The sequence below is a fragment of the Crinia signifera genome, chromosome 8 (assembly GCF_055691185.1).
Source record: "Crinia signifera chromosome 8, ASM5569118v1, whole genome shotgun sequence".
Classification (NCBI taxonomy): Eukaryota; Metazoa; Chordata; class Amphibia; order Anura; family Myobatrachidae; genus Crinia; species Crinia signifera.
The window spans coordinates 110,118,288-110,395,707 of NC_139224.1; the positions used below are offsets into that span (position 1 = coordinate 110,118,288).

Below are 277,420 nucleotides of genomic sequence, written 5' to 3' on the forward strand. Positions count from 1 at the left end.
GGTGGAGCGCACATTTGGTGTTTTGAAGAGTAGATTCCGGTGTTTGGACCGGTCATCGGGTACGCTGCTTTACCACCCTGCCAAAGTAGTGATGATCATCCAGGCTTGCTGCATGTTGCACAACATAGCCCTGTCCCAACCTGCCTATGTGGAGGAGGAACATGCAGCAGTCGTGCAGGAAGCCCAACCTACCACACCTAGGGGCCTTATTTTGGTTCACTCTTAGAGGCAAAATCCTTCTTAGATGGGTAAAACCATGTGCACTGCAGGTGGGGCAGATATAACATGTGCAGATAGAATTAGATTTGGGTGGGGTTTTTCTTCAAAGTGAGATATATATTGCAGTGTAGAACTAAAGCAGCCAGTATTTTCCCTGCACAGAAACAAAATACTCACTCAAATCTAATTCTTTCTGCACATGTTACATTTGCCCCCCTGCAGCGCACATGGTTTTACCCATCTAAGAAGGATTTTGCCTCTAAGAGTGAACCAAAATAAGGCCCCTCGTGTAGTGAGGGGTACGCAGAGGGGCAATCTGGTGCGCACACACATCATCAGCCGTTACTTTTCTGGGAAGCACATGTGCGCTGTATTCCAGAATGTACCTTTGCTGTAATTGTACTCATAAACAAATTATTTACCAATACCATCTGTTTCCACCCACATTTAGCCTAATACACAGAGCCCAACGGATGCAGCTGGTGGTGCTGACCTATCCCTTGCCTGTATCAAGCTTGTATGTACATTTGATACATGTATGAATAACGTTTGCTGAAAAACATGGCTCACTGGTGTTGTGGAACTACACGTGCCAGCATGCCCTGACACACTATAACCATTACAGTCCAAACCATGAGTGTCAGAGCTTGCTGGAATATGTAGTTCCACAACCTTTGATGGGCCAGGAGTTACCCCACACTACTTTACAGCAGTCCCATTGTCATATACCATTACACTATGTCATAATTCACACATCAATTGGTTGATAAATAATACACTGACACAATGGTTTGCGGTTAGACATTTTTACTGCAGTATACTATGCCAGAAGCAATCTGCATTTTTGCAAGTAAAACATTACAACTGTCGGGGGAAGTAACAAAATGTATTGCATATTACAAAATTATCAAAAATATGAGCTATCTTCGCCCACCATCATGCAACCCTACACCACTTCTAGAACCTGCACCCAGCCCACCACGGGTCCTAATACTCCGACGGGGTGGGGAAGTGGGGGAGCCACTTATTGGGGTGCTAGATACACTACTGAGAGTTGATGCTGCGCCACCTCCGACATTGGCTTCCAACTGCTGTAGTTGGGCCTGCATACCTATTAAGGCATTGGTCTGCGCTGTGCATGATTGGCTTAGTGCAGCTATACTTTGCGCAAGGCTGCCAATATGGCTATTCTGTTCCCTTACAGCAGAAGTTAGATCTGCAAAACGGGTGTCAATGCTATTAGCAATGTGCACATGAGTGCCTACACCTACCCGTACACTACGTGCAATTTTTCGTAATTGAAGAAACGTGTCACGCATGTACCCCTGGATGTTACCTATTTGCAGGCTTTGGGAGGCCATAAATTAGATTTGTTTGTCCTTGAAATTGACCAAGGAGTTAGCTACTTGGGAAGCAGAAGCTGCTGTATGGGGTGTGTTTGTGGGTGGGGGTGGGTTGGGAGACACCCCACTTGGGGGAAGATCACTCTGTGATGAGGTCTGTATTTCCTCCTCTTCCGCAAAGGTCTCCACCGGTTCAAGAATGATGTCCATTTCGTCTAACACCATCATTGAAGAATCTGTTTGATCTGTCCCTAGTTGTATAGTACCTGTGGATACAGATGAAGAGGTAAGTACTGATGCATATATAGGCCAGACTCTATTCAGTACTGTTTTAGAAAGGGCTGGAGATGCTGGACGCACATACCTAGGGGTCTTATGTACCCCCATACAGCATGTAACATTGATATTAATAATAAGTCACATGCCTAGCTCAGATTACATTCATTTCGGTTGCAATGTAGCAGCAGGAGATGAATGTAGTGTGAGATATTGTTGATGTGACATGGGTGTGTGTACTGTATGTGTAATGGCATGTTTTTTGTTTATTTACCTGTTTCCACAGATTCAGCAGCAACGGGCCTTCTTTTCTTGGATGCGTGAGCACTTCGGGATGGACAATCTGTGAAAGGAAAGATGGGCAGCCATTATGTACTTTGCAATGGATAACCATTTTCGGCAAACATGCATTGAAATGACATTAATGGACAATACTTAATTTGGATAAGGACTACATTATTTATTCCCCACATTTTTTTTTTTTCTTTTCACCAGATTATTTTGTTAGAGTATTATTAAACTATTGTACACATGACAACTGTTGGATAATCTGTGGTATGTAGGCATGGCAGCTAAACCACCAGTACACCTCTGTGTTTTTGGCCACATACATGTTAGGCTGCTAAAAAGAATGTTACAGTGTTGATCAATATGAGCAGTTGTGGAACTACAAGGCCCAGCATTATGAGCAATTTTAAAGTAGGAGCAGGCAATTTCTTGTGCATGACCTTGCTGGGCTATGTAGTTCCACAGCAGCACTTTACTTAGCATAACAATTTAAGTGAACATTACAGTTAGAAAACATTGGCATGTATGTTTAAGATTGCATGTGGTCACACTTACCAGCTCTGGATGGTGTTTGCGGCCTATCGGTATTCGCCACGTGCATGCCAGGCAGGACCTCAGGGGGTATGATGCGCTTCAACTTCACCTCATAGGATGTGTAGCACACAGTGGTGGGGCTTCTTCCGCCAGTCTTGGTGGCCTCCTCCAACTCCATGGCCATTTTACTTTTCAGCTGCCTTTTGATGTCATTGAATCTCTTCTTGACATTTCTGACCATGTGCTTATGCTGACTTACAGCGTTCACCGCCTGGGTGATGTCCTTCCACATAGCCCTTTTGCGCTGTGCAGTGGTCTTATGGTGAGTTTTGCCAAGTAAACGGTCAAACACAGGCATGATAGCCCGGACAAGTGCAGCATTTTCCTCGTAGGAGAATCTGACCTTTCGGCCACTTTTTGTGCGGCCAGCTTCTACCTCCTCCTCATTTTCTACTCCAGCCATGTACCCCTCCTCCTCCATGCCAGTGTCTTCCTCCTCCACACCTCCATCTTCCTCCACCTCTGACATGTGGCCCTCCTGTAGCTGCTGTGGGGTATGGTCAAGGTCTTGGCTATAGGATGGGGATGCCAGCGGATCCTCCACCTCCTCCTGCTGGTGCTGGACGGCCAGGGCCTGGTCTGGGGCTGGCCTTGCTGTGGCCATGCTACCTGCCACACTGCTGGCTCTCCCACTTGGCTGGCTGCTGCCACTGGTCCCTCTGCCACTGCTCCCTCTGCCACTCCTCACTCTGCCACCAACACCTCTTCCTCTACTCAGACTGCCACTGCTCCTCTACATGCTCCTTACTTCCTATCAAAGAGTGAAATGGCGCCAGTGCCCCTTTATATAGGGGGTGTGATGCATAATGGAGGGGACAGAGGTGGGCCAATAGGTTGGGGGGTTCTTAGTCATGCGGAGACAGTTTTGTAAATCGCACTCCGGTTGGTCCAAAACTCGCACATGACCGGCGGATGAAATCGCTCTTTTTTGTTACTTAAAATCGCACCACTTCGCCGCAAATTGCACCACTTCGCACTTTTCAGCCTCCAAAGCGCATCACATTAAATATGCGAATTATTACCAAAAAAATGCGATTTTAAAAAGGGCGAATAGCGGCGATGTGGTGCGAAAAAAAAACATGCGCATTTATCTCAAACCATAGAATGTCACCCCTAGGATCAGGTAGCATATGTTTGGCGTTGTGCTAATTTGAATAAAATATATATAAAACTGAAAATGCCTTGTCTATAATATGTGGTTCCTATGCACTGCATTGGGAATTTGTCCCAAGATCAAACAGTTAGTATTGCAGAGACACGTGAGAGTTTTTCAAGATCAGTGTTATCAGTGTGATCTGCGCAGTGCTTCCCTTGTACGGATATACAGGGCTGCCAAGAGAAATCCTGGGCCCCGGTACAACAGCGTCACAGGGCCCCCCTGGAGTGGCAAGCGACAGAAAAGAGGTGTGGCCATTAAAGGATATAGGGGTGTGTACCACACCATATACCCTTTATGCAACACAATAGTAGACCCCTTATACTTGCCCCTTACACATTATGCTACACAGAATGAGCCAAAATTCACATGGAATGTTTTAAAATTCACATTATGCCACATGGAATGACACAAAATTCAAATTATTCCACACAGATTGAGGCGAAATTCAGGGAGAGTGAGAGGAATGGTGGGGATGCAGGGAGAGAGATGGCGGGGACAAAGGTGCATAGAGCGGGATGGCGGGATGCAGGAACAGAGACGGTGGTGACGAAGGACCAGACGGTGGGGACAGAGATGGTGGGGATGCAGGGACAGAGACAAAGTAGGTCTAGAAGGTCATTTCTATGTAAGGGATGGCAACAGAAATCTTGGGGACGGTACACCAATATCACTGGGATTGAAAAATGCTGAAACCCGGTATTCCCGGGATTGGCATCCCTAAAAGAAAATTGCCCCCTGTACCCCCACACTTAATTGCTGCGGAGGGGGGCAGGCAGCCGCAGTACAGAGGCAGGCGTCGTGTAGACATGTGCGACGTGGGAGGCCTGGTGGCGAGCAGGTTCCGGCGTAGGGTATGATGTGGGAGGCCCGTCGGCGAGCAGGTTCCGGTGTCGGGCATGAAGTGGGAGACTCGGCGGCAAGCAGGTTCCGGAACTGGTGGTCAGCGCTGCGGCCTGCAAAGCGTGACCTATGACCGAATCACACAGCGCAAGCCGCACGCCAGGCCGGGAACAGCCGGGCAGTGTCTAAATGAGTGCTCAGATGCTGCCCGGCATTAGACTGCACATGCGAATGCGTGAGTTGGTGCATGGAAACAGCTAACCCCATGCCCGCTCTACTAGTCCAGTGGTCTCCAACCTTAATTGAGCGAGAGCTACTTGTGACAAAAAAAGACAAAAAAAAGTCCCCGAGAGCTACTAAAATTTGAACAATGCCCCTAATACTATGCCGCACACCGTAATGCCCCAGCACAATATGCTGCACACTGTAATGCCCGATACATTATGCCACATTATGCCACACACCGCCATTTCTCTGAAACATGATGCAGCACACCATAATGCCTGATACTATGCTGCACACTGTAATGCCCCGGACACATTATGCCACACATTGCAATACCCCTCACACCTAATGCATACCTCCCAACTACGGCAGTGGAGAAAGGAATATATGTGCTTGCCGCAGGCACGCGTCAAAAATTTTTGGGCGCCGTTTTGTCGCTGTGAGGGCATGGCCAGTGTCTAATTCCCACAGGACCATCCCAAAAAAATGGGATGTCACACAAAAGTCGATACACACTGACTATGCCACACCACGTTGCCCCCCACAGTAAGGCTTCTAATACATTATAAATTACCTGCTTGTTGCCAAGGGAGTTAATGTCCATTGCCAAGGAGTTAATATGCATTGCCAGGGGTTATTGCTTGTTGTCAAGGTGAGTTAATGTCCGTTGCCAGGGGTTCTTGCTCGTTGCCAAGAGGGGGGTTAATGTCCGTTGCCAGGGGTTCTTGCTCGTTGCCAAGGGGTTAATATACATTGCCAGGGGTTATTGCTTGTTGCCAATGGGTTTATATTTGTTCCCAGGGGTTAATGCTCATTGCAAAGGGGGGTTAATGTACATTGCCAGGGGTTCTTGCTCGTTGCCAAGGGGGGGTTAATGTCCATTGCCAGGGGTTCTTGCTCATTGCCAAGGGGTTATTAAATGTTGCCATGGGGTTAATATTTTTGCCAGGGGTTAATGCTCGTTGCCAAGGGGGATTTCCATTGCCAGGGGTTCTAGCTCGTTGCCAAGGGGTTAATATATGCCCTTGTGTCCGGCAGTGTTGCAAGTAAGGGGGTACGGCGTGGTACGGAGTACCTGTAAGAAATATGTTGCAGGTACGCAGTACCACTTACCCCTAAATATAATGCATCCGCCCAGTGTTATGATTGGTGCTGTATGCAGCTACCGGCTACTGCTGATTTAGCCTGTCACACTGACAGGCATCAGCAGCGCCGACAGCATGAAGAGCAGGTGCCACTATTGTAAGCACAAGCTGCCTGGCTCTCCCCCAAGCAAGAGCCAACCCACCTCCAGTCATTACATGTTTCTCATTCCCTGTCTCCTGTGTCCACGCCTCTATTGTCATTTAGTCACTCCTCTAGCTTTGTGTGACCACGCCCCCTGATGACACATGACCATGCCCATTTTTGGTGGAGGCTATCAGTACCACCAAGAAAAAAATTCTACTTGCACCACTGGTGTCCGGCCACCCGCCCATCAGCTGCAGCTGCCCCTACCTTACCCTGCCTTCCCCTGCGCACAGAGAGACAGACGCTAGAAGTCATTGTTCACTTCCAGCGTCTCTGACAGGGAGCACAGCTCTGCAGGGTTACCAGGAAGTGCAGAGCTGTGCTTCCTGTCAGACGCTAGAGGTGAACTATGACTTCTAGCGTCTGTCTCTCAGTGTGCAGGGTAAGGACAGACAGGGGAAGCCGCAGCTGACGGGCGAGTGGCCGGACACATGGGCGGGCGGGTGGCCGGCCACATGGGCGGGCGGGTGGCCGGACACATGGGCGGGCGGACAGGTCCTTGTCCTCCCGACGCACCCACAGCCCAAAAAATATATTTTAAAGTGTGTGTCCGGACCCGGGCCCCCCTGGCAGGCCCGGGCCAAGGTAAAATGTACCCGCCCCCCCTGCCTGTCGGCGGCCCTGTGGATATAGAAAAAGTAAAAAAAAAGGTAAAAAAAAATACATGCCCTCTCCCACAAGCATAACTAGCCAAAGCCGCTGGGTTTCCAACAAGGCAGTCTACTTGCCTAGGGCCCAGCGGGTCTCATTTGGCCAGGTACCCATGGACATGCCCAATTTCCGTGACCTAACAATTTCCGTTCCCAGTGGCTCACTACAGGTGCAGCGGACATCATCATCCCTCACTCCCAGAGACTTCAGACACTGAGCGGCGACAGGATCCGCCAGCACCACTCAGCACCTCAGCCTGCCGACATCAATGATCAACTACTAGACCAGGCATTCCCAACCCCGGTCCTCAAGGCACACCAACAGTGCAGGTTTTAGTGATATCCAGGCTTCAGCCCAGGTGACTTAATTAGAACCTCAGTTATTTTTATTGAACCATCTGTGCTGAAGCCTGGATATCACTAAAACCTGCACTGTTGGTGTGCCTTGAGGACCGTGGTTGGGAATGCCTGTGCTAGACAGATGGCCAGACAGTGACACACAGCCAGTGGTTGAACCCTCAAAACCTGGCCTTGACCTGAGCCTCCCCCCCCTTAGGCACAGAGAACTCAGAGCCACCGAGACTGGTGATCTCTGTGGTGGTCACGTGCACCTGACTTAAAAGAGACAAGTAGTCTGCACTATCGGCACTGCAGCCCACCACTACACCAAGACCCCATTGCACCAGCGCATGGCCAGTGGTGGCTCCTGGCTTCTCCAGCATCCTGACCACTTCTCGTTTTCCACATGTTTGACTTCCCCTGGCCCCTTCCAAGGAAGTGTCCCCAGATGAAAGCAGAGCAGTACACCGATCCCCCTCCTCTTGGGCAAAGTTTCAGGAGATTTTCAAGTACCAGGTGCAAGGGCATGAAGATAGAAGGAGGCAGCCTGGGAGGCACGGGGGCACAGTCCTCAGCCCACATCCAACCGTCTCCACCTACCATAGTGCATGACTACAACAGTGGACTCTTCCACCCAGGCAGCCTAGTCTTCACCCCAAAGCAGAGAAGCAAGAGTAGATCATATTCAGTTGAAGACCCATTACTGCTGGCCAAATTTCTGTGTGCATTTGTAAGTAAGTAAGTTTTATTTATATAGCGAACTTTCTCCAACATGACTCAAGGCGCTTTACAGACATTAAAAATAACAATGCACATATTGTAATACAAAGGGTTATCAGTACAAGGAACAAGCAACAATGGCAGTACAGATATACATCACACGTACAGATATGTACTAGACGCATTCTAATAAGGGACACGGACATGGGGAACATATTTACCGAGCTGTGCAGCACCCAGGCAGCCATTCAGCAGCGCCACATGGTGATTACACAGCCAGCAAGTAGCCAGTAACAGTACTGATATATATACTAGATGTACTCTAATGAGGGACACGGACATGGGGAACATATAATTACTGAGCTGTGCAGTACCCAGGCAGCCATTCAGCAGCGACACATGGTGATTGCACCAGCCAGCAATGTACATATAGAACACATTAGAACAGTACAGGGTACACAGAACTAGACGTAACACAATTAAAGCACATTTCTTAGTACAAAATACAGCTGAGATATAAGGAAGTGAATGAGAATAGGGGCAGGTATAGATTGTATGTGAGTAAGAGAGCTGTAGTTGAAATGCAAGAAGAGTGCTGTGAGAACATGAGGGAAGAGGAGAGAGGGCCCTGCTCGTGAGAGCTTACATTCTAGAGTAGCTTTGTAGCTGTACACTCACAGCAGTCTCTAACCTTCATGCTCCTCAGCACCTCCCTATGCTGCCACCGCTATTGGCATTATGTGTTGCATAAGGTGTAAGAGGCATTACGGCATGTGGCATTAGATATAAGGGGCATTCCTGCATGTGGCATACTGTTTAAGGGGCTTAATGCTTTGTGGCATAATGTGTAAGTAGTATTACAGTGTATGGAGTAATGTGTAATGGGCATGGGGGAGAGTAATTCCATTTTTTAAAGTGCCAATCAATTGCATGGCAAAATCAATCTGGTTTCTCAGTGTAAATGATTTTCCGCTTAAAAAAATGGGAAAACTCTTCCAAAATCTCTTGTTCCTGATTCACACACCCTATTACAGTGGTGCCCAGGCATTTGAAGGGACAGCTCCGGTTTCAATCGGCCTGTTTTTATTTCACATGGCGAGTAAGTCCTAAGCTGCTCACAGACTGCACACACTGGAAAAAAACATTAGATCAGCGTAATTTTTGCAAGCCTTTGACAAGTCGGTACTTGTTTCCTAGAAGGGCGCCCACGATTTTGATCTTAGGCATCGCCAGGAAAAAAATCGCGTCGGTCGCATCGCATGCGGCCAAAAAATCGCATGCGATGCGACCGATGCGATTACCGAGATTTTACATAGGGAACAATGTTAAATGGCCCAATTGACCCGATTTCACATAGGGAACAATGTTAAATGGCCCACAGACCCCAAATACCCACCCTGAAGTGTGAAATGGCCCCCCCCAATTGTTAACGCCACCCCACGATCAACGTGGAAAGGTCGGAGGACGCGTACCGCCGCCCCTCGCGGGCTCGCTGCGCTCGCCACGCTTCGGGTTGACGTTGATCGTGGGGTGGCGTTAACAATTGGGGGGGCCATTTCACACTTCAGGGTGGCTATTTGGGGTCTGTGGGCCATTTAACATTGTTCCCTATGTAAAATCGGGTCAATTGGGCCATTTAACATTGTTCCCTATGTAAAATCGGTAATCGCGTCGGTCGCATCGCATGCGTTTTTTTGGCTGCATGCGATGCGACCGACGCGATTTACATTTTACCATGCATTTCTATGTAAAATCGCGGCCATCGCATCGGTCGCATCGCATGCCATTATAACGGCATGCGATGTACATGCGATGCCCGCGATGGGCGCCCTTCTAGGAAACAAGTACCAACAAGTCTTGCACAGCAATTTTCTGCCTTGAACAAGGTGGGATTTCGCTATGGCTGGCAATCACCTGATCGCAGGGAGGAGGAATCTACTACTACTATGGCACCCCGGACATTTGTGCCCTAACTCACATTTCAGAGGATTCTGTGCACCCTGGCTATTTGCGCCTTTATTGGACACGGCATCCCGATGAACTGCATACCCTCCAACATATGAAGAGCCAAAATCGGTACACATGCAGAAAAGGGTGTGGCCACAAGTAAAATGGGCATGGCCACCCACTTTCCAGGCATTTATGATAAAGAGTGAGCGCTTATAATATAAATATTTAAATATTACATCTCCACACTTCTCTTGAGTCTTATCCATCGTGACGCACCTGCTGCAGGCTGCAGCTCATGTAGCATGGTGGCTTGTTGGGCTGCTGGCATATTAAAATAAATAAGTATATTTAATATACTAATTAAAAAAATAAGTATATAAAAAATACTTATTTAACATACCAGCAGCCACCAAGCCACCATGTGAGATTAGCTGGAGTGTGGAGATGTGGAGATGTAATATATACTAGTACAGCAGTGCACTTACAGTGTGTGCTGTGGCAGGCTCCTCTGATGCGAGATGATCCCGGCCCAGACAGTGTCACACACACCGGGGCTCCGAGTCCTGGCTGGCCATCGCAACCCTGAGCACTGCCAGATTGGTGCCAAGAGGGAGACTGAGGCCGGACGAGTCCTACTCCTCCCACGAGGGGTGTGCGGTGCCAGCGCGTGACGTCATGATGCGTGGCACCGGCCCGCGCATTGCACTCTTGGGAACGGGTGAGGGGGAGGAGAAGGGAGAGCTCAGCCGGCGCAGTCAGTCCAGGCAGCACACGGAGCCGGGGCCAGGAGGAACTATAGATTGTAAGCTTGCGAGCAGGGCCCTCCTACATTTTGACTGTCTGTAAATACCCTGTTTGTTGTATCACTGTCTCCTTTGTAAAGCACAACGGAATATGCTGCGCTATATAAGAAACTGTTAATAAATAAATAATGAATAAACTTGAAGTTACATATGTGGCGTACAGTGAATCATGTGAGTCTGTCCTCTGAAAATACGGTACATTCGGTACAATTTCAATTTGCCGGTACAGACTGTTAAAAATGGTACTGTACCGGAAAATTCTGTACAGTTGGAGGGTATGGAACTGTGACCCACACCAGCTGAGCTGTCATCCCCCAGCGGCATTCACCAGCGACTACGGCCAGTGCTGTTGCAGAGCGCAGGACCGTTCATCTACGGCACATACAGCCACCTACAGTAAGACCGCGGCTGCTGGGGGAAAAGCTAGGTGAGAGCCAGGATGCATATTTGATCTGTACGGGAGATTGAGCCGGGATACTGCTGTAAGCTTAAACACTACCTGCCAGAAATACTCAAGTGTGTTAGCATATAAACACAGAATCACTTCACAGTCCAGGATCGGTGAAGGCTTTACAAATCACCGGAAGTAACATATAAAAACACTTTTATTTCCATCCGTATGGCCGGCCAGTTACATTTGTTTGCCGGATGATTTCTATGTTGTCAAGAGATACCGTCATCATCATGGTTGATGCAGAACTTTAAAATTAAGCCTAGATGCAATTATTAGTTCATCAATAATCCAACTAAAAGGACTAATTACACTTCTTGGCTAATTGAACGTTCAAGCATTTATTGGCATTAAGGTTACTGTGTAATTCACTTTTAATATATGTATTGTCTGTATGTGTGTATGTTAATACATTTTTTATTAAATTGTGTACCTTTAGAGCGACCCACGCTTTTTTTTTTATTTATATTTTGTGCAATTTGGGGGTTGGCAATCTCCCTGTGTGGTGGCTGCAGGGTAGCACATTACATCACCATATTCCCTAGCACCTGAGATAATCCTTTTTTTTTTGCTTCTACACCTGATCGCAGGGCTCTTCAAATTAGTAGCCCAGTCTGAATAACCCCACTACTAGGACACATGTGTGGTGCAACTCAGTTGAATGTGTAGACTAAAAACAAAAGATAAGAAAAAAAAAACATTGGCCCATACAGCAAAGAAGTACACAATGAAAAGAACAAACACACTGGAACCCACAGAATAACAATATAACACACTGGCATCCGCAAGAAAAAAATACACACATTAGCCCACACAGAAAGCACATCAAACTGTACAGGAAAAAAAAAAACACATTGCCCCCACAGGGAAAAAAAAAACATGTTAGCCCCAATAGGAAAGAATAAACACATTGGCATCCATATAGAGTAATACACATTGGCCCTAAAAGGAAAAAAGCTAACCATCACATTAAAAAAAAAACACACATTGGGCCCACAGGAATAAAAAACATAAATAATATTCCCAGGACCCCACAGAACACTGATGTGTCTGCAGTTTTTGCTAATATGCTTCCATCTCCAGACAGCTACTGTACAGTATGTGCATTCAGCTTTTGCTGGTTGTGAACTTGCACTTCATGATGCAGAGCACAGAGCGTGGTGTCCACAATGGAGGTAATACTGTTAGCAGAGAGCAAGACTTGAATGTCCATTGAACAGACATCTTCTGGTTTGCGTTCCATGTAGTGTGGCCAATCCCGGGATCGGGATCGGCGGGATCCCGGGATTTGGCCTAAAAAAGTCTGGGATTTCAATCCCGGGATTTCGTGATTAGACTGCGCATGCGCAGTCTAATGCCGGGCAGCGTCTGAGCACTCGCTCAGACGCTGCCCGGCTGTTCCCGTAAACTGACCCGGCGTGCGGCCTGCGTAGCGTGACAGTAGAGGTCACGTTGCGCAGGCCACACGTCACCAGTGACCGCCCGCCCGCCTACCCGCCGGCCTGCCTCCGCCTGCCCGCCTCTTCTCCGTCGCCCGCCTGCATGCCAGCCTGCCTCCGCCCGCCCACCTGCCTGCTGTCTTCGATGGAGGTGCACTTGCCGGGAGGCACCGTGCACCTCTAAACCCACTCCCGGCCGCCCGCCCGCTCCCTTATGTAAGTAGATGTGCGGGTCGGCCGGGGTGGGTCCAATGCTAATAATGGGCTTTTTGGTTTGGATGCCAATCCCGGGATCCCGGGAATCCCGGGATTGAGCATTTTTCAATCCCGGGATTGAAAAAATGCCCGGGATTGGCATCCCTAGTTCCATGTGTGGAGCATAATCCCCGGAAGTGCGGCAACTGCATGCAGATATTTTTGTCTTTTTGGCAGACCAGGTAAGCCTACCCAGCTGATGGGTTAATAGGACTGGCTTGACAGGCTCTTACCAACTAACCGGGTGGGCCAAACCACCCCATCACCTACTATACATGGCAATGTAAAGCAAACTAATAACTTCACACAGTTCATAGTTAATAATATGTTACTAGCAGTTGATATGACAATTCCCAGCCTATGCTTGTAAAGGCTAACGTAACGGTAGCCCGGAAGCCTTCTATAATAATGGGATTAAAGTAGAAAAACATCCTGATTTATCAGTCTATTTGGAGCCTTGATTAGAATCCAGGATATAACAATGATCTCCATATTATCCATGGGAAGAACTGAAATTTAATGGAAAGTTCAAAATGGTAAGTGAATGTTATCATTGTGGAATAAGAAGTCAGTTTTCATCCTCTCCGCTATGAAATGCAAAAGAAGAGCTAAGGTTAACAGAGGAAAATAAATAGAAGTCTTTCCCGCAGAGCTTTGTAAGACAGACAGAGCTTAATTAATAGAAAATTCAAATATACAGTACTGTGTATATATATTTGTATTTTGCACTTACTGCCTTTGTATGTCCTGACGAAAGAGGCTAATTAAAGCCTCAGAAACGTTGACCACACCGACTGGGGTGTTGCGTTTTTATTTCTGCTGTTAGTCTCCTGAGTGCCGGCCTAGGCACTGCGAAGTGTCTCCCTGCACTATACAGTTTTTGGATGGCAAGGACACCAGGAGCTGCTGATTTGCATCCAGAGTGCCGGACATAAAGAGCCCAATATTGTCCATACCCCCTGTCAAGGCACCGGAACTTTTGCTTTTATAGCTGTCTGACCTACATTTCACCAACTACTGTGGCTACCTGTCACGTAGTCTATCCTATCTGCTTTGGCTTAAACACTCTGTGGGTGTGGGTTAACCCTCCTTCTGCTGGCTCAGAGCAAAATGGAGCCTGCACTGGATACAGCTCTACCGGAGATATCAGGTTTCAGCAACATCTCCCTCCAAAAGGGAGAAATTTATAACATCTCTGAATCAGAGGCTGATGATATCCTATGTAAGGAGAATTTAGCCTCAGCTGCAGGAACTGATTTACCTGACCATCTATACAATCAACTGCGTGTCAAAGAACACTTTGCCGATAGTCACCTGCCGATGGATGATTGCCCCATCCGAATCAAATCTACATTTGATCCTGTCACCACTAATCCGTCTATTAAACATTTTTCTAAGGAAATGGATCGCTTCATTGTCTCCAATGAGCATAAGTTTACAGGCAGTCCCAATCTCTCTCGCCTGGAATTTCAGGCTCTGAAGAATTTTAGTAAAGATCAAAATATTGTCATCCGCCCTGCCGATAAAGGCGGGGGTATTGTTGTTCAAAACTTAAGTGATTACACCAAAGAAGCCTACAAACAGCTCGGAAACTTGGATGTTTATGAGAAACTCGGGAAAGATCCGACGCCAGCATTTAAGTCTGAATTGGACACTATTCTGCTCCAAGCCAAAGAATCACAACTTATCTCCAAGAAAACCTGCGATGCCCTCATTTCTGCCTTCCCCAGGATTCCGGTATTCTATCTGATACCCAAACTTCACAAAGATCCCTTGTGCCCCCCAGGTAGGCCAATCATTGCGGCCAATGACTCTCTGTTTTACATAGTGTCTGAGTTTTTGGACCACTACCTCCAACCGGTGGTCCAAGTGCAGCCGACATTTCTGAAGGATACTGGAAAGCTATTGGAAAAATTAAAAAATCTTTCCCCACTATCTGGAACTCATTGGCTGGCCACCATCGATGTGGTCAGCCTCTATACCACGATTCCACATGCTAGAGGATTGGCAGCCACCTATGAACTTCTTCTGAACAGTCCAGAATACAAAGGACCCGATTTACATCTGTTCATGTCTCTTCTAGAACTCACGCTCACCCGCAACTATTTTCTCTTCAATGGAGAAATGTATAACCAGAAGAAGGGGTGTGCGATGGGTTCGTGCGTGGCACCAAGCTACGCGAATGCGTATATGTTTAGCATTTAAAAGGCCATTTTTTTCTCAGACCCAGAAATTTCCAAACATCTGGCGATGTTTTGTCGATATATCGACGATATTTGCATTATTTGGTCTGGTGATCAAGCCTCTCTTGTCAACCTGTTGTCTAACCTTAATGATAGAGATGTGGACACCAAATTTACCTTTGAGTACAGTAATAGCCAAGTTCATTTTCTGGACGTTCAGATCTCTCTGATCAATAACACTATTGTCACAGCCTTACATCACAAGCCTGTAGAACGAAACACCCTTCTGCAGGGTGGTAGCCATCACCCCCCAGCCCTTAAAAAAGGCCTTCCTTATTCACAGTACCTGAGGATCTGTCGCATCTGCTCAGACCCTGTAGTGGCCAATAGGGAATTAGATATCCTGACGGATAAATTCTTGGCTAGAGGGTACAACAAAACCAGCCTGGATCAAGCCAGACAACAGGCTTGGAACTTGGTCCTTAATAACTCACAGACCATTCCCAATTCTAAAAATATCCTCGATAAAGTCATTTTCCCGTTAAATTTCTCTACAAATTCCCAATCACTGGTCAACAAAGCTAAAATGTTATGGCCAGTGGTCAGCTCCGATTCTTCCCTTAAAATGTTTAAGGATAAATCCATCATGCCAGGATATCGCAGAGGTAAAAACCTCAAACAGTGGTTGGTTCACAATGACATCAGTGATTTCAATAAAAAAGCTCCCTCCCACTTTTTGTCCCGCAAACCAGGCAACTTTCGCTGCCTGGGCTGCACAACCTGCAGTGCAATGGAAGTGGGTGATACCTTTTGTCACCCCCATTCTGGTAAAAAATACTGCATCAGATACCCTTTAACTTGCACTAGCTCATTTGTTGTGTATTATATTAAATGTCCATGCGGCAAGCTGTATGTGGGTAAAACCATCCGTCCCTTTAAGGAACGGTTTGCCTTACACCGCTCCAATATTAGAAAGGCGTTGGAGGGTACCCATAATGATCAGCCTGTTGCCCGCCACTGCAGAGAGTATAACCACCCCATATTGTCTTTAAGATTTAAAATAATTGATTGGATCCCCCCCTCCAGCCGAGGTGGAGACCGCAACAAAATACTCCTGCAGAGAGAGGCACAATGGATTGACAGGCTTCAAACTGTCTTTCCAGGTGGCATGAATGAAATCCTCAGCCTTAGATGTTTCTTGTAATATTGTTCATGTGCTTCGTATATCTCAGTATACTCAGTTTACTTGCAGTGTTATTTTTGCTTAGATGTATTATTGTCTTTCTAGCCTGTATGCTTTTCATGTACTGATCTTGTTCTCTAATTGCTGTATTCTTTCTTTTTTCTATTCCATGGTGTTATTTGTGTATAGGTTGCTATAGCAACCGTTTGGAGCGACTCCACGCCCCCTGGGCGAGTCAGCTGGACGCTCAGCAGCGTGCAGCACTGCGATGACGTCAGCGGACCAGCGCCGGGCCGGACATGGACGCCCCGGGGAGGTGATCTTGGGTTCGGGTAAGCTATTTATTCTTGTATTTTGCACTTACTGCCTTTGTATGTCCTGACGAAAGAGGCTAATTAAAGCCTCAGAAACGTTGACCACACCGACTGGGGTGTTGCGTTTTTATTTCTGCTGTTAGTCTCCTGAGTGCCGGCCTAGGCACTGCGAAGTGTCTCCCTGCACTGTACAGTTTTTGGATGGCAAGGACACCAGGAGCTGCTGATTTGCATCCAGAGTGCCGGACATAAAGAGCCCAATATATATATATATATATATATATATTTACATATAGTGCTATGATCAAGACAGTAAACTTACCATCTGTACAAACAAGATGCAGAATGGGAGCTTTGTAATGAGCTTCATGCTGCCCCAACGCTAACAATTAGATCTTAAATAGTTCTTCCAGAGTTCCCTATTGTCCCATGAATTAGGAGCCAAACATTGTCAACAAAGCTTCCCTGATATCAAAAACGATGTCCTTCCAGTACTTATAACCCTTAAGGCCCCCATACATTAGGCCAACTTGTCCTAGGGACAAGTCGGACCCAATTCTCCTGCGAGACGCCCGGCAGCTCCCCGGGAAGCTCACATACAATGTGGCACTTGATGTGCCTTTTTTTATATGTGATAAATCGCATAAGATTTATCACATATAAAATAAACCAGGGAGCTGCCGGGCGGTGAGGAGCAGGGGGGGGGGGCACCGGCGGTGCCGGTGAGCAGCGGCAGCAGTGGGGGCTGGCAGCAGCATCTCTGGGTGCCGCGGGGGATGCCTGTGACAGTGGGGCGGGCGGCGGTGATAATCACCATCCTCTCACTGTGCAGCTTGCTGGCAGCAGCGTCTCTTCTTGCAGTGGGGGATGCCAGTGACAGTGGGGCGGGCAGCCGTGCTAATCCTCATGCTGTCACTCAGCGGGCGGGCAGCGGCGGCTATTACATCTTTAAAATAACATGTCAAATGACTATCCGCCTTCTGATTGGCTGAGATAGCGCACTCTCAGCCAATCAGCAGCCGCTGATTAGCCGGCCGCTGATTGGCTGAGAGTGAAACACTACTGGAGCCTGCACAGAAAGTAAGAATATAACCAGCAGGGGGTCCGCTCTACAAGTATAACCAGCAAATGGCTTTTTAAGTTGGCCCTATTTAAAAAAAAACAAGAATGGAGAAAATGTGGTGGGGTTCCCTCTATGTAATGAAGTATGTAGTGGGCCATTGTAGCATCAATATTTTGCTGTGGGGCCCACAGAGTTCTAGTTACACCCCTGTGTCTAATATATCCATGTAAATGTTTATTCAGTGCCTTCCTCTTGCAGTGAATAACGTTGCTTGTCTTCCATAATTGCTTTTACTGTGTTTATTCAGAACTGTTCCTCATTTATAGTTCTGAAACCAGTTTCAAGAAATAAACCAGCTAAGTATATATAAACATCACATTTCCACACAAATTACTTCTAGTTATACTGTACAGTATGTGATTTACATGATCCTATGCATATTGAATATTAAAAGGCTGAGAAAAAAGGCCTATACAGACGACTTTGAGCTGAGAGCAGCTCGGTTTTGTCCTCTGCGCTGCTTTCAGCTACAAAGCCGCCCAGTGTGTATGAGGGGCAGCGATGAGCAGTGAGTGCTGTGCGCGCTCCCACATCATCGCTGGCCTGGCTGCTTATCTGGTGGTATTACCACCAGATGAGCGATGGGGGTGGACCGCTTTCCATAGCATCCTGCTATGGAAAGTCATCCACCCCCAAGAAAATCGCTAAAATGGTTGAAAAACGGGCGTTTTTCAGCACGCCGATTTTCCCCATCATCGGTTAGCATACATGCTGGGCATAATCTCCTATTGTGTATGGACATTAAGAGGCACTATAAATCTTTTCATAGTTCATACCAGCCCAGGCTCAGTTACAGACTAATGGGGCTACACATGGGGCGATTTCGAACTAGATATCTTAGAAAATGCCCCTACATCGCTCCGTGTTTAGGAGCCATAGCGATAGTTATGTGCGGACCTACACATCGCTATCGCCCGCCAATTAATATCCAGCATGCTGGATAAATCTAGCTAATCGCTGTGCAAAGAGCGATCTTGCTGATCGATCCTGTGCGATCTATACTGCTCAGATAGCTCAGCAACAACTCCGCATGTGTAGGCTTCAGTCTGCTGGACGTGACCATTTCAAAGGTAATTAGTTTTGCAATTCAGTAACAATGGACATCCTCTCTGCCACTGACGAAAAGAATGTGACCCAGAGGAACACTTAAAGCCATTATCACAGATATTATGTACCTTCAAAGTGGTCCACCCAGTGGTTCAAGTTTAAATACTGTACTCTGGGTATTAGATAGCAATGGTTCAGATTGGGAGATTACTGATGCATTGAAGTTTAACCTGCATTTCCTTCCATTCTCCCCAGACAGATATAGCTGCATGTCATCTCTGTAAGTTTTTTTTTATTTGAAATTTACTTACATTTTAGAAACCGTAACCATTTTCTTGGAAACATTCTTTTCTAAATAAACATTGTACCCTTTCATTGTAAATAAAGCATTCCTTTGTTAGTATTTCACATATGCTTCCAGAATCCAATCCTTTGAAAAGATTGTTAGACCACTGGGTCTTGCTATAAACTGTATTTAATTGCTGAGGTAAGGAATGAGCAGTGTACAGTGTGGATGTCTGTGTTGCAGCACCTGTGCATTTGGCAATAATCCGGATGTTATAAACTGTTAGTAATTGCTGAAGTAGGTGAAGGACAAGGGACTGCTTGGACAGCTTTATCCCCAAGCCTGCACACAATTATTATACGAAGGTGTTAGAGACCAGTGACTCATTTAATGATTCAAAGGTGATGGCAGTAAATTGTGTTGAGTTAAATCCTGACCATAGCGCATAGTGATATCTAGTGTTCAAGGATACTGACATAAATAGTGCAGTCCTTGACATGCATTCTCAAGACACGTGGCTGTGAGAGAAAGGGGATGAAAGGAAAATTGAAGGTAATTGAGAGGTGTGGAAGGGAGAAATAGGGGGTGGGGAGACTAGTGGGGAGGATAAAGATTAAAACATGGAGTAGATGAAAGGATAATCTAGCTGGTGAGGGGAGAATTGAAAGAAAGAGGGACATAATGAGAAGGAGGAATATGGAGGGGGTGGGGGCAGGTTAATGAAGACTGTGTGATACAGAAACAGTATAGTAAAAGTGCCTAATATGTAGATAAATCTCCTGATAAATGAAAGTACAACTGTAACATACCTCCCGGTACTTGTATACTATCACGGCTCCCATCGCATGCCATCACATGCCATATGTAGTGGCATGCGATGGCATGCGATGCGATGCAATTTTTCCATGTTTTTTTAATGAATTTGTTGTAAAAATCGCATGCCATGCCATGCCATGCCATGCGATGCGATGGCATGCGATTTTGATCATAAATGCATCCAAATGCATTGAAATTAGTAGCAAACATGTTAAATGCACCCCAAATGTCTTTTTTTCACACTGTACCACCCCCACTATCAACGCCAACCCGAAGCGTGGCGATCGAAGTGAGCCCGCGAGGGGCGGCTGTACGCGTCCTACGACCTTTTCATACCCCCACTATCCACGTCGGCGTGGAGTTGAGAACAGAAAGTGTGGCGAGCGCAGCGAGCCACCGAGCCCGAAGCGTGGCGAGGGGACGTGGATACCTGTGAAGCCTGCGAGGGGACGCGGATACCTGTGAAGGTATCTGCGTCCCCTCGCGGGGCTCGCTGCGCTCGCCACGCTTCGGGCTCGGTGGCTCGCTGCGCTCGCCACACTTTCTATTGTCGACTCCACGCCGACGTGGATAGTGGGGGTATGAAAAGGTCGTAGGACGCGTACCGCCGCCCCTCGCGGGCTCGCTGCGCTCGCCACGCTTCGGGTTGGCGTTCATAGTGGGGGTGCTACAGTAACAAATGCCCTTTGGGGTGCATTTAACATGATTTTAACACATGTCAATGATTTCAATGATGCGATGGCATGCGATGCGATGTGATTTTTTCATATATGATGCACATCGTGGGAGCCGTGATACTACACAAGTACCTACCTCCCAACATGACCCTCCCTGTGAGGGACGGAATGCTCTATTTCTGGACTTTCCTCTGAATTAATGATGGCCATCACCTGTTTTAAACAGGTTAATTGAAAAGTAACGTGTTTCAAAAGAGGTGATGGTAATCATAAATTAAGAGAGAAGTCTAGAAAAAGAGCATTGTGTCCCTCCTGGAGAGGATCATGTTGGGAGGTATGGTGTAATAGTATATTACTAAAAGGAATAATAAGTAGATGTTATGGGAGCAGGGCCGGAGCTAACATTAGGCAGCCTTAGGCATTTGCCTAGGGCGCTGCCCACTGGAGGACGGCACCGCACGCTGCCATTCAATAGTACAGCTCTCTCCCCACTATTCAGCCCACATCCCACCTCCGCACCGGAATAGTCCTGCAATTTTCCGGAATTAACTGCTGACTCCCCACTCGCCGTTATCCGCTCACTTTAAGTGGCGGAGGAGGTGCCGCACCGGTCATAACACTAGATGACCGTCTCTCCCCTGTCTTCTGCTGCGCGGTGATAGTGCCCGATGAAATCCCCCCCCCCCCAGAGAGGAGCGGGTGGGCAGGGGGGAAGCGGGCGGGGGTTGGTTGCCTCAGGCGCTCACAGGGTCTGCATCGGCCCTGTATGGGAGGAGTAATAAAATGATAAAATAGTGTTAAAAATGTATAGATAGCTATCATAAAAAGTCATAACAATGCAAATAAGAGATTAAAAGGAAATACTACTCATCTTATTTTAATGGGGCTGCTATAGAAACAACATTCAAATGACATAGACCATTATGGATTAGAAGCTATTCTATTAATAGTCTTTTATTTGTGATACTCAGTTTGTTATAGAAAGCTCTTATTCAGTTGATATAAAAAAAAATCCAGATACAGTAGAGAAAGTTGTAAGAAAGTAGTGATTGTGGTCAAGGCCACCGATAGTGGGGTGCTGTGGGTACAGCTGTCCCTGGTGCATTGAATGCACAAACCAAAAAATACAACTCAACAACACAAACACAAAATGAAACTACTGTATACTCACAAACAAAACCTACACACACACACTATATGAAAAACACACCTCAGATAGACAACATACAGAACATGAAGCAACTTTTGTAGAACCTCACCACAATCAGGGCTGCCTCTAGGAATTGTGGGGCCTAGGACTTTGTGTTTATCCGATCATGGCAGATAATCCACCAAGATAGTTCGTGCCTACACTTACTTTAATCAGCGGATGAGCACCTCATCTGCCATTGTATTTGCCGTGACTCATGTGTTTAGGGACCGCACGTCTCAGATCACATAATCAGACGGCGCCCTCTCAGATGTATAATTCCCTGATCACCTGACCAGAAACACCTCCTTCTATTCATGCGTTCCATATTCTTTATTACATATTTCCGGATCTGCGTTCCACCAGTGCAGTAGCTAGAATGTCCCAATCCTTCATCATCATAACAATTTCTTAATAAAAATCGTATTATTTCTTATTATCAGCCAGCAATGTTAGTGTTTATACATTTTTATTTAGTTTCAACTCTTTAGATCACATACATCTATCTTCTGATCTCTGGTGGTCAGACAGCCATCATCCACCTACATGCAGGGCCGGATTATAATTAGAGATGTGCGGGCTCGGATTCCTCAGATCCGAGCCAGCACGGACGTCATCAATCCGGGCCCGGATACGAGCAGCGCTCGGCGCTTCCCGCCTTACTCAAATCCGGGCGCACGGGCAAAACGTCATCGCCCGGCGTCGGATTCTCGCGAGATCATGGAACCCTTAAATTCCGCAACCTTGCGTCGCCATCTTCACTCCAATCTCGGAGAAGGGTAGGGAAGGGTGTGCTGCTGCTGTGTGTGGTCTCTGCTAGGGCCTGTGCTGCTGTGTACTGTGTCTCTGCTCAGTGATAAAGACATCACCATTGCAAGGATGACTGGTGCTGTGTTCTGTCTCTCCTTTGTGCTGGGGCCTGCCTCTGCTGAGTCTGCTCCTGTATAGTCAGTCACAGTGTGATAGTCCACTGGTGCTGCTAGTGCCACTGCCTGCCCTGCACTGCCTAGTGTCTGCTGCAGTCTGCTCTCTGCTGTTGCCACTGGCTAGTGCCTACCAGAACCTATTGCAGTATATAATTCCAGTGTGCTGTTGCCCCTGGCTATCAGTACCTATCACAGTATATAATTCCAGTTTGCTGTTGCCACTGGCAGTGGCTACCAGTATTTTATTTATTGCAGTATATAATTCTAGTCTGCTGTTGCCACTGGCTACCAGTATTTATCGCAGTATATAATTCCAGTCTGCTGTTGCCGCTGGCTACCAGTATTATTTATGACAGTATATAAATCCAGTCTGCTGTTTCCACTGGCTACCAGTATTTATCGCAGTATATAATTCCAGTCTGCTGTTGCCGCTGGCTACCAGTATTATTTATCACAGTATATAAAAATCCAGTCTGCTGTTTCCACTGGCTACCAGTATTTATCGCAGTATATAATTCCAGTCTGTTGCCACTGGCTACCAGTATTTATTGCAGTATATAATTCCAATCTGCTGTTTCCACTGGCTACCAGTACTATCAGTCCAGGGGTGCCCACATGTGTGCTGTATCCATCCAGGGGTGCCCACATGTGTGCTGTATTTGTCCAGGGGTGCCCCATGTGTCCTGTATCAGTCCTGGGGTGCCCGCATGTGTGCCGTATAATTCCAGGGGTGCCCCATGTGTCCCATATCAGACCAGGGGAGCTGCCCTTTTTTTAATGAAAATAAATTAAGGTGTTTTTTTTTTTTTACTGCAAGGGCTGTTAAATGCGCTGTAGTCCAGGGGTGAGCCAAGAGTTCTGTATAATTCATGGGGTGTTGCTAAGTAAGGTGTGCTGCTCTTTTTTATAATTAAAAGAATACACATTTTTATTTTTACTGCAGGAATTTGTCTTCCATATAATTCCATGCCTGCCGCCATGTGTGCCGTAACAGTCCAGGGGTGCCGCCATCTGTGCCGTATAATTCCATGTGTGCTGTATCAGGTCAGGGGTGCCACCATCTGTGCCGTATAATTCCTGGGCTAAGCCAAGTCTGCCGTATAATTCATGGGGTGCTGCCAAGTTTGCTGTATTAGTCCAGGGGTGATGCTAAGCGTGCCATATCAGTCCAGGGGTGATGCTAGGTGTGCCGTATCAGACTAGGGGGGATGCTAAGTGTGCCATATCAGTCCAGGGGTGATGCTAAATGTGCCGTATCAGTCCAGGAGTGATGCTACCTGTGCCATATCAGTCCAGGGGTGATGCTAGGTGTGCCGTATCAGACTAGGGGGGATGCTAAGTGTGCCATATCAGTCCAGGGGTGATGCTAAATGTGCCGTATCAGTCCAGGGGTGATGCTAACTGTGCCATATCAGTCCAGGGGTAATTCTAGGTGTGCAGTATCAGCCTAGAGGGTATGCTAAGTGTGCCACATCAGTCTAATGTTTGTGCCGCACACTTGTGTGGCTTATCATAGTTATCCAGCTACCTCGGTGCAACCTTTTTCCCTAAAAACAATATTGTAAGGTGTGAGCTGTTCAGAATAGACTGTAAATGAGTGGAAATGAATGTTATTGAGGTTAATATAGCGTAGGAGCAAAAAAAAAAAAAAAAATCTGCGATTTTAGCTGTTTTTATGCTTTTTTAACAAAAAAATCAGAACCCAAAACCCAAGAAATCCAAACACAAAACACTTAGGAGGTGTTTTGGCAAAACCCATTAGAACCCAAAACCTCAAGGTAATCAGAACCCAAAACCCAAAACCCGAAAAGTGGCCGGTGCACATCTCTAATTATAATGGGGGCACAAGGGGTCAGTGCCCCTGGGCCCCCCTCTAGCTAGGGGCCCCCTGTGGTTGGCATGTATTTTTCAAAAACAAATTTTTTTAGCTAAAGGTTTTGTGCATGGGAGTGGGCTAGTGCTGCAGCTTCACCTATCTGCCAATGTGACAATGATTAATGGTGCTGAGCATCGGGAGCCAGGACACACTGATTGCACAAGTGTGCAGTGCATTACTGGGAGTTGACTAAGTCCCATGACACTTTGAACCAGAGGTCAGAGGCTGAGAGGTTTGTGTTGAGCTCTGATTGGTGGAGCTCATTACATGCTTCTCAGACCCATGGAGAACAGCAGCAGCCTAGTCATGGGAGATTTTTTAATAAGAAGCAGCACTGGGACTGTGAGGTCTCCTACAGAGTGAGGTGCAGAGGGACAAACACAGGCTTTTCATTTGGTATGTATTTACGTGTATGTGTATATGTATGTATGTATATATATATATATATATATATATATATAAAAAATATATACATATCTATATCTATATATCCCCTGCAGTTACCCATTGACCAAGTTTATACTGCCTTTACTCTGTGTTTTGACAGTGTAATATTCTCCCATGCAGTTTGTGGCCAGTAATGACAAGTGCAAGGGGGCCCCCCTGTCTAAAGTGCCCCGGGCCCCCCGAAGGCTTAATCTGGCACTGCCTACGTCACAATAATGCATAGATCCAAGGACGTAACTACCATAGGTGCAAGGGGTGCAGCTGCTATGGGGCCCAGAGCTGAAGGGGGTCATTTTTGCTGTCTAAGTAATATGTTTTACATACATTTATCACCATCAGTTGCTAAAAAGGGGACCCTTACAAAATGTTGCTATGGGGCCTAGGAATATTTTGGTACGCCTCTGCATAGATCATACTAACTAGACAAAACATACACATAACATATAATAATCCATTGGAGCACATGGAGTTCTCATCTCCAACCAAGGGGACTCATGGGACACCATATTTATCCCCCAAAAAAGTGAAAAATTAAAAACAATGATAGTATAGGAAGAAGTACATGTAAAACACATATATCCTTTTTCCTTTTCTTTTCATATACCTTTCCTAATTCCTTATTTATATGGTACCAATTACTCTACTATATCTTAATTATAAGAAGCATCTTGTAGTTGATTATTTTCATTCAATCCTCTGGGGTTAATAGTGTCCAGAAGGTGTATCCACCTTGCTTCCTTCTGTAATAATATTATGGCCCTATCACCTCCTCTTGGTAGCACTGGTACGTGATCAATGATCATACTCCTTACTGATGATAAGGGGTGTGTCTTTTGTAGAAAATGTTGTGCTACAGGCTTGTCACTTTTTCCAGTGGTCAATGCAGCTCTTATGTTTGACTGATGGTTGGCTATTCGCTCTCTGAAGGCACGGATCATCTTCCCCACATATGTGAGTCCACACGGACACTTTAGTAAATAGATAACATACTCTGACATACAAATCAGTTGATAACATATGTCCATTTTCTTCCCACTGTGGGGGTGGTAGAAATGACTACCACTGTTCATTGACTGGCATGTTGTGCACCCAGTGCATCTCAAACACCCCATTTTGGTTTTATTCAACCAGATCTGCCGAGGATTTAACTGATAATGTAAAGTTGGTAGCATCAGGTGATCCCTGAGTGTCCTCCCCTTTGATAAGATATTAGGAGTTTCTTTTGTCTGAGGAAAAACTGCAGTGTTTTTAAACCACCTTGCGCTGCTAGTACACCAATTACACACTAATAATACCACTGGACAGAATGATACTGGACACACTGCTGAAAATGTAGAAAAATCTTTTTATATAAGAAAAAAAGAGTAATAAAACAATTCATACATATAAATTAATAACATTAATGAATACAATACAATAAATACCTAAATGGCCATTAGGTTTACGTTTGCAAACTATGGAGTACTCCGTGATGGGTTAAAAATAATAATAGTCACTGGGGATAGCCAGAATGATAAGGGAATGAAAGGGGAAAATGATGCAAATGGATGAGCAGCACAGTTAGTGGATGAATGAAATGCACATGCGGGGTTAGTGAAGCAGATAGACTAGTGCCCGGAATGAAGCACTGTAAGCAGTAGATGTTATCTCACCCTCCGTTGTGATGGTGTTGGGAGGCGTCGGGGAGCTTTGGTTGGTATCAGCTCATACCCGGTAGTTGTCACTGCTGGCGGGGAGCTTAAGTTGGAAAAAGCTCTACCCGCTATGTGCTGGGTCTGATGGTTTTGACCAGCTGTGTGGACGTAGCCAGAAGGAACTGCGGCTGGATATAATTGCTGGGTAGCGGGAGGGACGCTCGACCGCTGGGTGAAGGTGTAGTAACTGCTGCCAGATGACGGTGGCTTGTAGGCTGAAGACCGCGGCAGACCAGCTAGAAGTTGTGACTGGAAGGCAGGGGAATCACGGAGGTTTGCTGACGTAACCGGAAATGACGTCGACGCGTTTCGTCTCTATGGCAACGGAGACTTTTTCAAGACGGATGTTGTACTGGCCCTGCACAAACCTATTTAAAGGCTGTATGGTACTCGTTAACCAATCAGGTCATAAAGGTAATCAACATATACTTAAAACAATTCTAAAAGCTCGTGTGTCCAGTGAAATGACTGGTATACATGATCTGAACAATAATGTATTTTTTTCATTTTAGCAAATCATTTCTACAAATTATACTAGGATTAAGTCCTTAAATAATAAACAATCTGTTGGATTTATATCATTCAAATAATTATATCCTTCGTATTCAGTACTATGACCTCATTTAAAGGGGTATACACGCCCGCGATAAAGTGGAGAGAGATAGGGTACAATAAATTGAGAGTAATTTAATATAGACATATAGAATCTTTATACACATATATGTATATGTAGCACATATTTATATTGAAATAGTGAAGATAGGGGATTCTGTATTCTAAATACCATAATTAGAATAAATAAAAATTAAATATAATAATAAGAATACACATGTAAATGGAAATCTATAAATGAAAAAAATTTTTTTTATATATATATATATATATATATATATATATATATATAAAGATATAAAGGACAAATAGAGAATAATAATAATAAAAATATATATAATAAACTAAGATAAAAATAATTAATGGATAAATAAATATTCAAAAAAATAAATATATAATACATTTCACTTATCTTCTACATATTGTATTTAAATAGTAGGTATATTTGTCATTAGTGAGAACCTAATGTAAATTTTGGGTAACGATCTAGGATTTCAAATCCGTGGGGGTCAGGGGAAATTTCATCTGCAAACCCGTGGTATCACCCTGATCCCCCTGATCCACACGGAGCTAAGAGTCAAAAAGATGAATCAAATTATAATTGTATCAAAGCTCCGTGTGGATCAGGGGGAAGGACATCTACCCGTGGTGCTTGGTTAGAGGTTATTCTCTCCATGATACCACGGGTTTGCAGATGAAATTTCCCCTGACCCCCACGGATTTGAAATCCTAGATCGTTACCCAAAATTTACATTAGGTTCTCACTAATGACAAATATACCTACTATTTAAATACAATATGTAGAAGATAAGTGAAATGTATTATATATTTTTTTTTTTGAATATTTATTTATCCATTAATTATTTTTATCTTAGTTTATTATATATATTTTTATTATTATTATTCTCTATTTGTCCTTTATATCTTTATATATATATATATATATAAAAAATTTTTTTTCATTTATAGATTTCCATTTACATGTGTATTCTTATTATTATATTTAATTTTTATTTATTCTAATTATGGTATTTAGAATACAGAATCCCCTATCTTCACTATTTCAATATAAATATGTGCTACATATACATATATGTGTATAAAGATTCTATATGTCTATATTAAATTACTCTCAATTTATTGTACCCTATCTCTCTCCACTTTATCGCGGGCGTGTATACCCCTTTAAATGAGGTCATAGTACTGAATACGAAGGATATAATTATTTGAATGATATAAATCCAACAGATTGTTTATTATTTAAGGACTTAATCCTAGTATAATTTGTAGAAATGATTTGCTAAAATGAAAAAAATACATTATTGTTCAGATCATGTATACCAGTCATTTCACTGGACACACGAGCTTTTAGAATTGTTTTAAGTATATGTTGATTACCTTTATGACCTGATTGGTTAACGAGTACCATACAGCCTTTAAATAGGTTTGTGCAGGGCCAGTACAACATCCGTCTTGAAAAAGTCTCCGTTGCCATAGAGACGAAACGCGTCGACGTCATTTCCGGTTACGTCAGCAAACCTCCGTGATTCCCCTGCCTTCCAGTCACAACTTCTAGCTGGTCTGCCGCGGTCTTCAGCCTACAAGCCACCGTCATCTGGCAGCAGTTACTACACCTTCACCCAGCGGTCGAGCGTCCCTCCCGCTACCCAGCAATTATATCCAGCCGCAGTTCCTTCTGGCTACGTCCACACAGCTGGTCAAAACCATCAGACCCAGCACATAGCGGGTAGAGCTTTTTCCAACTTAAGCTCCCCGCCAGCAGTGACAACTACCGGGTATGAGCTGATACCAACCAAAGCTCCCCGACGCCTACCAACACCATCACAACGGAGGGTGAGATAACATCTACTGCTTACAGTGCTTCATTCCGGGCACTAGTCTATCTGCTTCACTAACCCCGCATGTGCATTTCATTCATCCACTAACTGTGCTGCTCATCCATTTGCATCATTTTCCCCTTTCATTCCCTTATCATTCTGGCTATCCCCAGTGACTATTATTATTTTTAACCCATCACGGAGTACTCCATAGTTTGCAAACGTAAACCTAATGGCCATTTAGGTATTTATTGTATTGTATTCATTAATGTTATTAATTTATATGTATGAATTGTTTTATTACTCTTTTTTTCTTATATAAAAAGATTTTTCTACATTTTCAGCAGTGTGTCCAGTATCATTCTGTCCAGTGGTATTATTAGTGTGTAATTGGTGTACTAGCAGCGCAAGGTGGTTTAAAAACACTGCAGTTTTTCCTCTCCTTCTTTGTGAATTTTAGCTAATTCACATAAATCACATGCAGCAGCAGTAGCCATTAAATTGTTTTATTATTTTATTTTTTACTAATCACCTCAAAAACAGCGCCAGAGGCACAGTGTAATTTGTGGTGATTCCGTTCCCCACACTTTGCACACCCCCCCTTCGTTTCTTTTGTCTGAGACTCAACTTGGGGTCACTGGCCACAATATCCCAATGTTTCTGTAAGCTCGCTTTTAGAATCTGAGCCTTTGAATCATGGGTGGTTGTCACAATCATTCCTGGAGATTTCTTCTCATTAGCGATGGCACCCTGTGAAAATGTAGCTTCTGTTCCTAAATGTTTGGCACATTTCTTCAAACTGGACATCCTTCCTTTCTGGGTCCATGTTTGTACGTAGGACCCTAAGGAATTGGGATGTTGGTATCACTTCTTTCAGATTATTTGGATGGAAACTTGTATAATATAGGAGTAAATTCCTATCTGTTTCTTTGCTAAATAAAGTAGTTCCCAATCCATATTCAGTTTTGTATATTGTAACGTCCAAAAAATCAATAGATGAATTTTGGAACTTGTGAGTAAATCGGATAGGTGCATCCAAATCATTAAATTCACCCACCATCTTCACAAAGCTTTCTTCAGTGTCTTTCCACATCAAAAAGATGTCATCTATGAAATGGTAATATGTAGCAATGTTGTCACCATACTTTTGTAGAATAATCCGATCCTCGTATTCTGCAATGTATATGTTTGCATAGACGGGGGCCAGGTTAGAACCCATAGCGGTCCCTCGCCTTTGTATGTAGTAATTGGCACCATATTGGAAATGGTTGTGGGTCAACACAAGATGTATAAGATCACATATAAATTCTATAGTAGGACCTTTATATTGTCCTCTGGGCAATCTCCCCAGCACTGCCCCAATCCCCTCACTGTGTGAGATCACAGTGTAAAGGGATGAGACGTCCATTGTGGCAAACAAAGTACAACTGGGTATCTGATTTAAAGCATTGATGTTAACCAAAAAATCCGGGGTGTCCCTGATATAACTAGGGACCAATCTAACAATGGGTTGTAATATCTGATCCACAAAGCAAGTCACAGGTTGGAGGACAGAACCCCTGGCAGAGATAATTGGTCTGCCAGGGGGTCTGTCCATCAGTTTGTGTACCTTGGCCAAAGTGTACATAATTGGATACACTTGGTAATCCACCCGAAGTTAATCTGCCAGTCTGTCATCCAGCCAACCAGCATTCAAGGCTTGTTCAATGCATATGTTGACATTTTTCTTGATTTTAAACATGGAGTTATAATTACCCAAGTCTTCATAGACCATTGTGTCCATCAATTGGGACTTCACCTCCCTGTCATAATGTAGAAATTTCATCACAACCACTGCTCCCCCTTTATCTGCAGGGTGGATCATAATCTGTTTTTAGCAGATCGTGCTCTTTGGTAAGGTTGTCATGAATATTCTTAGGTGTATATGAGTTTATCAGAATGTAATCAAGCATTCGCAAAAAGGTTTTAATATTTGTATTGGTTGACACTGGGTCGAATGAACCTAATTTACGTCAATGCGTGCATCCAAATCAGATTCACCCAAAAAATTATGTAGATGTAATTTACGCCTTAATCTGTAATGGTTAACCATCACATCAAAGTTATCTCTCGAGAATATCGGTACATATCCTAATCCCAAATTCAATAGAGATACCTCGCCAGGTGTTAATGCATAGTCAGATATATTGATAATGGTATTATTCAGGGTCATCTTCTGCCGAGTCTTATACCCACTCCGCCGTGCATGTGGCTTTGGGCATCTCTTCTTTGGGGTTGTCTCGCACCATGGCCCCTACCCCTTCTAAAAAAGATTGTGTCTCTACGCCACTTGGTTGTAGTCTCTCAATGTTCTCAGTGTCAGATGAGGAATAGGACAAACCAGTGTTGACAGTATACACAGATTTATGTCTTTAATATCTTCGTGTTCTGTTCGGATTGTCTCCAACCAACCACCTATACAGGATATGTTGCTTATAGTCTAGGTTGACAATATCAAGTTTCTTTCTTTTGAATGAAATCAATTCACCCCTATATTTGTCAATTGTTGAATTTAATTTGTCAATCATTTGACATTTATTGAGCACCCCTCTTGATGGTGTGGGGTGCTCAATAAATGTTGATTAGATTTAGTACTATTGTTACTAGAAGAAGTAGGGAGTGAATTAACTAAGGTCAGGACTGAATTGAATAAAGTTAAATGAACAGCATCTCCAGTGTTCTGGTGTTAATAATTGAGGATAGGACGGACAGGTGGATTGACAAATTAACTTCTGACACAGATACCCCAGCAGAGCACATCTAATAGGGTCAATTGTGTGGGAGCTTGATTAACCTCTTATTTGTCCATTAAACCTTGATTACTATGTCACAGACCTAAAGGGCAATTGTGTTAGTCTTCCATATACTGTCTGTTAGATCCTGACTATTAAGTTACAGACCCAAAGTGGTAAAACTAAATAAAGCAAATTAGATTTAAGACTTTCATTTGTAGGATATGAGAGAACACACTATTATTCTAAGAACTGTTAAAAAATGACATGGAATTCCCATTTATGACTTGTGAAAAAAGCGCTTTGATTGATTTGTTCCAATGTCAGAACTGGAATAACAACCCCTGATGAAGTCACATGTGGACGAAACGTGTTGGTTTCCTCCTATGTGAAAATAATCCAGCTCTGTATACAAGAGTCGCAAGCATCATAACAAAGCATCAGCTGTAAAGTGAAAATGTTATCATCTTTTAAGAACCTTTTATGAAAATAAATATTTTCAAGGACTTTTGGGACTTTTTATTATTGTTGATGACCCTAGAAGGTTTTATAGTGTAAGAAGTCATCTTGTGGCACATCTCTTCTTTGTTATATTATTTCTGTGGTTTCCATGCTAACTGGAAACAGTGTGTGATAGGCAGCCTTTATATTCTTATTGGAAACTTACGATTTAACTTGGGCGCGTTGAGAATAATTTGTATATATATACATATCATTGGGCCCAAACCAGGCACTCCCTGATGATCAGCTAAACCTCTGATGCAGCTGACCACACTCCCTCTGTAGATTAGCCACACCACTAAACAAGGGCCCCTATCACTGCATTTACCGTTGTGCCCTACATGTCCCAGTCCAACACTGTGTATACTCCAGAGTTCTGACTATAAAATGATTACAATTAAGATATTTATAATACCATCTTTGTTTTTTCTTATCATTTTTATAGTGAAAACTCTGGAGTATACTGGGATACGATGGGAGAAGCTCTGCTTTAACTTTTTCACCTGACCACACATCACTGTTATAATCCTCCATAGGCCCATTGGATGATATTCCTGTCAATCAGCCTTGTCTTTTAAAAATGAATTAATTTACCTGATGTTTCAGCAATCGTGCCTTGTCATATTTGGGACAGATTTGAATACCTCCCGACTGTCTTGTTTTTTTGGGACATTCTCACATCCTGTGGCGGAGGGGGGGCAGTTGGGAGTGGGTCCCGCATGTCACCTGTGAATAGACACTGTACACACACGTCTATACCTGCAGCCAGAGGGGTTGGGGGCATGGCCAGCAGCTCACAGAGCTCCTAGCTATGTCCCTACAGCGGTGAAAAAAGGGGTCATGAATATAGGTGGCCACTTGTCACTAGGCCACACCCCCAAAATTTTGGGCGCACCACTTCGGTGCCCACAGCGTCCCACTTCTGCTTCTGCCAAAGTTGGGAGGTAAGTGTCAGTGGTTTAACATCAGTTTTTAAAACTGCTGCTTGAATATTCCAGGGATTCTATTCTACTCAAAAGTATTTCTTCCCTGGCCTAAAACATTCAGGGTGCTTTGATATTAAATTCTAGTCTAGCTAAAGCAGGCATGTCCTCCAGCTGTTGTGAAACTACACATCCCAGCATGCCTTGCCATTCCCTTATATCAAAACTGTGAAAATGCATGATGAGACTTGTAGTTTCACAACAGCTGAAGGGCCATAATTTCGACATGCCTGAGCTAATTTGTGCTTTCTCAGTAGTTCTATGGTAGTTCTGGTATTAGTGAATCGACGGGTTGGAAAACTGCAGCAAAATGGACAGGATTCAGAACTTGCCGTTTATTAACTTGGTGACTTTTGAGTATAAAGCCACAGTTTGTCAATTGATATATGGAATGTATTGTATTAGAGCAAGGTCTCCAAAATACTATAATCTGCACAATAATTTGCACAAGATCTGCGTCTCTCTTCTGCACGGATCACTAGCTTCCATTCACTATTACAGGACTTCTCATCGGTTGCTGCGCTATATAAGAAACTATAAAAAAAAAAATCATACACTTTGGCTTCAGAAAATCAGTTTACACATCGCACAACAAAATGTATGAGAACCCATGTTTTGCTTAATATGTTGCTTAGTAAATTTTCCCAGAACTGTGAAAAACTGTAACTTCCTACTTTCAATTCTGTTGGCTCTTTACCACCCATAAAACTGTTAACCTCATATAGTCTATTTAAAAACTGGAATTTCTTGTCTAAATTTTTTTTTTATATACCGTATTTGTTTCCGAGACATAATTCATCATAAAGAGATTTTTGTCTTCTATAAGTGTGTGATGGAAACCAGACAAAAGAAGAAGGAGAAGAAGCCAGCTTATAAAGTAAAAAAAAAAGTAAACCCCATAAGATGACAACATGAATTTAGTAATTTGAAAAGAAACAAAGAAATATGAAGACAACCAATATATATCTCCAGGCAACTGGAAGGAACTTAGGTCATTGTGCAGACTTCAGTGAGTCAGTTAGGGCCTGATTCAATTCTAGGAGGGACGTTGTTTACCTGATTGCTGGGCTGCTACTGCCCCTGTGCACGGCTGCGAATGGCTTTGCAGCCATGCAAACAAGGGTGGAATTCACTCACCATCGAATGGATCCCCCCCCCACATCCCCCCCATGTGCAAGATCATGGGCCTCCAGTGGCGTAACTACACAGGGTGCAAGGGGTGCAGCTGCTATGGGGCCCGGGCCTTAGGTGGGCCCGAAGGCCAAGCATGCTATCACCTGCACCCTTTTGTTTTTTTCCCCCATGTACTGCTGCACCGCTGTCCAGTGCAGTGGCGTGGGTCCCGGCGCTCAGTATATCATAGGCTGGCTGGCTGCCTGAGCTTCTTGCAGGAATTTGGAGCCCCTGCACACAGCACACCTAAGGCACATGAGATCGGCGGCACATACAGGCGCACAGTAGAGCGGCAGCGTGTTGCAAGAGAAGACACAGTGCACGGGAGAGCAGGAGCCGGCTATGGACGCACAGGAGAAGTGCCACTGCTGGTGCCAGTATATGGAGAGACCCTGCGCTGATGGCTGGTAAGACAGGGGAGATATGCCTTCCACAACCATTTCAAGCCCCTACTCTCCATCCTCTGTGGCTCCCCCTTCTTTTTCCCCTCTCACCTCACTTCCTCCCCACAGAACACCCAGCACACACTTCTGGAGCCCCTGAACACAGGAAACAATTTTCTCCCCCACCCTGTCTCTTTCTTCTTTTTTGCTCTCTCCCCATCCCCTTTTCTCTCTCCTTTCTCTCTCCTGCTCTCTGCCCCCTTCCCCCTCTCTCCCCTGCTGTCTCACCTCTCTTTCTCATTTCCCTGCCCTTCACTTTCACTCCACTCTTTCTCCCCCTCCATCTCCCCTCTCTCTTTATATCTCTCTGCCCTAGTCTCTACTTCTCATCTCTCTCTCCTTCCATCCTCTCTTTCCACACTTCCCCTCTCTTTCCTTCTGCTCACTCAGGGGTGAATTTATGAAGCTTGGAAAAGTGTTTTCTATCCCCATAAAGAACGTTATGAGCAAGGTGATAATGGTTCAGCCAATCAGCTCTTACCTGTCAATTTACATATTGTAGCTGATTGGCTGAACCATTATCACCTTGCTCATAACGTTCTTTATGGGGAAAGATAACACTTCTCCAATCTTCATAAATTCACCCCTCAGTCTCTCACTAAAACCTTCTCTCGCACTCTCTCTCTCTCTCCTTTTCTCTCCATGAGTAATCTCCATGAGTAATGCATCTCTTGGCTCTCTTTCTTGACAATGGTGGGGGGCCCTTACAAAAGTTTGCTACGGGGCCCACAGGGTTCTAGTTACGCCTCTGTGGGACTCTGATGATGTCAGCAGCCCTCTCTCCCAATGGCTGGGCCCGTCTGTGTCTTTGTGCGGCACCCCCACAAAATGCACAAGCCAAAATAGCAACAAAAATAGCATCTGGATCTAATCACAATCCCCTTGCAGTTTGTCTGACAGGAAGCCAGCTGTTGTGGGTGGAACTGGACGTGTCACAAAAAGCGCAGGCTTGCCTAAGCATTTTAAGGGATGATATGTGATGTCAGCGCTGCTCTCCATCAGCCTGATTCTGTTGCACAGTTATGGAAGGGTCAAAGTTATTCAGACTAGCAGAGACTGGGAAAATCATTTAGATGATGAGTGAGTTGCAAATGGATTTGCAGCTAGCCGCCAATTGGTGAGATGTTCCCAAGCCATTTGCAGACTTGCACGCACCAGGTTTTCACTCTGTCTGGACAGCGATTCATTGATCACAGTGCTCTATAAAACCACCCAGCAGCAAAGCGGTCTGAATAAGGCCCTTTATTCCATAGTTAAGGGTGATTTAATGTAGATCACCTGTATGTGGTGTACCGTTTGCAACCAGCAGTAGCCAAGCACGTTAAGCCTAAAGACAGTAGCCGCCACTGTGTATCTCCTTTAGTTTTATTAATTATTATACATTGTATCTTCTTATGGCACCTTCTCCTCCAAACATACATTATTTGCTTCTTGTACTGAGTTTTTCTCTCTAAAATCCAGAGATCTTCTTAATTGTTCCTCTTCCCCATAAGGTCTATAACTCATGTAACACCTGCTAATACTTAGATGTAGATCATACTCCCTCTGTTCTTCTAGCTTCCTGTAATATCTCTGAATATTTGGGATGGGTAAGATGTCATATTTTTTCTGCTTCTCTAGAGGATGACATATATTCCAGTAACAAACTATTCCAATCACCTTGTTTAGCTGCCTATTCCTAAAATCCGTTTTCCTTGTATAACCATCCAAATTCCTCACATTGCTCCATACTGTTGTCTCAATGATGTGATGTGCCAAGCTGCATTTTGAACACACTGTCCCAGGTTGCTATATCTCTATTGGTACTGGTCCAATGGCTTGTTATTGAAAAAATGTTCTTTACTCACAGTCCAAAGAAATTAAATATCTAAAATAAACTCAGGACAGAAAACAAGGCTATTTCCATCTCAGATCAATGGGAACAGAGACCATTACATGACATGTGTCCAATGAATATGGCATTATAATAAAAATAGAGCCACTTTGTCCAGGACTACTGAGTTTAGGTCAGGCATGTCCAAACTGTGGCCCTCCAGCTGTTGTAAAACTACAAGTCCCATCATGCCTTGCCACAGTTTTGCTATTCGGAAATGCTAAAACTATGGCAAGGCATGCTGGGATGTGTCGTTTCACAACAGCTGAAGGGCCATAATTTGGGCATGCCTGGCTTACGTTCTTGTGCTGCCATTTATTTTCCAGTGTCCAGTCTTTATATTTTCATACTGCTGTATGTATTTTGCAATTAATATTATTAGTAAAATGATAAATCTGTTTTTGTTCACTTGATTTATGAGGTTAGATGTGCAAAATATACTCAAACATGGATAAACCACCATCCTAAATGAAATTGTATTGTCCTGCATAATCAGAGCAGTACTGTAAGTATTGTGTATTTATTTATTCTGGGAAGATCACAGAGAGGACAGTGTACTCAGTTGTGGAATACCTACCCACAGATGTTTGGGGGGAGATCCAAGTTCATTAAATTATAATAAATAATTATTAAATTATTGTCTGATCATCTTAAGATATCTGTTGGAGGCTGCCATAATTGATTCTACCAATGTGGCAATAGGCCCAATAGGCTACTGCCAGGGCTCTGAGAGCTTAAAGATCTGTTTCCTTTATCTAAGCAATGGAAGATGATACAGGCACCATGCACATACTTACTAAACACAAGGCCTCAACCTTCAGCAACTACTACAGTCAATTATAAATCTTTTCAGTCTTCTCTTTCCATTAAGGTTATCTAATGTTTTTCTGTCATTGTTCAACTCTCAAGCTTTATATAGAATAGAATATAGAATACTGTAATACTGAACATCTCCTTGGAAAAAGGCCAGGGCCCGATGGCTTCACTACAGTATATTGCAGTTTTTAAAGATTGGCTTGCCCTTGTACTGCTGCAAGCTTTTAGTGTGTTTTCCAAGGATATGAAGTTTTTTGGCCAATCTTTGGAAGACCACTTCTCCATTATTGGAAAAGAAGGCAAGGATGCCTCTCCTTGTACAAAAAACAGGCCACTTTCAAATGTCACTCTCAAATAATATGCTAAGATAATTCCAACCAGAATTTAATTCCTAGTCAAGAAAATAATGATCAAAATTAATAAAACCAAAGTGACTGACCTAGTACATTTAGCATACCAGGTTTCTACACTTTGTAGCCTTCTGTCCAGTTATGTAAAAAGGCCTTTAACATTATCAGTTGGACATTATGGAGTCTTTGCTTGGAGATGTGGGTTTAGGCCCCCTGAGCCTTCATAGGATAATAGGGTTTATATAAATTTCATTCAGCCAGAGTTAGTAATGGTAATAGCTATTTAAAATGAGTAATGGTACTGTCCATTGTCCTATCTAAACTTTATTATTTTTATGGAGGCATTAACAACTTAATTCCTGTGTGATACTTGAATTGACAATTTGGAAAACCTATCCAATTAAAAAAAAAAAAAATTTAGTCCACAGAACTAGGACTAACACTGGCATTTCCTTTCTCCTGGCACCCAACCCCTATTACATACTTTTAAGATCTCTTGCTTGAATTTCATACCCCCTTAACCAACTTGTAATAATGAACACTCTTCCAAAGCTGCTATGTTCTCCAGACTCTCCCAAACTCTTTATACCAGTTTCCTGGATCCACAACATACTATCTTTGATTTGGAAGTTTATTTAATTGTAGTAGGCCCCTACAGTTCATAGAGATATCTCAAACATTTGAGGGGTCTTCAACTTCTAGTCATTAAAATCTTCCATTATGCAAACCTTTTATTCTATTCAAATTCTATTTATAGAATCCTTGTTGAAATAGTAACAGATACAATAAACAATAGGTCTCCATAGAGAGGTTTTCTTTACTTTCTCATTCTGACATAGTTTCTTGGCTTCTATATATCCCCCAGCTTCATATAACCAACAATTACAGCCTTTCTTATGGCACATGCTGGAAATGCCTGCATTGTCTCTTGAGTGTCAAAAAAAAGTAAAAGAAAAGAACATTCTGGAGACTGGTTTCCGGAACAATGTGGATAACGGATATTTGCATAAGGCATATTCAACCTGTATCGAATCAGATTTTGGGTAGTAGCATGTCCAGTGACCAAGGCTTTCGGCTAGTCTACTGTGCATAGCCAGTGAGCTCATATAAAGAGTACTTTTCTGACACACCTCAGTAACGCAGCTAAATCTGTCATTCCTGTATTCTGGACATCCCAAACAGGTCCCTCTTGTAGAGACTGATTTTACAGGCACCAAGCTTTGCCACTTATAGAAGCTGTATCCATAACATATCACGCAATCGCAGTTGTCTGAGTCCTGGTCTTGGATATATCTGTAGTCAATTTCTGAAATTAGCTCAAAATGACAGGGGGTCCAAAAAAAAAGCAATTACAATATTACATAAACTGATAATATATTGGTCTAACATAAAGTGAGAATTTACTCAATGAGAAAAAAGTAAAACGCACGTTTATGTTTAATATAAAGTGTACACCCAAGAAAGTAATGCTGGCTTAGTATTTACCAGAGTAATTTATTTTGTCAATGTAAATATTTTTTTAACAAGATACATTTCGCATTGAAATGAGTTCTATAAAGTAACACAAAACATGTTGTATGAGATTTCAGGGAAATTACTGATTTGGGAGAAGATCAAAATCGAATCACTGCGTTCACATAGTATAGTGGCCAAAATAGACCAAACTTAAATACACAAGATATAGAACCTCCATCAGTGAGTTTGTCTGAGGAAATTAAGCTGTAGAATTAAAAAAGGTACTTGTTTCCTAGCACGGCCACAACGATCATGATCGCGGTCATCGGGTGTAAAATCGGGGGCATCGCGGGCATCGCATGCACTAAAAAATCGGGTGCGATGGGCCAGACGCGATGCCCGCGATTTCCCCATGGAGAACAATGTTAAATGCCTCAATTTACCCGCGATGACCCCGATTTCCCATAGGAAACAATGTGAAATGGCTCAATTTAACCAAATTATCATAGGGAACAATGGTAAATGGGCCAAAAACACCCCTGAACATTGAAATGTCCACCCAAAAGTAGTTAACGCCACCCCGCGATCAACGTGAACCCGAAGCGTGGCGAATCGCAGCGAGCCCGCGAGGGGCGGCGGTACGCGTCCTCCGACCTTTTCATACCCCCACTATCCACGTCGGCGTGGAGTTGAGAATAGAATAGTGTGGCGAGCGCAGCGAGCCACCGAGCCCGAAGCGTGGCGAGCGCAGCGTCCCCTCGCGGGGCTTGCTGCGCTCGCCACGCTTCGGGCTCGGTGGCTCGCTGCGCTCGCCACACTATTCTATTCTCAACTCCACGCCGACGTGGATAGTGGGGGTATGAAAAGGTCGGAGGACGCGAACCGCCGCCCCTGGCGGGCTCGCTGCGCTCGCCACGCTTCGGGTTCAGGTTGATCGCAGGGTGGCGTAAACTACTTTTGGGGGGACATTTCACTGGTTAGGGGTTTTTTTTGGGGTTTCTGGCCCATTTACCATTGTTCCCTATGATGATTTGGGTAAATTGACCCATTTAACATTGTTTCCTATGGGAAATCGCGGTCATCGCGGGTAAAGTTACCCATTTAACATTGTTCCCTATGGGGAAATCGCGGCCATCGCGTGTGGACCATTTAAGCATTTTTAGCCGCACACGACGCGACCGACGCGATTTTCACTGTTTTCAATGCATTTCAATGGCAAAATCGGGGCATCGCGTCGGTCGCGTCGCAGGCCACTAAAAATTACACCCGATGGCCGCGATTGTGGCCGTGCTAGGAAACAAGTACCTTAAAAAACAAATGAACTCATACCATATGTAAAAATTGTATAACCTTATAATATTACCTTCTATTTCTGTTGCATCTCTTATTTTATCCATTTGTTCTGTGTTCTGTGAAATACACATTTGATTGAATTGATCCTCATGGTAACAGTAATGTAAGCTAAGCTAACACATTATGGTAGAGCTTGGGCTCCTTCTGGAAGGCCTAATTATGAAGTATGTACTGAAGATGGAAAGGAGCAGAATAGAGGAGGAGCCGAATCACTAGAACCAGGGTGAGTGGAGCACTCACATTGTACACATACGTGATCATCACATGTATTTTGTGCATAGTGCAGATTCAGTATGCTCATGCATTAACCCTTAATAGTAATAACAATCATAAAGTTTACTATTGTGACAGCATTGCCCATTTGTAATCGGACCCCTGGGGTGGTGTAGTGTCGTACCTGTTCTCTTTGAGATGACTTCGGCTGACTCAGGACCTTCTTCAGGCTCGTCTGCTGGAGCCAGTGGCAGGAGATTGAATACCCCAATTAGATACGTGCAATAAAAATTACACTCAGGCATAGGATAGTCTAATGAACTGTAGTTACCAATTCAATAGACACTTCAATCACAATTATTAAAAAAATAGCTTGAATTAATTATACTGGAAAACACTCCATAAAGGCATATAAACATACAGTATAAACACTGAACTGCTATGATGTCTCTATTACCAGCCAGGCAGTGATACATCTATTGCATTCAGTCTTCTCTGAATCTAAACTGTCCCAAAGAATAATGTCCTCCAAGGAGAATGATGAATTAAGTTTGAACTGTGCACAGTTATTTGTAATCTGTTGAAAATCACTGTATACAGGCTTAGTCAATGTGTACCAGTGATTGCAAATAGAGGGCGCTGTGGAGTATGATCAAGCAGTGTCTTACTAGGATGCGGGCGCTTCCTAACGTTAAGCCTTTGACCAAAATAGCAGTTCATACTCACTGTTTCAGCTCCTAACTTGTCTGTTGGTTCAATGGCCTTTGGGAGCTCTGGACCAGATGTATTAAGCTTCAAAAAGTCAGAATGTGTAGAGGGATAAACAACAGCCAATCAGCTCCTACCTGTCATTTTTCAAACTCAGCCTGTAACATGGCAGGTACTGTCAGGAGCCATTATTATGGCTCATTACTTTCCTGTCAGTTTTGTGGTCTTTCAAGTCTGTTTCTGGTAATGGACTCTCTGTGGCCTCCGGCGGTGAGTCTGTGCCTTTGCAGCTCAGTCTTAATTGAGTTGCTCTATGCACAAGGCTGTGATATAATTACCTCGTTATACCAGCTCAGGTGGCTGCATTAGGACTGGATTAGGATTTTTCCCACTTGAACCTTTCTTAAGGCATTCTCCCTAGCACTGCCATGCCGGTGATAGTTTCCTATTCCTTTTGCAGGTAGCTGTAGTTTCTTGTTTCCTGTTTCCTGCTGGTCACCTATCAGGTTACCGCTCTGTTTCTCCTTCTCCCCAGTGCAGCCTTTCCTGGCCTTTTGCAGTTTCAGCCTGCTTCCATTCTGTCCGGAATCCTGTCAGTCTGCTCCAGTCTGTCCCAACTTGCTTCTTCCCACCTGCAGCTGCTGGAGGTCTCTTGGTCTGCCCGTGCCTGTGAGATCATGTAAGTGCTCCATTGGAGCCTGGTTTCGTTTCTTTATCCCTATTTGCTGGCAAGCCAATATCTTGTGTTGGTTTTTCATTTATTTGTTCCATCCCTGTTCAGCCCTCCCTGGCGTGGCGTGGCGTGGCACGTTATTGTACTTGGTTTGGTCGTTTTGGGGTACCAGTTTATTGTGCTATTGATTATGTTATATGTTAGCTGTATTTCCGGCATAGGTATTGTGCTGGAGGTACCCCAGTTCTCTTGTCTGAGGTGTCTGCGAATAGGTCGCATTCCCCGTTCTTGGCCTGGTGCCGTCAGGCAGGTTTTTTTCCCAGATAGGCCCTTGTAGTTAGATTTCCTTTTGACCGTACCCTTAGAGGATTGCTGATTCCTTGTCACTCCCTAACACCTAGTTGCACCGGATCTAGGGCGGGCTTAACTCACCCTTTCAAACATGGTGACTAAAGGTGAAGCCTAGCATTTGCAGGAATCAGCACTCTCCCTTTGGGGGTCAACAGAGTGAGTGTAGGTTTCGCCTTGGCGTTCTCAACAGCAGTCCATTTTATCACTTTTGGAATCTTGATACATCTGGCCCACTGAGGCAGATTTATTAAGCTCAGTGCAGTGATAAATTGTCTGGTTTATATCACCGGCCAAACAGCTCCTAACTGTGAAGTTACAGACTTGATTTGAAAAATGACAGGTAGGCAAGGGCGGATCTAGACTTTTCTTCTGGGGGGGGAGAGGTTTATTGGCCTTCCCCTTCCCAGTCCCACCTCCTTCCCTTCCCAGTCCTAGCCACTCCCCTTATAGGTGTATGTGTACTGGCTATAACTACAGTAACTGTATATAGGTATACTGGCTATAATGACGTATACAAAAGTTTAACGTCCCAACTTGTTTAAAAAACCCGTGGGTAAATATGTAAATATGTAAAATAAGTACCAGCGGCAATCTCCCATTGCCATACCCAGCATAGGCAGAAATTTACTGAGACTGACCGGATGCACGCACATTCCTGCGACTTCTCCATCCACTGCTCTGTCCTGTCCCAGCAGAGACTGATCTTGATGCAGCCAGGGAGAGAGAGGCACCAGGTGAACGGTTCCCCTATTAAGGTGACATGGTAATGGTAGCAGTATGTGTGCAGTGCATAGTGCCCTGCACCCCCGCTGTACACACATCACACAACGTGTAGTATTAGCCAGGTCACCAATACCTGCATAGCCCAGCGCGCTGCATGTAGCACCCCAGGTCCCCTGCATGCCGGGCATACACGCAGCCGGTGATAAAAAACAGACACTTTATCACTTCACCAAGCTTAATAAATCTACCCCTCTCTGTCTTAACTCGCAAGTGAGATCACTCATTGAAGGGTTTCAAGTGTTGGGTTAAATGGGAAGGCCACTGTGGGATAATAGTGATAACAGTTTTCACATAGCAGGCCTAAAGGTGCAAGGAGGTACCTGGGTGCACAGCCGGCTCCTGTTGGTCGGCTCTCTGGTCATGCTGCACACTGTACTCGGGTGTCTGTCTTGTCCAGGGGTCAGGTGTCACACCTCATTTTGCGGTTCCACTGACTTGGAGGGGCTTCAAATCATTAGGCCTCTTAGCACAGTGTGGCTGCTGCATCTTCTCCCCTCGCTGCTCTGCAGCTCGTCTGTGCGGTAGGCCCTCTGGGTGCACCACTCAACGGCTCACTAACCCCATCCGTCTTCCTCATGCTGCTGCCACTGCACACACAGCATCTTTCTCCTGCGTGGGGGTCCTGTCCTTCCCGGTGCACACTACTCCTCGTCTCTGCCCCCCTATTTTCACGCCCTGCACTCACCAATCCCCACAGGACCAGGCTTCACCCATCCTTATGGCCTCAACTAAGGTGCATGTGCTCCCTCCCGGGTGCTGTGGTCAGCTAGCAACCGGGGAGGGAATATTTACCCCAGCAGCTCCTGTTAGGCCAGGTTACTTCAGGCATGGTTGGCGGCAATTACAGCACTATTGTGTAAACAGGGGGCATCTCTGGAGTTGGGTACTACAGAGTCATACATGGGGTCTGAGCCTGTAACACCTTTAACCTACTTTAGTACTGCATATTGTATTGTTACCTCTAACCGCCAAGGAAAAACCAGCCTTACAGCATTTCATACTGATATTGTTTCTTTTTTATAAATGACAACATAATTAGTTAAAGGTGTGTTATGTATATAATTAGTTAAAGACGTGTTATATATACAAAAGAAAACAAGATTATGCCATAAGCATGTGTTAAAAAAAGAAAGATGCACTGTACCTATTTGGAGTTGTTTATGCAAATGTAGGATATATGGTGTAAATATATAATCAAGACAGCGGTATGTACTGTAATTGTCCAGTGGAGGATGCTATAGTTGAGGACAGCTCTGTCATTATTGTATTCACTACAGATGACATTTAGACAAACTTGGTGTTAATATGGCATAACAAAGTCTCACTATTAGTTTGTGTGTGCTGTGAGGCTACCATACATCTCACATTTGTTTCTTATGCAATAGCTGCCTGATATTCAGTGTATAGCCTTTTTGATCCTCCATCAAGGCATTTTATAATGTGCGCACTTCCACTTAATATGGATGTGCAAATCCAAATGGCACATATTATTCATTAACAAAGGTAGAATTATTGCACTACAATTCTTTGTTTAAAATGTTGTGAGGGTATGTTGTGTTGCATGGAAGGGATGGCTGTGATTATATCCTTCCACTAGATATCCTGACAATACAGAAAACAGAGAACACTGACACACATGACAGTCACACACAAATAAGACTTAATGAACAATATGTTGTAAATAGACGAAAATGTCCTTGACAATACACAGACGCAAACATTGCAATTAGAAATCAATAGCTGATTTATACCAATCCACTACTCTGTCCCCTCCTCTCCCTTAGCTCTTTCTACAACCTCTAACAATTAATAGTAGAAATACTTACAGTACCTGGAAGGTAGAAAACATTTGCATTTCGAGTGACTTTAAATCTGCCGGATGATATATAACTATTGTAAAAATTTCAAACATTTCTTTAAACTTGTTGCGGTAGCCTTGAAAACACCAACACCTGCCAACACTCTCTGGCAATTTGAGTATGAACTATCTAAACCAGTGGTTCCCAAAATTATTTCTGTCCCATACCCATTGATTAGGCTTTTCATTTATGAGTACCACCTCCTCTTAATTTGAAATACTAACAGTACTTACAGCATGAGTGGAAGTGAGTGGTATGCTTGTCCTTATGCGTGTCCTTATATAAAGGAGTAATGTGTGGTCAGGAATCGGGTCCCTCTGTGTCCGACTACTGGCTATGTACTGTCCCTGGGGTTCCTGCTAAATGCCTGCTCTAGGATAAATGCCACTGCTTCCTCCACCCGTGTGAGCGCGGGGCAGATCATCGCTGATATCTGAGGGCAGTGTGGATTCCTGGACAGGCAAAAACACGAGGAGATGCTGATGATGCTGCATCTACACAGCAATGGGATTCTTCATCTGCCATCGGAAGACTTTGTCTTTTTCATCCACCATTACCAATATTATTTTCAAGTACCCTCAACCAGTCTGTAATATACTCCCAGGGGGCATGTACCACAGATTGAGAACCACTGATCTAAACCACTGGATAAAATATTTGCAGATTTGAGTTCAAAATCAACGGCTTTAACAAACCAGTAATCAGAAAAACTAGCCTTTTATAAATATAATTCAAATTAAGCTGTCAACTGTACAGAAGTACTTGTACATATTAATAATTATGGGCCTCCAGCTTTTATCATTACTTTATTTGAAGCCTCTGTGGTTTGCAGACCATTGCAACAGTTATTAAAAGGATTGAAAGCTATTTGTTATTTTGGCTTGGGAATTGTTATTTTTGTTTTTTAAATCTAATTACTTTTGGATGACACACAAACCAAACATATTTGTTTTGTTTTCTTTGCTAGTCTTTAAATTCATCTCTTGTAGTTTGAGACTGTGTGTGGTTTGCAAAGCATGGTTTGTGCTCATAAGTCCCAAGCAAATCCCAGGTGGATTAAGTAAACTAATTGTGTTGGTGACAGACTGATATTGTAATATAAATGCCGTTTAGTCGAGGTAACATGGGAGACATAGAAGAAAATTAAATTCTCAAAAGTCTTCTTACCACTGAAACATAGAACAAGTGTACGGATATTTTGGATATGATGAGAAATCCAACAAAATTAACAGCTATGTTATTTCCAGGAACAGCTACAAAAGAGCAATTTAAATATTAATCTAACTGTATATAAACACCATAAATAGTATTGTACACAACTATGCAAAAGGTGATACCTCACATAAAAATATTTGTGAATAATATTGTAGCGTTTTTACTATATAAAGACAAATTTGCAGTTAATATATAATAACAATAATAATAATCATAGTAATGACATTTCTTTATAGAGAGCTTTTTTCGCAATAAGACTCAAGACACTTAACAGATAGTGAGAAGAAATACCTTACAGGTTGCCACGGTTTGCTGGGTTCGATGCCTCCAAGTTGCTGGTGCTGAATGACCTGAGATGCAACTTTATCCAGAGTGAGCACTCAGAGTAATTGCTGTATTCACTGTATGTATGAATAGAATAGAGAGGTCTTGTTGTGCAAATCTAAGTAGACGCGTTTCACCACCTGCTTCTTCAGAGATATAAAGTTAGAAGAGCATGCTGTCGTGTGTCCGGTATAAATAGCATTTGTTTGGGGGTGGTGTGCACGGTATTTGCTGCTAGCGCACTTCCGCTTCCTGTCTGCGGGTCACGGGTGCTGATATATGTGGTACCAGGCATCTGGCTTCCACTTCCTGTGTGTGTGCACATAGCCACGACTTCCTCCCATATGTGGGTTGGCCATGGCTCCCTGCCCCTGTTATACACACTGAATGTGTGAAGCTCCAGAGGCCATCTTATTTTAAGGTAAAAATATTCTAAGTGCCCTATTATTTATTTTTATTCTGCATGTTATTTGCACAAATTTATCAATTTCTTTATTAAAATGTGTTAGGATGCAAGTTTTAGATAAAGTTTATATCAAGATGAATGCATTGTAACTTTTAATAATTATTAGACAGCTATATTTAGGAGAATCTAAAGATTTTATACATACAGTATAAATACAGTACTAATATTAATCCTAAATACGATATATCCGGTTAGTAATACTTTAACATTAAAATGTATATTTTACAAAGTCATCCTGAACCTAATATGAATTCATAGTCGCAATATTATTTATAGACACCCATCTATATTTTCGGTGTAGGTACATGCATGGGAACTTCAGGTTTGTAGCTAGTCAGCTACAGGCAAAATAAGATCTTATGGAAGCAAGTATAAAAGAACCAGGGGCGGATCCAGGATAAAATGACAGGGGGGGGCACCATGATAAAAGAGGGCTTAGGTGGGGGAGGGTGGTGTTAGTGGTGCCAGTGTACAGAGAGAGGGTGGTAATGGGATTAAAAATAGGCCCTGGCATTTAAAGTATGCAGGCCCACCATAGCAACAAAAGTGAAGGATGTAGTTGTGCGCGCGCCAAAGGCGTGCTCCGGGAAAGGGGGTGTGGCCACTCAACAGGGGGCGTGTCCTTGAGTGTAGTGTACAACACCATATACAACTTCTACACATTATGCAACAAAATACTAGACCCTATTATACTTGCCCCTTACACATGATGCCAAATGGAATGAGCCAAAATTCACATAATGCCACATGGATTAAGCCAAAATTCACATAATGCCACATGGATTGAGCCAAAATGTATATAATAACACACGGATTCAGCCAAAATTCACATAATGCCAATTGGAATGAGCCAAAATTCACATAATGCCACATGGATTGTGTCAAAATTCACATAATGCCACACGGATTGAGCCAAATTCATAAAATGCTATATGGATTGAGCCAAAATTCACATAATGCCACATGGATTGAGCCAAAATTCACATAATGCCTCACGGATTGAGACAAAATTCACATAATGCCACACGGATTGAGCCAAAATTCACATAATGCCACACGGATTGAGCCAAAATTCACATAGTGCCACACGGATTGAGGCAGAATTCACATAATGCCACACAGATTAAGCCAAAATTCATAATACGCTTCATAAACAGGGACATTGTCCACCAAAGGCGCGCATTAAACATTTACACCATAATGTCCATTACACGTTAAGTTACACGCCATTATGTCCATTATGTATTATGCCAAACACCATAATGCCTATTGAAAATTATGCTACATAAGTGCTGCTTATCTACATGCTCATTGCCAAGGGTTCCATGCTCATTGCCAGAGGTTCCATACTCGTTGCCATGTGGTATTACATTCTCATTGCCAAGGGGGATACATGCTCGCGGTAAATGGGGGACAGCCGCCATGCAGAAGTGATAGCCACTGACAGTGGCAGAGCCTGGCTGTATTCAGAGCACTGCAGGTACCGGCTAATTGAAATAATACCCCTTTCACACCAGAAAATGCATTCCCAGGTTGGCCCCTTTTACACCAGCCTAGTCCCTGCATTTTCTGGTGTGAGGGGGAGAGAAAACCACCCCTCCCCTTTAACCAGTTATCTCATTTAACCAGCTATATCTTCAGAACCAACGGACCCATTTACATGAGACAAGTATCATATTGAAGAACTTTTGAGTGGGCTTTGAATGATTTTGGTCCAGTGAAACTGGAACGTTTGGTTCCAGAGTAATCTGCCCTCAAAGAACATGAACAGCCATGAAATTACATTTCAAAAATAAAACAATCGGTTTACACGCAATATCTCTGGAACCGATTGACCAATATGGACCAGCCTGGTATCATATTGAAGGCCCAGCGATTTGGAATTAAATGAGATCAATCACAAGCTTCTGTGATGCCATGGGGGTACTGGCACCCATCGGAACCGGGTGGGGGTCGGAATTGACGGGTCCCATATTATCCTATGGGGAAAAACGTTACAGCTTTGCCAGGCGATATCTCCGGTTCCCGGGGGGCTAGAGACACGGGGCTGGGCTCGTTGGAAAGCCCTGGTCATCAGCTACAAAAAGACAGGGGGCACGTGCCTGGGTGCCCCCCCCCTAAATCCGCCACTGAAAAGAACTATGATTTTAGCAGATCATAATGCGATGAGGGGCTGGTATATACTGTTAGAGATAAAAAAAAAAGTGACAAATATAAGTGCACCTAACTGTACAAACAAATACATTTACATACAGAAATATAAAGAAAAGTGGAATATGTCGACAGATTACTGTTTTGGTGATATCATGTAAGATGGAGGATCGTACAGACAGATATATTTCTCTGTCTAGATAGAGGAAAAGGGGGAGGGGGATGTACAGACAAAGGAGTACTACATAACTATTGCACATATCTTTGCCCGTATGTTTAACCCAAATATTAAACAACAGTTTGTAATGATTGTATCAATTATATTAAGCAAAAACAAAGTATCATAATCTTTTAACATCCTAATTTAATAAGATTAATATAGAGATATGTTCAGAACAGCACAGACGAAGTCCGCATAATTCCGATAATGTGCTTTGTATAATATAAAGGTGGTCCAGGTGTCTGAACTGCCTATGGTCCAAACGGACCTCTTTTCCCACAGGTAAGGAGACAGCAGAACCTCCCCTTAAATATCTCTCACAAAGCATCTTGGTGAGCATAGATCCAACTTTAAAGGGAAAATTAACTTGATTTATGGGTACACTAGAAAGAGCTAATACACAATCTGCATCAATCCAGTAATGAGGAGATGTAAATGGTCCAAGTGTCCAATTCGCCCGTGGTTCAGAAAGAACTCTGGTCCCACAGGAAAAAAGACAGTGAATACCGTATTACCTTCCCATCGGTTCATCTGATAGAGGCATAGATGACAGCATGATCCTCCGCAGAGACAAAAAACATGGGTACATAAGCATAGAGATCATTGGGGTTTTAAACACACTGTATATTCTATCTTAGCATGGAACAAAGATGAAAAAGTTCAAATATTATTTACAGTAGTTCTATGGCATCGTTAAGGCCATTAGGTAAGCAGGAAAATCACATATGTTGACCCGCAATTTTTTAAACTCTCAATTTCAAAGGTTACTCCAGTTATCGTTCACTACCTGATCTACTACTGGTCTTTTTAGAGCCATTCTACATACTTGGAATCTGTTATTCCCACATTGGTAGTACCCTTTCGGTCTTTGCGGGAGCCAGTGATTTTCTTGTGCTCTGATTTTTTCCACATTTTCTTGACCGGTATTATAGAAATAGTTATGTGTGAATTTCATTTTTAGATTTTCAGATTCACGGAAAATCGTACCACCGTCTAAACAGATTTCATTTTTAAGAAGTGGGTCCTGAGCAAGTAGGGCTGTGTTGTTTTTAATTATGTTGTATATTTCATTTGCACCTAAAAAATAGAAACATTTATGCATCAGCTTAACTATACATCTGATTACTGAAATTTATGTGCACTAACCCTGCTCCATACTGCTACTAACAAAACTTGAAAGAGACTATTAAATACCAATAAGCAATAGTCATATGCATGGTTGCACAGGACTGCTTACTAATAATAACTAACAAGGACATATAAAAAATCCACTGTTTGCCCTAATCAAGCAAGCTGTCTATTCAGATAGTAAGCAAGTAATCACCTGACTGCTAGCATTAATTACCAATCAGGTGTACCCTTATATGTTATCATGCATTGAGGTGTTATGCATTGTAAATGTATATTTTATTTAATTTTATAACTGTAGATGAAGGCCACAAATGACAGTTTTTATTGATTATCCTTATTAATTATTAAATATTACTTATTGATTAATTAACTCTATCTTATGCACAGTTTTGTTCCTTTTTTTCTATTTTTCCGGTCTTGGGATACTGAGCAATCCCCAACAAAACAGCAACATTTGTCTAGAGAGTTGTTTTTAAATCTATGGTCCACTAATTACTGTTAATAATCTGTTGTAATGGTATCGAGTTTGCAGCGCAAGACTTTTTTATTATTTCTATACTTAAAAGATAGAATGCTCATAATACAGTACAGGAACAATGATATACTCAAAAGCTTTTCAGAAAATACAAGGAGCATGTAGATATGAAATTAGTGAAATGTGTGAGTCTGAAGATGTTTGTGAAGGATTCTAGGAGCCTCTGGAACCTTGCAAGGGAAGTGAGTTCCATAGAATCAGAGCCACCCAGATGAATTCTGGGAGATTCTAAATACTGCTAAAAGTCCTTCATCTACAGTGTTCCCACAGTTTTGAACTTTTATCAATACCTGGTTATTGTTTAGCACATGTACTACCTTTTATCTACCATTTGTTTAAGGGAATTGATGATTTCTATTTTTTGTAACAGCCACTTGACCGAAAAAGTTACATTGCTGAGCATCCTCGATAATTCTTGATATTTTCCATTTGTTCCTTCATCTACAGCTTGCAGTGACCAAATGGTTCTGTATGGAATCAAATTTAATGACAAAGTTAAATAACCCCACACAATTTCCTTTTTAGTTGAGCAGTATATTGGGGTGAGATTTAGTTAAGCGTGAGGTTCTGCACAGTGGGTTGCTACAGTAGGGACATCTTGCTCATAATTTAATAACTACCTATAATTGGGGTTATTTATAGGATTACTAAAACACTTTTACACAACACAGATGGGAATGGAACCCATGACCTCAGTGCTGTGAGGCAGTAATGCCAACCATTGCACCATCTGTGCTGCCCTAATAAAGTTGACCATGAAGATTAGCATGTGACTAAACATCTTCAAATACCATAACTTGCTAAGGAGATTATTAATCATAATAAGTAACATTGTAACACAGCGCAAGCACCGGAGCAATTAATGTTTGCACTGGTACAAAAGGAAGGATTAAGAAGGATCCTATTCGCAAGCCAGGACTGCATCCCATAGGTAAGCAAATGCTATTGGAAGATGCTGAATGCTCCCACAGTCAAACTTAGAAAATATTGTACTTTTGGAGCTTGTTGAATTATAGTAAATTCCCATAATAGTATTGGGCTGCCAGCCGGATCGGGAATAGAGGTTAATTAGAAGATATATGTGATATCGCCTCCATTACCTTCATGATGAATGGTCACAAAAGTTAATTTCCATAATTGTAGTTAAAATGTCCATTTTCACCTACAGTACTTTTGTGGATATTAAGAGTTGATGAATATACCCCCCAAGGAAGAGGAGATTCATTTCACCAAATAAAATTAATATTATTTTAATGAAAAATATTATATGGTTCCAGTGTATGAATTTTTTTGAATTACTTGTGTATATTTAATAACATTATTTATTATAATATTATTTTATAATAACAATAAGTTATGTCTAGACATTCTTCTACTCTCTTTTAATCATCTATGTTTCTTATGTCTTGGTAGAGAATGGGCTCTGCGGAAATAAGAACTCAATTCCACATGCTATGGAACATGCTGGATCTTAATAACTAAAGGATAAACATGAATTATGATGTGAGGATCTGTCGGGAAACTGAAAGACTGGAAAACATGCTACTTCCCACCCACAGTTCAATGGGCAAATAGGAGATTTACTGTTCATCCCTGCTTTCCATCACTGTGCACCTTGTTGAAGGAACCCAGATATCCAGTTCTTTTAACCCTGCAATCTGGATGTTATACACTGAATTTGAAGTCTATGGTCTGATCTCTGCTACTTTCACTGCCAATTAGGTGTTCAAGTCTGTGATAGAGAAAAGGTCAAAAGAAAGCACATGTGAGAAATAATAATTACCAGAAGTCATGATTGTAATTATCAACAAACTGTGACTGTTCTTTGTTATGAATGATGTTTGTGCAGCTGTTACTGTATATACGCACACACCAGCAGTAGAATCAAACTAAGACCTGCCCAGTTACTTAACCGGTAGTGTAGGTTTATTGAAGTACAACAGTTACAGCCGTACTCATTGCGATACACGCGGATTTTCATGGATCACCCCCGGTGGGGGTTCTATACCGGGGATGGAAATAGGAGTTTCGTCACTCAGGGCAAGGCAGTAATTTGCAAGATATGGGCAGTGCTGATGGTGTAATGCTTAGCATTACTGCCTCACAGGGCAGTACGGATGGTGTAATGGTTAGCATTACTGCCTCACTGCACTGAGGTCATGGGTTCGATTTCCAACATGGCACTAACTGTGTAGAGTTGTATATTCTCCCCGTACTTGCGTGGATTTCCTCCGGGTACTCATTTCCTTCCACATTCCAAAAGTATACTGGTAGGTTATTTGGCTCCCAAAAAAATAAAAATAAATTAACCCTAGAATGAATGAGTGTGCATGTACATGTGGTAGGGAATATAGATTGTAAGCTCCACTGGGGCAGGGACTGATGTTAATGTTAAAATATTCTCTGTAAAGCGCTGCAGAATATGTGTGCGCTATATGAGAAACTGCTAATAAATAAATAAACAATCAAAGCACTCTACTTTGCAGCAAGGCAGCAGCAACCAAGGGTTAGTTGACTTTTTAGGGATCATGGAGTAAAATATAATAAAAGTAAAGTAAGTAATAGCACATTAAGAAAGAGGGTGATGCTATTTTGGAGCTTTCATGCATGGCATAGACAGTGAGGAGCAAGGAGCATTGGATTGCATTGATGAAGTATTGGGTTTTGATGGCTTATTTGTAATTTAGAAGAGTGGTGGAGACTCTGACAGGCAGAGAATTCCAGAGGTAGGGATCAGCATGGGTAAAATCTTGGAGGCAGGAGATGGAGAAAGTAGTCTATTCTCAGTGGTAATAATCAGGACAGCCTAGTTTTGGGAGAATTTGAAGTGCATTATGATGAAAGTAAGGGGCCGAGACACAAATGTTCAAAAATATTGCGTATTCTGCAACTGAAAAAAATCTCACATATAAACAGAGTATTTGCAGTATATCCAAATGCAAAGCTCAAGGGGATCTGGATGACTCAGACAATGTCCAAGACACAGTCACAAGGTCGGCACCAACAAAAGATCAACACATGCAAAAGGTAAGCATGGTAAAGTTTGACACATGGAACGATTGAACTGAGTTTTTTATTTTCTTTTTAGTGTTTTACCATAAATGTGGACTCTAAATGGGAACTATATTGTACCGAGCACTGGGGTAGTGGTGCGAGTCACCAGACACAAAGCATAGTGAACAAATGCTCTACACTAATTGGAGTCCACATTACAGTGCCAGTACCAGTTAACACTAACACACACACAGGGGTCAACATCAGTAGCAGGGAAGCACAATTCAGGCAGACAATGGAACCCCACAGAGCCCATCGGCACTGGTTCCCACAAGCCAGACTGGGTCTGCAGCACCATTGTTACGCCACTGCTGTACCTTTCCTTGGGACTCAGGTTGTCAGCAGTCTACACAGTCTATGTAGTGGATGGATGACAGTGTAGCCTGGATTCCATTGGATTGGGAACAGGAGGACCTTGCTGCTTATATGTGGGGTCCTGTGCTGTCTCTCTGCCTGCCATATAGTACCTCTGGGTGGCCAGTGCTCTGTCCGATGTGATTGCGGTTACAGCTGGTGGCTTGATTTTGTAAGTAGCAGCAATCAGGAATCTGCTTCACACCCCAGCAGTCGCTTTAATGCATTTCACTGCTCTCAGGGTGGCTTTTTCAAAAGCAGATGGTGACATCTACTAGACAGAATTGAGGAACCGGTAACCTTGTCAGCAATTGGTGGAGGAGGTTACTGCAACAAAATGTGGAGAAGATGATGATCATCAAAATGAATTATAAATTCCTCCAGGAATAAGTAGTTATTGGCTCCAGGCATTACACACGACCTGTGATGGTGGATTCCAGCAGGGCCAAATTAATACTCTGTGAGGAAGAAAGTGTACACACTGAGGGGGTGAGGAATTGGAGGGGGAATGACGACAACATGTTGCCTCTGTAGAGCCTGTTTGTATAGGGAGAGATTAATTGCTTCTTATTTTGTGGGGGCCCAAACAAACCAATCATTTCAGCCACAGTCATGTGCAGATCCTTTCACTGAAATGATTGGTTTGTTAAAGTGTGCATGTCTTGTTTATACAACATAAAGTTGGATGGGAGGGCCCAAGGACGATTCCATCTTGCACCTCTTTTCTTTGTCTGCCCTATCAGTCCCCAGGGTGCTGCTGCCTGTCTGCTGTGCTGTGTACTAAATAATTGGGTGGTTGAAGACAGACTGGAGTACAATCCGGACAATTGTGGGATAAAGGCAGAAAGCAACTGAGGATGCAGTCCATAGTCCTGGAGCAACACTAAAGGCATAACACCTTCCTTGCCACTTGGTGTCATTGGCAGCTTGTTTTGTCCTCACTGTTTTCTTCCTCTTGCCGCTTCCCAGAATGTGAAAAGTAATCAAAAATGGAGGTTTTATGATTCAACAGCATATTTTTTTATAATCATCATTATTCAGGATTCATCTTTTTAAGACCAATCCAGATCCAAAACACAAATGGAGATCAAGATCCAAAACCAAAACACAAAACCGGAAAAGTGCTACCTACACATCCCTAATTTAGGCCCTTATTCAGATCTGTGCGGCCGGAGCCGCATACGGTGCTCCGGCCGCACAAACCAATCCCCGCCCACAATACGGATCGCCACGGCCGTCCGTACACGGACGGCTGGCGATCCGCATGAAAATGGTGGGGCGTACGCCTCCACCATGGTGGGAGCTGCCCCCTGCATTCGATGGTCTGCGACCATCGAAGGCAGGGCCGCACGCCCCACCAGCTCCCGCAAGCTGAGACCACACGGACAATCGTCCGTGTGAAAGCTTGTATGGGGGCGGAGAACTGACATCCGGCGATGTCAGCTTTCCGCCCCCATCACTGGCGTCATAGCCTCATTACCATGCATACGCCCCGCGTTTGCATGGGAACGCCCATGAAACGCGGGGCGTATGCATAGGGAAATGAGGGTATGAAGCCCCTCACGCCCCTATACGCCCCCTTTGCGGCGTAGAAACTTTATGTGCGGCGATTTCGCCTGCACATGCGCAGATTGACCTCTGCGCATGTGCAGAGTGAAAACATCGGCGGTAAGGCCGCACGCGGGCCGTACCGCTCAGTTCAGAATAAGGGCCTTAGTGTACACAAACCCAGCCTTCACGCCAATATTGGTGAAGAATATTGGGCCTTACTCTAGTTCACTCTTTCTGACAAAATCCTTCTTAGATGGACAAAACCATGTGCACTGCAGGGGGGCAGCTGTGAAATGTGCAGAGAGAATTAGATTTGGGTGAGTTATTTTGTCTCTGTGCAGGGAAAATACTGGCTGCTTTATTTTTACACTGTAATATAGATCTCACTTTGAAGTAAAACCCCACCCAAATCTAATTCTCTCTGCACAAGTAACATCTTCCCCACCTGCAGTGCACATGGTTTTGTCCATCTAAGAAGGATTTCGTCAGAAAGAGTGAACTAGAATAAGGCCCATTGTGAGGTGGTCAAAATGAAGTGGAAATTATGGGAAATTATTGTTATTAGGGTTAATAATACCGTAGGATCAATACTTATGTGATTTTAGCTGTTTCTATAAAATCACAAAATACAGATCCAAAACCCGGTGACAAATTCGAACCAAAACCAAGAATCAGGTGTAAGTACACATCTCTAATTGTAAGTCATTTATTTTATATGTAACAAACTTCTTTGTTATGAGGTACCAATTAAACCAGAAATACCTCTCTAATGCAACTCCTCGTCTCATGTATGCACACATCTCTTTATTTTAAGAACATACTTAATCTTTGCAATTTTCTAAACATTACAGGAAATACAAGTGCACATAGAAAGCTAAGAGCACAATAACACTTTTGTAAAGCATGCAATCAACCAAGAAACAAATCTATATGTCTGACAGTGCGCTTGTTATATGGCAGTTATTTTTGGCGCTCTATTATAGAATGTATTGTGACATTTATTAGAAACATTTATGATTCATTAATAAGCCTCTGAGTGGTAACAAATCATTACATTTCCAATTTTTTTTTTTTTACCATTGCCCACATTTTCCTCACCCACCTCTATCATTACATGCTCTATCTGTAAAATAAACATAAATCTTCTAATTAAAAAAAAAAAATTGTTAATGTATTATGCAATCTTGAAACTTGTTATTTGTACTGTACAACATTATTTGGAAGTCATATGTTGCTGTTTTGACAAGAGATTGCGTGTGTTATCAAATGTCTGCATAGTTTTACTTCTCTTTCTTCCTTAATGTTTACTGACTCTGTGTTAACAGCACAATCTACTCACTGACAGCCATAATAACTTCAGGCTTTAAAGGCTGTGGCACTCCAATGTTCTCAGAAGGTGACACAGGCTAATTTCATAAAGAATTAAGTTGAACGAACTTAAAAAATAACTGCATCAGTTTTCCTCTCTCTATCCCCCCATTTTTGTACTTTTAATCCATTTAGCTTTCATCTCTCTCTCTCTCTCTCTCTCTCTCTCTCTCTCTCTCTCTCTCTCTCTCTCTCTCTCTCTCTCTCTTCTCTCTTTCTCTCTTTATATATATATATATATATATTTCATGTTCTCTCTTCATCATCTAGCTTACTTTGTCTTCCGGTGTGATACTGATCTTTCAGGCTCAACAGATCTCTCTTGTTTTTGTCATCAGTTTGTTCCTAATGTTCCCTTTGAAGAGAAAACAGAACATGCAGCTTACCGGTCTTTTTGTGTCCCGCCAGCTGTAATTACAATTATATTGGAGAGATGAAACAGAGCCACCTCTTTACATCAGAGGCAGTTGCTTACAGGTAAAGTGTTGTGACACCACAGTCCTCCGATAAATGCATACATCTTTTGTCCTACCCAACATACACTGATGCCATGTGAATACCTATATTCTTCACCTAAGTGACCAGAAAGACTTCACAAGAACATACCTCCCAACCTCTTGAACATAAAAAGCAGGACCCTCGCACGGCGTAGCCACACTGAAAAGGGGGTGTTGTCTATGTAAATGAGGGGTGTGTTGTATGCAAATGATGCCACCGGGTCACACCCCCCTTTTACCCTCTGTGTCGCTGAATAAATGTTGTGCACATGGGCACTCCCAACTGGCCCCCCCACCACAAGACATTGCCGACCCTGAGCGGGGGGCTGTACCGTCCCAAAAATCTGGGACAGTCCCGCAAAAAAAACTGGACTGTTGGGAGTTATGCAAGAATGTACAGTATGCATAATTTATCCGGGATAACATACAGAGACTTTACATGACTACATATACTTTTGCAAGCCGACACACACACACAGTGACTCCACATGAATCCATGTACTGTCACCACATCCACCACCCAGCTTCCACATGGATACATGTACAGTACTGTCACTACAGCCACCACCAATTCTCCACATGAATACATGTACTGTCACCACAGCCACCACCCAGCCTCCACATTAATAGATTTACAGAAATACATAGAACCTCCTCCCGAGCCTCAACATAAAAAAGTTCATTGAATACTGTACATTATATACAACCTTCACGTAAGATAATATACAGAAATCTGTAGATTCAGTACATACAACCATCATCTGATACTGACTTCACAAATGACTAAACAATACAGCTCATGCCAGTTCACCTGTCTGACTATTCATTGACCATTTTAGAACATGAAACACAAAATGTTTTAAAAAGTAACATATAATATATAAAAGTCATTGGCCGATCTGATTACACATTTGAACACCCCTGCATGGATTGGGATGAATCCAATGCGAGGTGGTCCATTTAGATCCTGGTCAGGTTTTAGTGGGTTTCAGTTTCCAGTCCAACTTCCAATTGGTGTATTCTGGCCAGAACTTTGACCGAGAGAGCCTGTTCTAGGCTTTCCTCTCAATGGATATCGATTCAAACTTTACAGAGCGATAACAATGGCTAAAAGAAGTCATATTTAAAGGATGAGTTCCTGGTCAGACCTCCCATTGGTGTATGCCAGACAGGACTTTGACACAGGGAGTCTGTTCTAAGCATTACACTGGATAGATTGGAGGAAAACTTTAATGAACTGTAATAACTGTCTGAAATAATAAAATAGCTGATAGAAATGGAGGTGGGAGGACCAAAAATATTGTGCACCCAAAAGCTTTGATTTAGGAACATTGATAACAAAAGAAGATCCTCAATCCCATCGTGCAATGTAAAAGTGTTTATAAAACTGAAATTCAGGAAAGATGGGAATCAGGGCTACTGGTGACAACCCCCCAAAAATACACACTGGGCAGCCACTTCATTGGTGTTCCTGTAACTACTGTGATGTTCCTATGTAATTGTGGATCAAGTCAAATAAACAAAAGAAAACGGGGAAAAAAACAACAAATGAATGGAATTAAAAAATAACACTTAAATGGAAAATAAAATGTGGAAAGGAGAGGGAAAAGGAATGAAAAGGAATAACATCAAGCATCAAATAACACAAAAAAAACAGGCGTCCAAATGTAATAGCCTCCAAGTATGGTGGCCGTGTGGGATGCCGGCCGCACAGGAAAGTTTTTGGTTGGGAGGGGGGTGCAAAATTGCAAGTTACTCTACTGGACTAAGCCACCATTTTCACGGGCTTTTAACTAGTATACATTAATATACTTCGTTTTAACCTTGTTGAAACATGTGTCAGTCAGTATGTCCTGGGTATGAGTGCCTGCAAAGCTGCACGCTTTTGATGACAGAAATTTCCAGAATGCACTCTCTGCTGCCCGGCGGATCTCAAGCACCATCAGTTCCTGGAAAACACTCCTAATACCAAGGATTAGTGATCATACAGTGATGAACTCCAGCAGTACACAGCACATTCTCATAACCTTCACAATCAAACTTTGGCAAGGTCACACCACCAGCGAAGATAAAGTTCAGATGGTAATAACAAGGGATGTATGAATGAGAGAATACACATATCCCTATTGGAGAGCATCTCTGAAAAGCTGTCTTAGGCAAACCACAAACCTGCCATTGACTTGAACTTCTGCATGAGCTAATGACCGCATACTGTATTTCCTGTCTCAGCCATATAGACTCAACACAGTTGCTTATAATACTATAGTTTTCGTGGAATTATTGTTGATACATCTGTATAGCTACACCCACAATTGTTAAGGCTGCATAGTTAATTGAACTTAATTAGAACATAATTTGGGAGGTATCCTATTAGCAGCTATACTTAATTTCTACTAGTAGTTTCACCAGGGACTATCCTATTAGCTCCGATGCCAGTGCCCTTTTCTCCTGATACCTGCTGTCATATGGTGTTATGTGGCGCTCAAAGCATAACCCTTGATAAGCAGCCGCCGAACCCACGATAACACTTGGATCATCATGTGTTGTTGCCTGATTGCAGGTCCACTTTCAGCCAGTAAAAATGGCCGTTAATTGGATACTGCGGTATTGATCATCAGGCCATTTTTATTGGCTGAAAAGGCATTGGGGCTAATAGGATATCACTCACTCTATCTAAAGTTATAAGCCTGAAAACAACCGAAAATAATAGTACTAAATAAATATTCCTATAAATTCACCAACTGCAATAACCTGGAAGGATTCATGAATTGCTTTTTAAAGGACAAATTGAATATACTGCTGTTAAATACTAAATTGGTAGAAATTTATAGAAATATAGAATTTGACGGCAGATAAGAACCACTTGGCCCATCTAGTCTGCCCCTTTTTTAAACCATACCTCAAACCATATTTGATCCTTATTTTTTTTGTAAGGATATCAATATGCCTATCCCAAGCATGTTTAAATTGTACTACTGTATTTGCCTGTACCACCTCTGATGGGTGGCTATTCCACTTATCTACTACTCTTTCTGTGAAGTAATTCTTCCTCCCTCTAGTTTCAGTGCATGTCCTTGTGTTCTGTTGCTCCTCTTCCTGTGAAGAATGTCTCCCACCTGTACCTTGTTAAAACCCTTGATATATTTGAAAGTTTCTATCATGTCCCCCCTTTCCCTTCTCTGCTCTAAAGTATACATATTAAGATATTTTAGTCTTTCCTGGTATGTTTTGTGATGTAGGCCATGCAACATTTTAGTTGCCCTTCTTTGTACAATCTCTAATGTATTTATATCCTTCTGGAGATATGACCTCCAGAACTGAACACAGTACTCTAGATGAGGTTTTACCAATGACCTATTACTTCTTTCTTTCTACTGCTGATACCTCTCCCTATGCAACCAAGCTTCTGACTTGCCTTCTTCATTGCTTTGTTACATTGCCTACCTGCCTTTAAGTCCCCTGAAATAATGACCGCTAGATCCCTCTCTTCCTCAGTAGTTTCCATTATAGTGCCATTTATACTATATTTAGTCTTTGTAACTGGTTGTTATTTACTGTATAAAGAAAATAATTGCAGTTAAGCATGTAATTAAATGATAGAACAATTGCACATAATTTATTACAATCAACTTCATAATATTTCCACCACCCTGCTGTCCATTTACAGGAACTTTCAATAATTTTGTAATGTTTTTGGGGGAAATGATTTTCAAAGAATACTGACCCGACCTGTCATGAGAAATTGCAATGTAACATTTCCTCAACTTTTTTGGTTCATCTTTATGTAACGAGGGAAAGGATTTTTAAATGCTCAATAAATAAACAGCAGACTTTGTACTTCAGTTTATTTTGAATGCTTCCTTTTTTCTTTTTTTCCCAAAACAAGCCTGTAGCAGTGGATGATGGGAATGTTATGTGAATCCATTTTTACAAAAAGATCTAACTTATACTGGATTTGTTTTATTTATTTTTACCGGAGGAGGTTCCCTACTTTTACTAAAAAATGCTACAGTAGGTCATAACCAGGATTTTGTACACATCTCCAATCCATAGGTGACCCGAATGAGACCCCATATTTACAGATCACTGGACACGGAAAGGATATCATTTTCTAGTGCTGGCTTTCCTTATGCTGTGAACGGATGCCAGATCACAACCAAGGTCTTTCCCGGGACCAACCCTACCAGCTAGCCGAGTTCAATTTCTGGGAAACTGGATCTGGGTTAACACCTTTCCACTGAGCTACTCCAGAGTTATCACGGCAATAACACAGATTTGTCAGCATTGGAATAGGGGTACCACAAAAATATTAAAACAAAAATAGTATCGGAGTGCGCTTACAGAGTATCACCAAAAATGACCCTATATCATAAGTAAATGGTGTGATCTTCACACTTCATGCAATCAATGTCCATAGATGTTCAAAATAAGACTTGAGATTTGTGCAAGAAGATAATCTTTTATTAAAAAGCAACCCAACGCGTTTCCTCAGAGCGACTTCATCAGGGGCGTGGCACGAAATACCTTATATTGAGGTCTATACATCGATTTGTGTGTTTTTACACAATGTATGCTTTCAAATCAAATTAAAGACCAAAGAACTGGTGGAAGTATGACCTTCTTTATAATGGTCATAGGGAAAGAGGTTCCTTTCTTATCCAAAAAATGTAAGACCTGTCGTATTAGGTGTGCCCAAATAGACAGGACCCAAATGAGGAAAGGTAATACCTCCTCTTTAAAGGTAGTAATCACTGAATAAGGAGGTAAATCACCACAATATAGAGCAAAGCCTCCTCCTCATGCACTGACTCTGAGTCTGCTGTATGTAGGATACTTGAATAGCACTCTTATTGGAGTAGGGGTATCAATCTCTCATACAGTTGAAATTTTAATGACTTTTCATAATGTACATTAAACATAATAACAGCAAATTGACTTCATATAAAGGTGTCTACAGACACATTGTGGTAAATGTATTTGGGTGAGAGAAGATGAGGAGTTTCTCTGAAAATGGCCTTATTTTTAAAACCAAAATCATTTTTCAACCTGGTTTTGCCTTGTAAATGATTGGCACTTTAAAAATATGGTATTCGTAGACAAACTCCTGCACCTCTGGCATCTTGCAACCTTTTACATTTCCCCTTGGTTGTACAATTATATCTGCTTCCGTGTATTATAGCTGATTTTCTGTTGCCATCAAAAAAGCTTTTATATTGTTTAAGACTGGTTACATTTTGATCACACCCATGTGTCAGATTATGTCATTATTATACTGCCAAGTGGGTAAAATTAGTATCAACCTAAATAGTGCTATGCGGTACAACAATTATACAAACTATAAAACAAAGCATTTCTCATTCTCACACAGAGGGATCCTATGCAGAGACAGAACAAGAAGAATTGCAAATATTTTCACATTCACGACTTCTTGACTATTGTGCAGCAAATCAGATTGTGAACTGGAAACCTACAGATATCGGACTGTTGGCTTCCACACTCATTGTAAATTGGCTTTAGACCTACTGGACTGTAAATCATCATATGTAATCACATAAATAACATTGATATATCATAATCTCATGGAGAACAATCAGATGTTAAATGTGACAGGTGGTAAATTTACTGTGTGAGTTTCTAGAAGTGAGAGGTGTTGCCCATAGCAACCAATCAGATTCTACTTATAATTTATCTAGCACCTTCTAGAGAATAATAGCTATATTCTGATTGGTTACTATGGGCAACATCTCTCACTACTAGAAACTCACACTTTAGCAAATTTACCCTTGGGGTTTGATTCAAGTTATTAAGTAAAGCAAAAAGCAAATCATGTCTCTGCATATGTTACTGCCCCACCTGCAACATGTTTCGTCCAGATAATTGCTTTGTAATTTACTTGGAAACATGCATCCAACCCTTAGTCTGATTGCACTGATATGATAACCATGTGGTACCCCAGAATTGTGGGTACCCCTTTTCCTGTGCCCCTGGATAACACTGTTGGTTAGTGCTGCCCTTTTCTAACATGGTGGTCTGAAGCATGGGCCTCTGGGGGTTGCTAGGCAACTGCCCCGCAGCTAATTGTTCTACCTAACTAGCTGAGGGACCCAGTGCCTACCTGGACTCCCTGCATCTGAAGAACCATACTCATTCATTGGTGGCTCAGCAGGGCACCAAAGCAAAGGGGTGGCTCTGCCTGTAGCTGGACAGATTGTGGTGTAGCAAGTGAGGCCCGGGAGGAGACGGAGGGCAGTATTCAATGAGAAAAGTTCTCCGTGTTTTGTGGAGAACTTGTGCTTTGTTCGCCTTGGACGGAGCATTTTGCTCTCCAAAAGCGAGCAACCCTATTCAATGTGAAATGTTCTCCGTCTTTCTAAGTGACTTTCTCCGTGTCTCTCCGTGTAGCAATTCTCCATCTTTTGATGGAGAGCTGGAATGTGAACTTTTAAACTAAAAGGTTTTTTTATGAAATTTTGGTGTCAAAAAATCAGTTTTTTTTCTGTGAAGGGGCATGTTATTTTTATTTATGTGCTTATAGCACATGAATATATATTTAATTAACCCCTTCCTGACAGAGCCAGTTTTTGCGTTCCTGACAGAGCCCTTTTTTTCAAATCTGACATGTCTCACTTAAGTGGGGATAACTTTTTTTTGCTTTTACTTATCCCAGTGATTTTGAGATTGTTTTTTCGTGACACATTGTACTTCAAATTAGTGGTAAATTTGGGTCGATACAGTCTGTGTTTTTTTGTGAAAAATACCAAAATATCGTGAAAAAATGGAAAATTTAGCGATTTGCAAAATGTTAAATTTTCTGCTTGTGAGACAAATAATCTTACCACTCAAAATAGTGAATAACTAACATAGACCATATGTCTACTTTATGTTGACATCATTATTTCAACTTCCTTTTAATTTTTTGGGACACTAGGAGGCTTCAAATATGAATAGCAAATTCTCAAATTTTCAAGAAAATTTCAAACACTGATTTTTTTAGGGACCAGTTCAGTTCTGATGTGACTTTGAGGGACTTGTATGTGAGACACCCCCATAAATGATGCCATTTCAAAAACTGCACCCCTCACAGTATTCAAAACAGCATTTTGGAAGTTTGTTAACCCTTTAGGTGTTTCACAGGAATTAAAACAAAGTGTAGGTGAAATTTCAAAATTTCTTTTTTTTTGCAGATTTGCAATTTTAATACATTTTTCTAAGGAACACAGTACATTTTACTAGAGAAATGTGACTGAAAATTGATTCCCCCAATTCTTTTGTTTTCATAAATATCCTATATGTGGCCCTAGTGTGCACGGTGACCAAACCACAGGCTTCATAATAGAAGGAGCACCTACTTGATTTTGGAGCCTCCTTTTTATGAGATTATTTTTTAGGCACCATGTAGGTTTCTAGGCACCATAAGATGCTAAAAGTTAGGAACCCCCCCACAAGTGACCCCATTTTGCAAACTACACCCCTCAGGGAATTCATCTAGGGGTATAGTGTACATTTCAAACCCCCAGGGGTTTCACCAATTGTGGTACAACTGGGCAGTGAAAATGAAAAATTATTTTTTTTACACAAAAATACAGTTCTGGCTCCAAATTTGTCATTTTCAGAAGGTATGAAGGAGACAAAGCACCCCAAAATATGTGCCCCAATTTCTCCCGAGTACGGCAATGCCTCACATGTGACCAAAAAATACCAGTTGGGTGCATGGCAGGACTCAGAAGGGAAGGAGTGATTTTTGGATTTTGCAGCTCAGATTCTGGTGGAATTTTGGTGGGTGCTATGTCGCATTAGCAAGACCCCCAAAGCACCAATACAGTGGAACCCCCCCACAAGTCACCCCATTTTGAAAACTACACCCCTCAGGGAATTCATCTAGGGGTATAGTGTACATTTTTTAAACCCCCAGGGGTTTCACCAATTTTGATACAAGTGGGCAGTGAAAATGAAAAATTACATTTTTTTACACAAAAATGCAGTTCTGGCTCAAAATTTTTCATTTTCAGAAGGTATGAAGGAGAAAAAGCACCCCAAAATCTGTGCCCCAATTTCTCCCGAGTACGGCAATGCCTCACATGTGACCAAAAAATACCAGTTGGGTGCATGGCAGGACTCAGAAGGGAAGGAGTGATTTTTGGATTTTGCAGCACAGATTCTGGTGGAATGAATGGTGGGTGCTATGTTGCACCAATACAGTGGAACCCCCCCACAAGTCACCCCATTTTGCAAAGTACACCCCTCAGGGAATTCATCTAGGGGTATAGTGTACATTTCAAACCCCCAGGGGTTTCACCAATTTTGATACAAGTGGGCAGTGAAAATGAAAAATTACATTTTTTTACACAAAAATGCAGTTCTGGCTCAAAATTTTTCATTTTCAGAAGGTATGAAGGAGAAAAAGCACCCCAAAATATGTGCCCCAATTTCTCCCGAGTACGGAAATGCCTCACATGTGACCAAAAAATACCAGTTGGGTGCATGGCAGGACTCAGAACGGAAGGAGTGATTTTTGGATTTTGCGGCTCAGATTCTGGTGGAATTTTGGTGGGTGCTATGTCGCATTAGCAAGACCCCCCAAGCACCAATACAGTGGAACCCCCCACAAGTCACCCCATTTTGAAAACTACACCCCTCAGGGAATTCATCTAGGGGTATAGTGTACATTTCAAACCCCCAGGGGTTTCACCAATTTTGATACAAGTGGGCAGTGAAAATGAAAAATTACATTTTTTACACAAAAATGCAGTTCTGGCTCGAAATTTTTCATTTTCAGAAGGTATGAAGGAGAAAAAGCACCCCAAAATCTGTGCCCCAATTTCTCCCGAGTACGGCAATGCCTCACATGTGACCAAAAAATACCAGTTGGGTGCATGGCAGGACTCAGAACGGAAGGAGTGATTTTTGGATTTTGCAGCTCAGATTCTGGTGGAATTTTGGTGGGTGCTATGTCGCATTAGCAAGACCCCCCAAGCACCAATACAGTGGAACCCCCCCACAAGTCACCCCATTTTGAAAACTACACCCCTCAGGGAATTCATCTAGGGGTATAGTGTACATTTCAAACCCCCAGGGGTTTCACCAATTTTGATACAAGTGGGCAGTGAAAATGAAAAATTACATTTTTTTACACAAAAATGCAGTTCTGGCTCAAAATTTTTCATTTTCAGAAGGTATGAAGGAGAAAAAGCACCCCAAAATCTGTGCCCCAATTTCTCCCGAGTACGGAAATGCCTCACATGTGACCAAAAAATACCAGTTGGGTGCATGGCAGGACTCAGAACGGAAGGAGTGATTTTTGGATTTTGCAGCACAGATTTTGGTGGAATGAATGGTGGGTGCTATGTTGCACCAATACAGTGGAACCCCCCCACAAGTCACCCCATTTTGCAAAGTACACCCCTCAGGGAATTCATCTAGGGGTATAGTGTACATTTCAAACCCCCAGGGGTTTCACCAATTTTGATACAAGTGGGCAGTGAAAATGAAAAATTACATTTTTTTACACAAAAATGCAGTTCTGGCTCAAAATTTTTCATTTTCAGAAGGTATGAAGGAGACAAAGCACCCCAAAATCTGTGCCCCAATTTCTCCCGAGTACGGCAATGCCTCACATGTGACCAAAAAATACCATTTGGGTGCATGGCAGGACTCAGAAGGGAAGGAGTGATTTTTGGATTTTGCAGCTCAGATTCTGGTGGAATGTTGGTGGGTGCTATGTGGCATTAGCAAGACCCCCCAAGCACCAATACAGTGGAACCCCCCCACAAGTCACCCCATTTTGCAAACTACACCCCTCAGGGAATTCATCTAGGGGTATAGTGTACATTTCAAACCCCCAGGGGTTTCACCAATTTTGATACAAGTGGGCAGTGAACATGAAAAATTACATTTTTTACACAAAAATGCAGTTCTGGCTCAAAATTTTTCATTTTCAGAAGGTATGAAGGAGAAAAAGCACCCCAAAATCTGTGCCCCAATTTCTCCCGAGTACGGCAATGCCTCACATGTGACCAAAAAATACCAGTTGGGTGCATGGCAGGACTCAAAAGGGAAGGAGTGATTTTTGGATTTTGCAGCTCAGATTCTGGTGGAATTTTGGTGGGTGCTATGTCGCATTAGCAAGACCCCCCAAGCACCAATACAGTGGAACCCCCCCACAAGTCACCCCATTTTGAAAACTACACCCCTCAGGGAATTCATCTAGGGGTATAGTGTACATTTCAAACCCCCAGGGGTTTCACCAATTTTGATACAAGTGGGCAGTGAACATGAAAAATTACATTTTTTACACAAAAATGCAGTTCTGGCTCAAAATTTTTCATTTTCAGAAGGTATGAAGGAGAAAAAGCACCCCAAAATCTGTGCCCCAATTTCTCCCGAGTACGGCAATGCCTCACATGTGACCAAAAAATACCAGTTGGGTGCATGGCAGGACTCAGAAGGGAAGGAGTGATTTTTGGATTTTGCAGCACAGATTCTGGTGGAATGAATGGTGGGTGCTATGTTGCACCAATACAGTGGAACCCCCCCACAAGTCACCCCATTTTGCAAACTACACCCCTCAGGGAATTCATCTAGGGGTATAGTGTACATTTCAAACCCCCAGGGGTTTCACCAATTTTGATACAAGTGGGCAGTGAAAATGAAAAATTACATTTTTTTACACAAAAATGCAGTTCTGGCTCAAAATTTTTCATTTTCAGAAGGAATGAAGGAGACAAAGCACCCCAAAATCTGTGCCCCAATTTCTCCCGAGTACGGCAATGCCTCATGTGTGACCAAAAAGTGGCAGGACTCAGAAGGGAAGGAGTGATATTTGGATTTTGCAGCACAAATTCTGGTGGAATGATGGTGGGTGCTATGTCGCATTAGCAAGACCCCCAAAGCACCAATACAGTGGAACCCCCCCACAAGTGACCCCATTTTGCAAACTACACCCCTCAGGGAATTCATCTAGGGGTATAGTGTACATTTCAAACCCCCAGGGGTTTCACCAATTTTGATAAAACTGGGCAGTGAACATGAAAAATTACATTTTTTTACACAAAAATGCAGTTCTGGCTCAAAATTTTTCATTTTCACAAGGAATGAAGGAGACAAAGCACCCCAAAATCTGTGCCCCAATTTCTCCCGAGTACGGCAATGCCTCACATGTGACCAAAAAATACCAGTTGGGTGCATGGCAGGACTCAGAAGGGAAGGAGTGATTTTTGGATTTTGCGGCTCAGATTCTGGTGGAATGAATGGTGGGTGCTATGTGGCATTAGCAAGACCCCCGAAGCACGGTGAAATTATGAACCTAATATTCCATAGATGTGTGGTATATTTTAAAACACTCCTTTATACATAGGCCGGGTTTGTCGGGGCAAGTGTCACACTGGAAAATAGTTTGCTTTCTTATTCCCTTTTTATAGCAAACTTTGCACCTTTTTTGTGTCCTGCCCTTTTTTCCAGTGGAGGGGATTTCATCAGGAAAATGCTGCCCTGGTACAATACGGGGGCCAGTACTAGAAGGACTGGGGCCCTCTGCCTGCTGGTTCCCAAATATTAGGCCCTTTATGACTTCCTCTTGAAAGTGCATAAATGTCCCCCTCTGGCCGGTAGAACGGAATAGCACGTAAGCGTTATACAGTGCCATCTGGATGATATACACGGCCACCTTCTTGTACCAGATTTTTGTTTTCCGCAGGGCACTGTACGGCTTCAGTACCTGATCTGAAAGATCCACTCCGCCCATGTACCTATTGTAATCCAGGATACAATTAGGTTTGGAGGTGTGGGTACTGGTACCTCGTACAGGGACGGAGGTGGTACTGTCTCCGTGAATTGTTGTCAGTATAAGGACATCCCTCTTGTCCTTATATTTGACCAACAACATATTTTCGTTGCATATTCCCCTGCTTTCACCCCTTCTCATTACTTGGGCAATGTGCGTTTTTGGGAGGCCTCTTTGGTTCTTGCGCACAGTACCGCAAGCTGCTGTACCTCTTGAACCAAGGGCCTTAAACAGGGGGATGCTAGTGTAAAAGTTATCCACATAGAGGTGATAACCTTTATCCAGGAAGGGGTGCACTAAATCCCAGACAATTTTCCCACTAACACCTACGAGGGAGGGGGGGCATTCTGGCGGTTGAATTCTTGAATCCTTCCCTTCATAAACCCTAAACCTGTGGGTGTACCCTGAGGTGCTTTCACACAGTTTATACATTTTTATGCCATACCTTGCCCTCTTACTGGGAAGGTACTGGCGGAATTTAACCCTTCCTTTAAAATGTATAAGGGACTCGTCGATACAAATAAATTTTTCAGGGATGTACACCTCTTCAAATTTGGCACTGAAATGATCAATGACCGGCCTGACTTTGAATAGCCGGTCAAAGGTGGGATCATCTCTGGGTGGGCACTGTGCATTATCGGTGTAATGTATAAATTTAAGAATTGTCTCAAATCGAGTCCGGGGCATGGCCATACGGTAAAATGGAGTACTGTACAGAACATCTGTACTCCAATATTGCCTAATTTCTGGCTTTTTTACTATGCCCATATGAAACACCAGACCCCAAAACGTCATCATCTCTACTGCATCTACAGGGGTCCACCTAGCAAATGATGACGTGGGGTTTTGAGCAATAAACTGCTGGGCATATAAATTAGTTTGGTCCACCATTAAATTTATAAAATCATCAGAGAAAAATAATTTGAAAAAGTCAATTTCTCTGAGACCTGTGGAATCAAATTGGATTCCTGGCATGGCCAAAAACTCAGGAACCTGGGGCTCAAAATTGTCTGGTGGTGGGGTCCATACTAGATCAATTATTGGGGGGGGAATCTCAGCTGATCTACGGGGGCGTCTTTGAGGGGGTCCCTCATCACCAGAGGAGGAAGAGGAGCTTAAGACGAATCCTTCAAATTCCCCGCTTGCATCACTGCCTGTGTCAGAGTCAGAGGCAAGCATGGCATATGCCTCCTCCACTGAATACATTCTCCTGGATGACTGGGAGGACATTTGGGAGGACATTTGGGAGGACATTTGGGAGGACATTTGGGATGCCATTTTTATTTTTGTGTTACTGGTAGTGAAATGTTTCAACACGTGTATAGTGTAGGGGGGGGTACAAACTTTATTTCAATCCGGGGGGTATGTAGTGTGTATGTGGTGCAGAAAAAAAAAATACTTTATACCAATAAAAAAAAAAAAAATGAAGGGGTTAAAAATAAAAAATTGAAGGGGTTAAAAAAAAAAAAAAAAAGGTCCTGCGCCAAAAATTGAGCACAGATGTTGGTCAGTAACGTCTGTCACTGAACAGCGCTCAAAGGCAACAGGAATCTGATCAAAAAAAAAAAAAAAAATTGATCAACCCTGTGCCGAAAAAGCTGATCAGTGATGTACGTCACTGATCGGCGCACAGTGGCCACAGGACACCCACAAAATCAGTGTGTGTAAAAAAAAAATTAAAAAAAGACCCCACAGCACTCACAAAAAAAAAAAAAGGTGATCAGTGATGCGACACTGATTACCAGTGAGGGACAGCAGGTGCACAACCTTTGGTGCAACTGACAGTGCAACTGGCAGCAACTGACAGGTATATATATAAAAAAAAAAACCTCTGCGCCCCCAAAAAGTTGCTGATCAGCACAGATATACTGATCAGCACAAAAGGGGGGGTAGCAGACACAAAATATACACTCTCTATCACTCTCTGTCACTATCTCTCTCTATCTCTCTATCTCTCACTATCTCTCACTATCTATCACTCTAGGACACTGCAGCAGCAGCACTGACAGTTATATGTATAAAAAAAAACTGCACCCCCAAAAAGGGGGGGTAGCAGACACAAAATATACACTCTCTATCACTCTCTGTCACTATCTCTCTCTATCTCTCTATCTCTCACTATCTATCACTATCTATCACTATCTATCACTCTATGACACTGCAGCAGCAGCACTGACAGTTATATATATAAAATAAAACCCCTGCACCCCCAAAAAGGGGGGGTAGCAGACACAAATCTCTCTATCTCTCTACCTCTCACTATCTATCACTATCTATCACTATCTATCACTGTATGACACTGCAGCAGCAGCACTGACAGTTATATATATATAGAAAACCCCTGCACCCCCAAAAAGGGGGGGTAGCAGACACAAAATATAGCTCTCTCTGTCACTATCTCTCTATCTCTCTCTATCTCTCTCTATCTCTCTCTCTATCTCTCTATCACACTGCAGCAGCAGCAGGAAGTCTCAGGAAGTCAGATCCAGGAAGCGTCCAGCACGCTACAAGCAGTGATAAGGTGATCAGGTAAGGTATTTGCAAGGATCAGGTAAGTATTAGCAAGGATCAGGTCGGTATTCACGGCAGGCAGGCACGGTGACCGTTCTGCACGCTATTCCAGACCGGAATGGCGTCTGCAGCGCAGTCACCGTCAGTTTAAATGTCGCGCCTTGGCTGTGATTGGTCCGTGGGTCCCACGGACCAATCACAGCCTTGGGGGCAGGTGGGGTGAGGGTGGGGTGAGGTGTCATCGTCACCGATGACCCCCTCATGCCCCCTGACGCCCGGCGGTGATTGACACCTGTGTTACCGAGCGTCCGATTCGCTGGTAACACAGGAAAACGCTGTGAATGGCTGTTCACACTGAACAGCCAATCACAGCGATCGCCGACGGGGGGGCGACATCGCAGCCCCCCCTGGGCATGCAGGGACATGTCTGCTGTCAGGGACAGCAGACATCGTCCCTCTGTCACTGCGTCTCGAGACGCAGTGACAGTTTAAACTCATGACGTACATTTATGCCATGTGTCGGGAAGTACCTCCCGGCCATGACGTAAATGTACGTCAAATGTCGGGAAGGGGTTAAAAAAAAAAAAAAATTAAAATTTTTTTTTTTTTTTTTTTTACACAGTGCAGCCAGCAGGGGGCCGGAGCGCTCGAGCCGCTCATTAGATATTCATATATTCACTGCACCCGAACGTAACTATGCACAAACGGGTGCAGTGAATACTGGGTCCCCCGCTGGCTATAGGGGGGTGCAGCCTGGGTCCTGGAGAGCCCCCCTCCCCTCCACAGTCCTCTGGAGCAGCCAGGGAGACTTTAATCTCTCTGGCTGCTTCCGGCTCCCTGAAAGCTCCCTGCTCCCTGCAGGGGTTAAGACTCTCCGCGAGTGGCGGAGAGCATCAGCCACATTGAATAGAGGGAGCAGGAGTGGCAGAGAGCCCTCCGGAACACGGAGAGTGCATGGAGAGCGAAATAAAACGCTCTCCATGCACGGAGAACTTTTTCATTGAATACTGCCCGGAGTGTTGGGCGCGAAGAGCAGTAAGGAATAAGCAGTGTTGTATTGTGCAGGGCATGCTGAGAGGAGAGGGGAGCAGGAGCTGAAGGAGAATGGAGCCCTTACCGTCAGCTGGAGACTGGCTCTGAGTGAAGTCGGGAGAGGAAGCTGCATGGAGCCGCTGTCAATCAAATTTGCCCGGCGAGTACTGAGCTGAAAGCGTTTGTGTAAAAAATAGCTGTTAACTATTGGGTTCTGCTGGGAGTCACAGCAAGCCTCCACCCCCCCCCCCCCCCCCCCCTTTTTATTATTTATTTATTTAAACTTTTTTTTACACTGAATCCTGCACGGAAAGACTAATACGCATGGAAAATTACTCTTATTTTCCAGGCATATATTTGCAGCAATTAGAGGCTGTATATTACAGTACATACAGATGCTTAGTAAATTAGGAATCACCATTCAAGTGAATGGTGATTCCTAGTCGTATTCTTTCAATGACATAAGCATTCATATTCGCAAATACTAATACGAATGTGCCATGAATATGAATTGGCGTATTTTCCACATAGTAAATGCAGAATATACATATTGGCAGTCGTATTTGCATATGACTGCCTATGAATACGCCAAATCCATGCTTATTGCCCTCAGTACATTTTTCACATTATATTTCTCTGCGCAGGCCTCTACAAGTGCACTCAGCGGTGTGTAGCTCTGTTCTTTTCCTTTTTTATCTCAGCTCCTCTCCCCAGAGTAACAAGGAGATACTGTCTGCAGTACAGCCTGAGCTTACATGCTGTTGTCCTTCACTGGTCGGAGGGCGAGGAAAGGCCACCCTGTAATTTTTCACCTCTCTTCTCAGCCATGGCCCATCATCTAATGACCACCCTGGGTGCGTAAGGAGGGGAGCCTCACTTGCCCCATCACTGGTTGGTCGTGGGCTTTGCAGATGCTGTGTTGGACAGGGGAAGATAGTCTCCTGCTTCTTTACATATACATGGATCATCATGGAGTGGGTGAAAGGTTAGTTCCTCAATCACAACATTCTCTCTACCCCTCTCTTTCAATCCCCCCTCTCACTTTCCCTCACTCTCTCCGGCTACCCATCTCTCTCCTACCATTCTTTCCTCAGTTCTCATTTTAAACTACCTTGTTTCTTCTGCTTGCTTCCCCCACTGGTACTTTCCCTTCATGTCACAGTGAACACTTCAACCCAATTTACCCCCTTTACGCCCTTCACGGGAGACCTCACATACTGTATGACCTTTTGATTCTACCCTTCATTCTCTGCCTGTCACCCACTGCCTCTCCTCATTACCTATTTCCTCTCTCCATCAACCTCTGTCTCTCCCTGTCACCTTCTCCCCATCAGTCACTGTCTCTCCGCATCACTGAATCTCCATCACACTCAGCTTCTTTCTGTCAACTTCTCTCTATCATCCTCTAAATGCTTTATCTGTCACCCTCTTTCCATCACCATCTGCCTCTCCATGCTACCCTCTCCCTGTCACCCACTGCTTTTACCTGTCATCCTCTCCCCATCACCTTTTGCTACCCGAGTCACCTTCTCCCTATCATTGACTGCTTCCCCTGTCACCCTTACTCTGTCACACTCTCTCCATCACCTCTCTGCCATTTAACATACTGTGAACTTGGGGTGAGGGGCCCAAAGCATATTTTTGCACCTACGCCCACCACTTACAAGTTCCACCACTGATCAGATGTGAAATTAAATAGGCATGGATTTTAATGTTAGGTATTACTGTTCTCTAAATTGTATCCACTACTTTGACAACTATTCTGTTAATTTTATGTGATCTTTCTTGCATATGGACCTTTGTGACCTGGATCATAACTAGGTATGTGCAAGTGGTGCCATTATATAGTGTACGCTCCAGGCAGTGTTCTACTTCCCAGAGCCAGTGACCATGTGGCCCTGATCATGATATCTTGAGTTTAGGGAGCATACCTGGCAAAGTGTGCACTGCCATCTTCTTATGGCCTATTGGAAGCCAGGCATCATCAGAAGGCCCCATACCAGATGCTTGGCAGCTGTGAGTACACTGTAGAACTTGGCTACCTTAGAAGATGCAACACTTATCAGTTTCGAACGAATGTCCTTACTTGGACAGAGGGCGTTACAATTTTTCTAGGTCAAGTGAATACACAGCGGCCGACCAATGGTACCTAGGGGCACCAGAATGTGGGGAGTGCTCATGGGTCTGACTATCACAAAACTATGGAGAGAGGAATCCTTGTTAAACGTAATGAGCATGGCATGTGTTGAACTTCTAGGACACTACCCCCACACGTTCATCTGATCTCTTGAAAGTTGGTGGCTCAGTAAGCTGAGGCTTTGCCTAAGGTGCCGAAAAACCTTCCACCGGCCCCAAGTGGATGTCTTTTATTTTAAAGCTACAGTATATGATCCTGAATGCAACATACCTAAAATCTCTTCTGTCGTTACAGTCCAAATTTATCATCATCTTTCTTGCAGCTATTTATGTACTGCCCCGGAGCATCAAAGCTATACAAATGTTCATTAAGCTATCAAACAAAGATTATACTTGTAAGTTTATCAGGCTGAAAGTGTGTCTGTAACACATCAACAAAACGGTTCCCACACAATCCAAGCATTTCGGTGTGCCTGTGAAATATGAAACAATTGTTTGCAGATTATTGCATGACAATAATATAAATTATATATTTTTTTCATCTGCATTTCATGTTAGTTTTATTCAATGAGTGATTTTCAAAGGGCCTTAGTCTAATTGCCATGCTCCCTTGTCCGTGTTCGCGCAAGGGAGTGACGGTGAGCGACAACGCATGCGCATATAGCGTTATGCAGATGAGCAGTCGCTTGGTGAAAGCGGGTGTGGCGAGAACTGCTTGTTCGTCGTTATGGTCATACCTAGTACTGTGGGGGCATGGGGTGGCGGTAGAGGGACTCACTTATGGGAACGCCCAGCTTTTCATGGTGTCTTAGTTCTGCGAGTGCTTGCAAAATCATTCAATAGTCAGTGTGTGTGGGGGGGGGGGGGGGGCAGTAGTGCGGGTGGTGTTTGCACCAGAATAACCTCCAATATTTCAATGCACTTGTATACTATAGGCCTAAGGTGTAAATAACCTGCTACTTGCAAGCCTTTGAAAGATTCCATATCGACTGCCTAAGGAGGGGGGAGCAAGAGGTACATTAGTCCAGCCCACCCCCTGTGCCTGCTGTCAGTCAGAGCTGGATTTGAGGAGGTACACAGGCCTCCGTCTTGCTCCTTCTAAGGGCAGCTCTATAAGCAAGTTGTTCCTCACCTGTGTTCATCCCCCGTTTACTGCTGGACTCGTGGTCAGTTGCAAATGCAGAGGAGACTGATTAGGGCCATAACAGAGTGTCTGATAGAATTACAGAGCAGCACTCTATTATTCTGGACTGTGGTAGACCCTACAATTAATCTAAGATGCTCATGGCCCAATCAGTGCTTTGCGGATTTTAGATTGATTGTGATGGCTGCCACAGTCTGGAGTAACTGAGTGTTGAACAAAGAACACAAGCGCCTGCATCTCATAAGGGCACATGGATTCTGTGTGTGGGGACCTACTTATGGATCCTGCCTGCCACCATGGGTATCAGTAAGGAGCTGCGTGCTGTGACTGGTGGCAGCTGGAATCCTTACCAATGACAGTGTGCGGTAGGTATTTCAAATTCTCTATTTATCTCCTTTCTCTCACTCTATCTCCCCCTCTCTCTCTGCCCTCATCCCCCCCTCTCACTCTCTCCCCTCCGCCCCACTCCCCCCTCTATCTCTCTGCCCTCATTCCCGCCTTTCTGTGTATGGGCAGGATGTACTAAGGGAAAAATGCGGTAAAACCCCCGTTTTACCGCATTTTCCTATGTATTAAAACCCCGCCGCCACGTTGCCGCATTGTAGGGTATCACCACCTTTGGGTGGTGATACCCTATAGAAGCCTATGGGCTTCTTTTTGCTGCCGACGCCTCCGCCGCAAACCCGCTGACCTCCCTCTCCCCTTCCCTCCCCCTCCCACTGGCTTACCTTAGTCCAGGTCCTCCTGGACCCAGAAGGTAAGCCCTTCCTCCCCCTAGTAACGCAGCCGGACGTCCTTCCGGCTGCAGGGGGAGGAGAAGGCACCGGGGAAAGCCTGCTTAGCTGTTCCCGGCATGAGGGGAGAGGCAGGCGGCAGGGAGATGATGGAGACCCCCCACACACCACAGTACAGGTATCGTAGGAGGTCTCCGTCACTGTACCGTGATGCCAGACACATATGTTAGTACATATGCGCTGGCATCACAGCGGGCAGGCGGCAATGGGCGGCAATGTATTTTAATACATCCTGCCCTATTTATGTAAGTCAAAGAGGCCCTAGAGGCCATATGGGCCAGATGTCATAGCATCTGAGTTCGGCGGCCATGTGGAATGCTGTCTAAACTAAAAACTTTTTTTTAAAGGGGCAATCATTTACAAGGCAAGTGCATGCTTTGTAAATGATTGGCCCTTTAAATAAAAATTCTCAGCTTTCCAACTCTGGCTCTTTTTTTCCAATGCCCCCTGAAGTTTTAAAGGGGATGTTGAAAAAGCAAAACCAACCCCTGCATTTCTACTGTATATGAGGCACCAGACTGGCTGTGCTTATTGTGAACCTGTGGTGATTTATTTTAACAATGTTTTCAAGCCTTTACCAGCTTGTAGATCACCATATACTTTAAAAAAATTACCATTGATGCCTTTATGGGAGTTTTCCAACTTTTTCAATGGGTAAATCCTACTTTTATTTATTTATTTGGTGGGAATCGACCTCAGCGCTGTGAGGCAGTAATTCTAACCATTACACCACCCATGCTTCCCTATACTTAATGACTTCCTTGAAGAGGACTGACCAGGTGGGTGATATAGAAGTGAGATGCCATGAATCGTCATCACAGACTCGTCTCCTTGATGTTCTGCCATGTGTCCATGCTTTTTGTAGCTTGGCATGAGTTCTGCGATGATGAGAAGCATAGAAATTGTGTCAACATGCCCCTTTGCCCCACCTACAGTAGCTTTGATGGAAAGAGCTGGGTGCTGCCAGATTGCTGGAGAATCGCACACTTCCCTGTGACTTGGGAGAATCTAACCTTAATGTGCGAGTCTCCCTGAGGTTCAAGGAGCATGTGCCATTAGTTATAGTAGATAGACTATCTCGATCATTCCAGGAGCATCATGGTTGGAGACAGGGTTAGGTTGGCGACACTAAGGCAAGGGTGACACACTGGTGGTGTTAGTGTGTCAGGGGGTAGAAGGTGGCAGGCTGGTGATGTGGACATGCAAAGGGGACACTTTTTGGAGCTTTTTCCAGGGCCACTTTAAATTTACAATCTACGCACGACACCAAGAAAGGGCATTGTAGCGGTATTATTATAATGTCACAGATATAACAGCAGGAAAAGACACAAGTATGGCTGCAACTGTGTCCACCTCAGAATCAGGCCCTATGAGGAGGGATCCCGCCAATACAATAGACTCCACCCTCTAAACATACTCCACCTCCACAAATTTCCCAGGCTGGTTTACTATCCCAATCTGCTCCTGGACACTTTGTCCCGTCTGGTTTTATGTCTTGGTACATGTTTAAAGGAGGAAGCATATATTTTGAATATCATGGTAATTATCAAAACTCCTTTCTGCTATTCGTACGTATTTAGTCTTTTAAATTTGATCCAGAGCTTTGTGTGACACTTGGCAGAGAATTGGTTTACGACACAAATGTGCATGTTAAATAGGTCACCGCACATGAGTGCATGCTATCACATTTGGCCAAACACCTTAATTAATCATCTTCTTTTATGGTCCTTCTGAAATGCTGCTTGTTGGAGAATCATAGCTTATGTGATTTTATTAATATTCTGGAAATTGATGTACCTGATTATCTCCCGTCTCATCCTGTCTTGTTAAACATAAGTCATCTGTAATTGCCCCTGAATTTTGTGCAAGGAATTTATGCAGATTTGTATGCTTTTCCATGAGCAGACCACCCCGATCCATATAATTGGTTTTATACTGTACTTATAATCAGTATGCATTTGTATCAACTCAATCTCCATTGCAATAGATATGTTTGACAACAGGCGTAACTTTGAACTCCTCCTCACTAAACTTTTGCTAACATGAGAACAACAATTGCAAATCAGAGTTACATTCGCCCAGTAGCAAATGGAAACTGCATTTGACTCTACAATCCTCCTAGTTGCATAGGTTGATTCCAATGTATGCCCTGTGTGAAAACACGTAAATGGACTGTGCATCAGCAAAACATATTCATATTCTTCAATATGAGGCATATTACCATGACTATCTCACATTCCCATGTTGGAAACATCCCGATCTGCTTGACTTCAGCAGGTCCCTCACAACACAAGGATAAAAGTGTGAGCAGCTTTCAATCATTGCCAAGCACTAGACTCATCTCTGTTATGAACTGGACAAAGCTAGGCACACATCAGTATAAATTGGGAGAAAATGGCTATTTCAGGCTGCTTTGTATTCTTTCTGGGTTGTAAATAATTTCCATAGAGTTTAACAAACTAGCCTTTTTTTTTTTTAGAACAAGCAGAGGAAGGAGGTTCCATTAGGGTAAACATTGAAAGACAGTAATGGTTGACTTCAGCTTAAGCTTTATGTTTTCTACAATGCCTGGTTCATGTTTCGTGTCTCCCCTCATTACATCAACTATGCACCAATGACGGCAGCACAGACCTGCCTGTTGCCAATGGCTGCTTTATTGTTAGATGCTGATAATGCTACTGAAATACAATACACTTTCTGAACATGCGGCTATAATTATTATTCTCCTATATCTTTTATAATATGTTCTCATACACAAATTATAATGTAAGATCAGTTGGGCAGGACCATCTTTACCGTCATGTTTCTTGTGTGCAGTATGTACGTAATATGTTTGTGTCATGATTGTCTAATTGTACAGTGGTGCCTAATGTGTCAGTGATAATACCTAATAATGAAAATGAGAACATGTCATATTCATTGGGTACTCTGCCATAATTAGGTTACGTGGATATAAAAACAAATACATTGCTATGACCCACCCTTCCTTTCGTACTTCTGTTTATATGTTCTCTTTTAAAATAATGTTCTGAATCTAAAAACACAGTAAGTGTTGTGGATTAGTGTATCGAAAAACATACTAGAGAACAAAGCATTAATTAGTAACATACTTTATTTCATGACTTCATTTAACTTATGAAATGCCACCAATGTAGCAAAGGTAATTCATTTCATATTTTTTTAGAACATGACCAAATTTGGTTAAACCAGGCTACTAAAGAAAGGAGTACTTGACAGAGTCCAGTCACTTCTACCTTTAACCTCTCTGTCTACAATTCATCATTTGGGGAATTCCTTTCCTATAGGAGAGCACCAATCCTTTTGCTCCATGAAAGCGTGCTTGCAGGTGGCGAAGACTGGATAGCATCCGTTCTGCTAATGGAATGTATTTTGCACCTTCTTGCTTCACTTGTACTGTATGTCTTTTATGACTTTGAATGACAAAGATTAGGGTTATATTTAAAAACAATCAAACATTTCCCACTTTCAAGAATCAAAAATATCCTACTTTCCAAAAAGATATTTGCGTCTTTATAAATGCATTCAATGGTGTATTTGCACTTGGCCCCATATAAGAGCTTAACAAAATCCCTTTTTATTATACTGCTAAAAGGGTTATGTACTTAGCATAGTATTCACCAAACAGTGTTAAGGTGGCCATACATCAGAAAGATATTGTACCCAATCATACAATCTCAATCGATTGTAAGATGGATTGTATGCAGATTGTGTGCACATCTTGTGTACACAATCATACAATCAATCATAAGATGGATTGTATGACTGATTGTATGACTGATTGTATGATGGATTGTATGCAGATTGTGTGCACATCTTGCATACATAATCATGCAGAAGATGGATTGTATGACTGATTGTATGATGGATTGTGAGTAGATTGTGTGTCCAAAAACCACCAAGGACTGCTGGGGATTTCAAGGGAAATTGTACACAATCATGAGCGCAATCGATCTTAAGATCGATCTTTCTGATGTATGGCCAGCTTCAGACTAAGATTACTGCAAATCTAAAATTCTTCTGGTCCCAAGCATTTTGGATAAGGGATACTCAACCTGTACCAATCATAAGTGATAAATTATTTATGTACTACTTCTAAACATATTAATTATATATACCACATATTCAAGCTGGTATCTCATCTGCAATCACAACACCTTCTCAGGCTGGAATCTGAGTTAATTTGCAGCAATATAGAAGGAGAATAGTTAAGATGGGTACACACTATACAATCCTCTGCGCCGCTGATATTGTTAACAATATCGACTGTGCTACCGGATGAACGATATACAGTAGGCCATACACTGAATCTATTTAGAAAGAGGTGGAAATATAAGCACCTAGGCGCTCCAAAGAGTCTGCAAAGATACCACTAAAAACAAGTCACTACATATCTTGCAAAATGTACATATGAAAACAAAGATTGGGATCAATCTGCCTCCAGAAAATATTCATAAAAGTCTCGTATAGAAAGTCTCTTAAAAATATTTCATGAAAACATATTGTTTTGGCGCAGATTGATACCATTGTACCCTCTTTGTTTTCATACACACTGAATGATCTCGTTAACCATATCCTTCAGTGACATCACCTACCCCCCCTGCCAAACTTGCATGTTGTTGATGATATATTCAGATATGACTGCATGTTCAGATGACAGGGGGTATTGTAAATGACCCACAGGAGCACAAATAATTAACAATATAAGGTCCAATTTAGCAAGGATCCCTAAATTGGGAAAAAACAATTTGGTCACTTATCAGACTACTGCGTGTGTGTGCGCAGCATTGCGCATGTCGGCCCGCAATTTACAAATAATTGTGCATATTCATTCTGCCTTTTTGCAATGTAATTACTAAATATTTAGGATTAGCACTTTTCCCCAGATAAATGGCAAACGCCATGGCAAGCTAAATGCGGGGTATGTAGAATCATTTGCAGCTTCTACAATAAAAGTGGTTTGGTAAAAGAAGTACTTTAGAAAATATCTGTAACAGGCGTGGGTTGGAGGCCACATGAACAAATATGAAAACTTAAATTAACTGTAATAACTGACAGAAATAACCATAATTAAATTAACTGAGATAAATGACAGAAAACATAAATCAAGGAACTAAAATAACTGACAGAATTAGAGGTGGGAAAAGAAAAAATATTTTGTACAAAAAACCCTTGGGAAAGCAACATTGACATTGATGACAGAAGGAAAACTTTAAACCCATGTCGCAATGTTAAAGTGATTATAAAACTGAACAGACAGGAAATTTGGGGATGAGGGCTAATGGCAACACAAAATAAATTACACTGGAAAGCTAACTCAAAAGGCCCCCATACACCTGAAAGACATTGCACTCAATCATACGATTTTGAGGGATTGTATGATGGATTGTATGCAGATTATGTGCATACAATCGTGGAATTTGCAGTTCCGTGGGTTGGAGGATTGCTCCTCTGATCAGATGTGCTAAATCAGTTGGGATTGGGAGCCGATAGCATTTGTTTTTAATCACATGCAATTGGTCGTTTGAAGGCTCATGCAACCAGTTTCCAGACAGGTTAGGTGCATACAATCGATTGTGAGACGACCAGTCGTATGCAGCAGCTGGACTGTGCAATGGATTGTATGACAGATTGTGAGTACATTGTATGTCCAAAAACCACCAAGGACTGCCAGGGAGTTGAACCGAAAGTTCAGGTGGCCATACATCAGAAAGACCTGTCTTACAATCATGATTGTGTCCAGCTTTCCCTTCAACTCCTTTTCGCAGTTCAACATGGTTAGATACTTTAAGCGGGGAATTGGTCGATTCTATATTTTGATGGCAACTCATATTAATACTGCATCTTTCTTCAGTTCCACCGTCACAAAGCATAATTTAAAATTTGCTTCTTAGAACGTACCATCAAGAGAAAAAAGGCATTACATCATCTTAAAACACTCTTACGTGTTCTTTTTACAAGAGATACACTGGAAATTGGGGGATCCTAATGTTTTACGTGACACATGGGTGGGAGAATATAGGAGTGCCTCCTTCACTAATAAGGCCCGTGTGGTCCTGTTTAATAAATCTTTAAATTTTTCTATTCTCGATGAATGGGAAGACCCGGAGGGCAGGTTTATATTGTTTTTAATATTATTGGAGGGGGAAACTATTACTTTAGCAAGTATTTCCACATACCCCAGGACCCAATGGGATTTTATTTTCTGACCTCTACACAAACTAATAATATTTGCAGTAAGGCCAATATTAGGTGGGGATCTTAATGTCGCACTGGAGTATTCTCTAGTTGTTTCTGGTGGTCCAAGATAACTTGGTCATGGCCGCAACGCCCCCTCCCTTTACAGTTTTCTTTAATTGCAAAAATGTCAATCTACAGTCTCAATTCAATTGCAAGACCCTTGGCGTTATTTTCACCCATTGCCATGAAAATATTCATTTTTTTCACATCCCCATAACTCCTTTTCACATTATTGGGTGATATTGAGTACTTTACTTCATAGATTGGATAGGGCAGAGATAGCCAATATTTATATCTCATACCATGCCACCCAACCTTTTGACTGTCTGTAAATACCCTGTTTTTTGTATCACTGTCTCCTTTTGTAAAGCGCAACGGAATATGCTGCGTTATATAAGAAATTGTTAATAAATAAAATAAATAAATAATGCCCCTATATGATTCACTTCACATTTACATGGATCCTGCACCACTTCTTTTAATTGTTGATTCCCTGAATATATTGTTGATTCAATGATTTTATGCACCACATACAGATGGAGCCTTCTTCAACTAGCCTTCTCTGGATAGCCATGGCGAGCCATGACTCACCAAGGCCTATTGTTCTCAGCTGAAATACAATACATAGAACAATACAGTAGGGGACTAGCATAGGATTAAGTCCGACAGCTCTGGCTTACCTAATGCTTTTAAAGGCTAGATGAGGATGGCTCTATCTGTAACTCAATCCTTACAGAATTATTTTATAGATAATGCAGCTCATGGGCATGACATTCATCTTGTATAAAAAGAAGATGTATTTTAGGTGGGGCAACAGACCAGGAAAATTATTAGCAAATCTAGTAAAATCCTTGTTAGCCGCAAAACCTATTACCATGATTCATGACTATAATGGCGTCTCTAGTACACAACCGGAGGAAATTAGTGAGGCATTTCTGAAATATTTTAAGGACCTGTATTCAGCTCCTCCAGATTCTCCATCACATTGGATGAACTTTTTTTTTACAAACAGGCCTTCCATAATAAGACCCTGATGATGGAGACTTTCTTTTGCCACACATGTATGATATGGAGGTTGAGTCCATCATAAAGTTATTACCCAAAGGCAAGACTTCTGGCTCAGATGGCTTTTCTGGAGCTTATTACAAACTTCTCCTTCCACAACTTACTACATACCTCATTCAATTATTTAATTATATTCTTGAAAGTAATCAGGTGCCATTCAGTTTTAATGCAGCTAGGATGCAGTAGGGTCTTTATGTGATAAACAACATAAAGACCCTACCTTGGCTACTTCCTATAGACCCATCTCACTGTTAAACTTATGGCGACTATCCTCCAGACAGTGTTGTCAAAACAACTCCACCCGACTAAAACTGTTTTTTTTTTTCTTAAAAACGCCATTTGGTGCATTATGTCTGCAATGCCGCAGTCACACCAGGGAGATGAAACCTTGTTATTAGTTGCAATCATGAAAAGGCAGTTCACAAGGTTTCTTATGCTCATTTAAATAGAATGTAAGCGTTTAGACGGTTTTATACCCTTTATCATCAACCTCAGGCCTTTATGACTAGAAATGTCTTGAATACCCATACAGTATGTTTTGTTCACACAGAGGCACTCCAGGGCTGTCCGCTTTCCCACCTGTTTAACCTGTTTAACCTGGCACGAGATCCTCCCCTGAGTGTCCAGTACTGCATCTATATTCATGCCATATTAATGTAACCCTTTCTTTGCTCTGCAAGAAAGTCACAATATTTAAAACCTTGCATAAACAGGTGCTCCTCTTTATTTATCAATGTGTACAATCAGAATCCAGAATCCAGGACCATGCTCACCTTTTCTCAGCTACAGGAAAAATTTCCTGACTTAACTATACCCCTATTCCTATATTTACAAACCACTAGCTTAATTGAAAACGTTTTATTGTGTTTAACTGATGGTGATAGAGAATGCATTGTGTATAGAGTCCTTTCTTGGTCCCCTGAAAACCCTCTCTCCATTTCCACTATTAACTTTTATTTTTGCCACTTGCTGAATTTTGATAATGGTAATGTGGGTATACTGAAATGGAAGACTGAATTCTCTCATCTTGATCCTATACCCTTACAAGTCAGTAAAGCTATGTCTCTCTCTTTCCTGGTTTCTTTCCTTCTCTGTTCAAGCATGCACTTATTACTCCCATTCTAAAAAAACACAATTCTGATCCAAACTGTCTCTCTAACTACTGTTCTATCTCTCAGCTCCCATGCCTCTCCAAGCTACTTGAGAGACTTGCCTACACTCACCTCACACACTTTTTTAACTCCTACAACTTATTGGACCCACTTCAGTCAGGCTTTCACTCTCAACGCTCCACAGAGACAGCACTGACTAAAGTAGTCAATGAACTGCCCACTGCTAAATCTAAAGGCCATTTCTCACTTCTTATTCTTCTAGATCTCTCAGCTGCCATTGACACTATTGACCACTTTCTTCTTATACAAACACTACAATCGCTAGGTCTTCAGAACACAGCCCTTTCTTGGTTCTCTTCCTACCTATCTAATCGCTCTTTCAGTGATCGCTTCTCTGATTCTATCTCCTCAAAACTGGAGTACCACAAGGCTTAGTCTTAGGTCCTCTACTTTTCTCAATCTATACCTCCTTACTTGGGAAAATAATCAACTCTTTCGGATTTCAGTATCATCTGTACGCTGATGATACTCAAATCTATCTTTCCTCCCCAGAATAGTCACCATCCCTATTGCTCCGTGTCTCTGAATGTCTTTCTGCCATTTCATCTTGGATGTCATCTCGACCCCTCAAACTCAACATTTCCAAAACAGAATTAATTATATTCCCACTAGCCAAGAGTATTTACCAACCTGATATCTCTATCACTGTTATGAACACAACAATTAATCCTACTCCACAAGCTCGCTGCCTAGGGTCATCCTCGATTCTGAACTGTCCTTCATTCCTCACATTAAATCTGTCTCTATATCATGTTACATGCATCTAAAAAAACATACAGTATCCAAAATTTGTCCGTACCTTACACAAGACACTGCAAAAACTGTAATCCATGCACTCATTATATCATGCATTGACTATTGCAATAGCCTCCTCACCGGTCTTCCTATGAAAAGACTCTCACCACTACAATCCATTTTGAATGCAGCTACGAGGATGATCTTCCTGGAAGGGGCGTTCATCGTCTGCTGATCCGCTCTGTCAGTCCCTCCATTGGCTGCCTGTATATTACCGCATTCAATATAAAATACTTCTACTGACATACAAAGCCATTACTCTGACTACACTGACTTATATATCTTCACATATCTTAAAATAAATCCCAACCCGACCTCTCCGCTCTGCACAAGATCTGTGTCTCATTCACACTCATTACTTGCTCCCACTTACACTTGCAGGATTTTTGTTGGGCAGCACTCACCCTATGGAATGCCCTTCCATGCCCACTAAGACCTCTCCTTTAGACTCCAAACTTTGAAGCGTTCCCTGAAAACTCACCTCTTCAGGCTACAGATGGAGCCGGGCTCCCTCTTGCTGGCGAATCACCAGACTGTCACCGCTGGCGATCCACCAGAAGCCCGGCTCTCCATCTGACTGAGACGTGCGTGAGTCTCACGCGCACGCACGTCTCAGTTTCCATGCGGCGGGGCGACGGGAACCTGTCCGTCTCCGCTTCAGTATTGCTTTGTTATTCTTTATGGACTCGGACAAAACTTCTTTCTATTTTTCTAATGTCCAACTATTTACTGAATGCTACAGTAAAGCTGTGTACACATAGGGGCGATGTATTGCTCAGCAATATATTGTTCAGTGTCTGGTTTTTATCAGCGACCAGAGATGGTCGCTGATAAAAGGGAACCTCCGCCGGGGGAGCCGCAGAGGGAATCAGCTGGTCATAAGGGGGCTAAAAACGGGAGTGTGCACCCGGCAGGTGCACACTCCAGTCACTGGCAATATGGTCACTCAGCGACCATGTTGCCAGCGATTATAGCCCGTGTGTGCGCATCTTTAGTTCAGTGAAAGCTGCATCATGCTCTGTTATTTAGGTACAGTATTGTAAACACTTCTGTTTAATGTCTTTAATTGTGGCAGTTTATTTAAATTGGTCTAAAAAACAGTTTTGCATCCCCTATGCTGGGAACATGATTGGGCTGCATTAGACCATAGAAGTATGCAAAAGATTAGCTAATATATTAACAGTTAAATACTGTAATAAACAAATAAATCTAATGTTTAGAAAAATAAAATCATGAACATTGATTAAAAAATAACAGGTTTCAAAGATGTTGCACATACAGTATTGTCTTATTGTGTTTTTATGCTGTGTTTTGAGTTCAGTTTTTACAAACCACTTGTGATTGATGTCCACTCTTATACTGTTAAATTGAGTCAGTAAGCACATAAAAAGGAAATAAAGTATTGCTGATCAACCCTGCCTAGTAATTAACACAGTGATTGGCATATAGGCCTTATTCTGGTTCACTGTCAGAGGCAAATTCCTTCTCAAATGGACAAAACCATGTGCACTGCAGGTGGGGCAGATGTAACGTATGCAGAGAGAATTGAGAAACACAATACAATTTTCTGTCATAGCCACCTCAACTTACACCTTTTCAGTCTACTAAAACACCATAGCCATTTTAACTGCATACAAGCTGTGGAATGCCTCAAAAATGGTCAGAGGAGGACCTACATCTTAACCATTCCTTTAATACTTAACTCTCCAGAGTCCTATGTTGTCACTGGCAATACTGAACAAATCACTGAAAAAAAAATGGAAACCTGGCGTTTTGCACATGTGCAGTAGAGAGATCACTGAAAAAATGTTCGCTGCGCTATGTGCTGTCAATGAAAAACAAACATTCCAGACACAACAATCATACCTTATACTTATGTTATAGGGCACCTATCAGTGATCTGACACTGCACTGGCTTGATATAAAATATAGTTTGTATAGCTTCCAAACAGAAGTAGTAGACAGTGGCGTAACTATAGAGGGTGCAGGGGATGCAACTGCTATGGGGTCACTTTGGGGGCCTGAGGGCCCAGCAGGCAATTGCCTCCACTATTTTGAATTATTATTAATATTATTATTTACTCTTTTAACTAGTATTGATGTACGGCCTTTGCAGCACTGAGTTGGGGGGTTGACAGTACAGACAAGGTCAACCTTGTCAACCACCAAACTAAAGAAGGCATTGCAGCTGCCTTCTCAACTAGCTGGGCAGTCTCCTACTCTTAGGTGTAGACCCCGGCAGGAATATTTGGGTGTATCGGGTCTAACTTTAATTGACTGGCATGGATAGGTAAATGTTGGTCAGATTGTCTTGGTGGAATTTTGACCACCTACCTCCTTATAGAACTGCTGCTCCTGGTGGGCTTTCTTACATTAAAACCCCCTTCCATAAAATTTCAGGTACAGTCACAAGTTTTCTACTGGATTAAGGTGAAGTCCATGACTCAGCTAAATTTCTATCACTTGAATTTGTGTTTTTAAAGTTGTTTTCTTGCTGTGAAACCCACCTTTTGTTGCACTTCATTTCATGGACATATAATTCTAATAATCTTCTACAAAATTTTGAATAATTTTTAATATAAGCAATGATGGCAAATCTTTTGTGTCCAGTGGTAACAAATTAACCCCAAGCAGGGTCAGACTGACCATTTAATTATTCTGGCAAGTCTAATCCATAAGCCTGATTGAGCAGCTCCACCTCAGGCACTGTCAGTATGTAGAAAAAAAGATGATTTATTTTCTTATACTAAAAAGGGATAAGAAATAATCTGTTTTTATTTTGTCATTTTGCGGTCTTTGCCTTCACCAACACAACCTACAGTTGCATCCAAAGTTAACTGGTTTTGGTATTTTGCTTTCTGGGAACAAAAGGTGCCAGTATTCATCCAGATACTTATTTTATTCATTTCTAAAATCATTTCATTGATTTTATTTGTTAAAATTATATTTAAAAATATGGTGAAGGACATTCTAATTATGCAGAATTACTGTTTTTGGTTCAGTGCTTCACTGTTTATTTTGCCATAGAAGATTAATTGCTGTTATATGTCAACACATTTTCAGCTTCATCACTCCTTACTGTTCCATTATCTCAAGCCGTACACATGGGGCAATGGGAGCTTTGTGCTAAGACATCTAGTCAAGCACAGATCACATAGCACACAGCGCTGCACCTGAAATGTGAGCTGAGCGATTTGTCCCTGCCCATGTTCCCAATAGAGAGAACACGTGCAAAGACTAGATTTTGACTGCATGCAGGTGAGTATGCCCCTTTTAAAATAGAATAAAACAATATATATTTCTAGTCAAATCACATTTAAAGACATTTCTTAGAAAGAAAAATGAACTTAAGAAAGGCATAATCTTTTATATGTAAATGATACCTACAAATGATACTTACGTACATTGCCGTCACTGGGGGCCATACACACGGAGTGAACCATTTCTAAGCTATCAAGTCAAAAAGTTCTCAGAAATAGTGTTGAAAGCTCCTTGTGCATGCCCCTTTAGTCTAGAGCAGGGCTGGGCAACACCGGCCCTCCAGATGTTAATGAACTACACATCCCAGGATGCCTTGCATCAGTTTCAGCATGGCCACATAGCAAAACTAATGCAAAGCATCCTGGGGTGTGTAGTTCATTAACATCTGGAGGGCCGGTGTTGCCCAGCCCTGGTCTAGAGGCTCCTTGCAGCATTGGATGTGGATACCTTTGAAAAAATGTACTATTACCTAGGACAGTTAGGCGCTAATAAAAGTAGGTATATACAATCATAAAAAATCCATAAATGTATATGTATAATGATAGATAGCTGCAGGAATCCAAATGTGTCAGTGTCTGCACGTAAATCCCAGAGGAATCTCGCCTGGTGGCAAATTCTCTGGTACCAACAACACATAAAACCAAAGTGTTCCTGTTGTGGATAGTTATAGTGAACAAATGGCTAGAGTGTACCTGTTGATTTTAGTTCAACCAGCTATACCCCTATTTATGCTGTATTGTATCAACACACCCTGTACGTTACCTTGTAATTTGGGAACTTGGGGGCAGATGTATGAACGGTCGATATGGGGGAGAAGGGGTATTAGCGCACGTTATGTGCACTGATACCGCTTCTCCCCCATGTATGAAGCGGCCGGGATGCGGTAATGATAGCAGGCCGAATGTATGAACGGTCAGCATCGCGAAGCCGGATTTGGCTTCGCCAGCCTCAGGCTGGCGAAGCCCTATCTAAACAGCAGGGACAGCGCTGTCCCTGCTGTTAGGTCTGGGCTGCGCTGGGGATCTCGCGTGAACAGCGAGATCCCGCGCATGCCCAGTGCGGCCGGCCAGGGGACAGGAGATAGCGCATCAGTATTAACTGATGCGCTATCTCCAGAAAGGGACATCGCCGAAGGGGGGAGTTAACGCTCCCCCGCTTCGGCAGACAAGATGTTAATACATCTTGTCGATGTCCCTTCCTGCTTCGCCTCGCTATTGAGGCGAAGCAGGAAGTATCATAGCGGCGCGATAAGCGCTGCTATGATACATCTGCCCCTTGTTTCCTAGCAGGGCGCCCACATTTCTTACGTACGCAAATGTAGTGAAATCGCATCTCATCGCATCACATGGTACGTTTTTACCGTGCGATGTGTGCGATGCGATATTTCATTGTACAAGCACCCATGCCATGAGATGTGATGGGTGCTTACAATGAGATGTGATGCTATGTGATGTGTGCATAGTATGTGATGTGATGGGTGCTTACAATTGTAAGCTCCTCCACCTACGCCATTGTTTAGCATCAACCCCAGTATCCACGGTACCCCGAAGCATGGCGAGCGCAGCGAGCCCTGCGAGGGACGGCAGAACACATCCTCCGACCTTTTCATACCCCCACTATCCACGTTGGTGTGGAGTTGAATTTAGATAGTGTGTATTGCCAGCATTGTCCCTGTATTGGAAGCATTGTCCCTGTATTGGCAGCATTGACCCTGTATTGAACACAGGGACAATGCTGGCAATACAGTGACAATGAAGGCACATTCTGCTCACCTTTTAAAAATTGCAAACTCTGCATACTGTACTTTAAAAGTGGACGGGCAAGCCGCAACCCGCAGATGCACTTAAAAGTGCCTCCCGGCTCCGCTGCCTGCACCTCTCTCCAGCAGTGGATGGGGATCGCTGCGACAGCCCCTGCTCAGGCGTGGAGTGCGGCGTGGCGTCAGCTCCTTCACTCGGCGGACGGACGGGAGGGGGGGAGGGCTTGGCGTGCGCGGTGTCTCCCCCTGATCACGCTGGGCGCATCTTCAGCCCCCGCCCACGTGATAGCACGCACGCTCGCTCGTCAGGGGAAGGAGACGTCATGTCTCACTTCCCCTGGCATTTACACAATAACTGTGCGGTCAGGAGATCTGGCTTCTGCGGTCCGGAGATGGACCGCGGTCCGCCAGTTGCCGGTCCCTGCCCTAGACTGGCACAGATGGAGAAATCTGTTCTATGGCATCTTGAAAAAAAGACAAGCTCTCGAAAAGCGTTGGTGGGAGGATCCATTTTTTTTTCACTGCACAGAGGGGACAGTCACAGCTTCTCAGGGGGAAGATTTGCAATTTTAAGAGTCTTAGTTAGTATCTACATATCACAAGACATAAAGAAGAACAAGGGAACATAAAGGATAAGTATTATAAAAAAAAAAAATTCTCTCCAGCACAACCATGAGCGCCAACTTTCAACACAACATCACTCTTTCCTAGGTGTTATCCTTAAGATACAAGTTCTTTAGTTCTTGGAAAAGGCAGCTTAAAGGTCAGTACAGCGCCCAAGATTTATCCACATCCCCCCTTTTTGGTAAGGTGGTCATTAATGATGTGTGGGAGCGTGCATCGTTAATAATATTGCGCATACACACTGGCTAATGGGCCCAAATCAGACTTGATTACAGGACAGATATAACATGTGCAGAGATAGTTAGATTTGGGTGGGGTGACTTCAAATTTAGATCTCAGTTGCAGTGTAAAAATAGAGCAGTCAATCTTTATCCTGCACAGAAACAAAATAAATCACACAAATCTAACTCTCTCTGCACCTGTTACATCAGTTACCTGCAGTGCACATGATTTTACCCATTTTGAGAACAAATTTGTCCTGTGATCAGGTTTGAATTAGACCCAATGTTCGCAATATATATATATATATATATATATATATATATATATATATATATATATATAAATTTCAGAGAGACAAAGGCACTCAGAGGCTTGAAGAAGGTGAAAAAACTGGAGGAATTTTATTCCATAGCCTGTCTACGTTTCGGGGTCATGCCCCCGTCGTCAGGACAAAAAGGCAAAGGTAACCTTTTCCTTTTTGTCCTGACGACGGGGGCATGACCCCCGAAACGTAGACAGGCTATGGAATAAAATTCCTCCAGTTTTTTTCACCTTCTTCAAGCCTCTGAGTGCCTTTGTCTCTCTGAAATTTGTGCATGGATGTCTGTGTGTTGACACAGACCATCGACTTACGGCAACAGAGCAAGCTACTCTGCACCGCAGCTTACCTAAGCCCTGAGGGTTCATCCCTCTGTATATATATATATATATATATATATATGTATATACTAGAGATGTGCGGGCTCGCATTCCTCAGAACCGAGCCAGCACGGACGTCATCAATCCAGGCCCGGATACGAGCAGCACTCGGCGCTTCCCGCCTTACTCGAATCCGGGCGCACGGGCTAAACGTCATCGCCCGGCGTCGGATTCTCGCGAGATCATGGAACCCTTAAATTCCGCAACCTCGCGTTGCCATCTTCACTCCAATCTCGGAGAAGGGTAGGGAAGGGTGTGCTGCTGCTGTGTGTGGTCTCTGCTGGGGCCTGTGCTGCTGTGTACTGTGTCTCTGCTCAGTGATCAAGACATCACCATTGCAAGGATGACTGGTGCTGTGTTCTGTCTCTCCTTTGTGCTGGGGCCTGCCTCTGCTGAGTCTGCTCCTGTATAGTCAGTCACAGTGTGATAGTCCACTGGTGCTGCTAGTGCCACTGCCTGCCCTGCACTGCCTAGTGTCTGCTGCAGTCTGCTCTCTGCTGTTGCCACTGGCTAGTGCCTACTAGTACCTATTGCAGTATATAATTCCAGTGTGCTGTTGCCCCTGGCTATCAGTACCTATCACAGTATATAATTCCAGTTTGCTGTTGCCACTGGCAGTGGCTACCAGTATTTTATTTATTGCAGTATATAATTCTAGTCTGCTGTTGCCACTGGCTACCAGTATTTATCGCATTATATAATTCCAGTCTGCTGTTGCCGCTGGCTACCAGTATTATTTATCACAGTATATAAATCCAGTCTGCTGTTTCCACTGGCTACCAGTATTTATCGCAGTATATAATTCCAGTCTGCTGTTGCCGCTGGCTACCAGTATTATTTATCACAGTATATAAAAATCCAGTCTGCTGTTTCCACTGGCTACCAGTATTTATCGCAGTATATAATTCCAGTCTGTTGCCACTGGCTACCAGTATTTATTGCAGTATATAATTCCAATCTGCTGTTTCCACTGGCTACCAGTACTATCAGTCCAGGGGTGCCCACATGTGTGCTGTATCCATCCAGGGGTGCCCACATGTGTGCTGTATTTGTCCAGGGGTGCCCCCATGTGTCCTGTATCAGTCCTGGGGTGCCCGCATGTGTGCCGTATAATTCCAGGGGTGCCCCATGTGTCCCATATCAGACCAGGGGAGCTGCCCTTTTTTTAATGAAAATAAAATTAAGGTGTTTTTTTTTGCAAGGGCTGTTAAATGCGCTGTAGTCCAGGGGTGAGCCAAGAGTTCTGTATAATTCATGGGGTGTTGCTAAGTAAAGTGTGCTGCTCTTTTTTATAATTAAAAGAATACACATTTTTATTTTTACTGCAGGAATTTGTCTGCCGTATAATTCCATGCCTGCCGCCATGTGTGCCGTAACAGTCCAGGGGTACCGCCATCTGTGCCGTATAATTCCATGTGTGCTGTATCAGGTCAGGGGTGCCACCATCTGTGCCGTATAATTCCTGGGGTAAGCCAAGTCTGCCGTATAATTCATGGGGTGCTGCCAAGTGTGCTGTATTAGTCCAGGGGTGATGCTAAGCTTGCCATATCAGTCCAGGGGTGATGCTAGGTGTGCCGTATCAGACTAGGGGGGATGCTAAGTGTGCCATATTAGTCCAGGGGTGATGCTAAATGTGCCGCATCAGTCCAGGAGTGATGCTACCTTTGCCATATCAGTCCAGGGGTGATGCTAGGTGTGCCGTATCAGACTAGGGGGGATGCTAAGTGTGCCATATCAGTCCAGGGGTGATGCTAAATGTGCCGTATCAGTCCAGGGGTGATGCTACCTGTGCCATATCAGTCCAGGGGTAATTCTAGGTGTGCAGTATCAGCCTAGAGGGTATGCTAAGTGTGCCATATCAGTCTAGTGTTTGTGCCGCACACTTGTGTGGCTTATCATAGTTATCCAGTTACCTCGGTGCAACCTTTTGCCCTAAAAACAATATTGTAAGGTGTGAGCTGTTCAGAATAGACTGTAAATGAGTGGAAATGAATGTTATTGAGGTTAATATAGCGTAGGAGCAAAAAAAAAAAAAGTTTTTAACAAAAAAATCAGAACCCAAAACCCAAGAAATCCAAACACAAAACACTTAGGAGGTGTTTTGGCAAAACCCATTAGAACCCAAAACCTCAAGGTAATCAGAACCCAAAACCCAAAACCCGAAAAGTGGCCGGTGCACATCTCTAATATATACACACTTTGCTGGTGTGTAGTCTTATTTTCTACATTGCCAAGTGCCGCATTATTTGGATTGCATTCAATCCTGTCAGAGTTTGCAGGCACCGGATAAAGTTACTCTCTGTGAGCGAGTGCCGGGTCTATACTGTTATATATATATATATATATATATATATATATAAATAACTTGTGATGCGGCTTGGCACTCCAGCTCAGTACAGCAAATTCCCAGGTGCCTTCAGGTTTCAATAGGTAGCAAGGTTGTAGCGAAGTACAAGCAGGCAGCGGCACTCAATGGATTTTCAAAAGGTTGTATTAAATCATTCTCCAATGTTTCGGGGACGAGCCCCTTTGTCAAGGTGCAGGAACAACCTGCACCTTGACAAAGGGGCTAGTCCCCGAAACGTTGGAGAGTGATTTAATACAACCTTTTGAAAACCCATTGAGTGCCGCTGCCTGCTTGTACTTCGCTACAACCTTGCTATATATATATATATATATATATATATATATATATATTTGAGCAATCCATGCTGCATTAGATTGGCCCCTAGATTGCCAATTAGATTGGCCCCTAAACAATTTATTAAATTAAATTAACTTGTTGTATACGATATATAGCATGCATGACCATGTTACTTTATATATTAAGGATAAATTAAAATTGTAATTTTATGTTTCAAAACAGTTGTTACTGCAAATCCCTGGAAGGAAACTTTTTTGTTAGAATAAAAAATAATGCTGCAGGAAATGTGTGTGAAGTTTAAGTTCAACAGTTGAAATATCCATTGTGGTGAATACTTTTAGGGTGAATCTGTAGGGGTAATGATGTAATAGGACCCTGTACCACAAACAAATCCCATCACAGTCATTAACTGCATCCTTTGTACTTCTGAGCACAGCACTGAACTTACTGCTCTCCGGCTTGTGGTGTAAGGAAGGATCTCATTGGTTGAGGGGCTGGCTTACATCCAGGGTTAAACCTCTATATACTTCTGCTAATAAGGGACTACCTCAGACTAGTGAGAGAACCAGAGAAAGTGCTTCTGTCAGAGCTTCATCAGACACCCAGATACAGCTTCCACCAAAGACTGCAACAGAGACAGCTGGCTTCCTAAAAACAAAGGCATCCACTGAAGAGAGAGAAAGTTACAGTTTACAGATTACTTCTCAAAGATCAGCAACACTCAACACAAGCCAACATGTGCAAAGGATTAGCTGCCCTGCCCCACACCTGCCTTGAGAGGTGAGAAACTTGGGTGCACTGTCATTTCTGTGTCATGGTCATAGCACTTCTATGTCATATTTATAGCACTTTTTGTGCCATATTTAGAGCACTTCAATGTCATATTTATAACATTTTTGTGTCATATTTAGAGCACTTCTGTGTCATATTTATAGCACTTTCGTGTCATACTGTAGGTGTAGCACTTCTGTGTCATATTTATAGCACTTTCGTGTCATACTGTAGGTGTAGCACTTCTGTGTCATATTTAATGCACTTTCGTGTCATACTGTAGGTATAGCACTTCTGTGTCATACTGTAGGTGTAGCACTTCTGTGTCATACTGTAGATGTAGCACTTCTGTGTCATATTTATAGCACTTTCGTGTCATACTGTAGGTGTAGCACTTCTGTGTCATATTTATAGCACTTTCGTGTCATACTGTAGGTATAGCACTTCTGTGTCATACTGTAGGTGTAGCACTTCTGCGTAACAGGTATAGCACTTCTGTGTCATAGGTATAACACTTCTGTGGTCCTGGGCACACTTCTGAGTATAGTTTAGGAGTCTGCTCCTTCCTTAATACACATGGGACAGTGATTCTATTTGACCCACCAAGCTGAGAAATGTGCGGCTCCTGTAAATGCCGACGGTGCCCACACGAATGCCCCCCCTCGCACGCCGATTTCCCCACACACATGCAAATGGATGTTTAGCATAAACAGGTCTAAGACACTTCTCTGGTGTCTTAGATCTGCAAGTCCCTGTACGGATGGGAAGCTGGCGGGCAGCTGACATGCCCCCCGCACCCGTGCCCCCACCGATATTCCATGGGAATTTTGTTGGGCGTTCCCATAGTTGCGACCGGCACCCGGCATCCCTTAAAAGCAGTGTTGTGTGCGGGCGGCAGACGAATAATCAATTTGCCATGGCCGTTTGCAACAAGCGGCTGCACATTCGCATGAATGTTAATGCGCATGTGCAGTCATGAAACGTCGCGCAGGGGAGCGATTAAATCAGAATCACCCCCATGCTTCTTTTACATGTGGGTATACATACTGTTTGGATAAATCCAAGAGTGCCAGCTTCATTGCCTACCCTACCTATACAAGGACTCATTCCTGGAAGGGGGGCACCGGGTAAGCAGGACACATCTGACAACAGGGGAGTGCCGGTCAAGTGGGACTGTGATGCCACTGTATGTCCTGTGATGCCACTGTATGTCCTGTGATGCCACTGTATGTCCTCTGGTGCCACTGTACGTCCTGTGATGCCAATGTATGTCCTGTGATGCCACTGTATGTTCTGTGCTGTCACTGTATGTCCTGTGCTGTCACTGTATGTCCTGTGCTGTCACTGTATGTCCTGTGATGCCACTGTATGTCCTGTGGTGCCACTGTACGTCCTGTGATGCCAATGTATGTCCTGTGATGCCACTGTATGTCCTGTGATGCCCAGAGTAATGTCACACAGTGACAATGTGCTATGTGCTTGAAGTAGAGTAATTCTGTTTTCTTTCACCCAAATCTCATGTCTCATAAACAAACCCTAATAAAGCACAAGCAAACCACTAACTTTCCCCTAACAGAGCGAGACGTGCATTATTAAGCATCAGGATCTGCTCCGAATCAAACTTTATGGATGTGTAGTAAAATTGAGAAACTCAGGATATGCAACTTTTATGTTTTAAAGTCCAGGAGAAATAAGTATATACACATTTATATAAAGTTGATATGTACAATAAATAACTTCCTAGAGAAAGAAGCACTTATCAATCAGTACACACCTATTGATGCTACATTTGGAAATTGCACTTCTAGCTCACAAATATGAATAATGTACAGTTCAGTCATTTGTACATCTAATAGTGCAATCTCCACTTCACTGAGGATTACTCATCTTGTATTCTTTATAATGGATTATCAGAGCAGTTCAATCAAACATTCAGCTCTTAGAATGAATTGAATATATGAATAAGCAAATTGAATGTTATTAGGTTGGAAAAGCACTAGCTTTCTCCGAATCAGGCACTTCAATAGCTTTGAAGACTTCCGGTGAAATTATATATTTTTTCCATTTATAGTGTTTCTTTGCCAAATTTGCAAAATATAAGATTGATATGAAAGCACTAGAGATTCCCAGAATGATAAGTATATATATATATATATATATATATATATATATATATATATATATATATATATATATATATACTCCCAGGGTGGCCAGGCACTACCTCCTTAAATGTTGCTGATTGGGTGCTCGCACCAATATAAATCATACACAATCCCAGCGTGGGTGCTGCACTCCAAGAATACGTCTTTCAGTCGGGTAACGAAGTTTAATAGGCAACGTTTCAATGTCTATGTGACATCGTCATCAGGCTTAAACGACTGAAAGACGTATTCTTGGAGTGCAGCACCCACGCTGGGATTGTATATATATATATATATATATATATATATATTGCGCAAACAGCGCTTTCACTCACTTAGGAGGTTATTTTGGTTCACTCTTTCTGACAGATTTGGGTGGGGTTTTACGTCAAAGTGAGATCTATATTGCAGTGTAAAAATAAAGCAGTCCATATTTTCCCTGCACAGAAACAAAATAACTCACCCAAATGTATCTCTCTCGTTTAAATTTTACATCTGTCCCATGCAGTGCACATGGTTTGTCCATCTAAGAAGGAATTTGTCAGAAAGAGTGAACCAGAATAACCACCTTAGTGTTTACCAGTATTTCAATAGTGAATAGTATAAAGTATGAACATGGTTATACAAGTGATAATGGTGACGAGTAAAAAGATATTAATAAACACTCCAGAATCTGTGCTGTGTCGACAGAAGTTCAAATTGGCCTAATTTCTGTAGGACCATAAAGTACGTGTAGAAACTGGTATGACTTCTGCGCCTTCAGTGTTTAAAACAGTTTATATTGTCACAAGAAAGAAATGAAGAAGGGTTGTCACAATAGAAACCGTTTTAACACGGAAGGTGCAGCAGTCAAACCATTTTCTACTTATACACACACATATATATATATATATATATATATATATATATATATATATATATATATATATGGAGAGGGTACCCTTTCAATGCGCTACAGGAAATGTATGGGCAGCAACTAAGTGAGTCCCCCCTGTTAGTGGGGGAAAAGGGGAAGAATAGCAGACAATGGACAAAGTGCGCCCTCTTGGAATGTATCCACCACCAATAGAACAAATGGTGACAATGTGGTCACGATACAACAGATTTAATGTATAAAACAGATAAAATATAGCAATAAAACAATTTTTTCATCTGTGTGGAGTCATGGATTCTAAAACGGTCAACATGCACAAAACCCAACGCGTTTCGTCGTTAAAACGACTTCCTCAGGGGTAACCGTCCACAAGCAACTCAATGTATTTCAGTCAAAGTGTAATACAGCTTTCGTTAGAAAGAGAGGGAGTGGATCCGGTACTCTTTACCTAGAAGGGCGCCAGCGATTGAAATCGCGGTCGTCGGGGGTAAAAATCGCGGTCATCGCGGGCATCGCGGGCATCGCGGGTAAATCGGGATGGCCGCGATGCCCGCGATGACCGCGATTTTCCCATAGGGAACAATGTTAAAAAGGCTGATTGTCCGCGATTTCACTGTTAAATGCCTCAATGGACCCGATTTGGCCCTAGGAATCAATGTTAAATGGGCCACAGAGCCCAAATAAGCACAATTAACCCTTAAATGTCCCCCCCAATTTTTAACGCCACCCCACGATCCACGCGAACCCGAAGCGTGGCGAGCGCAGCGAGCCCGCGAGGGGCGGCGGTACGCGTCCTCCGACCTTTTCATGCCCTACTATCCACTAGGGCGTGGAGTGAGAATATAATAGTGTGGCGAGCGCAGCGAGCCACCGAGCCCGAAGCGTGGCGAGCGCAGCGAGCCCCGCGAGGGGACGCGGATACCTTCACAGTTATACGCGTCCCCTCGCGGGCTTCACAGGTGTCCGTGGCGACGCGACACCTGTGAAGCCCGCGAGGGGACGCGTCTACCTGTGAAGGTATCCGCGTCCCCTCGCGGGGCTCGCTGCGCTCGCCACGCTTCGGGCTCGGTGGCTCGCTGCGCTCGCCACACTATTATATTCTCACTCCACGCCCTAGTGGATAGTAGGGCATGAAAAGGTCGGAGGACGCGTACCGCCGCCCCTCGCGGGCTCGCTGCGCTCGCCACGCTTCGGGTTCGCGTGGATCGTGGGGTGGCGTTAAAAATTGGGGGGACATTTAAGGGTTAATGGGCTCTGTGGCCCATTTAACATTGATTTCTATGGCCAAATCGGGTCCATTGAGCCATTTAACAGTAAAATCGGGTCCATCGCGCCTTTTAACATTGATTCCTATGGGAAATCGGGAGCATCGCGTCGCGGGCATCGCGGGTACATTTATGGCCGGCCGCGACGCGACCGACACGATTTCCATGTTTAACATGGGTTTCAATGGGAAATCGCGGGCATCGCGTCGGTCGCGTCGCGGCCAGACATAAATGTACCCGCGATGCCCGCGACGGGCGCCCTTCTAGGTAAAGAGTATCGTGGATCCTTAGCAGATCTCAATCCTGATGCTTGTCAGCATCTAAAACATGAACAATTTCCATACCAAATGAAGGATGAAAGATGGGGTAATGTCCTGAAGAGATTCAGGATTACTCTTAAGTGTGGTACAAACGGACCTCACTAGTTTTAGTTAAGCAGCCAGATCAGGGACCAGACTCCAGGTACAGTACCTGGAGTCTGGTCCCTGATCTGGCTGCTTAACTAAAACTAGTGAGGTCCGTTTGTACCACACTTAAGAGTAATCCTGAATCTCTTCAGGACATTACCCCATCTTTCATCCTTCATTTGGTATGGAAATTGTTCATGTTTTAGATGCTGACAAGCATCAGGATTGAGATCTGCTAAGGATCCACTCCCTCTCTTTCTAACGAAAGCTGTATTACACTTTGACTGAAATACATTGAGTTGCTTGTGGACGGTTACCCCTGAGGAAGTCGTTTTAACGACGAAACGCGTTGGGTTTTGTGCATGTTGACCGTTTTAGAATCCATGACTCCACACAGATGAAAAAATTGTTTTATTGCTATATTTTATCTGTTTTATACATTAAATCTGTTGTATCGTGACCACATTGTCACCATTTGTTCTATTGGTGGTGGATACATTCCAAGAGGGCGCACTTTGTCCATTGTCTGATATATATATATATATATATATATATATATATATATATATATAAGTCCAGTGGTAGGATGTCACTTAAGCCCCGTACACACGGGGGAGATATATTGCTCAGCAATATATTGCTAGCAATACATTGCTGAGCAATATATTGCTCAGTGTCTCCTTTTCATCAGCGACCAGAGATGGTCGCTGATGAAAGGGAACCTCTGCCGGGGGTGCTGCAGAGGTAATTAGCTGGTCGCAGTAGCAAGCTCCTGCGACCAGCGATTAGAATAGGGCTGAAAACGGGAGCGCGCACCCGGCGATTTATTGCCGGGGCACACTTCCATCACTGGCAATATGGTCGCCTGCAACCATATTCCCAGCGATTATAGCCCCTATCGCCCCCGTGTGTACACAGCTTTAGAGTTTTAAAGCAATTATACAGAGTCTGTAGTGCAAGTAGGCTGTATCATTGCTTTAAAACTCTGAGTGACATCCTACCACTGGACATATACATTGATTTTCCGTGTCGTTGGCACTCACACCCAAGGTATAGGTGATGCTGGGGTAGCTACCAACATCTGAGGCAGATAAATATTCTAGATGTAGCATAAATGCAGCACCCACAATCAATAATTCAATGATCCAAGCTCCGTGCCCCCCAGCTATCCTCTGCGGGATCCAAAAAATAACGCAACTGATGGCGGCACTCGGGGCCGGCGCCACCACTAGGCAGGTTTAGGCATTTGGTCATAGGGCGCCGACCAGTGGAGGGCGGTAGTGAGCTGGAAAGCTACCGCAGAAGCAGCAGCAGCAGCAGAGGAGCAGGAGAGCCGGAGGAAGGAGCTCACAGGTAAGTGAGCATCGCACTCCCCCCAACCCCCTTCCCAGCAGCACGACGGCTACATCGCACCATCGTGCAATACCCCCCGGCGGCCGGGTGGCCAGATCGCGCAACACCCCCGGCGGCCACATTGCAGCCCCCCCCCCGTGGAGCAGTTGAGCGCCAGGGCACCCCTCCCGCCTGGGGCACTCCGGTTCCTAGCACCGGCCCTTGCGGCACTCAGCAAATAATTAGATCTCAGATGCAGGGGTGATGATCAAACGTTTTCAAAGTTTATTACTTCTTCATCAGGTGCAGAAGTAACAAACCCCAATCACCACCCCTGCATCTGAGATATAGTTATATATATAGTATATAGTTTGCACCGTTATATATAAAATCACTTCTATGTTTTCACCAGTAAAGAGTGTTATCTATTTTCTGGCTATTACCATTATTCTGTCATCGCTGCATAGACAGCTGTCAATTACACTCTTTAATCATTCAAACAATTAAATATAACCTATAATTAGTGTTTATGCCATTCTAGACAATGTGCGTTATAATATAGAAACATAGAATTTGACGACAGATAAGAACCACTTGGCCAATCTAGTCTGCCCCTTTTTTAAACATGTTACCTTAAACCATATTTGATTTTTTTGTAAGGATACCAATATGCCTATCCCAAGCATGTTTAGGGTGTTTAATACACCCTAAACTAAACTGTATACTGTACCTGCCCTTATGCAATACACATGTTTCCATTGTTTGCACTGAGAAAAAATAGGTGACTGGAGGAACCAAAAATAAAAACAGAAGTGAAAAATAGCGGAAAAAGGAAACCACATCTACTGTATATTGCCCAATTTGCAGTGATGCCTATTGTATGTAACTAGCTTGTTTGCATGGGAATTACAGCTGCAGCAGTGCATTAAATAGCTTATAAGGAAATCTACAGTATATACAGTATGTTTTATAGTGAGTGATGTGTTACAAGATAGCTCAGTGTCCTGATAAGTCCTACAACAGTAGAAGCCACTCAATTGTACACATCACAAGAGTTGTTAGATAGGACTCTAGATATAGGCCCTTATTCTGGTTCACTCGCAAAGGCAAATTCCTTCTCAAATGCACAAAACCATGTGCACTGCAGGTAGGGCAGATGGAACATGTGCAGAGAGAATTAGATCTGGGGCAGTTATTTTGTTTCTGTGCAGGTAAAATACTGACTGCTTTATATTTACACTGCAATAGAGATCTCTCTTTGAAGTAAAACCCCACCCAAATATAACTCTCTCTACACATGTTGGGGGAAATTTACTAAAGGAAATTTGTAAAAAAAATAGGTGTATTTGTATCCAGAAATACACTTATTTTTGACATTTACTATCCCGAAAATACGGCAATTCGTAGTCGTATTGATGTGCTATCAATAAGAATACAAATTGCAGTATTTTCCCCCGTTGTATCTGCCCCACCTGCAGTGAACATGGTTTTGTCCATTTGAGAAGGAATTTGCTTTTGCAAGTGAACCAGAATAAGGGCCAAAGTGTAATGTACTGTACAGTAGGCATAATATTAACCTGAGAAAATTCATTTTCCAAAAGTTACTTTTATATCATTAGCGTCAAACTTGCGTCATTTCATAATTTTATAAAGCCTTCTCCTTCACAGTATGTAAGTATGTATCTGTCATTTAGTATCAGCGTGTCTTATGTACAGTGGTACTGTAAGCTGCTTCCTATTAATCTGTTATAACATAACTAAAGGAAGATATCTTATGCTGCTTTCACATTGCCTAAATGTTTGAGACCTGGTATTTTGAAATGGTATTTAAAACGGTATATCACCATTTAAATCCCTTTCACACTGCACATAAATACAGTGTCTCAAGCAGGTTTGCAGTGTGAAAGCAGGACAGACAGTAGCTATAAGATAGCGTAGTGCATATGTAATGAGCCGCTCATTACATATGCACTGTGCTCTTATAGCTACTGCCTGAGTCCTATATACCAGTTCAGAGCCATTCACACTGCATAAAAAACGGCTCTGAACCGTTATTTGTAACCGGTAAATGCAGACTGGTGCTTTCACACTGCAGCTCTAACCGTTTTAAAGGGCTAAAAAATAAACCGGTTAAGAGCTGCAGTGTGAAAGGGGTATGAGTTCGTTGTTGATAAACTATAGATTCAAAATACCAATTTTAGGATTTTATTTGCAGGTTTTCATTATGTACAAGATGGTCTGTTGTTAAAAGTCACCTTCATTCCTAAAATAGTTTTCACAAACTGAAAGGAATTCTCTGTGTGTGGTCCCCTCTACCCACAGAAGTGTTAGTATCTGTCTCATCAGGGAAAAACACTTTTAGAAACTAGACTACGTACATACTGTATAGGGGGTGATTCTAATTGAATGCACAGGGGAGCGATTTTTAGAGACTAGGCATATGTATTTATGCGTATGCGCAGCCTCTGTGTGTGAGTGGGCACGGCGGATTGATTGTTTGCTGGCCACTCGCACACAGCAGTGCGAATGGGGGGCAGCGGGCCGTTGTCAAGACCATGAGAACGCCTAACGTTTCATCGCATAAAACACAGGGCGTTTCCATATACATTTTCCTGTGATGCGGGTGCGGGGGGCGGACAGCTGACGTCAGCAGATGTCAGCTGCCCGCCCGCTTCCTGCATAGGGTGCTCGCAGATGTAAGACCACAGAGAGGTGCCTTAGATCTGCAAGCGCTTGCAAAGTCATTCGATGGTCGGCGAACATCAAATGATTTTTCCCCCACACGCAAGGCTGCCAATGGATGTTTATGCTAAACATCCATTTGCATGCGTGCCAGGAAATCGGCACCCAAGGGAGGGGGGCAGGCTTTAGTCTGGGCGCAGGGTGGCGCTTAGAGGATCCGCAAAGTTGCAAATTTGCAAAACATACAAGCACCTGACAGTAGTTGACAATATTGTCAGCCTCAGTATCTGAAGGGTATATGTACAAAAGAGGGGGTTATAGAAGTAGAGATGTTGCCCATAGTGACAATAGTAACTATTTATTGTGTCTACTTACTAAGCCTTGGAGAGAGATAAAGTGGACAGAGATAATGTACCAGCCAATCAGCTCCTATTGTACCTACCATGTCACAGGCTGTGGGGCTCATTTCTCAACGGGTGATAAAACTCATTGTGGATGATATAACTTGTTGTGTATGATAAAAACAGTAATTTTAGGAGATGATTGGCTGGAGAATCATTTATCATACCAAAAACTTTTATCATCCACAATTAGTTTTATCACTCGTTGATAAATGAACCCCACAGCTTATGACATGGTAGTTACAGTAGGAGCTGATTGGCTGGTACATGATCTCCCTCTACTTTATCTCTCTCCAAGGCTTAGTATATAGACCCCATATTAAATTGCAAATATATTTGTCAGTAGGAGATGTTGCCTGCCTATTATTTATCTAGCACCTTCTAGAAGTTAATAGCTACATTGTGATTGGTTGTCATGGCATACTAAGTGGCAGGAGTAAACTTAGGTATTTGTGTATTATCTTGGCGCCCGATTTTTTCATCGCACGTTAAAAAAATTGTGTCGCATCGCATACAATCATATCGCATGCGATGCGACGCGATTGGACCTGATTTTTAATTGTACAGGCACCCAGATGCCTGATTCCTATGTTAAATGCCCCCCCAGACCCGATTTTTTATTGTACACCCACCCTGATGGGTGATTACTATGTTAAATGGCCCCCCATTGTTAACGCCACCCCACTATTAACGCCAACCCGAAGTGTGGCGAGCACGTTAAGGCATGCGATGCAACGCAATATTAAAATTGTACACTCCGCCCGGGAAAGGCTCAAAATCGTGCCCAATCGCATCGCATCGCATGCCTTAACTAGTGGCATGCGATGCAATATATTGGGCGCCCAGATAATACACAAGTACCTAAACATATAATAAACCCAAGATAAAAATTGTGAAATATAATCAGTAATTTTGTCTTGAATGTTATTTCAGAACACAACTATCAGTCCCTGGATTTTGACACAGTCTTTGCACATGATATAAATATCTAATGCTACTGTACTTTAATATTAGATTGTATTGATGATGCAATATAAAGGTGCGGCCACACAGGCCGATCTGCCATCTACTAATATTGATTCTTAACCCGGCAGGGCAGGGAGGGAGGGACAGCACAGCGGAGGGAAGCGGGGGACAAAAAGGGACAGCTATAAAAGGTGTACCGACATTTTCTCTAATGTCCCCCCCCCCCCCCCCGTATTTTCTATGACAGTTCTGAATGCACATCGTACAACAGGCTTTTTTTTTGTCACTATTTTTTTTTAAATTGTGGTGTAGTCCTCCTTCATTCGGCACCATTTTTTCAAGAAAATATCTACAGTACCTATTATAGTGGGAGCACCCTGTTTTTTTTATTGCTTTACTGATCTTTTGAATGTTCTTATTGCAAAATACTTTTATAATGCAAACAGTTTTTCTGGTGCATATTAAGTGGCCTATTTATGTATATGTTTATATGTATCAGTGCTATGTACTTACAGCCAGATACAGGAGATTTCACAGACTACTCCTTAACACTGCAAATTGCAGTCCCTATTATTATCAATGTGGACTATGATCAGACTCCTATATTCAGTACCAAAATCCTCCCAAGGCCTCATTTTATGCCTACAATATAAGGAAAGAAGAACCTGTAATAATAATGTCACTAGATGCACAAAAAGCCTTCGATAGGCTCCATTTGGGGATATATGGAGGAAGTATTAAAAAGATTTGGAGTGATGGGAAAAATCTTAAAAGCCATAATGGCATTATACTCAGATCCGGGAGCACATGTGTTCAATAACTCTTGCTTATCGTACAGGTTTCCTATCACAAATGGAAGCCAACAAGGGTGTCCATTGTCACCAATTATATTTGCTTTATCAATGGAACCCTTTGCGGAAAGCATAAGAAACACACAGGCAATTGAAGCCCCGATACTCAACGGGACAAAGCACAAGACATTATTATTTGCAGACGATGTACTCCTATTTATTAAAAAACCACGAACCTCCCTACCCAGCCTCCTCCAAATTATAGACCAATATGCAAAAGTTTCTTATTATAGACTAAAACAAAAACAAAACAGAGATTCTACCAATAAATATCAACCCAGCTGAGATAGAGAATTTCAAAAACAAGTATAGCTTCAAGTGGAAAACAAAGACGATAAAATACTTAGGAGTAAACCTGACTGACAGAGAGGCGGACTTGATTGAATATAATTATACCCCACTATTAAAACAGTTGGAAAAAAATTTAAAGGATTGGTTATACAAGGAAATTTCATGGATGGGTAGAATAGCAACCTTAAAGATGTTCTTTTTTGCCAAAGATATTATATCTGTTTAGGGCAATCCCTAGATTACTCCCAAAATATTGGATAAACAGATTCAACACAATAATGAACAGGTACATCTGGCGAGATAAAAGGGCAAAAATTGCAAAAAAATATTTAACAAGACCCAGAATTAAAGGGGGGGGGGGTAGCTCTACCAGATATACAACTATACCAGTATGCATGTATACTCAATCAACTCCCAGAAGATAGCACCCTAGGAAAGTTTCAAACTAGGGACCTAATATGGATCCCACCAATTATGAGAACAAGCTCCAGAGATATATTTAGAGCAACTAAAGACTCACTCAAGGTATGGGATGTGTTTTTGAATACGCATGCGAAATTCACTGCACCCTTAAAATATATGGAAATACAGACCCTGTCAAAGATAATCCCGAATATGAAAATTGAGACGTGGGCCTCTAGAGGTATAAAAACATTACAAAACATACTAGGAGAACATGGATTATTAACGTTCACACAGATCCAACAAAAATGGGAAATCCAGGCAAGAGAATTTTATAAATATCTACAGGTCAAGAGCTGGCTGAGACAATACCGAACAACAGAAGGAGAGTTGAAGCAACTACCGAATAATGTAGTGAACAGGATGAATTGTGGAAATCAGACGGGAGGCAGTGGCGTAACTACCGCAGGTGCAGGGGATGCAGCTGCTATGGGGCCCGGGCCTTTGGGGGGCCCGAAGGACCCAGCAGGCTATCCCCTGCACCCTTTTGTTTTTTTCCCATATACTGCTGCAGCGTGGTCTACCTTCAGCGGTGGGACCCGGCGCACAGGAAATTGGCGGCTTCCTGATTCACTTGCAGGATCCCATGCCACAGGACATTCGGCGCGCACGGGATCGGCGGCTGGCTGCTTGCAGGAGGCTGGAGCCCCTGCGCACAGCACACCTAGGGCAGAGATCGGCTGCACAGACACCCGGCGCACGGTAGTTACTTGCAGGCACGCCACACACAGTAGAGCGGCAGCTGCCTGTGCATCAGTGAGACTCGGCGCACGGGAGAGCAGGCCAGGGATGCGCAAGAGAAGTGCCACTGCCGGTGTTATTGAACCATGAGACACGGCGCTGATGGCTTTCATGCCTCTAATCTCCATCCTCTCTGCCTACCCCCGCTCTTTCCCCTCCTCACTTCACTCCCTCCCCGCAGGACACCCAGCGCACACTTCAGTAGCCCCTGCACACAGGAGACACAGCACACCTCACCCCTCACTCTCTCTAACTCTCCCCCACATTTTCTCCCCCACCCTGTCTTTCCTCTTTTTTCCTCTCACCATCCCCTTTTCTCTCCTTTTTTATCCCCTGCTCTCTCTCCCCTCCCTCCTTCTCCTCCTATGCTGTCTCTCCTCTCTTTTCTCCCCTTTCTCTTTATATCTCTCAGCCCTAGGGGCACATTTATCATTAATGTGCGATGCCGGCGTGGTGACATCGCCAGGCATCGCATTGCGGTTCCTTGTAATACTGCCGGGATGTATCATTATGGGGGCGCAGGGACAGGGCTCCGAAAGAAGTCCGTCCCTGCGAAGCCCTGATCCGGAAGCCGGGGGGTCTGCGCATGCGCGGTAATACGCTGACCCCCGCCGAACCCTCTTACCGTAGGCTACAATGGGCTATCGCCATATCAGAATGGCAATAGCCCAGGGGTGCGATGTAGGGCTGCCCGATGTTGATACATCGGGCAGCTTCGCATCCCCCATAGAAACCTATGGGGGATGCAGCCGGCGGCGGTGCAGGGGGGATCGCAGCCGGGATCGGAGATTCCTGCTGCGGTCTCCCTTTGATACATTTGGGGGATACTTAATATTCGCTCCTAACACCATCTTTCACTCCCCCTTTCTCTCAATGACACCCTCCCTCACTCAGAGGGCAGCATTTATCAAGCAATATTTGCGGCTAAATCCCCGAAAACATCCATTTTTGGGGGTTAACCGCAAATATTTAGTATCCTCCAAATGTATTAAATCTCCGATCCCTGCTGCGATCCCCCCTTAACCGTCGCCGGCCTCATCCCCCATAGGTTTCTATGGGGGATGCGAAGCTGCCCAATGTATCGACATCGGGCAGCCCGGCTTCGCACCCCTGGGCTATCGCCATTCTGATATGGCGATAGCCCATTGTAGCCTATGGCTACTCATCGCACTGCCCGGGCAGGGCAGTGCGGTCAGAGGGGTCGGCAGGGGTCAGCGCATAACCGCGCATGCGCAGACCCCCCGGCTTTCGGGTCAGGGCTTTGCAGGGACGGGCTCCTTTTGGAGCCCTGTCCCTGCGCCCTCAAATTGATACATCCAGGCGGTATCACATGATACCGCAATGCGATGCCCAGCGATGTCATCATGCCGGTATCGCTATATAATGATAAATGCGCCCCTCTGTCTCTATCTGCTTTTCTCTCCATGATTGCTTTTCTCACTTTCTTGACTCATTTGACAGTCGTAGGGGGTGAGAGGGCCTTTCAAAAGCTTGCTATGGGGCCCACACACTTCTAGTTACGCCCCTGACGGGAGGAATTACCTTCTGGTAGAGAAATTTAATAGACATAAAAATGGAAAAAACTAATGCTCAACTTAAATGGGAACAAGATCTAGGCATGTCCTTAGATGACAACCAGTGGGAGAAAGTGTTTATAGATGTACACAATATGACCAAATCGGTCTCTCACATTGAAAGATATCTTAAACTACTCTATAGAACCTATTGTACTCCAGACAGAATGAACAAAATCTACCCAGCCCAGATAAATGCCTGTTGGAGATGTGGGGAAGGAGGAGCAGATTTGATGCATGTTTTCTGGACCTGTAGTAAGATAAAAGAGCTATGGAGAAGTGTAGAGGACTTAATTGTACAGGTGATAGGGGAAGGGGTGGAATTGACCCCGCAGAAGGTTCTCCTACACATATACCCGAAAGACTCCAAACAAAGAAATGTATATTTTTTAAATCAAGTATTTATGGCAACAAAAACAGGAATAGCTCAATATTGGAGGCAGGATCAAACGCCACATATATCACTGATTGTGAATAAAATCAATCTTGCCTTTAGAATGCATACCTCCCAACTTTGAACCAGTCGGAAGCGGGACGCAGCTCCTGCGAGCCGGAGGTGCGCCGAAAATTGTGGGGGGTGTGGCCTAATTCGGGGGCGTGGCCTATACTCGCGGCTCCCCGCGAGGCCACGCCCCCATTTTGCCGCTATGGGGGCATGACCCAGAGGCTCTGTGAGCCTCTAGCCATGCCCCCAGCCCCCTGGCTATGGGAATAGACGCTGTGCGCATGCGCACAGCGTTTATTCCCCGCTGCTTAGCAGCCTACAGGGGGGACTCCCAACAGCCCCCCCTCACCGCGGGACACTGCCGGCTGCGGGAGGGACAGCGGGCAGGCCCTGATAATCGGGACTGTCCCGCTGAAATCGGGACTGTTGGGAGGTATGGAATGGAAACAAATGATATAATAGAAAATAGCAAGTTAAAAAAAATGGAATGTTTGGAAATGCTATATGGAGTGTGGAGGAGACGCCTTCTGGGAGGTCATAAATATATAAACACAGAAATAAGTTAAACCGTCAAAAGGAACAACCCCCCTGCTTAAGCTCTGGTTTATTGTACTATTGGTTTATGGGCTACTGCTCCTCTTCCCAGAATCCCTATCTTGAAAAACTCCTAGAAGTCAAAATTGACTATAATTGGTTAAAATGGAACCCTGATATAAAAGGAAAGGTGAAAATGGAGGGATGAATGGCTTAGAATGATAGGGAAAGTTGGCAAGAATGAAGTGGGAAGGATGTAATATGAAATGCGTAAGGTAAAAGCTTAGGCCCTGATAGGCCGTGATATGTCTTGATGAATGTAATAGATGTAAACTGTCTATGTAGATATGTAACAGATATAAATATATATCGATTGTATGTCATGTGAAGTCATAAAATAAAATAAAGAATACAAAAAAAAAATGCCAGGGCCGTAGCAAAGGAATATGATTCACTTTAGTTATTGCCGGAAAATGATCTGAAGCCAATGAATTGAAGCTTTATTAATCATTGTGCCACAAAAAGAACAGTCGCTGTTATCGACGCTGGCATTTTTGACGGATATTGTGCACATCTTTCACAGCAACGTTGGCACTCAGAGGGTTAAGCCCCGTACACACTACGTGATTTTTAAACATTATTGCTACTTCCCCCTTTCTAAGCGATATTTTTTAAATATTACTTAGTGTGTGTGATAAATATTGGCATACATGCACCCTCCCGTGGGTCGTTAACGATGCCCTCCGTCATCCTGCCTGAACTGGCAACAAAGCACGTTGTTAACGAGTAAAAAGGAACAAAGTATGAGCGCTAGGGACAAGTGTTGTGTGCCGTGTACAGATGGCTGCCCTATGGTAGAGGGATGCCGCCCTCAATAATTGCAAGAACAGAAGAAAGAACCAATAGGTGCCGTATGTACACAAAAAAAACCACAATTTAATATTAAATACCAATGATAATACAATTATTTGATTGCATGCATGCAAGAAAAGGGGGGAGGGGGGGGGTTACATTAAAATTACCACAACAAATAACACATACAATTATGCATCCGTTGTTACCGGTATTTGATATGTCCTGATTAATGCAGGTAAAAATGCACAGATTTGAAACAGATTTCTGTTAGTCCTAAAATGAAGGGTAAGTGTCCCAATCAGTTAGTGGGTTTTTTTTGTGTCCTCCCAATAAATCTAGTGGGTAAGTAAACTGGTATGTACTCACACCTGGGTCTCCAATGCCAGTAGTTTTGGGGATGACAGCGGCACTCCGAGATCCTACTGTTGGCAAACAGATCCCAGAGAGCACAGGAGCAGCTGTCACTGACTGTCTGATGTTTGTGCTGGTCTGCCGCAGATGAGAATGACCAATCTGTTAGTCACTGGATACACGCAACACCGCTTGCACCTTGCGGCGTATGATGATCTCCAAGCTACTGCACCGGTCAGAGGACCGAGTGAAGGCTGGGGCTGACTGTTCTCTGCGGGTTCGTGCTTTGGTTAAGGCGCACTCCTGTTGTAGTGGTGCCCAGATGCGCTCACTCCTCCAAATGACGGTGATTGATGCAACCCTCTCTGTGCGATCTGCACCAACTTTGCCGGGACCATGATGGAATGGGATAAGCAGGTTGGCAATTGTGAACAAAGATGTGTCCCTCCAGTTCTCGGTCTGTGGTGCTCAGGAACTCCTTAAAAACACGTTTCGCCGCGCTCAGGGTGGCTTTTTCAATTCGGAAAAATTTAAGCTTTGTTAATCATTGTGCCACAAAAAGAACAGTCGCTGTTATTGACGCTGGCATTTTTTGGGGATATTTTGCACATCTTTCACAGCAACGTTGGCACTGAGAGGGTTAAGCCCTGTACACACTAAGTGATTTTTAAACATTATTGCTACTTCCCCCCTTTCTAAGCGATATATTTTTAAATATTGCTTAGTATGTGTGATAAATATTGGCATACATTCACCCTCCTGAGGGTCCTTAACGATGCCCTCCGTCGTACTGCCTGAACTTGTAACAAAGCACATTGTTAACGAGGACCATGCTGCAGCATGACCCCCACTCTTCCCATCACACCCTCCTGCACTAGCCGATGCTGACACTGTGACGGGTCCCTGCCACCACCAATATCTCCGGGTAAGCACATCACATAAAGATACTGTATGCTGGGATGTAAATCACAGGGACAGTTGTTTTTACTACTGCCGTTGACTTATACTTTGTATATAGCGGGGATGTTTTCATTCAAAATAAAAATATCAGTTGCCATACGAACCATTAATAATCGAGGCAGTGCCATGATTATAATGAATAGGTCCTTATATGTTTAATGCAGATTTTTCGGTTTTTACTCATGATCCTGGTATTAGAAGTGAAGTTACTAGCAAAGTGGCCAGTGCCTTTGCTTTATGGTCAGGGCTCTTGTTCAGTTTGTCACTCGTTTCATCAGCTAAATTGTTTATAAGCACTTTGGGCCTTATTCTAGTTCACTCTTTCTGACAAAATCCTTCTTAGATGGACAAAACCATGTGCACTGCAGGGGGGCAGATGTTACTTGTGCAGAGAGAATTAGATTTTGGTAAGTTATTTTGTTTCTGTGCAGGGTAAATACTGGCTGCTTTATTTTTACACTGCAATATAGATCTCACTCTAAAGTAAAGCCCCACCCAAATCTAATTCTCTCTGTACAAGTAACATCTGCCCCACCTGCAGTGCACATGGTTTTGTCCATCTAAGAAGGATTTTGTCAGAAAGAGTGAAGTAGAATAAGGCCCTTTATGGGCACTAAATGGTACAACCAATCAGAAGTTAAGGGTATAATTTATGCAGGAGGGGATCCATATATTATACAGTGGCATCGCTACAGAGTGTTGTCTGCACCTTGTTGTCAACTGCCAAAAAGGTGAATACACCCCAGTGAAAGAAGCTGGGTACTACACTGAAACATTATGTGCAGAATTCAGATTCTGTCATTGGGTCGGCACTGCAGACAGACAGAAAATGGGGCCGAGTCATAAGGCCGCACCCTTCTGATGAGGCCACACCCCTTTTCACGCACATAGGGTATATCCACCGCAGAAGGCATCAAAATTCATAGTGACACATGCTACAAGGTGTATGTTCTATTCAACTGGGGTCCATGGGCTACTCCCAGGGGGCCCTACAAGCATAGGGGCCCCAGTGCAGCCTTAGGCAGGGGAAATAAAAAAACATGTTTACCCTGATCACGGCCATGAAAACACATTGCTTCACAACTTTTCATGGCTCCTATTTGTTTTTTGCCCAACAATAGAATCAGAAGAAATAAAACAGGGGCTAATTGAATAGCACAGAAACATTTTTTTTTAGGACTATTTGTATACTCTCCATAGTACCAAATGACTCAAGATTAATCTTTGTAAATGCAATCATCTAAATGTCTCCCCAGGCAGTCATTGTTATGACATACTGTACCTACCAAATGTTTCCAGTGATTATAAAGGACACAGAATAATAAAAACAACAATATGACAAGGTCATAGTCAACAAAACACACTTACAGAATCTATTGCGTAGAGAAAACAAGTTACAGTATATGTGCATTGACTTTAGTCTCCAATGAACAATCCTTATATTATTTTAAGTTTCAGTGTATAGTTGTTTTTCTTAATATCGGGGAAGGGGGGGGGGGTGTAGAAGGTGTTCAATGTTTGATACCAACTGTTGGAACTTTACTGACAGTCGGAATCATGGACATTCTGACCTCAATTCAACCATCGGTATTTAATGTTCCAACTGTCGGAATACACGTGGATTGTTGAAGTCCACTGGTATTTGGTAAAAAATGATTGAGGAGTCGATAATCCAGCAGCCGTTAAGACCATGCAGATTTGAATTTTTAAAATAGCCGCATTCAATAGATGTGTGCTGATATTTCTGACTATTGGAATTATCAGCACACACTGATCCTGGGGCATTATTTAGATCGAGGGATTGGGGATCGAAAAATGCTCAATCCCGGGATTTCCGGGATACCCGTGATTGAGTTTGTCAATATAATGACAAACTTTAAACACGCCCTTTCCCCCTAAACCGGGTGCCCCGCAGTGTCACTTTCCCAGGTTTTATTTGCAGTAGTCGGGAGCCGGGCAGTAGATCAGCGATGGTGTGGCGGGTGGGAGCGGAGAGGTGGCACAAGTACTCGCCTATTACAAGCACTTACAGTACATTACTCATTGTTTATACAGATAATTTTTGTAAGAATGTATAAATATATATAACAGTGGATTGGGTTGATAACAAGATATCGGGGAGGGCACTGTGATATGAGTATGCTCTGGAAAAAGCAGCAGTTAAAAGATGGGATAGTCAGTCCCAGTAAACAAGGTAAATACAGGAGAGGTAAACTGCGCTGAAAATATTATAACAGGTGTAGTTAATCAAGTGGCTATTTTAATAAAACATAAAGGACAAAAAATAATACACATAAAATGCAGGTACCCTTAATGAGCAGTATAACTATAAATCGCATACTGCAGTATACTGTACATAGAAGAATAAACTACATACTGTATGCTGGGAAGATTATCAAAATGAAAGATTACTGCAGTTCCCCAGGCATTACAACTGTGTATTAGGGATATCACTACTTGTGCACAATTGGTATAATCAAACTGACTGAGCATTGATATCCTGTGCCTAAGCATGGATAGTCTTAAAACACGGAATCTTTGGGTGCCTTGAGGACCATGTTTGGGAATCTCTGAATTATTGGTTACTAAGTAACATAGTAACATAACATAGTAACATAGTAATTTAAGTCGAAAAAATACATCAGTCCTTCCAACCTGTTTAACTAGTCTAAGTCATAACTATATGATTCCCTTTATGGCCAAGAATGTATCTAGTTTTACTTTAATCTCAATCACTGTTACCACATTTTCTGGCAACGAGTTCTAGAACTTAACTGCTCAAAATAAATTCTGAAATGGTGTTCCCAGAGGTGCATAGATGTGCCACCAATGGCCTTGTAGAACATGGATGGCATAGTTTATAAATGAGGCAGTGAAAAATTATTACTGTTGCTGCACAATGATATGTGCCTCAAGGGGTTAATGCAGGTTGTCTAGGCCCATGGTTATACACAGTGATAGGCTGCTGAGTGGCATGGAAGTCCTTGCACTGCCGATTTCAAATGCTGCTCACTAATGGGCCCCATACATCAGCAATCACAATTTATGGATTTCCAGATACAGGGATTTTTTTTGCCAGATAAATGGATTTTACAATCTATCTGACTTTGCCCACACATTACAGATTTATTTCAGTGATCGGCAGATTTTTCCATCTAAAGATTGCATTTTCATATCTGGAAATTGCCCAATCGATTGCTGTTCATAATGTAAATAGATGAAGACGAAGAATTGGGAATGCCCACACATATAAAAAAGATCTGCAGATAATACCAGATTATTAAACATGTTTAAAAACCTGATTAAGCAATCGATTGGCGATTTTGATTGGGATTGCCAAAAGGGGGAGCCCACACATCTAAAATTAATTGTGGCAATCATCTCCATATCTGAAAATTGTCACAATTAATTGCTGATGTATGGGGCCCTTAACACTCATCAGTCTCTGTACAGGCATCCGAGGAGCGAATGCAGAGCTTTGATTAGGGGAACTCATCACATGCTTATATGTTCTCTGTACCGAAAACTTTTTTTATAGCTATAACCAGAAAAACGAATAAAAGAGTGCATTAGCCTATGCGCCTTACTATCCATTCTACAGGGACCGTTGTGCACTGCACTTTAATGTCTGGAAGATAAAGTTAGTGATACTTGCCATAAGGTGTGTGTGTGTGGGGGGGGGGGGGGGCAGTCTGGTAGTAGCACTGATGGTTTATGTTAAATGGCTGTAAGTTAAAGTGAAGCCTTGAAAGTTATAGTATAATAGCTTCCATTGTTATGAGTAAGTTATGCTAAAGATTGTGAAATCTAAAACTTTTTAAATGTTATTTTGGTTCTATTATTTCCTCATGTTATGCAATGCATGGGTAGATGAATAATTTCAACAGTGATGTATGTGGTACCCCAACACAGTAATTAACTTCGAGTTGTAAACAAACAATACAATGTGCAATTGTAAATTAACAATTTATCACAAGGGGAGAACGTAATCTTTCTAATAGTACCTCATTTATAGATTTTGGTTAAGTAGGAAGGGAGAAAACTGGATGGGGCACAAAAAATCACCTAGAAATAATATATTTGTTTATCAAATAAAAAGTCATTATTGTTTTTATTGTATGCTGTAATGAAGATCAGATTGGGAACTAAAAGTGTCCCTGTAAAAATTCTAGTGGCCTCACGTGAGCAGCATCAAATCAGATGTAGGCAGGGCCAACACCAAAAGGGGCGGGATTAATACATCACTGCACATCATATTCTCGGCAGTCTAGTGGCTTCCAGACCTTTTAGCTTCTGTGACAAACAACAAGCCTCCACATTTCACATAATATCTCACCTCCCCCTGCTGAGACTCAACACAAACCCCCCAAAACCTCCATCAAGCAGACAAACAACTCATTACCATAATCCCCCACATTTCACAAAATTCCCCACCCCTGCCCAGTGTAGCCCAAAAACATCACCAAAATTGTTACACATCTGGACAGCACCCACTATTCTCCATTTAACAGATGCCATAATGGCTATAGATAGGTGCCTGCCTTAGGTGAGCATCTGCATATAATACCCTACATATATTGAAATTACTCGGGTAATATAGTTACAGTATTACTCATATGTGATACATTTATTATTTGTAGGGCGGTTGATATCCTTGAATGAACCTACAGTCTCCGTCTCCACTCCGAGCTCCTCCTCTCCTACTACCCCGCAGCCAGTCAGTGTTCCCCAAGGGTCAGTCCTTGGCCCTCTCCTCTTCTCCCTCTACACCACCTCTCTGGGAACCCTCATCAGCTCCTATGGTTTTCATTACCACCTTTATGCTGATGATACCCTAATCTATCTCTCCTCCCCCGACCTATCCCCATCACTCCTGTCCAAGGTCTCCGAATGCCTCACGGCCATCTCAGCCTGCATAACCCAACGCTTCCTGAAACTAAACATGGCTAAAACTGAACTTCTAATCTTCCATCCCCCGAACATCCCCTCTTCTCCCACTATCTCCATCAGCATTGGTGAAACCGAGATCACCTCCACCGACCAAACGCGCTGCCTCAGTGTCATCATTGACTCCTCCCTCTCTTTCACCCCCCACATTCGTGCTCTCTCACAGTCTTGCCGCTTTCACCTACGCAACATCTCACGCATCAGACCATTCGGTACTTATGTAGTATCTGGGCTGCCGATTTTGTGATTGTATGCCTTACCTTAAGGCATACAATCAGATGCGATGCGATTCGATGCGATTTTGCATAGGATTCAATGTTAAGAAGGTCCTGTTCATTTCCCCACTATCCAAGTGGGCATAGAGTTGATTTTATATAGCGTGGCGAGCGCAGCGAGCCACCGAGCCCGAAGCGTGGCGAGCGAAGCGAGCCCCGCGAGGGGCCGCATATTTCTTAAAAAGTATTCTGTGTCCCCTCGCGGGGCTCGCTACGCTCGCCACGCTTCGGGCTCGGTGGCTCGCTACGCTCGCCACAGGTTTATATCCAACTCCATGCCCACTTGGATAGTGGGGAAAGGAAAAGGACCCCTTTTTCCCATTGAATTCTATGTTAAAATGGACTCAGACCATTTTAACATTGAATCCTATGGAAAAATCTTGACCATCGCATCGCATACGATTTGGTCGCATGCGATGCGATGCGATCCGATTTCTAAATCGGACGCCCAGATACTACATAAGTACCGACCATTCCTCTCCACTGACGTGACCAAAATTCTCATTCACTCTCTTGTCATCTCCCGCCTTGACTACTGCAACATCCTTCTCTCTGGGCTACCTCTCACCCGCCTCGCACCTCTCCAAACCATTCTTAACGCTGCTGCTAGGCTCATCTTCCTCTCCCGCCGCTCTACCTCCACCTCCCCCCTCTGTCTATCTCTTCACTGGCTCCCCATTCCTTTCCGAGTTCTCTTTAAACTCCTCACCACCACCTACAAGGCTCTCTCCCCCGCTCCTTACCTCTCTTCACTGATCTCTATCCACACTCCCTCCCGTCCTCTTCGCTCCATCGCTGACCGCCGACTGACCTCTCACCTAATCACCTCCTCCCACTCCCGTGTCCAAGAGTTCTCTCGCGCTGCCCCCCTGCACTGGAACAACCTCCCGCCACCCATCAGGCTTTCTGATTCCCTTACCTCCTTCAAGCGCTCCCTCAAAACCCACTTTTTTCGACTAGCCTATCCCTCCTCCTAACCTCTTTTGATCCTCCTATCCTGCCTCCGTTCCCCTCCATTCCTACTTATCCTGTTGTTTTTCGTTCGTCCACCCACCTATTTTTAGTATATTAACTCTTATGAGTAGGGTCCTCCTTCCTCACGTACTCACCCTACCTCATTACCTCACCTGTCCTCCTGTCCTGTTCTTCCCTTCCTCTACTTCATCTTCAGTCTCCTCGACAATTTTGACACCTACTTCTGAACTGATGCTGATTTTATTTCTATCAGCTATACCCCTATTTATACTGTATTTTTCAACACACCCTGTACGTTACCTTGTCATTTGTTTTTTGTTTGCTATGTACGGCGCTGCGGACACTTTGCGGCGCCTTATAAATAAACGTACTACTACTACTACTACTACTACTACTACTACTACTACTACTACTACTACTACTACTACTACTACCCATTTACCTCTATAATATACAGCTTTATTCATTTGGGGTATGAGTCAATGGGTCTCAGATCTTGAGCACATGCAGTCACAATCTTGATAAATCGCCTGCTTGTGAATCAAGAACACTGAGTTGGCACAGACTGCTCAGCACACATCAGTATATGTGTATGTGTGATCTAGCAAGCGATGTGTGCTGAGTAATCTGCCTAGCCTAGATAGCTCAGCAACCAACACTAAGCATACCTCGCCCCATGTGTACAGGGCTTAGGAGTCGTATTTTAAAATAAAAGCAAGCAGTGTTTACAGGTATTTTGTAAATTGTCTTCTATTTCTTGCACAAGGCAATCATTGGGAAACAGGTTTCCTCAGGAGAACAGAGTCACATCAGATATCAGAGGGCATTTGGTTATCTATTTTGAAACAAATAAATACAGGTTTTAGCTTGAAATGCTAAATGCTGGGGATTTTTGACAATGAGGGTTATTTTGTCAGTTGTTGGTCTATTTTCACAGGTCAGGTCAGTGGAGGTCTATCCATTCCAAACTGGATTTCAGATCACAGATTATCAATCAATTACTTCTGAGCAGATCACTAAGGAAAGCACACTAAGAAGTTGGCGAGTCAATGTCATATGAGAAATACACTTTGGACAACACTTAGCCAAAGGAATGTAGCCAAAATAAACAATATAGAGTATTTGGAGTATTATGTAGAAAGAATATTACACACACACACACAAAACTGAAGTTTTAGTGCAACTTTAGTTTTTTGTCAGCGATATGCTTGTCATTGAATCACAGGTGGTGACTTCATGAGGGAGACATGATGGCGTTATCGCAGCCCTGCCTCCTGTAAGACAAAGCACACATTGCCGCCATTTAAAGCAGGGGCTGATTCACCATCAGCAAAGAACAATTTTAGGACTATTTTTATTCTATTACAGTTCTGTATATGATGCATATGTTGTGCAGGGCTATACAGTCACGTCAGTCTATTTACACCAATACAAACTAGGGCAAATTATTTTGTCACAAGCCAATTAACCAGTATGTTTTTGTAGTGTGGAAGGAAACCAGTGCTTTAGGGACTAATTCAGACCTTTTTTCTAGTACACTCGCAGCCTTGCGGTCAGGTCAACGCCGCCCCACCGAATGCCCATCCCTGTACAAGAACACATCCCCTCACATTCAGCCCAAGCAGAGAGAAATCATTTGTTGGGCGACGAAAATGGAAAATAAAAGTCAGTCTGAACTGACAACAGAACTGTTATTTCAGATGGAGATCACCAAAAAGGGGGCGGTGCTTATGTCAGCTGCCCACCCCGAGCAAGCATTGGCCCGTCTGTGTTCCCAGAGGAACGCCCAGAGTTTTCATGGGGACTCCCATAAACACTGGGCATTCCCCTGCTCCAGCCGCATGTCTGCCCCCGCTGGAGCGAATGGCTCGGCAAGAGTGAATCTCGCAGAAGCCGTCTGATCCCGGGGTTTGCACATGAGCAGAAACACTCATGTGCATGCGCAATCACCCCCACCAGCAGACAAAGCGATGAATTGGGACCCAACCAAACGCGTCTGAATTGGTCCCTTTGTCAGGTTTTCAACTCCTGACCTCAGGGCTATAAGGTAGCATTGCTAACCACTATGTCAACCATACTGCCGGTTTGCTTTAACTCTTAATGCTTCTTTACTATGTTAATACAGTCAAACTTTTCAGTTCACAGTTCAAAGTGCTGCAGGAAGTTATCTTTTATTTAGACAAGAGCAAGCATAGACACCCCGCCCCCCAATAAAGGTATTGGATGTCTGCCTTACATGATGTAGTTTACCTGCCTTATGATTTCCTTCTGCTCTGAGTTTCCTTTTGAATAGTTTGCTGCTGTTTTTTTTATGTCTTATATTCAGTGTTATTTATGCTCTGCATTGTGTTTTATTGTTCTTGCTGAAATAGAGACCACTCACTGCATCATCATATGGGGTATGATATAACCCTCCAGCAGTCAGGATTCCGATGCCCATTTTTCCTACTTCGGAATCCTGACTGTCAGGAGACCAACAGGGGGGCAAGCATATTCAAGCTGTGCTTGTCACGTTATTCTATTCTCCCTCAATGGGTGGACACATACGAGGGAAAATAGCCCGTGTAAGTCAAGATTCCGACTGTTGTGAGTCCAGTACCCATCTTAGGATGGCTTCTGTTGCTTTACTTTGATAAAATATAACAGTTGAATCATTGGCATAGCTATAATGGGTGAAGTGTGGACAGTGCACAAGCAACTAGATCTAGACAATTCAACACCACAGACTTCGCACCCATAATTATACTTACCCTACAGAGTCCTGCATCATCCAGAATTATATAGTAAGCAAAAATAACTGAGAAAATGTGGTGCCCATATTACCGGTGATGTGCACATCATAGAGAAGTCACCAGAAACATGGCACTGGTGTCTAAGCACTCAGGCCCTGCCTAGGGAGTGAGTAAAGGTTCTAGGTGCCCTAGGCTAATACCCATGTAACTCCCCTTATAATGCTGCTTTGGAGACTTTGGCTTTAGGGAGTCCAGTGGGAGCTGTAGTATAATATACATAAAAGTTACATTGGCACTCATCTTAAGAACTTTACTCCCCCCCTCCCTTCACACACACACACACACACACACACACACACACACACACACACACACACAAAGTCGGTGATATCTAAAAGCAGGGAATACATTAGGCCTTCATTTTATTCCTCATTTGTCACCTGCAGTCCTGGTGACCTACAATGCAGCCTAACTAGTCTATTGGTTAATCAGGCATGGCCCTTCCCTCTCTCAAACCACCTCTGAGTGCAATGCTGGCTTATATAAGAAAGCAATGATTAATTCAAGAAATCAATTAGGAAAGCTATTAACAGAAAATAATATATTTATATATCCCAACATTTGGAGTCTTTAAGTTGGACCTTGTACGCTCTTGCACCCAATTTGGAGGCATGTCCAATGCTCGCTGGGCAGCCCCCTACTCCCTTCCCTGCTCTGTTAGAGTCACTGGTCACCAGCTGTTTTGCAGACCAGCGGTAATCACTGGCTCATCCAAATGTCCCCCCTCCCCAAGGGACATTGCGACCAATTGGTGGGACAGTGGGAAAGTGTTGAATTAGTGGGACTGTCGTGCTGTAATTGGGACAGTTGGGAGGTATATTTATTTCCCCTGCATAGATGGGGATGTATTTCTTGACTGCATTTGATCATTTAGAATATCACTGCACTTTCAGCATTGTTATATTTTTAATAAATAGATAGACCCTCTTTACAACTTTTGCCACCCATTTAAAAATGACTGCAAGTTTTCCCAGATTTGACTGTGGTCAATGGCCATGTCATTACAGCTAGTGTGCTGTGATATACTGTACGTGAATGGAATATTTTAGATTCCTTTCTGCAGTTCGGCCCTGTGCATGCTCAAAGAAGAGAGCGTTAAAACTTCAGAATCAGTTTTGTCTGCGCTGTAATTATTTATATTACATAGTGTCAACCAATCTGTCATGCTATATCAAATTGCTAGCAAAGTCTAAATAGAAACTCAATCTAAATGCAAAATATACATGAATCTTAGCATGCACTTGTCTCGCTCCCCGACATAGTACTCTTGAAAAGCCAGTGCTTGTTTTTGTCAGTTACTAAGCTGTACAGATGCTCTTACACCAGTGACAAAGTAATGTCAGACATCATAGTATTTGACATGCAGATTGTAGCCAGTGCTTGGTATATAGAATACCTCCCAACTGTACCATTTACAGCGGGACAGACCCAGTATTTAGATACTGTCCCGCTGTTCCTCCCGCAGGTGGCAATGTCCTATGGGCAGAGGCGATTGGGGAGGAGCAGGAGATCACCGCTGCTCTGCTCTCTGATCGCAGAAGAGATGCCGTGCGCCGGCACACGCCATCTCTTCAATGCAGGGAAGAGGGAGGGAAGAGAGGCTGCCCAGTCACTAGGAGCAAGCCCCCAAAAATTATAAAAACAGGGGGCGCAGCACTAGGCCCTGCCAAATCTACTCAATGCCATGCCCACGTTGCCCTTAGCCCCACACCTTTTCTGGACCGGCCGCAGCTTCAGCACAGCAGGTCCTCATTTGATGATTGCCAAAGTTGGGAGGTATGATCTAGAGATAATGTAACAATATAAGAAAGCGCTAGTATTCATAAAAAAATCACATTTATTTAAAACACAATAAACAAGTAATATGAAAAACTGCAATATAATCAAAAGGAACACATCAATAATAGTAATAGTGAATCCTGCCTGAAGAATGAATAAGCAATTATTAAAATAGCTTAAGTCCCGATACAGTCTTCCTTATCCTTATATTCCAAAAACGAAATATATCCCGAAAACCATGTTATTTTCAGAATATTTTGGGTTTTTTAGTTGTTCTCCCACCCTACCTTCCCCCCACCCTACGCCTCTTTTTTTCATACTTACCTCATCCCCCGGTGTCCACGGAAGCCATCGGAATCCTCTTCAGCGGCATCCCCGATCCCAAGAATGCATTGCAAGGGCACGCTGGCGATGTCACTGGCGCACTGGCGCAGAGATGGTCCCGAGCGTATAGGTTAAGGGATACTCAACCTTTACTGATTTAGTAGGATCAGTGTAATCAATAGGATATCTTGAGGGGAGTTTAACCCCTCCAGACGCTATTCTCAACCTCCAATGTCAATTTCCACAATTGAGATTTAAATTGAATTTAAAGGAATTAATATTCTAGCAGCCAGCAGCAACAATTAGAATAATTGTATAAACAGTCTCTCTCCGTGGCCCTTAGTAATAGCCATGCAGAATTCAGGGCATCTGATATTTAGCACAACAAAACAGAGTTAACAACAGAGGTACCTTTAGCGCACATGTCCTCTATGTTGTATCCTTAGGGTGACAGCGGTACGTAAGCTGCGCTGTAGATGGAATTGCTGCTTGAGAGCGATGCAGCTCCCTAGGGAGCCCGAAGCTGAATTACACCATAAAGCAGCAGATGTAATAAGGTTGTCTTGGTTGTTCGATCCGGACACAGAGGATGGAGGATGCCTGGTTGCAATAGCGAACATCAGTCAGGAGCAGGACATCTGTAGTGGGGGACAAAAAAGGTGGTTTTTCATACTTTACTATCCAAGTGGGCATAGAGTTAGAATATAATAGTGTGACGAGGGGACGGGGTGCACTTATACGGTTTCCATGTCGACTCAAGTATAGGGACCCCAGAAAAGTGGCTTGTGACTGTGGCATCCCCGGGAGACCACGCCCCATTCTGTATAGGCCACACACCCTTTCCGGGGGTGCACGCGCCTTTAAAATGCAAGGGTCCTGTTTTAGCTGTTTGTAATGTAGGTAGTAGGCAAGTATGAATCACAGTGTAAAGCGAAATTTTTCTACTATTTTAGGGGTATTCAATTGCCAGCAGGACATTAAAACGTTTTTCCCGTAGCCACAGGGGTTTGCTTTTCAATTGCTGGACTGAAAATAAGACACAGTGATTTCTATCACACGCCCTGAGAGCAAGTCTGATTTTTTTTTAGAAAATCATTATTTTTAGGAAAAGTCACTAGGACTTGCTCTGGCACCCCAGTAGCACCTCCCCTGAGGATTAACTAAGCAATTAGAAGATTAGCTTAATTAGTCAGTAATTACTCAATTTCCAAATTGTTGTCTCCTTCATCCAGTGCAAGATCTCGAACAGCAGTGGTGAGTAATCTGTGTGTGTGACACCCGGGTGCCCGATGACGCTCCGACAGTGGGGATCCCGACAGTCAGTATCCTGACGTTGGGATCCCGACTGCCGGTGCTCCGACAGGGGGGATCTCGACTCACAGGGGCTATTCTACCTTGTGGGGGTCCACGACCCCCATAGAGGGAGAATAGAACCTGTGGCGATCGTAGCGAGCCACCGTGCCTGCAGCTTGGCGAGTGCAGCGAGCCCACACGGGCCTTCTTTGCGCTCGCCCCCCCTGTCGGAGCACCGGCAGTCGGGATTCCAACGTCGGGATACTGACTGTCGGGATCCCCACTGTCGGAGGCGCATACCACACCCGTGACACCCCCCCTCCCCCACCCCGGCCTATAGTGTCATCCCTCCAGTTGCAGCAGCCTTTGAATTCGCCCCTTTATGTACTGCATATAAAAACTGCTCCTATTTTCCCTGCATGCACATAAAAGTAAAAAAAAAATGTAAAATACATTTTTGTACTGCATACCTTGTAATATGGTTGGTAAAGAGCAAAGTACAGCAACTCCTTTTATGTCTTCCTCCCGACTCTGCCCCATAGTGTCTGTTAGTCATCCTTGAAATCTACGTAAAATCTGCTGATATTAGGTAACTATGTACTGCAAAAAGAAAAGGTTGTTCCAGGTCAACAGATGCTTGCGTTAAACAGATATTTTATATATTTTCTCTATATTGCATTACCTATTGGGGCAGCGCTTGTTTCTGCTGCGACAGCTGTACATAGATATCATAAGCATATGGTCTTCTTTCCCATTAGGTTACTATTCAGTGGTTTTGTAGCCATTGCATAGAAAGCCTGTTTGCTCAATCATGGGAAATGCAGCGTCGCCTGTGTAAATGTTTAATTATGAATCTTTCAGTATGAACGCATTAGGCCAGCTGCAGGTTGATGTGATGCTGGTTTTGGCCAGGAATCCCGTTCAGCCAATTGGCAGAGGCACAGAGAGCCATATTATTGCAAAGTATCCTCTTAGACATCAATAATCACAGCTAATGGCCTTTTCAATCCAAGAGAGAAAATGAGGACTTAATGCTGCAAGTAAGTCATAAACAAAGAGTGTGTAACTGCTGCTTCATGAGGCACATCATTTACACACCTCACCAGAGCCAGATTAAGGTCTAAATAGGCCTGGAGTTGAAAATGATCAAGGGCCTATTATGCGCAATAATAGGGGTTGTGGCCAGCACCTAATAATGTGGGGGGCGTGACCAGTGTTCTGGTTGGGTGGTCTGCTCATGGGTGTGTCTCTATTTTTGTAAATACTTTCAACTAATTATATATGCCTGGAAAAATATATATCCAAAGGTGCACCCACAGGATGCCTATGTCCTAAGATACTTGCGGGGTGAGGCGGCACTCCAGTCAGAATAAAATAGTGTGCCGAGCGTAGCAAGGCACCGTGCCCTCTGCTTGGTGAGTGCAGCGAACCCGAAAGGGGGAGCGATCCACAGCCCCCCCTTGTCGGCATTGCGGCGGTCGGGAGTCCGGCGTCGGTATTTCGACCGCCAGCATATCATACCGGACCCCATATATCCCTTAGAGAAACATGCAACACAACAGTAACCCCTTTTTACTGTACACACCCCTTTATACTCTTACACATTATGCCACATGGAATGAGAAAGAAATTCACACTGACTGAGCCAAAATTCACACTATGGTTCACGGATTGAGTCAAAATTCACGTTATGCCACACAGATTAAGGCAAAAATGCACATTTTGCCACATGGATTGAGTCAAAATACACACTATACCAAACAGATTGAGCAATAATGCACAATATGATTCATAAACGGGCATTGCGCGCCAAAGGTGTGCATTAAAAATTACACAATAATATCCATTACATGTTAAGCCACACACCATAATGCCTATTAAAAATTATGCTACATAAGTGCTGCTTACCTATATGCTCATTACCAGGGGTTCCATGCTCATTGCCAGAGTTTCCATGCTCATTGCCATGTGGGATTACATGCTCATTGCCAAGGGGGAATACATGCTTATGGTAACTGAGGGACAGCCGCCGCCAGGCAGAAATGACAGCCATTGACAGCCGGACAGAGAGCAGGGGGCTGCCCGGCTGTATTTAGAGCAATGTAGGTCCCAGCTATTTGATATAATACCCCTTTCACACCAGAAAATGCAGGGATTTACCCAGGAATATTGACCCAGGATCATGAAGGGACATTCCCGGATTGGCCCCTTTTACACCAGCCTAGTTCCTGCATTTTCTGGCGTGAGGAGGAGAGAAAACTACCCTCCCCCCTTTAAACAACCAGCTATATCTTCGGATAAATCTGTCCTCAAACAACATGAACAACCATGAAATTACATTTAAAAAAAAAAAAAAAAAAAACGGTTTACACGAAATATCTCTAGAACCAATGAACCCATATGGACCAGCCTGGTATCAGATTGAAGGCCCAGCAATTTGGGTTAGACTGAGATCAACCTTGAGCTTCTGTGATGCCAGTGGAACCAGGTGGGAGTCGGAATTTGTGGGTCTCATGTTATCCTATGGGGAAAACGTTCCAGCTTTGCCTGGCAGTATCTCCGGTTCCCGGGGGGATAGAGACGCGGGGCTGGGCTTGTTGAAAAGCCCTGACCCTCAGCTACAAAATGGGCCTATTTAGAGAGTGGGCCTGGAGCTGTAGCTCCATCAGGCCCATTGTTAATCCGGCTCTGCACCTCACACCTCCATCAGTGATAATCTGACTGCAGGTAAAACCCATCTGCTCTCGTTATACATTTCTGGGTCTACTTTACAGCACTTTCTTTATTATCATTTTAAAAATGATCATTGTCTTATTTTTTTAAACAAAGAGCACATAAAAAATAAGTGTAATAATGGCGGGAATAGGGGGCCTGATTCAGGTTGAATTGGTCCCTGGCGTAGGGGCCGATGGTGCGGCTCTGCTCAGAAGTAGAGGTGAATATACGCATGTACAAGGCCGCATTGCGAACGTGTTTGGCGACTAGATGCAAAGGCGTTCGTAAAGGCGTTTGCACACAGGGATGGATGCAAAAATGGTGGGTGCGTTCAGGAAAAACACTGGCCGTTCTCATGTGAACGCAGATGTGCCGAACCCTGCATGGGGCAGGCGGCCGGTGTCACAGGACATCAGCACCCAGGCCCTGTTTGGTCATCTTCGGTCCAGATAAATGTCTGCTCAGACTGACTGTTATCTGTGAGTGGGTGAAAAATCCTTCGATGGTCGGAGACCATCAAAGGAATTTTTGCCGTGCGGCTGCATGCAAATGGTTGTGTCAGCTAGCACAGCGATTTGCATGCTGCTGCGGGCATTTGCTCGGCTCTGGGGGGAGACAGGCTTCACTTGGCACCTGGGGGGTGGGGGGGTTAAGTGCTCAGTAAGCAGCAATTTTCACTGGTTACCTAGTTATCCTGAATCCCCCCAGGGTTTCAAGGTTCAACCAGTGCCCATAAAATCATCAGCTTAAGTCAAAGACAGAAATATTGTTGACCCAGTCATTTTCACTGCATGCCTTCCATTGGTCATCTGTAACCATTTTCTTTAAAAAGTAATATATAATTACATGAAAAATGAAAATATAAATAAGTAATACTTTTGTCTACCATCAGTGCTCTCTATGATGTATATTTTCTTTATAGTAAGTATTGGGCAGCATAGTTGAGTAGTGGTTAGCATTACTGCCTCACAGCAGCGAAGTAAAAAGTTCAGTTCTTGGTCATGGCCTGTATGTGTGCAGTTTGTATGGGCTACCTGTGATTGCATGGACTTCCTCACACACATCTACAACTTATTGGTAGGTTAGGGTATTTCACACCGGTTTGTACTGCTACGAATTTGCACTGCTGACAATTATTGATACACTGCAAATTCGTATATTTGCTGCAGTGTGTGTGTGCTATACTGCGATGAAAGCCAGCTAATTTTTTTCTTCGCTAATCCCTTGCAAGGTTATTAATAGGTAGTAGGCGCTGGGGTAGAAACCGGCCGTTTAGTGGGAATGCTAAGAAAAATGCTAGGCGCGCCAGAAATACCGTTATAAGCAGGGCTTAAAGTGGTCATGCAGAAGTGGTGGAACTCATTTCCCTCTCCCACCTAATTCCTCCCCCTCTCTTCCCCCCATTAGGCAGAGCCAGGGCCTGTGGTACTGTAGAATTTTTTGCACCCCCTTGAAAACTATAATGCTTTTCTTTTAGAATTACTGTGCAGAAGTTGCAGAACTACTGTACTCCCCCCTCACCATTACAGGTGGTGGAACTCACCACTGTGGTGGAACTTAGCAATGTGGGATCATGGCTGTCAATACCCGCCGACAGCTGTGATCCAGGCCCGTTTGTGGTCAGATAGACCGCATAACGACAGACGGGATTCAATGTCCTGCCTGCCGATGGGCGCAAAGGGGGCGTGGCTGCAAAAATGGCCGTGGATTGTCGATCTGCAGCCCGGATAACGACAATCAACGGCCGTTATCAGCAGAACAGGCCCGACGGCTTCTGAAGTCGGGCCCGTTCTGCCGTGATCACGCATCAATGCTGTCGTTAATGACAGCATTGAATAGGGAGCAGCCGCTATTTCCCACGTCGGAAATAGCGGGTGCAGATTGCATACCCCCTGTGAATGTTGCATCTACTGTAGAAGCGTGGGAATCTTTTAAAATGCTTATATTCAAATATAGATGAGCCACAAAGCAGTAAGAGATGCTATACTTGGTAAAGTGCTGGGAAAAGGCGCTGATAATTCAATGTTAATGTATCTATCTCGCATTCCTTTTTTCCCAAAAAATGTAACCGTGTAATGTGGGTTACAGTAGGTGAAATGAGGGAGATTGCTAGACTAATGAGGGAGATTGCTGTTATTTCAGGGTCTCCTGCAGAATGCAGGAGGGTAGACAACTATGGGATATTGGCTTAGGCCTCAAAATAAGTGCTGTTATTATGTTAACCTTTTAAAGGCAATGTCATAGACCAATGAGCAGTCATGATTCTTCTCCAGTACCCCCGGCCTGATTCTATACTCATACATGATGACAGTAATATAATAACTTGTCAGTAAGAGCTATGGCCTTGCCCTTCATCTAATGTCCCCTGAGGCCTGACGTGTTGACTGCAAAGGGCGTGTTGTTATCTAACAATAACATCTGTGTGTATGTTATTGCATCTTACTAATTGATGCTACACAGTAAAGGGCAACTAGCCCATGGCTATTGACATCTTTGTTCCATTCTTTATAAATGATCATAAAACTTTTATTTTACAGACAAAACCCAAATAATGTACATCACATGTCGTGCACACATCCATGAATTAAGGAGGCTACAGTTGAATTTCATTGCCGCACCAAAAGTGGTACATGTCCATCTACTTACATTACATTTCAGACTATAATCATTACATAGTATTTAGCAGTCATGCTTATTTCAGCACACCTGTCCAAGGGCCCATAGAAATAATGCAGAAAGGTTTGTTAAATCCAGAAGGCATGTCTGAAGGTGGGCATGCTCTGCAATTATGGGACATTGTCCCCTCTGATTCACTGCACAACCATCAGTGAAGCAAAACAGGCAGGAAAGCCATGTGGGGAATAAGTGGCATCTATACAATGGCTTTTTGTTTAGCCTTGTAATCCATCCAGGGAATACTGTAGATGTTTTATGAGTTACAATAAGGCTTAGGCACCCATAACTTATTGTGTCACACCACCACCTTAACATTAAGCTAGCTTACTTAAAATAACTCACACCGACACTAAATAAACCTCACGGACAATAAATAATGACACGTACAACCAAGTGCTAAGTTTAAAAGGTCAACAAGCATTTATTGTTTGGTGACCATATTAACTAAATTAAACTAGATTTTGTAGCTGAAATTTGACCTAGATTTAAACTAACTTTGGAGGATGGCAGAGAGCAGGTCGCTACCAACGCCAGCCCAGTCAACTTGATCTTAATCCCAAAATTCCAGGAGGGTCTCATCACTGCCTCCTACCTGTATAAGCTGCATCATGAAGGACTCACCGCCATTTAACCTGTCAGATCAATGGGTGCTCCTTGTCCACTCGAGTGGGAAGGACGCACCAAAAGGGGGTGCCCTTACAATGACCGCTTATGCCATTCTTTGACCGCTCGCTGGTAGGGACTTCCCACCAATCTGGCTGTAAAAGCCTACAAAAATTGCACTGGAAACCCCAAAACTGGCACAAAACAGTAAAAAATGTCCAGAACAAGTACAGGGAGGGTGAGAGGGTTTTCAAAAGGCAAGAAGCAGAGGGCACCACCTGACCTGCCCTATATACCCCCTTAGCTGTAGCCGCCCCTTAGGCTCCTAATAGGTCCTTGGCCTGTCACCAGACCACCACAGACACACCCACCAGAAACTGAAACTAGCCTTACACTATCTACACTAAACTGACCCAAAAGATAGGGCTCTTTTGTGGCCTCCTGCTTAGACAGCCCTCAGCCAGTTTTAAATCTCAAGAGAACTCAAGTACTCCATCCAGGAATAACATTGCTTGTGATGTTCAGACAACCTCTAGGAAGTATGATTTGCCCAAAATTAATTTAATTCCATGTCTCCACTGCCCTTGTACGCCGTGTTCTTGTTCTGTATGTCTACAGTGTAACCGCTTGGTAGTATAGTCACTTTAGCCACTGCACAGTGTGAGCATCTGGACAGACTTCTGTCTCTGGATGACGGATGGGAGTGAGTTTAGGAAATCACATATTTATCCCATGTGGCTTCAATTTCCTTTGATCATAGGCAGCGTGAGACCCTCTGCACACACTTCGTGCATATTGCAAGTGTGTTTGTGCTGTCGCTAGTGAGAACACAGACTAATGGTCAGTTATTACCACTTTGGATAAAAATGATCCACATCAAAGTCATGTTGCAAGTAACATCATCAGATGAATAGCTTGCACACATTTCTCAGTACAGCCCCCTCATTTACGAGACGTGTCCCACTTACATCCTTGTCTGCTGGCGCAAGATATATCCCCAGCTTGGTGAGCAGATTTTCCTTCAGTAAACTGCTATAGACTCACCCCCTTCTTTCCCAACATTCCTAATGAATATACTAACTTGTCTCTGATGCAGTGAATTGTTTGTAGAACATTAATCCCAGACTTTCAATTATTTTATTTTCAAGTCAGCCAGACACCATTAATATAGTACAGCACACATTCCTACATCACTGAACACACAAAAGCATCCAGGATTCTATGGGGTAATTTACTAAAGTGTGAGTTTTTAGAAGTGAGAGATGTTGCCCATAGCAACCAATCAGATTCTACTTTTTAATTATCTAGCACCTTCACTAGTGTACCTTGAGCTGTTCTCAAGTGTGCAGCCACAGCTATAGACACAAGTTTACAGCCACCTCCACCAGTCCAACTGTTATTCATGTGAGGGCCGATATATTTTATTTGTGTTACCTGTGAGCCTTAAGGACCAGTGTGATGACTTTTTCATATGGGGGACAATGGGTTTGTTTTTTTCCCTATGAGGGCCAATGTGTTTTTCCCTGTGGGGTACTGATGGTGTGCCTTGGCAATTTTAAAATCTTGTTTGGTGTGCTGCGAAAAGTTTGAAAATCATTATTCTACAGGATAATAGCTAGAGTCTAATTGCTATGGGCAACATCTCTCACCTCTAAAACTCACACTTAAGTAAATTTACCACTATAATGGGTCTTAAATTGCTGACAAATTTTTGTCTAAGTGAAAAATGTGCACTATTCAAGGTTTTTCGGTCAGATTAAAGCCCTGTTCACGTTCAGTTTTTTCGTCTGAGCGGCTTTCAGCATGAAAGCAGCGGTGAGTGCTATGCGCGCTCCAGCATCATGGCTGCCGGCCGATGCTCATCTGCTGGTATTACCAGCAAATGAGCGAGGGAGTGCACGACTTTCCATAGCGTTCTGCTATGGAAAGTCATCCACCCCGGGGAAAATTGCGGGGAAGGGCAAAAACCGCTCAATGTGTATGCACTGAGCATTTCTCAGCCAAGTGATTTTCCTCATCATCGTTGTCCATACAAGCTGGGCATAATCACCCAATGTGTATGGACCTTTAGATTCAACCTATTCAGTTACAGTGCAGATTTTTCCCTGAGGCAAAACATTTGGCACGGTCGAAAAAACATGTCGATCTGCGATTTATCCCTCAATCCACGTGTGTTCGACAAAATTGCGCTTTGAAACGGTTTTTAGTCAGTTTTCACCAATGTAGTTTCAACCTCAAAAAAAGTGAAACAGCAGCAGCCAAAAAAGACATAAACGGGCAAAAATGCCTGGAATTGAATACATACAGTAGGCATCTAAAATGTTCGCCCCCCAAAAAAGGACACATTGAATAACCCCTATGACTATAAACCCCATATGCTAAACAGTGACCACTGACAAATGTTTTCGACTTGCCAGCATATACCAAATGATACTGAGATATAGGTGACATCACTAAATACTGTACATGTCCAGATAACTACATCAGTGGCAGCGGACGCTTTTCCTGCCCTTGTTTCCCTTGGGGTTGTTGTTGAAATACAGGGCAGTGTCTACATTAAAGCTTTTAATCAGCGAACTTCCTCTTCTGCAATGTACAGACTAGGTGGCACAGGCATAGAGGAAGCATGATAACAATCTATGCCCTTCCATTGTGTCCTCTCAATCCTGCCCTGACCTCAAAAATTGCACGTATTTGGCTTCCAGTCAAAGACTTTATATTAATTACCCATTTGTATACATATACAGGGTGTATTTAGACATTTTGATATTTGTTGGTTATTGTTCAGAGGTATTTATTTGTAACTTGTTTATGCATTTTTATACTGTTAGTAAGTTAACAGCAAACTATATTGATTTGTTAATTTCAAAAGCAACCAACCAATGCTTTTATAGTCCATCCATTACTGAAGGGAGCAGACATTTCCAGAGAGGTAAAATAATTAAACATTGCTATAAGATTTGAAATGAACTCACTGAGAATTGTTGTTACAAATATACATTGTTAAATTAAGTGGTGGAACTGGTGGGTGGTGGGCTCAGGTGTAAAAATATAATTTGGGCACCCTTCCTTCTCCTCACCGCAAACCAAGGCCATCCTCATCTTTGACAGCCATCACTAAATATTTTGTGCCATTTAAATACACATGCATACAGTCTACCCCATAAGCCCAGGCTAGAATACAGAAAGATTTGGTGGGCAGTTTGTTCAGTTTAATTAGAAATGTGAAGTTAAAACGTTTTGCTACTTTTGAATTAAGCATTTTATGGGACACAGGAAAAACACAACTTCTTTGAATGCTGTGTAACAGCAAACTATCTGTGCGAGAGGGGTGACAAATGCAAAACCATTTTACAGATCAGCTTTTAAAGATATCCATGCTTAAGCATATATGCTTAATTAGTATCTTAGCAAGTTTGATTTGACCAACTGGGATCAAACATGATTATCAGATTTGGTACTTATATGTTAGTTGGGCGCCCACTATAGTAAGTGCGCTCATACCCCCACTATCCATGTCGGCATGGAGTTGATTTTATATAGTGAAGCGTGGCGAGCGTACGTGTAAAACTAAGCAAATAGCTTAATGGGCGCCCAACTAACATATAAGTACCTCAGATTCTATAGCTGAAATGGAAGAATCATTTGTTGAAAAATTACCCATTCTCCTAAGACTTCTTCAATTTTGCCATTTGAAAGGTTTTTATTATCAATACTTTTTTTGTAATTTAATCATTTAATCATTTATATTTTTTTATATTTTCTTTTTTTGCCTATCCAGAATATTTTGTTGTTCCTTTTCCATGTCCCTTTTTTAACTGTAATCATTTTAACAAATTCAGACTTGTTCTCAAAATTATACAATTACTCAATATTGTTAACGAGGATTGATATCTACTGAACATGCAGGTCAATGTGGCAATATATCCAAATGACCTGCAAATGACCGTGGGTCCCAGTGATGTCACTGAATGGTATCGGTGGCCAATACCGTTCTGAGTGTGCGATAATATCGGATGGCTGTCAAGTAATGTGTCTGAGGCTTCGTAGTATAAAAAAATCTTAACAATCATTTCCCTTCCTACATGTACCTTCTGGGCCAGATGAAGGTTGAAAAGTTCTAAAATGGAGATTGATAAACAGCTAATAAGCTCCTACCTGCAATGTCACAAGCTGTGTTTGAAAAATGACAGTTACAACATGATTGGTTGTTATTCACTCTCAATTTTATCACTTTTCAATGCTTAGTATATCTGGTCCGCTATGAGTTGTCGAGCATACTGGTTGTGTGCACAATGCTGATATTTGTGCAGTTTACCTTTTTCAGTTGATTGATTACCAACTCACACTAATTATTACTGTGGGCCTTATTCTAGGTCACTCTTAGAGGCAAATGCCTTCTCAGATGGACAAAACCATGTGCACTGCAGGGGGGGGGGGGGGGGGGGCAGATTTAACAGGTGCAGATAGAATTAGATTTGGGTGAGTTATTTGGTTTCTGTGCAGGGAAAATACTGACTGCTTTATTTTTACACTGCAATAAAGATCGCACTTTGAAGAAAACCCCCACCCAAATCTAACTCTCTATGCACATGTTATATCTGCCCCACCTGCAGTGCACATGGTTTTGTCTATCTGAGAAGGAATTTGCCTCTAATGGTGACCATACACGCACCGATTTTACTGTACTATGCGTTTTTGACTGTACAATGGTTCTATACAATTTTCCTGCCATAATGCGATGCGATGTGTATTTTGATGCGTGCGATGCGATGCAATTAACCCATGTTTGTACTGTTAATTTTCAGATGTAGTCTAAAATGTACGTGCTGCACATACTTTTTTGGACATACAATATCGGGCTCCCGGGAACGTGCGTCGCATCGCATCGTAAACGCCCATAAACACACCACGATTATTGTACATAAGATGCGTTTTGTACTTAAAAAGTACAAAACGCATTTGATAATCGGTGCGTGTATGGTCACCGTAAGAGTGAACTAGAATAAGGCCCTGTGGGAGGTAATGAGGAGGAGAAATTATGTTAAATATGGTTGTGTCGTATACTGTATATTTTCTGTATGTGTCCCAGTCTGCTATTGCATCTTCTGTACATAATAATGACAGATAAGAGGCACCAGCAGCGGGAGAACCCAGAACGCATGACTGGAGTCACAACAGAATCTGCGTCCAACTCTGAAATAGGCAAATAGTGTGCAAATGTCAATGTTGTTTCCCTCTTGGTCAATAATGTAGCTTTTTCAACAGCATAATAAATGTTTCATTTTTGAAACATAAATTGTTTGAAAGAAAAACAAATTCTGTGTGTTTTCAGCCGAGCAAAATTCTTTCTTTCATGCGGTTCCCCCTGAAGAAATAAACAGCTTTTCTAAATATAGCAGCTGATCAGTTTGGTGAACAGACAACACTCCAATTATGGAAACTTTCTTTCCTAGGTTTTTTACGTTTTCTAGTCTTCTGTGATCTGTTGGCCTCTTGCTTTGGCATGTTTATGCAGCCTACATGAGGTTTCCTTGAGGCAAGATGGCGTTTTGCATCACGGTATGTCTATTATTCCTCAGTCTGAATGTGAGGGAGCTGGGTGTGATACATCTGAAAACTGAGTGATTATGTTGCCTTTCCTGATACCACAAATTGATGTGACTGCAGTGACTAGCCTTATATGACATCTGCATCTTGTGAACACTTCAGGCCTCCTGCTCTGCTGTTTTCCAAGGAAATGCAGCAAGGTACTTGTGGAGTATCACGGCTCCCATCGTATGGCATCGTATGCCATATGTAGTGGCATACGATGGCATACGATGCGATGCGATGTTTTACCGATTTTTGAGCATTTTTGCTCAAAAATCGTATGCCATCGCATGGCATCGTATGCCATATGTAGTGGCATACGATGTCATACGATGCGATACGATGTTTTACCGATTTTTGAGCAAAAATGGTCAAAAATCGGAAAAACATCGGATAACATCGTATGCCATATGTAGTGGCATACGATGTCATACGATGCGATACGATGTTTTACCGATTTTTGAGCAAAAATGGTGAAAAATCGGTAAAACATCGCATGGCATTGTATGCCATCGATGCGATACGATGTTTTACCGATTTTTGAGCCATTTTAGCTCAAAAATCGTATCTGATCGCATCGGATGCCATACGATGGCATCCGATGCGATGCGATGGCACCCGATTTTGCACTGAAATGCATCAGAATGCATTGAAATGTGTATTAAAGTAGTGAAATGCCCCCAAATGCCATTTTTCATAGTGCACCACCCCCACTATCAACGTCAACCCGAAGCGTGGCGAGCGCAGCGAGCCCGCGAGGGGCGGCGGTACGCGTCCTACGACCTTTTCATACCCCCACTATCCACGTCGGCGTGGAGTTGAGAATAGAATAGTGTGGCGAGCGCAGCGAGCCACCGAGCCCGAAGCGTGGCGAGCGCAGCGAGCCCCGCGAGGGGACGCGGATACCTGTAAAGCCCGCGAGGAGACGCGTATAGCTGTGAAGGTATCCGCGTCCCCTCGCGGGGCTCGCTGCGCTCGCCACGCTTCGGGCTCGGTGGCTCGCTGCGCTCGCCACACTATTCTATTCTCAACTCCACGCCGACGTGGATAGTGGGGGTATGAAAAGGTCGTAGGACGCGTACCGCCGCCCCTCGCGGGCTCGCTGCGCTCGCCACGCTTCGGGTTGACGTTGATAGTTGGGGTGGTGCACTATGAAAAATGGCATTTGGGGGCATTTCACTACTTTAATACACATTTCAATGCATTCTGATGCATTTCAGTGCAAAATCGGGTGCCATCGCATCGCATCGGATGCCATCGTATGGCATCCGATGCGATCGCATACGATTTTTGAGCTAAAATGGCTCAAAAATCGGTAAAACATCGTATCGCATCAATGGCATACGATGCCATGCGATGTTTTACCGATTTTTCACCATTTTTGATCAAAAATCGGTAAAACATCGTATCGCATCATATGACATCGTATGCCACTACATATGGCATACGATGTTATCCGAAGTTTTACCGATTTTTCACCATTTTTGCTCAAAAATCGGTAAAACATCGTATCGCATCGTATGTCATCGTATGCCAGTACATATGGCATACGATGTTATCCGATGTTTTACCGATTTTTGACCATTTTTGCTAAAAAATCGGTAAAACATCGTATCGCATCGTATGACATCGTATGCCACTACATATGGCATACGATGTTATGCGATGGCATACGATTTTTGAGCTAAAATAGTCAAAAATCGGTAAAACATCGCATCGCATCGTATGCCATCGTATGCCACATGCGATGCGATGCGATGCTATTTTTAGCATACGATCTGCATACGATGCAGGTCGTGGGAGCCGTGATACTCCACAAGTACCTGCAGCAATAATAGGACCACAGACTACTGTATGGGATTAATAGATACAATAGCCTGCCTCACAGAAATCTATATAAAAGCACCAGGAATGGTTGTATACAGACGGTTAAGATGAAGGTTTTTTTTTTTTTTAGTACAAGTGCCAACGATGCACTAAACTTCAAGAGTGATAAAATGGAGAGTGATAAACAGCCATCCAATCAGCTCCTACCTGCCATGTCACAGACTGTGTTTGAAAAATGTCAGTCAGGAGCTGATTGGTTGGTTGCTTATCAATCTCCATGTTATCACTTTTGTGAAAGTGAATCATTTGATCTCACTGAGTTTAGAACAGGGTGAGTATAGATGTTCTAGGCAGTATATCCCTGACCCAATAAATATAGACCCCATGGAAATTCTGCCCCTGGTAGGAACCCTATTTCTATATCTTTCTTAAGGTGCATACACATGGTGAGATTTGGCTAACAATTTTGACTGTATAGTCAAAATTGTATGAAAATTTAGTCAAAATCTCAGAGTGTTTCCCCTGCTTGTGATACTGACGGGTGCCCCGTGAGGTATGTATCTCAAGGAAAAATAGAATGTGCAGTTTTATGTGGTAGACACACGGTTCAATTCGGTCTACTTTTCTATTACTATATAAGTCACTAACGATCTACTATCGGCTAAATCCAAAGGCCTCTTCTCTATCCTCATCCAGCTTGATCTGTCGGCTGCCTTTGACACTGTTGACCACCCTCTCCTGCTCAACACCCTCTGCTCCTTTGGCATCACTGGCACGGTCTTCTCCTGGTTCACCTCATACAGATGGGGCATGGGTCATCTTTGCAGGGGATGGCGATGGCGAAGCAAGCCGCCATCCCCCATCTGTATAGCGAGAAGGGGACGCGCGCGCATGAGAGACGCGCACGTCCTGCTTCCAGCGCTTCCCCCGGGTGACCGTCGGCTTGTCGGCGGTCACCCAGGGTCCCCGCCACCTGCCCGCACCCCCCCCCTAACCCTGTCCGTCTCCCTGTAGCGGAGATGGACAGGGTTCCCGTCGCCCCGCCGACGGAGATTGAGACGCGCGTGCGCGTGAGACGCACGCGCGTCTCAGTCAGATGGTGACGTTCTGGCGATTCGCCAGCAAAGAAGAGCCCGGCCCCATCTGTACCTCTCCGATTGCTCCTTCGCTGTCTCTACTCCGAGCTCCTCCTCTCCTACTACCCCGCAGCCAGTCGGTGTTCCCCAAGGGTCAGTCCTTGACCCTCTCCTCTTCTCCCTCTACACCACCTCTCTGGGCACCCTCATCAGCTCCTATGGCTTCCATTACCACCTTTATGCTGATAATACCCTAATCTATCTCTCCTCCCCCGACCTATCCCCATCACTCATGTCCAAGGTCTCCGAATGCCTCACGGCCATCTCAGCCTGGATGACCCAACGCTTCCTGAAACATGGCTAAAACTGAACTTCTAATCTTCCATCCCCCAAACATCCCCTCTTCTCCCACTATCTCCATCAGCATTGGTGAAACCGAGATCACCTCCACCGACCAAACGCGCTGCCTTGGTTTCATCATTGACTCCTCCCTCTCTTTCACCCCCCACATTCGTGCTCTCTCACAGTCTTGCCGCTTTCACCCACACAACATTTCGCGCATCAGACCATTCCTCTCCACTGACGCGACCAAAATTCTCATTCACTCTCTTGTCATCTCCCGCCTTGACTACTGCAACATCGTTCTCTTTGGGCTACCTCTCACTCGCCTCACACCTCTCCAATCCATTGTTAACGCTGCTGCTAGGCTCATCTTCCTCTCCCGCCACTCTACCTCTGCCTCCCCCCTCTGTCTATCTTTTCACTGGCTCCCCATTCCTTTCCGAGTTCTCTTTAAACTCCTCACCACCACCTACAAGGCTCTCTCCTCCTCCACCTCTCCGTACCTCTCTTCACTGATCTCTATCACCACTCCCTCCCATCCTTTTCGCTCCGCCGCTGACCGCCGACTGACCTCTCACCTAATCGCCTCCTCCCACTCCCGTGTCCAAGACTTCTCTCGCACTGCCCCCCTGCACTGGAACAACCTCCAGCCACCCATCAGGCTTTCTGATTCCCTTACCTCCTTCAAGCGCTCCCTCAAAACCCACTTTTTTCGACTAGCCTATCCCTCCTTCTAACCTCTTTTGATCCTCCTATCCTGCCTCTGTTCTCATCCGTTCCTACTTATCCTATTGTTTTTCGTTCATCCACCCACCTCCTTTTAGTATGTTAACTCTTATGAGTAGGGCCCTCCTTCCTCACATAGTCACCCTACCTCTTTACCTCACCTGTGCTCCTGTCCTGTTCTTCCCTTCCTCTACTTCATCTTCAGTCTCCTCGACAAGTTCGACACCTACTTCAGAACTGATGCTTATTTTAGTTCTACCAGCTATACCCCTATTTATGCTGTACTTTATCACCACACCCTGTACATTACCTTGTAATTTGTTTTTTGTTTGCTATGTACGGCGCTGCGGACACTTTGTGGTGCCTTATAAATAAACGTACTACTACTACTACTATTAGACTTTGCTTAAATAATCAAAATCAAATTGAAATGGAACGGTTTTCAGCTGTATTCTATCCTGATTTGATCCATATGCACAGCATCAAAATCGAATAGAAAAATAGACTGTGCAGGCAAGACTATTTACTACAGATCTGTGCTACGTAGTCTAAATCAAATGTGTACAGGGGGCTGTGTAGGGATGCCAATACCGGGGCATTTTTTCAATCCCGGGATTCGGGATTGAAAAATGCTCAATCCCGGGATTCCCGGGATCCCGGGATTGGCTTCCCTAGCGGTGGTGTTTTCCTGATCACCTCCCCAGTGCCAGCCGGGGAGCTCTCCTAGGTGATAAGAACGTGACAGCTAGTGGTGTCACTCTGCCACGGGAATCTGCGTAAGCCCTTTGGAAGCAAAGTCTAAAGGAGCGCGGCTTCCTTTACTGCTAGAAGATGTAATAAAGAGCCAGGCCTAAAAGTAGGACAAGTCTGTGTGAATATCCCTTCCCATACTGTAATCAGTACACCTGGCCTAGGAAAGGGGATTCCAGGCACCTGTAACACCCAGCCTACCATGTGCTCCCTTATTAGCTACCCTGCTCTAGCTTATGTCAGAGAGAGGCTTTCCTATTATATACTAACGATACACAGTGTACAGTACCAAGTCATCAGTGCCGGCAATAGCCTCCATGTGCTGATACCTTTGGCTCTAAGGATGCTGGGAAGTTTGGGCAGCTGTGGTCTCCAGCGCTGGGTGGGTGGGCGGGTGGCCGGCCGAGAGCGCTGGGCGGGCGGGCGGCCGAGGCGGATGTGCGGCTGTGCCCTGCGAAGCGTGACCTCGCAGCGTGACCTCGTCACGCTGCGCACTGCGGGGTATGGGAGAAGCCAGGCAGCGTCTGAGTGCTCAGACGCTGCCCGGCATTAGACTGCGCATGCGCAGTTTAATCCCGAAATCCCGGGATTGGAAATTCCAATCCCGGGATTGAAATCCCGGCGTTTTGGGGGCCAAATCCCGGGATCCCGCCGATCCCGATCCCGGGATTTGCCACCCTAGGGCTGTGCGATTTGATCCCGATTTAATCCCGATCAAATCGGGATTAAATAGAACATGACTCACACTGTGTGTACACTACTTAAGGCAATTTTTACTATGTCACTTGTAATGTATTTGGCCATAGGCCAGTGGTCAGGAACAAGGGTAAATTACCCCAAATGGGGTAAAAATTAAATTCCTGGGAGTAATGGATGGACGTGCTGCCGAGACACAGCTAGGTATGCAAATGAATCTATATGCATGCCCGGCTGTGTCTCAGCAGCGTGACTGTCTATTACCCCCAGGAATTTCATTTAATTGCATATAGAATCTATAGATATAGAAGGACCTGGAGCAGTGCAGTGCGTCATGCCCTTGTGTGTAATACGCTTCCCTGCGTGATGTACTGTACTGACTCTAATAGTTGCCTGGACGTCACATTATCAATGGCTGTACCCCACACAGCCTGACAGCCATTGATGATGATGACCATGTATGGCTGTGTTTTGTACAAATCTTGTACCACACACTGTTAGGTTCCTGGGACCTCTCCTGCCACCCTACCTCCGTTGTTTCTGAATACCTTTGGTGGATGCGTGCTAGTACTAGGCTTCGCCAATAATAGCCGCGTTCGAAGGAGCCCGTTAGTCAGGCTCCAACCCCGATGCCACCTGGTATTGAGAGGGGACAACGCGACCACCAAAGTTAGGAGAGAACAAGGGGATGAAGCTAACTACCCCTAAGGCAGTGGTCCCCAGGAACCCGGGATGATGAAGCAATCCGGGGAAAATGGCTGGATACCTAGGGGTATCTTTCACATAGCCAAGTAAAGACACAAATAGCATAAATACCTAGGTAACGTAATACTGCGACACCGTCGCGCAACGTAAATGAACCTAGTCCCAAAAATACCTATGAGACCAAAATGTAACTAAAGAGAGTTGTGACCCCACAACTAATCGTACATAAACAACCAATAAGGAGGAACAAGGCCCACCTCCTACCAGGGCACACAACATAGAAATAATGCTACTCGGCGGTAGCCCAGGATAACTCACGGCACCCAACAGGGGTGGAAGAGATGTGGGTGTCCGGACCGCGTGGGTACAGCCGATCGTACACCAGGGATGGCTGCCTGTAACAAAGACAGCTGACCCGCAAGTAACAGGAATCTATCACCAGCGTCTGAGAGCATTCTCAGACCGCTGATAAAGGGAGCCGGACCAATGAAAGAGAGGCACCTAAACCGAGCCTCTAACAAGGTGATAGGTGCCCGAAGAAAAGGGCGCCAAGCAACCGGCGTCCTGACTGCCAGGAAACAGTCAGGACTAGGTTTGAATCGCCCGGCGTCTGCTGTTACCTGGCAACACGCCGGGACCTCTGTCAGTACTGCCGGAAGCAGCGCGCCGGGCTGGTTGCCTAGCAACCCCCGACGCCCGGCGTCCGGAAGCTGCGGAGGAAGTCTCTGCCGCGCGGCTGTTCCCCTGACGCGTCCTATGACTCCAGTATGTAGCGGAGGTCTGGGGCGTCTGTGTGACCACCACAGTACTGCCAGTGGGTGCGTCCACGGCACCCCGGGTCCTGACACACACAGTCATACATGGTCATCATCATCATCAATTGCTGCCAGGCTTTGTACTGTACTACAAGAAGATTATACTAAATGTATAATCAGGTGCAGCAAATCTAATAATAATTAATAAATATTAAAAAAGACCACAGTTTCTGTGGTGCTGCTCCCAAAAGATTTTAAAAAATCTAGACCAAAAGAAAAAAAATAAGAGAGCGCACTGTGTTGATCTAATTAAAAATGTATTCAGTTAAAGCATATGTAAATACCTATTTAAAGACATACAAATGGAATATATCATCATTCAATAAACCAATTCATAGAACAATTTATTAATTAATAAAAAAATCAATTCATTAGAAGTCTAGCAATATCCACTATATTCCTATCAATTAATGGGGTTCCTTTGGGTATTTTTAACCTGTTTAAACTCGAATAGCAATATTTCAAGCAATTATATATATATATATATATATATATATATATATATATATATATATATATGGGGAGCTCCCAATTAATTTTGTAAATTCTGGAATGTATTTAAATGTTGTTAAGGATATGGCCTTTTAAATATATCGCAACTTTGATTCACAATAGCGGCAATGTAAAAAGCAATGTTCCTTCTATTAATGCTAGGATATAATCAGCTTGTAATGTGATAGTAATATTACCGACTTGTACTGCTTGAGAGTGCGGTGATAACAACCACTGATAAGTCCACTTCCACCGGTGTTGCTCCGATGTGAGGGGAGCCAGTGCCGGGAGCAGACACAGAGGTGTCGGAGGTGGTGGCGGGTCAGCTGACAACCAGCGTAGCTCTGGTGGATTGGGAGCCAGCGCTGGGATTTGACTTGGTTACACGATGTACAATACCTCACAAGCATCTGGATGGAATTAGACATCAAACACCGCACAGATGCCAGACGCCTCTTGCTGACAAAGGCGCCGCAGATCTCTCCACTTGTGCAGCTGATCAGGCAGGTATTTCCATGCAATGGGAAGTGTACTGTGCTAGCAGGATATATATGATCATTTTCTTGGGGTACATGGTGTATTACACTTATATGTTTTCCTTCCTTTCAAATCAAGGGCGTATCTAAATATATTTTGGGGTAAAAGGTAAAAAAAAGTTCCCTGACCCCTGCCATAGGCCAAATAGCACATAGGCCCTTATTCTGGTTGGTGCGGTCAGAGCCGCACACGGGGCTCCGACCGCACAAACCAAGGGCCGCCCACCAGACGGATCGCCACGGCCGTCCGTACACGGACGGCTGGCGATCCGCATTAAAATGGTGGAGGCTACGCCTCCACCATGGTGGGAGCTGCCCCCTGCATTCGATGGTCGTCGACCATCGAAGGCAGGCCCGCACGCCGCGGCAGCTCCCGCAAGCTAAGACCACACGGACAATCGTCCGTGTGGTAGCTTGTATGGGGGCTGAAAGCTGACATCCGGCGACGTCAGCTTTCCGCCCCCATGTCATGGTAATGAGGGCGTCATGCCCTCATTACCATGCATACGCCCCGCGTTTGCATGGGAACGCCCATGAAACGCGGGGCGTACACATAGGGAAATGAGGGCATGAAGCCTCTCACGCCCCTATACGCCCCCTTTGCGGCGGACGAAATCCGTCTGCGGCGAAGGGGGCTGCACATGCGCAGATTGACCTCTGCGCATGTGCAGAGTAAAAACATCGGCGGTACGGCCGCACGCGGGCCGTACCGATCCGATTAGAATAAGGGCCATAGTCAAAATCGCAGTGCATGTAGCCAAAATAGGCTCCATACACTTCAAGGAGGAATCGCATATTCAATATCGTCTGTAGCCAGAATGGCACCACGTGTATGCCCCAGTATGGTGATATTTCTATTTTGCTCTGTATATAGTGTGTGCATGCAGTCTATGGGCCCAATTCAGATTGATTGCAGGACAAGTTTTTTCTCAAAATGAGAAAAACCATGCTGCACTGCAGGTGGGGCATATGGAACATGTGCAGAGGGAGTTAGATTTGGGTGAGCTATTTTAATTCTGTGCAGGATAAGTATTGGCTGCTTTATTTTTACACTGCAATTTAGATTTAAATTTTAACACACCCCACCCATATCTAACTCTCATGTTACATCTGCCCCACCTGCAGTGCTCATGGTTTTGCCCATTTTAAGAACAAGTTTGTCCTGTGATTGGGTCTGAATTAGGCCGTATATTATTGATTCAAAGGGGGAAATTTACTAAGATAGGAGTTCTATTGACACATGAGATGTTGCTATGGGCAATAAATCAGACAATATATATTATCTTATAGAAGGTGCTAAATAAATAAATAAGTAGATTGTGATTTGTTGCCCATAGCAACATCTCATGTAAATTTGCCCAATATTGTGCTTGTGATGTTGGCATTTCTAAAGATGTTTTTGGTGTTATGTTCTATCCCATGTACAAAGGCTCCTATTGTGGAATGAACATGCCCAGAGCATTGACATTGGCGGTTTCTGTCTAGAGTTATTTTAGATCTGGTATTACACCATTTAAATGACCATATTGATGTTATTTCCCATATACATCCATGTTATGTCCCATATTCAGCCATGGTAGTTATTATATGAGAAAGCAGAAGTCCCCAAAGATAACAGGAAGTGCTGACTTAAGGAAACGGTGTGAGAACTGTATTAGCTGTGGTCATCTTCTGCAGTGATTTCATCTAAAAGCAGAGCTATTGTAACATTCCAAATTATATTATAAAATGCTGGCTCCACTTCTACATAACATTATACTTACACATCAAACTTCTCAGAAATTGTGATATGAAGAATATATGCAGTGATTCATAATGATTTAAGGAAATGGATTTAGGCATACTGTACTTGCTTACATTTGTAGTTGCCTCTCAGGGAGAAGCCCAGAGAGGACAACAAATCTGCATGTCGGGGGCGGGGACAATGTAGACTTCTCAAAGTCCCGCCCTCAATCCAAGCAAAGGCCTAGATTTGCGGGTCCACGGGGCTAAAATGACACGAGATTACATGATTTGTGGCATTTTAGTCGTCCCCCCCCCCCCCCCCCCCCACGGACCCGCAAATTCCAGTGTTTGTTTAAGAGGCTGCGGGGTATGTGTGTATGTGTAAGCGAACACATTACCCTTCATGTTAGAGTGGGGATTTGTGCATCGGGGGGGTATGGCCGGGCGGTATGTAGCGTTTATATTTTTGCTAGGCTGCGGACATACACACACAAGTCTGAATCCGGACCAAAGTGCATTTAACATAAAGGATAAAGTTATATTTTGCACAAACCATTTCTAAGGCATTGGTAACAAGAGAGAACCACACATTTATTTATTTATTTTTGGGTAAATTATTTTGTACAATGAGAGTTGTTCAGTAATGTACTTGTCTGAGTTATTGCGAAACATTAAGTAACAGTGTTCATGATTAACACACAAGAACACAAAGAATATTATTCTATCAATTAATTCATTAATTGTTTATGTTACGCCAACAGGGAATGAAATGTAGTGTCATAAATCAGAATGTTAGTGCAAAACAAGACATGAAATAATATTCCGGGTGTTCCCTGCAGTAAGCAGTTTGACAAGTTTTAATTGGATTTTTTTTTTATTGACACAACATTGAGGTACAGTTACCACATTACCCCCTCTAAAATAATAAGAAAGAAACTAAAATGTTATTTAGTTATAATAAATCTATTTATTTATTCATGTTTCTGTTGTGTTTTTTTTTGTTACTGGTGTGGTATATACAGAGCAGCGATTAAGCAAGTTACAATTAGTAGTAGTAGTAGTAGTACGTTTATTTATAAGGCGCCGCAAAGTGTCCGCAGCGCCGTACATAGCAAACAAAAAACAAATTACAAGGTAATGTACAGGGTGTGTTGAAAAATACAGTATGAATAGGGGTATAGCTGGTAGAACTAAAATCAGCATCAGTTCAGAAGTAGGTGTCGAAATTGTCGAGGAGACTGAAGATGAAGTAGAGGAAGGGAAGAACAGGACAGGAGCACAGGTGAGGTAAAGATGTAGGGTGAGTACGTGAGGAAGGAGGACCCTACTCATAAGAGTTAACATACTAAAAATAGGTGGGTGGATGAACGAAAAACAATAGGATAAGTAGGAACGGAGGGGAACGGAGGCAGGATAGGAGGATCAAAAGAGGTTAGGAGGAGGGATAGGCTAGTCGAAAAAAGTGGGTTTTGAGGGAGCGCTTGAAGGAGGTAAGGGAATCAGAAAGCCTGATGGGTGGCCGGAGGTTGTTCCAGTGCAGGGGGGCAGCGCGAGAGAAGTCTTGGACACGGGAGTGGGAGGAGGTGATTAGGTGAGAGGTCAGTCGGCGATCAGCGATGGAGCGAAGAGGACAGGAGGGAGTGTGGATAGAGATCAGTGAAGAGAGGTAAGGAGTGGTGGAGGAGGAGAGAGCCTTGTAGGTGGTGGTGAGGAGTTTAAAGAGAACTCGGAAAGGAATGGGGAGCCAGTGAAGAGATAGACAGAGGGGGGAGGCGGAGGTAGAGCGGCGGGAGAGAAAGATGAGCCTAGCAGCAGCATTAACAATGGATTGGAGAGGTGCGAGGCGGGTGAGAGGTAGCCCAGAGAGAAGGATGTTGCAGTAGTCAAGGCGGGAGATGACAAGAGAATGAATGAGAATTTTGGTCGCGTCAGTGGAGAGGAATGGTCTGATGCGTGAGATGTTGCGTAGGTGAAAGCGGCAAGACTGTGAGAGAGCACGAATGTGGGGAGTGAAAGAGAGGGAGGAGTCAATGATGACACCGAGGCAGTGCGTTTAGTCGGTGGAGGTGATCTCGGTTTCACCAATGCTGATGGAGATAGTGGGAGAAGAGGGGATGTTCGGGGGATGAAAGATTAGAAGTTCAGTTTTAGCCATGTTTAGTTTCAGGAAGCATTGGGTAATCCAGGCTGAAATGGCCGTGAGGCATTCGGAGACCTTGGACAGGAGTGATGGGGATAGGTCGGAGGAGGAGAGATAGATTAGGGTATCATCAGCATAAAGGTGGTAATGAAAACCATAGGAGCTGATGAGGGTGCCCAGAGAGGTGGTGTAGAGGGAGAAGAGGAGAGGGCCAAGGACTGACCCTTGGGGAACACCGACTGGCTGCGGGGTAGTAGGAGAGGAGGAGCTCGGAGTGGAGACGGAGAAGGAGCGATCGGAGAGGTATGAGGTGAACCAGGAGAAGACCGTGCCAGTGATGCCAAAGGAGCAGAGGGTGTTGAGCAGGAGAGGGTGGTCAACAGTGTCAAAGGCAGCCGACAGATCAAGCTGGATGGGGATAGAGAAGAGGCCTTTGGATTTAGCCGATAGTAGATCGTTAGTGACTTTGGTCAGGGCAGTTTCAGTGGAATGTAAAGGGCGGAACCCGGATTGGAGGGGGTCTAGAATGGAGTTAGCAGTAAGGTGGCTTAGGAGAAGATTATAGGTCAGACGTTCTAGGAGCTTGGAGGCATAAGGGAGGAGGGAGATGGGCCTGTAGTTGGATGGAGATTTGGGGTCCAGATTTGTTTTTTTGAGAATTGGGGAGACAAGAGCGTGTTTGAAGGAGGAAGGGAAGATCCCAGAGGATAGGGAAAGATTACAAATAGCAAAGCACCATACACACTACACAACTTTTTAAAAGATATCTCTATAAGGGCCCTTCTGAGTGGGAACTTTTATTCAAATGTGTAGTGTGTACACTCAATATTGTTAGTGATGCTCGCTAACGTACATGCGCCCGTCGTTGGAAAATGCCATTTTGGCTATATAGCCAACAAGCAGAATGTTCAGTGGCCACGGGTGATGGGAATGGGATAATTTGGTCTACAGCAAGTTGGTCGACAGTCATTAGGTTGACACCATTAGGTCGACATGGGTCTAGGTCGAAATAGGTCTAGGTCAACATGGGTCAAGGTCAACATGGCTTTAGGTTGACAGGTTCTCAGGTCAACAAAAGCATTAGGGCGACATGGTCTAGGTTGGCAGTCAAAAGGTTGACATGGGGTTTTCAACTGTTTTTTTACCTGAATGTCGACACAGTCGACATGGACACTGGTTAAAGTGCACCGTGTCCCCTCCCATGGCTCACTGTGCTCGCCATGCTTTGGGCACGGTGCCTCGCTACGCTTCGCACACTATTTTATTCTCCCACCATGCATAGTAGTGCATGAAATACCACCTGTCGAGACATGTCGGGTCCAAAAGCAGTCAAAAACCCCATCTCGACCTATTGACTGTCGACCTTGACCGATGTCGACCTAGAACCATGTTGACCTATCCCCATGTCGACCTAATGGTGGTAAATGACCGTATCCCGGGTGATGTCACTGAAAAATATCATTGGTTACCAATAGGGGTTTAAGAATGTGGATAAATGTTTCAGAATTGTACCAATGAGCAAATGTCCCAGATGCATATTTGCAAGCAGATAATTAAACTGACGAATGTTCTTCTTTTGAACACTTATGGAATCTATTAATGTCTGAAATTCGGAGGAAGCAAGAAAAATTCCATGCACAAGCAATAACATCACGGAATAGAACACAAGACATTAAAAATAAGCAGACAATACTCAGACAAAGCTGGTATGCAGTTGTTGATTTCTCAATGGAGACAGCCAGTTTTAAACTGGACAGCATTTGTAAATAGGATTAGAAACGTGTTCATTATAAACGCTGGCTGTTATGATATGACCTATTCTGTGTTGGATTGGACAAGGAGGCTGTCCTACTCAGTGGGGCTGAGGCAGAATGTACGCATACTGTATGCGCATCTATTGATTTATTTTTGCAAGGAATTGCACAGCGCAAAGGAAGAATCTGTGCATTTCCATGGAAATAAGATTTAAATGCCGCAGCATGTGAGTAATTCGGCTGACAGTGGCTGAGAGCAACATCGGGAACAAGTCCTGCACAAACCACGAACAGTTCGCAATTTATTGGGTTTACATATGAATATATATTGGGGCCCTTGGCAAACTGTACATGCTTCAGAGCTGAACATACACAAGTAGGTGATGCACAGTTGGATTGACAATGGATAGGCAGAAGCCTACCTGGTCTGTCATGGGGCAATGTTCACTGAGGCAGTGTCCACAGAACTGTGGGCTATGCTGAGCTGGACATATGCTTAATTATTACTATATTCAAGTGATTGTGTATATGCAAGTGCTCAATGATCACTACTAGTAAACCAAGTATAAGGTAAGATGAGCACAATATAAGTATGTGTGCACATAAGCAATAATACACAATTACATGCGAACTGTTTGTGCTCAACTCTGCATCATACTTACCTACCTTCCAGGAGTGGCATGGAGGGTCCCGAAAATCATATCCACCTCCTGGCCCCCCAGAAGGGTGAGCAAGCCTCCCACATTTAGCGGGGCCCCTGCATCAGCGTCATTCAGAACCACCCCCTTCCCTGAAGGGCCATAAATCACAACATTTACTGGAAAGGGGCAGGGCTTAATGGCGGCCAGCCCCCCCCCCCCCCCCCCCCCCCCCCCCAGAAAATCTGCAGAGAATCTACTCTCCGGGCTTTTTCTGGAGAGGAGACACGTAAAGTAGGCAGGTATGCTCTGCTCTGCATCACCCGCAGTCTGCAAGGTGTCTAAAAAAAAGTCTAAATTAGGTATATAAAACTTATTGACCACAAGAATTGAGTGGGAAATGTATCATACCCCAAAGAGAGAAATCCCCAAAGAGTACAGAGATAAATTACTAACTATTCAGCATCCTAGTTGTTATTTTTCAAACACATGAGATTCATGCATACAGTACTTGCCTACCCTCCCAGAAAGGTCAGAAGGTTCTCGAAAATCAGGGCCCCCTACCAGCCTGCTGGAAGGATGGGCAAGCCCCCCAACTTCTGCTGGACCCCTGCATTTCCCCCCCCCCCCCCCAGGCATTCCCTTAAAATGCTGGTTAAATACCAGCATTTGCGAGGCTCTGGTCCTGCCCCCAGAAGCAGGGGCGGATCCTGGAAATTTTATGACGGGGGGGGGGGCACCAAAAAAGGGATGGGGGGGGGGTCAGATTTTTTTTAAAGCAGGTGTGTCCTCACAACAAGGGGCAGTAGGTGGTCACATCACATCTGGTAAATGACAGGGTGAGAGTGTGGAACAGATGTGGCAGGTGACAGTGAATGTCTCTGGAGTGATGTTGTGGGCAATGCCGTACCTACCAACAATTGAAGAGCCTGGGCGGGATAGGGTGCGCATCGAAGGCACGCGGCAATTTTTGGGGGGCATGGTCTGCCGAACAGGGGGCATGGTCTATACTTGCAGCTCTTCTGCGAGGCCACGCCCCGTTTTCCACCGCTGTGGGGGCATGCCCAGCAGCTTTGTAAGCTCGTGGCCAGCCCCTCTGCCTGCATGAATAGCGTCTATTCACGGACGACATGTGGGGACTCCCAACTTCCCCCCCCCCCTGCGCGGGACACTGCCAGCCGCGGGAGGGACGCGGGAACAATAAGCGGGACAGTTGGGAGGTATGCAATGCTGCAAGTACATGAAATCGATACTTTAAGCGTGCTCACTGCACACGTGCAAATAAAATAAAAAAAGAGATGTGGCCACTCAAAACGGGGGATCGTCTGCAAAATAAACTGCCCATTTCTTGTCACCCGTAGCATTCCTCAATATTATTTTCCCAATACTGTACACCTTACCTATATGTTGGTTTCAATGCATCGGACCCTCGTGGGCTCGGTTTGCTCGCCATGCTTCGGGCACGTTGGCTCGCTACTGTCCGCTTCGCTTGCCACCTGGTTACTAAAGGCAACCAGTGGTGGCGTGGATAGTGAAGGAGCAAGCACCCCGGCCTCCTCCCCTGGGCGTGAAAGGTCCTTTAGCCCACTAGAATTTAGCAACTACCCTTCAGGAGCCAGCCAGGAGGAGAGTTGGGACCACAGACTAGTAGATCTGCAGATCCCAGCCACACACCCGGCGGCGGCAACTACGGCAAGATGCACCAGTGGGGTAAGGGCAGTGCAGAGCATCGATAGCCCTGCAGACCCCCGGTGCCCACACCTACTCAGCGCCTCCCCGCGACCGTGGGGCTATTGTTACGCCACTGACTGAAAGTATATTAAATACAATATTTTGACATCGGCTATAAAAGTGCTAGAAGCATGGTTCTCTAATCTTTTTCAATATGTGATTGTATTTGTTCTTAAAGACACAGTGGGCATGTTATATTACAATATACTCTTTGTAATGAAACACATTATTAAATGACACATGACTTTAACAAGTACAGGTCAATTCAATTATCTTAAGTGCATTTATAGAACTTATAGATCTTGTAGTTAATCATCTGATAACACACCACATGGGTAAACCTGTTCTTTCCTTACAATATGAATATGAAAATACATTGTGACAATGTTTTATTTAAACATAACCTTTTTTACTAATAACACCCTTCACCTGTGTTACTTTTTTCTGCAGAGCCAAGGAGATAAAGACCAAACTTGGAACTCTCCTCCAGAAGCCAGAAAATGCCATTGACTTAATTATCCCGTACCCTGAGAAACATGAGAAACCAATCAAGGCACCCAAGTAGGTATCGCTACACTGAAAGTTTCATCGGCTTAAAACATGAAATAGAGTTTTACTAATAAACTTATGACCACAAATACAATTTACGGAACTGGATTCTTGAGGGCCAGATGTATCAAGCTTCAAAAAGTGATACAATGGAGAATGATAAACAACCAGCCAATCAGCTCCTACCTGTCATTTTTCAAACCCAGCCTGTAACATGACAGGTAGGAGTTGATTGGCTGGCTGTTTATCACTCTCCAATTTATCACTATTTATAACTCACTGCTCACAACTCCATCTAGTTGTGCTGTAGAACCTGATCTATGACATCTGATAATAAAGGTCTATGAAAACAACAATCAATATGTAAGATTATATACTGTAAGATCGTGTTATATGCACAGGCGAATCTAGAAATATGTTAATGGGGGTCCCAGACTACACATAATGGGGCGTGGCCTCATTTGAGGGGCGTGGCTTAACAGTGGATAGTCACTCCCACATTTTTTCACCGCTGTGAGGGCATGCCCAGTGGTTTGTGAGCTGCTTGCCATGCCCACAGATTAATTTATTATTACTTTGAACATTTTTAAAAAATGGCATTAGAACTTGTATTATACAGTACTAACATAGGATTAGAAACAGCAGACACAGGCCTTTTTGTCTAATATACTTTATCTCTCTCCACCTTTCATCGGTGAAATACAAATAGCAGGCAGTGCACCTGCATCTTTGTCACAAACCCCTCCCAACACTACCTCAACACATCCACCCCCCACCTCCACAGCCCAATGCACCCTGTGGGGAGCATACAGTAAAAAAAAAACAGGGCCAGGCAGGAGGGGGGGACACAGATTACCACTTTTATTTTAAAGGCCATTATTGTAGCCTGCAATGGCCTTTAAAAAAATGTGGTAATCTGTCCCACTGCGCAGTGCCCTGCACTGGGCAGGGCACTGCGCAGTATGGGACAGATTACCACGTTTTTTTATTTTTTTGAAGACCATTGCAGAGTGCCCATTAAAGTAAACAGCAGGCAGGGCGCATAGGCATTATGCACAGAAATACCAGCCAGTGAGACAGTGAGTCACTCACTGCACTGCACTTACTGGCGCCCACAGTTTGGAGTCAGGAGCTGAAATAACAGTTGAACGAGACAGTCTCAGGAGTCAGGACTGGACTGTCATTCCCCGTCGCCGTGTGACCTGGACCCTGCTGGCTGGCTGCTGCTGCTGCAGCACCCACACGCTAAGCCGCAGGAGCAGCACGTGGAGGAGGGAGGACGGAGGAAGACACGGAGGGAGCCGCCCAGGGTGCTCACTCTCAGCAAAGGACCATGGGAGGAGCTGCGTGCAGTCGGGCATGCGTGCAGCCCTCCCGTGGCCATGTTTAATGTGTAAAAACTGGGCCGCGGTGGTGATTAAATATTTAAAGGTACAGATGCCGGGCAGTCTAATGGGTGGTCCGGTGTGCACCCCCGGACCACCCCTTAGATTTGCCTATGGTTATATACTGTAAGATTGTGTTGGTGCAGGAGTTGGCAGTAGAGTTGGAGGATGTCAGTGTTAAGTTGAAGGAGGTGCTGGTGACACTGGCCTATCTGCTTTGGAAGCCCTACCATGCTGCTTTGAACATGAATGGTGGGGATCTGGCTAGTGGATGCTCATTTGGGCTTTCAGTAACTGACATAAGACGATGTGGGTGCCGAGTGACAGGACCAGGTAGGGGAGCTGGCATCGGTAAGTGCATACACACTTACTGATGCCGGGAACAACAACAGTGGCCATAATGCACTCAATGCCTTCCGTATTACTGCATGCAGGCCAACTGGGGAAGTATCTGGCAACAAGAGCTTGCATTCTCAGCTATATAATGGTCGATTTCAGCATTTTGTAGTTACGCTCTGTCGGAATCGGCCAAATTGTTTAAACAGTCATGAAGTGTGTACCCTGCTTAAGCCTGGTGCTGAATCTCCATCTTTTCTTTGTATGAACTATGCATGTAGCTCTGTATACTCATATACAATGCATTCTGACTCTACTGTAGCTTAGAATGACTCCTGTACATAAACTGATGATTTTGTTGTGTTACAAACCTGGTCCTATGGCAATCTGCAGACGCCCTGTATAAATCATTTCTGTGCACTCATTGCTCTAATTATCTCATTAATGACACAGCTATATTGAATATTGTGACTGTGGTTTATACCTAATTTAATTCGGCCTAATTATTGGATGACTGTGAAACATCCCAGAGAACATCTAATTTATTTTTTAGCTTTATCTATTTCTGCGGGCTGAAGTCTAAGGTCAATGTGTCAGTTACCATTACTGACAATGATCTCTATGCAAGAGGAAGGGTGCACCACACACCCCTTACTGAGCAGCAGTGGAAGTGAGAAGACACTTTGTCATTGGCTTCTCTTACGTACTTTTTCACTTGTTTTATACAGCATAAGGAGTTAAGACTGCTGGATAATCATGGCGACTGGCTGCAATTAGTGCAGTCCGTGAATCAAGACACATGTAATTAATGGGACTGGTAGCCATTTCTTCCCTTGCCACGGTACATCTCTTATCTCGATGCCAACCACATTATGGAAAACAAGTCAGCTAGGAATATAAGTCAACCCTAAATGATCCCGCACTGCATGGAAAACGAAATATGCATGCTGAGTTAATTGTAATCTGTGGCCAGGCCACACTGAGCTGTATTCTTGATTTCATAGCCATTATCATTATCAATTTGCACTTGCATCAGCTCTACCAATGATGGAAAGCTGAATACAAACAACATTATGGGCGGTATTCAATGTCAGCAGCTATTTCCAACAGGGGAAATAGCAGCCACCACCTATTCAAACAATGCTGCCGTTTCCGACAGCATTGACGTCAGGTTTGGGCAAAGCAGATCTTTTTTGTCAGGCACAGCCGTGGATTGTTGAATTCATGGCCATTTCTCGACAATCCATGGACGTTTTGGCCGAAAGTGGCCACCACACAACAGGCAGAACATTAAATTCCGCCCGTGAAGTCAGGCAGCTGACCAAAAACAGCCTGGGATTCCTACTGTCGGGACGTTCCAAAAGTCGTAATCCCACATTGAATACCCCCTATGTCTAGACAAACCTGTCTACACACCTTTTTGAATTTAGCCTTAATCTAAGAGCACCCTGTTTCACCTGGGAGCCGGATGGTAGGTCGATAGTGCCTAGGTCAACAGTTAATAGGTCAATACTAAGGTCAGTCAATACTGACCTTCAGTCAAAAGTTTGCAAATGATTGCAACCCCCGTAGTTGCATAGGCTTGGTCCAAGTGGCTGCATAGCGAATACACACGGAAAACATACTTGCATTCGCAACTCACTCACCATCGAATAATTTTCCAGTCTTTGCAAGTGCGCTTAATGCAGAACCTACTCTGCCCGTGCCATAGAAACAGGCCAGAGCTGATATCAATCAATAATCTGCCTCCTTGCAAATCAGCAGGGCAGTCATCAGCTCTGAATAACCCCCAGAGAGCTGACAGTCATTCACTGTATGGAAGCACAGGACCACATGTTCCTGTGAACGGGTATGTAGTGTTACCAGCAGATTGCTTTATCCAGGACCTACAATGCTGTTAGGAGGACCCTGGTCACATTACTGTAAAGTGAGGGAATCAGAAAATCAAAATGACAGAAGCATATGAATGTAGATAGAAACATACCGTAGGGCCTTATTCTGGTTCGCTCTCAGGCAAATTCCTTCTCAAATGGACAAAGCCATGTTCACTAGGGCGGAGTGAAAAAACTGAAATTGAGAAATTCAAATTCGGCTAGTGTGGGAAAGTTGTGACTTGACCTGAATAAGAAATGTGCAAAAGCTTTTTGATCTGAGTCAACATCTTCTGTTCTGGCAAGAGGCCTGAAGTTTCACTTTTTAGGCAAAAATAACGAAACCTATGAAGATGCTCCAATCTAGTTAAAATTATATCAATATGTCTTAGAGTGGTTCATTAATATACTTTAGCATAGTAAAAGAGAGTAAGAGCTTGTCCTAGTGCAAAGTGACTGACTTTGGCAGGAGAAAAAATCCCTAATAATTTACCCATTTTCATGGTGAATATTGTGTGTTTTATCCTGAATGTGTTTATAATAGAAGAAGCACAAATACTCTAAATGGAATTCAGTGACACTGTGTGAAATATAACACTGCATAATGGCCCTTAATCAGACCTGATCGCAGTACAAATTTGTTCTCAAAATGGGCAAAAAAAATGCTGCACTGCAGGTGGGGCAGATGTAATGTGCAGAGAGAGTTACATTTGAGTGGGGTGTGTTGATACTGAAATCTAAATTGCAGTGTAAAAATAATGCAGCCAGTATTTATCCTGCACGGAAACAAAATAACTCACACAAATCTAAAGGTGGCCATACGTCTACAGATCGATTGTCAGATTGGGCCGGTTGGAACAAATACCTGGTAATATCTGAATCACAGTTTTTGGCAGTTTTCCGTCATTTCAAAGTAAATGGTCAACTGTCATTTGCTCTCATCCATTACTAGGATTTTGTTCCAACCAGCCCAGTCTGACAATAGATCTGCACATGTTACATTTGCCGCACCTGCAGTGCAGCATTTTTAGCCCATTTTGATAACAAATTTGTACTGCGATCAGGTCTGATTAAGGGCCATTATGCAGTGTTATGTTTCACACAGTGTCACTGAAATACATGAAATTGGATTTATGCTGCTCTTTGCAGTGCATATACAAAGATAGACAATCATGTGTACATAAATAAGAAATAACTGTTGCAGTCTGTTATAGAAAAACAGTAACTGTTACAATAAGTATTACAAGTAACAGTGTAAACTGTCTAATGTATCATTTTACATATCAATTCTGTTTTATTGACAGAAAAACAGGTATGCATCCCCTATGCTGAGAACATGAAGGGGCTGCATTACAGCATATAATTATGCCAAAGATAAGCCAATATATTAACAGTTAAATACATTGAAGTGCATTATGCTGTAATAAGTGTAATAAGTATTGCTGATCAATCCTGCCTAGAAATGAACACAGTGATTGGCATACATGTACTGGTGGACACCACTCACAGAATGATTAACTTGTTATTTTTGAATCAATGTTCTTGATTTTATTTTTCTAAACATTAGATGTATTTGTTTATTACAGCATAATGCACATCAACATATTTAACTGTTAATATATTGGCTTATCTCTGCATAATGATATGCTGTAATGCAGCCCTTTCATGTTCCCAGCATAGGGGATGTTTTTCAGACCAATTCATGGTTAAAATAAACTGCCACAAGAAAAGACAATAAACAGAAGTGTTTTAAATCCTGCACCTAAAGAACAGAGTGTAATGCATTGTTACTGAACTTACTGGAGCAGTCAGTAAAGAGTTTGTTGGACATTAGAAGACACATAGGTGCACTCTTCTATTAACCCCTTCACGACATTTGACGTATATATACGTCATGGTCGGGAAGTACTTCCCGACCGTTGACGTATATATACGTCATGACTTCTAACTGTCACTGCGTCTAGAGACGCAGTGACAGTTAGGTGATGTCTGCTGTCCCTGACAGCAGACATCCCCCCTCGTCGCCCAGGGGGGGCAGGGGTGCCCCCCCCGGTCGGCGATCGCTGTGATTGGCTGTTCAAATCTGAACAGTCAATCACAGCGTTTCCTGTGTTACCGGCGGCTAAGCCGCTCGGTAACACAGAAAACGGTGGTGATCGGTGCAGCACCGATCACCACCGATGTGCAGCCCCCCCCCCTCCCACCCGCCGGGCACTCACCCGGCGGCAGCAGCAGCAGCAGCTCCCGCGGCTCCCCCGGTGCGCACGCAGCGCTGCCCTCCTCCCCCCTCCCTCCCGCAGCAGCAGCAGCAGCAGCATCATGCTGCTAGAAAAGTTTAAATAAAAAATAAGTATTGCAAATGTATATATATATATATATATATATATATATACACACACATATATATATATATATATATATATATATATATATATATATATGTGTGTGTATATATATATATATGTATATATACAGATGGGGCCGGGCTCATCTTTGCAGGGGATGGCGATGGCGTCGCCATCGCCATTCCCTGCTCCTGCGCCATCTGTGTGTCGGAAGGGGACGCGCGCGCACGAGGTGCGCGCGCGTCCCCTTCCGACGGTGCTGCCCTCGGTCGCCCGGTGCCCACACCGGGCGCCCGCACCCCCCCACAGCCTCCTCGGGTCCCCCCAGCCCCCCTCGAGCGGGAGGCGGACAGTATTGTGTCCGCCTCGCCGCCCGGCCGCCCGGATACTGAGACGCGCGTGCGTGGGGGACGCACGCGCGTCTCAGTCAGATGGCGCGCCGTGTTGCTGGCGGATCGCCAGCAGCATGCTGCTGGCGATTCGCCAGCAAGCATAAGGCCTGCGCTATCTGTATATATATATATATATACACACACATATATATATATATATATATATGTGTGTGTGTGTGTGTGTGTGTGTGTGTGTATACCGCACCGATCACCAACGATCGCCAGCCCCCCCCCCCCCCCCCCACCCGGCAGCCCCCCTCCCTCCCACCCACCCGGCTGCCGCAGCGCCAGCACCCCTCCCACCCCCCCGCCAGCCGCAGCGCCAGCCCCCCTCCCAAAGCTGGTGACCAAAATGGGGTCACTTGTGGGGGGGTTCCACTGTATTGGTGCTTCGGGGGTCTTGCTAATGCGACATAGCACCCACCATTCATTCCACCACCAAAAATCACTCCTTCCCTTCTGAGTCCTGCCATGCACCCAACTGGTAATTTTTGGTCACATGTGAGGCATTGCCGTACTCGGGAGAAATTGGGGCACAGATTTTGGGGTGCTTTGTCTCCTTCATTCCTTGTGAAAATTAAAAATTTTGAGCCAGAACTGCATTTTTGTGTAAAAAATTAAATTTTTTTACACAAAAATGCAGATCTGGCTCAAAATTTTTCATTTTCACAAGGAATGAAGGAGACAAAGCACCCCAAAATCTGTGCCCCAATTTCTCCCGGGTACGGCAATGCCTCACATGTGACCAAAAAATACCAGTTGGGTGCATGGCAGGACTCAGAAGGGAAGGAGTGATTTTTGGATTTTGCAGCACAGATTCTGGTTGAATGACCCCCGAAACACCCATACAGTGGAACCCCCCCACAAGTGACCCCATTTTGCAAACTACACCCCTCAGGGAATTCATCTAGGGGTATAGAGTACATTTCAAACCCCCCGAGGTTTCACCAATTTTGATACAACTGAGCTGTGAAAATGAAAAATTATTTTTTTTCATTTTCACTGCCCAGTTGTACCACAATTGGTGAAACCCCTGGGGGTTTGAAATGTACTCTATACCCCTAGATGAATTCCCTGAGGGGTGTAGTTTGCAAAATGGGGTCACTTGTGGGGGGTTTCCTAACTTTTAGCATCTTATGGTGCCTAGAAACCTACATGGTGCCTAAAAAATAATCTCATAAAAAGAAGGCTCCAAAATCAAGTAGGTGCTCCTTCTATTATGAAGCCTGTGGTTTGGTCACCGTGCACACTAGGGCCACATATAGGATATTTATGAAAACCAAAGAATTGGGGGAATCAATTTTTAGTCACATTTCTCTAGTAAAATGTACTGTGTTCCTTAGAAAAATGTATTAAAATTGCAAATCTGCAAAAAAAAAGAAATTTTGAAATTTCACCTACACTTTGTTTTAATTCCTGTGAAACACCTAAAGGGTTAACAAACTTCCAAAATGCTGTTTTGAATACTGTGAGGGGTGCAGTTTTTGAAATGGCATCATTTATGGGGGTGTCTCACATACAAGTCCCTCAAAGTCACATCAAAACTGACCTGGTCCCTAAAAAAATCAGAGTTTGAAATTTTCTTGAAAATTTGAGAATTTGCTATTCATATTTTAAGCCTCCTAGTGTCCAAAAAAATGAAAAGGAGGTTGAAATAATGATGGCAACATAAAGTATACATATGGTCTATGTTAGTTATTAACTATTTTGAGTGGTAAGATTATTTGTCTCACAAGCAGAAAATTTAACATTTTGAAAATTGCTACATTTTCCATTTTTTTACGATATTTTGGTATTTTTCAAAAAAAACACAGACTGTATCGACCAAAATTTACCACTAACTTGAAGTACAATGTGTCACGAGAAAACAATCTCAAAATCACTGGGATAAGTAAAAGCAAAAAAAAGTTATCCCCACTTAAGTGAGACATGTCAGATTTGAAAAAAAGGGCTCTGTCATGAAGGCACAAACTGGCTCTGTCATGAAGGGGTTAAGGGCAATCAAAAGGGATTTACCCTGTTTTTTTTCCCACCAAGTTTCTATTCGTGATCACATCAATTTCAGAGCATCCCCCCCCCCCCCAAAAAAAAAAACGTTCTTGAAACCATTAAAATGGGTTCATTATTAGCGATTTTTTCTCCACAAAAGTCAGTCACTAGGACAAGCTTGTACTCTCTTTAACTAAGCTAAAGTATATTAATGAACCACTCTAAGACATCTTGACATAATTTAAACTGGATCGGAGCATCTTCATAGTTTTCGTCATTTTCACCAAAAAAGTGAAACTTCAGGCCTCTTGCCAGAACAGAAGATGTTGACTCAGATCAAAATGATTTTGCACGTTTCTTATTCAGGTCAAGTCACAACTTTCCTGCAGGGGGGCAGATGTAAAATGTGCCGAGAGAATTAGATTCGGGTAAATTATTTTGTTTATGTGCAGGGAAAATACTGACTGCTTCTACACTGCAATATAGATCTCACTTTGAAGAAAAACCCAAATCTAATTCTACAGTATCTGCACATGTTACATCTGCCTCCCTGCCGTGCACATTTCTGTGTCGATTTGAGAAGGAATTTGCCTCCGAGAGTGAACCAGAATAAGGCCCATAGAGTTTTATGGCAGATAAGAACCACTTGTCCCATCTAGTCTTCCCTAAACACATGCACATGCACATACTTATAGACTAGAGATCATATTTGTCGGGAGTTAATTAACCTTATGCTTATTTTTGGAGTGTGAAGGAAAACTGAAGTACCCAGTGAAAACCCATGTAAGCAAGGAGAGATTGCATGAACTACACACAGTTATGGTTATGTCAGGAATCAAACAAATGACCTTAGTCCTATGAGGCAGTAATGCTAATCTTTACAATCTATTGACATCAATGTTTTTTATGATATATTTTAGTTTGAAACTTGCCAGTTTCTTAAATGTATCCTTTATTTATAACATCAACAAGAACTAGACTGCACAGATTAAGCCGTGAGCTGTCTGAGACCTATATAATGGGCAGTGTTCAATAAGAAAAATGTTCCGTGTTTTATGGCGAGTTTGTGCTATTTTCGCGGTGGAAGGAGCATTTTGCTCTCCAAAAGTGAACCACCCTATTCAATGTGATATTTTCGCCATCTTTTTAAGTGATTTTCGCCATGTCTCTCCGTGTAGCAATTCTCCATCTTTTCATGGAGAACTGGAATGTGAACTTTTAAACTAAAAGTTTATTTTTTTTTAATTTTGGTGTAAAAAAATCAGGATTTTTTTTCTGTGAAGGGGCATGTTATTTTTATTCATGTGCTTATAGCACATGAATATATATTTAATAAAAAATATATATATATTTTTTTAATTTTTTTTTTTACACAGAGCAGCCAGCAGGGGGCCGGAGCTCTCGAGCCGCTCATTAGATATTTATATATTCACTGCACCCGATCATTACATATGCACGATCGGGTGCAGTGAATACTGGGTCCCCCGCTGGCTATAGGGGGGGCAGCTTGTGCTGCCTGGGTCCCGGGGAGCCCTCCTCCCCTCCACATATGTTCTGGGGCAGCCAGGGAGACTTTAATCTCCCTGGCTGCCACCGTCCCCCGGCTCCCTGCCAGCTCCCTGCCGTGGACGCTCGTCCGCTGCAGGAGTTAAGTTTTGCCGCGAGTGGCGGCGAGTCTTAACCACATTGAATAGTGGGAGCAGGAGTGGCAGCGAGCAATCCGGAACAGGGCGAGTGCATGGCGAGAGAAAAAATCTCTCGCCATGCACAGAGAATTATTCTCATTGAATACTGCCCTATGTGTTTTAAAAATGTAATAAAAAACATAGTTTCTAAAGTGGGATTTGGTCTACAGCATGATGGTCGACAGTCATTAGGTTGACACCACTAGGTCGACATGGTGAAAGGTTGACATGGTAAAAGGTTGTCATGGGAAAAGGTCGAAAGGTCATTAGTTCGACAGGTCATTAGTTTGACAGTGTCTAGGTCGACAGTCAAAAGGTCGACGTGGGGTTTTTCACTGTTCTTTGAGCCGACATGTGTCGATGGGCGGTATTTCATGCCCTACCATCCACAAGGACGTGGTGGGAGAATAAAATAGTGTGCCGAGCATAGCGAGGCACCGTGCCTGGTGCATTGCGAGCGCAGCGAGCGATGCGAGGGGATGCAGTGCACTTTAAACTGTGTCCATGTTGACTGTGTTGACAGTCAAGTAAAAAATAGTGAAAAACTCCTGACTATCGAACTAGACATTGTCGAACTAATGACCTGCCGAACTGATAACCTTTCTACCTATAACCATGTCGACATTTTCCCATGTCGCCGTGATGGTGTCGACATAATGACTGTCGACCATCATGCTGTAGACCAAATGATCCCAACCCGTAAAAAGCATGGGTATCTTTCCTGGGATCGCCACCTTTACATTGAGCCATTTAAACATAAAAACCATCTATTCAGACAGACTGAATTCAATAGGTCAGAGGCATAGGTAATATCACTGAATCACATCCTTGTAGCCCCGACCTCTACAATTCAATCAATGCAGGGATGGGGGCAGAGCCACAATAACACAATTGTGCAGCCACAACCACCAATCAGCCCATCTTTCCTTCGGACACACCCATATACACGACCAAGCTGTCCCCTCCAGAAAATGTGGTCAGTATAACAGGACCTATACACGGGGCCAGACTGCTGAGCGATCTGAGTAAATCGCTCAGCTAGATCGTTTAGCACACAGCGATGTGTTAGCGCTGTGTGCTAAGCGATCTGTCAGGGCCAGTGTTCTCCGGTGAAGGGAAGCTCTGGGACAGACAGCTGTACAGAAATAGTCTACTTTTTCTTTTCTGCACAAACTAAATAGGAGACTACTTTTTGAGGAACTGTCAATCTTTGTTAGTGTACATATAATACCAAGTGTTTAGATACCCAGACCTTAGAACCCAGTGCTACAACTTTGAAAAAGTTGTTCAGTACAACGAAATGCATTAGTGGCACAAATACACTTTATTGGACATTACAAGACACCAGTGGACGCTTCCAAGTGTCCAAATTCTGATTAAACCAGCTCAGGATTTCAGCCTTGCACTAAGGGGGTTATTCTAGTTCACTCTTTCTGACAAAATCCTTCTTAAGGAGCCCATACACGGTTCGTTGTGTATGGCTCCGTTCTGTACTATGCGATGCGCGCTCCCGCGCATCACATAGTACGGTACAAAAAGTATGTGCTGCACATACTTTTTGTACTAGCTACACATCGGATCGGATCGCAGTGCATGCACACTGCATGCACTAGGGATGCGATCCGATCCGATGTGTGCTGTTTAAGCACACAACGGATCCGATTAACAGACCGTGTATGGGGGGCTTTAGATGGACAAAACCATGTGCAGTGCAGGTGGGGCAGATGTTACTTGTGCAGAGAGAATTAGATTTGGGTGGGGTTTTACTGCAAAGTGAGATCTATATTGCAGTGTAAAAATAAAGCAGTCATTATTTACCCTGCACAGAAACAAAATAACTCACCCAAATCTAATTCTCTCTGCACATTTTACATCTGCCCCCCTGTAGTGCACATGGTTTTGTGCATCTAAGAAGGATTTTGTCAGAAAGAGTGAACTTGAATAAGGCCCTAAAGGTGCCCACACACTAGAAAGATCTGCGATCATAAGATGTGCGCATAAATTAGCCTTCAAATCTTTTGCCTGTCCTGGACAAAAGATTTCAGGCAAGCGCACATCTTTATCAAAGATCTTTCTTAAGATCCCGTGTGCTTTCCTATGGATCTTTTGTTAAATCTTCTGATCTTTCATGCAACACATAAGATCAGAAGATTTAACAAAAGATCCACGGGAGCTCGCATTGGACTGAAATAGGACGATTTTCGATCGATTATCGGTAAACATCGGACAATATATCAGCCGATTTATCGGAAATCGGCCAATCGGCCAAAAAATCGTTCTAGTGTGTGGGCACCTTGAGTCTCAAAGGACTCCCCTATTTACCCCAGCCTTGGGACACTATCATCTGCATCCCACTGGACCCACTAATTCACAATCTTGTGACATTGCACCCTGCCTACAGAGCATAACATCCTCCAAAGGACATTATTATCAGACGGGAACACGTGCTCCAGTGGTGATGTATTGCAATTCAGGGGGACATTTACCAAAATGGATTCGTAGAAAGAAGGTGTATTCGTAGGCAGAAATACACCTTTTTTTTACGAATTTGTATTTTCGGGATTTACAATCCCAAAAATACAACAATTCGTAGTCCTAAAGATGGAACATTCGTATTTGTATTTACATATACGAATGTCTACACCACCGATAGGATACGACAGAAATCACCATTCAAAAGAATGGTGGTTTCTGATTTACTAAGCAGCCGTATGGATAATACGGCTGCTAAGTGGTGTGAAACACCCACGCAAATACGACAGGAAAATAGAACACCATTTTCCTGTCGTATTTGCTTTAAGCCTGCACGGATCAGTCAGATCCGTGCAGGCTTCAGTGTAAAAAAATAGAAAAAAAATTAAATATAAAAAAAAAAAACGGCGTGGGGTCCCCCCCACAGCCGTAACCAGCACCAGGCTGACGGAGCCTGGAGCCGGTAATTAAGAATCAGGGAACCCGACAAATAGGGGTTCCCCGATTTTTAACAACCAGCCCCAGGCTCCTGCTCTGGGGCTGGTTCCCAAAATACGGGGGACAAAATGAGTAGGGGTCCCCCGTATTTTAAGAACCAGCCCCAGGCAAAACCAGCCAGCAGGGTAATGCCACAGCCGGGGGGAGACTTTTTATACAAGTCCCCCCAGCCAAAGCATTCATCCCTGGGACCAATATTAACATGCTTCTATTGGAGTTCGAAATTTGTCAAGATGCGTTTAACACATGAGTTTTCCAAATATTTACAGTTAATTCATGTATTCTCTGCTCACCCACTTTTTTACTTATGAATGTACATATATCCCTGAGTACCTGCAGGTAACATAATAGGTCCAATTGGTGAGCCAGTATAGTGATACCTCCATCTGTTTCCTTTAACAGACCATCATCAGATGAAGCCCTGCAATGGCGAGATTCTCTGGAGAAGTTGCTGCAGAACAGCTGTAAGTCCCGTCTGTCATTCTCTGCTTTCTCTGCTCCCCTCAGCTTCCTGTCTGGGTCCTGTCACTAAAGGCTTTAGTTTCTCTCTCATCCATGCTATTGACCTCATATACCGTAGTTTTAGTTTTTCCCACAAGTAAGATTCTTGTTAGACTGGAAAATCCAGACCTTTTTGTCCTCCACTCTGAAATGACCCTGTCCTGGTTTAGATTCCCGGAAAAGGTTCAAGAGGGGCTCTGCAAAGTGTTTGTTGCTAACAGATACAGCACGTGTCCCAAACTATCATTTAATAATGGTTGAAGTTGACTCCGCTGCTATTGTTGCCCAGTCTCATTATATGGTTTACATTGAATTAAAGTATCAGGCTGCCATGAGGGGATGCAGTCGGAATGGCGACGGTCGAAATACCGACGCCTGAATCCCGGCCGCCGCAATGCCGGCACTTTGTCCCTCTATGGGTGACCACGACACCCATAAAGGGAGAATAGTGTGCCGAGCGTAGCGAGACACCGGTCCCGCTGCATGGTGAGTGCAGCGAGCACACAAGTTGGGGGGCGATCCACGCCCCCCCCCCCTTGTCGGCATTGCGGTGGTCGGGATTCCGGCGTTGGTATTTCGACCGCCAAGATTCCGACCTTCCGGGATTTCATACTGTTCCCGCCATGAGAACAACAATTTGAATGGAAAGATAAATGCTGATGACGGTAATAATAATTAAAAATATATTTTCATTTTTCCATCGCCGAATTTCCATCGCCGAATTACCCAAGGTCTTCTCCCCAGTCACTACAATGGGCTACATCATTTAAATATTTAGGGGTTATTGTATCCCGGGACCCAAAAGACTATGTACGGCTGAATATCCACCCCTTGTTTGATTGGCTGGGGAAAAAAGTAAAATCTTGGAAGAGACTGCCATTGATAGTTTCAGGCAGGATAAATTTGGTCAAAATGGCAGTCCTTCCAAAATTCCTATACGTGATTTTACACTCACCAACCTACCTCCCTAAATCAATATTTAGAAAATTGAACAGCATAATATCCTCGTTTATCTGGAACGGGGCTCGACCCAAAATTCAGTTAAACAATTTAATGAGGCCGAGAGGGGAGGGCGGTTTGGGTCTACCAGACATTAGAAGGTACTACATAGCTACCCAGCTAATACATTTAAGTTCATGGCTGGACCAAGAACAATATGGAAGCGATATGGCTCTAGACCTGGTGACCTTATCATCCCCAGGAAAAACTCCATTACATAGGATTCTACAGGGTAACATACTGGCCTCAGACCCTCCACTCTTGGTTCAATCCATTAGAATTTGGCGTGAAGCTAACCAAATGTTGGAGATTGATTCTATAGATCCAGAATATCCACTGGAAGCTTTGCTCCTGGATAGGGAAGTGAAAGCTCTCCAGATCAAAGAAGCATGGCATCCTTTCACGGTGACCACTCTCTCCCAACTATACAACCCAACGAGCCTGAAATCTTTCTCACAGCTCAAGGAGGAGTTTGGGCTACCGCGTACACACTTCTTTCGCTTCTTACAGTTAAGAAGCGCTTTGGAGATGCATTATCCGTGTCAATCTCCACCATTTGATGAATCCCCGATTAAAATAATACTGCGATAAAAAAAATAGGAAAAAATTAGTATCTAGACTATATCGAATTCTGGGTAAAAAGAAATACGACGACGGGTTAAACATACTGAGGGCGAAATGGGAAGAGGATGTGGGGGCACTGAAGGAGGAGGAATGGACGGAGGCAAAGTCAGCTGTGGCGAAAGCCACAAATGCACTCCGTACCCAACAGATACAATTCTATATACTACACAGAGCATATATATCTGCGACGACACTGTGTAAGTTCGCTGGCAGATCATCTGACACTTGTCCAAAGTGTGGCCTTTATCCGGGTACCCTCATTCACTTGCTTTGGGAATGCCAGGTGGTGGCAGAATTTTGGGGTAGAGTTATTCAAACTATTGCCGATACCGGCTTCTCGAAGGAAGATTTCACCGTTAAGCGCTGTATATTAGGTATAGGAGGCAATAGAACTGTGGGTAATGAAAGATTGTACATAAATAACCTCTGCTCTTTGGCGAAGGTATTAATAGGGAGAACTTGGATGTCTAATAAAGGTCCCGACTTTAATAAATGGACAGCACTTGTTATCTATACCTATAGACAAGAAAAATATATATACATCAGACGAAATACACTGGCTAAATTCGACCAGATCTGGCATTATTGGGTAAAATCCACCTTCTTTCAGGCCACAAACCACGATAATTAGGAAATAGACACGAGGGTAATATTACAATTAGACACATTTTGTAACCTGTCTGGTCGTCATTTGGTTGTAAGTTATGGCTATATAGGCCAGGTAAGACATTAAAACTATGTACATAAAACGGCAAAGGCGGATCGGAAGGAATGTTGATGACACATGGAGATTTAAGCACTAAGTAAATTTGATCACTTCTTATCCCTTTTTTTTTTTTTTTCTCTCCCTTCTCTCATTTTTCTTTTTTCATGGTCACACAACACTGATTATAACGAGTCTATACTCGAGAGTGATTCAATATAAACACGGACACTTTTGCAATTTCACGACGTTGTTCATATGATAATACAAGATATGGATAAAAACTTACCCGCACATGTTATAGTATATCCTTAGACACGACAATGCAATTATACATTATTTACATAGATGTGATGAGCAACTACTTCTGGAAATTGGCAGGATTTTATTAGTATCCAGGGACAGACTAGGAATCACGCCAAGCATATACTCTACTCTTCGTCGATAGATGTAGTCCCTATACCATATACCTATCCTCTATACGAAATAAATATGGGCCTCCATGCCAGGTATCAAAGAAGATTGGCAAAAGTATGTAAGCCACAACAGTCGTCTCGACCCTATCTTCATATAATTAGCGTATTCTTGTTTATCTTCGGCCAGCTGAGCAGCGCAGTCAGTAGACAGAGTTTAGGATGTGATGTTTTACTGTACCACAGTGTCTTTTTATGAGTATGATTTGTATGTTTAAGAAAATTGAAATAAAGACTTAAAGTAAAAAAAAAAAAAAATATATATATATATATATTTTCATTTTAAATGAATAAATCAACAGCAGCTGTCATCTGAGCGGAGGTCACATGCAGTTATAACCTACATTTCTGAATAAAAAACAAACAAAATGGTCGACACTATGTAGTGTCGAAATTAGGGCGCTAATAAAATTTACAGCACAGAAAAAAATGTGTTTTTATACAATAATTGATAATATATAAATAATATATACTATAAGAGCTGCAGCCCTCTGAGTGTACAAGTGTAAGTACACTACAACTGATCTCTAGCTGGAAATATACTATAACCAGCTGAGAATCAGAGGAGAAATGTATACAACAGAAAAGGGGTGGAGAGCTGCGCTAATAAAAATACCAAGTACCAAGGAAGAATACACTTACACAAAGGGGTGTTTTTTGTATTTTTACTGATTATATTAAATCATATTTTAATTTTAAGAAAAAACAATTATACATATAAAAAATATATATATAAAAATTCATATAATTTCCAGGTGGCCACCTATAAACATATATCACTATATATTAATACATAAAAATGCAATTGGATGAAATATACACATATAAATTTTAGTAAAAATAGGTGTTTGTAATACACCCTATAATTTGAAGAAAAATGTGTAATAAAAAATGAAAAAAAAGAAAAAATAAAAAAAGTAGATATAAGAAACAGATCCTGTCTCCGTATTTTGATACCACTTTAGATTTAGTGGTTATGGTGCAGTCACTTATTTGTGGTTTGAATCTGGATATAAAGTATGTATGCAGACGCTAAGTGCGCGTCTCTCACCTGCGCCTCCGTGCGCTGCTGGCTGGAAGATCTGAGTGTCCCTCCGGAGCAATGGTGGAGGGGAGCTGGCCAGGTAGATGTGATTGCTGGCAGCCGCTCTTACCCTCCGGACCCGTGCCGCTAGTGATGTTATATGCGGTGTCGTCTCTCTCACAGACGCTGGGTTCACTGATGCATCCTTGGAGTTCTCAGATGTGCCGGATGGAATATGCAGCGAGGTGGCCGGTGGAAAACGCCGGTGCAGGTGCCGTGATTTTTCTGCTAATTTTGTAGGTTTGCAGGTACAAGTTCCACAAGGCTTTATGCACTGGACAGGCTGGAAATTCTCCCTGTCCAGTGCATAAAGCCTTGTGGAACTTGTACCTGCAAACCTACAAAATTAGCAGAAAAATCACGGCACCTGCACCGGCGTTTTCCACCGGCCACCTCGCTGCATATTCCATCCGGCACATCTGAGAACTCCAAGGATGCATCAGTGAACCCAGCGTCTGTGAGAGAGACGACACCGCATATAACATCACTAGCGGCACGGGTCCGGAGGGTAAGAGCGGCTGCCAGCAATCACATCTACCTGGCCAGCTCCCCTCCACCATTGCTCCGGAGGGACACTCAGATCTTCCAGCCAGCAGCGCACGGAGGCGCAGGTGAGAGACGCGCACTTAGCGTCTGCATACATACTTTATATCCAGATTCAAACCACAAATAAGTGACTGCACCATAACCACTAAATCTAAAGTGGTATCAAAATACGGAGACAGGATCTGTTTCTTATATCTACTTTTTTTATTTTTTATTTTTTTTCATTTTTTATTACACATTTTTCTTCAAATTATAGGGTGTATTACAAACACCTATTTTTACTAAAATTTATATGTGTATATTTCATCCAATTGCATTTTTATGTATTAATATATAGTGATATATGTTTATAGGTGGCCACCTGGAAATTATATGAATTTTTATATATATATTTTTTATATGTATAATTGTTTTTTCTTAAAATTAAAATATGATTTAATATAATCAGTAAAAATACAAAAAACACCCCTTTGTGTAAGTGTATTCTTCCTTGGTACTTGGTATTTTTATTAGCGCAGCTCTCCACCCCTTTTCTGTTGTATACATTTCTGAATAGAAGAGAATTGCAAGTGATGGGCAGTTGCTTTCACTCAGACTGGTGATGGTTGACAAAGTGGCCCATATACGGTTAGATGTATAATTAGGGATGTGCACCGGCCACTTTTCGGGTTTTGGGTTTTGGTTTTTGGGTTCTGATTACCTTCAGGTTTTGGGTTCTAATGGGTTTTGCCAAAACACACCTTAAATGTTTTGTGTTTGGATTTTTGGGTATTGGGTTCTGTTTTTTTTTTTTTTTTTTAAAGCATAAAAACTGCTAAAATCGCAGAATTTGGGGGGTTGCTCCTATGCTATTATTAACCTCAATAGCATTCATCTCCACTCATTTCCAGTCTATTCTGAACACCTCACACCTCACAATATTGTTTTTATGCAAAAAGGTTGCACGGAAGTAGTTGGATAACTATAAGCGGCACAAGTGGGCGGCACAAACACTAGACTGATACGGCACACTTAATAGCACCCCTGGACTGATATGGCACACTTAGCATCATCCCTGGACTGATATGGCACACTTAGCATCACCCCTGGACTAATACAGCACACTTGGCAGCACCCCATGAATTATACGGCAGACTTGGCTCACCCCAGGAATTATTTGGCAAACTTGGCTCACCCCTGGACTGATATGGCACACTTAGCATCACCCCTGGACTGATACGGCACACTTAGCATCACCCCTGATCTAATACAGCACACTTGGCAGCACCTTATGAATTATACGGCAGACTTGGCTTACACCAAGAATTATACAATACAGATGGTGGCACCCCTGACCTGATACAGCACACATGATGGCACACATGGTATTATACGGCACAGATGGCGGAACCCCTGGACAAACACAGCACACATGTAATTATACGGCACACATAGTGACACTCCTGCAGTAAAAAGAGTTATTCTTTGAATAAAAAAAATGGCAGCACCCCTGGATTGATACAGAAGACTTAGCAGCACCCCATAAATTATACAGCACACTTGGCTCACCCCTGGACTGATATGACACACTTAGCATCACCCCTGGACTGTGACGGCACCCTTAGCAGCACCCCATGAATTATACAGCAGACTTTCCAGCAACCCATGAATTATATGACACACTTGGCTCACCCCAGGAATTATGCGTCACACATGTGGGCTTCCCTGACCAGATACAGCACACACGGAATTATACGGCACAGATGGCGGCACCCCTGGACTGATACGGCACACATGGCGGCAGGCATGGAATTATACGGCAGACAAATTCCTGCAGTGAAAATAAAAAATTGTATTCTTTTAATTATAAAAAAGAGCAGCACACCTGGAATTATACATCACTATTGGCTCACCCCTGGAAAAAAAAAACACCTTATTTTTATTTTCATTTTTTTTAACCCCTTCCCGCCGCAGCCTGTTTTTGCCTTCCTGACAGAGCCCTTTTTTTCAAATCTGACATGTATCACTTAAGTGGGGATAACTTTTTTTTGCTTTTACTTATCCCAGTGATTTTGAGATTGTTTTCTCGTGACACATTGTACTTCAAGTTAGTGGTAAATTTGGGTCGATACAGTCTGTGTTTTTTTGTGAAAAATACCAAAATGTCGTAAAAAAATGGAAAATTTAGCAATTTTCAAAATGTTAAATTTTCTGCTTGTGAGACAAATAATCATACCACTCAAAATAGTTAATAACTAACATAGACCATATGTCTACTTTATGTTTCCATCATTATTACAACCTCCTTTTAATTTTTTTGGACACTAGGAGGCTTAAAATATGAATAGCAAATTCTCAAATTTTCAAGAAAATTTCAAACACTGATTTTTTTAGGGACCAGTTCAGTTCTGATGTGACTTTGAGGGACTTGTATGTGAGACACCCCCATAAATGATACCATTTCAAAAACTGCACCCCTCACAGTATTCAAAACAGCATTTTGGAAGTTTGTTAACCCTTTAGGTGTTTCACAGGAATTAAAACAAAGTGTAGGTGAAATTTCAAAATTTCATTTTTTTAGCAGATTTTCAATTTTAATACATTTTTCTAAGGAACACAGTAAATTTTACTAGAGAAATGTGACTAAAAATTGATTCCCCCAATTCTTTTGTTTTCATAAATATCCTATATGTGGCCCTAGTGTGCACGTTGACCAAACCACAGGCTTCATAATAGAAGGAGCACCTACTTGATTTTGGAGCCTCCTTTTTATGAAAATATTTTTTAGGCACCATGTAGGTTTCTAGGCACCATAAGATGCTAAAAGTTAGGAACCCCCCCACAAGTGACCCCATTTTGCAAACTACACCCCTCAGGGAATTCATCTAGGGCTATAGTGTACATTTCAAACCCCCAGGGGTTTCACCAATTGTTGTACAACTGGGCTGTGAAAATGAAAAATTACATTTTTTACACAAAAATGCAGTTCTGGCTCAAAATTTTTCATTTTCACAAGGAATGAAGGAGACAAAGCACCCCAAAATCTGTGCCCCAATTTCTCCCGAGTACGGCAATGCCTCACATGTGACCAAAAAATACCATTTGGGTGCATGGCAGGACTCAGAAGGGAAGGAGTGATATTTGGATTTTGCAGCACAGATTCTGGTGGAATGTTGGTGGGTGCTATGTCGCATTAGCAAGACCCCCGAAGCACCAATACAGTGGAACCCCCCCACAAGTGACCCCATTTTGCAAACTACACCCCTCAGGGAATTCATCTAGGGCTATAGTGTACATTTCAAACCCCCAGGGGTTTCACCAATTGTGGTACAACTGGGCAGTGAAAATGAAAAATTAAATTTTTTACACAAAAATGCAGTTCTGGCTCAAAAATTTTCATTTTCACAAGGAATGAAGGAGACAAAGCACCCCAAAATCTGTGCCCCAATTTCTCCCGAGTACGGCAATGCCTCACATGTGACCAAAAAATACCATTTGGGTGCATGGCAGGACTCAGAAGGGAAGGAGTGATTTTTGGATTTTGCAGCTCAGATTCTGGTGGAATGAATGGTGGGTGCTATGTGGCATTAGCAAGACCCCCGAAGCACGGTGAAATGATGAACCTAATAATCCATAGATGTGTGGTATATTTTAAAACACTCCTTTATACATAGGCCGGGTTTGTCGGGGCAAGTTTCACAGTGAAAAATAGTATCCTTTCTTATTCCCTTTTTATAGCAAACTTTGCACCTTTTTTGTGTCCTGCCCTTTTTTGCAGTGGAGGGGATTTCGTTAGGAAAATGCTGCCCTGGTACAATACGGGGGCCAGTACTAGAAGTACTGGGGCCCTCTGCCTGCTGGTTCCCAAATATTAGGCCCTTTATGACTTCCTCTTGAAAGTGCATAAATGTCCCCCTCTGGCTGGTAGAACGGAATAGCACGTAAGCGTTATACAGTGCCATCTGGATGATATACACGGCCAGCTTCTTGTACCAGATTTTTGTTTTCCGCAGGGCACTGTACGGCTTCAGTACCTGATCTGAAAGATCCACTCCGCCCATGTACTTATTGTAATCTAGGATACAATTAGGTTTTGAGGTGTGGGTACTGGTACCTCGTACAGGGACGGAGGTGGTACTGTCTCCGTGAATTGTTGTCAGTATAAGGACATCCCTCTTGTCCTTATATTTGACCAACAACATATTTTCGGTGCATATTTCCCTGCTTTCACCCCTTCTCAGTACTTGGGCAAAGTGCGTTTTTGGGAGGCCTCTTTGGTTCTTGCGCACAGTACCGCAAGCTGCTGTACCTCTTGAACCAAGGGCCTTAAACAGGGGGATGCTAGTGTAAAAGTTATCCACATAGAGGTGATAACCTTTATCCAGGAAGGGGTGCACTAAATCCCAGACAATTTTTCCACTAACACCTACAAGGGAGGGGGGGCATTCTGGCGGTTCAATTCTTGAATCCTTCCCTTCATATACCCTAAACCTGTGGGTGTACCCTGAGGTGCTTTCACACAGTTTATACATTTTTATGCCATACCTTGCCCTCTTACTGGGAAGGTACTGGCGGAATTTAACCCTTCCTTTAAAATGTATAAGGGACTCGTCGATACAAATAAATTTTTCAGGGATGTACAACTCTGCAAATTTGGCACTGAAATGATCAATGACCGGCCTGACTTTGAATAGCCGGTCAGAGGTGAGATCATCTCTGGGTGGGCACTGTGCATTATCAGTGTAATGTAAAAATTTAAGGATTGTCTCAAAACGAGTCCGAGTCATGGCCATACGGTAAAGTGGGGTGCTGTACAGAACATCTGTACTCCAATATTGCCAAATTTCAGGCTTTTTTACTATGCCCATATGTAACACCAGACCCCAAAACGTCATCATCTCTACTGCATCTACAGGGGTCCACCTAGCAAATGATGACATGGGGTTTTGAGCAATAAACTGCTGGGCATATAAATTACTTTGGTCCACCATTAAATTTATAAAATCATCAGAGAAAAATAATTTGAAAAAGTCCATTTCTCTGAGACCTGTTGAATCAAATTGGATTCCTGGGATGGCCAAAAACTCAGGAACCTGGGGCTCTAAATTGTCTGGTGGTGGGGTCCATACGGGATCAATCATTTGGGGGGGGGGTCTCAGCTGCTCTACGGGGGCGTCTTTGAGGGGGTCCCTCATCACTAGAGGAGGAAGATGAGGTTAAGACGAATCCTTCAAATTCCCCGCTTGCATCACTGGCTGTGTCAGAGTCAGAGGCAAGCATGGCATATGCCTCCTCCGCTGAATACATTCTTCTGGATGACTGGGATGACATTTGGGATGACATTTGGGATGCCATTTTTATTTTTGTGTTTCTGTAAGTGTAATGTTTCAACACGTGTATAGTGTAGGGGGGGTACAAACTTTATTTCAACACGGGGGGTATGTAGTGTGTAGTGTGTATGTAGTGCAGAAAAAAAATACTTTATACAGGAATTTGATCCCAATAAAAAAAAAAAAAAAATTATATCAACCCTGTGCCGAAAATGCTGTTCAGTGATGTACGTCACTGATCAGCGCTCAGCGGCCACAGGACACCCACAAAAGCAACGTGGGTGTAAAAACAATTTAAAAAAAATAAACCACAGCACTCTCCAAAAAAAAAACAATTTAAAAAAACTGCAGAAAAAAAATTATATCAACCCTGTGCCAAAAATGCTGTTCAGTGATGTACGTCACTGATCAGCGCTCAGCGGCCACAGGACACCCACAAAAGCAACGTGGGTATAAAACAGTGTTTAAAAAAATAAACCACAGCACTCTCCAAAAAAAAAACAATTTAAAAAAACTGTAGAAAAAAAATTATATCAACCCTGTGCCAAAAATGCTGTTCAGTGATGTATGTCACTGATCAGCGCTCAGCGGCCACAGGACACCCACAAAAGCAACGTGGGTGTAAAAACAAAACCCCACTGCACTCTCCAAAAAAAAAAACTGCAGATCAGTGATGCAGTGATGCAACACTGATTAGCAGTGAGGGGCAGCAGGCACACAACTGTGGGTGCAACCTGACAGGGTATATATAAAAAAAAAAAAACCCTGGACCCCAAAAAAGGTGCTGATCACTTAGTTTATACTGATCAGCACAAAATGGGGGGGCAGCAGGGGGGGCAGCAGTCAGTTGCACAGGCAGCAAAACCTTTGGTGCAACTGACAGGTATATATATATATAAAAAAAAAACCTGCACCCCCAAAAAGTTGCTGATCAGCACAGATATACTGATCAGCACAAAAGGGGGGTCAGCAGACACAAAATATAGCACTCTCTATCACTCTCTGTCACTATCTCTCACTATCTCTCACTATCTCTCACTATCTGTGACTCTATGACACTGCAGCAGCAGCACACAGGAAGTCACAAGATCCAGGAAGCATCCAGCTGCTGGCAGCACGCTACCAGCGGTGATCAGGTAAGTATCAGGCAAGGATCAGGTCAGTATATCACGACAGATTGGCACGGTGACCGCTCTGCACGCAATTCCAGACCGGAATGGCGTCTGCAGCGCAGTCACGTTAGTTTAAATCACGCGCCATGGCTGTGATTGGTCCGTCGGTCCGACGGACCAATCACAGCCTTGGGGGCAGGTGGGGTGAGGTGTGGTCATCACCGGTGACCCCCTCACGCCCCCTCCCACCCGGCGGTGATTGATCCCTGTGTTACCGAGCGTCTGATTCACCGGTAACACAGGAAAATGCTGCGACTGGCTGTTCACATTGAACAGCCAATCACAGCCATCGCCGACGGGGGGGAGGCATCGCCGCCCCCCCTGGGCATGCAGGGACATGTCTGCTGTCAGGGACAGCAGACATGTTTAAACTGTCACCGCGTCTATAGACGCGGTGACAGTTTAAAGTCATGACGTATATATACGTCATGTGTCGGGAATTACATCCCGGCCATGACGTATATATACGTCAAATGTCGGGAAGGGGTTAAAAAGGGCAGCTCCCCTGGTCTGACACGGGACACATGGGGGCACCCCTGGAATTATACGGTACACATGCGGGCACCCCAGGACTGATACAGGACACATGGGGGCACCCATGGAATTATATGGCACACATGCAAGCACACCTGGACTGATACGGGACACGTGGGGGCACCCATAGAATTATACGGCACACATGCAGGCACCCCTGGACTGATACAGCACACTTGTGGTCACCCCTGGACAAATACAGCACACATGTGGGCAACCCTGGATGGATACAGTACACATACGGGCACCCCTGGACTGATACAGCACACATGTGGGCACCCCTGGACAAATACAGCACACATGTGGGAACCCCTGGATGGATACAGTACACATGCGGGCACCCCTGGACTGATACAGCACAAATGTGGGCACCCCTGGACAAATACAGCACACATGTGGGCACCCCTGGATGGATACAGTACACATGTGGGCACCCCTGGATGGATACAGTACACATGTGGGCTCCCCTGGACTGATGCAGCACACATGCGGGCACCCTGGGCACTGGCAGCAGTAATTTAAAAAAAAAATTATGCTTTGAATAAATAATAAATAATGCAGCCCCCTCTGTAGCACTAGCAGCCCCCTCTATGCATGAATCCCCCCCCCCCCCAGCTGGTTTCCCCCTCACACCCCTCAGCAGACAGCACAGACACATCCGTGCTGTCTGAAATCACCAGCCTGTTTGAAAATGGCGCCGACCGCCGGGAACTATATATCCCCAAGTCTCGCGAGAATCCGACACGGGATGATGGCGTTTTAGCCTCGATTTGGACTCGGAAAGATGGCGGGAACCGGCGAACTCCTCGGATCCGGCCTTGGATCAGGTAAATTTGTGGGGGGATCCGAACCCGCTCATCTCTATGTATAATATGCTCCCGTGCACATCCCATTGCACAGCACATATAGTATGTGCTGCCCTTACATTTTTAACTAGATTGCATCGCATCTAGTGCAAAATACACAGTGCTTTAAAACATCGCATGCGATTTGAAATAGATGTGATGCGATTAGGGATGCCAATCCCGGGGCATTTTTTCAGCTGGATTGAAAAATGCTCATTCACGGGATTCCTGGGATTCCTGGGATCCCGGGATTGACATCCATAAAAGAAAACCACCCCCTGTCCCCCACATTGACTTACTGGGGGGAGCGGTGGAGCTGGGCAGGCGACAGAGTGGAGGAAGGCAGCGGGTTGCCGGAGATGCTTGTGTGCGGCTGGGAGAGGCCAGGTGGAGGAGTGTTCCGGTGGCGGAGGTGCAGTAGTGCGACCTGCGCAGAGTAACCTTTGACCATGTCATGCTGTGCCGGCTGCTTGCTATGTTGGGAACGGCCGGGCAGCATCTGAGCAGGTGCTCAGATGCTGCCCGGCTTCAGACTGCATGCACAATCTAATACCAAAATCCCGGGATTGGACACTCCAATACCGGGATGGAAATCCTGGACATTTTGGAGCCAAATCCCGGGATCCCGCCGATCACGGGATTGGCCACCCTAGATGCACATTGCACCGTCTATGGGCACCTTTATATATGGACAACTTTATATATAGACAAGTAATGTCACCTCCAGCATTTCAGAGTCTAAGGACTTGTTTCCTTTAGAACAAGTATGGTGTCCCCACAAGTTCAGGACTTCTGAGCCGTATGGCAACGTACAGTATATTATGCATCTTTCACAAGCCTGATGAGCTCTTCTCAGGCTTTCGGGACCATGACAGTTATTAAGATTTACATTGCTCGTAGGCAATGTCTAGGTCTACATGTACAACATCGACATTGACAAAAGGTAGACATGCACTACTTTAGGTCAACATTGACAAGATGTCAACACGAGCAAAAAGTCAACACAGAAAAAATGTCAACATTAGTTTTTCCAGATTTTCCCGATTTTTTTTTTACTTTTTATGCTTTACCATCATGTGCACAGTGTGTAGACATGGGTGTCCTGAAATCACAAGGACATAGTAAATGTAGACAGCTGCTACTCATAGCTTTTTCCATGGCATTGTGCAAATGACTGCCTGACATTCTCATATAAAAACATGCATCACAGTATATTGTCCGCTTGTCTTGTCTGCAGCCATACAAAGAGCTACTGTATATTTGCTTTTCTCTTAAACAACAATAGGCCTGTGCACATAACCACAGGCAATGGCGAATGGATTAGAGGATCTTTCAATATACTGTAGTTTTTTTCAGATTTTATTTTGATTAATTAGCAGCTGAACAGTTCTAGAATTATCATTCATTTAGCCTCAAGGACAAATACAGCAAATGATTTGAAACATCACAATATCTCCTGGCAGGCAGCGGCGTAACTATAGCACCGCAGCCCCCGCCACCGCGGGGGGGGGGGGGGGCGCTGTGCATGTGGGGGCACCGGGGGCTGCGGTGCTATAGTTACACCCCCCCCCCAATCCCCCGCAGACTTACCTATCTCGCTGGTCCCGGCGGCTCCGTTCTTCTGCTGAGGACTACCACAAAATTGCCGCCGCCATATAGCACACAGTTCTCTGAAACTGTCTGCTGTATGGGGGCGGCCATTTTGTGGTGGTCCTCAGCAGAAGAAGAACGGAGCCGCCGGGACCAGCGCGATAGGTAAGGCTGCAGGGGATTGGGGGGGGGGTTTGCATGGGCGGCGGGGGATTGGCGGGGCGGCGGCGGGGGCCCTTAACTGCGGGGGGGGGCGCCCAAAACTTAGTTACGCCACTGCTGGCAGGGAAGAGTACGCAAAACATTATCAGCCTTAGATGTATGTGGCAGGAAAGCTCACATTTGCTAATTACTGTAGCACATGCCACTTAGTAATGCCAGTGACTGTATCACACAACACTCAGAATACAATAATCACGTGTTGTGTAACGAGACAGTATTATGCAATTACAGATCACACCAAATAGTATTTAATGATAAACAGTATTTTTACACTGGTATATGCAATTTGATGCAGTATGTTATCTACTCACTAATGCAGTTTAAAAGATGACGATTATTAATTATCTGGCTGCAAGTGGTTCTTTCATGTGATCAGCCATTGAAAGGGTCATTATGGGATATTAGGCATACACGTGTGACTGCCACAGGGCTGCCATACATTATTATATTTTGTAATTCATATGAATGATATAGCCTTCTTGGGAGTGGGGGGGGGGGGGTGGCTAATGGACAAAACTATGTGCACTGCAGGGTGGCTGATGTAACAAATGTTACATTTGCTGCTTTATTTTTTTTACGCTGTAATGTAGATATCAGTTTGAATGCAACTCTCTCTGCACATGTTACATCTGCCTCACCTGCAATGAACATGGATTTGTCCATTAGCAAACCAAGGAGCCAATTCCGTTTCACACATACTGAACCAAATTTGACTCCTGCCCCGATGGTCGGAGTTTCCGCAATGTGCATTTCTACTCATGTGCAAACCTCTACTCCGAATTGCTGTAACTCGCAGGCATTTTGCAAAGGGGAAGGAGGGATGGGGTTGGGCCACAGGAACACCCAGCATTTCATGGGCACCCCATGAAATCGCTAAGCATTCCCATGGGTGTGCGGGTGGGATGATGCCTACCGGAGCGGGCGGCTGACATCACATTACATCAGCCGCCCACCCGGTCTTAATCCCGGTGGCTGCAAATATAAGTCAGTCTCAACTGACTTATATTTGCGAAGGCTGGGGAAATTATTTGATGTTCGCCTACCATTAAATAATTTCTCCTGCTGCGGACACATGCGAGGGGATGTGTCTTCCTGACACATCCTCTAGCATGGTTGCGAGGGGATATGGTGGTGGGGAGGGGGGTATTTGCCTGGGCGGCATCACAGGAACTTGGTAAGCTGCAAGCTTTGCAGCTTGCCCAATCAATCAGAATGACCCCCAAATGTGCTTTGCAAACCAACCTGAATCACCCCTTTGGTGTCTTTGCTTCAATTTTAAATCTGGCCTTAAAGAGCTGCAAATATGAATAATTGTAAAGGCACGTATCACGTCGCACTGCGCATGTGCTAAGGTCCCTTAGTGATGCTACTCATAGGCCCTTATTCTGATCGGTGCGGCCGGAGCCGATTATGCGGCCAGGACCGTGCGTGCGAAACCCCGCCTTCCATACGGATCGCCAACTCCGTCCATATGCGGTAAGAAGCTGTCCGAACGGACCGCACGTGTATTTTTCACGGAATACGCCTCCTCCATCTAAGGGAACCTTCCCCATCATTCGATGGTCGCAGACCATCGAATGCAGGACCGAGTGCTCCACCAGCTCCCGCAACCTCAGACCACACGGACATTTTTCCGTGCAAAAGCAGGGATCTGGGCGGGCAGCTGACATCTGGCGATGTCATATGTCCGCCCCCTACACGTGCGTCACGGCCGAATTACCATACGTATGCCCAGCGTTTTCATGGGAACTCCCATGAAATGCGGGGCGTATGCATATGGTAATGAGCCCAAATAGCCCTTCATGTCCCTCTCCACCCCCTGTTCGGAGTGTTCACATATCATGCCGGATTTGGCCGTACGCCCTGCTCGCACATGCGCAGAGACGCCTCTGCACATGCGCAGACACAAAACATCGGCGGGCCGAACGCACGCGGATATATCCGCACCGATCAGAATAAGGGCCATAGTGAGGATTTATTTGTAAAGTGAATGTCATACATACAGATAGTGGTAGATGCTCAAATTAGTTCAGTAAAACTTTTCAGGTGCATGCAAGGGAGGGGTTAATACTTAGTAAGTAACAAGACATTGGTTCCCCCGGCACACTGAATAGTTTTAGCAACCAATCTTGAACACTACATGATAATAGAATTCAGAGATATTGGTTACATATACCTGCGCAGGTGTATGATATGCCCCCAAGCCGCGTCAAGGCTTCTCTGTATATTGGGGGTCCCTAGCGCTATATCTACTGTATGTGCAGGGTGTGGCACCCCAAAAACAATCATAAGCTAGGAGGCCCAGTGCGGCATGCCAGTGATATACTAAGTGTTAATAATTAGTGATAGGAAGCCGAAGCTATACATAAAGAGAGAGATAAATGAAATGTAATTAAAATAAGAGAGAGAGAGTATTAGTGAGGGGAAAGTGTTAATAGAATGTAAGGGCATGCCGCAGTAAAGCCACCCAGCCCAACCAGTCCAGGGGCACCACACCCCACACCACTGTTACCCTAAATTGGGTATACAATTAGTCAGCAAGGAGCCACATGATAATGGCTCCTTACTTGATATATCTGAACTAAGAGCTACCTACCTTGGAGCAACCCCAGACTACTCCATGTGGCATATCAGGACCTGCATCTCTGCCTAATACAGGCTCCTCTCTGCCTCTCACAACATACATACAGATAGAGGTAGATGCTCAAATTAGTTCAGTAAAACTTTTCAGGTGCATGCAAAGGAGGGGTTAATACTTAGTAAGTAACAAGACATTGGTTCCCCCGGCACACTGAATAGTTTTAGCAACCAATCTTGAACACTACATGATAATAGAATTCAGAGATATTGGTTACATATACCTGCGCAGGTGTATGATATGCCCCCAAGCCGCGTCAAGGCTTCTCTGTATATTGGGGGTCCCTCGCGCTATATCTAGGTGCAGGGTGTGGCACCCCAAAAACTATCATAAGCTAGGAGGCCCAGTGCGGCATGCCAGTGATATACTAAATGTTAGTAATTAGTGATAGGAAGCCGAAGCTATACATAAAGAGAGAGATAAATGAAATGTAATTAAATTAAGAGAGAGAGAGTGTTAGTGAGGGAAAAGTGTTAATAGAATGTAAGGGCATGCCGCAGTAAAGCCACCCAGCCCAACCAGTCCAGGGGCACCACACCCCACACCACTGTTACCCTAAATTGGGTCTACAATTAGTCAGCAAGGAGCCACATGATAATGGCTCCTTACTTGGTATATCTGAACTAAGAGCTACCTACCTTGGAGCAACCCCAGACTACTCCATGTGGCATATCAGGACCTGCATCTCCGCCTAATACAGGCTCCTCGCTGCCTCTCACAACATACATACAGATAGTGGTAGATGCTCAAATTAGTTCAGTAAAACTTTTCAGGTGCATGCAAGGGAGGGGTTAATACTTAGTAAGTAACAAGACATTGGTTCCCCCGGAACACTAAATAGTTTTAGCAACCAATCTTGAACACTACATGATAATAGAATTCAGAGATATTGGTTACATGCGACTTTGAATCAGTCTCTTAATATAGTAAACGTGTGATGTTCAGATGCGTCTGTCTTCATCATACCCGCTGAGTGTATATGCATTGTATATCCAGTTATTCACTCCCACGTGTGACTTATTTATTTGAGTGTGCACACCTTGCAGTCCTATGGATCACGGGTAGATACACGCATGGCCACACATGTCGCAGCAATCGACCACCACAATTGCTGACGATATTGGCAAAGATGACCAGGGACTCCTCTGTAGTGTAATGCAATTAGAGAGCATACTGGACAATATATAATGACTAGTAAGCCCGCTCAAAGCAAAAGCTTCTAAGGCTAGTCTGCTACCTTCTGTGTTTGCGCATGTGTTATAAAGAGATGTAGTTTCACTCTCTACCAGCAGATGGCAGTGTCTTGGAGAATCATGGACACTTGACTATTGCTGACCATCACATATGGCCCTTAGTATCCTCACACTGGTAGATGGTGTAACATATATGCTTCTCTGCTAATTAACACTTTAAAATGTAATGTGTGTTAATTATATGACTGCAAGTAGTTGAAAATGAAATACATATTTTGCAACATTCCCTTTACCTTTAGATTATTATACTGTATATTGTAAAGAAATGAGGAAAAAATGATATATATAACAAAAGTATGTCATCTATAAAACAGTATATAAACATAAATAGAAACTCAATACAAATACAGCATAATAAAAACAGGGTACTTATGTACTATCTTCTAAAGTGTGGCGAGCGCAGCGAGCCACCGAGTTTGAAGCATGGGCGAGCGCAGCAAGCCCGAAGCGTGGCGAGCGCAGCAAGCCCCACGAGAGGACGCGGATATGGGTCCCCTCGCGGGGCTCGGTGGCTCGCTGCGCTCGATGCACTTTATAAAATCAACTCCACGCCGACGTGGATACTGGGGGTATGACGTGGATAGTGGGGATATAAAGCATTGTATATTTTTAGGCCTCCAGAGCCACTTATGTAGTTTACGTAGCCAGCATAGTGCTGTATTGGTATTCTGAATACACCACTACGTAAACTACGTAACGGGCGCCCAGATAATACACAAGTACCAAATACAGTGTTGATTGTGTTCTTAAATCTTTATTGACATACATGTGTATTAACAATACAACTCTTACATTAAAAACTGAATTTGTATACAGTACTGTACTTTATCTTTTAATTACTTCCTGCAATTAATTTCCCACTTCCTATTTATACTGCTTTCTAATTTTAATATTGAGAACATATATTTTGTTGACCTTCAGCCTAAATTACTTGCTGGATAAATAAATGCTTGTGAAAAATGTCATATTCCTTTGGTGTTTCTTTCAGTCTATCTTTAAAGTAAACATTATGTACGTAATTAATTAAATGAAAGCGTCGGCAAGTGGCAGACAAGTCAAAGTGATGATGCAACTTCCTGTTCACCACAGGAAATAATACACTTTAGATAATTTGTGACATTTTGTACTCATTCATCATGTATTATGTACTACTGCTTTTGAGGAAAAACATAACATGTGCGGGACATTTATTTTAGCAACATACACAGATGTTCAATAACAGTAAACAAGGAAATATTTTGAGAAAACCTGAATGATGCACGTAATAGGACTGACACAGGAAGAGGAAGAAACAAAAGTTGTCTTCAGATAAGACAACTGGCTTGCTGTGTCACTCCTGTGCATAGCCAGGTGTTTTTTTTATGGGGGGGGGGGGGGGGGAGAGATTTAACAAGCATGAAATGAAATGTGATAATTTAAAATATAGTTGTATTTATGTTCCATGTAGTAGAGTCTCTTATAGCTGATATATTTTGACCCTGTCCTCCACCCCCCACATACAATAAAAAGAGCATACCAAAATGTTGCCTCTACAGCAAAATAGATAGAAACGATTATTTGAAATAACTGGAATTAAATTTCTATCTAACACATAATAATCTACACTACTGTTTAGATTATTAACTAATGGGATGATAAGAGCATACTTACCTACATTGTAAGTCTCCCAGAGATGAGACACTGCAGGACACTTCAGGGTGCCGGTCGAATAGTCTCATCATTAGGCCCCACCCCCAAAATAGGGAATTACAAAGAGTGGGTCCATGTTGAGGGAGCGGAGTTAAATGATCCAATCCAGTCATTTAGCCACGACCTGTTCCCGCAGCTCCCGCAATTGCCTATGAGTGACATATATTCCTGCCTGCTTCCATAGGAAGCTGGCAGGATGCTGGAGAGAGCCACCTATTTTTCCAGGTAATACCCCAAAAATTGTGGGACTCCCACAGATTTGGGTGATAATGTAAGTCAGGTGATACAAATAATGAAATTTAAACTAGGTTTAAGGGGGTATGCAATGTTGGATCACGGCTGTCGATACCCGGCGACAGCCGTGATCCAGGCCCGTTTGCGGTCAGATCGGCCACATAACGACAGACAGGATTCAATGTCCTGCCTGCCGATGGGCGCAAAGGGGGCGTGGCCACGAAAAGGGCCGTGGATTGTCGATCTGTGGCCCAAATAACGACAATCCACGGCCGTTATCAGTCGGGCCCGTTCTACCGTCATCCCGCATCAATGCTGTCGTTAATGACAGCATTGAATAGGGAGCCGCCGCTATTTCCCACGTTGGAAATAGCGGCCGCAGATTACATATCCCCCTAAGTCTGAGTAGCCAAAAGATGAATAAAAACTAAAATTGAACCATTGTTTTTTTACTATCAGAATTTACTTGTGGAAACCCTGTGTTCTGTTGCAATCAAAACATTTTTGAAGAACCCGGGAAAAGTTGTAAATAGTCATTGTTAGCATAATGTTCTACAAATTCAGGTACTTGTTTCCTAGCACGGCCACAATCGCGGGCATCGGGTGTCATTTTTAGTGGTATACGACGTGATGCCCCCGATTTTCCCATAGAAATGCATTGAAAACAGTCAAAATCGTGTCGGTCGCGTCGTATACGGCTAAAAAAGGCTTAAATGGTGCAGACGCGATGCCCACGATTTCCCCATAGGAAACAATGTTAAATGGCTCAATGTACTCGCGATGCCCCCGATTTCCCATAGGGAACAATGTTAAATGCCTCAATTTCACCAAATCATCATAGGGAACAATGGTAAATGGGCCAGAAACCCCCCAAAACACCCCTGAACAGTGAAATGTCCCCCCAAAAGTATTTTACGCCAGCCCACGATCAACGCAAACCCGAAGCATGGCGAGCGCAGCGAGCCCGCGAGGGGCGGCGGTACGCGTCCTCCGACCTTTCTATACCCCCACTATCCACGTCGGCGTGGAGTTGAGAATAGAATAGTGTGGCGAGCGCAGCGAGCCACCGAGCCCGAAGCGTGGCGAGCGTAGCGAGCCCCGCGAGGGGACGCGGATACCTTCACAGGTAAACGCGTCCCTTCGCAGGCTTCACAGGTATCCGCGTCCCCTCGCGGGGCTCGCTGCGCTCGCCACGCTTCCGGCTCGGTGGCTCGCTGCGCTCGCCACACTATTCTATTCTCAACTCCACGCCGACGTGGATAGTGGGGGTATGAAAAGGTCGGAGGACGCGTACCGCCGCCCCTCGCGGGCTCGCTGCGCTCGCCACGCTTCGGGTTCGCGTTGATCGTGGGGTGGCCTAAAATACTTTTGGGGGGACATTTCACTGTTCAGGGGTGTTTTGGGGGGTTTCTGGCCCATTTACCATTGTTTCCTATGGGAAATTGGGGGCATCGCGGCTAAATTGAGGCATTTAACATTGTTTCTTATGGGGAAATCGCGGGCATCGCGTTGCGACCATCGCACCCGATTTTTTAGTCCATGCTATGACCGCGATGCCCCCGATTTTCCCTTACGATGCCTACGATCATGATCGTTGTGGCCGTGCTAGGAAACAAGTACCCAAATTCATGTTGTCTATTAGTACAATTGTAAAAACCACCTAGAGGGGGAGAGGAAGATGTACACAATTTGGCAATGCTGAATTTGTACATGACAATGGGGGAGATTCTCTAAACAAGGAATGCGGTAAAAACCCCGTTATCGGGTTTTTACCGCATTTTGGGATGCTCTAAGCATCCCCCGCCGGGTTAACGCGGCGGGGGGCATCGCCAGAAAAATCTGGCGATGCCCCATAGAAGCCAATGGGCTTCTACCGCAACCCCCCGCCGCCCCGCATCGCCCCCTCCCCCCTCACCTGTGTCCGGGCAGCACAGCGCTGTGCTGCCCGGACCTGTGACCTCCTCCCTGCACTGATCCTCTTCCGGGTGCAGGGAGGAGGAGAGCCCGGCGCAGCAGCAGCAGCGCCGGGTGTGTGAGGGAGGGGGGAGCCGCCGGGACCTGCTGGGACCCGGCGACTCCCACCGCAAAGGACAGCTCTTAACGCAAGAGCTGTCCTTTGCCTTAATTATCGCATATGTTACAACATATGCGATAATTAAGTATGCGATGGGCGGCGAAGGGGGGCGGAGATTCTTAGAGAATCTCCCCCAATGACTTTGATAACTTTGTGAAGTCCTATTTACACACTAATGACGAATCTGTTCAGTTTTACAGCCAAAATGTACTTGTAGCACATGAAGCAGTAACAGTGACATCTGAGGCATAGTAAAGTCTTCCTGCTCCAGTGAGCATCATTTGAGACAACCTTAAGGGGCTTACACGTGGGGCGATTTTAACCCCATTTCAAACAATCTGACTAGATCTTTTAGAAATGAAATAGGGATTGCTCCGTGTGTATAGAACTGGTCGATGGTGATTCACGGTCCCGCATCGCTATCCCTGCAGAGATAGACAGTCCATGCACTGTCTATCCTGCTAGATTGCGAGGTTTTGTCTATAAACAATAAGCAAAACCCCGCTCAGCACAGATTGCTCAGCAAACATCTTGGGTGCATCACTTGTGTGCTGAATGATCTGTGCTAAGCACGGAGCCTGGCAATGCCCTGTGTGTACGGGCTTTAGCCCTTTAAGAGAGCAGATCTACCAACTTCTACAGAGATTGAAAATTAGATACTTTAGGTTTTCATATTTCTACATTTTGATATCCTCAGTGATTCCCAAACTGTGTGCCTAGGCACCAAGGGGTGATTCAGGATGGTAGTCCAGGACCAAATCAAATAATTTATAGTCAAAGGTGATAGGCAAAACCAGTGATGGTGACTGGCAATCATAAAACATTTAGGCTATCAGATGCACAACTGTACACAACCACATACTATAACTGTATCTAGGGATGACAAGTAGGCACCCTACAAATAATTATAAATATGTAAGGTTCAGTGAAAAAAATTGGACTCTAGGGTGCTGTATTTCCAAAAACTTTGGGAACCACTAGACTATATGAAAAGTTTTTACTATGACCACATACCCTACAGCAAAATTGAGCAATTGTGTATTGTGTAGTATACAAAACAAAATGATCCCAACAGGGCCCATTGGTGTATTTTGTGGCTTGACAGGACAATTTGTTATCAGATACCTGAAAATGATATGGCTGCTAAGGTTTGCACATGTGATAGTAACATTAACCAATGTGACAGAGATTGAGGCTGGCATCATCCGAAAATGATATTAGGAATAGATGTGATATAATTATTTCAGTCTGTTAAAAAAGTTGTAAACTGCAAACCTGTTTCTCCCCTATGTACAGATGGACTTTCTGCCTTCCAGAGCTTCCTGAAGATGGAATTCAGTGAGGAAAACATTGAGTTCTGGATGGCTTGTGAGGATTATAAAAAGATCAAGTCTCCAGCCAAGCAGGCAGCAAAGGCTAAGAAAATCTTTGAAGAATTCATCCAAACTGAGGCTCCCAGAGAGGTAATAGCAAGAACAGAGGTGGAAAAGACAATATATAACTGAGTATTGTTCTAAAACTGATGCCGCTTTTACATCACTATGCCAGGTCAGACACGGGATCTCGATCCCGGTTCTGGTACTTTCAAATTAAACCCAGGTTGCCCGTTATACAAACGGCAACCCGGATAACCCTTCTTATAACCCGTCCCGGGTCAAATTGCCAGATTGGTTGACCTGCTTTATTAGGTGTGGTGCATTCACACTGCACCTCGACCTGGGTCGACACGTCAGCAACCCGGCAATTACCCAGGTTATTTTGGAAACATGAAAGGGCACTGCAGCTGCATATTGTATTGATGTCATCATCTCGTGAGTCCAGAGAGGCAGCTCCGCGGGCCTGGTGACCCCACCGCACAATCCGAGTGTGGAGTGGACTGCAGCAGGAATGCAGAAGTCCGGGTGAGTCAAACAGTCCCTGGACAGGCTTCTACTGCATGCCACTGTGGGTCTGGGGTGGGAACTCCAAATACTGTATGTGACTGGCAGCAGAGGCTGGTTATGGGCCGTTCAGAACCAGGTCCCTTTTCTCTTCTCACTGTTGACGCCTCCTAATAATACTGCAGGAGCATGCTGTGGATCCTTCTCCTCCACCTCCTCATTGCCTCCACCTGCAGTTTCTGTGTCCATGCCCCCTCTGCCTCCTTGACCCTCTGCCCATGTCTCTGTGCCCCCTCAGCCCCTACTTCCCTGTCCCCTTTGCCCGATCTCCATGCCCCTCTCTGCATCGATGCCCCCTCTGTCTCCGTGCCCACTGTCTCCATGCCCTCTTGTCTCCATCTCCATGCCCCCTCTACCTGTCTCAATGCCCCTCTTTCTCCCTGCTCCCTGTTTCCATGCCCTCTCTGTCTCTATGCCCCTTCTGCCTCTTTCACCATGTCCCCTCTGCCTTCTGCCCCCGTCTATGTACCCTCTGCCTCCATGCCCCTTATGCCCCTGTCTCCATACTCCCTCTCTCTTTCCATGCCCCCTCTGCCTCTATTTCCGTGCCCCATATCTCCATCTCCATTCCTCCTCTGCCTGTCTGAATGCCTCCTCTGCCTCTGTGTCCCTTCTGCCCCTGCCTCTGTACCACCTCTGTCTCTGTTTCCATGCCTACTCTGTCTCTGTCTCCATGCTCCCCTGTCTCCATCTCCTTGCCCCTTCAGCCCGTCCCAATGCCCCCTCTGTCTCCATGCCCTTTTGCCTCTTTCACCATGTCTCTTCTGCCCCTGTCTCTGTACTCGCTCTGCCTCTGTGCCCCTTCTGCCTCTGCCTTTGTCTTCATGCCCCCTCTGCCACTATGCCCCCTCTGCCCTTGCCTCAGTGCCCCTTTACTCTTGCCTCTGTGCCCCCTCTGCCTTCCTCAGTGCCCCTTCTTTCTGTCTCTGAACCCCCCTCTGTCTTTATGCCCCTTTTAGCTCTGTCTCCATGTTGCCTCTGTCTCCATGCCACCTCTGTCTCGATGACCCTTCTGCCTGTTTCTACATCCCCACATCTCTACAAAGCAAAAATGCGGTAAAAACCCTGTTATCTGGGTTTTTACCACATTTTTGCATGCTGAGTGAGGCAATTATGATTTAACATCACTTCTGTCTGTCTGTCTGTCTCTGTCAGTGTATCTATCTGGATATTTCAGTATACAGATGGCGCCGGCCTTATTATTGCTGGCGGAGCGCCAGGACCGTGTCCCTGGCGATCCGCCAGCAATCTGGCGCTCTGGCTGAATGAGACGCTCGTGCGTTTCCCACGCACGAGCGTCTCAATAGCCGGGCGGCGAGGCGGCGCGGCGGGTGCAGTCCTGCCCGTCTCCAGCTTCAGGGAGACGGGCAGGGCTGCGGGGGGCTGCGGGGGGGCGGTGTGGACCGGCGGGGACCCGGGGAAGCCGGCGGGGACCCGGGGAAAAGCACCGTCGGAACGGGACGCGCGTGCACCTCGTGCACGCGCGGGGCCCCCTCCGACATACAGATGGCGCGGGGCGGGGGATGGCGGGTGGCGAGTCCTCCGCCATCCCCAGCAAAGACAAGCCCGGCGCCATCTGTATATGACCCTTTCTCTGAGTTCAGGCTTGCCTACCCTCCAGGAATGGCCTGGAGCCTCCTAGAAATCGGGTCCGCCTCCCGGCCCCCCGGGAAGGTGGGAAAGTCTGCTGCATTCTGTTAATTGACCCCGCTCCCACTTGCCCGCTGGTTTAATTACCTGAAATCGCAGGTCTGCGAAGAGGGGGCGGGGCTAAAATAAAGCGATTGCGGCATTTCACCTAATTTAAGCACCCTCTCCGTGGCCCGTGAATCACAGAGGCCAAGCGATGTCAGCCTTGCTCCCACACCCCTAATGTGTTGCCTCTCCGGGCTTCTCCCAGAGAACTGAAATTGAAAGTAGGCAAGTATGTATGAGTTTCAGTTTGTTTATCATCATTGCTGTCTTTACAAAAGTTTTCTTGAAGCATTAGTGAAGCTCTCAATTGCATTATTATTTTACACTGGCTGAAGAAACCCATTAAATTATTCCTACATCTCTTTTATCTTTACATCTTCAAGGACTGTTAAGGCACTGACCAGTGACCCATTTTTGTAGAATTACTATATATCCTTTGATTAAAGCTTGAGTTATAAATGTGTGCACAGTACACAGACACATCTGTGTGGGTAATACTGTTGTCGCAAGTGTTTACCAAGTGTTTTTCTTATTTTTATTATATTGTCAAGGTAAATAACTTGATGTAAATTTGTAAAAGTACCAACTAGTTTTAAAACGTACCAATAAAGGTTAAATTTTACCCTAGGAGATTCTATGGGCTATTTCACTCGCTCCGGCTCCTACCGGACGGCGAAACCCCGCACGACCAGGAAGCTGTGCCGCACACAGTAGTTTACAATGGAGGGGATGGCCACAGCCTGGCAACCATCCCTTCCAGTGGTGGGATCCGGCTGCAACCGGGCGGCCGGGCCGTGGCCGTCCCATGTGAATGGACATAATTGTGTCCATTATTAAATACAGTGTGCGGCACGGCTTTTTACCGTGTGGGATTTCGCCATCTGGCAGGAGCCTGAGCGCGTGAAATAGCCCTATAGGTGCACCACACCGGTGACAAACCTTTCTCTTTTTTCCTCTTTGAAATACATCCCAACTGTATATGCCAAATCTATTTCTCCCTGCACAAGTTACATCTGCCCCACCTGCAGTGCACATGGTTTGTCCATTTGAGAAGGAATTTGCCTTTGCGAGTGAACCAGAAAAAGGGCCCGTGTGTACGGGGCATATCTCCCTCTATTATAATTGCACTACATCCTTCTATAAGGAACTTACATTTAAAAATGGATTAATGTATTAAGTTATCTTTGATCTTCAATCAAATTATGTGTGGGCTCCGTGTGTATTACAGTTTTATTTTTTAGGTTTGTTTGTGTTTTTATTTAACTATTGGTTCTGCTCTGGAAGTAAGAGTTCCAACAAGCCCATTAATGGGCTGCATGCTGGGACTTGCTGGGGGGCACACTGTTTTTTTTTTATTATTATTTATTTATTTTTCTATATTTTTTTTATACTGAAGCCTGCACGAATCGGACTGATCCATGCAGACTAAAGCCAAATACTCCTGGAAAATGTAAAGTGTATTTTCCAGGCGTACTTGCTCGACAATTAGCGGACGTTTACCGCTAATTTACAGTAATTTTCAATACGGCCGCTTAGTAAATTAGCAATTTAAACATGCTTGGGATAAGCATATTGATATCCTTACAAAAAAATAAGGATCAAATATGGTTTGAGGTAACATGTTTAAAAAAGGGGCAGACTAGATGGGCCAAGTGGTTCTTATCTGCCGTCAAATTCTATGTTTCTATGTTTAGGAATCACCATTCTTTTGAATTATGACTCGTATTCGTATTCCTTCGATGGTGTATACCGGGCATTCCCAACCACGGTCCTCAAGGCACACCAACAGTGCAGATTTTAGGCTTCAGCACAGATGGTTTAATCAGAATCCCTCAGATACTAATTAATTCACCTGTGCTCAAGCCTGGATATCTACAAAACCTGCACTGTTGGTGTGCCTTGAGGACCGTGGTTGGGAATACCTGGTGTATACATTCATATTTGTAAACCAAATACGAATGTGTCATGAATATGAATACAAATTTACATATTTTCGGGATAGTAAATCCCGATAATATGAATATGCATAAAATAGGTGTATTTTTGGATACGAATACGCCTATTTTCTACGTATTTTTGTTTGTAAATATCCCACTTAGTGACATTAGGGAAATTTACTAAAGGAAATTTGTAAAAAATAGGTGTATTTGTATCCAGAAATACACTTATTTTTGACATTTACTATCCCGAAAATACGGCAATTCGTATTCGTATTGATGTGCTATCAATACGAATACGAATTGCCATATTTTCGGGATAGTAAATGTCAAAAATAAGTGTATTTCTGGATACAAATACACCTATTTTTTACAAATTTCCTTTAGTAAATTTCCCCCATTGTTACATATACATTATAGCTGTATTTGTCAACCATGTGGGCTAAACTTATAGAGCAGCGCTTTTTGTGACTTAAATGGTTTCCAACACTGAATTTGAAAGGGCAATAATCAATATAACAGCCAGGAATGTTTTGTTTGTATAGTACAGTTTAGCCCCATAAGTGTTTCTTTAATTAGCGGCCTTTATAAAGTCGAAATTAGTCGGAAGATTTGTTTTTTTCTTCCCGCTGTCCTGTCATGAGTAGACATAACTATGGAAACACAGTCATGCTGGGCCTGCCAAACAGCTGCTTTCATTCTTGTGTGAAGTCAGTGCAAATCACTTGATCCAATATGATTAAAACCAGAACAAATATGGACACATCAGTGAATACTTGCTATGTTACTTGTCAAACAGTTAATTAAGTCTAAATGTCATTATTTATCATCAGCATAACAAGGACACCACTCAACGCTCGACACATCATGTCTGTAATGAAAATGGATAATTTATATACAGAGCTAGGATTACCCTACTTCATTTTCTTCTATATGCCACAATCTTGCCTGTAGCCATCCACGTGAATAATATTTATCATCTCTCTCATATACAGTAATTACATATATATATATATATATGCCCTTTAGCAAATTTTACAAACTATATTGCTATATTATACTTCTTTGTGGGGGTTTTTAGCCTTATCATTTGATTTTAATTATTTACATAGACTATACATAAAGCTGATCTTTGGTTACAACAGCTGCATTCAATTCAGAAAGATTTTAGGATGTCAAACACATCCGGTTTGGCCTTAGGGTGTAACAACATTTAACAATAATTGTATAACTAGGCTGTAATAACCCAATGCATGGATTAGTAACCACTTCTGGACCTCTGTCCAGGCCAATTCCTGCCTGGATTCTCCCAAAATATAACTATACAGTAGTAACTTTACTTTCCAGGGACACCAAAAAGCCCCTTGTTTTTAACCAACACAAACAGAAAATTCAACAATTAACCTGTTCCATGCTTCCTGTATGGGTCCTCGCATAGCCATACTCTAACAGGTTCAGGGCTTAGTAAATATAACAGTAGAACCCTTCTTTTTACTGCCATATATCTTTACTTGTACTGTACTTTCCTTACTTGTACTTGTATAGTATCTATCTCCATATATTAATTGTGACACTATCATCTGTGGTGGATCCAGGGAGCAGTAGGGCAGAACCATGTGCCTGCATCTCAATTACAGACATGCATGGGTTCACTTTGTGAAGGCTGATTTACAACAATTCAAGCATCTTTCCAGGGCCAGCTCTACCATTAGGCAGCTTTAGGCAGCTGCCTATCGCGCCGGGATCTGAGGGGGCGCCACCAAGTTTGCCTATCAAAAAAATCAAGGATGTCCGAGGGTCCTTGTTTGTACTTAATTCAGGTGGCGGCTGTGGAACTTATAAGTCCTCACCTTTATTCTTTCCCTTGAGGCATACTCCCATATTTTTCTGTCCCCTCCTGGGGGCCTCCAGGGAATTCAGGGGCCATGCCCACCTTTCCAAGGGACTGGGAGGACCATCCGATTTTTGAGAGTCTCCATTCCGGTATGTTAGGCAATAATGCCTTAAGGGGTTGCAAAGTGGGTATTGTAGCAGTATAGAAAGGGGAGGGGGGGGAGGTCGATGTTTTGCCTAAGGTACTGAGAAGCCTTACACCAGCCCTGCATCTTTCAGCAATTCAAGAGGAGGACTGAGGACTTCCGATTGCCTAGTATTGGAAAGCTGAAGACCTCATTCAAGTTTGCGTGCATCTGAATTTTACATCTTATAGGTGACTAGCCCAGCCTCCCTGCCTAAAGACATGGACATATATTTAAGGTACTTATGTATTATCTGGGCTCCCATGTTAAATGCACCCCATTTTTTCATACCCCTACTATCCAAATACGCATGGAGTTGATTTTATATAGTGTGGCGAGCGCAGCGAGCCACCGTGCCCGAAGCGTGGCGAGCGCAGCGAGCCCCGCGAGGGGATGCGGTCTCATAAGAAAAATGGGAGCCCAGATATTACATAAGTACCATATTTAATTTGAGTGATCTCACTTACATCTATTGTGCCTGGGACTTGTATTACCATGAGCTGGTAAATCCAGTATCACCAGGACACTTGCAGATTGGAGATCTATGGCACTGCACTATTTTTATAAATTGTATCCTTAAAGGGGCCACATAATTTTATTTTTATTATTTAGTTTTTATTTATATGTGTTTTAAAATTAGTTTATTTTTATTTAAATATCTATATCGTTACATAATAATATAATAGTACAAACAAGTTTATAAAAGTATAAGTGAATTTATTCACTGAGTCCTGGTTTAATTAATATATGCAGCTCTGGTCTCTTTTGTAGTATATGGTATCGTACTTTAGGCCCCGATTCAGGCATGATCACTAATCTGCAAAGTTACAGGTGACTGCGAGTAGATAGCCACATCCCGACAGAAAGGAAAACCACGCTGTGTAAATCTGCAAATGAATTATGATATGATTGCAGATCGCAAATCCGTACACAATTCGCGAACCATGAAAAGATTTTTATTGTCTGTGCAAATGTGTGCAAGTCTGACCCTACCGGTCATGTACGACTGAGACAGGCTAATCGAAGTTGGCGCTGATGTCACAGTGGCAAACGCAGGATTTTCAGAAGGGGGTTTCCAGAGGGGCGGAGCAAAGCACAGAGATGGACACTTAGGTGACCCAGTCAGTTAAAGTATTATAGATAGACCAAATGTATATAAATAATAATAATAATAATAAAATATATATACATATATACATACATATACAGTATATATACATACAGGGTCATAAACAGCAGTGTAGTCCCCTGGGTATAGCAATGTATTGGTGCACCTACCGATCCTCCAGTGGTAGGGGTGGGGGAAGCTTTGATGTCCCGCAGGTGGTAGGGGGTATTATATCAACCGCTCAGCATGTAGGGCCTGGATCAGTAATTTCCACTAATTACCCCTTTACTGCACAGATGGTGGGAGATGGGGTGGGAGAAGGGGGCATTGGGCTGAATGAAGGGGTCCTGATACATAACTGGATGTTTAATTTGCAGAGGAGGGGTGTATAGTGGAGTGGGCTTATTATTCATAATTTTCTGGTGGGAGGACAGCTTGCTTGACTGCAGATATCTCCAGTTCCCGGGAAAAAAAATTCTTAGATTTTAATGGGGTACTTGTGAGTTATCTGGACGCCCGATTTTTTGATTGTATGCCTTAAGTTAAGGCATACAATCAGATGCGATGCGATGCGATATCGCATCGCATCGCATCGCATCGCATGCGATATCGGATGCGATGACCCGATTTTTCCATAGGAATCAATGTTAAAATGATTCCTATGGAAAAAGGGGTCCTTTTCATACCCCTACTATCCAAGTGGGCATGGAGTTGGATATAAACCTGTGGCGAGCGTAGCGAGCCACCGAGCCCGAAGCGTGGCGAGCGAAGCGAGCCCCGCGAGGGGACGGTATTCCGTGTCCCCTCGCGGGGCTCGCTACGCTCGCCACGCTTCGGGCTCGGTGGCTCGCTACGCTCGCCACAGGTTTATATCCAACTCCATGCCCACTTGGATAGTAGGGGTATGAAAAGGACCCCTTTTTCCCATTGAATTCCATGTTAAAATGGACTCAGTCCATTTTAACATTGATTCCTATGGAAAAATCGGGTCATCGCATCGCATCGCATCGCATCCGATGGTCGCATGCGATGCGATGCGATGTGCCCGATCCGACCCGATTTTCAAATCGGGCGTCCGGATAACTCACATGTACCTTTAATGGAATTAAAAACTAGAGAATCCCACCTACCAAATGGTATTGGGCACTAGGGGATCAGAGTTCAGAAGGCAGAGCAATCTGCCAACGAGAATATAAAACTACATACCAGGTGTGTGGAGCTGGAGCAGTAACCAGCTGCTGGAAGGCTGATATATATGGTTCTGGGAACAGTAGAGACAAGCTTCTAGTGTCCATCAAAGGAGGAGAGTCCCAGCTTTTGAAATATAAGTCAGACAGAACCTGAAATATCTGACTGGGAAGAGCAGTTAACAGGCTTGGATGGGGACCACTGCTTTGAAGTCAGATATCTCCGGTTCCCAAGGGCCGATTTTTAAAATTCTTGTACCGCTGGAAAGAGGGGACGCTCAGTTTTTAGTCCAGGGCACTTAGACTCCTGGGGGGGTTCTGGGTACTCAGAAACCCCCCTGCGTGCGCTACTGTGTCACAGAAACTCCCTTAAAATGCTTATGCACACTTGTTTTTTCAGACACTCCATTAAAGAGCAGGTATTCAACCCCTAATGCCAGCTTCCTGTCAGTTAACCTCAGTCCAAATTGTATTTACGATCTATGTGCACTTTATTTAGCTATTCTCTGTTGCTCATGCTCGCTACAATCCGTATGCACGTGCAGTCATTCGATAATCACTCGAACTGTGATTATGCTGATCAGCGATCAACTTTAAATCAAGCCCTTTAACCACTGCCATCTCTTCAGGTGCCGGACAGTTTCCCGACAGTCGGGATCCTGACAGTCATTACCCCACCATCGGGATCCCGACAGTCAAAACCCCGACACTCGGGGTCCCGGTGGCCACCGGCTACTCTCCCTTGTGGGGGTTTACGACCCCCCATAGAGGAAGAATAGAAGAGGTGGTGAGCATAGCGAGCCACCGTGCCCGCAAGGGGCTTTGTTGAGCAGGCCCCACTATCTGAGTCCGGCCAGTCGGGATCCGGGCTAATGACTGTTGGGATCCTGACTGTTGGGACCATATACCACACCCATCTCTTCCAGCTGCTGAGGTTATCGTTCCTCTTCTGGACTTCACTTCAGTGCTTTTTCCTTTCACTTTGCTATTTTAACAGGTTTCTTCAGGGGCGTAACTATAGCACCGCAGCCCCCGCCACCGCGGGGGGGGGCGGGGGCGCTGTGCATGTGGGGGCGCTGGGGGCTGTGGTGCTATAGTTACCCCCCCCCCCAATCCCCCGCAGACTTACGTATCTCGCTGGTCCCGGCGGCTCCGTTCTTCTGATGAGGACCACCACAAAATGGCCGCCCCCATATAGCACACTGTTCTCTGAAACTGTCTGCTGTATGGGGGTGGCCATTTTGTGGTGGTCCTCAGCAGAAGAACGGAGCCGCCGGGACCAGCGCAGCGCGATAGGTAAGACTGCGGGGGAGGGGGTTAGCATAGGCGACGGGGCGACGGGGCGGCCGGGGGGGGTGCTTGACGGGGCGGCGGGGGGTTGGTATGGGCGCCCCCCCCCCCTAACGGCGGGGGGGCGCCCAAAACTTAGCTACGCCACTGGGTTTCTTGCAAGATGTTATAAAACACACCAGAGACTGGCTCCAGGCTTGTGCAAAAACAATTCAGGTCACTCAAAAACAAAGATACAATTAAACAAGTAGAGAGGTTAGGCCCTGCCTCACTCCCTTTCACTTAATCAGGAACCCCTCAGGGCATCCTGACACTAGTGCCCCAGTCTTCTGATCCCACTGTCCCTAGCAGACCTATCACCTGGACACTAACTGCCATCAGGAGCCCTGACTATTGGGAGAGATTCTGCTTTAAACCCAGCAGCCAGGTGCTGGCTGATTGAAGCAGCTTCTTGGGCTAAGAAGCCTATAAGATCTGGTCAATGAATTTGAACACAGTCGATGCACACTTCCCATCTACTCCTAGGACCCTGTGAGTAGCTTCCACTAGCCACTCTATCAGTGATACAAGCCACTATTAAGTCCCTAGGGTTGTTTCCAGGTGGCAAAGTACCTCTCCTGCCACATTTTGAACTGTTAAGCCTCTTCATGCCAGCTAAGGACAGTGCGAGTGGGTGCAGCAACGATGCAGCAGGTTGCAATTGTCCCACCATATCCACCTGTTCCTGAGGCTGCAGTGAGCAGTCATTGGCTTATATAGGGCTTTATATTTTAATCAAGACTTTCCAATAGGATAAATTACAAACTTTTCTGACTCAAGCTTGTTTTTAGGTAACTATTGCTCAATTGTGTAAGACCCATAGAGCCCACGAGAGGGTATTTTGTCTATAAGAGCTACTGTATGCACTGTTACCTCAGTGCTTGATTTACACACCGGTGCTTACCGTAGGTGGCTGCCAGGACTTATAGCTGAAACCTTAGGGCCATACACAACTGGCTGGAGACCACAGGATTGACCACACTCATTGTTAACTTATTAAGGTAAAAGTTTAATGCTGAGTACTTCAGCTAGCAAGCTTACAAATACAGCTAGGGTTCTCTGACTTAGTCAAGGGGCAATCACTAACAAGCTAATATTTATTTATTTATTTATTAACAGTTTCTTATATAGCGCACACAGATTCCGCAGCGCTTTACAGAGCATAGTTATAATCAAAAACACATAACAAATTACAGTACAAGACAGTTTAGGACAAGTACATGGTTAATATAGATAGTTGCACCAGGGGACAGGACTCTGCAGCAATCATCAGGGTGGCAGAGGTTTATATATTCTAAGAAAGGCACATAAGGAGAGAGGGCCCTGCTTGTGAGAGCTTACATTCTAAAAGGGGAGGGTTAGACAGACTGGGGTGACACAGAAGGCGAAGAAGTGAGCTTAAACAGGTTAGGTTGAGAGATAATACCATGCATTGTAAGTTATTGAGGCTATAATATCTGACCAATGGTCTCCATTTATACATCTTGCAACTCTTAAATACATTAAATATAAGTCAGGGTTCACAGTGAGGTTTGGTTTTACATGTTATTTCCTGTGCCCTGGTTTCTGTAAGATGAAAACAGATTGAACACCTAGAAAAACAATCATCTGTAAGTCATTAGGATATACCATGTTAATATATTCACACAATATTAAGATTTTACAGATCACAAAAAAATATTACAACAAACGAACTAATACATACAGCAATTTTAGTAGTAATAGAGTACAAGACATTATGGACGCTTCACATCTGTCTAACTGTACAATATGTACAAAAAGTCTTGTACAAGCAGGATGGTGCTCATGACCCCACTTTTCCCAGTTGTTAAGCACTTTGACCTGGGCTAAGCCTGGAAAACAAGACTTGTTGTTTATGTAACTAGAAACTGGCCCTAAAACTTTCTCCTTGTCAAAAGAGGCAAACAAACACACACCAGGTACATAATATCTGATTTTAAAAGCCATATTTCTTTAATTATATCATATCATGTAAGCTAATTTCATATTCTTAGGGGGATATTCAATCCCTGATCACAACTGTCGGGTTGACCCTGTCCTGTTCTCGTCCGGCTCGACTGGTAATCGGCAGGCGGGATTCAATGTCCCGCCTGCCGAATGCCGAAAAGGGGGCATGGAAATGAGATACGGCCTTGCATTGTCGAGCTGGGGCCGGGAGCTTGACAATCCATGGCCGTTCTCTGCATAATCAGCCCGACTGCTTCTAAAGACAGGTCCGTTCTGCCGAGACCCCTGTTCAATGCTGTCACGAAAGACAGCATTGAATAGGGCCCGTCGCTATTTTTACCCCATCGCAAATAGCAGCTGGAGATTGAAAACCCCCCTTAACCTTTGAGTGCCAAGTGATTTTGGCAAAATATGTGTGAAAATGGCCAAGCAAACTTTTTTATTCATTATAATAACCTGTAATGTTTACCTTGCAGTATTGTATATAGGAAATATAATCTTTCTTTACACATTTTTTATTTATTTTATTCACATTTATATAACAAATGTGAGTGACGCTGCCATTTTTAGCGGATATTTTGCACAGACTGTATCTCATAGTTGTTGGCACTCAAAGGGTTAATAAAAAATTGTGAGGAACCATGAAATTCTGTATAATTTTTTTTTTCACTGTATGTTGACATATTCACTTACTTATGTATAAATCCACCCATCCATACACAAGCAATGGGTTGGATCTCAGTATATTTGCAACTTCCAAAGCGAGCTACTTTGCATGCTTGCTGCACCCTCCAACACACCAAACATAACCATTTTTTTTTTATTTAATCAAAAAATGTAGGCCCGGTAAAGAAAAAATGATAAGGATCCCCCTGGATGGAGCTAAAGTGGAGGTGGGGCATCAATGGTGCATAAACCTATTTAAAAAAAAACATTGTTATTGGGCTGTGTCATTCTATCATATAATATATGAAACTATATAAATACAAAAAGGATAGAAAACTATTGTAAATGTGGATACATAAATCCAAAAGCTATACTTAAATATATAGGGAACTCCGCATCAATTCTACATTTTATATAAGAAAATTTATATTTTCAATATCTTCTGCCAATCCTCCATCCCATCTTCAGCCAAATCTCCTATAGGTTTCTATGGTGGATGCAAGGCTGCCTGATTTATGAATATCCAGAATGTGAAGTATTCCGGGGATTAGCCCCAGCAGTTACTGCCATCAGAAGATGGCAATAGCCCATTGTAGCCTATTCGCTACGTAAAACAGCTGTAGTTCCAGATGGTTCTCCCAGAACCCTCTGCTAGAAATTTATGAGGTCAACAGGACTGCAAAAGCCCCAACATCTCTTACAGCACATTGCAGTGATGGGCTCAAGGAGCCCTGTCCGTGAAGGTACATAAAAATATATTCACTCAATGTATTCACATTTTGCAATTCAATCCCGGGCACTAATATTCATCCCAGATCGCATAAAAAATTAGAATAATACTATATGGGTCACTAAGACTACCAGGGCGGGATGTTCTAACATCCGCAGCCCTCCCCCTCCGCCGCCCTTCACCACCCATCGCCAACATAATTATCGCATATGCTCTAACATATGCGATAATTATGGCAAATGACAGCTCTTGCGTTAAGAGCTGTCCTTTGCAGGTGCAGCCCCTCACTCTTACTGATTGGACCCCCAACTATCTTCAGTCCACTGCTGCTCCAAATTGGGAACCTTTACCTTAATTTCCCCCCCCCCCAGGACTCTCCTCAGCACACTTAAACTCCAGGTGAGCCACGCCATCTTCAGCCGCCTGTCTGAGATTAGTGTCCCTGCACTAAGAGCTTGGCCGTCTCCACCGCAAGTGACTGGGGTTACCAGCAGTGTACATCTCCGGGTGAGCAGACAACCATCTCAGCCACCTGTTAGAGAGTCCTGCCCCCCCCCCAATAAATTCAAGTCCAGACTGGAGACCAGACGCCCACCTTCTGCCACCACCTCCAAGTGACATGGTACCATCAAGAGGAGGTACTTAAATTGGGCACCGAGCCATAAGAAGCCTTTCATCTAACTATTAGAGGAATTCCTGAGGGTCACTATACGGATATCCCTCCATCGTCTCCTCCAGCGGCACAAACATCCATCCGCATCAATAGAGAGGACCGGTGGACTTCCTTTCTACTACACCCCCATTCCAGTTTTCTTTTCCCTAAACAGCAGAACGAAAAATGGTTAAGTGCACTTTCCATTCGGACTGACATCCAACTGGACATTGGCCCCTTCAGATACCCATCCAATCTAAGAGTGAGAATTTTAAATATATTTTTTACTTTTTTATTATGTCATATTATATGTGATTGAATGTACTGTTTATACTTATTTTTATTTGTTATATAAAATTTATTTTTTACTGCAAATTGGTCAATTTCTTTCACTGTAAACCCAGCGCTGCTTTCCCGACTTGTCCTTTGCGGTGAGTCTGCGGGTCCCGGCGGCTCCCCCCTCCCTCCCTTTCCTGGCACTGGTGCTGCTGCTGCGCCGGGCTCTCCTCCTACTCCCTGCACCCGGAAGAGGATTACAGTGCAGGGAGCAGGAGGTCACAGCTCTGTGCTGCCCGGACACAGGTGAGTGGGGGTCAGTGGGGGGCGGTGCAGGGTGGCGGTGGGTCGCGGTAGAAGCCCATAGGCTTCTATGGGGCATTGCCAGCTTTTGCTGGAGATGCCCCTCATCGCAGTAACCCGGCGGGGTTCTTTAGAGCATCCCAAAATGCTGTAAAAACCCGATAACAGCAGTGGGGGACGGTGCGGGGCGCTTACGTATTGCGATAACAGCACATGCGCAGTCTGACAAAATCATGATCAACTAAATTGTGTGACAAAAATATATAATCCTTTCAAGGACAAAGGGGGTTTTTCAGACTGGATCCCTTGGCTGCTAATTTATAGAGCCCTGTAATCAGTTAATCCAGAGTGAAAACCCGCCCTGAGCAATCTTGCAAAAAGCTTGTGAAAATATTGCAGCTGCAAATCCATTCGCAACTGTTTACCATCGACTGGATCTTCCAGTGCGTCAGAGGCAGAACTCTGGGAGGCAATGGAGTCATCTGCCGCCGGGCTCCTGCTCTCAAGGGGGCACCTCTCCACCACTGCCAGTTTAAATCCATTAATTGAAAGCCATCAAAATTGCTTCTGTGGCAGAGTTCTAAAATATATATGTGTTCTCCCTCTCTTTCTGTATATACATACAGTATATAATATATATTTCATAACAGACTATATATAATTTGAATAACGTTGTGGGGGGGGCACTAATATTCATCTTGCCTCCGGGCAACTGGGACGAACTTATGCCACTGCAGTGCGTGCAGTCAGTGCGTAGCCCAGGACCTACCTGTCCAATGCAATAGAAATAGGCTAATTGGGGCTGGAGCTCACGTCTCAAACACACTCCCTGAAAATGCTTGAACACACCTTTGTTTTCTCTGCTACTCCCAGTAAACGGCCGGGTGACACCCACAAATGCCGGCTTCTGTCAATCAACTTGCATACGTTCAATAATGAAAAAAGACGCTGGATGTTATCATCGGATGGCCTCTCGCATGCATACTGCCAGCTGTAATCGATTATCATCTGTCCTGCAAATTCATAGCCGTTCAATCAGGTCTGAATAAGCCCCCAAAGGGCCTGATTCATGTTAGTAAGCAAAGCAAAAAACAAACTCACAAACAGCTTTTGAGCATTTGCTTGGTTTTCTGCTTTACTTACAAACATGAATCAGACCCAATATGCGCTTTAATAATCAAATACAACTTTGAAAAGATTGTGGTGTAATTAGAAAATCTAAAGGTGAAATTCTGTTTGCTAATGAAAAGGTTAATGCACTTACTACATGCCTACTCAAGCCAGGCGCACCTCATGGTTGTAAGGAAACGTGGATGACACGTGAATATTAGCAAGTGTACACGGTTTCTATGGAGAAGCTTCAAAGGTCGGTACAATATGTAACGTCATGTACTCAAATGCAGAATTAAGAATAGAAAACAGCAGTGGAGGTGTATGTAGAATACCTAATATCACAATTTTATATACACAGTAAATAGCACCATTAATAGAAGCATCATTTTTTTTTATATATTTTAATAGCAAAGTAGAAATAACATAAAAACATTTTGTGGAGCAGGATGATAGGGGTGGGGCATAAAGTGGTGCATAAACCGTGAATGACTTATAATAGAAAATTGTGAGAATTTGGGTTGTGGGGTGGATGTTACCATGCCAAACAATCAGTCACCTCAGTATACAGATGTAGCAGCCGCCATTGTAGCTGCAGTGGGAATGCACATGTGAATATACATACGTACACATGTATATACACACACCCTGCAGCAAACAGATCGCATGTGTAAAAAGTTGAATCATAAATGACAGCTGCTAAATCTGTAAATAAATACACTCAGGGCTTCTCCACCACACACACACACACACACACACCTCTATCCCAGCAACCGCTATCTCACACCTATACATCGGCAACCTCCCTCTTATGCATTTATATGCTCCTGCCACAGTCACTTCCCACTCACACATATACCCCAGCCCTGCCACATCCACCTTCCTCTTATACACCTATAGCTCTGTCACCTACCTCTCTTACATATATGCTCCTGCCCCATCCACCTCCCTCTCATACATCTACAGCCTAGTCACAGAGTGACCAAAGGGATAGGGAAAGAGTGACAGAGGGGACAGGGGGAGAGTGATAGTGGGGACATGGGGAGAGAGACAGCAGGGACATGAGAAGAGAGACAGCAGGCACACGGGGAGAGAGACATCAGGGACACGGGGCGAAAGACAGCAGGGACACGGGGAGAGAGAGGAAGTCAACCTGGCGGGGATCCAGAGGCGCATAGATAAATTATATAGAGACGCTCGTGCGTCCATGTCCAGCTAATGAGAGCGACTGCATCTGTAGATAGATAGATAGATAGATAGATAGATAGATAGATAGATAGATAGATAGATAGCCAGATAAACAGATACATGGATGAGATGAGGTTTTAAAAAGAAAAGATTACGTAATTTTTCTCTGATGTTTACCTATTGCTGAAGTGTGTGCTGTCTGGCAGAACAGAACGCTGGACATATCAAGTCAATCCATGTATGGCTAAATTCTAATTATAAAACTGTACAAGTTGGCTTATTTCCTATTTGTGTTTTTCAGCAGTAAAGACTTTAACCCCTTCACGACATTTGACGTATATATACGTCATGGCCGGGAAGTACTTCCCGACACATGACGTATATATACGTCATGACTTTAAACTGTCACTGCGTCTAGAGACGCAGTGACAGAGGGACGATGTCTGCTGTCCCTGACAGCAGACATGTCCCTGCATGCCCAGGGGGGGCTGCGATGCCGCCCCCCCGTCGGCGATCGCTGTGATTGGCTGTTCAGTGTGAACAGCCATTCACAGCGTTTTCCTGTGTTACCAGCGAATCAGACGCTCGGTAACACAGGTGTCAATCACCGCCGGGCGTCAGGGGGCATGAGGGGGTCATCGGTGATGATGACACCTCACCCCACCCTCACCCCACCTGCCCCCAAGGCTGTGATTGGTCTGTGGGACCCACGGACCAATCACAGCCAAGGCGCGACATTTAAACTAACGGTGACTGCGCTGCAGACGCCATTCCGGTCTGGAATAGCGTGCAGAGCGGTCACCGTGCCTATCTGCCGTGATACTGACCTGATCCTTGCTAATACTTACCTGATCCTTGCAAATACCTTACCTGATCACTTGATCACTGCTTGTAGCGTGCTGGACGCTTCCTGGATCTGACTTCCTGAGACTTCCTGCTGCTGCTGCAGTGTGATAGAGAGATAGAGAGAGAGATAGAGAGAGATAGAGAGATAGTGACAGAGAGAGCTATATTTTGTGTCTGCTACCCCCCCTTTTTGGGGGTGCAGGTTTTTTTTATATATAAATAACTGTCAGTGCTGCTGCTGCAGTGTCATAGAGTGATAGATAGTGATAGATAGTGATAGATAGTGAGAGATAGAGAGATTTGTGTCTGCTACCCCCCCCTTTTTGGGGGTGCAGGGTTTTTTTTATATATATAACTGTCAGTGCTGCTGCTGCAGTGTCATAGAGTGATAGATAGTGAGAGATAGAGAGATAGAGAGATAGTGACAGAGAGTGATAGAGAGTGTATATTTTGTGTCTGCTACCCCCCCTTTTTGGGGGTGCAGGTTTTTTTTTATACATATAACTGTCAGTGCTGCTGCTGCAGTGTCCTAGAGTGATAGATAGTGATAGATAGTGATAGATAGTGATAGATAGTGAGAGATAGAGAGAGATAGTGACAGAGAGTGATAGAGAGTGTATATTTTGTGTCTGCTACCCCGCCTTTTGTGCTGATCACTATATCTGAGGTGATCAGCAACTTTTTGGGGGCGCAGAGGTTTTTTTTTTATATATACCTGTCAGTTGCTGCCAGTTGCACCAAAGGTTGTGCACCTGCTGCCCCTCACTGGTAATCAGTGTCGCATCACTGATCACCTTTTTTTTTTTTGTGGGTGCTGTGTGGTCTTTTTTTAATTTTTTTATTACACACACTGTGATTTTGTGGGTGTCCTGTGGCCACTGTGCGCTGATCAGTGACGTACATCACTGATCAGCTTTTTTGGCACAGGGTTGATCTATTTTTTTTTTTTTTGATCAAATTCCTGTTGCCTTTGAGCGCTGTTCAGTGACGGACGTTACTGACCAACATCTGTGCTCAATTTTTGGCGCAGGACCTTTTTTTTTGTTTTTTTAACCCCTTCAATTTTTTTTTTTAACCCCTTCAATTTTTTTTTTTTAACCCCTTCAATTTTTTTTTTTTGTATAAAGTATTTTTTTTTTTCTGCACTACATACACACTACACACTACATACCCCCCGGGTTGAAATAAAGTTTGTACCCCCCCCTACACTATACACGTGTTGAAACATTTCACTACCAGTAACACAAAAATAAAAATGGCATCCCAAATGTCATCCCAAATGTCATCCCAGTCATCCAGAAGAATGTATTCAGTGGAGGAGGCATATGCCATGCTTGCCTCTGACTCTGACACAGCCAGTGAGGCAAGCGGGGAATTTGAAGGATTCGTCTTAAGCTCCTCTTCCTCCTCTGGTGATGAGGGACCCCCTCAAAGACGCCCCCGTAGAGCAGCTGAGACCCCCCCCCCCAATAATTGATCTCGTATGGACCCCACCACCAGACAATTTTGAGCCCCAGGTTCCTGAGTTTTTGGCCATGCCAGGAATCCAATTTGATTCCACAGGTCTCAGAGAAATTGACTTTTTCAAATTATTTTTCTCTGATGATTTTATAAATTTAATGGTGGACCAAACTAATTTATATGCCCAGCAGTTTATTGCTCAAAACCCCACGTCATCATTTGCTAGGTGGACCCCTGTAGATGCAGTAGAGATGATGACGTTTTAGGGTCTGGTGTTTCATATGGGCATAGTAAAAAAGCCACAAATTAGGCAATATTGGAGTACAGATGTTCTGTACAGCACCCCATTTTACCGTATGGCCATGACTCGGACTCGTTTTGAGACAATCCATAAATTTATACATTACACCGATAATGCACAGTGCCCACCCAGAGATGATCCCACCTTTGACAGGCTATTCAAAGTCAGGCCGGTCATTGATCATTTCAGTGCCAAATTTGCAGAGCTATACATCCCTGATAAATGTATTAGTATCGACGAGTCCCTTATACATTTTAAAGGAAGGGTTAAATTCCGCCAGTACCTTCCCAGTAAGAGGGCAAGGTATGGCATAAAAATGTATAAGCTGTGTGAAAGCACCACAGGGTACACCCATAAGTTTAGGGTATATGAAGGGAAGGATTCAAGAATTGAACCGCCAGAATGCCCCCCCTCCCTCGTAGGTGTTAGTGGAAAAATTGTCTGGGATTTAATGCACCCCTTCCTGGATAAGGGTTATCACCTCTATGTGGATAACTTTTACACTAGCATCCCCCTGTTTAAGGCCCTTGGTTCAAGAGGTACAGCAGCTTGCGGTACTGTGCGCAAGAACCAAAGAGGCCTCCCTAAAACGCACATTGCCCAAGTACTAAGAAGGGGTGAAAGCAGGGGAATATGCACCGAAAATATGTTGTTGGTCAAATATAAGGACAAGAGGGATGTCCTTATACTGACAACAATTCATGGAGACAGTACCACCTCCATCCCTGTACGAGGTACCAGTACCCACACCTCAAAACCAAATTGTATCCTAGATTACAATAAGTACATGGGCGGAGTGGATCTTTCAGATCAGGTACTGAAGCCGTACAGTGCCCTGCGGAAAACAAATATCTGGTACAAGAAGCTGGCCGTGTATATCATCCAGATGGCACTGTATAACGCTTACGTGCTATTCCGATCTACCGGCCAGAGGGGGACATTTATGCACTTTCAAGAGGAAGTCATAAAGGGCCTAATATTTGGGAACCAGCAGGCAGAGGGCCCCAGTACTTCTAGTACTGGCCCCCGTATTGTACCAGGGCAGCATTTTCCCAACGAAATCCCCTCCACTGCAAGAAAGGGCAGGACACAAAAAAGGTGCAAAGTTTGCTATAAAAAGGGAATAAGAAAGGAAACTATTTTCCACTGTGAAACTTGCCCCGACAAACCCGGCCTATGTATAAAGGAGTGTTTCAAAATATACCACACATCTATGGATTATTAGGTTCATCATTTCACCGTGCTTCGGGGGTCTTGCTAATGCCACATAGCACCCACCATTCATTCCACCAGAATCTGAGCTGCAAAATCCAAAAATCACTCCTTCCCTTCTGAGTCCTGCCATGCACCCAACTGGTATTTTTTGGTCACATGTGAGGCATTGCCGTACTCTGGAGAAATGGGGGCACAGATTTTGGGGTGCTTTGTCTCCTTCATTCCTTGTGAAAATGACAAATTTTGAGCCAGAACTGCATTTTTGTGTAAAAAAATTTAATTTTTCATTTTCACTGCCCAGTTGTATCAAAATTGGTGAAACCCCTGGGGGTTTGAAATGTACACTATACCCCTAGATGAATTCCCTGAGGGGTGTAGTTTGCAAAATGGGGTCACTTGTGGGGGGGTTCCACTGTATTGGTAATGCAACATAGCACCCACCATTCATTCCACCAAAATCTGTGCTCCAAAATCCAAAAATCACTCCTTCCCTTCTGAGTCCTGCCATGCACCCAACTGGTATTTTTTGGTCACATGTGAGGCATTGCCGTACTCTGGAGAAATGGGGGCACAGATTTTGGGGTGCTTTGTCTCCTTCATTCCTTGTGAAAATGACAAATTTTGAGCCAGAACTGCATTTTTGTGTTAAAAAATGTAATTTTTCATTTTCACAGCCCAGTTGTACCAAAATTGGTGAAACCCCTGGGGGTTTGAAATGTACACTATACCCCTAGATGAATTCCCTGAGGGGTGTAGTTTGCAAAATGGGGTGACTTGTGGGGGGGTTCCACTGTATTGGTGCTTTGGGAGTCTTGCTAATGCAACATAGCACCCACCATTCATTCCACCAAAATCTGTGCTGCAAAATCCAAAAATCACTCCTTCCCTTCTGAGTCCTGCCATGCGCCCAACTGGTATTTTTTGGTCACATGTGAGGCATTGCCGTACTCGGGAGAAATTGGGGCACAGACTTTGGGGTGCTTTGTCTCCTTCATTCCTTGTGAAAATGAAAAATTTTGAGCCAGAAGTGCATGTTTGTGTAAAAAATGTAATTTTTCATTTTCACAGCCCAGTTGTACCACAATTGGTGAAACCCCTGGGGGTTTGAAATGTACACTATACCCCTAGATGAATTCCCTGAGGGGTGTAGTTTGCAAAATGGGGTCACTTGTGGGGGGGTTCCACTGTATTGGTAATGCAACATAGCACCCACCAACATTCCACCAGAATCTGAGCTGCAAAAATCCAAAAATCACTCCTTCCCTTCTGAGTCCTGCCATGCACCCAAATGGTATTTTTTGGTCACATGTGAGGCATTGCCGTACTCGGGAGAAATTGGGGCACAGATTTTGGGGTGCTTTGTCTCCTTCATTCCTTGTGAAAATGAAAAATTTTGAGCCAGAACTGCATTTTTGTGTTAAAAAATGTAATTTTTCATTTTCACAGCCCAGTTGTACCAAAATTGGTGAAACCCCTGGGGGTTTGAAATGTACACTATACCCCTAGATGAATTCCCTGAGGGGTGTAGTTTGCAAAATGGGGTGACTTGTGGGGGGGTTCCACTGTATTGGTGCTTTGGGAGTCTTGCTAATGCAACATAGCACCCACCATTCATTCCACCAAAATCTGTGCTGCAAAATCCAAAAATCACTCCTTCCCTTCTGAGTCCTGCCATGCGCCCAACTGGTATTTTTTGGTCACATGTGAGGCATTGCCGTACTCCGGAGAAATTGGGGCACAGACTTTGATGTGCTTTGTCTCCTTCATTCCTTGTGAAAATGAAAAATTTTGAGCCAGAAGTGCATGTTTGTGTAAAAAAATGTAATTTTTCATTTTCACAGCCCAGTTGTACCACAATTGGTGAAACCCCTGGGGGTTTGAAATGTACACTATACCCCTATATGAATTCCCTGAGGGGTGTAGATTGCAAAATGGGGTGACTTGTGGGGGAGGTTCCTAACTTTTAGCACTTATGGTGCCTAGAAACCTACATGGTGCCTAAAAAAAAATCTCATAAAAAGGAGGCTCCAAAATCAAGTAGGTGCTCCTTCTATTATGAAGCCTGTGGTTTGGTCAACGTGCACACTAGGGCCACATATAGGATATTTTTGAAAACAAAAGAATTGGGGGAATCAATTTTTAGTCACGTTTCTCTAGTAAAATCTACTGTATTCGTTAGAAAAATGTATTAAAATTGAAACTCTGCAAAAAAAAAGAAATTTTGAAATTTCACCTACACTTTGTTTTAATTCCTGTGAAACACCTAAAGGGTTAACAAACTTCCAAAATGCTGTTTTGAATACTGTGAGGGGTGCAGTTTTTGAAATGGCATCATTTATGGGGGTGTCTCACATACAAGTCCCTCAAAGTCACATCAGAACTGAACTGGTCCCTAAAAAAATCAGTGTTTGAAATTTTCTTGAAAATTTGAGAATTTGCTATTCATATTGTAAGCCTCCTAGTGTCCAAAAAAATTAAAAGGAAGTTGAAATAATGATGGAAACATAAAGTAGACATATGGTCTATGTTAGTTATTAACTATTTTGAGTGGTATGATTATTTGTCTCACAAGCAGAAAATTTAACATTTTGCAAATTGCTAAATTTTCCATTTTTTCACGATATTTTGGTATTTTTCACAAAAAAACACAGACTGTATCGACCCAAATTTACCACTAACTTGAAGTACAATGTGTCACGAGAAAACAATCTCAAAATCACTGGGATAAGTAAAAGCAAAAAAAAGTTATCACCACTTAAGTGAGACATGTCAGATTTGAAAAAAAGGGCTCTGTCATGAAGGCACAAACTGGCTCTGTCATGAAGGGGTTAACAACTGGCCAGTGTTCCAGTTAGTAATATGTTTAAATGAACTCATGGAGCAGATACACTATATAAAATCTGCAGAAAGTATAATCCAAGAAATTATCCAAGAAACAAATTACCCAGGCCTGGGCTTGCTGAAGGGGCCGGCGGTGCCCTGGTCTGTGGTCTGACCCCTCCATCCCTCCCGGGCAGCACACAAGTGCAGCATGTGCTGTGCTGACAGCAGGCTCAGAATGACCGTCTCACTGACAGCGTGACAGTCACTGACAGTGAAAGCTCATGCTGAGCCTGCTGTCAGCATAGCATATGCTGTACGTGTGTGTTGATGCTGAGGGGGAAGGGGGCGATGACAATAACACTCCCCCTCGACTTTAGAGGTTTTTTTTTAATTCCAAAGGGAAAGTGTGGGGGCGTGGCCTAATCGCGGGGTGACCACGCCTTCCACAATTAGGCTACACCCCCAAAATTTTACCGGGGTCTAGCATACCTTTCAGCGGCCCTGGGTGAGCCCCGGTACAAAAATATAACTTAGGCCCCCTACCTCCACCTCAACCAAAGTTCGCAATATGCAACACAGCAGTGGGTGACAGGGAGAGAGACAGGGGAGGAAGAGTGTAACAGAGAAAAACGGTGTATGACAGGAAGAGTGTCATAGGGGCAGCAGTGGGCCCCAATGGTTGTTCCGCCTCTGCTGTGACAACTACTTATACAGCACATTTTTGTCTTCATAATGACATAAAGGTCATTGCTTCACAGCTTAAATATAGCACATTTTCTACCAAGTCCTTGGAGTGCCAGACTCTCTTTCTTCTACATCTGCTCACCGGGGCGGCTGTACTCACAGGGAAAGTGCCGGGCCGCACAATGCCTATATATATATATATATATATATATTTGTGCTCATTGGTTTGCATACCCTAGCAGGATTTGTGATTTGCTGGCCATTTGACAAAGAGTATGAATGATAACTCACAAACTTTCTCTCACTCCTGGTTAGTGGTTGTGTGATGCTATTATTGTCAAACAAATGTTTACTCTTTTTAAATCATAATGACAACAGAAACTACCCAAATGAGACTGCTTTTCAACCTGTTACTTTTGGGGAAGGATTGAAGGATTGTTACGGGGTGTTATTGCAAAATATAGGTAGAAAAAAAACAAAAAGGCTAGCAGATAGCATTAATAAAGCACAATTCTATAAAATGATAGGTAGAAGCTAATTGGTTGCTTTGACCAATTTTTCCAATTGTCTATTTATCAACTCTTTAAAAGCCTTAATATAGCTCAGCCATAATCATTTAAATAGTAAACATCGCCCCAGCTGCCCACAATAAAGCACCCGCACACCGCCTCCCCCTCCCGGCGCTGGAGGGGGAGGCGGTATGCACAGTGCAGCCTGCAGAGCGCGGAGCCTAGGACACAGAGGGCTTGGCGCTCTGCAGGCTGCAGTGTGCGCTCCCGACCTGACCGACGGTGGAGGCTGAAGAAGCCAGAGGGTGATGCCGCGTGATGGTAAGTAATGGTAATGGGGAGGCGGGGTGCTGCCAGGCACGGGCGGGAGTGGGCAGGGGTCGCGCGCATGGGGAGAGGGGGTTGCGGGGGTGGGGTGGTGGAGCGATGTGCTGCTGGGGGCCCGGACTGTAAGTCAGTTCCGGACCCCAACAGTTTTAGTGGCGGCCCCAACAGTTTTAGTGGCGGCCCTGTGTTTCGGATTCACTGTCAGTTGTTGTGGCTCCTTATTTGAATATTGTACTGTGCTGCTGCCCCACGTCTGGATCTGCCCCAGGCAAGAAATCCAGAGACAGAGTATATTGTCGGCGTTGAAAAGGTTATGTTGTAGGGTATGATAAAGCAGCATCAAAAGAGTGCGTAGGCTAGGAACAATCCTTGATAAATGAGTTTGTGTGAAGGAATCAAACAGCTCAACCCTTTTATGTGAGAAGTTATACATATAGAGATGTTATTTATTTTCAGAGGCACAACACAAGAACTTGTAATACAAGCCTGTGCGGATGAAGATAAAAGAATACACTACCTAACTGTCTAGCAGGGTGTAGCATGACATAGTGGGTAGAGGTATCTGTCGACTGGATATCACCATGGGTAGCTGAAGCATTCACAGTACAAGTACTGCACGTAGTGAACATCGAGGACATTGCTTCCCATGATGATCTCGCCAGGCACCCAGGCAACACACAGATGTTTTATCCCAGCGGAGCAGGTCCTGCTGCATACTGCGGATGTGGAGTGTCCCAGGGGAAGTCACGGTGACCCTGACTGTGTTCTGACACTTGTGTAAATATTTACTGCTGCAGCCTGTGGCATGCAGTCTAGTGAAAGGCGGCTTGATGGGTCTAGCTGGGACCCTGCCAGATGGGCAGCTGGCAAACGACTATCTCTAGTAAGGAAATATATTATCTACTGAAAATGACTACTTATGATTGGATATAAGAATGACCTAATGTATACACACTGGGCCTTATTCTGGTTCACTCTTAGAGGCAAATTCCTTCTTAGATGGACAAAACCATGTGCACTGCAGGTGGGGCAGATGTAACTTATGCAGAGAGAATTAGATTTGGGTGGGGTTTTACTTCAAAGTGAGATCTATATTGCAGTGTAAAAATAAAGCAGCCAGTATTTTCCCTGCACAGAAACAAAATAACTCACCCAAATCTAATTCTCTCTGCACATTTTAAATCTGCCCCCCTGCAGTGCACATGGTTTTGTCCATCTAAGAAGGAATTTGCCAGAAGGAGTGAACTAGAATAACCCCCACTGTGTATAAAAAAATTATTTGGTGTTTTGAAACAATCGCACATTGTGGTGGTGCATTGTCAATTGCATACACACTTGCCGATCGCAACGAAAGATGGGGGGGTGGAGGTGCATTGTACCAGAATCTACTGCGCATGCCCTAGTTTCTGAAAACATGGTGCCTGCCATGTTCCGTAGACCAAATTCAGTACTGCGTATGTGCAGTGGCCTTTTTGGTGTTGATCACCCAGCGCGGGGCTCCGGAGGGGTGAGTATTAAAACACGAGTGCAGTGTTTGCGTTGTTGGCCCCTTGGGATCCAGGGCTTGTGTTCACCACACACATTGCACCCATTATAGAAATGCCTATGCACGTTAGGAAGGAGGGTTTAGGGTCAAGCTGTGGGTTGAAAGTGTTAGGCTGCTGGGTAGGAAGGTTAAAGTTAGGTTTAGGCTGTGGGGGGGTTTAAGCTGCGGGTGCAGAGGGAATCTATATGTACCGTAACCTTACTTAAGCCTTTGAGTGCCAAGTGAATTTTTTAAAATTGGCAAGCAAACATTTTTATTCATCATAATGACTTGTAATGTTTACATTATATAGGAAATATAGGGGGAAATTTAATAGGATGAGAGATTCAGAAAGTGAGAGATTTGGTAAGAAATCTCCAGGTTTTTTTTTTAAGCGCCAATCATTTACACTGCAAAACCAGCTTGATTTTGTAGTGTAAATGATTGCAGCTTTAAAAAAAAACTGAATATTTCTTACCAAATCTCTCACTTTCTGAATCTTTCATCCTATTAAATATCTTTTTTTTACACAACATTTTTTATATGAATTTATATAACAAATGTTAGCAACGCTGACATGTTTAGCAGATATTTTGTGCATCTCACAGACATGTTGGCACTCAAAGGGTTAAATATAACACAATTGCAACCTGAATAAACACAAAATTCAGTTTTTAAATGATCATTTAATTTATTGAAGAAGTTATCCAACATCAACTGGTCCTGTGTGAAATAGTAATTGCCACTTAGCAGCTCATTCAACCAATTAGCCAAACTGAATTGAAAAATGTGTTCAATCAGGCATCACTATTTCCAATCCTGCTGAATCTAAACATCACTTACAGTAAATAGAACCTTTTCAGCAATAGAAAGTTGAATAAAAGGTCTCAATTAGGGATGCCAATCCCGGGGCATTTTTTCAATCCCGGGATTCGGGATTGAAAAATGCTCAATCCCGGGATTCCCGGGATCCCGGGATTGGCTTCCCTAATAATAAAAAAACACCCTGGCCGCCCAAGCGCTGGGCGGGTGGGTGGCAGGGACCGCTGGGTGGGAGGGCGGGTGGGTAGCAGGGACCGCTGGGTGGGCGGGAGGGTGGGTGGCACGGTGCGCTTGGTGGGAGGGCTGGTGTGTGGCAGGGACTGCTAGGTGGGTGGCAGGTACCGCTGGGTGGGCGGGTGGGTGGCAGGGACAGGGACCGCTGCCGCTGGGTCCCCGTGAGCGCTGGGTGGGTGAGCGGGCGGGTGGCCGGCCGTGAGTGCTGCCGGCCGTCAGCGCTGGGTGGGTGGGTGGGCGGGCAGGTGGCCGGGAGCGCTGGGCGGGCGGGCAGCCGTGGACGTGCGGCTGTGCCCTGCGCAGCGTGACCTCGCAGCGTGACCTCGTCACGCTGCGCACTGCGGGGATTCGGAGAAGCCGGGCAGCGTCTGAGTGCTCAGACGCTGCCCGGCATTAAACTGCGCATGCGCAGTTTAATCCCGAAATCCCGGGATTGGAAATTCCAATCCCGGGATTGAAATCCCGGCGTTTTGGGGGCCAAATCCCGGGATCCCGCCGATCCCGATCCCGGGATTGGCCACCCTAGTCTCAATAAGCAGCAGTATGCCACAATAAAAATAAATACACTATGCGACTTCCCTGAGGGCCCTGTCACATACGATCCCCCTTGAACTCCCCAGTAGCTTACCGGACGGCAGAATAGCATATAATACATCATATGTGGTCCTTGGAGCTAGTTTGATGACAATGGAGCCTGAGGTGCAGGCTGCAGCAGGGACTGGGAGGTGGTTGCTGCAGCCGTAGGGCGGGATGGTCTAACATCCGCTGCCCATTATCGCCCCCCTTCGCCAACGGCATATTGTCACGATCCGAGCTGTCAGACAGACTTTCTTACCGGCTAAGTGCCTCCGCAGGTTCAGCTTGCGGTCCAGACGTCATCTCTGCCGGCGTCCTGTCTGCCGTGCGCCATCATTGCTGCCATCCTCCAGTCCTCTCAGCGCTGCTGAGTCCGCGGCTGCGCGGCGCACCGCTCCCCTGTCTCCCAGTGACAGTACTCAGTGCACGGCAATCCGTCTGTCTGCCGCCATTGCTCCCAGTATCCAGCATGGCGTGCACAAACACACTTTCCCGCCATAGCAGACATGGGGGCTGCCATGTTCTTCCCAGTCACATGTTTTCTCTGTCCAATCCTGAGGGTTCTGATCTCCCAGTCATACCTGCCCGGCCAATCCTGGCCACTCAGTGGGTATAAGTATGCTGGGAGCTCTCAGAACCTTTGCTAGTGCTTCAGTTGTCTCCAGTGTATGGTCAGCTGTCCTTGTCTCCGTGCAAGTGTATTTCCTGCTGGTGTTGTCTTCCATGCTGCAGTGTATTCCAGGTTATTCCATCTCCTGTGAAGTCCAGGTTATTCCACCGCCTGTGATCCTGCTTCTTCAGCCCAGTGACCAAGCCTAGCTCCGGGACTCTGGTCCTTCCGATGCTCCAGCATCACCAACCATCGATGTTCCATCATCGCCTGTAAATCCGATATTCCGGATCTCCAGCTTCCAAGCTTCCGTCCGTCATTCCGGACCCACAGTCTCCACATCCGATACTCCGGATCCGATGTTCCACCATCGATACATTCCATCAGTCATCTGTAAAGTATTGCTATCTGCATAGACTGTACCATTATTCCTGCATACTTTACTGCCTGTCATATTACAACCATCTGCTAAATAAACTCGGTTGTATTTTACTCTTGACTACTCATTGGCTCCGGGTGCACTGTCGTGCATTCCATGCGCAAGGGTCCTCTCCAACCTCCCCGGTTCAGGTACCGGTCCAGGTCCCCACCAGAGGTATCAGTCTCGTCGACTCAGACCCCTGGTGTGACAGTAAGCACTAGCCAAATGGATCCAGCCGCAAGCCAAGTATCACCATCCAGCCCTGTACAGCAACTGGCTGTTCGCTTGGATCAGCAAGAGGCTGCGCAGAGCCAAGTGATTAATTGTCTGCAAGATCTGTCTTCCCGGCTGGATAAGCTACAGACCACTCTCAGTGGCCCCGAGCCTGTCAGAGAACTTCCAAGTCCAGTTCATCCTCCTGTAATGGCTGCTGCACCTCGCCTTCATCTATCTGTCCCCACTAAGTATGATGGGAACCCCAAAACCTGCCGAGGTTTTCTCAATCAGTGTGAGATTCACTTTGAGCTGCAACCCAGCAACTTCCCTACTGAAAGGGTCAAGATCGCCTACATCATCTCCCTCCTGTGTGGAGCAGCGTTAGAATGGGCGTCTCCCTTATGGGAAAGATCTGATGCCATCCTGTCTAACTACAAAGACTTCGTGTCAACATTCCGGCGCATCTTCGATGAGCCTGGGCGATCAGCATCTGCCTCCACTGAACTCCTCCGTCTCAGACAGGGATCCCGCTCCGTCGGGCAATATCTGGTCCAGTTCCAGATTCTGGCGTCTGAACTCTCCTGGTGTGATGGGGCCTTATACGCAGCTTTCTGGCATGGTCTATCCGACCGTATTAAGGATGAACTCTCTACCAGAGACTTACCCTCAGGTCTAAGCGACCTTATTTCGTTATGTATCAAAGTAGACCTACGCTTCCGAGAAAGGGCTGTAGAACGTCACAAGAGCGCTCCAGTTAAAGTGCCAACTCCTCCGCCTTCTTTACCCACTGCTCCTGCGGTCCATTCCAAAGAAGAACCAATGGAGATAAACCGCTTCCGTTTGTCTCCAGGAGAACGTCGACGTCGTCGATTGGCACAGCTCTGTCTGTATTGTGCCGATCCTGCACATCAAATTTCTGCATGCCCAAAGCGTCAGGAAAACTCCTCCTCCTAGCCCGTCAAGGAGAGGGTAGGCTAGGAGTAATTAAGTCCTCTCCATCAGCAACTGATTGCGTCCTTCCAGTTTCCTTACAAGTTGGTCAGCATTTCAAGACTGTCTCCGCACTTCTTGATTCCGGTGCCGCTGGCAACTTCGTTACTGCAGAACTGGTCCGCAAGTGGGGGTTGCCCACTGAAAGTCTTTCCAAGACTGTCTTCCTTACTGCTGTGGATGGCAGTAGGATTCCTGATGCGACAGTCTCCCGCAGAACTTTGCCACTTACAGTAAAAGTGGGAGTCCTGCACACTGAACTTTTGTCCTTCCTGGTTTTACCCCGAGCCACTCATGCTCTGGTTCTGGGTTTACCCTGGCTCCGTCTACACAATCCTCGCCTTGATTGGAAGACATCCGAAATCCTTTCCTGGGATCCTTCCTGCTCCGGTACCTGTCTCCAAAAGGTACTCCCAGCTCGTCATTCTTCAGCCGATGCAGCAGACCTTCCGCCTCTTCCCTACCAAGAGTACTCAGATGTATTCAGCAAGTCTGGCGCTGATATTCTACCTCCTCACAGACCGTGGGATTGCCCTATCGACCTTATCCCAGGCAAAGAACCACCCAGAGGTAGAACCTATCCTCTCTCTCTTCCAGAGACTCAAGCCATGACCGACTACATCAAGGAAAATCTGGCAAAGGGATTCATTCGTCCTTCGACTTCTCCTGCTGGCGCAGGATTCTTCTTCGTAAAGAAGAAGGATGGAGGCCTACGTCCCTGCATTGATTATCGCGGCCTCAATGACATCACAGTAAAGAACAGATACCCATTGCCCCTCATCACCGAGCTGTTTGACCGTGTCAGCGGTGCAACCATCTTCACGAAACTCGATTTGAGAGGCGCATATAATCTCATCCGCATACGAGAGGGCGACGAGTGGAAGACGGCGTTTAATACCAGAGACGGCCACTATGAGTACCTCGTCATGCCCTTCGGGCTCAGCAATGCCCCAGCCATGTTCCAGCACTATGTCAATGAGATTTTTCGGGACTTTCTGTATCGACATGTAGTCGTATATCTCGACGACATTTTAATCTACGCCAATAAAATCACAGAACATCGTTATTGGGTCAAAGAGGTTCTGTCCCGGCTGCGAGCTAATCATCTCTACTGCAAACTGGAGAAGTGTGTCTTCGAGGTGAAGTCTATACCCTTCCTAGGGTACATTGTCTCCGGTTCTGGTCTACAAATGGACCCAGGAAAACTGCAGGCCATCCAAGATTGGCCAATTCCCTCTTCGCTGAAAGGTATTCAACGTTTCCTGGGTTTTGCCAATTATTACAGAAAATTCATACGTAACTTCTCTTCTATTGTGGCACCCATCACTGCCCTAACAAAGAAAGGGTCTAATCCAGCGAAGTGGCCGGCAGAAGCCATCGAAGCCTTCCATCTGTTGAAGAAGAGGTTCACTTCAGCTCCCGTGTTAAGACAGCCTGACACCACCTTGCCCTTTATTCTCGAGGTCGACGCCTCCTCCGTGGGTGTTGGGGAAGTCCTCTCGCAGAAAGCGCCCGATGGTCGTCTTCATCCCTGTGGGTTCTACTCTCGTAAGTTCCTGCCCGCAGAGCGTAACTATGCCATTGGCGACCAAGAGCTCCTCGCCATCAAGCTGGCATTAGAAGAATGGAGATATCTTCTAGAGGGCGCTGTCCATGAGATCACCATTATCACAGACCACAAGAATCTTCTGTATCTCAAGTCTGCTCAATGTTTAAATCCCCGTCAAGCCAGATGGACACTCTTCTTTTCTAGGTTCCGATTCAAGCTGTCTATCTGTCCAGGGACACAAAATCGAAAAGCTGATGCCCTTTCCCGCTCATGGGAGCAAGATAGTGAGTCAAAGTCCACATATCAACATTTCATTATTGATCCAGTGGCCTTCTCCGCAACGGGAGTTTCAAATCTCACGCCCCCTACAGGGAAAAGATATGTAAAGCCAGCTCTAAGGAAGAAGTTGCTTTGTTGGGCGCATTCTTCAAAATTTTCTGGCCATGCAGGCATTCAGAAAACTTACAAGTTTATCACCAGATCCTACTGGTGGCCGTCCCTCAAACAGGATGTACAGTACTTTGTTTCCTCTTGTGCCAAATGTGCTCAGCACAAGACCAGTCGTCAGTCTCCTTCTGGGCAATTGATGCCACTGTCAGTGCCACATCGTCCTTGGACGCATATATCTATGGACTTTGTAACTGATCTTCCAGAGTCTGACAAGTTCACCACCATCTGGGTGATTGTTGACCGGTTCACCAAGATGGCTCACTTCGTTCCCCTCACCGGTCTTCCGTCAGCTTCCAAGCTGTCCCAGCTCTTCATTAAAGAGATATTCAAGCTTCATGGGCTGCCTCTTGAAATTATCTCCGATAGAGGGGTCCAATTCGTAGCCAAATTCTGGCGAAGCCTGTGCTCCCTGCTTCAAATCAAGTTAAAGTTCTCCACAGCCTATCACCCTCAAACAAATGGCCAAACGGAGAGGGTGAATCAGGACCTTGAAGCATTTCTCCGCACATATATCTCTTCTTCCCAAGATGACTGGGCTCAACTCCTTCCATGGGCAGAATTCTGCCATAATAACCAATATCATTCTTCATCAAATGTCACTCCATTTCTTGCCAACTACGGGTTTCATCCTCGAGTTCCTGACTTCACTCTGCAACCTGTGTCCTCTGTTCCAGAGGTCGACACGACCATCCGTCAGTTTATCAAATCCTGGAAGCTCATTCGTTCTTCACTCCTGAAAGCTTCAAGCAGGTACAAAAAATTTGCCGACAGGAAACGCAGAGCTGTGCCAGCCCTCCGTCCAGGAGATCGTGTCTGGTTGTCAACCAAGAATCTTCGATTGAGAGTGCCATCTATGAAGTTTGCTCCCCGATATATTGGTCCTTTCCCAGTTGAGCGAGTCGTCAATCCTGTGGCTTACAAGCTCAAGTTGCCGCCTTATTTGAAAGTGCCAGCTACATTCCACATTTCGCTGCTCAAGCCGCTGGTCCTGAATCGCTTTCATTCCAAGCTCCCCAAAGCACCTAAGGTTTGCACCCAGCGTGGAACTGAATATGAGGTCAGTAAAATCTTGGACTCTCGCATCCGATATGGTCGTCTGCAATATCTGATCGATTGGAAGGGCTACGGCCCCGAAGAACGATCATGGACCAATGCCGTCGATGTCCATGCTCCCAGACTCATCCGGGCGTTCCACTCCAAGTTTCCCCGCAAGCCTAAAAGGTGTCCTGGGGCCACCCTTAAAGGGGGGGGGTGCTCTCACGATCCGAGCTGTCAGACAGACTTTCTTACCGGCTAAGTGCCTCCGCAGGTTTAGCTTGCGGTCCAGACGTCATCTCTGCCGGCGTCCTGTCTGCCGTGCGCCATCATTGCTGCCATCCTCCAGTCCTCTCAGCGCTGCTGAGTCCGCGGCTGCGCGGCGCACCGCTCCCCTGTCTCCCAGTGACAGTACTCAGTGCACGGCAATCCGTCTGTCCGCCGCCATTGCTCCCAGTATCCAGCATGGCGTGCACAAACACACTTTCCCGCCATAGCAGACATGGGGGCTGCCATGTTCTTCCCAGTCACATGTTTACTCTGTCCAATCCTGAGGGTTCTGATCTCCCAGTCATACCTGCCCGGCCAATCCTGGCCACTCAGTGGGTATAAGTATGCTGGGAGCTCTCAGAACCTTTGCTAGTGCTTCAGTTGTCTCCAGTGTATGGTCAGCTGTCCTTGTCTCCGTGCAAGTGTATTTCCTGCTGGTGTTGTCTTCCATGCTGCAGTGTATTCCAGGTTATTCCATCTCCTGTGAAGTCCAGGTTATTCCACCGCCTGTGATCCTGCTTCTTCAGCCCAGCGACCAAGCCTAGCTCCGGGACTCTGGTCCTTCCGATGCTCCAGCATCACCAACCATCGATGTTCCATCATCGCCTGTAAATCCGATATTCCGGATCTCCAGTTTTCAAGATCCGTCCGTCATTCTGGACCCACAGTCTCCACATCCGATACTCCGGATCCGATGTTCCACCATCGATACATTCCATCAGTCATCTGTAATACTGTTGGTCTGGCGCCCAAGATGGCTGCCTCACCTCTTGCCTGCTACTGAACATCTGCTTAAAACAGCTTAATGCAACATAACCGACCTCTGAATCATCATAAATATCCAAGGACTTACCTCCAACTTGTACTACTCTCCGTGGACATCTCATCAAAATCAACGGATTGCATTCCTACGCTGAGATACACAATGGATTGAAACCTCTGCATCTCTCCACTGAGAACTCCTTCAGTTTGGCATCTCCTGTACTCTGCATTGGATACCCCAAACAAGGTACTGTGGACTACAATATATCTTTAGCCCAATCCAGGATCTTCCTTAGACTCCATTCACCTCTGTGCTCTGAGCAACAAATAACTCCATCATTTTTTGCATTAATAAGTTCAGTTTCTGAATTGCTTAAGGATCACTGTACATTTCAACTAGCAGAGCCCCAACCATCCCCCAGCCAGGATACTGTACATGTTATCTCTACCAGCACAAGGAGTCTACATCAAAGGCCTCTCACTGAGATTTTCACACCTACATAATTAGGAATTTGACTGTAACACCTTTTCACAAGCCTGCTTTGTCCTGGAAAAACTGACTAATTCAGCAGCAGAAAAGAAAAGTTTAATATATACATGGGATTAAAGAAAAGCTATAGGTTATAGCAATGACTGAGACAATTTAGGCTCCGTAATGCATTCCATACTTATAGTAAGCCCATCATTGATGAACCAATGTATAAGTATACCTCCAGCTTCATTATTTCACTCCGCCCACAAGGTGCTGCAGTTCCTATTACACCAGGACAGGCTTCTTTTCTCCAAGACCTTGGCATTTTTAAAAAGAAAGAAAACAGACGCAGGCGTGGGAAGCGAGCAGGACAGAAACGTTTTTCTCCCTGTAACCACCGAGGTTCCTTACTCACCTGCGCACCCCCATTTCCAAAGAGAAAACAAATAGAAGTGGTACACAACAGACGGCCCTGTAATTGGAAGGACAGAACTGTCAATCCTCGCTTCGTGACTCCCATACCCAGAGCCCCAGCGCTTAACATAAAGAAAACCGCAGGCTCTCTGGTATGCCCAATCAGGTCTGTCCTTTGTAATGCCAGATCTATAAGAAACAAGACTGCTACAATTGCTGACCTTATTGAAGCTTCAGATCTAACCTGTATTACAGAGACTTGGCTAGACGAAAATGCAGCACCTATCTTGGAAGCTGCAGTCCCCAAAAACTTTTCTGTCATTCACAACCCTAGACTGGAACGCAGGGGAGGCGGGGTGGCTATCTGCTTCAAAAAATCACTCAAACTTAGAGTCCACCCTATGGAAAGCACTCGCTCGTTTGAGTGCATTGCTGCCCGGAGTTCGACAGGATTAGGTTTCAGAGTACTCCTCATTTACCGCCCCCCTGGAGATGGAAAGTTATTTCTACAAGAACTTGCAGACACTGTTGCTGGTCTAGTTCTGGAGCACCAAAGATGGCTCATCCTCGGGGACTTCAATGCATGGGTTGATGACGAGCTCTCACACCTTGGCCAAGACCTTCTGTGCACAATGAATGGCATGGGCTTCACACAAATCATTCCTTCTGCCACACATAAAAGTGGTCACACGCTAGATCTCGTCTTTCAGATTGGATTACAAGTCACTGACCTAAAAATAAACCCAGTCACGTGGTCAGACCACCACTCCCTCTGGTTCTCAATTGCAACCCCTCAAAATAGATCAGTGCCAATGGAGCTGACCAGGTATCGTCCGAGAAGGGGTATGACTCCACAGGCTCTTGCAGCAAATCTGGATCTCTCTGCATTACTGGGAGCTTGTGAAGATCCCTGTTCCCTAGTCCATAACTATAATAGGGATATAACCGCTGCAATTGATATTATAGCCCCAGTGCGTGTACAACGTCTCAAACCACATCGTCAAGCTCCCTGGTTTGACAGCAGTCTCAATGAGCTCAAGAAAAGGGGGCGTCGAATTGAAAGACAATGGAGGAAGACTAACCTTTTGGAGGACAAGATAAAACTAACAAAGCATATTGAGGAATATCAATCAACAATAACCCGTAAGAAGTCAGAGTTCCTGTCAACTGAGATCATGGCAGCAAACAATAGGCCTGCTCAACTTTTCCGCACAGTGGAAATGCTTTGCAAGCCAGCATGCCTGCAACCCGATGAAACACTCTCCCAGGCAAGATGTAATGAGTTTGCAAAATTCTTCTCAGATAAAATATCCGCCATCAGAGCTGGAATCCCCACAGTTCCATCAGAGGAGTGCCAAACTATCAAGCCTGACAATGTAAGCCACCTATCCTCATGGACCAGCTTTGACCCAATGGATGTAAAGGACATTGCTGAAATTGTCCAGATTTTGCGTCCCACTACCTGTGATCTGGACCCTGCCCCAACCAAGCTCCTAATAGGGTGCATGGATATAATTGGCCCTGTCTTTGCAAAAATTGTTCAGTGCTCTTTGCAGAAAGGAATTTTTCCTCAACCTCTAAAGGAAGCAATTGTTAGACCTCTTCTTAAAAAACCTAATTTAGATCCAGAGTGCATGACCAACTACAGACCGGTATCAAACCTTCCTTTTCTAGGAAAAGTCATTGAAAAAGTGGTTGCAAATCAACTTGAAACCCGCCTGATATCTCATGATATGTATGATCCATTCCAATCAGGATTCAGGAGAAGACATAGCACTGAAACAGCCCTGGTATATGTGCTAAACGATCTTCTGATGGCAAGAGACAGAGGTGACTGTTCAATCTTAATTCTTCTTGATCTCTCTGCAGCATTTGATACTGTGGACCATGGGCTTCTGGTTGAGCGCCTAAAAAATTTCTGTGGCCTGGATGGCACAGTACTAAGCTGGTTTAAATCATTTCTTGCTGGCAGGTCACAGAGAGTTTCATCTGGAGTATACTCATCTGCATCTGTGCCATTGCCATGCGGTGTCCCACAAGGTTCTATATTATCCCCCATGCTTTTTGCAGTGTACATGCTGCCACTGGGTGAAATAATTAGGCGCCATAGCCTTGTCTACCACTGCTATGCAGATGACACACAGCTGTACTTGTCCTTTGCTCCGGGCACTGAAAACCCAATAGCAACCCTAAATGGCTGTCTAGCTGAGCTCCAGGAATGGATGAGCGCCAGTTGGCTGAGACTGAATCCTGATAAAACAGAGGTCCTTATGATTGGACCTCAACATTAAAGGACAAGACTGCAGCACAGCCACCCAACTGGACTGACAATTGGGGGTACAAAATTACAAAACTCTGATCATGTGCGGAATCTTGGCGTGGTACTAGATGGTGGATTGACACTTAAACATCAGATATCAGCCACAATCAAATCCTCATTCTTTCATCTGAGGAACATAGCCAGAATCAAACACTTAATCCCATCTGAAGATCTGCCAAAAGTCATACATGCATTTGTATCATCTCGTTTGGATTACTGCAATGCCCTTTACCTTGGTCTACCAGCAAAAGAACTGCACCGATTACAGCTGGTACAAAACACAGCTGCCAGGCTGTTAACTAACCAGCCCCGTTCTGGCCACATAACTCCCATTCTCTACTCCCTTCACTGGCTGCCAATAAAATGGCGAAGAATTTTCAAGATCAATATACTGAGTTTCAAAGCCCTACATGACCAAGGCCCAAGGTACCTGAAGCAGCTTCTGATTCCATACTGTCCCACCCGATTACTGCGGTCTGTAGATGAAGGACTTTTAGCAGTACCTAGGATCTCCCGTAATTCATCTGGGGGTCGAGCTTTTAGCCATTCAGCTCCGACTTTATGGAACTCACTTCCCCGCACGGTTCGAGAGACCCCAACTCTAGAATGCTTTAAAAACAGACTCAAGACTTTCCTATTTACTCAAGCGTTTCCTTCAGTCCCTTAAGTATTGTTTATGAAAAGCTTTTCTGTACTTTATTGTTCCTGTACTGTATTACATTCATTCTATCTGTTAAGCGCCTTGAGTCCTATTGGAGAAAGAGCGCTATATAAATAAAATTATTATTATTATTATTATTATTAAAGTATTGCTATCTGCATAGACTGTACCATTATTCCTGCATACTTTACTGCCTGTCATATTACAACCATCTGCTAAATAAACTCGGTTGTATTTTACTCTTGACTACTCATTGGCTCCGGGTGCACTGTCGCGCATTCCATGTGCAAGGGTCCTCTCCAACCTCCCCGGTTCAGGTACCGGTCCAGGTCCCCACCAGAGGTATCAGTCTCGTCGACTCAGACCCCTGGTGTGACACATATGCTCTAATATATGCGGCTATTAACGCAAGGGACAGCTCTTGCGATAAGAGCTGTCCCTTGCGATGCGGTGCTGGCACTGGACTTCCGGGTCTGTGACCCGGGAGTCCATCTGCGAAAGCGGAGTGACGGCGACGGCGACGGCGGGAGGCATGCCGGGAGGGATCCGTGACAGATCCCTCACAGTAGCGCTGCGGTAAGAAGCCTATAGGCTTCAACAGGTAATCGCCAGCTTTTGCTGGCGATTCCCTCTGCAGCGCTGCCACTGCGGAAGGGCCATATAGCATACAGAAATGCGGTAAAAACCCTGATAACTGTTTTTTTACTGCATTTCTGCTTTAGAGAATCTCCACCCGTAGTTTGGTGCTGTGAAGTCCAGCTGCCCACCTGCTGCCTCTGATCACCGGCAGTGGATTGGGGGATGCTGCTGCGGCGCTCATGTCAGTGTGTGTAAGCGGCGGCCGGAAGCTGCGTGTTCTGACAGGCATCCCCAGGAAGCTTCCCCTCCCGAGTCTGCAGCGCCGCGGCTGCAAATATTCTTGTTAGGGGGGGGGGGTGGTTTATTTGTCAGCCGCCCACAGCCATCGAGTAGCGGGCGGCTGACTGCAGGGATGAGTGGCTGATTCTGGGGCCCCTCCGATGGTCGGGCCCGGGTCAGCTGTCCCCTGTCACTGGGCCTGCACTCATGTATGCTCATAGAAACCCCTCATAAAAATCCTGCATTTACCCCTGCAGATGTTGACTGTTCCTGGCAGTAACCCACTTGTGACTGACTATTTGTGAGTGACTCCCCATGCTGTTTTTGTTTCTTGAGCAGTAATTATATTTTTGTGTGTAAGTAAGGTTTTTTCATTTCTACTTTTTTCATGCTATCAAAACTGAACTGTTGAAAGATATAAGAAGCAAGTTATATCAGTGACCTTGAACAATATGTTAGCATCCTGGAGACTTGTAAAATACTTTGGAGATGTCTGATAGTTTCATATTTGATACACACTGCCCCCTCCTGGTTTTCAGACTGTAACACATTTTCTCCCAACTCCATTTTTTTTTTTGTTCTGCTGTCATCTGGACACAGGACCTTATTCTGGTTCACTCGCATGGGGGACCGAATCGACTAGAATGACCCCCACTGTGAGGGAAGCTACTCTATTTCCATGTGTGTTTTGTTCTACAAATTCCAGCACTTTATTTGAGCTTTTTTTAATTATCCCTTTGAGTGCCAAGTGAGTTTGTCATAATTGGTGTGAAAATTTCCAAGCAAACATTTTTATTCATCATAATAACCTATAATGTTTACCTTACCTAGGAAAAAATATTTTACATTTTTTTTATTTGAATTTACATGACAAATGTGAGCAACGCTGGTAATTTTAGCCGACATTTTGCCTATCTCTCACAATGGGCCTTATTTTGGTTCATTCTTTCTGACAAAATCCTTCTTAGATGGGCAAAACCATGTGCACTGCAGGTGGGGCAGATGTTACTTGTGCAGAGAGAATTAGATTTGGGTGGGGTTTTACTTCAAAGTGAGATCTATATTGCAGTGTAAAAATAAAGCAGTCAGTATTTTCCCTGCACAGAAACAAAATTACTCACCCAAATCTAATTCTCTCTGCACATGTTACATCTGCCTCCCCTGCAGTGCACATGGTTTTGTCCATCTAAGAAGGATTTTGTCAGAAAGAATGAACCAAAATAAGGCCCAGAGAGCACTCGTACTTGGTTGACTGCTTGAGTTTACTATGGAAACCCAGGCAGTGACAGAATTTATGTCATTACCTGTGTTTATCAGCAGTGATAGGTATAAGGGAAGAAGACTCCACTTGAATAAATGCTGCCTAAGCTAGGTAAGCTTGTTCAGGTTGTTGTATTAAATGTAATATAAGTAAAGGAGACTTATTTCATCAGTTTTGGACATGCAATAAGTTTTCAAGATCTTGGTTTAAGCTGGTGGGATATATCAATCAAACATTTATTATTAAGGTCAGAAAACAACCTATTGCATGCCTATTTCTTGACTTTAAAGATTGGCACTTGGGCCCAGAAAAAAAAAAACATATTATTAATAGCTAAAAAAAACAAATCCTATTTCACTGCAGTTAAAAATGAAAAGATCATGTATTTTGAAAGAAGAGCAACACTCCCTGATGTGGAGCAGGGGCTACAGAAATTTGCTACGAAGTGGGAGAGATACATTGATAGTTTAGACAGGGATACACAAACATTCATTTACAAACTTTTTGAATAGACTTCATGGTTTTTGTATAGACAATTAACAAAAGTCCCCTAGGGGGGAAGATTTTACTTTTACTTTTATTTTAATTGTTATAAATATGGATAATGCTCCTGACAAAAACTTTAGTTTAGACCCTAAAAGCCTAATTAACTGAAAGTCTTTCATATTTTGGGGGAGATTCTCTAAGGTAAAAATGCGGTAAAAACCCTGTTATCGGGGTTTTTACCGCATTTCGGGATGCTCTAAGCATCCCCCGCCGGGTTACCAATGGGCCAATGGGCATCTAACACAAACCCACCGCTGCCCCGCACGGACCCCCGCCGCCCCGCATCGCCCCCTCACCTGTGTCCGGGCAGCACAGAGCTGTGCTGCCAAGACCTGTGACCTCCTCCCTGCACTGATCCTCTTCCGGGTGCAGGGAGGAGGAGAGCCCAGCACAGCAGCAGCAGTGCCGGGGGTGGGAGGGAGGGGGAGCCGCCGGGACCTGCTGGGACCCGGCAACTCTCACCGCAAAGGACAGCTCTTAACGCAAGAGCTGTCCTTTGCTATAATTATCGCATATGTTAGAACATATGCGATAATTATGATTGCGATGGGCATCAAAGGGGCGGAGCTGGGCGGCGAGTTTTAGAGAATCTCCCCCTTTGTCTTGTCTTCCCCCTATCCACATACACCCCCCCCCCCCCCATTCCCCTTTTTATGTTTATTGTTTTCTAGGAATGATACTTAAATATTTGCTCTTAGGAGAAACAGAATGATATAGTAGATATTTATGAGTAGAGTAGATATTTGCTCTAACTTTTTTTTAACTCAGTATGGTCTTTTTTTATCATAGTTCCTAATTTGTATAATTTGTGAAAAATATAACTTGTGAAAACAATAAAAATATTTCTCAAAAAAATAAAAGATTGTTCAGGTCACACTGTAATCAGTATACCAGTCAGCCAAACTGGTACCCTACTATATACCGAACATCAGTCATACCCCATTCACACCAGCATAATTTCCCAGGTTGGGCTGGGAACAACCCGCAACTAGCGCAGGTGTGAAAGGTTCCCGGGCCAAAATCACTGCAAAAAATGCCTGGATTTCAACCTATTTTGCTATAGAGCAGGGTTGTTTCCGGGATTAACTGGGGACCTGGTCGGTGTGAATGGGGTAGGGGATACTTACCCGGGTTGCTGGTCCTCGGTGTGCTGTCCAGCCAGGGATCCACAAAGGCGGCAGGCGAAAATGACGGGACAGGCGGCGGATGAAGATGACGCAGCTCTCCGGCGGCAGTGAGGGCACCGGAGACCTGCGTCATCTTCATCCGCCGGCTGTCCCTTCATTTGCGCCGCCGCCCATATGGATCCCTGGCCTGCACGGAGGACCAGCAACCGAGGTGAGTATTCTACACACCTCCTGCCCGCCTCCACCGCCATCCCGTCGACTGCCTGCCTCCTTCCAACCTCCTGCCGGCCTCCTCCCCGCCCCCTTCACACACCAGAAAATGCAGGGACTTTTCTGGTGTGAAAGGGGCCAACCCGGGAATGGCCCGGCATGATTCCTGGGTCATATTCCCGGGTGGGTCCCTGCATTTTCTGGTGTGAAAGGGGTATAAGGGGTGCATATTGATCATCCAATGGAACTCCATGTATACATACTGTATCATTAGATGGGGCTCTTACAGTATGCTCATCACTAACTAGTGTGTGTCTTTGCACTATTTATTAATCCCATTTATATGAATCATATAAATGATCTGTTATCTCTGATTGTAGCTCCTTAAACTACGGCATATTACTGTAAATGTCAGTGATGTTGTTAAAACACATTCACACGTTATCACACATATTAACTAATTTTGTACAATTTACCCTAATGGTGCCCATACACAGTGTGTTTGCACCGTATCATTCGATGCGCGCTCCCGCAGGCATCTCATTGCACAGTACAAAAAGTACATACTTTTTGTACTGCCCTCGGATCGCATCGCACACAAATCGCATGCAAATTGCATGCATTGCGATGCGATCCAGCACATAACGGGTGCGATCACCGCACCGTACATGGGCACCTTTAGTTAATGTAACATCTTCCTCTCTTCTATCCTTAGTGTTGCTTCCCCACACAATTAATAATACTTGTTACTGCTATAAGTTTAGTAGTCAGATGCACTTTCATTTACTGGAAATCTCATCTTGGAACATGATGTGTCCAATAGCAATTTTACACTTTAAGTGACTAAGGAGATAATAAAACAATAAACACAGGAGAAAGTACAAATTGCAAAAAGCACATCCAGGAAATGATATTGTTCCCTAATTAAAGATGTCTCAATGTTGTTGTACTGTGTTAATGTGTTTATAGGGAATAAAATTTGTGGAATTTAGCAGCAGGTCACGAGTTTATCATTAAAATAACGTGTACAAAGAATGTGTGCACGGGATTCGGTCACTAGGTCGACAAGCATTAGGTCGACCACTGTAGGTTGACATGTATGAAGGTCAACATGACTGAAGGTCGACATGACCAAATGTCGACATTGGTTAGGTCGACAGGGACATTAGGTCAACACAAGTATTAGGCTGACATGGGGAAGGTCGACATTAAAATGTCGACATGGGGTTTTCACTTTTAGTCTTAGCCGACATGTGCCGACAGGCGGTATTTCTTTCCCTACCATCCACTAAGGCGTGGTGGGAGAATAAAATAGTGTGCCGAGCATAGCGTGCTCAAAGTTCTTTTAGTGTCCATGGGAAGTGTCCATGTTTTTTAGTGTTCATGGCGACCTTCATGCATGTCAAACACCACAAATTGATATTGAGCGCTGATTGTATATTCCGTACTGCTGCTGGACCTGAAGGGGGATTACCAAACCCCTTAGATTCAAAAGACCAGGAAAAAAAAGATAGGAACAGCGCTGTACTGAATATATAAAATGTATTATATAAAATACAGTACATTAAACACATTATTATGGCCAATATAGACAAACAAGACACGTGAGCCAGATGTACCAAGCTTGAAAAGTGATAAAATGGAGAGTGATAAACAGCCAGCCAATCAGCTCCTACCTGTGATCTCACAGGCTGTGTTTGAAAAATGTTAGGTAGTAGCTGATTGGCTGGTTGTTTATCACTCTCCATTTTATCACTTTTCAAGCTTAGTACATCTCGCCCACAAACACAGAACACAAGAACTCCCCCTCAATACTGGTGCTGGTTAGTTTTATGGTTAGGCTTGCAATTGCGGACTTTTGCTCATAAACAGAGCCAGTTAGCAGGATTAGTGTCTGAGTTCAAGTCCCCACAAATATGTGCACATTTATTGTGGTATACTTATTGTAATCCAGCGGCAAATTTCTCCGACCGTTAGCACTCGGTCATATCCGAGAATGGTTCGTCAGCTAGATGGGTTGGGCAGCCTTTGTGTCCCCTTTCAACGCGTTTCTCCGCCTTAGCGTCCCTCAGCGGCTTCCTCAGGAGAAGTATACTGCTGGTGATACACTTCCGCCTTTTATGGCGGCGATTCCCGCTTTGCGCATGCTCGCGCATCATGCAAGTCAGACCTCGTTTTCATTCTGCCTCCTTTGGCGAGTCATATACTTTCATTCTGCCTCCTTTGGCGAGTCATATACTTTCATTCTGCCTCCTTTGGCGAGTCATATACTTGCACGCTTTTTATACACAGCCGTGTCATGCGGGTCGGGCCTCGGTCTCATATAGCCTCTGTGCTTGGGTTCCATATTGATGTAATCGCATCATGCGGGTCAAGCCTCATTATTATAACCATGTCCATTATTAGACTGGGACCGGATACTTCCTGTTTGTGTCCCAAGACCAAGCCTCACTTTGAAATAACGGAGTGTATTGCCGTCCATATACTTGTTAACACAGATTTAATCATTGGATTATTTATTAATCGCATGGTTTTAGGATTAGTATGAAGATATCACCAGACTTACTTTTAATAATTGGAACATACATTTACTTCATTTTTTGCTCATCCAGCTTTACCAGTTCCAACACATAGACTGACATACAACAAAGAACACATAATTGCAATTATTAAAAATTCTTATGAGCATAATAAAAAAATGCAAATAGAGCGAGATAATGTCCAGATACCAGAAAATACAGTACCTATAAAAAAAAATAAAGGGTATATACAGAATACAATAATTTTCTAAATTGAATAGCCAAATTATTTAAATCTACCAGATATATACAGTCCTCAGTAAATTTTCTGTTGCTATTAAAACTTAGCTAGAGAACAATCTGGCAGGCAAACCAAAATTTCTGACATAAATTCCACAGGTTCTCAAAAAGTTTCAGATTTGGACCAAGCATTCATTTCATGCAGACATAAATGAATATAAATAGCCCCCCCACCCTTACAACCCTTATATTTTCCTCTTCAAAGGAAACTCCCGCCCCACCCCCACCCCCCCACTCCCTAACGGTTTGAGAAGACAACAAAAGATATGCATTGGGGACAGAAAGCCATGTGGGGACATTAAAATCATATATACGTGACACAAAACATTTCCTAAATTTGGTAATTCAAGTAGAGTGGAAGGATGGTTATATTCTTCTAACCTGTGATGTGGAAGCCCTTTACTCGAATATTCCACAAAGCCTAGGAGTGGAAATAATGGAAGGATATTTGTCAAAAGATGTGGATCTTTCTGAGTCCCTGCGTAGCTTGATTTCACGTTCTATAAAATTTATATTGACTCACAATTATATTTTGTTTAACACTCAATATTATTTACAAACATGGGGGACGGCCATGGGGACCAGGTTCGCCCCTAGCTTCGCCATCCTCTACATGGGGACCTTCGAGGACCAACATGTTTGGGGGGGGGGAGTTTGGGGCGGACCTGGTCCTCTATGGCCGTTTTATTGATGATTTATTTATTATTTGGAAAGGGGATATCACAAGACTTAATCTATTCACAGAAAGTTTAAATAAAAATAATTTTGGTTTAAATTTCACGAGCACTCACAGTTTTTCACATATTAGTTATCTTGATGTGGCACTCACTATTAAGAATGGGAGACTGGAGACTGAAACCTTTCAGAAACCAGTTGACCAGAATAGATATTTAAATTATGATAGCGCACATAATAAGATCTGGAAGGATAATATCCCTAAAGGTCAACTAATCAGAATGAAAAGAAACTGTTCAACTGAGGAAGAGTACCAAAGGCAGGCAAAAAATTTGGTTAAATCATTTGTGGATCAGAAATACCCCCCAAATATTATACAAAAATCTGTCGAGGAAGTTAACCTGATTGAACGGACCACGTTATTGGAGATCAAAAATAAGGAGGGGAGGAAAAGTAAAGATAGAACAACATGTTTCATCACACAATTCAATGAATGTTCATATGAAATCAAAAATATAATCAAAAATAATACAATTTTACTCATGCAAGATGAATATCTACAGGAAATTATAGAACCCAAAGGGGGAGTCATCTTAAGAAGGGGTTCTAACCTGAAGAACCAACTGGTCCATAGTCATTTTGTACAAAAAAGCCAGGAGTCCTCCCTAACACCCAGCCTGATGAATTGGTTACTAGAGAAACCCCCTGGCTACCACAAATGTGGAAACTATAAATGTTTGACATGTATAGGGGCTAAACAGAAAAAGATTCTAGAGTTTAAGTCATTTACAAATGGGGAAGTGTTCCCAATCAAGGATTTCCTGAATTGCAAAACCCCCTATGTTATCTATATCATACAGTGTGGGTGCGGCCTACAGTATGTGGGTCGCACCATTAGATGCCTTAATGTACCTGGAGCATAGGCGGAACGTCCTGGGCGGGATTAGGAGTCATCCTCTCTCTAAACATATTTCATCATGTCAAGGACCATCCTTGAAAAATATAGAAGTTAAGGCAATAGAACAAATCAAAAACACTAGTACAGGAGGGGACAGGTTCAATAAACTTTGCACGAGAGAAGCCTATTGGATGTTCCGCCTAGGCACCATGGTACCAAAAGGTCTAAATTATACCATAGAGTTAATTAATATCTAATGCATATCTTTTGTTGTCTTCTCAAACCCTTAGGGAGTGGGGGGGGGGGGGGGGGGGGTTGGGGGGGGGTAGTTTCCTTTGAAGAGGAAAATATAAGGGTTGTAAGGGTGGGGGGCTATTTATATTAATTTATGTCTGCATGAAATGAATACTTGGTCCAAATCTGAAACTTTTTGAGAACCTGTGGAATTTATGTCAGAAATTTTGGTTTGCCTGCCAGATTGTTCTCTAGCTAAGTTTTAATAGCAACAGAAAAATTACTGAGGACAAGAATACACGTATATATCTGGTAGATTTAAATAATTTGGCTATTCAATTTAGAAAATTATTGTATTCTGTATATACCCTTTATGTTTTTATTATAGGTACTGTATTTTCTGGTATCTGGACATTATCTCGCTCTATTTGCATTTTTTATTATGCTCATAAGAATTTTTAATAATTGCAATTATGTGTTCTTTGTTGTATGTCAGTCTATGTGTTGGAACTGGTAAAGCTGGATGAGCAAAAAATGAAGTAAATGTATGCTCCAATTATTAAATGTAAGTCTGGTGATATCTTCATACTAATCCTAAAACCATGCGATTAATAAATAATCCAATTATTAAATCTGTGTTAACAAGTATATGGACGGCAATACACTCCGTTATTTTAAAGTGAGGCTTGGTCTTGGGACACAAACAGGAAGTATCCGGTCCCAGTCTAATAATGGACATGGTTATAATAATGAGGCTTGACCCACATGATGCGATTACATCAATATGGAACCCAGGCACGGAAGCTATATGAGACCGAGGCCTGACCCGCATGACGCGGATGTGTATAAAAAGCGTGAGAGTATATGACTCGCCAAAGGAGGCAGAATGAAAACGAGGCCTGACCTTCATGATGCGCGAGCATGCGCAAAGCAGGAATCGCCGCCATAAAAGGCGGAAGTGTATCACCAGTACTATACTTCTCCTGAGGAAGCCGCTGAGGGACGCTAAGGAGAAGATGGAGAAACGCGTTGAGAGGGGACACAAAGGCTGCCCAAACCATCTAGCTGACGAACCATTCTCGGATATGACCGAGTGCTTACGGCCGGAGAAATTCGCAGCTGTCTGCAAGCCGCTCACATGACCCCTGGATTACAATAAATATACCACAATAAATGTGCACATATTTGTGGGGACTTGAACTCAGACACTAATCCTGCTAACTGGCTCTGTTTATGAGCAAAAGTCCACAATTGCATGCCTAACCATAAAACTAACCAGCACCATTATTGAGGGGGAGTTCCAGTAGCGCATGCAGGGGGGTTTCTGAGTGCCCAGAAACCCCCCTTGAGTACCCAGAAACCCCCCTAGGAGTCAAAGGTCCCTCAGCTGAAGGTCCCCTCTTTCCATGGGTACAAGAATTTAAAAAATCGGCCCTTAGGAACCAGACTTCAAATCAGTGGTCCCCATCCAAGCCTGTTAATTGCTATTCCCAGTCAGATATTTCAGGTTCTGTCTGAATTAGAGATTTTCTGATGGTATATTCCAAAGCTGGGACTCTCCCCCTTTGATGGACACTAGCAGCTTGTCTCTACTGTTCCCAGATCCAGAGATATCACACACCTGGTATGTAGTTTTATATACTTGTTGGAAGATTGCTCTGCCTCCTGAACTCTGATCCCCTAGTCCCCAATACCATTTGGTAGGTGGGATTCTCTAGTTTTTAATTCCATTAAAATCTTAGAAATCTATTACCGGGAACTGAAGATATCTGCAGTCAAGCAAGTGGTCCTCCCACCAGAAAATTATGAATAATAAGCCCACTCCACTATACACCCCTCCTCTGCATATTAAACATCCGCTACCACCCTGGAAATTATGTATCAGGGCCCCTTCATTCAGCCCAATGCCCCCTTCTCCCACCCCATCTCCCACCATCTGTGCAGTAAAGGGGTAATTAGTGGAAATTACTGATCCAGGTCCTACATGCTGAGCGGATGATATAATACCCCCTACCACCCGCGGGACATCAAAGCTTCCCCCACCTCTACTGCTGGAGGACCGGTAGGGGCCCCAATACATGGCTATGCCCAGGGGTCTACACTGCTGTTGACGTCCCTGTATGTGATATATATATATATATATATATTTTTTTTTTTAATTATTATTATTATTATTAATAATATACATTTGGTCTATCAATAACACTTTAACCCAGCATATACTGGATCACCTAAGTGCCCATCTCCGTGCTTTGCTCCACCCCTCTGGAAACCCCCTTCTGAAAATCCTCCGTTTGCCCCTGAGTTCTTGTGTTCTGTGTTTGTGTGTCTTGTTTGTTTATATTGGCCATAATAATGTGTTCAATGTATTTTATATAATACATTTTATATATTCAGTACAGCGCTGTTCCTATCTTTTTTCCTGGATTCATGCATGTCAACCTTCAGTAGTCGACCTAATGCTTGTAGACGTAATGTCTATCTATTTTATGATCCATACCCATGTGCACAGGGGCTGAGTCTTTTCTTCCCCTCTCTGAATACATTGAAACTAGAAATTTGACTATATCCAAGGTTACTATGGGAATCACAGTGATTAAGCATAAAAATAAACATAAATATATGATCTGTTCACACAGTGAAGATGCTGTTAGCTCAAACACTACTAGGGTGAAATCGAAGGATTATATGCACAAATAATGGGTCCCTCAACGCAAAGCATGGGCCCGCCGGTCGCATGTCACATCGAAAAATATTATGTGCTGCGCATAATATGTATGGAATTACACAAGCAATCACATATGCTTTTTAACCACTTGCGATCGCTCGAATGCAAACAGCAGTGGTGGAGCAGGAACCAGAGCACTCGCGGCAGGTGGCGGTAGAGCAGGGACCGGAGCGCTGGAGGTGGTGGAGCGGGGACCGGAGCAGCTAAACGCAGCCCTCTGGCTTAGAGAGAGCTCAATCAGAGCTGCCCATTGCATCCGATCGCATAAGTGTATGGGCACCATAAGTGTTTCTAAACCTAAAAGAGTTTTACACAATGCCCTCAAGGGTAGCATGTCAATTCATACAATTGCGTATGCAGTAGTAGAGTTACAAATATATGCTATATGCAGCAGTTAATCCTATCTTATTGTAGGAGGGGAGCTGCTGCTTGCAGCGATGCCAGTAAATCCCCCCTGCTCCGCTGCCCACCAGGGCGCGGTTCCAGTGCCAGTACAATGGAGATGACAGGACCTGGACCGGCACAAACTCAGTATCACCCATAGTAGCCAAAGAGGCAGCCACGGAGGGAGGAAACACCGTCCAATGGACTTCCTTAGGTGACTGGCAGGTCTAACTGTCACTGCCAATCACAGTGAAGTCAGTGCAGTCTCACGGACTGCATCTGGATTCACCCACAGTGACGGATTTTACATGGGGTAAAAACCACCCAGGGCTGGTGCTAGGCACCGGAGAGCCCCAGGGAGGAGGGAGGGGCGCCCCGGCACTCACCCGCTCCACGGGAAGGGGGGTGCCCGGCCGCCGTGCTGCTCCGGGGGAGGGGGGTGCCCAGCCGCTGTGCTGCTCTGGCGAGGGGGGGTGCCTGGCCCCGTGCTGCTCAGGGGGAGGGGAGGGGGTGCCCAGCCACTCTTCTGCTCTGGGGGAGGGGGGGTGCCTGGCCGCCGCACTGCTCCGAGGGAGGGGGGTGTTATGGGGAGTGCGATGGCGCCGCGTTGTGCCTGCCGTGCTGCCTGGGGGGGGGGGTTTGCTGTGCTGCTCCGGGGGGGGGGATTTGTGCCGTGCTGCCCACTCACCGAGAAGCATCTTCCTTCTGTCGGGCGGCTCTCCTCTGCTCCTGCTGCTGTGGTACCTTTCCTGCTGCTGTTGGCCTGCAGCTCACTACCGCCCTCCAGTGGCCGGAACCACCATTGGCTATATGCTATTTATTGTATTACACAACTTAATGTAACACATACTATCTCTCCATATCACATTCAGGGCATATCTCCAAGATTAGATTAGATTCCAATAGCGTGCCCGAAGCATGGCAAGCACAGCGATCCATGCGAGGGGACACTGTGCGCATATACAGTGTCTACGGGGATCCCTGTGACATTCGGCACCAAAAACACATGAAAAACTTGTCTGTCGATCTTGTGTCAATTGACTGTCCTGTAACTGTTTTTTATATGGCATAGAGGCATGAAGTATATTAATCTATTTTTCCATAATAACGATAATAAATTAGTAAATAGTGTACTCAGCCCATGACTATATAGAATGAGGATACTATCACTGCTATTAGTCAAATCATTTAAAGACTATTTATATTGTATTTCCTGTATTCTAGTTATGATTGTTGTTTATATATTACATATTTTAGTGAGAGCGCATTGGTTTTGTTTTGCGGAAAGGGGATATTTGCGATTGATTTCAGTGACAGCACTTACCTATGGCATTGAAATCTGTGCTGTCAAATTGAAGTTCAATAATTGACGGGTAGGAAATAATTCTGATCTATACCTGCATGTGCCTGGAAAATGCTGCTTCATTTTCAACCTGTCACTGTCTTCTTTCGGCAGGTGAACATCGACCACTTCACCAAAGACGTGACAATGAAGAATCTGGTGGAGCCATCACTCTCCAGTTTTGATCTGGCCCAGAAAAAAATCTTTGCTCTCATGGAGAAAGACTCCCTGCCCAGATTCATGCGCTCAGAGATCTATCAGGAGTTAGTGAAGTAGTGGCATGGCGCCGTGCAGCCCCAGCTGTCCATGCTTTTCAGATACTGGTTTGCTGGCCTGTTGCTTCTGCAGCTGCTTTTTCTAATGGGCACTTACATAGACACTGTTGTTGCCAAACTGTCCCTTATTATGTACATTATAGGAAACCCGCACAATGTCTGCTCATGTCAAACAATAAAGTGGTTATAGGATTCATTGCAAAATAATATGCTACCTGTGAAAACTATGGTTAGAAAGTCAACCCAAGAAGATGTCTGCAGATACTACACTGATTTCTAATTTCTATTTCTCTTATCTATCGCTTGTTACCCTTTACCCTACTGTATGTATATGTAAGGGAGTGCTTTGTAGAACAGAAAACAGATCAATAATGAAAAGGTATATTGCATTACATCCACGAGAAGGTGCAGGTTACGGTTAAATACTATAAAAAAATAACTTGTAGATGAACACCATGCCATGAAGGCAATAACAGCGCTCATCTGAATGGGCTGATGTGCACATATAAGGGGGGATGTATCAAACCTTGGAGAGAGATTAAGTGGAGAAGGGGTCCAAAGCAAATAATCTGTATGTGTAACCTGTTATTTCAAAGACCTGCTAAGCCAGGGTTACCTACCTGACCCCCTCCTTCAGGGAGAAAATGCTCTGTTCCTGGACTTCCCTGGTAATGTATGATTGCCATCATCTGTGGTGGAACACCTTTCTTATCAATTACCTAGCTCCCCACAGGTGATGGCAATCATACATTACCAGGGAAGTCCAGAAACAGAGCATTTTCTCCCTAAAGGAGAGGGTCAGGTAGGCAGCCATGTAAGCAACTGACAGAAGCAGGGGTGTCGACTGCTCTGCCAGTCCCTGGTGATGGGAGGGGCATGGCCAATAGGGGAGGTGTGGCCAGTGTGTTTTGAAATCATCAATGGTTTATGGCCGATGTCGAATACTTTTGCCATCGATGGGGGGGGAACCAGATGGTTTCCCTCCATCGGTGTCAAGCATATATGGATAGTTTTTTTTTTTTTGCTTTTTTTCCCCAAGGGGCCAGGAATGGGAGTATACTGTAGCTCCGCCTGACATCTGTGCAGCCCTGTCCCCATGTTTTAATTGGTCAACAAGCCAACCAGTCAAAGAATATGGATGACCATCAATAGGACCATCAATAGGTAAAAACATTGATGGTCATTCATTGCATACTATGCCACTATGGATGGCCAGTTACACCAATCCAGCAAGGCAACAATGGCCATCCCTAGGCCATCCAACAGGGAAGGGGAGACAGCGGTGAATATTACACCCCCCCCACCTCAGTGCCACTGTACAGAATGCTGATTGGTTGCCTTGCAGAATATTTCTCCATTATCACTGTCCTAGGCTGGACGTATATATCTCTGTGTAGAAGAGGAGATTATGGGCAGTTGGATAACCTTCTAAATGGTGTGTTAAGACTACTGACCACTAACCAGGAAGAGCCATTAATGTTTTGTAAAATGGAAACGCATGTTCTGCTTCCCTACACTATTAAATGGACCAAATTCTACATTAGTTAAGTTAAAATCCACATGCACATCCACTGAATCACTGGATCATCATTTTATGTACAAGTCCTAGTGGCCTGCACTGACGGTCACAGTAAGTTATTTTCTGAAAGCAATACTTACCTAACTCGGCTTGAACGAAGCCCAATGATAAGTACTGTATATATGGAGGCGTCATGCTGTAAGGTACCGGGAATGGGGTGATAAGCTTACAGAAAGGTTTGATGGCTAATAGATAGTGTCAAAAGTACAGGGTGTCCTAAATTATTTTAAATGGAGAAGACAGATTGTGTTTAATGGTGTTTGGACATGAGGACAAAGGGGCCTTACGTGGAAAGGTGATATTGAAAAATGTTGAAGGTTCCATGAATGGAAGTGAGAGACATGGGGTTACAGAGAAAGCTATTCCAGACAGGTCAGTATTACATCTGGGACTGTAACACCTCACGGTCAGATACTGCAAGACATGTTTAGAAGAATATAGAGTACTTTATTATATTTTTAGAGTCTTTATCCCTAAAAGGTATCTGTTTCTGGTACCAGGAACCTATTTACTTTTTCTAGTCCATATGACATCTCATGTGACAATATATTGTCTTGGCCCAGTGACCAGTGTGAGCAGGAAGTATGCCCTGAGTTAAAAGTGACAAATGACCTATTATAGTAATGTAATGTGGGGTACACACCACCAGGACGATATGGCCCATTTCGCTGCCCTTTTGATGCGATCCCGATCCGATGAGCGGCCCAGCGGGTCGGTCAGTCTTTTCTGAGATCCTACCTGCTGTAGCTCAGATACCATTGTAGTGGGTAGGGGTCGCGATCGGATTGCGATCACATTAGGGGCATTTTCACGGCGGGTCGGTGGTGCCATCAGCTAGTGAGCGGGTCGTACATTCCTGTGACGACCCGCTCACAAGCACCATAGTCCTGGTGTGTACCGGACATTGCAATTGCAAAAAACCTGAGACAATCACAGCATTTCACTGAAAGCGCCCACCCCCCCCTTGCTGTAAAGAACATCATGTGATTGGTCAGTGTCACAAACTCCATACATTATTTAATCTCCAAAATTAAGGAACACAAATGTACAATGCCCTGTCACGCATTGGTTACGAACTGTACAATCTAAATACAAGTGGGATGCTTTCTGTAAGGCAGGCAAAAGGGCTTAGTCATATTTGTGCATATAATCTAGGACAGCATTTCATATGGAAAACATTAAAACACAGCTTGGGTTATCATCAGCTAAAAAAACAACAACAACAAAAAACCCTATGGGCCGGGCCAGATGTATCAAGTTTCAAAAAGTAAAAGAATTGAGAGTGATAAACAACCACCCAATCAGGTCCTACCAGTCATGTTACAGGCTGGGTTTGAAAAATGACAGGTAGGAGCTGATTGGCTGGCTGTTTATCACTTTCCAATTTATCACTTTTGAAGCTTGATACATCTGGCCCTTAATACAGTACCTGCCAGATCTGTAGATGTTTTTTATGATGCCATTGGTAGATTCTAAACAGAAGACAAGCTATAGCAATCGGACATCTTGCGTAAACATTTGACGTGTCCCTGCAAACTGTGTGCTGGAGCAATATTAATGAAAAATCCTATTTCATATATTTGATCTATATCCCAGTAAATTGATATGCCACATTTACATGAATTTTGTCCCAGTCCACAAAATATGTATCTCCTTGTGTAATACCTGACAGCGATACCTTTGTCTTATGTGGAATTTTTTTGTTTTTAAACTACACCAATTTGCCATTATACAATCCTAATAAATATTTAACTGATATACTTTACTGCAGTGGTTCTCAAACTCGGTCCTCATGACCCCACACAGTTCACATTTTTCAGGTCACCCAGCAGGTGCACAGGTGCATTTATTAATCACTGACACATTTTAAAGAGGCACAGGTGGAGCTAATTACTTCACTTGAGATTCTGTGAGGAGATCTGCAAAACACGCACTGTATTGGGGCCCCGAGGAGCGATTTTGAGAACCTGTGGTTTATTGAATCGTAAAAAAAAAAGTATTCACCTTGTTTGCGTAATCAGCATCTTCCTTTAAGAAGTTCACAGTGCAATGAATCCCAAAATGATGAGGGTTACTCATCAACTATGTAACATTTAATGCTGGACATCTTGGCAATAACAGAAGATAGTGCTGTTATGTTAATGCTTTTGCTTGAATCATTATTGGAACATCTGCACAGCTCAGTAACATGTGATTTGAGTTAGTGTGGCTTTGTATCCTGACTATGTTTTTGCCACAAACTATATTGCATGCTAAATTCTTGATTTGTAGGAGAGCTGCCATTTCAGTGTCCTGTGCAATGAGTACCCTAATCTTCAATGACAGACTTTCCTGTACAGAAGATGAATAATACTTTCAAATGTGTCAGCCAATTTTTATCCTATATATTGTTAGCACAATTAATGAACCACCTTATTATTTGAAAGCACCAATAGTAAGATGAACATGCGTTTGGAATAGTTATTCATGTAAGAGAATATAGAAAATGCAAACTGCAAATAGGCATGATAAATCTCAAGTCAGCCAGCGTGAGATTTTAAAGTGTCTTCTGAAAATATTGAAGGAAGCCATGTTGTTGACTAAACCAATGTTCATGATAATTATGTTTTTCAGTGAACTGGAGATTAGTGACATCACTAAGTCATGTGACATGTCTGAGAGGCATAATTAACATGCCTTAAATGGCCTTTTCTTTACTATTAAGGCATTGTATAGTATTTTTTGGTTTTGAACAAATGCAGAACCTATCAGGTATCTGATATATTCAGCTAGGTAACCCTAAAGATGGCAGTCACCTTGTTGTCTATGGGGACTGCAATCTATCTATGAAGCTGCAAAATGTATTCCGGATAGCTAAAACCATATGCGGCTGATGCCTGCAGGCCAATCCTATAGGTCAGAGGTTCTCAAACTTGGCCCTCAGGACCCCGCACAGTTCACGTTTTCCAGGTCACCCGGTAGGTGCACTCATTATTCACTAACACATTTTAAAACACAGACTTTGAGAACCTGTGCTATAGGTAAAGCAACAGCAGAGAGGGATATTTTGATTGCTCCCTCTCAGGATAGATCCTACTGCCCTTAGTAACCTAACTAATATGTGTTTGTGGGAATTCAAGGCCTAGTTGTCCAGCCCCTCATTGAATGCCCTCTACATGACTTTTATGGTAAATATGTTGGAATGTTCATCTCTTCTTGCTTTTAATGCAAAAATAAATGATATCTACAGTATGTAATGAGCCTTGTACATAAGTGTACATAACAAGCGGCCTAGTGATGTTACTATAGCTAACTCATATGGAGTTCACTAAATTGATAGACATAATATTGGGTTAGTTCACAAAATGTCTGCATTTACTATGCCAGGTTTGCTAACCTGTGGAGGATTGTACATTTGAATAGAATAGCTTTATATCAAAAATATATCAAAAATAAAAAACTTTATTTACAAAAATTGCTCACATTGAAGGGTCACAGAAAAAAAATGTGAACTGCTATTAGCTTATTGAGCGTCATTTACTGTATTAAAACCTATTCAAAGGCGCTTCATGAGAGCTGTACACTGATTTCTCTAGTACAGGTTACAATATGAAAGCAAATATTGGATGTGTAGCGACGTTTTACCTCTGGTATCTTTGCACCAATTTTCATGTGTCCACCAATTAAATCAAGTGTGCTGAGAACGGCATTCTGTCTCCAGTATCTGTAGGGGTTTTACACCTGTCAGAATTTGTGACACACATACAGTATGTGTAATATTATGTTTTATTAAAGAGGGCTCTAAAACGTAGTCCTGCAGTTTTTTTTCTTACCAGCACAAATTTCATTTTTGGTGTGATAAAAGGGGGTAAAGCTTAATCCTCTGGACTCCTTGCATTGGTTTTGGCATTTCCGGCAGCTCAAATAGATATTATTGAAGTTGTTTCTACAATAGCAGATAGCTAACACATTCTTGGGACTTTACCTGGGGAAAAAGACAGCATGACATTATTTTATTTACTCCTGTAACAATGATGTCTTACCAGAAAACAAGACTGGCATCTCCTACATAACAGGACTGGCATCTCCTACATATTATATAAGTGCTCTGTCAGCTTGCTTAACCTTTGCATGACACATAAATACTGTATGTGTAAAGACTATACTAGCATTTACATAATCAGCACTTGGTTGATAATTACTACATATATGCTTGTATACGCTTTGTTAGCTCTTTCATTGATTACATCACCAAGAAAGCCAGAGACCAGAGCTTTATATACTGTAAGATCATCTTAAGAAGCTAATTTGCTGTATACCTCCATGTCAAGCACTGTATCTTACTGCAGTGACACAATCATTTGCTCTAGGTCTCATTACATTAGCAGAATAAAAGATATATTGGAAAATGTTAATCTTGTTTTACATCACATTTACATGCCGCGAGTGTATAAAATCACACCTCTGTACTCGGCCGGCATATGCCAGTTATAGCAGTGGCGTAACTATAGCACCGCAGCCCCTGCAGTCGCGGGGGGGCGCTGTGCATATGGGGGCGCCGGGGGGGGCTGCGGTGCTATAGTAATCCCCCCGCCCCCCATCCCCTGCATGCTTACATGTCCGCGCGTCCCGGCTCCCCTCCTGGCTTCAATCAATGCTATGGAGACGGACCACGATAAAATGGCCGCCCCATAAAGCAGACTGTTCTCTGAAACTGTCTGCGGTATGGGGTCGGCCATTTATCGTGGTCCGTCTGCATAGAATTTATTGAAGCCAGGAGGGGAGCCGGGACGCGCGGACAGGTAAGCATGCAGCAATGGGGGGAGGGGGCACGGGGGGACGGAGGGGGGGACGGCGGGGGGGCGCCCCAAACAAAGCTACGCCGCTGAGTTATAGCTGATATCCATACTTGCCTACTTTTGAAAACTAGTTTGAGGGAGATTATAGTTGGTAATACAATCTCGCAAAGTGCCCCATTGAGGGGGCGTGTCTAGTTCCATATATGGAAAGATTGTGAATGTGGCACCTAGAAGCGTGGGTGTGTACTGCTATAGAGGAGAGAATCTTGTCAAATTACTTAGATCCAAATGTAGATGAGCCCCAAAGCAGTTAGTAAAAGCTACTATACTTGGTAAAGTGATAGGGAATGGCGCTAATGATTCAATGTAAACGTATCTGTCTCTCATTCCTCATTGCAGGAGGGTAGGTAACTATGATATATATATATATAGTCCAGAAATAAATGGCACTCAAGAGGCAATTTCAGCGTAATACAGGAGGTTTGTATTAGGTCAATACCTCCTGTATTACGCTGAAATTGCCTCTTGAGTGCCATTTATTTCTGGACTTTTTGTATGCTTACATTTTGGGAACCGGGGCCTGCTGTTTGGAGTTGACAGAGTGCCGGCAGGATTGATCTCATATATATATATATATATATATATATATATATATATATATATATATATATATATATATATATATATAGAGTATTGACAAACTGCGCCCAAAAGTCAGTCAACTTTATACCAGTTTAGAAAGTCCACTGTTTGTAACAAGCAGGGAGTATGGCACCAAAGTTCCAATCAAACTTGCAGCAGCTTCTTTCTCAATATGGAAATCCCTGGAACCCACAGGGCAAAAGATCTAGAGAGAGGCAGAAAGAAGGCGCTTCATGGTGCAGTATTTCAGTAATGAAAATTTATTTTAAAACGAAAATCCAGGGTACAGTTTAACATGAACTCGTACCGTGTGTTAAAACACTGTGGACTGGGTACCACAAGGCATGGGTTTAAAACCAAAGGCAACACTGCTCACACTGTACCGGGACCTTGGTGTCACTCGAAACGCTGCAGAGCTGGCTTGCAGGGAAGCGTACGAAAGAGAGCCACGTCCAGGAAATCAGTGTCCAGAGTAGAAGGAGCGTCGTAGGCCACGCCCTGACGCGTTTCGTCACTGGGGACGCTTCCCTGCAAGCCAGCTCTGCAGCGTTTCGAGTGACACCAAGGTCCCGGTACAGTGTGAGCAGTGTTGCCTTTGGTTTTAAACCCATGCCTTGTGGTACCCAGTCCACAGTGTTTTAACACACGGTACGAGTTCATGTTAAACTGTACCCTGGATTTTCGTTTTAAAATAAATTTTCATTACTGAAATACTGCACCATGAAGCGCCTTCTTTCTGCCTCTCTCTCTCTATATTGATATATACATATATATATATAGACAGCACTTACCTATCCTGGGAACCAGGTTAGGAAACAGACCAACACTCACGTGGTTTGAGTTGAAGAAAAAAAGGTGTATTTTCAAAACATTATACAAAGTGTAGTGCAGCAAGGCCCTAGATGGGTCAGCCTTGCTGCACTACACTTTGTATAATGTTTTGAAAATACACCTTTTTTTCTTCAACTCAAACCACGTGAGTGCTGGTCTGTTTCCTAACCTGGTTCCCAGGATAGGTAAGTGCTGTCTATCATTATCCCTCTTGGACCCTGCACCGCATCATTCCTTAAACATCTGAGTGCCGTTTTGCTTCTCTCTACATATATATATATATATATATATATATATATATATATATATATATATATATAATATATATATATATATATATATATATATATATATATATATATATATATATATATATATATAAAATGCAGATACCACACTATTTTATGTTCAGTGTCAACAGAATTGCATCCTATTTTTCTGTTGCACAATTTCAGTCACAGTTAATATTCAGAAACAAGTGAAGTGATTTAAGGGCCAGTCTGTGTCTTTAGTTTCCAGGGAATGGATGCATTCACAAATTTATAAAAATAAATAAATTCAGGCGCCAGCAATAAAATATTATGCGTCCTGTCTCTGAGGATTTGTTCAGCAACATTTGAACCTTCGTGTAGTCAATCATTAAAATCTGCCTTTTGCAGACGCAGTTTGTCATTTGAGAACAGATATACAGTCTCACAGCATTGTAGAGTTGATGCACGTGACCCTTTGAGATACTTGCACACAACCAGGAGAGATTATAAACACAGTAATGACGCGCAGAATCAGTATGTAAACGCCAGAGCAGAGTTTGTTTCCTCTACGAAGCCTCACGGTAGAAACACTGCCAGGTTATTTCCTGAATAACAGAATGTTTCCCTCAAAATGTCTGTCTCCTAAGTTTACCTAATAAGGTAACAGAAAGGAATCAGAAGGATATTGATGAACCTAATTCACTGTTATGCATTCCTGTTGCTAGGCAACCAACTAGAATCCCGTAGTCACTGGTTAGTTACTATACTGTAATGTGTATAACTAAAATCTCATAAAAAAATCCTGAAGCACCTAAACCGCAGAGTATTCCATGCACGTGATGGCTTTTTGCTATATATCTTTTTACCTGATTTAGTCAAACACTGTATTATTATTTGAAAAAATAAAAATGTAATACATTGTTAAAATACAGTTCCCAGTAGCAATGTTCTCTTCATCTGAAGGGAAATAATAAAAAAAAAGGGAACACATTTTCAAAATTGGGGCATAATAATATTATTTGGTACTTCCTCATCTTTGCGGCCACCGCTTACGCTATGGAACTTACATAGCGTACGGCAAGCCGCAAGGGTTATTTTCAGGGTCCACGCCACCCTCCTGTGTCCACGCCACCATCTATTACCTTTAGTAAAGTTGTGTCGAGCGAAGCGAGCCAACGAGTCCATGAGGGGACAATTGCGATTCACGTATCGGCTAACGTAACTGGCGTAAGCGGTGGCCGCAAAGATGAGGAAGTACCTATTATTTCTTTGGCAAATTGACAGTATCCAAAACATGATCACAATGTAACTCATATCATGAAGAACAGTAGTAATAGTAAATATCATCTCTGAGGTCTCCAACCATCTCTGCTGTCTCACAAAAGCATCTTATAGTGATGTATTGAATGGATATTAATTACTGGATATATACAGTATTTGGCTAACTTTATATATCTTGTGTAACACTGCACGTGAAATAAATAGTAACACTTGGCCTTGTGTTTGTGTGGTTAGTGATGACAGTGGTCTGGCTCAGTATTGCTCTGAAATGTTGTGTCTGTTTTTGATATTTGTAAGTAATTGGGCAGTAACTGGCTTTACAATACAGCAAGTTCTAGTTGCCGTTCCCACAAGTCCGCGACTCCTACCGATACTATCCCTAACCCGGTGGTTCAAATGCTGGCAGTCAAAAAACAAACATAAGCATCTTTGTATTCAAAATTGCAAAAGATGCTGGTGAGTATTTTAACCATAACCTTAATCTTAACCTTTACCCACCCCTCCCACAGCCTGACATTGCCAAAGCTCTTGTAAGATATAGTATTACCACCATACATCCCAACTCCAGACTAGACAAAAAGAACACCTCCAACAGCTGTAGGGCACTGCCCTAATATGATTGCTGGTGAACAAATATAGGACTGCAGCCAATGGAGAAGGTTCAGTGCATGTTTGGAAGTATAGATAAATGTGTATGACTGCTGAGGAGAGGGGCTCTTTTGGGAGAGACCTTGGGATACTGGCATCTGGCTGTCCCAGAGGAATTATTTATCCATGTAATTGGATAACATACCTCAGTTTTTTATGTTTGTCACCAGGACAGCGGGTCACGTGGCTTGGGTAGGCAAGGAATATGTGTACCATGGTATTCTCTGGCCTTTTTTCGGGACTTTATGAAATGTTTCCCCCCTCCCCTAAGGTTAAGTACATCTTTCATTATGAGCAACATTATTATGTAAGTTTATTAGAGGGACCAATAGCTTTCCTGTTGAATGCAACGCTTTATATATACATCAATCAGCCACAGTAACATGAACAAGACAATCCACATGACCTCTGAAGGTGTCCTGTGGTATCAGTCACCAAAACATTAGCAGTAGAGCCTTTAAATCTTGTAAGTTACAAAGGACCTTATTCTGGTTCGGGCGACTGGGCCGTAAGCGTACGTTCCGGGTTTTTTTTTTTGATCTGCGCATGCGTACCTTCCGCAATGCGCAGGCGCGACGACTCCACAACGCTGACTGACGGGTCTTTCCGTGCGAAAAAACCTGTCCGCAAGAGTACGGTCATTGTGGGCGGCATAGGGGCGTGTTGAGGGGAGCGGCCGAAATAATGAGGGAAACTGGGCGTAAACATGGGCGTACACGGGGGTGTGCACAAAAAATGTACGGTGCTACTACCGCTCGATCGGCGAAAGCACCGTTCATTTCGGACACAAAACAGGCAGCCGCCAACCGCCATGAGAGCGGACGGCTGGGTCTGCTAATTAACGCAGATTACTACTCAAACACATACACCTGAATGTAATAAGCAATGCAGCAGCCTATTAAGTCAAAACCATTTTTCACTACCTGCAAGCCACACACAGCACTCAAACACATTGGAAGCATATCTTTATACACTTCTCTACATGTAAAGGTTGGTTTAATTTAAGGTAAGAATCATTTTAAGACCAGCTTATATATGCTAAGGTAGGTATTTGTAAAACATTTTTTACACAATCACTACGTGTTTTCATATACTTTACACAGCAGCACACTCAATCTACACAAGTCGACATGTGTCAAAGTTTTCACTCTAAAACAAACATATGTTTTGTATTTATGATACAAATACATAAACCACATCTAACAGCTACAAAGGATGTTTCAGCAATGTTTTCAGCCCATGGCCACTATTTTGCACACAATCTTTGTATAGTACCCAAAATACATAACTGTACCACTTTCTGATCTGCTATGAATTGGATTTTACTACACTCTGGATGTAAATTGTGAAGGGTATGCCAGTGTACACGGACGTATGCTCACTCTCACGAGCGGTGACATACGCTGAGTTTTCCATTGAAAACAATAGAGACCCGTCCGTGCACGGTGGCGTACGCTCAGATAGCCGCAAGAAGTCGGTGGGAAGACGGACGAGAGACGTCCGTAAACGGTGGCGTACGCTCTGTTGTACGCCAGTTGTTGGAGTCTAAGCGGTGATCCTTCCGTGTACGTTGGCGTACGCTCAAGTGTACGCCACTCCCCTTTGTCGGTGTTTGTGTCCGTCCGTATGCGGCTGTTTTGTGGGTGGACTTTCGCTCACCGGCCGCGTACGGGGAACGTACGCTGATATGGAACGTACGTACGTTTGGCCGCCGCAACCAGAATAAGGTCCAAAGTGTGGCCACCATGGCTTGGACTTGTATTTCCAGCATCTCACAGGTTCACTATTGGATTGAGTTTTGGGGTATTTAGCACCTTGAACATTTTGTCATGTTCCTCGTCCCATTCCTGAACCACGGGCTTGATTCAGAGTTGATTACAAAAGTGAAATCGTTTACATATGGGCGAAACCATGTGCGCTGCAGTGGGGGGCAAATGTAACATGTAAGATTGTTTAATTTGAGTAAAGTGTGTTCAAACTGAAATCTAAATTGCAGTGTAAAAATAAGCAGCCAGTATTTACCCTGCACAGAAACAATATAATTTGCCCAAATCTAAAGGCCCATACACACTGGGCGACTTTGAGCTGAAAGCCGCTCAAAACAGCCTGTTTGAGCGGCTTTCAGCTCAAAGCCGCCCAGTGTGTATGCCCTGGCGATGAGCGGTGAGTGCTGCTGCGCGCTCCTGCACACTCCTGCAACATCGCCGGGAAAGCGATGTTATACCAGCAGATGAGCGGCTTTGAGGACGGCTTTGCATAGCGCTCCGCTATGCAACGCCGTCCTCCCCCCTCCGTCGGCGCCGGGCAGGGGAAAGCAGCTCAGTGTGTATGCACTGAGCGGCTTTCCCTGCATCGGTGATTGTCATCGTTGCTGTCCATACTCGTTGGGCATAGTCACCCAGTGTATATGGACCTTAGCTCTCTCTGCACATGTTACATTTGATACTCCTAAAGTGCAACATGGTTTTTCCCATTTGAGAAAGATTTAGCATTAGTGATCAACTCTGTATCAGGCCCAATGTCTGCAGTGTGTCAGAGTGTATTTACATGCTGAAAAAGGCCACTGCCATCAGGGTTTACCATTGCTATGAAGGGGTGCACAGCACTTTGCCTGCAACAATGCTTAGGTAGTTGGTAAGTGTCAACATAACATCCACATGAATGGCAGGACCCAAGGTTTCCCAAAAGCGCATTGACCAGAGCATTATACTCTGCGGGCTTGGCTTTTCCTAGTGACATCCAGGGCCGTCTTAATGACATTGTGGGCCCTAGGCAAAGCAATGCACTGGGACCCCTACTTAAGTAAAACTAACATAACTCCCTGCAGTGTCTCTCCACCTGCTACCAGCCATCCAACAATTAGCCTGCTCTAAGCCATTGTTTGCTGCAAGCCGGTCGGAAATGTTTCCCAGTAGCTTTGATTTTGTGTAATTCACAACCAAAGCAGCCGGGCAGCAATCTCTACTAGACTCACAAGAAACTATGGAGGCACCAGCAAACTCCTGCTCATAGGTCCCTAGAATAGTGGGGGCCCTAGAGCAGTTGCCCAGTAAGCCCATGCGTTAAGATAGCCCTGATGACATCTCCTCCTCAGGTAAATGACACAAACGCACCAAGCCAGCCACATGATGTAAACAAATGTGATAATCTGACCAGGCCATCTGCTATATTGCTCCTTGGTCCAGTTCTAATGCTTGTGTTCCCAATATAGGTGCTTTCAGAAGGGACAGGGTGCAGCATAGACACTTTGCAGCTACCCAGCAAGCTGTAATGCCTTGTGTGCTCTGACACTTTCTAACATAGCATACATTACATTTTTCAGCAATTTGTGCTACAGTAACTCCTGTTAGTTAAGACAAGAAGGGCTAGCTCCCCACACAATGAATGAGCCCTGGGTGTCCTTTCCTTGGTTCATTGGTTGAAATTTAGAACCAATTAGTAGGTAGTAACCACTGCAACATCCAAAAAGACCTGCTGTTTTGGAGATCCTCTGACCCAGCTATCACAATTTGGCCCTTGTCCATTTTTTCTGGTTCCAACACCTCAGTTTCAAGAACTGAGCATTCACTTGTTGCCTAATACATTACACTCCCTTATAGGTGCCATTGTGACAAATTTATTTTATATTAGATCTAATTGCATTGATTATTGTATGATACAGCGAATCGCGTCAGTGGTTTGTTCCCACAGTTACTCTGGATCATTGCATCTAAGCTCATCACCAATTTAGAACTGTTCCAAATCAGTCCCAGTTATCTCTCATGTGCTCTTCATCTACAAGAGTGGGACCCTCCTCCATTTGATCTCACCCCCACCACCAGGCTATCCTCCATGGTATACTGGATTTCAATTCTGGACCAGCCTCAAGTACCAACACTAGGAGGCAAACAGAAGTATGGGACTGCTCAACCTGCATTGGAGGATGGCATTTATTAACACCCCTATATATCACCATATACTGTACATGCATTGGTTGCCCCTTAAATAAGACAGTTTCCTTTCATATCTCTACCAGGAGCTGTGTGGTCTTGTATACTTATGCCACACATGTGTTTTTATAACATTATACCGTTTATTGATTGGTCACTATTGTGATATTAATTGTATTTTTATTAAATGTGTTTACTTTTGTACAATCAATCCAAATGATTGCTTATAAAGTCAAGCACTGCTATACATTTTTTCTCTTGCTTTTGAGCTTTTGGGGATTGACTGTCCCATTTTCAGTAGCTGCTTGTGGAACAGCCCTTGTCATAGTGCCACTATTACCCTCTAGTAGGGTTCCAGATACATTTTTGCCATTGTGATCAGACAGTCAATGTTCTTCACTTCACCTGGCAGGTAATTTTATTGCTGATCATTGTATGTATGTTATTTATTACTGTCACATTGTGACTTTCATTGTGCCTTCATTTCTAAGTAAATTTAACAAACAAGCTACATTGCTCATTAGGTTTCTTCACCGTGAATCATAGAACATGGAGATTGTGGAAATAGAGGTCTGTGTGTGCAATGCGGCAAACTACTGTAATGCAGATGTTCAGTGGGGAACAATAATGTGTCTGCCTTCCTGGTACATCTAATAGAGTTATACTTGAAAGTGTTCATGATATTAATACAATCATTTATTTTAATCAACACAGAATAAGACTGTTGACATTTCATTTGCAGCCTCTGGGTTTCACTTGGCAACAGAATAAGAAGTTATTGCACAACATGAATATTCATCAATAACAATTTTGCCCAGGCACCGATGATAATTGTCAATACAGTTTTATGTGACAACCTCAAGCCAGACTCTAGATGGTAAACACTTTAGAAATACTCAAAAATACATACAGTATTGTGACACTTGGTAAAAGTAGCAGGTTTTATTCACGGCAATTCAGCAGCCACTGCACAGCAAATATCAGTTTGGAATGTTGCCCAAGTCTTTATCAAGGAGAGGAAAAGTAGCTACTTTTCCTCTCCTTAATAAAGACCCTAGTGAGGGTTGAAACGCGTTGGGGCCTTCTATCCAGAATGTGAGGACCTCTTTTCCAGACTTGGGCAACATTCCATGTGGAGTACCAGAATCCGAATCTGTGAATTCCATCCAGAGTGCTTATTGAAAACTGTTTTCCACCTCAGGTCTCCACCCTCTCTGGTAACTAGCCCCTCCTTTTCTTAGATCATCTTTTTGTACTTTACTTACCTGTACATTTTTTGCTTTTATATATTGTATGTCCAAAATAAATAGTGTTACAATATATTTGGCATAATTCTCTATTTTATACAAACTACATGAGCCATTGAGACCGGAACGTCTCATGAGATATACTGTACATACCCACTGGGCACCTATCAGTATGTTCAGAGGCGGAGAAGAGGAGTCACCCATCCCTTGCTCTTCCATTTGAGGAGCTGGTGAAGGGAACACTCCTGGGTGTATCTTGATACATTCGTCACATCTACATTTCCCTGTGGTGCGGGTCACCATTTTCAAGTGTTTTCCATCTCTAGCTGCTTCCAGCGCAGAACTTTGGACTTCTACCTTTATTTATTATTCTGTTGGTATGTATCAATTGAAGAAGTGCATGGTTTGTTACCAACAGAAAACTCCCTTCTCAATAAATACTGTAGTATTGCAGGGAATCTATAGCCCACATAATGGCCAGACATTACTTTTCCACCATAGCAGGTGGTTTACCCTCTTCTCAAATGGTAACAACTTGAGGTACAGGGTAGGTAGGTATTTCTTCCACCTACCTGTTAGGACAACAATGCTCCTTAATCTGTTCCAGAAACATCAACCTGAAGAATAAACTTCTTGCTAAAGTCTGCAATACTGGAAAGCAGACCAGCATACCATTTAAATAGGGATGCTGTCATTTGGTCTACAGCATGATGATCGACAGTCATTCGGTCTACACCATTATGTCGACATGGATCTAGGTCGACATGGGAAAAGGTCAACATGGTTCTTGGTCGAAAGGTCATTAGTTCGACAGGTCATTAGTTCGACAGTCAAAAGGTCGACATGGGGTTTTTCACTGTTTTTTTGAGCCGACATGTGCCAACAGGCGGTATTTCATGCCCTACCATCCGCTAGGGTGGGAGAATAAAATAGTGTGCCCGAAGCATTGCGAGTGCAGCGAGCGATGCGAGGGGATGCAGTGCACTTTAAACTGTGTCCATGTCGACTGTGATGACATTCGGGTAAAAAAACTGTGAAAATCCCCATGTCGACCATTTGACTGTCACCCTAGACATTGTCGAACTAATGACCTGTCGAACTAATGACCTTTCGACCTAGAACCATGTCAAACTTTTTCCAATGTCGACCTAATGGTGTTGACCTAATGACTGTCGACTATCATGCTGTAGACCAAATGATCCCAACCCTTTAAATCTGTCCAAGCTGCATCAGCAACAACATTCTAAATTATTTTATCTAGATGCTTTAACCCTTTGAGTGCCAAGCTAATTTGTCAAAATATGTGTAAAAAAAGTGCAACAGAAAGTTTTTATTCATGATAATCACCTGTAATGTTTACCTCATATACAGTAGGTAAAATAATCTTTTTTTATACAAAACATTTTTTATTTGAATTTATATAACAAATGTGAGTGACAGTGGAAGTTTTAGTGGATATTTTGCACATCTTTCACAGAGATATTGGCACTCAGAGGGTTAGAAATTTGTTGCTTTGGTCACAAAATCTTCAGTGAACTTGTTATAGTACCCCAATAATATGAGAAAGGTTCAAAGTTGTGTTTTCCTACTTGTTTGGGCAATGAAAATGCATCCTCCACATTCTTCAGTGTTTATTGCAACATCTTGAGGTTCAGTGATACTGGGCCTTATTCTGGTTGGTGCGGGCGGACCACGTTCGCATGGTCTGGATTTTTTTTCTACTGCACATGCGTATCATTCGGTATGCGCATGTGTGGTGCCAGCAAACCATTGACGAACGGACTATCCCGAGCAAAAATCCCTAACCGCAATCACACGGTGACATGGGGCATGATGTGGGCGAATTTTAGGGGAGAGGCTAGAAAACTGGGCAAAACTGGGCGTATACATGGGCGTACACGGGGGTGTGCACTCAAACTGCACGGAGGGACAACCGCCTCACTTGGCGAGCGCAACGTGCATTTTGGGCCAAAAACAGTTGGACGCCAAAGAGTGTTCAATACCACTCAGAGTTTCCGCCGGAGTGCGGCTGCCCTGGTCTGCTAATTAACGCCAATTACAAGTAAATTGCATAAACCTGACTACAATATTAATCAATGCTGCAGGTTATTAAGTGAAATGCCTCATTTCAGTACTTGCAAGCCAGACACAGCCCAGAACTACATAGGAAGGTTCTCTTTCTACACTTCTCACCATGTAAAGGTTGGTTTATTTTTATGTAGTATTAATCCAAATACACATGTTTCAATATGTCCAGTTAGTTATTTTGTAACCATCTACTCCCTTAGTGCAAGTGTGTTTTCCATCTTTAGAAAGCAGGATACACAATTCCTAGGAGTCGACATGTGTCAACTTTTTCACTGCAACACAAACATACAATTCAAAAAATTTATTTACACAGCTCTATTTCCCTTTTTCAGTTGGATTATACCAATTTTCACATTAGCAGACCAATTGCTGGTCCAGACAAGTGACGCGTACGCTCCCGTGCTCTGGCGTACGTCACCGCCTCTGATCGGAGCTGCGTTCTGTCTCCGATCGTTGGGGCTGTGAACCGTCCGTGCACGGGAACGTATGCTCATATGCACGCCACTCCCCATTGTCGGGTGCTGACTCTGTCCGTGTGCGGATGTGTTGTGGGCGGAATCACGCTCGCCCGAAAGAATGCGGAATTTGCTCGTATGGACCGTACGTACGGTGGTCCGCCCGCATCAACCAAGTAACCCCCACTGTGTGGCAGGGTTTTAACATGATACTGTCCTTTTACCTTCCTGGCATACCTTTTATTTGCCTGGCCCTACCACAATAACCTTGTGTGGTCCCTGCCAATGGGTAAACAATTTTCTTTCTGCACAGTGGGAACAAGAATTAACATCTTGTCCCCAGGTTTAAAGGATCGATCTACTGCAGTTGTGTCAAAGTTGCATTGTTGTCACTGCTGGGCTTGGTCCATATGCAGTTTTACATAGGGATTTGTTTGTCTTAAATATTCATACAGCCGATACACAAACTGCACAATGTAAGGTCCGTGGGCTGGATGTTGTTCCCATCCCTCTTTTAACAGGTCTGGATGTCTCTGGGGCTGTCTCCAATACAAGAGTTCAAATGGACTAAAACCTGTTTAATATTATGCAATTCCTGTACTGCAAAAATCAGATAGGGTGCAACTTACAGCCCAGCTATTCATTTGTTTAAAGTTGAACCACTCTGATTAACAAGTGTGCAGTGCATTACTGGCAGTTAAGTCCCATGACACTTTGCACCAGAGGGCAGAGGCTGAGATGTTTCTGCTGAGCTCTGATTGGTGGAGTGGGCAGGAATGACAAGTGCGAGCCCCCCCCCCCCCCTGTATAAAGTGCCCCAGCCCCCCTCCCCCCGAAGGCTTAATCTGGCACTGCTCTCACTTGCTCTCTCTTTTTTTTTCTCACTCTGACACCTTTGGCCAAATGTCATAGGGTGAGAGATTCAGAAAGTGAGAGATTTTGGGAGAGTTTCCCATTTTTTTTAAAGCGGCAATCATTTTCACTGCAAAACCAGGTTGATTTTGCCATGTGAATGATTGCTGCTTTAAAAAAATGGGAACGCTCTCCCAAAATCTCTCACTTTCTGAAACTCTTACCCTATTACATTTGGCCCCTTGTCTTTCACTCCCCTCACACCTCAGGGTAGCAAAATCAATTTTATGGTAGGGGCTGCAACTAGCCTTAATCCTGCACTGACATTTACCCCTGTCACTAGGTCCAGATAATGCTGGGTTGCCATTGTACAGTGCTGGTATTAGCACAGCGATGTGTGGGTGCAGGGGCTGAGAGTGAAATATGGATTCCCCAGAGATATTAATATAAAGATTCATGTTTCCGGTCCTACCCTAAGTACATGAAATTACAAAAAAGCTAATTCTTTTTGGAGAAAGCAAAATAAATAATTTGAATAATTATGACTTCTGGGCAGCTATATTAGGGGTAAAAAAAATGATCACTCAATTTGTCAAACAAATACCCCAAGCCAGTACAGCTGCCTTATTGATATTGGCCTAAAGTACCATTTTTAACTTAAAAAAGGTCAATTTATTATAAGGGAATCTGTGGTGCTTTAACTGTAAATTAATATAACTAAATGAACCCTTGTGTGTCTTTGTCACTATTCTGTCTCACAGTAACACTCATTTGCTACTGAACATAAATAGGAAACATCTTTATTTCAAGTAATACAATAAATAATGCCAAATCCAGCAACATATAACATGACCCATGCACAAAATATGTAAATTCTGCTCTTATCATCGTGTACTGGAATTACCTTAGTTAAGCACAAACATTTTCTAGCTTCCATATGTACAGACAGTGATTGGTATAGTGAATACCACATTAATAACAGCATTGCCATTGCTTGTATAACAGTTAGAGTACAGCTTTGTGGCATAATACTGCCATCATATACAGCTGTACCAGGTACATTTGCTAGATAGTATTCTGTACACTGACCAAAAGCCTGTATCTGTCAGTTACAGGTTTGGTGCGGTTCTAGTTTCGATGCCACATTGTTCTGTTGGTTACATAAACATCTAATTACTAATTACATTAACGATCCTGACAGATACAGTATGCACTATTTTCCAAACTTATCTTACATGATGCAAATAATCTCCTGCTGTTATTGGAATACAACGTCACCAATGCGTGTCACTCCCCTTCTATATCACACCACTACTCCTCTATTCTACCTGCACAGAAAATGATCTTATAGAATGAGTATAATTATTTTTTAATATTTTTTAATACTTCATACAAAATATATTCCTCCTACCTACAAACTATCTCGGTTCATACCCCGGATAGTTTGTAGGGTCCGAACTATCGGACCAACTATCCCGGGGCAGTCTGGAGCTAAAGGCTCTGTACCGTTGTCCCAATCAGGACAGTGTAGTCCCATGAATGAGAATGTTAGTTGCTATGTGTGCACATATAGGGCCTTATTTTGGTTCATTCTTTCTGTCAAAATCCTTCTTAGATGGACAAAACCATGTGCACTGCAGGGGGGGCAGATGTAACATGTGCAGAGAGAATTAGATTTGGGTGAGTAATTTTGTTTCTGTGCAGGGAAAATACTGACTGCTTTATTTTTACACTGCAATATAGATCTCACTTTGAAGTAAAACCACACCCAAATCTAATTCTCTCTGCACATGTTACATCTGCCCCACCTGCAGTGCACATGGTTTTGTCCATCTAAGAAGGATTTTGTCAGAAAGAATGAACCAAAATAAGGCCCATAGTGCTTTCACTGCAGAACAGTGATCTGGTGTTTTGATAGGAGAATAGCAGATTTGGGAGCTGATCAATGCTTTAGACACACCCCTTAGCGTACACACCTCCATCGTGATGTGATCACATCCCCTTCTTGACATGGCCACGCTTTCATCATAAGATAATGTGCTTAGTATTTGACCAGCCACACAATTGAGAGGTTTGGATTATGTTACTATAGCAGATCTGCTTTAACTGTCAGTGAGTTATTTGTACACATGTTGCATCTATCAGGTTAGTGTGTAGGCAATCAGTTCCATACAGAACATAGGTAACTTGTGACCATGTAGCAGTAGTTGAATCAGGATCTAAGAACATTAAACGCATACTATTAGTGATTTGGGTCTTGCCTGTATATGTTTCCAAGTATTTGGAAAATACTCTTTTGTAGTAAGATGGTCCTATTTAGTTTTCATAAATTCACCTATGTAAGTGGTAAGTGCGTCAGAGAACACTTGCCACACACGTCCATTGTTTCTGTGCAGGCGGAACATATCCCAGGACTCTGTCAATACAATAATACATTGTATAACATTGTTTATTTGGTTTCACAGACTTTTTTTTTTAACTCAAGTCACAAACATGCACTAGGTTAAAATGACAGAGCAAGATTCATACTTGTAATACTATTGAACTAAGGGATTGTTCCCTGTCTCTGGTTTCATTCCTTTCAATTGTTCATAAATATTTTTATTTTTTTTTATCAATGAGCGATTCATCATTCAACATAAAGTATAAAAGTAATGCAAAAACGCAAAACAAGTGTCAATGTAGGTTTAGAAAAAAAAGTCGTCACTGTATTTAAATTAAAAACAGCTTTGCCAAAATAAATATCTGTAATAAAATAAAAGCAGTGCTTCAATCAGTAGTTTCTACTTTTTTTGTCCAACGCAACGTGACACTGTAGCTACATCAGCAAATATATTGCTATTTATTTCTCGCCTGTGCTGAAGAAGGGCTATAACACTTGTGCTTCTTCTCCAGCAAAGGGGAGCCGTCCCATCAATCTTTTAACACATGTATTTAAAATCTAGGTGGTTTGGAAGTTTGCCAGCTATAGGTATATGGACCTCTGTAGCATCATACTACTGTATGTAGATCACCTAAATCCTTCATAATGAAGACAACTTACACCTTTCGTATCACCTGAGAATGTTGTGTATGACTCTTCCAGCTCGCCCCAATAGAACAGAAATGCATGCAAAGACACACACATCTAATAAATAAGAGGAGCTGACTCAGGAGCGGAACTGAGCCATCGTACATTATATTAAGAGGACATAGACATTTAGTTCTTATATGTGGCCATGCACAGTCTGTGTCTTCTTTACTAGGCGCACTGAGGAATGAAAGGGTTGCTGTCAGTGCTGAGACCTTTCATCTTCTTAGTACTTCCACCACTGGTGAAGCTGACAAGGTCCAGGTAGAAATGTGACTTGAGGAAGCGTCGGTATGAATCCTTCTCCATTAAGATAAAGATTTTGTTTTGTGCCTGATCAAAGGTCGAGTGTGATGGCTGAGTCAGGTTCTTGGTTGTCTCTTCCCGAGTGTTGGAATCCAGGTTTACCTGATGGAAGAGAAACAAGTGAAAAAAGGTTACGATGTAATTAGACATTAATTAATACAAAATGATTAAGCATTAAAGATAAAAATAACTATAACCTATTATTGTAGAGATGGAGAGCTTTAAGTTACTGAGGGCCAAATGTATTAAGCCTTAACAAGTGATAAAGTGAAAAGTGATATGGGGGGGGTAAAGTACCAGTCAATCAGCTCCTAACTGCCATATTGCAGGTAGTGTTTGAGAAATAACAATTAGGAGCTGATTGGCTGGTACTTTATCACTCTCCACTTCGGCACTTGTTAAAGCTTAATACATTTCACTCTATGGGTGTTGTTTCCGACATGAGTCAGTCATTATATCAGAAGTTTCAGTGATCTACAAGTCGATATATTGAATATTATAGAAATAACAATTATCGTTAGAGATTACAAACATAGTGCCACTTTGGGGGTGACTATATAAAAGTGGAAGAAGCATAAAGTACTGTAGAGGTAAATGATCCATAAAATGGAGACAGAGTAACTACAAATCCTACAGAACACCTCTTTCTGCTTCTACTATTCTTATAGATTCCCTATACTAGTATTTCTTAAGGTGCATACACACAGTGCAATTTTGGCTATAGCTGATTTTGACTTTGATTTCCCTTAAACTCCCTGGAGCCCAGAACCACTGATATCGACTACACATGGTGTGATATGTACTAAGTTTTCTAACGATATAGACTTTATATTTCAGATCAGTAGTTCATATTGCACCATGTGAATGCCCCTTAAGTACACTCTATTAATCAAAGTCAGACTGGTGCATCAAGGGCCCACTGGGAAAAACAGTAGTAGGGGCCCATACCAAGGGTGTGGTCAGCCTCCAGAGGGGGTATGACCAGTCATCACAGAGCTCAGTTAACCATTAAAGAGAGCAAGGTCTCTTTATATATATATATATATATATATATATATATATATATATATATATCCAATGTGACATTGGAGCCCTTTGTCCCTTTCCCCTTCTGATGCATAGGTTAACATAAAGTAGTGTACTTACTTCTCTGCAGGCATCTATGGAAATAAAGTCCTCAAAGATTTTTTGAGCTTTGCTTGACATTTTTGCTGAGAATTTGGTCTTCTTGTAATTCTCACATGCCAGCCAAAAATCAATGTTCTCTTCACTATATTCAGATTGTAGAAAGGACCTGAAAGCCACCAAACCACCTGCAAATAACAGTAATTACATTACTACTGCCCACAAGAATCACATTGATCTAACTGCTCAATACTGTCTCTCCTAGAGAGATTTAAGGTATATTTATTGGCAAGTGGGGAAAGGAAGATATCGAAAACTGTATCCTTGTTTAGAGTGCAGTAAATCTGAGACAAAGTATTCAAATTAAAATTGTGTTTTAAGAGATAACATTGCTAAAGTGCCTACTGTAACTCAAAAGCTTCCCAATATGCAATCATTATAAACTAAACACAGTTGACATGACTGAAAGAAGACGGGATAAGCGACAGACATCACCATATGTCTATCGTCACAGAATCTGTCTCATGCACTATAGGTCAGAAGCAATCTCTGGTGCTTCAGTCTGGGAACCATGGTGGAGTGTAGCTAGCAAATTAATGAAGCATTTCCTTGTCTGGGGGCTGAGGTACTGAGTTTACTGTATCACAGCCAAACCAAGGTCATTGGAGACAACAAGGAAACTTGAGCTGACGTCAGTAAATCCTCTTCTAAAGCTCTAGAATGCTAGGGCAAAGCCTCTAGATTTGTTTCTCATGTCCCATCCGTTTGTCCCTCTAGCTGACTTGGATCACGTATACACAACTATGGACTGAGTTATTGAATGGTCTCCATGACATTTCTGGAAACTGCCTAATTCAACAATTACTGTAAGGAATAAACGGACAAAGGTCTCCAGCTGTAGCTGAACCAAAACTACAGTACCAACAGATCTGTGACTGAAAGAGCATATTAGGGGTTGTACTGTGTAGTTTAATTACAACTGAATAATCACTGATATCACAGTATATTTTGCAGCATAACTATGGGGACTATTTATCAATGAGTTTTAGCTATTTAAAACTAATGGTGTATGTAAATTATGCTCAAGCCAACCAGCTCCTCACTGTCATTTTTCAAACACATGACAGCTGAATGGATGGAGCACCATTTGTCACATGCAACAAGTGAGTAAAACACTGATTTGTTTTTAAAAATCTTCAATTTAGTCTTTATTTCCCTTAAATATGATTTTTGCCAACCAACAAAGTGTCCAGTACTTACATTCACTGTTAACCAAATTTTCCAAAGATTCTGCCCATTTCCTGACTTCTCCTTGCGTTAGCCTGGAGAAATAAAAACAGAACGCAATGCACATAAACATCTGATATACATATATACAGTACCTTAAAGAAAATGAGAAAACCAAACATGCAACAACTGTAGTAAACAATTTATGTTTTTAAAATCTGCATACTGTGGGCCCAGATGCACTAAGCTTCAAAAGTGATCAAATGGAGAGTGATAATTAACCAGCCAATCAGCTCCTGCCTGACATTTTTTGAAACACAGTGTGTGACATGACAGGTAGGAGCTGATTGGCTGGTTGTTTATCACACTCCATTGTATCACTTTTGAAGCTTAATGCATCTGGCCCTGTATATGTATTTAATTATACTGATAATGGATGGAATAATTGGCTGTGTTTGGCAAAGAAAAGCCTCCTAGTGATTTTTTTTAATCAATTGCACAGTAAGAGAACTTTCTTTCTTGGTGGTAACTAGGTATGTGAGGTGGCCAGCCATGCATACAATCCGTGCTATCTATATGCCGTAATGATGTACACAAAGACACTGCAATTGTGACACTGTCCTGATTTTACCAAGACATTTTCTGATTTCTCAATTTGTCAGAGATATGCAGCAATACATTATTATTTCATAATCCTGGATTATTAATGTCCCCAGTAACAGCCTCTGTGCTGCACTTTGCTGTGAATCCGGCCAGTAAAAATGGGCAGTAATAATTAGTCTCTGTGTAATAGATAGGCAAATACTATCTAACGCCCACAAGGGACAGCACAGGACTTACCTCTGACAAACAGGTTTGTCTTTCTTCACACATGTGCTGATATCACAACCGTCAGTTTTCTGCAGAAGGAATCCGAGTCGATGCTTTATATCTTTGGCACTGCCGAAGAAATGTAAAACAATGGTAAAATAAATAGGCCAAATCAGTTTTTATACAAACTTTATATGCTGTATAGTTTCATTAACAGAGATTTAAGGCAAACATGTTACAATAAAAAAATGTAATCGGTTGGCACAGATTTAAGTTGATCTGTGGAGCCTTTTTTGGGTATGTACAGAAGATTGGATGACCCCCACACAGTAACTGTGGTTACAATACAACTCTTTTGGAAAAATGTCACCCCCTAATCCAATTGGATTATTAATTAATTTGGTGATCTACGTCAATTGGAATACAAATATGAGGATTCTACAAATGAAGGTACGCTGTGGGACTAACACTAATTTGTACTCCATATAGTAATTTAGCTCCAATGACACCAGTAACCTAACCCAAGATAATATTTATTGTATGTGGTGATAACAAATCTGAATAAATGACTCACAATATAGTGATTCTTGAAAAGGATATTTGCCTCTACAAATAGTGACATAAGTCTGGAATATCCCTATTAAATGGCCATAAAGTAAATCATTAACCTAGGGTACCATATTTTAACACATAATTTATTAATTTATAACAGGAACAATTATGGTAGTACGTCAGCAAGAAATAGATTATAATCTATCTGACAGCTATATGTACATGTGTTTGTCTGTGTGTTGTCCTAGTAATTGAAATAAAGATAATTCCTTTGTCACCTAGTGTTAGGGACCAGTAGCTATTATTAATCATCTGTTATATGTAAATGAATCTAAAATCTTAATGTATAGACTAGAGTCAACATCCATTCCAGACACAGGATATACTGAATCTACACAATGATACAATGATACTTTGGGGGAAATTTACTAAGATGTGTATTCTACTTCACATGCTATGGGCAGCCAATCAGATACTGTCTACTATCTTCTAGAGGGTGCTAAATAAATAAGGAGATTCTGATTGGTTGCCCATAGCAACATCACATCTTAGTAAATTCCTCCCTTTGCATGGTAGATTGTAAGCTCCTTTGGAGAAGATGTGTTTAGTAATTTATGTGGCAGCTCAGTTGGTACAACCATACGGCTGCTTTATGGCCCTGTGTTCACTTCCAAACCTACTAGTGGTGTTGAGTTGGTATGTTCTCCCCATATTTGTATGGGTTTCCCCTCACACCAAAAATATGCTGCTAGGTTAACTGGCTTCTGAGGAAAAACGAGCCCTAATGAATGATGTGTGTCCATGTGATGGGAATATGGAAGTTGATGTTGACATATCAAGCAGTGAGTCTAGATTGGAGAACTGGACCAGTGGAGAAGTCCATAACAACCACTCATCTTTGACATTGATCAGATACAGTCTATAAAATGATAACGAGAAGCTGACTGATTGCTATGAGCAATTCATCCACTGGTCACTTATCTACTCTTTCCACTGCTTGATAATCAACCGCATAGACTGTAAACTCCCCTGGGTTCAAGGACTGACGTGTTTAACTGAAATATTGTACCAGATGTATCAAGCTTCAAATAGTGATAAAAGGGAGAGTGATAAACAGCCAGCCACTCATCTCCTAACTGTCATGTTACAGGCTGGGTTTAAAAAATGACAGGTAGGAGCTGATTGGTTGGTAATTTATCACTCTTTACTTTATCAGTTTCAAAGATTGGTACATCTGGCCCAATCTCTGTAAAATGCTGTGTTCACTATAAAATATCTGTTAATAACTAAATAAAAAATATGACCATTATACTGCATTTGTGTATAGCATACAGTACTATAAAACAGTGGTTCTCAACCTAGGTCCTCAAGTACCCCCAACAGAGCACATTTTCCAGGTCACCTGGCAGGTGCACAAGTGCACTCATTAGTCACTGACACATTTTAAAAGATCACAGGTGGAGCTAATTATGTCCCTTGAGGACCAAGGTTGAGAACCACAGCTATAAAAGCCAATCCGCTAATTCATACTGATATAAAACAAAACTGTATACTCCAAAAAAAGATATCATTAAAACCAATATAATTAATGATTGTGCACTTATATTGTATAGTACTATGCACAGATTTAAGTGCAAACTGCTTAGCACACTATTCACTGTCAATGCTCTCTCCCTGCCCTGGTCACATTTATTTCTCTTCCGATCCCTGTCATTTACCCCTTTTTAAAATCAATCCAGGCTGAATCATTCTCTTATCGCTCACTACCATCCAAACTGGATTCCTGTCACAGCAGAGCAGTCTTTCCTCTCAAATATTAACCCGAGATCCTCCTGTGGGAGCATTCCACTCTGACAGGCAATATCAGGTCTATGCCTATTATGTATTCTTATATTTATTAGGGTGTGATTCATTCAGCATTGTAATGCTTTACACTATGTATTTAAATAGAATGAGACATTTGGGTTATACTGCACTGGGTACATAAGGGTATACATGTAATGTAGGTATAGTTTAAGTGTATATAATGAGCAGCGCCTTGCTAAAGATGCCAATAACCCAAGTCAAATATATGTTTTAAGTATGATTACAGTGGAGTCATATTAGCTGGTTATACGCCTAATATATACATTCTCAATATAGTAAGGCAAAATGTACAAAGATTGGAGTACTATTTCAGATGGGATGTTGCTATAGGCAACCAATCAGATGCTGGAGTAGATGTGTGAAGCAGTGATAAGGGAAGATAAGTGAGTCAGAGGAGAAGTGGCCCATGGCAACCAATCAGCACTGAAGTAAAATCATTTGCATAATATAAAATTATATATAGCAGCTGATTGGTTGCCATGGGCCACTTTTACTCTGGCTCACTTCTCCCTTATCACTGCTTCATACATCTACCCCACCATCTATTATCTTCTAGAAGATGCTAAATAAATAAGTAGATTCTGTTTGGTTGCCCAAAGCAACATCCCATGTGAAAAAGAACTCCAACCTTAGAAAATTTCCCCCAGTGATGTTACTAAATTGGCAAACCTGCATTATGGAGTTTGCAGTATGTACATTATAAAGCAGAGGAATGTACAGCATGGTCATTTAGCAAATATGGGCATATCACCGGCCAACCCCTCCCCAAAACAAAAGAATTATGATTTTTTTTTTGGTTAAAAGTTGCATTGACTGAAACTGAGCATTTACTTCTCACACAGTGATGGCACTACAACTTGACTGAACATCTCTGATCCTCTAAATTTCCATAAGACAACATCTGCACCAAGAAAAGGTCCTGGCAAAAATGATTGGGTACTTGTTTATTATCAGGACGCCGATTTCGTAGTTTACGTAGTGGTGTATTGAGAATACCAATACAGCACTATGCTGGCTACGTAAACTACGTAAGTGGCTCTGGAGCCCTTATAGTGGGGCTATTAAGCATTGTGTAAATGCTTAATAGCCCCACTATCCGCGTTCCTACCCCCAGTATCCACGTCGGCGTGGAATTGATTCTATAAAGTGTGGTGAGTGCAGCGAGCCACTGAGCCTGAAGCGTGGCGAGCGGACGCGGATACGTGTCCGCTCACACGCTTTGGTCTCAGTGGCTCATTGCGCTCACCACACTTTATAAATTTACTCCACGCCGACGTGGATACTGGGGGTATAACGTGGATAGTGGGGGTATGACGTGGATAGTGGGGGTAAAATGGCTGGTCTATACTTGCCCTTCTCCGGCCCGGGCACCGCGTCGATCCCCGCTGACTCCCCGCGATCCACGGTGACTCCCTGGCAGTCGCATTCAGTCCCCCTGCTCTGGGACTCACCACGGACGCTGTACGCAATTAGCGTAGTGCCGCTGGGGGAGCAGGGAAACCATGTGATGCGCCACCAGCGACACTATGCTGAATTACGTACAGCGTCCGCTGCGAGTGCCGGAGCAGGGGGACTGAATGCAACTGCTGGGCAGCAACATTGCGGCCGGCAGGAACCGCTACACACTTGCTGAGGCCGGCAGTGCCAGAACGTCAACTCTGCTTCATCAGGCAGCATGGCCTTACGTAGTGTCAGAGCAGGCGGAGAATGTCGCTGGCAAGCATTGACAGCAACATACTGTAGCTGGTATACACTGGACAATATGACCAGTATGTCGGTCCAATCTGTCGGACATATCGCTTAACGTGAGCCCAGCGGTACGCGTCCTTCGACCTTTTCATACCCCCACTATGCACGTCGGTGTGGAGGTGATATTATATAGTGTGGCGAGTGCAGCGAGCCACTGAGCCCGAAGTGTGGCAAGCGCAGCGAGCCCCGTGAGGGGACGCGCATTACTTTACATGTATTCCGCGTCCGCTCGCCACGCTTCCGGCTCGCCACACTGTATATAGAATCAACTCCACACCGACGTGGATAGTGGGGGTATGAAAAGGTCAGAGGATGCGTACCGCCGCCGCTCGCCACGCTTCGGGTTGGCGTTGATAGTACGGGTGGCGTGGGGGTGCTTTTAACATTGTAAGCACCTATTACGGTGCTTATAAAATTATTTATCTTATAGGGGGAACATTTAACATTGAAAACACCCATTAGGGTGCTTATACAATTTAAAATCGTATACCATTGTATATGCCATACAATGGCATACAATTCGATGGTATACAATTTAAAATTGTATAACATCGTATTGCATCGCATACCATCATATGCCTTATGGTATGCGATGCGATGGGCACCGTGCTAGGAAACAAGTACCGTTTTTTTTTACTGATAATAAACCCTTTGAGTGTCAACACCTCTGTAAGAGATCTTCAAAATATCTGCTAAAAATGCCAGCGTCGCTCACATTCGTTGTATAAATTCAAATAAAAAAATTCTGCGTAAAAACAAGATAATATTTCCTATATAAGGTAACCATTACAGGACATTATGATGTATACAATTGTTTGCTTGCCAATTTTTAAACCTATTTGGACAAATACATTTGGCACTCAAAGGGTTAAAAAAAAAAATTGTTTTAAGTATACGGAATGCCATGCATGTTCAGTAATACACTATAAAGTGATTCCCATACTGTATCTATTAGAAAATACCTTCATTTCTTTGTACTTTACCGACTTAGTTACTTATTAACGTATCACTTATTTACTTAGTAAATATTCCAATACAAAGACACATTTTGCATATTGGCAATAACATACCACAAATCCAAATATGTTACTGGCTATTTTATCTGATATTAGCATGAAATCCAACATGTAAATGGTGTAAGCTACATAAATACACCAATATCACAGCAGACATTACTATTACTGCACCATACCAAATAACACATCTGTACATCACCATTTGAGCCCAGAACCACAAAATTGTAACAACCTGCCATTTTGGGGACTCTATGTTCTACTGCTATATACTTTCATTCAATAGTGTACAAAATCTTCATTTTTTAATAATACTGACTGATTTTATAATATATTTAGTATTAATAAAGCAAAAAGTAAAATTGGTTGTATTAATAAAAATCGAAACTTTGGGTCAAGAAACTGATGCAAGTTTCACAGGTAAAGCACAACTGACCCCCTGACTTGTACATAACAGGTGTGCACCTTGCAGAAGCACCAGGTAGCACTGTGGCAGCACAGACTTTCCCACCCTATAGAGTTAGTGGTGTTCAGTGCTCAGAGGCAGCCACTTGAGGCATACTGAAATGAGATGAAATGTTCTGCAGTGTTCTGCATCAGCATAGCTAGTCTCCATTGCGATGCATTGTAAGCTTTCTGTTACTACCCAATTGGCTTTTCCCCCCAATTATTAAATGCAATTTAATATGCTGTCGCTATATAAGAGAATGTTCCTAATCCTAGCAGAACTGCTTCTCTTCTGCTCTCTCCGTAAGACTGCAATGCAGTGTTCTGCACATCTTTCATAGCCATTGAATCCACCTTGTGTGTTGCTGTGCAGATTGCAGCCTCACCTTTTCAGACAGGTAGCAGGGAAAGAGCTCACTCCAGCAAGTCCTTTGCACATCTTGGCTGTATGGTCAGGATCCCAGTCGCTGAGGTTATTTTTCTGTGTTCTGTCTATCTCACTGGATCTATCTGTCCAGATTGTCACTGCTCTGCTGCGACTGCTTCCCATCCTCTCATCTTTTTATATCCTCAAACAGCAGGAATTAGATGCATCTCACAGCCAATCACAGCCAACCCCTGGTCCCCTCCTGACAGCCTCCCTCCCTCTGAGCACCATCCCTCCCTTTCTCCATTTTATTTCCCGTTCTCTCCCCTCCTCTGACTCCAGCAGGGAAAATAACCCAGTGTTGACGTGTGAGGTGGTTAAGGAAGAAGTTTGTTAACGTTGAGCATGAAATACCGTGGGCAGATGTCTGCGAATGTTTAGCCTCCACAAGTGCTTATGGGAATCGCAGTCATATTTACACACTGATTTGCGAAAGGGTATTAAGTGCCCCTATTTTATTTCTGAATCAGAGCCTGCTGTGGCTCTTAATGTTCGGACTGTGTGTTTGGACCAGAAAATGCTTGTGTTAATTGTATGACCAAACAGTGTGTTTCTTCAGGCTGAATATATGTCCCGGCCCAGAGGGAATAAAGCACATTTTAGTCATTAACACATACCCGAAAATACTGTATCACACAGTTATATACACTTTTTTTATTTATTGACAGCTGTGTATAATGCTGGGTACACACTACATGATGTATAGAGTATACATCATGTAGTGTGTGACATTTGTATACGGTCGTATTGTCGGCCCGACTTAGGTCGACAGTCATTAGGTCGACACCGTTGGGTCGACAGACAACTAGGTCGACAGGGTTCTAGGTCGACATGGATGAAGGTCAACAGGTGTCAAGGTCGACATGGTTTTAGGTAATGAGTTAGGTCGACATGTCGACATGGGCTTTTCACTGTTTTTTGAGCATACATGTGCCGACAGGCAGTATTTCATGTCCTAGCATCCACTAGGGCGTGGTGGGAGAATAAAATAGTGTGCCGATCGCAGTGAGAAACCATCCCCCGAAGCATAGCGAGCGAAGAGAGCGCTGTGAGGGGCTGCGGTTGACTTTCAACTGTGTTCATGTCGACTGTGTCGACATTCGGGTAAAAAACTGTGAAAAAACCTATGTCGAACTCGCGACCTGTCCACCTAACCCATGTGACCTAATGCATTTGTTGATCTAAACCCATGTCGACCTTGTCCCATGTCGACCTAGACACCTGTCGACCTTCACCCATGTCGACCTAGAACCCTGTTGACCTTGCTGTCTGTCGACCCAACGGTGTCGACCTAATGACTGTCGACCTAATGCTGTGTACACACAGTGAGATTTGACATTAGATTTTGACTATACAGTCAAAATCGTAAGCAGATCGTATGCAGATCTCACAGGTTTTTTACCTTGCGATCCCGATGCGTGCTCCCGTGGTGACAGCACAAATCGAAACCCAGATAGACAGGGCAGCAATGACTATATAGTGCAGATTGTATGAATTGTATGTAAAAAGTACAGTTAGCAAAGATTGTATAGCTTTAAATCTTAAGTCGAAAAGCAAGGGAATCTCACCGAGTGTACACACCATAATTCGGGTCGTCAATACGATCCACACCCGTAACATTAGGAGTGACAAGGACAGGGTAGGGAGCAGTGGCGTATTATACATACTATAGCCACGCAGCCATCTGCCCCTGTCGCCGGCGATTCTGTCTTGCGGGTCCTGGCTCTCCCGGCTCCTGCTGCTTATAAAAAAAAGTGACATTCGGAAAATGGCTGCCCCCATATGAAAGACTGTTTTTGAGGATGCTAGAGGAGGTGGCGGCCTCCTCTAGCAACCTTTAAAATTGTCTGCAGTATGGGGGCAGCCATTTATTTATTTATTTATTAACAGTTTCTTATATAGCGCATACATATTCCGCAGTGCTTTACAGAGTATAACCATTTTCTGAATGTCACTTTTTTTTATAAGCAGCAGGAGCCGGGAGAGCGGGGACCCACAAGACAGATGCGGCAGGGGGGCTTTAACCCTATGGGGGGTTGTTAACACTACTAGCGATGTGGAGGGAATCGCCAGCAATCGCTGGCAATTACCTGCAGAAGCCTATGGGCTTATTACCGCAGCGCTGTGTGAGGGATCTGTCACGGATCCCTCCCAGCATGCCCCCCACTGTCCCGGTTGCTCTGTGCATGCCGCCCATCATCCTTTGAACATCCCACTTTATTTATATCCTGTACCTCCCACATGTAGCAAATAATAGGTGTCTCCCACAAACAACCCAATATGTAGGAAGAAGAAGGAGCTGTAGAAAGCTATCTCTTATATATTTAGCCAGATCTGTCACTCATCCCCTGTGTATATAATGTTCCCGCCCAGCGGGATACACAAACCTGCCTCCCTAGGGAAAAGACCAGTGTTCTATGTGTATAATGTTCCCCCCCAGCGGGATACACAAACCCGCCCCCCTAGGGAAAAGACCAGTGTTCTACACACCACCACCCCCTTGACATCACCTCCCCGGCCCAGCCAGGGCTACAGTACACGCCCACCATCCACCATTACTCCACAGCCACAGGTCTGCCCGCAACCCCCCCCCCCCCCTGCCAGCACACACACCCCCAGCCCCCTGTAACCCCCCATGATTCGTGGGCACCCCGCAGCCCCCCCCCCCCCCCCCGCGATTCACAGCACATACACCCTCACAGCATCAATGGTAAATAGCGATGTCAAATGTTTATAGAAAACATCCGAAGGTAAGTTGTTCATTGAGGCCATTAGGAACCACCATATTCAATTGGTGGATCCACCTGGCCTCAAGCCGGAGCAGCATGTTACTTTGATCGCCACCTCTTTTTTGTGCTGATCAATAGGTTTATTGCAAAGGGTAGCCAAGGGATGTCTCAATTCTCTGAAGTGGCGTGCCACTGGCTGCTCACTTTCCCTACCCTCCAAGGCCAGCCTGATGGCTGAACGGTGTTGGTTTGCACGTTCTTTTAAGGTGCAGACAGTTTTTCCAATATAAAAGTATCCACAGGGGCAACGAATGAAATAGATGACAATTGACTGGTACATGACAGGATGTGTTTGATTTTTATACCGGAATGGGGGTGCAGAAAATGATTACCAGTCTCCATAAAGCTGCACGTAGTGCAACCAGTACATTTGTATACTCCCGGCCTCCTGCTAAGGAAATTGTCAGTGGGACCAGAGGTGCTGCGATACCGCGAGCCCTCTTTGTTGATACGTTGCTGAGCAACGCAGTTACCAATAGCCGCCTCTGTATACTAGTTGCATAGCAACGTTGCGGGCAGACGTGAGCACGCATCAAGCGTG

At 43.8% G+C, this 277,420-nt stretch overlaps 2 protein-coding genes across 2 annotated transcripts; one reads left to right on the plus strand and one right to left on the minus strand.

Moving 5' to 3' along the window:
- The first annotated feature begins 96,653 nt into the window (after positions 1-96,653).
- On the plus strand, positions 96,654-243,113 carry RGS5 (regulator of G protein signaling 5). Its single transcript, XM_083156968.1, has 5 exons — positions 96,654-96,898; positions 154,399-154,509; positions 167,873-167,934; positions 191,257-191,423; positions 242,757-243,113. Exons 1-5 carry the CDS (start codon positions 96,855-96,857, stop codon positions 242,916-242,918), a joined length of 546 nt encoding a protein of 181 aa, XP_083013094.1. The 5' UTR covers positions 96,654-96,854; the 3' UTR covers positions 242,919-243,113.
- A 19,169-nt stretch (positions 243,114-262,282) lies between these two features.
- RGS4 (regulator of G protein signaling 4) lies at positions 262,283-274,255 on the minus strand. The gene is made up of 5 exons (XM_083156969.1): positions 274,050-274,255; positions 268,067-268,165; positions 267,260-267,321; positions 266,021-266,187; positions 262,283-264,976 (listed from the first exon to the last, which is right to left on the minus strand). Exons 1-5 carry the CDS (start codon positions 274,211-274,213, stop codon positions 264,740-264,742), a joined length of 729 nt encoding a protein of 242 aa, XP_083013095.1. The 5' UTR covers positions 274,214-274,255; the 3' UTR covers positions 262,283-264,739.
- Positions 274,256-277,420: the final 3,165 nt, after the last annotated feature.

Excerpts from the sequence above, each read along its gene's own strand:
- RGS5 (XM_083156968.1), top strand. The coding sequence starts at position 96,855 with ATGTGCAAAGGATTAGCTGCCCTGCCCCACACCTGCCTTGAGAG. Across the intron at positions 96,899-154,398 it reads CCCCACACCTGCCTTGAGAG|AGCCAAGGAGATAAAGACCA; the intron begins GTGAGAAACTTG and ends TTTTTTCTGCAG. Across the intron at positions 167,935-191,256 it reads GAAGTTGCTGCAGAACAGCT|ATGGACTTTCTGCCTTCCAG; the intron begins GTAAGTCCCGTC and ends CCCTATGTACAG.
- RGS4 (XM_083156969.1), bottom strand. The coding sequence starts at position 274,213 with ATGGGAAGCAGTCGCAGCAGAGCAGTGACAATCTGGACAGATAGATCC. Across the intron at positions 266,188-267,259 it reads AAATTTGGTTAACAGTGAAT|GTGGTTTGGTGGCTTTCAGG; the intron begins GTAAGTACTGGA and ends TGTTATTTGCAG. Across the intron at positions 264,977-266,020 it reads CCATAGATGCCTGCAGAGAA|GTAAACCTGGATTCCAACAC; the intron begins GTAAGTACACTA and ends CTCTTCCATCAG.